The sequence below is a fragment of the Hypomesus nipponensis genome, chromosome 7, assembly GCF_054491055.1.
Source record: "Hypomesus nipponensis isolate SF chromosome 7, ASM5449105v1, whole genome shotgun sequence".
Lineage (NCBI taxonomy): Eukaryota > Metazoa > Chordata > Actinopteri > Osmeriformes > Osmeridae > Hypomesus > Hypomesus nipponensis.
The window spans coordinates 6,204,830-6,481,747 of record NC_140367.1 but is presented as its reverse complement, the minus strand read 5'-3'; the positions used below and the strand labels follow the sequence as shown (position 1 = coordinate 6,481,747).

At 46.1% G+C, this 276,918-nt stretch overlaps 26 protein-coding genes and 1 long non-coding RNA gene across 40 annotated transcripts in view; 12 read left to right on the top strand and 15 right to left on the bottom strand.

Moving 5' to 3' along the window:
* parpbp (PARP1 binding protein) overlaps positions 1-6,176 on the bottom strand; it is an 8,388-nt gene extending 2,212 nt beyond the window's left edge. Inside the window, 10 exon segments of the mRNA XM_084702021.1 lie at positions 1,397-1,478; positions 1,696-1,877; positions 2,188-2,365; positions 3,539-3,653; positions 3,656-3,692; positions 3,783-3,953; positions 4,635-4,739; positions 5,070-5,303; positions 5,661-5,815; positions 6,045-6,176. Coding sequence (XP_084558147.1) covers positions 1,397-1,478; positions 1,696-1,877; positions 2,188-2,365; positions 3,539-3,653; positions 3,656-3,692; positions 3,783-3,953; positions 4,635-4,739; positions 5,070-5,303; positions 5,661-5,810 — 1,254 coding nt within the window. The 5' untranslated portion in view covers positions 5,811-5,815; positions 6,045-6,176.
* Positions 6,177-6,466: 290 nt separating this feature from the next.
* On the top strand, positions 6,467-15,006 carry nup37 (nucleoporin 37). 2 transcript variants are annotated; one of them, XM_084701917.1, is made up of 10 exons: positions 6,467-6,623; positions 7,535-7,748; positions 7,840-7,964; positions 9,632-9,704; positions 10,214-10,308; positions 13,762-13,852; positions 13,998-14,179; positions 14,307-14,357; positions 14,529-14,622; positions 14,776-15,006. In XM_084701917.1, the coding sequence occupies exons 2-10, from the start codon at positions 7,593-7,595 to the stop codon at positions 14,887-14,889; spliced, it is 981 nt and encodes a 326-aa protein (XP_084558043.1). In that variant the 5' UTR covers positions 6,467-6,623; positions 7,535-7,592; the 3' UTR covers positions 14,890-15,006. The 2 variants fall into 2 exon arrangements, with proteins under 2 accessions (XP_084558043.1, XP_084558044.1); XM_084701918.1 differs by having other exon boundaries at positions 6,468-6,696.
* On the bottom strand, positions 9,570-14,741 carry LOC146276511 (uncharacterized). Of its 2 annotated transcripts, none has more exons than XR_014762509.1 (3): positions 14,521-14,741; positions 10,926-11,203; positions 9,570-9,680 (listed from the first exon to the last, which is right to left on the bottom strand). It is a non-coding gene; the product is annotated as an uncharacterized LOC146276511 (long non-coding RNA). The 2 variants fall into 2 exon arrangements; XR_014762510.1 differs by having other exon boundaries at positions 14,525-14,741.
* A 4,260-nt stretch (positions 15,007-19,266) lies between the features above and the next one.
* On the bottom strand, positions 19,267-22,251 carry th2 (tyrosine hydroxylase 2). Its single transcript, XM_084700958.1, has 12 exons — positions 22,009-22,251; positions 21,750-21,924; positions 21,565-21,653; positions 21,402-21,469; positions 21,273-21,323; positions 20,959-21,104; positions 20,607-20,742; positions 20,445-20,514; positions 20,289-20,345; positions 19,979-20,074; positions 19,698-19,831; positions 19,267-19,577 (listed from the first exon to the last, which is right to left on the bottom strand). The coding sequence occupies exons 1-12, from the start codon at positions 22,234-22,236 to the stop codon at positions 19,418-19,420; spliced, it is 1,410 nt and encodes a 469-aa protein (XP_084557084.1). The 5' UTR covers positions 22,237-22,251; the 3' UTR covers positions 19,267-19,417.
* Positions 22,252-22,684: 433 nt separating this feature from the next.
* pah (phenylalanine hydroxylase) lies at positions 22,685-32,328 on the bottom strand. Its single transcript, XM_084700959.1, has 13 exons — positions 32,145-32,328; positions 31,085-31,201; positions 27,858-28,041; positions 26,860-26,948; positions 26,408-26,475; positions 25,749-25,945; positions 25,247-25,382; positions 25,035-25,104; positions 24,805-24,861; positions 24,601-24,696; positions 23,867-24,000; positions 23,636-23,751; positions 22,685-23,388 (listed from the first exon to the last, which is right to left on the bottom strand). The coding sequence occupies exons 1-13, from the start codon at positions 32,208-32,210 to the stop codon at positions 23,345-23,347; spliced, it is 1,374 nt and encodes a 457-aa protein (XP_084557085.1). The 5' UTR covers positions 32,211-32,328; the 3' UTR covers positions 22,685-23,344.
* Positions 32,329-73,573: 41,245 nt separating this feature from the next.
* ascl1a (achaete-scute family bHLH transcription factor 1a) lies at positions 73,574-74,167 on the bottom strand. Its single transcript, XM_084701818.1, has one exon. The coding sequence runs from the start codon at positions 74,165-74,167 to the stop codon at positions 73,574-73,576; it is 594 nt and encodes a 197-aa protein (XP_084557944.1).
* A 2,828-nt stretch (positions 74,168-76,995) lies between these two features.
* On the top strand, positions 76,996-84,430 carry itfg2 (integrin alpha FG-GAP repeat containing 2). Of its 2 annotated transcripts, none has more exons than XM_084702110.1 (12): positions 76,996-77,275; positions 77,484-77,579; positions 77,774-77,815; positions 77,941-78,118; positions 78,566-78,696; positions 78,986-79,134; positions 79,329-79,423; positions 79,583-79,636; positions 80,787-80,878; positions 81,051-81,168; positions 81,880-82,053; positions 82,376-84,267. In XM_084702110.1, the coding sequence occupies exons 1-12, from the start codon at positions 77,180-77,182 to the stop codon at positions 82,498-82,500; spliced, it is 1,350 nt and encodes a 449-aa protein (XP_084558236.1). In that variant the 5' UTR covers positions 76,996-77,179; the 3' UTR covers positions 82,501-84,267. The 2 variants fall into 2 exon arrangements, with proteins under 2 accessions (XP_084558236.1, XP_084558237.1); XM_084702111.1 differs by lacking the exon at positions 82,376-84,267 and adding an exon at positions 84,274-84,430 and having other exon boundaries at positions 77,050-77,275.
* Positions 84,431-89,635: 5,205 nt separating this feature from the next.
* Positions 89,636-104,667, bottom strand: nrip2 (nuclear receptor interacting protein 2). Its single transcript, XM_084702097.1, has 6 exons — positions 103,862-104,667; positions 96,582-96,950; positions 93,653-93,735; positions 93,232-93,392; positions 92,711-92,763; positions 89,636-91,896 (listed from the first exon to the last, which is right to left on the bottom strand). The coding sequence occupies exons 1-6, from the start codon at positions 104,015-104,017 to the stop codon at positions 91,780-91,782; spliced, it is 939 nt and encodes a 312-aa protein (XP_084558223.1). The 5' UTR covers positions 104,018-104,667; the 3' UTR covers positions 89,636-91,779.
* A 994-nt stretch (positions 104,668-105,661) lies between these two features.
* LOC146276504 (uncharacterized) lies at positions 105,662-106,817 on the top strand. The gene is made up of 2 exons (XM_084702096.1): positions 105,662-105,814; positions 105,892-106,817. The coding sequence occupies exons 1-2, from the start codon at positions 105,679-105,681 to the stop codon at positions 106,668-106,670; spliced, it is 915 nt and encodes a 304-aa protein (XP_084558222.1). The 5' UTR covers positions 105,662-105,678; the 3' UTR covers positions 106,671-106,817.
* Positions 106,818-107,075: 258 nt separating this feature from the next.
* On the bottom strand, positions 107,076-110,099 carry klhl42 (kelch-like family, member 42). Of its 2 annotated transcripts, none has more exons than XM_084702094.1 (3): positions 108,919-110,099; positions 108,411-108,604; positions 107,076-108,281 (listed from the first exon to the last, which is right to left on the bottom strand). In XM_084702094.1, exons 1-3 carry the CDS (start codon positions 109,689-109,691, stop codon positions 107,833-107,835), a joined length of 1,416 nt encoding a protein of 471 aa, XP_084558220.1. In that variant the 5' UTR covers positions 109,692-110,099; the 3' UTR covers positions 107,076-107,832. The 2 variants fall into 2 exon arrangements, with proteins under 2 accessions (XP_084558220.1, XP_084558221.1); XM_084702095.1 differs by having other exon boundaries at positions 107,954-108,277.
* Positions 110,100-111,905: 1,806 nt separating this feature from the next.
* LOC146276502 (endosome/lysosome-associated apoptosis and autophagy regulator family member 2-like) lies at positions 111,906-118,598 on the top strand. The gene is made up of 22 exons (XM_084702015.1): positions 111,906-111,959; positions 112,557-112,677; positions 112,768-112,951; positions 113,049-113,196; positions 113,287-113,376; positions 113,495-113,600; positions 113,704-113,853; positions 113,995-114,083; positions 114,164-114,344; positions 114,539-114,667; positions 114,770-114,860; positions 114,944-115,046; positions 115,184-115,321; positions 115,537-115,809; positions 116,312-116,485; positions 116,611-116,800; positions 116,898-116,994; positions 117,083-117,184; positions 117,293-117,419; positions 117,562-117,740; positions 117,841-118,003; positions 118,123-118,598. The coding sequence occupies exons 1-22, from the start codon at positions 111,906-111,908 to the stop codon at positions 118,189-118,191; spliced, it is 2,958 nt and encodes a 985-aa protein (XP_084558141.1). The 3' UTR covers positions 118,192-118,598.
* Positions 118,599-118,775: 177 nt separating this feature from the next.
* LOC146276501 (tetraspanin-9) lies at positions 118,776-122,351 on the top strand. Its single transcript, XM_084701475.1, has 9 exons — positions 118,776-118,991; positions 119,526-119,582; positions 119,821-119,896; positions 120,181-120,372; positions 120,670-120,744; positions 120,837-120,938; positions 121,368-121,499; positions 121,661-121,744; positions 121,838-122,351. Exons 3-9 carry the CDS (start codon positions 119,834-119,836, stop codon positions 121,907-121,909), a joined length of 720 nt encoding a protein of 239 aa, XP_084557601.1. The 5' UTR covers positions 118,776-118,991; positions 119,526-119,582; positions 119,821-119,833; the 3' UTR covers positions 121,910-122,351.
* On the bottom strand, positions 122,020-125,417 carry amdhd1 (amidohydrolase domain containing 1). Its single transcript, XM_084701474.1, has 9 exons — positions 125,144-125,417; positions 124,814-124,920; positions 124,666-124,730; positions 124,114-124,391; positions 123,684-123,909; positions 123,422-123,546; positions 123,252-123,345; positions 123,001-123,161; positions 122,020-122,835 (listed from the first exon to the last, which is right to left on the bottom strand). Exons 1-9 carry the CDS (start codon positions 125,278-125,280, stop codon positions 122,730-122,732), a joined length of 1,299 nt encoding a protein of 432 aa, XP_084557600.1. The 5' UTR covers positions 125,281-125,417; the 3' UTR covers positions 122,020-122,729.
* A 137-nt stretch (positions 125,418-125,554) lies between these two features.
* Positions 125,555-127,102, bottom strand: LOC146276499 (small nuclear ribonucleoprotein F). Its single transcript, XM_084701476.1, has 4 exons — positions 126,969-127,102; positions 126,309-126,434; positions 126,117-126,181; positions 125,555-125,863 (listed from the first exon to the last, which is right to left on the bottom strand). The coding sequence occupies exons 1-4, from the start codon at positions 126,969-126,971 to the stop codon at positions 125,797-125,799; spliced, it is 261 nt and encodes an 86-aa protein (XP_084557602.1). The 5' UTR covers positions 126,972-127,102; the 3' UTR covers positions 125,555-125,796.
* A 2,024-nt stretch (positions 127,103-129,126) lies between these two features.
* Positions 129,127-142,750, top strand: ntn4 (netrin 4). The gene is made up of 10 exons (XM_084701493.1): positions 129,127-129,510; positions 130,280-130,815; positions 133,594-133,872; positions 137,162-137,288; positions 137,586-137,771; positions 140,376-140,589; positions 140,679-140,773; positions 141,175-141,243; positions 141,403-141,576; positions 141,690-142,750. The coding sequence occupies exons 1-10, from the start codon at positions 129,450-129,452 to the stop codon at positions 141,827-141,829; spliced, it is 1,881 nt and encodes a 626-aa protein (XP_084557619.1). The 5' UTR covers positions 129,127-129,449; the 3' UTR covers positions 141,830-142,750.
* A 2,823-nt stretch (positions 142,751-145,573) lies between these two features.
* On the top strand, positions 145,574-152,076 carry usp44 (ubiquitin specific peptidase 44). Of its 2 annotated transcripts, none has more exons than XM_084700975.1 (6): positions 145,574-145,809; positions 147,451-149,117; positions 149,539-149,737; positions 149,866-149,974; positions 150,098-150,339; positions 150,475-152,076. In XM_084700975.1, the coding sequence occupies exons 2-6, from the start codon at positions 147,573-147,575 to the stop codon at positions 150,597-150,599; spliced, it is 2,220 nt and encodes a 739-aa protein (XP_084557101.1). In that variant the 5' UTR covers positions 145,574-145,809; positions 147,451-147,572; the 3' UTR covers positions 150,600-152,076. The 2 variants fall into 2 exon arrangements, with proteins under 2 accessions (XP_084557101.1, XP_084557102.1); XM_084700976.1 differs by having other exon boundaries at positions 147,362-149,117.
* A 183-nt stretch (positions 152,077-152,259) lies between these two features.
* Positions 152,260-156,996, bottom strand: metap2a (methionyl aminopeptidase 2a). Of its 2 annotated transcripts, none has more exons than XM_084700978.1 (11): positions 156,801-156,996; positions 155,678-155,779; positions 155,523-155,585; positions 155,242-155,344; positions 154,845-155,006; positions 154,540-154,721; positions 154,334-154,428; positions 154,123-154,219; positions 153,913-154,016; positions 153,481-153,596; positions 152,260-153,377 (listed from the first exon to the last, which is right to left on the bottom strand). In XM_084700978.1, exons 1-11 carry the CDS (start codon positions 156,955-156,957, stop codon positions 153,125-153,127), a joined length of 1,434 nt encoding a protein of 477 aa, XP_084557104.1. In that variant the 5' UTR covers positions 156,958-156,996; the 3' UTR covers positions 152,260-153,124. The 2 variants fall into 2 exon arrangements, with proteins under 2 accessions (XP_084557104.1, XP_084557103.1); XM_084700977.1 differs by having other exon boundaries at positions 155,678-155,776; positions 156,801-156,986.
* Positions 156,997-157,669: 673 nt separating this feature from the next.
* Positions 157,670-167,866, bottom strand: vezt (vezatin, adherens junctions transmembrane protein). 3 transcript variants are annotated; one of them, XM_084700972.1, is made up of 13 exons: positions 167,851-167,866; positions 167,678-167,770; positions 165,937-166,071; positions 163,467-163,556; positions 163,151-163,332; positions 162,777-163,061; positions 162,233-162,390; positions 161,880-162,028; positions 161,430-161,776; positions 161,156-161,349; positions 160,734-160,840; positions 160,440-160,647; positions 157,670-160,306 (listed from the first exon to the last, which is right to left on the bottom strand). In XM_084700972.1, the coding sequence occupies exons 2-13, from the start codon at positions 167,711-167,713 to the stop codon at positions 159,654-159,656; spliced, it is 2,544 nt and encodes an 847-aa protein (XP_084557098.1). In that variant the 5' UTR covers positions 167,714-167,770; positions 167,851-167,866; the 3' UTR covers positions 157,670-159,653. The 3 variants fall into 3 exon arrangements, with proteins under 3 accessions (XP_084557098.1, XP_084557099.1, XP_084557100.1); XM_084700973.1 differs by having other exon boundaries at positions 162,233-162,378; XM_084700974.1 differs by lacking the exon at positions 167,851-167,866 and having other exon boundaries at positions 167,678-167,790.
* Positions 167,867-167,929: 63 nt separating this feature from the next.
* On the top strand, positions 167,930-180,526 carry fgd6 (FYVE, RhoGEF and PH domain containing 6). Its single transcript, XM_084700971.1, is given in 22 exon segments — positions 167,930-168,194; positions 169,450-171,192; positions 171,195-171,636; positions 173,703-173,817; positions 174,578-174,645; positions 174,749-174,779; positions 176,151-176,302; positions 176,453-176,609; positions 176,928-177,015; positions 177,259-177,309; positions 177,393-177,451; positions 177,581-177,652; positions 177,772-177,840; positions 177,951-178,034; positions 178,173-178,252; positions 178,354-178,456; positions 178,882-179,025; positions 179,358-179,460; positions 179,551-179,648; positions 179,754-179,882; positions 180,000-180,148; positions 180,250-180,526. Coding segments are annotated over 22 exon segments (3,984 nt in total). The 5' UTR covers positions 167,930-168,184; the 3' UTR covers positions 180,287-180,526.
* A 2,257-nt stretch (positions 180,527-182,783) lies between these two features.
* Positions 182,784-184,202, top strand: ndufa12 (NADH:ubiquinone oxidoreductase subunit A12). Its single transcript, XM_084701603.1, has 4 exons — positions 182,784-182,938; positions 183,338-183,420; positions 183,621-183,708; positions 183,915-184,202. The coding sequence occupies exons 1-4, from the start codon at positions 182,850-182,852 to the stop codon at positions 184,093-184,095; spliced, it is 441 nt and encodes a 146-aa protein (XP_084557729.1). The 5' UTR covers positions 182,784-182,849; the 3' UTR covers positions 184,096-184,202.
* Positions 184,203-186,793: 2,591 nt separating this feature from the next.
* Positions 186,794-207,092, top strand: LOC146276492 (transmembrane and coiled-coil domain protein 3-like). 3 transcript variants are annotated; one of them, XM_084701147.1, is made up of 5 exons: positions 186,796-187,103; positions 198,474-198,616; positions 203,189-204,117; positions 204,730-204,865; positions 205,090-207,092. In XM_084701147.1, exons 3-5 carry the CDS (start codon positions 203,228-203,230, stop codon positions 205,390-205,392), a joined length of 1,329 nt encoding a protein of 442 aa, XP_084557273.1. In that variant the 5' UTR covers positions 186,796-187,103; positions 198,474-198,616; positions 203,189-203,227; the 3' UTR covers positions 205,393-207,092. The 3 variants fall into 3 exon arrangements, with proteins under 3 accessions (XP_084557272.1, XP_084557273.1, XP_084557271.1); XM_084701146.1 differs by lacking the exon at positions 198,474-198,616 and having other exon boundaries at positions 186,794-187,103; XM_084701145.1 differs by lacking the exons at positions 186,796-187,103; positions 198,474-198,616 and adding an exon at positions 193,506-193,813.
* Positions 207,093-207,812: 720 nt separating this feature from the next.
* On the bottom strand, positions 207,813-224,224 carry lamb1b (laminin, beta 1b). The gene is made up of 33 exons (XM_084701144.1): positions 224,108-224,224; positions 223,274-223,446; positions 222,453-222,591; positions 221,142-221,215; positions 220,585-220,773; positions 220,357-220,420; positions 219,562-219,764; positions 219,323-219,443; positions 218,934-219,122; positions 218,456-218,632; positions 217,962-218,074; positions 217,805-217,884; positions 217,551-217,686; positions 217,272-217,430; positions 217,028-217,161; positions 216,574-216,694; positions 216,208-216,394; positions 215,886-216,029; positions 215,439-215,670; positions 215,124-215,287; positions 214,419-214,643; positions 214,114-214,331; positions 213,387-213,483; positions 210,933-211,302; positions 210,652-210,836; positions 210,284-210,525; positions 209,979-210,185; positions 209,745-209,889; positions 209,324-209,531; positions 209,039-209,180; positions 208,767-208,943; positions 208,492-208,651; positions 207,813-208,324 (listed from the first exon to the last, which is right to left on the bottom strand). Exons 1-33 carry the CDS (start codon positions 224,136-224,138, stop codon positions 208,188-208,190), a joined length of 5,343 nt encoding a protein of 1,780 aa, XP_084557270.1. The 5' UTR covers positions 224,139-224,224; the 3' UTR covers positions 207,813-208,187.
* An 861-nt stretch (positions 224,225-225,085) lies between these two features.
* Positions 225,086-229,701, bottom strand: acot18 (acyl-CoA thioesterase 18). 2 transcript variants are annotated; one of them, XM_084701392.1, is made up of 11 exons: positions 229,563-229,701; positions 228,268-228,476; positions 227,949-228,048; positions 227,435-227,625; positions 227,122-227,285; positions 226,724-226,843; positions 226,543-226,625; positions 226,235-226,328; positions 226,063-226,143; positions 225,815-225,956; positions 225,086-225,515 (listed from the first exon to the last, which is right to left on the bottom strand). In XM_084701392.1, exons 1-11 carry the CDS (start codon positions 229,571-229,573, stop codon positions 225,385-225,387), a joined length of 1,326 nt encoding a protein of 441 aa, XP_084557518.1. In that variant the 5' UTR covers positions 229,574-229,701; the 3' UTR covers positions 225,086-225,384. The 2 variants fall into 2 exon arrangements, with proteins under 2 accessions (XP_084557518.1, XP_084557517.1); XM_084701391.1 differs by lacking the exon at positions 229,563-229,701 and adding an exon at positions 228,904-229,013.
* Positions 229,702-233,722: 4,021 nt separating this feature from the next.
* On the bottom strand, positions 233,723-237,238 carry LOC146276489 (arg8-vasotocin receptor-like). Its single transcript, XM_084701379.1, has 2 exons — positions 236,052-237,238; positions 233,723-235,463 (listed from the first exon to the last, which is right to left on the bottom strand). The coding sequence occupies exons 1-2, from the start codon at positions 237,118-237,120 to the stop codon at positions 235,180-235,182; spliced, it is 1,353 nt and encodes a 450-aa protein (XP_084557505.1). The 5' UTR covers positions 237,121-237,238; the 3' UTR covers positions 233,723-235,179.
* Positions 237,239-253,671: 16,433 nt separating this feature from the next.
* srgap1b (SLIT-ROBO Rho GTPase activating protein 1b) lies at positions 253,672-269,064 on the top strand. Of its 3 annotated transcripts, none has more exons than XM_084701288.1 (23): positions 253,672-253,738; positions 258,011-258,206; positions 258,306-258,360; positions 258,506-258,613; positions 259,618-259,680; positions 260,009-260,200; positions 260,325-260,453; positions 260,582-260,803; positions 260,947-261,048; positions 261,629-261,826; positions 262,210-262,294; positions 262,395-262,422; positions 262,560-262,593; positions 262,731-262,791; positions 262,913-262,990; positions 263,073-263,207; positions 264,003-264,108; positions 264,760-264,984; positions 265,255-265,334; positions 265,709-265,889; positions 266,141-266,281; positions 266,406-266,748; positions 266,842-269,064. In XM_084701288.1, exons 1-23 carry the CDS (start codon positions 253,672-253,674, stop codon positions 267,262-267,264), a joined length of 3,252 nt encoding a protein of 1,083 aa, XP_084557414.1. In that variant the 3' UTR covers positions 267,265-269,064. The 3 variants fall into 3 exon arrangements, with proteins under 3 accessions (XP_084557414.1, XP_084557415.1, XP_084557413.1); XM_084701289.1 differs by having other exon boundaries at positions 266,141-266,293; XM_084701287.1 differs by having other exon boundaries at positions 265,709-265,912; positions 266,140-266,281.
* Positions 269,065-269,364: 300 nt separating this feature from the next.
* On the bottom strand, positions 269,365-271,950 carry kics2 (KICSTOR subunit 2). Its single transcript, XM_084701290.1, has 3 exons — positions 271,351-271,950; positions 270,724-271,012; positions 269,365-270,588 (listed from the first exon to the last, which is right to left on the bottom strand). The coding sequence occupies exons 1-3, from the start codon at positions 271,589-271,591 to the stop codon at positions 269,769-269,771; spliced, it is 1,350 nt and encodes a 449-aa protein (XP_084557416.1). The 5' UTR covers positions 271,592-271,950; the 3' UTR covers positions 269,365-269,768.
* A 664-nt stretch (positions 271,951-272,614) lies between these two features.
* On the top strand, positions 272,615-276,554 carry parp12b (poly (ADP-ribose) polymerase family, member 12b). The gene is made up of 8 exons (XM_084701291.1): positions 272,615-273,167; positions 273,489-273,624; positions 274,684-274,945; positions 275,085-275,180; positions 275,297-275,423; positions 275,507-275,675; positions 275,823-275,943; positions 276,041-276,554. The coding sequence occupies exons 1-8, from the start codon at positions 272,839-272,841 to the stop codon at positions 276,139-276,141; spliced, it is 1,341 nt and encodes a 446-aa protein (XP_084557417.1). The 5' UTR covers positions 272,615-272,838; the 3' UTR covers positions 276,142-276,554.
* The last annotated feature ends 364 nt before the right edge of the window (positions 276,555-276,918 follow it).

Genomic DNA, 276,918 nt, shown 5'->3' with positions numbered 1-276,918 from the left:
AAATGGTTAACGTTATAATCTTGCATATGATCAGAAGGCACGTACATGGGGTTCCAGTCACGTTGATTAAAGTAGTGTTTGAGATTGTAGGAAAGCCATGCACATGGCTTGATCTAGCTGTGGAGCAGAGGCACACTGGAAATGCAGCTACCGTTTTACCCGTTTTTAAAGTGCACATGCACGCTCCCTCACAATTGTTGACAGGCCACAACCATGCATCTTGCAACAATTTCAACTATCGTGCAAATACACAAAAGTTTCCCAATCATGAAGACTTTCTCTTGGCATTAAATTCAAAACATTACACAAAAAAAAAATGTGCATGATGTTTTCATAATCTCGTTTGGATTGAGATATACATCAAAAAAGTGAAAAGCATGTGGGGAGACACAAAGCAGAAACTGCATCTGTCTGCAGTATCTCTCGTGTGCCAGTTGACGTCAGCACATGATGAAACTGTTCAAGAGAGCAGGATAAAGTTATTCAGCAGACAACAGGAAACAATAACCTTTCAAGTTCCCCCTGCCAGTCCAGTTACACCACTGATATGGCATCCTCAAAGTGAATTTGATGCAGAAAGCTTCCGCCGGCCGAGTTCAGGAAACAGTGAGCTACCCAGGGACCATTACATTGCACTCAAACAGGAAGACCGGAGGATTGTGGGGAGCTAAAGTGACATCTGCTAGCGCAATCAAATAAAGAAGCCATTTCACAAAATGCGTTTAGCATACATGCTTAAAGGGGTTCAAGCAGTTTATTTCCATGTTGAAAGAACAGCCCAACCCTTTAAATCTAAAATTGTCATTGGAGATAATCTTTGAATGATTCAGCAGTTTGATGTCTGGATACTGGATATTGGCAACTACTGTGGTCGGGTGTATTAAACATACACATGTACCAGGACCCTCTTGAAATCATTGTTCTCTAGTCCAGTGAAAAACAGAAACCTGTTTTTGCCAAGTATATACCACACAGCCTCCTTGGCTGCAAAAAAAAACATCTACATACCTACGGATATAACTCAACTAGATAAAGAAAAAAAATTAGAATCTACAATGCAGATCTTGCCCACATGTCAATAGGGTGGAGTCCTGACCATCAGGATCAGGAGGTTGACAGTTTGAATCCCCTGCGGATGAGTAGTTTTACACCTCAGATTCGAGCAACACACTAAACCAACATAAGGAGTAATAATACAGCTGTGCAAACGTGAATTGTGGAAGCAAGTTAAGATGAGGGCGTCAGCTAAGCAAATAAATAATATAACACCGGGGAGAAATTACAGGGCGTAAAGACATTATTTTCAGTGTTTGTACATCTGATATAATTTGAGCTAACTGATGTTTGGGATTTGGGTCCCCTGGTCTCTATACTCAGGGAGGTGAAGGGGGGGTACCTTGGGTTTAAAGGAGTCTTGACGATCCTGGACACGGTTGGCCAGCGGCTTTGGAGAAGACACAGAAGGAGCTGCCGGAGATCTGAGGACACAGAAGCGATCAGAAGGAGAGAGCAGAGTTCATGTGTTTGAATCAGACAGCTGCACAAGCCTGAATGAGCAAATTCAATTTGTAATTGTGAAGAGAAGAGCACAATCTCCATCACGGGTGCACTAACCCTCCTTCTACTTGTCTTGGCGAAGGATCAAAACCACTTGTCTGGGGTGTCTTGTGGGTAAGATGATGAGCATGAGGCTACCTGAACAGTGTGAGCATGCAGGTCTCCTCTCCCCCGGTGAGGACAGCCAGGTCCTCAGACAGCAAGTCTGCCTTGTTCCTGCACGGCGGGACCAGGGCCTCCTCATCAAGCAGCGCCATCAGGACCTTCACTGTCTCCCGGCCTCCTAACGCAGTGGCGTGGTTGATCGCATATGCTTTGGGCTGACATTCAACAAAATGCATACTTTAGATTTTTCATATTTCAAATATGTAGACATGTAAAGTCAGATGGCTGAGCGGTTAGGGGGATCGGGCTACTACTCAGAAGGTTGCCAGTTCGATTCCCCGCTTGGCAAAATGACGTTGTGTCCTTGGGCAAGACACTTCACCCTACTTGCCTCGGGGGGAAATGTCCCTGTACTTACTGTAAGTCGCTCTGGATAAGAGCGTCTGCTAAATGACTAAATGTAAAGGGACTGTAGAGGCCACCAAAATTGATAAGCTTCAGGACCAGACTGCACGTATGAGTTACCCTGGCTGGGCTTATCCCTGTTCCACTAGTCGTCTTTTTCCGGGTCTGATGGATCTGCTGGATCCTCTCGTTCAGATCCCTGGCAGTCTCCTCTGCTGCAGCATACACCACATCATCCCTGCTGCGGCCCTTCACAAGAGCTGCTCTAATACTGGTCACTAGTCTTATTCCCGCAATACTGTGGAGAATAACAAAACAAAGTAAATATCTAAATACAAAACAGATTCAGTGTCTAGACCTAGTTACTGATAAAAACCCTGCATTAATGACAATGATGCATATTTTGCACTGACTTAGTTGAGAGCACATTCCCATTAATAATTCAAAAGCATAGCATTTACTTAAAGAAGGAGCAACTTGAAATGTTAGCATTAAGCGGTCTTAGTTTGGGTCTTAAATGGGTGTAAACATTGTAGTAAGGTGGGAAGGAATGGTTTTAAATCCCATGATCAAGCTATTGTTTAAGAGAGTGAGGCTCAGTAACAGAATCATCTGGGAAAACAGATGTTAGCTGAACAAGAGGCCCTGAACCCTCTATAGAAGGTGTTTGTGTGTGGAAACACAGTACTCCACTGAGGCTGAAGGGGGGAAAGCTAGGGGTGCGGGCTGTTGAAAGAGCAATTCTGGCTCCAAACATTCACAATCTCATCATTGAAGCACCATGCAGCAGTGTTGGTAGGAAACCCTTTGCATGGCTTGCAGTCATCAACACAACTGAGGGGCTAAAATGAAACTGGGACAATATGTCATTCTACGGCCGTGTTAATGCCACTAGAGCTCCAGTCAGAGATCATGAAGTATTACAGGTAACTTGTTAGCAGTTTCTGCTGTGAAGGAAATCCTTTGGTTACACACAGCATTACCTCAACATTCAGTACATTCAGTACTTATGATTTAAAAAAAGAAAGCTTTTGATGCATTGCCAAGAACACATTGTGCTGTATAATGACAGATGGGGGAGGGGCAGATCAAGGGAAGCTTAGTTTGATGATAATTCCCCTTACCGATCAGACCGATAAAGTCCAAAAAGATATTTTGACTGTTAGCAAATTTGACTTTTATGTTAAGATAAACATGTTTTTGCAATTTATATGCTATCGTAAGACCTTGCGTCAGAGGTCATTAGGAGTTATTTCAAGAGAACAACAAGATCTAGACACCATGATGGGGCAGGTGGGATCTATTGACAAGGCTGTGCAGAACAGTCTGTTCTCCATGTGCATTTTACAATCAACAGAATTCCCCAACAGATGGGCTTCACATCTCCTCTCAAACACTACCACCAGGACTGTGTCCAGCGGTGTTATCTCATAGACAAGGGTGGGTACAGATTCCAGATCGTGTCTTTCACCTGGGGTCGGGGTTATCTCCCAGTATCTCGTCCAAGTTGTCCATGAAATGGACAAAGTCAGATAGTCCTTTTAAGTGTTTCCTCAGTGGATCAGACTCAGCTGGGGCATAGCCCCTCCCCCCAGCTGGATGGCCCTCACGAAAGAGGTCACGGCCTGAAATGCAGAACAGAGATGGAACATCATTGGCTGACAGATCAATAGAAGTCACCTCAGCGGAATGCAAAGAAATAGTGTTTACTGTACCAGGAAGAGTGATGTGTCCTTGTCTTGTGCTGCATGCTTGAGGTTGGTAAATGCTGCGCGTCCAAGCGAACGATTAGGTGTATCAAGAATGTGTGCTAAAGCTATGTCATTCTTGGTGTTGACTAGCAGATTTATGTATGAGTAGAACACCATCCTCATGACCTTTTTAACCTTTAAGATTGAAAACAAAAATGCAACTCAGTTGATACCACAACCACTCCAACCAAATGATCCTATTAATCAGCCAAGCACTCAGCAAAAATTCATGGTGCGAGGGAGAGACAGTTTTACTAGACCCATAAAAAGTTATATTCTTTGAAAAAGTATCGGTAAATGCAACTCGGCTTGCAAGGGCTTTTGAACGACAGGTAGGTTTATAAAACCAAAAATTCATAAACCTCATCACTCTAGCTCCTAGCATAGTAGCAACTAGTTTTCTAACACAAATCATCAGTTGTCAAAGCATCTGGAGAGGAGACTGGGCTGCAAAAGCTCTTGTCCAAGCCCACATTGTGTTGTGTTTTAAAACATCTGCCTGGTAATTGAATTCACATTTCTCACATAAATCTGAGTGATATGATTTAAAGTTCCTCTTAATAAGAGCGAGACAGATTTCAGAGGGTAAACGAGTGCTGAGAAAACTGGGAAAGAAGAGATGTATGAATCCTTGCCAAAGGGGAAAATTAAATGGCACACACAAAGTTCCTGTTTGGATTTTGGTATAATGACATGAGCCAATCTAACATTTCATTCTATGGACACAACCACCATTACTGATGCAGAGGGAAAAATTATATATTATGTGCTATTCCAAGACTGGCATATACACTACAATACATGAGCAGCCATTACCTGGGTACTGCATGGCCTTGACTTGCTTGATGGAGTTAAAGGGACTGTGGAATCCCTCAGATCACCAGTTTCTGTATTACCTGTCAGAAACTGGAACAGCTGGATCTTGGCAGCAAACAAAACATGGAAGTTAGGCTTGGCCGACTTCGCTTTTTGGCTTTGCTGGTGTCTTTTGGCTGGCAGAACGTTGTGGCCCGTTTAACTTTATAATAGCAACCATTCTTTGGCAAAATGACAAGCAAATAGGTAGCTGGTAACACCGCTGTGTAAAGGCACAGGTCCAGTTTAGAGAGAATTGAAGGTTGAAGCTGTATTGTATTAAAACTATTAAAATTGTATTAAGAGCGCCTGCTAAAATTACAAAATGTAAAACAGGGTCCTAGTGAACCCATTACAATCATACTCATCCTGGTTTCAATCAGATCTACTACTCACTGAGCTCAAAGTCTCCCCTGGGTCTGAGTCGACTTTCAGGTGTTTGTACATAGACTGGATATCAATCAGGTCCACAGTGTTTGTCCGTTTCAGAAAGGATTCATACGCTCTCTGAATGAGGTCATAGTTCTCTGGGCGTGGGGAGTCGTTGTGGGGTAGGTGAAGCTTGTCACACAGTAAGTATTTCCAGATCATCAGAACTTCACTCAGCGCCACACTAAACTCTCCACACTCCTGTCAAAGAGAGCGAGAAAAAGAAGTGTCATCAGGCACGACCGCATGTTATGGAAGAAATCAGTATCCTTGAGTCCTATGTTACCATGGGGAAAAATCTACTCTACTTTCATTGGGAATCGAATGATGATGCTGATGTCAAGTGTGTTTGAGGCCTTAATGAGGGAGAATATGACCTAGTAGAATAGGGTTCAAGTGATTGAGTGACTGGGTGTGTTAAACACTACCACACTCTTGAAATGTATTGTGCTTATGCACGTCAAAGGAATATCTAATGCCAGTGAAAAAATTGCAGCCCTGCTGTTACCACATACATCCTCATCAGTATTTTGTGGTGCACTTATGAGTAATATTTACCTGTTTATTGACGTCTGCTATGGCAAGTTGTAAAACCATCAATATGTCATTTGCTCCCAGAATAGTTGTCCTCTCCGATTCCAGAACTCGGTGACATTCTCTTCTAAAGATTCTCACCATTGTCTTCAGACTCTCCTCCAAAATCGCCATTGTACCTGTTACACAACATAATTTTCTGTATTTGTCAATTACTCGAGAGCAATTTGACTTGAGGGATGCGATCTATGTTACCAACAACCAAGATTAGATTGATAAAATTAAGTGACTGTTTTACAAGGACAGTTCAAATGCATACTGTACTGCCAACTAACCAGATCTTTACTTTACATTCTGTTGCAAAAAAGTAGCAAATACAAGTTACTTTGGGCATTAACAACCACTCACCTTGCTCTGAAGTCTAGCTCGGATTAAGAGGCATGCAAAACAATAATTAACAGCAAACTAAACGCACTAACGTAGCTGACATTTTGAAAATTTAAATCTCCTTCAACGAAAGAATCTGACCAATGATGTCTCGTCTCGATAATGACTAACAAGGGTCATCGCTGAATGGGTTTCATCGTGTAACTATAGATTACATTTTGTATATACTACATATTTGTAGGGCTAAGAAAACATAATATTGACATTTATGTGTAAAGATTTACAATGATTAAGAGTTAGTTGTTTTTTAACGTTGATTTGTCATTGGTTTAATACACATCCATAGGGCAACCACCCTTTAGATTGTGCTGCAAATTGGTACATTCTACTTCCGACCCGGAACTAATGAAAAACTAGTTTAATACGCCCGGGCTGCCTCACGGTGCATTGTATTATTGCTCACGAATATTTTTGACTCAACTTCCCTCGATTTCAAATTAACCGGACGGCTTTGGGTTTCCATTATCTGGACGACACTAAACCGAGCGACATAGACAAGAAGTGGAGCACGTTTAAAGAATGAATGAAAGGCGCGCGGAGGTATGAGTCAATGCAACATGAATAGCTTTATAGTGTCAAACTTTTTCTCGAAATTATGTATCGAGAAGCTCAGGTCAGTCGACAAACTATGAACTTCGACGATGTGTTTTACTTGGTGACCAAGTATCCATAATTATATTAGTCAATTTACCAGGAAACCGAGCTAATGTTAGCTAGAACGTTAGTTTGTTCTACCTATTCTAGTTATCTAACTAACCAGCCAAAGTTTACTGAGCTAACCAAGCAAAGCGTTGGCAAAACTGTAGAGCACTGTGAAAGCAATGGAATCTCTGCAGTACACATGTTTAATCAATTACATGATGCTAGTTACACGTGGTAAACTGTACATGCTGCACTGCTGAACTACTAACTAGCCACAGCCTTAACTTATAACGTTAGCACTAACAAGCTAACAACTCAGCGAGCGCTTTGCATAAGCTACTCAACGTTACAACAGATAACGGGATCAGATGGTCTGTTCTGCATTCCAGTTTATGCTAGCCTTCAGTTCACCCATTTTGACTAAAACATGATGTCACTTTAAACAGCAAGAATAAAGTCACTGTGTGCTGGTGACAGCTGTCACCTATGCCCTTTCACACATTTAAAAAGCATGAATTTACATCAACCCTGGGTCCGTATGTGTGGGAGAGACGTGTTGAACACACACACCACTCCTTGGAAACACTGACTACATGACTGTCTGGTCAGTCTCTAGTGGAAATGCCGCATGTTGAGGCGGCCGCTGGTCTTGTAATCACTTATGTTAACTCTACAGTACCAAGTTAATACACCCCATTGGAAACAGTTGTGTCCCATTAGATTGTGTTTAGCCAACAAAAACACTTGTCTCATAATAGATGTTGAAACAAAAATGACTTTACTATAATGCTGCTGTCATCCCATTTCAGGTGTGGTGAAGTCAACTTGATCAACTGATTTGACAAAGGTTTATTCCAAGTAGACACAATGCAGGACGACAGCCGTCGCAGTGCCAGCTACACTGTGCCCTGTGAGGGTTATGTGGATGTGGTGGAATTCAGCCCATTTGACAGCGGCACAGCAGGATCCCTTCTGGCCTATGGAGGAAACCAGCTTGTGGTTGTAGGCAGTGTCCGATTCCAGGTTAGTGAGATCTAGGTCCATTTTGTGGAACGTTTTAGTTTAGTCTGTTTACTTTTGACTTTTATTCAGCTGTGCTTTTTGTTTTATGCAGGAAGAAGATCTTGAGGTAGAGGGCGTTGAGTTTACGACACTGCAGATTTTCAGCCACACGTTGCGTGTGGATGCTCTAGCTTGGAGTCCTGAATCTCATCTGGACAAGTTGCCCCAGCTCATAAGGTAGGCTCCTGAGTGACACTCTAAGCGCTGTCACAATAAAGCTATTAAAATAATATATATATCAATACAAATATATATATATATATATATATATATATATATATATATAGGAGACTTTCAGCTTCAAATGCATTCATTTATTCATACTAATTTATGTATTTATTTATACAGAATGGTCTTAACAAAATGGACTAAAAGGCTCAAACATAGAGTGAGTACAGAGCAGTCAAAGCTTACAAACAAATTAGCCTAGTCATCAGGGTCTCACAGTGTCATGCTGTAGGTTTTGGAAGGGACTACAGTACTAGAAAGCAATGCTTCTTCTCTAATTGGAATCTTGGATGGGAATGCCACAATCCCTCTGGAGGTGTTTCAGATTGCTGTAATTGAAAGAGAAAGGCAGTGATACTTCCTGGCCCTTCCGTGGTTAGGCCTGCAGGGCCCTGAATGCAGCCTTGTGACGTCCATACATGTTATTGCACTGATGGCTTCCCCGCTCATGTTCCAGACCCCTCCACCCTCCCCCTTCCACCCCCATTTTGCACGTATCGGTGCCTTCCAGGAAAAGTACAGTATTACCACGGGCGTGCCTGAGGCAGTGGCCTGGAGAGGGGGCCAGGGCAGGCGAGGGTGGGTGGGTTAAGGGGGCTTGTGCTGGGGCTCTGCCAGGTTCTACCAGGCCAGCAAGGGTTGTCCAGTCAGCAGCACACTATTGGGAACCAGGATGAGCTGTGAATCTGGTCTACCAGTACTGTCAAACCTCTCCAGCTAAGACCGTAAAAAGGGCTGTGATATATGGTTCTGATGATATATAGGCATTGTCTCTCTAAGTGCCTGCTCTTTCATCATATTACAAAAGTCAATCAATTCAATATGTGAGGTTTGCTTTGGCTGATTTGTCTAGGTGGGAATTTTAAATACATTGTAAGGAAACTCAATTGCAGAATAAAACATTATTAGCAGACACAGGAGTATGAACTAGTTTATATTAATCTACTGCTATCATTCTGAGTATACATTCGATGTGTCATAACCCGAGTCCATATGTTTCTGTACCTCGTGATGTGTGTGCTTTTTCTTGTGTAATTGTGTGACTAATTACTGGTATACACTCCAGCTGATTAGAGGGAAAGTAGGCTCCCTGGCTTTGCTTAGGATTTGAAGAGAGAAATGGTCAAATGGCGTGAGCCTTCTTGTTTTTCTCCATGTTTATCTTACAGTGCAATTACAGTCTCCCTGGCGATGTTTTCCTGGATGAATGTCCAAGTCTTTACCACACGTACACTTACTCACACTTATCCAAAGGTGTCAGGGCAGGCAGCAGTCACACGCATAGATGTGGGTGGGAGGAAATTGTAAATTATGGATATTTATATTTTATATTTTATTTTGTATTCCCCTTAGTATTAGCTAGACCCCCCTTAGTATTAGTTAGACTTTGCTCCTTTTGTATAGTTAGTCCACATATTTAAGTTTCAATATTCCTATATGTTTAATGTATGCACCTCCCTGCCAAAGTAAATTCCTTGTTTGTGCAAACATTCATGGCAAATAAAATCCCTTCTGATTCTGAAGGTGGTTTCTCAGGAAGACGTCTAGGCTCTGTTAGGATGTTCTCTCTCCGTGTTTATTTTTATTCTTCATCTCACTTTCTTTCCCTTCTCCAGATTTTGCACCGCAGCGGCTGACTTCAAACTGAGGGTGTTGTCTTCTGACCTACAGAACAAACATGAAGTCAAGGTACTGGACCATCTGCACTCCATCAACAACTTCTGTCAATAGGTCACTTGTGTTTGAAGGGATAATTATCTTACTGGAATATTATTATTCTGTTGATCATATTCCATTCCATTGTTCATATTAGAATGTTGTCAAGTGAATTTCAGTACAGGCAGGTGTTTGTCTTTGCTGGAATGTTAGATCTGGAGTTATGGAATGTTTGTTTCCTTGGATGTAAAACTTCTCCCTTTAAAAAATTGAAAACTGTAGCCTCTCTTTCAACTTAACTGTCATGTCTGCAATTATGTTCCTAGCTACCTAAAAACAGAAGCAAACATTGCGTGTCATATGTTTAATAGTTATGGAAATCGAATTAGTAGTAATTAAAGGTTATAAATCAGTAATGGAATAATGAGTACCTAGTGAGCCAACAGTTGGCCAATAAAAGCTCTTTACACAATGAGGGGAAAAAAGGAAAGTTTTCTATTTGCACTTGTTTGCTTATTTTTGTGGACATCTGTGTTGTTCAGGTTTTTGGCGGTCACACCAGCTTCATCAATCACTTGGTGTACGAGCCCACTGAGGGACAACAAATAGCTTCCGTCAGTGACGACCACACTTGCAGGTCAGGATGACCCTCTCTTGCTTCTAGGCCTGACTACAGTAGAGACTGTTCGAGTGTGTGTGTTCTCTCTTCCTCATTCTGTGTTCTGTTCTCTGTTAATGGTGCAGAAAGTCCTGACTGTGATTCCACAGCGAAACCCAACGCTTAGTTCAACATGCCCCAGTGTTGCTGTGCGTACGCACACAACTGCCTCCCAGCTTTTCTAACTAATTAGTTAAATATGGAAATCCAATTAGTTGCTGAGTCTTTCCCTTCCTGGGGAAAGGGGGAAAGAGAGAGAGAGGGGGGGGGGGGTTCTTAACAAGGTCCCCAAATGTGTCTTTTCAATCAGTAGTGGAAAAGGAAAAGTGTGTTAGTAGCCAGGTCTAACCACAGGGATTGTTCTCCTTCCCACACACACTGTTACCCGTGTAGTCACCTGTTATGTGTTACTGGAGTCTGAGTTCTCAGTAATAGCCTCTAACATAATATGTACGTTTAATCCGCTTTCAATTAAACTCTAACATCTGGCTAATAGTTAGATTATGTACGATAGCTACTATAAATAAAGCATAAATAGAAATTCTAGATCTAGATTCTGAATGTATTATTGAATCAGTGTCCTAAGGGTTATGTACCCATGGTTTCAGATGATAATTCTACCCCAGCAAAGGTTCCTCCAGCCACGACTCAGCAGGAAAGGGCAGTTGTTTTTGGGGTTTCAGAGTGTCATGGTAACGGCACTGTCTGGGTCACAGCCACTGATCCGCTCCCTCCTTTCCCCCTGTGGCTGTGGGAGGAGGGAGGGGATGAGCAGAGAGAGGTGAGGAAGGCCCCTCTGAAGCAGAGAACATCCGCTGGGTTTGCTCAGCCCTCCCTCTACTGGCCGGCCAGAGAAAACAGGGCTGCACTCCATCTGCAGAAAGATTTAAAGACATGTCATCTTGAGAAAATATAGGACGCAGGAAGAAGAGAGAGGCGTAACGAGTGAAAGATCAAGTTAATAGGACAGAGCTTTTCAGTCAGCCCACCCAAACTGAGCCCCTATTAGGAAAGGGGAAAGCGGATCTCTCCCTGTGTGTGCATGTAATTACCTTCAGAACCAAACTGGGCTTGTGTGACTTCAAGCTGCCGTTACCTCAGTGTCTGCCGTCTTGTTACCACAACACGACAGGTTGTTTCTGTCAAAGCAACTTGTTGCTGTAGGCTACTACCTCTGGACTGCACCACCTGCTAGATGTCACAACCTTGATCTTGATTGCATTTGCTACCCTACGCTGGACAGCTACCTATATATATTTTGGGGCTGTGGACAGTTCACAGATGATGTGGATAGTGGGATAGTGAATGAAGTCCACTGTCTACAACTGTACGGGATCCAAACTCCTTTCCCCATCAGTTTTTTTATGAAAATAATAACAAACCCACTAGGTCATATTCACCTCTCTATTGGGCTAAACCCTGGTTCAAATCATCACTCTTTCAGCTTCCGTCTTGTCAGCACATGTTCTCATGCACTTTAAGTGCTTTGCTATCCCTCTGATGTAGTGCTAGGGGCTCCCAGCCCTAGAGGGGTGAGTTGATCCAATAAAAGTGACTAATGGCCTAGATCATTTCAACAATCCAAATATCTAATGTTTAAAGACAATGTTATTGCTTAAGACACTTGAGCAGGTCTGATTTAAGATGGATGCTGAGGCGGTGAAGTAGAGAAAGGGCGCGCACCTCTGACTCAACTCTCCGGTGAGACGTCCAAGGCAGGATTGTTGTTATCTCTGGTTCCCCGTAGGGTCGCCACGGTTGTTTACCCTGCGCTCTCTGATAAATCAGATCACAGTGTACACAACATTTCCCGTTTCCTCCACTTTTGGGAAAACATTGACAAACCCAAACAGTCTGGCCAGCTGCTTTTCTCACTGGGATCTAAAGTACGGCAACTTCAAATGCTCCACTCCCCTTTCAACTCTATTGTGAATGGAAGCTGAGTGTGACTTTTTGATGCCGTGTCAGTTGTAGTGTTATGCAATTACACGGTGCTTTGTCAGAGGCGGTTGATCTTGTTTTTGCATCTCATGCCTTTCACCTCTTTCGGCAAGGGTTACGTTTAACTGGGCAGTCCTCCCCCATCATTTGAAGGGCAGTGTGGTTGACCACGGTTTGGCTGGCGGTGGCGTAGCGTGCGATTGAACTCTTGTTTGGTTATAATCTGAGAGGAGAAGGTTGAGGCTTGTTTGTCTGCTGTGGTCTGAGGCTTTTAACCTCACACACACTACGTACATGGAGGAGGGTTGGACTCTGAACGGGACAAGAGGAAAAGGCCCCAAGAGCTCTAGGGTTCAACTCCTGTGGAAAGGGGGCAGGGGGGGGGGAGGGGGGGGGGTTGGTGGTGGTGGTGGGTTGGAGGAGAATTGAGAAAAGTTAAGAGTTTGCAGAAATCTTCCGTTGAGAAGGGCTAATCATCCTGATCTGTCTTTGCCACTTGTACCCCCGAGGATATTAATCTCTCCCATAACCGCTTGACATTTAGACTGGCTTTGGAGGACTTTGAGGCTTCAGATGAAGTCTTCTGCATGACCTCATCAGTCAGCGCCTTCACATCATTCCCCCGGTTATTTATTTATTTATTTGAGATTCCCAGAAACCTTTGCAAGTCTGGCGCCCCTTGCTCGGGGGGAATATGCCGGGTTGGTGCCTTTAGATGTGGGTTGGCTTGAGATCCAGCTTTCAGAAGCTTCTGTCTCTTCCATCCATTTGATTTATTGCCAGTGTGCAGGTTCATTGTGTCATCAGTCCCAGTGCTCGGCCCGTCCATCTTCACAGCTCAGAGACCAGCTTAAAGACAAGATCCCCTCTCTTCTAGGAAGAAGGGAATGTTCTGGTATTTCTGCACAACTTCTCCACCGTGTAAAGATTAGCCTAATGGCGACCTACAGGAAATTACATACTTTCAAATTATTTTATATGTTATCTCTCATCATTGGACCCTGCAAACACCTTGTGTGCTAATAAAAGGAGTATAAAGGGAAGTTAACCAAGGTACAGCAGACCTTTGAGGCAAGAAGCTGTGAGAGAACAGACAGCCAGCGACACTTTGTTCCATGGTATTTTTAGCGTGCTTGTGTTATCCTTTGTTCTCTGTGCTGTCAGCACCAAGCCTTCCGCCTGTGCGTCATCTCTGCACACAGAGGGTGGCTAGACTCTGGAAGCTATTTTAGGACCTGTGCGCCTACAGTCTGACCAGCCTATTAATTTAGTTTTTTTTGTCTTAATAATGATTTTCTGAGGATTCAAACATGGCTCTTGAATCCCATGCACCCGGCATGTGATTGGGGACCAGGGGTTATTGAAGACCGCAGTCGCACTGTTACAAAACAATTCAGTTAGAACCACTGATTTCTGCGTTAATTGGACAGCATGTACAAATCCATGGTTTGACCTAACCTGTATCCTTGTTATATTTGATGCATCTCACAGGGTGTGGGACCTGCTGGGCAATGAGACAACCTCCTTCAGACTGCGTTCCCCTGGCATCAGTGTATGCTGGCACCCCGAGGAGGTCTTCAAGGTACCAACACAGCATTGGAATCTACAGCAACGCCTTACGAATTTCCTTTGGGATTATTAAAGTGAATTGATCTCTAGTTACTGGTATATGAGAAAAGGACAAGACTGGGCAAATCTAATGTCTCAACATCTTCCTTTCTTTGCAGCTGATGGTAGCTGAAAAGCGGGGGACAATTCGCTTTTATGACCTGGTTACCCGGCAGGCTATTCTGTCGCTGGATTGCGGCCAGTCGCCACTCATGTCTGCTGACTGGTGTCTCACCAATACCATCAAGGTTGGCGCTGTGGTGGGCAGTGATTGGCTAATCTGGGACATAACCCGCTCCAGGTGAGTGGACAGGATGGCCCCTAGCTCAGCTTGTTGTCTACTCTGCCCACTGTACCTGATTCCATCATGGGAAATGACAGTAATGTGCTAGCTTAAAGCTCTGCTCTAATGATTTGTTCTCCTTCAGTTACCCTCAAGAGAAAAGGCCTGCCCACATAGGCCGAGCGCGGCTCTTCAAGTAAGAGTTTTCACCCTATACTGGTGCCTCATTTTTTGCCATTTCATTAGTATATAGGCTTTCCTACAATGGTCCAACTGTTAACCAGAGGACATGGTAATGACTTCACTTCTAATGAGGATGGAAATAATAATGATTTGTTGTAATCATGGGTTCCACTTACTTACACAGGTGGTCGAGGGCCAATGAGAACCTCTTCTCCACTACGGGATGTCCAGGAAAAATCAGCAGTCAGCTGCTGGTGCATCATCTGGGTCACCCACAGGTCAGTCTGCTTTGTGTTTGTACTGGCTCCCTGACAAGGTTAACGATACCCTGTGAAGAACCTTCCACTGGTCCCTGTAAGTTTAATAAGAGTTCCGTCTTTGAGGATGCAAATGAATTGCTGTGCCTTATGTTGTACGTGTATATGTTTCAGCCTGTTATGATTGGATCAGCCATGGTGGGGGCAGGGCTGAGCTGGCACAGGACACTTCCACTGTGTGTTATCGGTGGAGACCGGAAACTGTTCTTTTGGATGACAGAAATGTAAATTTGCACTTCCCTTAGGGATATGGACTATAGACACTACGCTTCTGTGTCACAAGGTCCTATTTTTGTATTTTGATAGTGTGTGTCATAATGTTTCAATAAACTTATTTGTATTTAATGTGATGTGTGCTAATGGGATACTGGACAAATACACTAAGTGACCTTTGGTATTTCTGACTGACCACCTCTGTCACCCCCTGGACAAACCAATGGGTTGATCTGGCTTCTGTGAAAACCTGCCTGTTTTTTTCTCAGAAGAGTTGAGTAAGCTCCAGCTCCCAGGAATGTGTTAGGTCTACTGTGCCAGCACACCACTCTACTGGTCAACATGATAATCAGTCCTCCACAGGTGCACATTCTCTCGCTCTCTATCTTCTGCTTTTTTTTTCTCTCTCTCTCCCTTTTTCCCCTCTAACAAACTCTGTCAAACTCACATTGGTGGCAGTATAGACAGCGATCCCCATTTGTGACATACTCATATTGCACCAGTGTATAACAGTGTGCTAGGAGGGACTGGTGTGGTGGAGGAAGGCCTAGACAGGCACTCGGCTCTGGGGCTCCTGGCTCGGTTTCAAAGACCGGGGTAAACCCTTAAGACAAGAACAGGAAACGAGCGAGATGGCTCAAGAAGCATATTCTTTCTAGGACATCTCAGGAAACTGGGAGTTTGAAGTCCTCCCAGGTCAGATGCTAGTTACTGGCAGGGTTGAAGAGAGGAGGTGGTGGCAGAAGAATAGAGAAAAGACACTCATCCCTGCATCATAGAGGGTGTGGATAATCAGGGATGCTGAGATGGGAGATGTAGTTTGCCAGCAGCCTGTCATGCTCACTGTGTAAAAACAAGGACTCATTGTATCACGTTGGAAGGGTTTACTTGAAAATCCCACTTAATGCATTACAAGGTGGTTAGACATCTAATAAACTACAGAGGTCACACGTTTACTTTAATCATGCATCATTTAAAGTGACAGCAGAGTACGTGTCCACAGGAGGAACAGAGCAGTTTATTGTGCTCTTAATGTGTTTGACTCAAACACTGGGTCGTATTGTGCAGTGAGTGATCTGTCTGTGTGGACGAGTGGGACAGGTATACGGTGGAAGACTCGGTGGCTTCAAACCCCTTAGACAGCCATGTATGATTCTTGGACAGTGTACTCGAACCACCATCTACAATAATAACATGCTACCGCTCTGCTGGTCCACTCTCTTTGTTTAAACAAGTCCAATGTGGTCTCCACTACGTTTGCAAGGCTGGGCACAAGTGGGGCTGGAACAGCTGTTTATAACACTTTGGAGAAATCAGAGTCTCAATGTCAGAGGGAGCTGCTGCCACATCTCTGTGCAAACACTGGACATTTTTCCAAAGGATATAAAACTAGGTTACTTTGAGTGAAAATTAGAATTGCTAAGTAAGAAGAGATTTTCTCTGAAACACGAGTCAAGAATCTCCCAGTTAGTGGTGCACTGGCAAATTCAGATGACTTGAGCACCATCTGGTGGATCCTAACATTTTCAGCGTGCATGTGTCCTCAGGGTTTAGAGTGTGGCTACTCCTTGGAACATGATTGTGAGATGGTACATATGGAGAAAGGAGAAATCTGCTCCTATACCTGCTCTTGACCCATGTGGGAGAAGTGTAAACTATGCCTTGATAGTACAATCTCGTCTCTTGCTGTGATGTGATAACAAACCCAGAAATGGATCAAAGAGAGATCAGACAGATTTAAACTCTACACCTCAGTGTCTTTAATCTCCCCCACTATTTCAGATGGTGGTGCTCTAAGATAATACTTTTCTGAACCCACCTTTAAAGCCAGGGATCAAGACAAGGAGAACGCAATGCTAATAATGAGGGAAAACAAAGGGATGGATGAATCGCCTTTGAAGACTTTCTGCTGGTTTGTTGAATGATGTCATAAAGTTTAAAGTCTGGATAGAGTGGTCTGGATAAAAGCTAAATGTCGGTATATCATTAGAGAATGATTACAACATAAATTCATATACAGACGAGGAAGTAGGTTGGTACCCTTACAGTTCATTGAAATAAGGCTTCATTCCTCCTGAAAAATGATGGCATTAAAAGCTATTGCATCATGATTACTTGCATGCCTTTGGTATGTCATAAAACAAAGAAAAGAAGCTGTGAAAAGAGATTTCTCAATCTACTATGATTTTCTAAAATGGCCTGGACATATTTGTTGGTACCCCTTTGAAAATATTATACATAATTGGTTCATCAAACCAGTTAGTTTCTTTAATTAGTATCACACATCTTGTAATCAGTCCTTTTCAAATAAAGTTGAGTTGTCTGGGGGAAAATAATAGACAAGCATGGTACAGGTAAAGAATGCAAGACTATCTCCAAGCAGATTGATATTTGCAGATTGACAGTTGCAAATATTAAAGAAGTTCAAGGTACATGGAATGGAACTGTAGCAAAACTCCCTGGGTGAGGCCTCAAGAGGAACATTTCCCCCAGATTGAACAGAAGGATAGTGCGAACGGTAGGAAAAGAACCAAGGATGGCTGCCAAGAAAATACAAGCTGAACTCCAAGGTGAAGGTAAGTCAGTTTCTGATTGCACCATCCATTGCTTTGTGAGTGAAAGTGACCTCCATGGAAGAAAACCCAGGAGGACCACGTTTAAAAGAAAAACATAAAGCCAGACTGGAATTTGTTCAAATGCATATTGACAAGCCACAATCCTTCTGGGAGAATGCCCTTTGGACAGATGAGTCAAAAATTGCACTTTTTGGCAAATCACATCAGCTCTATGTTCGCAGACAAAAAGATTAAGCTTTGCCTAGGATGCCTTGAATTTGTGCAGGGCCCAATGAAATCTCAAGACTATCAGGGCATTCTGGAACTAAATGTACTGTACACTGTCAGAAAGCTCTCTCGAAGGTCATTGGACTGTTCCGTCCAGTGACCTTCTATGAGTCCTGATCTGAATCCTATCAAATATTTATGGGAAGAGCTGAAACTTGCAGTCTGGAGAGGGCACCCATCAAACATGAGACAGCTGGGGCAGTTTGCTCAGGAAGAGTGGGCCAAACTACCTGGTAACAAGTACAGAAGTCGTGTTAAAAGCTACAGAAAACTCTAAAGGTAGTGCAAGTAAATATTCTTCTAAATACTAACTAAATAACTTCTGGAAGGGAATAGAAACTTTCCCACGAGTGTCTCAGTCTGCTCCTGTCTTTGAGGTCTTGGTAAACCCTTTGACACAGTTTTCGTCTAGGAATATGTGGGCCTGCCATGGTAACGATAGTTATCGTTACATTGACGAAGGAAACACTCATGATTGGAGGCAGGATGATACAGAGTTTGGGATTTGCGGGTAACATGTTAGGCACAAGTATTTTGCTGGAAATCGTGGTGGTTATCTTATTGCCATGGTAACCCACTTTTGTTTGGGGCTATGCGTATTTGGTTCCCAGTTGTGGTTTCAGGGGTGATTTGTGGGGATTTGTGGATTTCAATGTGCTGGAAGTAAGATGAGCTACTAGAAATGATGAAGTGTTTAACTTTTAGGTCGAAGGAAGTGGATGTGTGTGTGCACCACTGCACTCTAGTCAAGCAGCAGATCCCTCCTCCCCTGCCGCGGCCACCGCACAATGTTCTCAGTGCAGTGCAGAGGGCTTGGGTTACCCTGGGAGGGCAAAGGAGCGGTGATTTACAGTTGAATCACAGGAAAGGAAGGCCTCCCACATCATGTGGAGGCTTTACCAGCCACCGTGTACATCATGGTGTTTTATGACTGCTGTAGTGGGGTGATTTGTGCCCTGATTCTTGAAGTAGACTTACAGGCAAAGCGTCATTTATGTGGAAACACATCTGACACCCTTAAACCCCCATATACAGAATCACACAGGAAATGTCCCTGGGAGAAATATGCAAGGAGAGGGCAAGTGAGAAAGGAAGGAGGGTATCTGTCAGCTGGAAAGCCCTACTGACTGCTATGTTCTAGTGTGAGGTTGCAGTGACCCAGTCCAGCTCAGATCCATTGGGCTTTAGTGCTGGCTCTGACTTGAGCCAGCTCAGGAAATGTGATACTTAAATTGTTCAAAATTAGCTTCTTCCCTCTGTCTAATAACACGTGAAGACAAATGGATTCCAAGAAGTTTGGAAATGGAAACGGTTGGTTTGGATGGCAAAGCAGATACAGAACACAGTTTTGTTGTGGTCCCACCACTCGTACTCTTTCTCTCTCCCACAAACTTTCTGTCCCTCTCTCTTTCTATTACTCATTTACTTTTCCTCTCAATCAGGCACCTTGTTTTCTTGCTCCACCTCCCTTATCATACTCACTTTTTCAGTGTTTCTGACTCTTTTTTACCAATGTAGTCCGTACAAGATGCATCATTATTCCAAGCTATTTAAAAAGTAGATAAATACATTTATTGGTTCTTACATTCTCTCAAGATTATATTATACTGTGAATTTTGTGTTTCAATTAAATTATTTAATGAAAAAACAGTAGCACACATCCATGCAAAACAGACTACTAAAGAACTGGCCCAGGTGGTTCAGCCAAGCTTCTCTATGGCATTGTGGAGGATCTTCAGATCTTCTCTCATCTGGCTCAGAACATTCTGGATTTTGCTTGGCTGGTCCAGGATATCCAGACTGCAAGTGAACGGGTCGTACCGCACAGAGAAGGGGCGCTGGATTTTTGCTGAGAACCTCCTGAAGCATAGAAATGTCTGATGTTTTAGTACCTCACACACATATCTTACACAATATTACAGTATTTATAAAATATTCTAATATTCAAATAAGGCACAAATATGAAGCAAATATGTGAACCTCATTTTTAACTTGGCATCCTCAAAGCTTTCTGACACAAAGTAAACTGGCTGGTATGTTTGGTCCTGGTATGGTTGAACTGCAGTCTCCTCTGGACTGAAGGCCTTGTATTCTGGCTCATTAGAGAGGGCATACTGAAAAAAGAAAGAATGATTGAAAGCCTGAAAAAAGCAAACAAGACGTTGCACAGTAGGGAAACATGGTCTAATGATCTTCTTCAGCTAAGATCATTAACAGGCTGGAATAGAAGCAAGATAATGCTACCCATAAACTGAACCCACTATAAGTTCTCCATATGACGATAGGAGGCCAGCGCCGTAAGCTTTTACTGTTCCGTTCTGCTTACAGAGTCCAAATTCCACCGTAAACCAATACAGCTGTAAACGTAAGGAGAAGAGATGAGCAAATGATCAGATCCCATGTGCCACTTCCAATCGAATAGAAATTAGTTTAAACAGGTAAATGCAGTTTTATCAAGTGTGCAGTGTCTTATTTTTTCCACTAGATGGCAGCAAAGTTGCACTATTTTGTTATAGGTTAAACAAAAATGGTTGAATTTTAAATACACTGATGTATGTCTGTGTGACTTACTGTTGAGAGTCTCTCAATGTCTTCATCTGACGCCCCAAGAGAAGCAAGACCAATTTCCTGTAACAAAGAAGAATTGACTTTGGCAAGAGAGGAGACTGTTTGATAAATAAGCACATTGTAATAACATCAATCACAATCGTGGAAGTGGAACTTTACCTGGGAAAACTGAGCAAATTCTTTGTCTGCAAGCATTGGAATATGGCCAAGCAACTCATGACAACAATCCCTGTATAAGTCCAAACCAAAGAGACAATACATGAGTGACGACATAGATTTCACTAGGCTACAATTTGGTATGAGACGAATTCTTTGCCTTACGGTTCAGGGGAGTGCATGGGGGCGGATGCGTGGCGGATGTACTGAGTGCACTGGAACACACGGAAGGCCAGGCTGGCCAGGAAGTCTCTGGCCGAGAGCAGGCCAGCCGCTGGCCGCAGCTGGAAACCTGACCTCCCTGATGACATCACAAACACAGCCAGCCAGACTTGTCAGATACACTCACACCAGCCACATGTATGTCCTTAGAACGTTTATGTGAACAGAATCAATATTGTGCTGTTGTACAAAACAGCTGTTTGTTTCATTCGATAGACATTTACTCCAACACAATTATTGCCTATGTTGGCCTGATTTTCATATCAAAATTCTACAAGGACCACCGCATTCTCACCTTTGAGGAAGGCAGACACCTCTCTGAGCTGAGGGATGCGGTTTTCGCCATAGCCACACTCCCTCTCCAGCTGCTGTAGGCCATCCAGGAACTGTCTGCAGGCCAGGCTAGGGTAGATATCATGCAGGGTGCGATACACCTCTCTCCTGTGAGGAAACAAAGCATGTTAGCATTAAAGACAACTCCTCAATGAACTGTACAGTAAAAGAACAGTTCTGCCTTCTACGTGCAAGACATGGGCAATATAGCTGATAAATGATCAATGATCAATTAACAGTCTTCATTATTTCCATGTTTAAAGGCTGAGTTCTCACCATGTTGCCACCTCCTCTGGAGTGTATTCCACTGTGGGTAATGGATCCCCCCTGTGGAAGACAGAGAGTCAGGCATGACAGTAGTAGGACCATTTGCGACAGTCTGTCAGGTAATAAAGTCTGACTCACTGTTTGTAGTTGACGGCAAGTTCCGAGATGTAAGCTCTTCTCTTTCTGTACTCTTGATCAGTGAATCCCTAGAGCGAAGTCATAAGCACACATGACTCCAATTGCAAATGAATCTGAATTGCGATGCTAGAATTATTAAACAGGAAAAAATTATAATACTCACGGGATGATCCTGGTCCATATCTGGATCATATTTTGTTATCAAGAGGTTGCATTTGTCCAGATCAGTTATTTTTCTGGGAAACCATGGAACTAAAACATTGAAAAGCAAAATGCACATAAGTAAACAGATTTTTGTTATTATCGAGAGATAATATAGGTACATGATGTAGAAAATATTTGCCTTGCCTTTCTCCTCTTGAACAGGACGCACATCTTCGGCAACTCGTTTGAGGGAGTTAAGGAATACGTCAACATCAGAGCTGTGGATTTCACATTTCATGAAGAATTCTAATTCCATCACACTGTTTTTCGACTTCCTCCCAGGTCGGCTTTCAATGTGTAGGAGCTTGGCTTTAAATGTCTGCAAATCATCACATTTCCAAGGTTACTGTTAGTAATGGGCAATATTACACAATCACATTGGAGAGTTGGCCTGTTCACCTACCTCAAAGACCTTGCCAGTTTGTAGGAACCCTGCATTTTTCTCGTTGCTGAGTGTGAAAAGAATGTTCAGTGTCACTGTTCCATCCTTCTCCTCAAACACAAAGTTGTCCCCACATTGTGACGGACCCGGTGAGGATGAGCTGCTCGCGCGCTCTTTGCGAGCATCTTCAATAAGACTCCGTTTTCTGCCGGTGAATGGAACATTTTGAACTATTCCTTCCGTCTTCATTTAGTTAGGATTTTCCTGAGATAATATTGCTGATGTATATCTGATATGTAGTTATAGTATTATTTGTAAAAAGTGTGCTGGATAAGTCCGCAACGGTTTGATTCATTCTGTGCCATCGGCCGGTAGACAGGTTTATATACCATGCCACAAGGATTCCTTATGGAAATTACTTACGCAAATGCGTGCGTATGAATTTTAAGGTGTTATGCGTCATTCTGCGTCTTCTATTATGGAACAGAAATAGGTAATTTATTTAAAAAAAAGACGCAAATGGGTTGAAGCAAGCTAGACTTGACCAAAAAAAGTTCAAATATAGCCGACAGGGAAGATGTGTGCTGTCCAGGGTGCTGAAAGCGAAAAGTCTGGCTATTTGATCATCAATATCATTATAATGTAATAATAATATTGGCAATAATAATAATAATAATAATAACAACAATACAGTTAATAACTTACAGTAAATATATGTATTTAATCACATTACAATTACAATTTATTTCATGCATATAACACTTTTAATTTTGTTTGTGGTTTTCTGTTCCCCGTTTTCATGAGGCTAGTTGATCCCCATTTAGGGCCAAACAGATGCATGTATTTTTATTTTTTTTATCACAATCAAGTGATATTCTATGGGCGGTATTCATGGCATAGGCCTAAAGTAGGCTGTAGCCGACGTTCATTGCAGGACCTATACGTTCGTTATTTTTATTGAGTAAAAGCAAATGAAAAAATCACAATAATATCCTACAATTAATTTAAAGAAGTTTTATGTTTCCTAAACGCAGGCTAATAGATTCATAATATGCGAATACATTTAATTGCAATTAGGCGTTTGGCTATTGGCATGTTTGTATGATAACATATTCTACTGAAACTATGTGACTATACTATTATAATGTCACTAAATGTCAAATTGCACCAACCCATGCATATCCCTTAATTCGGTTACTTAATGGAGCCTACTCTACAAAAATACAAATGTTACATTTGTCAGGCAAGCAATGTAGCATACATACGTACAGATATTGCAACAGGCGGTTAACAAAGACTGTTTCTATCGCATAATTCAATCATTTTCGTGACGGTTCTCAAGCAAGGTATTTTTTTTTTACTCCAACTTCCGCAGGGCGTTGCACAAGATTCCGATTTCACCTTGAAAGGCAAGCATAAAAAACACGGTATTATTGCATGTTATTATGTATTCTAAGGTAGCCTAATTGTTTTTACGGAAACACAGTGAAAGTGACAAACGAAAGGGCTAATTTGAATTATTCATCATTTTATACTAGTTTTCGTTTTATAGCAAATGTGTTGTGCATTTCTAGCAATGGAGAATATACTGGCATGTTCCATAGGACAGTTACACGGACTAAAGGAGTGAACTTATTGTGTCACCTACCACTGATACTGTCAGCCAGGTTCCTCAGCTGCTGGGTGCAGTCCAGGACTTCGATGCTCTGAGTGTAAGCATTGTAGCGCACAGTGAAAGGGCGAGGGATAGTGGCAGCAAATTTCCTTTGGGAAGGGTCACACAATAAAAAAAGATTTGCAATGCAAATATATGCTCCTAAGTAGCTGCATCATTATAATGACTATTTGTATCAATAAACAATTAATGCTTGATGCTTACCCGACTTTGTCTTTAGCGTCGTCAAAGCTCTCAGCAACAAAGTAAACAGGCTGGAACTCTGTGATTGGGTACTTCTGGAGACTTGTCTTCTCGGGGTCAAAGGCCAGAATCTGGGGCTTGTCGGACAGACAGTACTAGAAAACAGTCATAATCCCTATGTTTTAATGACTGTGTTCTGTAATCGAAAAGTAAGACACAATGAATACTGAAGACATCTTGTCAGGGTCTACGAGGGAGGGTTTCTGTTTGTGGACCAATAGAAAGATGGAATCTTCAATGAGATGGATTCTGGATCCGATAGGGTTCTAGATTAAACAGGATGTGCAGTGCAGTGTGCTACTCTGCCTCTGATATGACTCAGTAAACTGAACATCCTCTGTTGACTCCTCTCTGATGTAACATTTGACCAGACGCAGCCTCTCATTCTCAGTGAACCACTAACCCATTTACCTGGCAGCAGTGACTTGTGAGCAGTACTCACAAGTGACTCATTTATCCAGAACCCAAAGTGAACCAACAACCTACTGCTAGGTTAACAACATGCTTGTGTTTGGTAGAAAATAGTGCTCAAATGGCCTATACTTTGTGTCACATGTAAAGGAAAGCTGAGATCAACACAATACATAAGTTCTGCTGTTATGGAACCAGTCAGTATTTACAGTATGTGATCTTGTAGATGTCGTGTATTTTCATGTGACACTGTATATTATGTGTGCTGTTATAAAACCAGTCACCTGCAGCTCTCCAAAGGAGGAAAGCAGTCCAGCTCCATAGGCCTTGATGTCAGAGCCCTGCTTGCAGAGGCCAAACTCCACAGTAAACCAGTAGACCTAGAGGAAATACAATCTCAACATCACCCTCACATCCACAGTCCCAGGTTAGAGGTGAAAGGGTTGTTATTCGTTTTGAGGGAGATATGCAATGTTGGACATACTTACAGTGGCAAGCTTTTCAATGTACTCGTCAGGTGCGCCCAGAGAAGCCAGACCAATTTCCTGTATAGAGGAAAGTCAAACAAACTTTGAAAAAAATACATATCTAAGAGATCAAGGTAGGCAGGTAACCTCAGTATAATGCAGCCTTCAGCTATAAGATTACCCTTGAGCAAAAATGAATTTGAACTCTTTCTTCTATGCTGATTTGGAGGAATACTACTGAGAAACTTGACCTGGGAGAACAGGGCAAAGCTGGGGTCTGCGAAGAGAGGAACATGCCCCAGGAGTTCATGGCAGATATCCCTGGGGAAAGATGAGTCCACACAGAGCAGACAGGTTACTACTGAATTGCTACCCTACTAAGAGTGTTGGATTGCAGATCGCCCCCACACGCACACAGTTCACTGTTGTTTTCATTGATTTCTCTCCTGTAGGAGATACTCACGGCTCAGGTGTGTACATAGGCTTGGATCCATGGCGGATGTACTGTGTGGAATGGAAGACCCGGAAGGCCAAACCAGCCAGGAAGTCACGGGAGGAAAGCAGGCCAGCCACAGGGCGCAGCCGGAACCCTGTGCAAGCTGCAGGAGGTAGGGAGAGGGGCAGGGAGATAAGGAGGGGGAGAGAGGGGAGAGAGGGAGTGGGAGTGAGGGGGAAAGAGGGTGGTGGGAGGGTATCATGTGAGTGTAGGACTATATTTGGTCTGAAAAAATTGGCCCATTTACATGGCCCACTTTGCATATCATCACGGAAGATATCCTCACTGTCTCAGAATGAAAAGATGAAGAGGCCACACTTAAAGCTTGATAACTCAAAGGGACTTCCTTCCTTTCATGTAGCAGAACCTTAAACCCCTCAGTCAAACCTTCTGCTACTGAGGTACACCTATATTGAACCTGAACCTTTCAGATTCAGTGGTAGAGGTAAGGAAACTGCTTGTCACGTACACTGCAGGTAGTTTGAAATGTCCTCCAGCTGGGGAATGTTGTCCTGTCTGTAGCCACAGTATTTCTCCAGTAAGGGGAACACGCGGTTGTGCTCGCGGCACGCGTGCGTGGGGTACAGGGTCTTCAGCTCCTTAAACACCGTGCCCCATGTTGCCTTCTCCTCAGGTGTGTACTCAACCATGGGGATAACCTGGCCACTGAGACAAAGGGATGCTGTTAACACACACACACACATGCATGCACAGCCACACACAAACACACACACACACACTCAAAACTTTGGGCAGGGGGACAAATAGGAGGGCAGGAAAGAGTCGGGCGGGTGTGGGCCGACCAGCGAGATCTCCCCGTTACAGAATGTAAATGAGATTCCCTTCTGTGGGCGTTTCATTGGGGCTGGTGCTCTTTGTAGTGCCTCTGAATAACGTCTCAATTATGTAGACAAAGCCAAAGGCTTCAAGTCCACCACTGCTCCCCTGTCATTTGTCTCTCTTTTGTCTGCGGTCATTTTCATTCAAAGGAAATGTAGGGATTGTCACAGGCTTAGGAGGCTCCACAGTACAGGACTAAGAATTTGATCTCACCAACTGTGCAAGAAAAAATAAGTCTTCACGTAAAGTGAAATCGCATTATTGATATGAATTTAAAAGGATAGTTACTGTCGGTAGTTAAAGGCAATGTCGGCAAACTCCTTCCTCCGGGCTCTGTAGACAGGATCTGTGAAGCCCTGGAGAAAGAGAGAGGTAAATGTAGGCTGTGTTAGATCCCCCGATCCTCTGTTTCATATAAAACAGAAGTCTTGTGGCCTTTGACAGCGTTATGCACTCCCACTCTAATAAGTATACTGAAATACATATTCAAATGGAGCCTTTGTAGAGTGTTTTCAGCTTATGATGAATACATTTCACTTTAATGGCGGTTGCAAAAGAGAGCAATTATCTATAATTATAGGGGCTCAATTAAAGCAAGGACATCAATTTGTGGGCTTGGACAGTTTCCATTGCAGAAGAAGGGGCTGTCATCTCCATCTTTTTAATGACAGACACACAGGCAAACACACCCATACACTCTCACAAAACAGGATGTTGTGACCAGGAGATAAATGACTCACTGGGTGATCCGAATCTAACTCTGATCCATAACTCAGAATCTGGTTGGCAAAGCGGTCCAAGTCTTGGATTTGATTGGGGAACCATGGGACTGTAGAAAAAACATCATGTTAATCAACAACAAGTGAATTTTGATGAGTATGGACTTGTGGAGAATTTTCTGTTGAGTGTTATGTGCTTGGGTGGAAGGGAGACATTTTGACATTAAACAGAACAGCAGGAAGGGGTCATCTCTTGGCTGGATGTGGATTTATGACAGACAGAATCACTGGGGTCTACTCATTAATCTACATTTGTGCAGTGTGGTCAAGCCTGAGGCTTTGAGAACAATAGACCCCTACCAGGCCCCTCTACAAACAGGCTGTCTCCATCGCAGGCCATAAATATAGATATCCCCTCATACTCTTGACCCTGTCCAGCATATCATAGGCTGGGGATAGGTCAGGGAATGCATACTCGATGGTGGCCCTGTCTGTCTCAGTCTCTATGTCTGGATCGTGTTTGACCCTTGACCTTGTTAGGGTCTCCCCGGGCCAAGGCTGTCACACTGGCTGTCTGTTCGGTAGGGGTTCAGTGACACTGGGCCCCTCTGTTCCTACCAGGCCTGTTGGTCCTCAGTAACTAAACTAATGTCATTCTGGAAACAACTAATAAAGGGCTGGATGTGGGAGACAGGCCATCCGTCTCCGTGGCGACGCTAGTTAGTCACCATGTCTGGCTGGTTGCCTGCTAAAGCACATCCCAGAGTTCATGCAATGCTGGCAAAACATCATCAATAACACCAGCTTTGTCTACTTCTGGACAATGAACACATTCCATTTGTAATTCAGAATTAAAATGGAATCAGCCAAACCCTTGTACAGTATTTGTTCACACTGCACAAACAAGTCTAACAATTATGTTATTGTAAACTACTTTTTGGAAATTCCACTTGGTTGGTACGATATCGTCTTCCAACACACACAGGCCTCCAAACAAGTCTTTATTCTCAATCACACACCTGTGTCCTTCCTCTTGTTGCGTGACAGCTCATGCACATGGCCGCTGATCTGTGTGCGCAGGCCGTCGATGACCTCATCCAGGGCCTGGGAGCAGGTGGTGTCCACACTGATGAAGAACTCAAACTCCTCTTTGTTCATTCGCGACGGACGAGACTCGATGTGTGTCAGGTTCATCCCCTTTTCCTGTCATTCACGGAAACAGGGCATGGTTTTTTATACTAGCTTCCATGCATTCAATCTCAGTTATTTGATATGTTGCAGTGTTTAATTGTTTAGTGTTTTATTGTAAGGCAGATTCTGATAAGGCATTTCTGTATAATTGCCTGCTGTATCCAAGAGCTTTAAAAGTTTATGTTTCACCACTGGAGGTCAGTATAAGTATGTCTGACTGTGCGTGCTTGGTTAGACTTTCTGGAGTCTACCATGCCCTGGGGTCAAAACCTCAGAGAACAATCAACCAGCTTATCAACCATTGGCTGTTACAAAACTGACTAGAGTGAGTCTACACATTTACACTGGTCACAAAATGTACAGCCAAGTTGTATATCTTCCAACTCAATAATTCAGTTCCTCGTCGTGGCACACACATCTAAAGTATGGTTTCGATACTCAAATTCCTACACTCTAAAAATATCAGTAATTGCGATAAAAATGTGTTTTTATTTATGTAAACCATGGGGATGGAGAGGGGGTGTAGTCTTCTCTTCCTGCCATTGGTCCAATAGAGAGGAGGAAAGGGGCGGCATTCTGCCCATTTCTTTCTCTCGTTGCTCCTTCTCTCCATCTGGATCCTATTCCCAACAGTGGCTCTCTAGGGGTCACATGGCTCTGCATCCCCTAGCAAAACAATGCTCATTCCTGAATAGCACCTCCCTGCTATTATCACGTAAGAATGTGTGATTATTCTGCAGAGTCAGGGAACATGCCCAAACTGTTTGCTGGGTCTCAACGTCAGCAGAATTAGTTCAGGGGTAAATAATTGGTTATTGTTCTACATCAACAAACATCAATTAAACTAACATGATGTGGATGAGAGTGTGTAGCCTAGCTTATGACAGTCACAGGGCTAAGTTGGTAAGTATAAGACAGCTAGGTTTGATCTAAGTAACTTACAGAGGTTTCACTGTGGCTATTTCGCCATTGAGAATTAAAGTGTACCGTGCGGGACATGAACTCTGCTCCTGGCCTGACTGGATGACCTCCCTGGTCTGGGTCTGGGTCTGGGTAGAACAAGCTTAAAAGATGCTGTTCATTGCTGCACCTCACATGATGCCCACACCACATCACATGCGCTTGGCTTCCGAGGGATAAACAGTGATTTAAGTTTAGAAACCATGGTTTCAAATAAAGAGATCTTGCCACCTTGATTCTAAAAAGTCAACTGTAATGGGATTTTAGAAAATAAATACACTTCTTGATTAAGATGTTTCACTGAAAATAAAAAAGGATGACTGTGAGAAATTCCCTTGAAAGAAAACATGTGCGTGAGAGGCACAAGCTACCTTGATGTTTTACTCCACATCCATCAACAGAGCCATATGGACTACTGCATTCCTGAATGATTTGTCCATATGATCACACTTTGGCTTTAGAAACCAGAAATGTATTGATTTTCTTTTAACCAGATCCTGTTGGTCATATGCATTACAATTTACCTGGTTTGTACAGAAAATCTTTTGATATTGAGAAGGGTGTGCTGATGGTGTATTCAGCCTGTTTTCTAGAGAGAGAGATGTGGAGAGGCTATGAGGTTGCTGGACTGCTGCCGGATTTGGTGGGGAGGGGGTAAGCAGAGGAGGTGGAGCAGGGGGTGGATCTGAAGGATGGGAGCCCATAGGCCCAGAGAACCTTCTCATGTTAACAACTGTGTTTGGAGTGTAGATCACCTGACATCACACACAGTAGGTTAATAGGATAAAATGCTATCAATCTAACTTAAGCCCTAACTTCATGTGATTTAGCACGTAGGTTGTAAGTAAACAGAAAATAAAACCAGGACGTACCTTGCAACAAGATGACCTTCTGATGGTGACACAACAACAGTGGCTAATCGATACTATGGCATAAGACCTAGTCAGAGGATTGTGATTCCAGCTCAATGTTTTTATTATTTCCCAAACCAGGTAAAGCCTCCGCACGCTTCCTGAAGAACCATTTGCTACTTTCCCACTATAATACTATTATGATGATTATATTTCATCTTGTATATCAAGCCACAATTTTCTTCATAACACACCTCTCAATTATATACAGTGCTGCCCTTAGGGGACGTATCACTGTGTGATACTTTGTTTAAGGGAACAGCCTGTTCCAACACCTCAATACCAGTCAGATGGCTGAGCGGTTGGGGAATCGGGCTATTACTCAGAAGGTTGCCGGTTCTTGCCAAATGTCAGTGTGACCTTGGGTAAGGCACTTCACCCTTCTTGCCTCGAGGGGAATGTCCCTGTACTTACTGTAAGTCACTCTGGATAAGAGTGTCTGCTAAATGTAAGGTAAATACTGGTGAATTGCCTCAGGGCTTGTTAATTGCTTTGGGTATCCACGTAAGCAGTCTAATTAAAGGTCTAGTATTTCTACTTTCTTAGGTGCATGACTGGTGAGCCTTTTTGGTCTATAACCCTAAACTGCTGCTGCTGGAGCCCATTTCAGAGCCGTCACTGGGAGCTTCATGGGGTTGCAGGACGATGCCTTTAGCATCTGCAGCTGAGTAAAACCACCTTGCCGTATGCAACGCATTATGTGGCTCGTAAATTCCTCCGTGGTTAGGGAAGAAGAGAGAAAGGATCTTCTTAACTTAGTGTGAAGTCCTACCTGTCTCTTTTAGATGAACCCCTCTATCTGACAGAAACTTCTGTTTGATCTGCACTCATGTTATGGTCAGGGATATTAGCCGTGAAAAGTTTCCTTCTGCTCAGCATAGGAGGTGAGAAGAAGGTTCTGAACCATGAAAATCTCACGTGTATGGTTGACTCTTCCTTGGTGCAAGAGGAAGAACAATGAATGTTGTCTTTTTTCATACATTTTACCGCTTACATATGAACCCAACTCTTTCTCCCCAATTGTCTCTCCACCAACAAACTATTGTGCATTATTTTTGGGTTATACTCATATTTATTGTGTTTTTATCTATGACTTGTGTTTAGATAGTAGTAAGTAGACTGGGGAATTGGTGGTAGTGTGGATGGTGGTTTGTGTGTGTATGTGGGGGGGAGAGGGGTATTACCTCAAACAACCTTAGGGCCTTGGCCAGCGCCCCAACCTCCTCCTTCAGAGAGAAGAAGCAGGAAAGCACACCTGTCTTGTTGCTGGTCTCTTCCTCCAGGTACATGGAGCCTCTCCTCTACCGGGGAGAAAAGAGAGAAGAGTGACTTCCCGGGCCAATAACACCACTGTACACACTATCCAGAGAGTGAACATGAGCTGGCCCAGAGACTACGCCTTCAAAAACATAGCATTGGACACTGGGTGTAGAGAGAGGGGCATAGCAAATTGTGTTATGGTGGACTCTGGAATGGAGCCTTAACTTGTTTTTTGGGGGTTGGGGGTTTGGGTTTAGCAGGGTAGCTGAGGCAGTATACTGATAATGAAGCTTGTCACCTGACAAGACTTTGCTCTGTTAAATGAAACTTCTGTAGAGGTGACCTCAACCACGGTTGTGGCTTGCCCTTTCCTGTTCGTCCCTCTGATCCCTTGAACTGCAAACACAGGCTGCTCACCCGGCTCCAGCATGACTAGGCATTATCCAACCCACATACCTCATATGAACCCATGAATGTATACCACTGTAAATGTAATGGTCAAGTACAGCAGCCACCTATGCATTCATCTTGTGTCATCAGTCACAATAGTATCATGGTGTGGGTGTGGATGTGTGTGTCTGTCTGTGTGGTTAAACCCCATGATATTTTACATTCCAAAGGATTTAGCTAAAAGTTTCACAAAGTCTCACATCATTAACCTCTCCATTCTGAACTCTGCAGTATATTAATCTCAATCTGGCTATGGATGCTCCTTAAATTGTGCATCACTTTAATTTTAAACTGCAGATTTGAGTGACTCTGGTCTGTTTACATTTTTCCAAAGTAGGAAATAATACATTGGAAAGCACAATATGGTAAAAAAAAACTTTTGAAAGATGATATTTGAAATAAATGCAACACTGCTCAGATCATGATGTTCATTTTAATCATTTAATCACGCAATCACGTCATTCTTTTTCCAGTTGTTTATCAGAAATAAATAATTGTCGGTACTGCTATATTGAGTAATTAATGAAGGTTTACCTGTGACTGACTTTGGTCCTCTATGGGTCCATGGTCTCCGTTCACTCTTTTGTATGCTGCGTCCATCCTCTGGTCTGAGTGCTGCACAGGTATGAAACCACGGATGTGAAACAGTATTGGTTTGGTGAAGTTTTTCTGAGCGGCTCTTGTTAAGCCTCAGCAATTTAAAGTTGGGCCACGTGACACCACACCCCCTTTGGCCCTATGGGCATACTCCTGTCACGCGACTGGTTTTGTGTTGTGAAATGGCACATCTGGTTTGCATTGTTCAGTGCTGCTGGGGTAGTGGGCAGGAGGAATACCTTCAGCGTCAAGTTTGCGTTATAAAATCGAATGGAGCCTTCCTGCTGTCAAGCCCGTCCAAACGCCTCCGCGGTCATCTTATACAAGATACATAATGGAAACAGTAATTCTATACCTGGACAGCTGTCATTAAACCCATGAAAATAATGTACTTATAAAATAAAAGTAATTGTAGGTACAGCAATAAACATATGTATTTGATTATTTTACTCTACTTTGTTATTGTGTTTTAACAGCAAGCCATTCGATTGTACGCAAGAAAATAAAGACAGATTATTTAACAGTTAATCACCATTTGGGGGAATCCTTTGGAGCACTTGGCTTCCAGTGCTGATAACAGACTTGCCACTAGGTGACGCCTAACAACCACCTAACAGGAGTAGTTTTATAACACCTTTTATAATGGATTAGATAAGAAACTCAGCCTACCGGAAGAATGGTGGTTATGGCCTGCTCTTTGTTCTCAGACCAAGTTGAATCAATCCCTATGTAGTCTAAATGTTCCAAATGCAGCCTTTCATGAAAAAGACGAGTAAGCGGTTGCCTGAGTGTTTACCACTAGAGGGCAGTATATAACGGAAAGTTCACTTTATCTTCGAGTCCACGCTTCATACAAACAACAAAACGCATGTTTACATTGTTTGGGTGAAAAAACAACATAATAACATCATTCCAGTTTGTGCTAATTCTCTATGCATACATCATCCAATGTTGCGCGTGAACACCCCGGGCGCTTTTCACGTCAAATGCGAACATTCTGTTGTCATTTAAGTTTTTGGAACTTCACGTTCGTACATTCAGGCCTACTTACTCTCTCTGGACTGTGGTCCAACTGAAGGAATTAATGTTTGACTGAAAAGCTATGTCTGCTGTAGTCACAGGGACACTTGGTATTTGTCTAGTAATTTACTGAACTCCACATTGTGTGCGCACAGACATATTCAATGAATTATGTTATAATGGTGTCATTAAACCTAATTAAAGTGTCAATTCCCTCATCTCTATTATTACACTGTATGGCAGACCGAGGACTGCCTGCGTCATTTACCATCATTAACGGTGTTGGAGACAAGCGTTCGTTCTTCATGTGAGTGGTCTGATGCCTGTGTACGAGCCTGAGCCATAGGCCCCCGTCCGTCTCCCACACAGAGTCCATTCTCACCCTCTCTGGCTTGGCCAGATGTGAGTTTGGACATTTGACAATGGTGCCCCATGAAACACCGAGAGGAATGATGAACATCCATATCCAGGGCTGTAGGCCTTGTCTTATGTCTCCCATAATTAGAACCAGCTGTTTTGTACTGTTCCTTAGTATAATGAATCATGAGTAAGTAGGCCTATGCTTCTTTCTCATCATTATGGAGCATTCACAAACCACAGTGTTCTGAAATGGTTGCATGCTGCATTAAACAGAAGAGCTGGGCTGAACTTAACAGACACGGATGTCCCTGAGAGATCTGTTATTCGGGGTAAGGATTTGAGTTGCAAAGCTGTGGAGGAAGAGAAGATGATAATACTCATAATGGACTCGTGAGGCTTAATTGTGTCCTTATGAGCGATGTTGATTTACGGACTAGTTGACGGACGACCTGTGAATGCGGTCCACATGTGCACTCTCTCCCAGCCCCACTGTCCACAGGGGTGCTGAAGAATCTGCTCCAGCCTTTCCATGGCATTGTGTAAACTCTTTTCGGAGTGAGAGAGAGAGAAATGGGAGAGAGAGAGAGAGAGAGAGAGAGAGAGAGAGAGAGAGAGAGAGAGAGAGATTGGAGGGGTGCCGGGGGGAGTGGGGGGGGGGAAAGAGGGGGTGCAAAGAAAAAAGAAAGAAACTTTGAGGCTTTCAGGCAGGGCTGTTGTGAGAGTGAAAGGGTGTGGGGGCCGCACATCCAGCCACATGGGCTGTTCTCACTCGGGATAATGGAGGGATTTCTGTGGCACTTAACCCCCTCGCCGCACGCTGGGAACGGGCAGCCGTGCGCCCGCCGCTCACAACAGACACGCTCAGACACGATCACCCGCTGCATAATTGAATTTTACACCCAGGAAAGTCACCCCCGGCCACCTCCCTTCTACACGTGGCCTTGACAGAAACTCTCCCAGGCTCACATCTCACCCAGGCCAGGCCAGGCCAGGCCAGCACAGAGATGGAGACTGATGAGCAAAACAAGAGAAGGGATGAAAGAGAATAATAATACTCAACGTGATTTTTTTTGTGTCTTTGTTCATTATGTTTTGTGTATTCTCCTCTTGGCAGTTCATTTCAGCCAGTGACAGTGTTATACGATAGGATGGACCACCGACCACCTCGATTTCAAGTTGCTTGATGCTACAACTTGGAGATAGCTACACTAATCCCAACAGGTAGAAATTCTGCTCTCAATAGAGGTTCCTTCCTAATGTCAGTCTGCAGTCTGGATCTTGTAGTGCAGATTAGTGCTGTTGCCTCTGGGTCTTCAAGTCCAGTCTCCACACACAAGGGGTGGTGATTGAGGACTCTAACCTGGGTGTGGGAGCTGCAGCAATGCTGAGGGCGTTTACGGGGGGGAGAGTATTGATTAGATAGAAATAGCGAGAGAGAGAGAGAGAGAGAGAGAGAGAGAGAGAGAGAGAGAGAGAGAGAGAGATGCAGAGACAAGAGAGACAGAGAGAGAGAGGTAGCAGTCCATTAAAAGGCCCCAGGGGGGTGCAAGTCTGGCTGATGATCTCATTGGCAGAGGGACGCGGGCGGCTGAGCAGGGCCTATCTGCCTCTGTGCCCTCTCTTGAACAAATACAATAAGTGTTTCCTCCTTCACTGCCTGGTCACTTTCACCTGCCACTCACGCTGACTCTCTCCTGCCACTCACACACACACAGGCTCTCTGATTCCATGTGTTCCATGTTTCTGTTGAAGCTGATGAGATCAGGGTGCCTCAGTCTACTCGGTGTTGTTTACTCCTGAGCGTCATGTCTCTCGGCACTTCCGCCTGCCATTGGCAGATCCATTCAACTCTTACAGACTCCCTTTCAAGCTGCGCTGAAGGCCGTGTTTACACGGTGATCACAGGCACACTGCCCTGCGTTTATACCTGGGCTCTTAATTAGATGCCTGTTATGTACCTGCAGCCTCTGCCGTCACACAATAGATGTCTCTCTCAACCACTCATGGGACGTCACTCCACAACAAATCATCAACCGTTCATTTCATAGTCTGCCCTCAGTGGCTTTCATGCAGTGAGAACGTAACTAATCGAAGTAACTGTAAACATATAAAACGTAGATTTAAGTCAAATCTTTTGTCTGTTTACAATTCTAAGCAAGCATTCCATCAGCAATTCTTCTGAAAACAAAGAAGCATAGATATTTTTGCCACCAGAGGACGACATTCTCTGGCTAACCCTTTCTCTGGGTTTCCCCAGGCAACCTCCTCCGTATCTTCAGAGTGGCCCCTCCCATCAAAGGCATAACCTCTCTTAATCCCCTTCCTTCGGTTTCCGTGGAGACGGCTCAGACGAGCAGGTGACGCATTGACAGGGAGCAGATGGTTCCCCGTGGAGGTAAGCATGGCTGAACAATGCTTCCATATTCATCATACAGCCTCTCTCTCTCTCTCTTTCTCTCTCTCTCTCTCTCTCTCTCTCTCTCTCTCTCTCTCTCTCTCTCTCACACACACATGCTCTCACTCTCTGTCTCTGTCTCTGTCTCTGTCTCTGTCTCTCTCTCTCTCTCTCTCTCTCTCTCTCTCTCTCTCACCCTCTCTCTTTTTCCTCTCTTTCTGTCTTAACTTAACTTTGTCCCTCAACCACAAACACACACACAACCACACCCACACACACACACTCTCACTTGCTTTAACTTAGCATCCTCCACCTCCCTCTTGAATACCTCCATTGCTGTCTCAAATGCATTGTACAGAACTCCAACGCAATCACATACAACCACACATACATACATGCTCACACATGCACAGGCGCACATACACACTGATGGGTTCATCAGTGGATAGTGGAAGGGTGTGGAAAGATCCTGGTTGGGAATGAAGGGTGTAAGAGCTATGTTTTACCCCTTATCCCTATATGTTCAGAGAAGACTGGAGTCTTCAGAACCTCCAGCATGGGGACAGTAGGACAGTCTGATAAACAGCCAGGGCTCTTTGCCTTGGCCCCTTTGAGCTCATCCACTGCAGGTGTTTGTGGGGCTTTTCGTTGCAGTAACTCACTCCTCTAAAGAAGCTGCTCTTTACTCCCTGTCTCCCCTGGAGATGAAGTACAGACACCCCACTCTCTCCGTCTCTTTCTTTTGCCCTAACTCCTGAATAATCCTGGAACAATACGGGGGCTCCAGTGTGGTGTGCAGCGATTCACCGGAGGAGGCCTGACTTGTTTTGGGGCAGAGGGGGAAGGGAGGGGGATAACATTATGGAGATCTACTAATGCATGTAGAACACTGCGTCCATGCTTTTTTAAGGGGGGGGGGGGGGTGGCGGGGGTGGGGGGTGGCAAAGAAAGTGTGCAGCACAATGGGGCCTCTTTAGTGGCTTCAGAATGCTGCGCTCAACCCAACACACCTGGAGATCACAACAGGGGGTGAGAATAGTAGCCCACCTCTCCTCCCTACCTCACCCGTCATTGCCACCACTCTCTTTCCACCTATCAATACAGTGTGTGAGTAGCAGGACTGCCTGGAGGGCAAGGCTGCATTCAGGGCCTGACTATGATAAAGACGCACAGTGAGGAGCCATTGAAGAGTCCTGCGCTTATAATAGAGTCACTAATAGGTGCCTATTCACCAAGAAAAGTGTTTTCGGGAGGGAAAAAAAAGTTTTAGGGAAGCAACAATCACGATGCTTGCTGCCTTGTGTATGTAAAATTTATTCAGCCCCTCCCCCTTTTCCCCTCTTATGCTGTTAAAAGAGAATCACTGTTGATGAAAGGACTCATGTATAGTTTGGAGTCTCCTTTTCTTCGTTACTTGGAAATGAATTGAATAGTGTGTTCCAGAGTGAGTCCAGTGCAGCGCTAGCACTCTCTAAAGACAGACACGCTCACTCGCCCACGTTCTTTTCATCTCTCTCTTTCTTCGATTGTTGCCCAGATACACATGTGCCCAACCCAAAATGAATAGGAGAACGCTAGTCAACTGAAGTTTTGTTTTCCCCAATGACCCTATATCTCTTTTACTTTTCACTAAGTTTGAGCCTAGTGTGTCAGTCTTACGCACGCATACGCCAGCTGTGTTTGTGAACGGGAAGATTGGTTAGGAGTATCCCTACCTGAACCTGAATATGTTGGCCCCCTTTCTGTCTTGAGAGTTAATTCATACGTATGCAAATGTGGAGTGTTGAATGTGAAGGAAAGTGCCAGAGAGCAAATGGGCTGGGCTGGATGTGTATAGCGTTGCAAAAATGCTGGTACCTAGGCACCGGGGGGGCCTTGCCCAGTGGGAGGGTGATTTATATAGAAAGGCTGGGACCGTATTGATGGAGAGAGCCCCAATGGAAAAATACGGGGACCATATTGTGGTGTGTGTCACAGCCTTGAGCTGACAGATTGATGAGATGAGGAAATAACGGTCCTTACTAGGGGGCGGCCCAGTGTGGTACTCCAGGGTCGGGGAGGGACCTGGGGCTAGAGTGAGCCCGCTGAGCAGGGCTTCCCCTCAGTCATGCTGGGCAGAGCCAGCCCAGGTCACAGCCCCTTTGATTCTCAGCCCTGCTTTCAACAATGGCCAGCGCAAAATGGGCAGGCCTACTTCCCCTTAGAACAGCGTGAATTGTGCTCGTTTTGGTGTTTTTATATGTGTGGAGCTTTGTTTGTATGTGTGTGATGGTGCATTTGTCTTTTGTGATGCTATTGGTGTGTGATGCATCACAGTTGATTTGCCATGAAAAACACAGTGAATTCACACATCGTGAATGCATTTAAATGCATGTATGCAAGTACTGTAAGAACTGGGAGAGGCCTGAACCTGAGTTATTCATAGGATACTTGTTTTTTTGTGTAGCCAAAGGTTTCTTTTGTGAGAAGTGTATAAGTAGCCCACATGTTTGCTGTAGAGAAGACCTTAAGTTGAATACCTTTCACAAGAAACAACCAATACAATTAAGGGTATTCAGACAAGACTGTCAAAGAAAAAAAGGCCATTATCAGAAGAAAGTGTTAAGACATCACAGCCACAAAACATACTGCCCTGACTTAGCCCAGGCCATGCTTCTTTCAACAATGCATTTTCAAACAGTGTCTTAGCAACTGGTATTGTGACATCAGGATTACCCAAGGTGCACTGCAGAGCCCCCTATAGGGATGAACAGAGGGAGCCAGGGGACGATTGTGCCTCAGGAAGAGGGACGTATAGAAAAGGTCTTGATCTGTGATACACAGAAGCCTTCAGGGTGACCTCAAATATCCAATTTCCTACAAAAAGTATGCATTGTCAAAGACAGCCCAAAACAGGAACATGAATTTATTTGACAGATGATTAAAAGTGTTTCCTGTTATTCTACAGTGACTACTTCCATGAGTAGAACCAGATCTAGATCATCGAAAGATGACATGGTCCTGCCTATATATCTTTTAAAAACCTGCACACATTGTTGAGGTTTTACCTTAAAGGAGTTCCAGAGTATGTGGTCAAGTGTTTCATGTCACCAGGGGTAACGGTTACTTTTTCTCCCTGCTCTGAAGTTAATGTATTACCACTGAGCAAGTTCTCTCCCTTTCCCTCAAAACACGAACCCCAAACCAAAGACACACTCTGGATAATGAGCTTTGATTGGAGTTACAGATAGGGCACTGTTCAGAGTGTGCACACTGACACACACACTTACACGCACGCACACACACACACTCCACAGACACAGCCACACATGGACACATTCACACTAATGAGCTCTGATGTGTGGAATTGATAGGGCCCATTGTTTCCCCAGAGCTTGTCTCTATATCCCCTGTAATGTAATTAAGTGTAGGAGATTTATGCAGCTCTACGGTAGCAGAGAACTTGATCCATGTTCCTTCTGTGGAGTTGTCTATGAAAAGCCCTCTGTCCAGCTGTTCATGTTTATTGGTCAGTCTTCTGTGTGTGTGTGGTTTTATGGCTGTCCAGCATCCATTGCTTAATTCAGTGCTTGGGTGGATTAAGGGGCCTTACCACAATGTTCACAGTTCACATTAACAGAATTTGGTTGTCATATTTCTTTGAAAATGCATGCTCGAATAAATTGGAAAAGGATAGGTTGTGTCCAAGCACATTTTCCTCTCTGGGGTATGCGTCAGTGACTTGACCAGTTTGGTAATTATTAACAGCAATAATCCACATAGTGAAGCAGTCATCCAGCCTCCCTCAGTGAGCTGTGTCTAGAAGCACCTCAGCCAGTGAGAGAGTTCCCAGCAGCGTCGAGGAAAAGATTGTCTTTGTATGTTCAATCTGACAGTATCAGGGGTGTACTACAGAGGAGCGATTCAAAAACGTGGGGGGGGGGGGGGCAGAGATGTGGACGGTTGACATTGAGAGAGGGAACGTTCCGGAGCCTTGTTGGGGGACCAGAATGGTCGGCCGCCAGCAGTGTAATCACCACAGTGTTCCTGCCCGGAGGCAGGGTGGACTGAAGCGTCCGGTCAACAGCAGCCAGCCTCGCGCTGCCTCCTCCTCATCTCTCCACACAGACAGGGTGAGTCTGCGCCCACCCAGCACCTCCTAATCCACCACAGCACGGACCACGGGGCAGCTCAGCCCTCCGCCAACCCGCCCCACAGCCCACATCTCCCCACGTCCCAAATGAAAAACACGTCAAACGCCGCTCAGTGGGCCCCATGGAGAGAACTTGTGAGAGAAGAGCCATAAGACCGAGCATCTGTCCACCTCTTTGACACTAATGAATGTTAAGTAGGTTAGCCGGTGGTGTGCCACTGTCCCTGAGGTCATTGTGGACGGCGAGGCGGAGGGCTGCTGCTTTGTGTCCGTGCGCCAGCCCCCAGTGAGAGGGCCAAAATGGCTGGAACGCTAACTCCTGCTCACACAATCACGGCACCAATGGTCGCCATATTGATCCTGGTGCAACCAGATTAAAGTATAAAAGGACCTCTGTCCGACCAGCAGGAGGTCCCCCTCTCACTCTCCGGAGCTCATTCCAGGGTCACAGAGTCCTTGCAGCCCCCTGACCCACAACCAAACATGCGCGCACACTCGCACCAGTGGCAGGACAGGGATCTTCCAGGGATGCGCACCAGTGGCAGGACAGGGATCTTCCAGGGATGCGCACCAGTGGCAGGACAGGGATCTTCCAGGGATGCGCACCATTAAACAGGATTGGCTGGATGTTCACATTCATGGCTCATTATATATGACCCTTGGCTTTATCTATCTCAATCTGCCCGCTCCCTGTTTTGTCTCTGATGTTAACCTGGCCCGGGCCATGCTGTGGTGGTGGCCCGGGTGCTTTTGTGTGCCAGTAATAGGTTTGGTGTTTGTAAGATTGTTTTCTGAACTGGATCTCCTCATCTTTTGTTTCTTCTTGTGTTGCATAGTCCCTTTATAGTCATCTGACCTACTGCTTTTCTGTTGGGTGCCTTTAGACAGCTGTATATGTGTGTGTGTGTGTATGTTTGTGTGTGTCTCCGGACCTAAGTTACTGACCTCACCAGGATGCAGCTCTGATCTCTGTGTCTCTGTTCTCTGCCTGCGGCCTTGATTAAACACTGATTAAATGCCTATTAATGTATGCTGGCTCACAGAGAAGGTGTAATCAGGTGAAACTGAATTACTAAAACATCCAGTCTAGTGCCCAGTGGAGAAGAAAGGGCTCCCCTGAGAAAGGCAGACAGATGGCCTCAGAAACCAGAGAGAGGACGACCAGGAGAGGGAGAGAGAGGAGGGCAAACAGAGGGGAGCGAGCAAGACCAGCCACCACTTTGGCGATTAGCTCGAAATTGATAATTCGATCTTGCTTCTTCCACCTACTCATTATTGATAAGCTTCAACATTTCCCCTGCTGCCCTAGACCAGTCGTTCTGCATTTCCTGCCCAATCAGGCCTGTGGCCTCGCAGCCTACGCCCTGCGGTCCTCTGCTGCATCCCCTTGGACAGGAAGTGACAGCGGTGGAGGTGGGCTGAGGGAGAAAGAGCGTCCTTGAGACGACAAGTGGAAATCCCATCTGCCGGGAATCAGGCTAATCTCATCATCTGAATTGGACAAGGAAAAGGGGAATGCCAATCACTTTAGGCAAACCCCTCGATGGGATTATGTGTTGCGTTTGTAGTGACGGGTCAATGATGACAGCAAAAATGACACGAAGGCACGGTAGATTTCATTTTGGCACTTGCTATCAGCTGTGAATCTGTCAATCACGTCGATGGGCACGCTCATCATTCTGCTCCTTTTCTCGTTCAGTGAGGTGGAGTTTGGAATCGTGGAGGTGACTTGAGACTACCTCTGGGTCTGGTCTGGTAGTCTCTGGCTCAGCTCACCTCCCACTGAAGACCAGGCTCAGGCCAGAGAACAGGCCGCCCCTGAAAGGGAGCTGGAGTAGTCAGGCTTTCGGTGGGACTTGGATTGGGCGCTTGTGTGAAGCACATTTGACATTTCAGAGACACTAACCAGTGTCATGACTGGTCTTATGAATCTTATCGTGCCTGTCTCAACTCACAGCTTCTGATTTTGTCTGATGATCTTTTCTGTTTATTACCATGTTGTCCTTCCTCCCCTTTATATTTTCTCGATCGACATTTCCACATCTCCAGACTATTCAGAAGAGAATCTCCCAACTCCCAGTCACTCCATCCCCCTTTGACTAAAACACACTTGATTTCACATTCAATGTCTAATCAAGACACAAGGTCATTGCTCTTGTAAAGCTCTCACAATTTACTTAAAATTGGTCATCATTCACCTCAAGCTACATTATTCAGATGGGTTGCAATTAAGCCTGACAATATTGTAGTGCTTTTTCCCTGTAATAAGTGGGTCTATTTAGAAATATTGTACAGAGATGTCTGTAATCATGCAAAGCAGGGCAGGTATGAAAAGGGGGAAATTGCGCACACAAAGGCAGAGTCACCCCTGGCTTTGGAATGGAGAGTTCTGACCCTGCCTGGAGACACTTGTAGCTGCTGACTCAAAGCATGGATGGCTTTTGATGGGGGGGTGAGGGCACAAGCTGGCACAGGAAGGTCCGCTGGGCTCCCAAAGATAAGACAGAGCCCCCCCCCCCCCCTCCGCCTCCCCTCCCCCCCACAAGGCAGGCCTCATTGTCTTACCACCAGACCGTGAGAGCCCTTCTTGCCCCTGTCACCCACTCTGGTCTGGGGTTACAGCCCATGAATGAGAGGTGAGGCCTGGGAGGACCTCCCCTCTCCCACCCTGGAGTGGCCCAGGCCCGGAGCTGACTCAGGGCCTCTGGGAGCTGCCAGGAGATGCAAAGAGAGATGGATGATCTCCACCGCTGACTGCTGGGGATCCTCCGCTGATGTGTGTGTGTCTCCGGTGATTGATGAGTTAACACGGCAGACCCTGCTCCCCGGGTCAGACAGGCGTGCTCAGCCTGCACCCTGGCCCATAGAACCAGCCTGGATAGAGAGAGGGAAGGAGGTGCTGCTGGGTCAAGCAGGGGCATAACCTAGCAAACGTTTTGATTGGTCGGTGGGTGAACAGATGGGTCTCTAAGTGCCAGCTATATGGGAATGGAAGACTTCATGATTGAGTCTTCAGACGATGTTGTAACCCACTGCTGGCACATTGGTGCAAAGCTCATTACAGAGACAGAGAGGTTATTGATGCACTGGGAGGTGGATCAGAGGGATGGCTATGGACAGAGCTCTCTGTAGGACTCGAGATCTGTTTTGTTAGAAGCAGCCATTGTTCTCCACAGCCCCCCTCAGAGTGGTTAAAACAGCCAGCCTCTGAAAAAGAGTTGATCTCAATATTCTCTCCATCAGCAACACTTTTGATGCCTTTGATAGATTGGCGTTTGGGATGGTTTTCAATTGTCCTTTCTGTCATGGTAGGACTGTGTGTTATAATGGGACCCAATGAGTTGACTTACGTGTGTGTGTGTGTGTGTGTTCTATGGATGTTCTCTGTGTTCCAGGCACCCTGTTATTTGTCATTTGTCAGCCAGGCCATTTTGTGGGACAGAGGACTCTACCAAGACAACGTAAGTGATCTCATCTTAAATGTGCAGTGTGTGTATTACAGGGGGAATAACATGTACACAATCTGTATGGGAGGAACACACACGGCACTTACACAGTAGTCTAATGAACGTCCTATACAGTAAGTTATGGTCTACAGCTAAAAGTAACACAGTGTAAAGTTATATCTGCACATATCTGCACATATGTTTTTGTCTACAGACAGGCACACACTAACAAACATGACAACCGAGGCACGCAAAGTAGAGCAAGTACAGACACACACACATCACCCACAGTCCCCACCTCTCTCCTTCTCTCTAAAGATCCTTGGAGTGGATGTGCCACAATTAACAGTGGGTTGTCATGGGGACAGCAGAGTTGTGTGGGCTGGCTTCCTGTCTTGGCCTCTGGTTAAACAAACAAGTAAAGACGAGGGACAAAGGCCCTGGCTGGTCCTACCAGCCTCATTTACATCTTCCCCTGCCTTCAGCACTTCTTCATTCACCAAGTTCATCAGCCCGCCCGTCGGCCTCGCTCACTCTCCCCAGCTTTCTCCCATCACCGTAAATCATCAGGCCGTATCAACGGCTTGTTGTCGTGCAGCGACACGTCCCCCTAGACTTGGGCGGCTGTCAGATGAGAGGCTGTTGACCCAGCGTCGACGTGGTCACCCTGGACACAGGGAGCAATGGGACAGTGGGATGCAGAATGCATGGTGACACAGACCCCACAGGTGCTCAAACAAGGACTTGGGGGGCTTTCAGCTCCCCTTCTCATGTTTATGATATCCATGGCTGTTTACAGAAGAGTTTGACCCCAGTTAAACAGTGGCCTCGTCTTATTCATATACACACTGTTGTTGTCTCAAGCTCCGTCGAACCCTTTCTAGCTACACACCCATTATTCACTATGTCAACACGTGATGTCATAGCTGACTCCGGCATTCCTTATTAAAGAGTTTGAAAACGTAATTCGTTAAAGACTGTCGTGCTCAGTAATGTACTCGATTGTGTTGTGATTGTGTAACATCGTTCTGTGCTGTGTTCTTTGTTGTGTTGTGTTGTACTGTGCGGCACTGTGTAGTGTTGCTCTGTGCAGAGTTGTGCTGTGTCGTGCTGTGTTGTGGGCTTGGTTGCAGGGGGCTGGATGGGGAAGTGGGGGTTAGCAGAGTGAGCTGGTGGGCCAGTGGGGTTACAGGGTCTGAAAAGCAGGGCTATTGTCTACCCGGTGAAAGTAGAAAGTTGCTCTGAATGCTAAGCTGCATCTGAGCCTGGCTTCTGACACGAGCTGATAATCACATTTACTCCTCTGAATCTGCTGGACTCCACAATGCGCCCCACTGTCATCGCCCCCCCCTCCATCCCCTTCACCCCCCCACCCCTAGCCCTCTTCCCCCCATCCCTCCACCAGAGCAGAGCTAATTACACCCCACAGAAACACAAATCTCCATGATTTAAAAAGTCACTCTTTTTCATGGGTTTAACCTTGTTAGAGGCCTAAAGCCTGTCTTTCTTATACATCAGCTTTGTGAGGATTCTTCTGTTCCTGCAGACACAGGGACAGAGACACACTTCTGTGTTCACCAAGAGTCATTGCCCTGTCAGTGGGTTCACTCAGAGGCAGTGTCATTAAGTGTGTGTGTGCGTGCCTGATTGTATAGTGTGTATGTCTATATCTGTGCATGTGTCTGTGTATGTGTGTGTGTGTGTGTGTGTGTGGTAGGAGGGGGTCGTGGAGCACACGCCGGCTTCTCCTCTGCCATCTGGGACTCTGGGACTAATAGACTTCCTATATCTTCCAGTGCTTGTCTATCTCCATCAGGGAGCTGTTGACCACAAACAGGGCAGTAATGATGTTATCCAGGGCTGGCTATGTGGGGACGCGTGTGGGCTGCCTGACGCCAGGAGGTCAGCGGGCTTCCTGGGGGCCTGCAGGAACCCCGCATGGCCCAACACAACCTCAGGGGTCTGCTGCAGTCTGCATGTGTTCTTTAGTGCTTTTGGCTGCCTGGAGTGGTAGGTGTGCAGGATTAGCTTTGATAGACGTTTTCTTCCAGACAGAAACAAGTTCATTATTTCAAACAAGTGGTGTGATCTAGGTTTCTTAGAGGGCCTAGGGTGCACAGAATAATTCGCTGTCAGTGTGAATACCAGTTGATGGCCTAAAGTGATCAGTGTCAAAACCATTATAGTTGTACAGGTGTGTATGAAAGTTGCTACATGTTTCAACAGTTCTGTGTGTCTACTCTCAAAGAAAAAGAAAAATACATAGGGGATGGGGGGAAGGGGGGGAGGGGGGGTGGAGCTACCCCCCACCCCAAAAGACTGTTTACCAAGAGAAAAGTAGTCAAGTGGTTGAAACAAGACATTAAGCACGTGTGTGTTTGCGTGTCTGTGTGTATCAAAGAGGTTGAGGTTCTTGTAGTGACATTGCCCTGCGCTATAGGACATGTTGAGACTTGTCCAGTGACAGACAGTGACACCCGTCCTGCCTCCACACAGAGCGTCTCGGCCCTCCACTCAGAAGTTGTGAGTGACGGGTAACGAGGGAGCTGGAGGGGGAGGAAGAGGATGGGGGAGAAAGAGGAAGAGGAGGGGGAGGAAGAGGGGGAGGGAGGGCATCTGAAGAGAGCGAGCGGGCGTGCTGCTGGGCCTCATCCCTCTGTTTTCTACCTCACTTCTTCTCCCTCTTAACTTAACAAGAATGCAAATCTTTAAACCCCCTCAAATCTGAGGAGAGGGGCATCAGTGAAGATGGCGGAGGGATTTAAGGCTGATCCTCCCTGTGTGAGTCACAGACAGTCGGGCCCTCTCTTCCCTGAGCCTGCAGCTCACCGCACGTGTGTATGTGTGTGTGTGTGTGTGTGTGTATACACACATACCGCTCCTCTGTCTCTGTGTGTCTTTTTGTGTATGTGTGCGCTTAACATTGACAAACAGAACTAGGAGATGAACTTTGCTTAGGTGTCTCAGAAGTTGCCTAACCCCAAGACAAATAAAAGCCTTGTGTCTGTCTATGTGTGTGTGTGACAGTGTGTCATTTATTACATTTGGGTGTTTGTTCTCTAAATGCCAGAGAGGGAGTGAATTAGTCTCTAGCTTTGAGGCTAATTTTCTCTGGCTGGTGTGTAGAGGCTGGGAGGGTGTGTGTCCAGCCCTGTTCTTCCTCAGGTTCAATATTGACCATCCAGCCTGCTTTTATCTCCACACAGACCATGTTTAAAGAGCTACAGTGCCGTGTGCTCCATAGAGCTTTATTATCATCGGCAGTGATCCCCATGGTACACCCTGGTGTCTGTGTAGGTGTGTGTGTGTGTCCATCAACACATTGGCTACAGAGGTTTTAATCTGCTTTGATGAGAGCTCTCTATTTAGACACAAGGGGGCAGTAATGTGCATTCATCAGTTGAATTCTCTTTTAATTTGACTAAACATTTCATGATTGTTCTGATTCTCCTGTTTATGCAATATTATGAAATGATGGACAGTCATTGCCTTTTAATTTATATTAAATTGAGATGTCTCGCATTGACTTTTATGAAAATGAAAATTTCTCCTTCTGTCTCTTTCTCTCCCTCTCTCTTTCTTTCTTCCTCTCTCTCTCTCTCATTCTGACTTTTACCATATGTATCCCATGCCCAACAGGACGACTCCGTCAAAGATGGACGCCCCTTGCTTTGTCCGCGATTCCTGGCTCACATGAAGGCTTGCCCTGCAGATCTCAGACCAGCCCGTTTCCTGAGCAGTAAGCCCAGACCCCTGCCTCCTCACTGGGGACCGACCCACAGGACAAAGGTGCTCGCCGCTCCCAAGGCCCACATATGTGGAGGTGAGCACAGGCAGTAACACCTGGCGCTTTCACAAGATCAAAGAGAAGCTCATGTCATGATATCTTTTGCCTCCACACCTCTCCTCTGTAATGACTGCTCTCTCCTTACAGAGCAGTGAAAGTGTCAGCCACCGCCTTCGTTAGCTGTTAATCTCTCTTTGGCTGGGCTTCGTTAGGTGCTAATCCCCTCCTCCTCAGCGCTGAGGGAGAAGTGTTCAGAGCGCCGCCCTCCTGGTGGTCCTCCAGTGTGGGTGTGAAAGGCTGCCAGTAGACCTGCCGCTCCATTCAGGCCGTCGCCTCTGATGTGAAGGCATGTCCCCCCCCCCGCATACTGCAGCCACACGGCAGGGGCACGTCTTTCAGCATGTGTGGGGTGCCTGGGGGGGGGGGGGGTGGGGAGAGGGGGGACCGGGGCATTTCTCTGCAGCGGGGTCTAAAACTAATTATTCTACCATATGGTGGTCGGCTTTATGACAATCGTCACTGACCCTGCTCCCTAAGGAAACGTGCTGTGTGGAGCGGGGGGGGGGGGGATGTAGCTGTGGGCTGTGACACATGTCATTCATGCACACACGGAAGACCCCCCCCAACCACACACGCACACACACGCGCATTCACACAGACCAAGTACACGCACACACGTTTCGAGTGTGTGACAGATGGGAAGGGCAGGGCATTGTAGAGGCGCAGTGCAGAAATGTGCTCTCTGATGTGTTCTCTTTCTCCTTCTGCTGACTCCTCTCTGTCACAGACCCCAGGAAACAAGAGCACATTGTCTTACACCCCTCCAGCCCCACAGAGGAAAGGGGGAGTGTGAAGAGGCAGAGTGAAAGAATGGAGAGGGAAAAGGAAATGGCCTGGTATTGGCTGGAGCTGATGTTTGTTGAAGGGATCTGCGAGAGATATGAAAGGAGGAGGGGAAAAGAGGAAAGACTAAGACAGAGAGGAGAGAGTAAGCAGGTAGTAAAGATGTTTGACTCAAAGACGGGGGAAAATGGATGGAACCACAGGTGTCTGGGAGATTACAATGCACTGTGTTTTTTGTGTGTTTGCTATATATTGTCTGCTATACTGCTGCCAATTCATTCTTAAGTAATTTTTTGTTTAAATTTTTTTTTGCAGCTGAGATGAGAACTCTAATCTCGAACTAATAGCTAACTAAGTTCATGCAAAATAAATTAAAAGCAAAAGATCCCTGATCTCTTGTTCTGTCCACAACTCTGATTATTGCGTTGGGAATTGGGCAGCTGGTCCAACTGAGTGTATGTTTTTCAGCCTTTTGTCAAAGAGCTGACCCTCCCGGGTGTGTGTGGTGTGTGTGTGTGGGTGGTGTGTGTGTGTGTGTGTGTGAGGGAGAGGGGGGCAGTGTTTGCTCCGGGGCTCAGTAAAGTGGGAACGAAAATGTCAGCTCCAGGTTTGGCAGACCTGTCTCAGCTGTAAATGATGATGGATACCATTCATACACAACCCTCCCAGTAGAGCCCTGTGTTAACTATTCAGGACTGGTCTTTGTGTCCTGAACAATGGCCATGGTTAAAGTTTGGGGTCCTGCATAACCCGAGGTTCAAACGATCTCTAATGAGGTATTCATGTCTTTAGTCTTGTTAATGAGATAGCAAAATTCATGCAAGGATATCTCTCGTTTGTGCCATAGAATAATATTCATTTCACAAAATATATACAGTTCAACTTTATTTGTTTTCTACATGTTTTATTACTAAAATGTCAAAACGCTGAAGCCCCTTCATCCCTGTCCCCAGATTCCCAGAACGTGCAGTACAGGGGCTTGACCAGAGGGAGGCGCTCTGCTTTCGTCATTCCCCATGTGCCTGTCCGTCCTCTACCCAGCAGGGCATCCTCTGAGCCTGACGTGTACCCACCACCCTCCAGTCACACCGACTCCAGACATCATGGACCCGGTGGGCCCAGCCCTGAACCAGCCCCTTGTCCTCACTATGTTCAGGGTGAGGAGAATAGCGACGCAGCTGAAGAGGGGGCTAAACGCATTGACCTTCGCTCTCCTCCAGCGGTCCCCAGGACCCCTGTACCTGACCCAGGCCAGAGGCCTTGTCCTGGGCTGGATGAGGTGAACCGGAGCCCCTCAGGGAGGTCTGTCTCCAGTCTCTCTGCAGGCTCTCTCTCTGACTTCAGCCGCCCTCCATCCAGCCAGTTCAGCCGCAGCAGCGACCCGTCGAGTGGCAGAAGCAGTGTCCTCTCTGGTACGCCGGTCTCACCAGGCCTGATTAGCATGTCACATGGCCAGGTTTAGAGCAGGAAATAAAGATGAAATTGTTTTTCTTGTTTTCACAGCAAACCTGAGTGACCTGGACTCAGAGGGCGGTCCTTGTCTTTCCCAGCTCCGCTCCTCCTCTCTGACCTTGTCGGCACAGGCCTCATGTTCCCCCAAAGACCTCCCGCCAGACCGGCCCCCCCACGCACCCCCTCGCCTTCCCCGTCTGCAGGGCCCCGGACACACCAAACCCCGTCCACCTGATTGGACCATGGAGTCCCAGACAGGCTCTGCTCTCCTCCCACACCAAGACCCTAATCCTGACGCCTACAATGGCCCAAACCTACAACCCCATCTGTACCAACCCCTTGACCCTCTTCCAGACCCGTTCATAGACTCCCATGATGACCATGCCCTCACCTCCCCCTCAGATAGCCGGCTGTCCTGCCCCAGCCCACAGAGGCCCTCATCCAGGACAGTTTCAGGTTTTGGAGCAGGACTCATCCCGTCTCCGGCGGTGGAAATGCAGGACTGGCTGTCTCCTCCCCCCGCTGGCCTGTCCTCCCCCCATCTCCCCAGCCAGAGGTGAGCGATGATGTCCGCCTGCCCCAAAGGGCCTGTTCGTAGCCTCCTCCCTGGCCAGCAGCACTCTGGAAGCCGTCTCTCTCACCCGCACGCTCTCAGGCAGATTGTCCACCATGGCTGGACATCCACCGGCAGATAAAGAGTCGCGGGCAGACAGGGAGGAGTAAACAGCACGTCTGTAGGGAGGCCGTCAGATGTTCCTGTCCCCCGTGCAGTGAAGCACTCCTGTCAGACGCTTTTGTTTCCCCCTTGTGATAAATAATGCGTAAAGCTTTTTCTTTTTCCTCTCAACCAGGGATGGAAAAGAAAAGCTTTTGATGAAGAGCTGGTACCGTTTCATTCCCGGTTCAAATAAGCATAATAGAAGCGGAGTCCCTACCTCGTGTGCCGTCGCTCTCAGATGCGGCTCCCCCGCGCTCCCTCTATTCTCCCGGCGCTGAAAGGAGAGACGTGTAGCCGATGGTCATAAATCCACACTGACCACCGCTGGCTGACAGGAGGAACAGCCAGAGAGCCGGCCATAATAGAATACCTCTGAGGCTTGCTGCAGACGCTAATTTACCGTTTAGAATTGGATAAAGGAGAGGGCCACTGACATCTGACTCTTATGGTGACTTTATGAAAGAAAGCAAACAATTGGGAAATTGTGTAGGGATTTTCCTTTTCTGTCGGAGTCATCGACTGTTCTCTGTGTGGTACTGTGCCATGGGGGGGCACAGGCTGTATTGTGGCACGCTGTTCTCTTCAGAGGAGACACAGAGCAAGTGTCATAGGTTCATTTATTTCTCTGCAGATGGAAGCAGCCTCTGATTCCTGTTTGAACAATTTAATATCAGTGTGATACATTGGTGGGGAATGTGCAAAACTAATTCCTGGAACGGCTTTGAGAATAGCACTGAGAAAGAGCTTTGTTCTGTCTAGCCGAAGAAAGAACGAATGGATATTAACTGAATATATTGATTCTCATGGTCATAGAAGCCAGTGCATTAGGTAGAGCGTTGAGCAATCTAAAAACGTGTGTGTGTGTGCGTGTGTGTGTGGTCGTATAGGGGTACTCCTCTCCCCCCTCTTCACCTCTTTCAGACGGGGGATCCTCTCTTTGTGTTGCTTTTTTCACGTCCCCACGCCAGGGCCCAACAATCAGAGGTTGACCCCAGGGTGACCTGTTTGACCCTAAGCTCCAGAGTGTAACTGTCTTTGACAATGAGCTGGAGCCTTGACCATTGCGGTAGCCTGGCCTGGCCTGGCCCCTCCACCAGGGAGACCCGTGGTCTTTCAGCCCTGCTCTGTGGCCGGAATGGGGGTGACCGGGGGGGGGGACACAGAGAGGCCTTGTCTGGGCCCTGACTCCATCCTCCTTGGCCCTGCAACCCTCCCCTCCTCCAGCACCACCCTGGCCCTCTAGCACTCTGCGACTGAGAATGATGGCTGACATGACAGCAGCAATATGCTTTGAAGTGTCAAGTCAAGTTCCTCCTTTGTGTCTCTGAGTAGAGAATTGAGGCACTGGAGTGTGGTGTGGGTTGCTTGTGAAGATGCTGAGTTTGTGCTTAGCTTTGTCTCCTTGTGTATATATTATGCTTTTGTCTGTGGCTAGATTCTCAGCATTTCCCTGGGAGCAAAGTCCTGCCTTCCAAAGTGCTAGGGAGACAGAAAAGCCCAGTGAAACAATTTCACTTACTAATCCTCTGGATTTTGAGCTAAACAAAAACGGCTTCGTTTTGAGAGGAGTTAAGTCATTAGTGATTATACTGACAGCACTAACGTCTTCTCAGAGTGAGGTATGTGATTACAGGGGTATAAAGGAAGTGTTGCTCCGGTCCTGTGTGTGTTTGTTATGTTGTGACGAGACCAGCTCATGTAGCCTGGAGGCTAGACCAGTGCCGTGGGCTCACAAGACTGGGGGGCATTCTCTCCAGGAGGTCCCGGTGTGTTCTGGTCTGGTTTAGCCTGGACTCATTTTCTACAGAGCTTGAGACACAGGCTGAGGAGGAACATTGCCAGTCGGATGTGTGGTTGTGAAACACATGCAATTGATCCCAAAGGGGACAAGCTTTAATTGAGTTTAATTGAGTTAATCAGGTAATTGCGTTAAAAGACAGACTGTTCTATGAGTCCACCCTATAAGCCCCCCTGAGTCCCCCCCCCCCCTCCCCCTACACGTCAGATATCTTCCTCCAGAGGTCATAACAAATAGTTCTACAGTGGTATGTGTTGACCCGCTTGTCTGCCTATGCTGTTCCAGGTGACAGTGACACTGGGTCCTTATGCTGCTCCCAGCTGAGTCGCTCTCAGTCTCGTATGTTTGACGAGCTGGACTCCATAGCCCCTGGGACGGCCTCCTGTCTGTCGCTGGACCACCCACTCAGCTCTGCAGACCAGCGCTCACCTGACACAGGTACTGGGCGCACACACATTCACTAAACTGCAAAGCACCTGAAACCTGCAATACAAGGGCCCCGTGTCATGAATAGAAGTGTCCAAGATTGACAGCATTTTGCGACTGCAGTGCTTTATATGATTTGTTATGAATGCATATCAATTGATGTATATGATAAATATTTATGGAAAACAAGAATTGTTTCTGTCCGGGGAGCGTATAAGTGTATGGTACATTAGCATTGTTTAAACATAGCACATGGAAATTATGTTATTGGGAAGGCTACTACACTGGACGTTGTTCCTGCCATGTTTATTGTTTATGTTTATGTTGTTGGTGCTTGTTTTTGTCATCTGTCATCATCTGTTAATGCCCCAGTTAGACACTTTTTCATTCCCTGGTATTGTTGCACTGGGATCGGCTTATCTTAATGCACTGTTGTGGAACAGTGTGTCACGCCTTGGTGTGTTTGCATGTTTACAAACAGACACATGGAATGTGTTTGTGTTTGTGTGGGTGTGTGTCTGTGTGTGTCTGTGTGTGTCTGTGTGTGTCTGGGTGTGTGAGTGTGTGTGTGTCCCGACTGTGGCCAGTGAGCTGTGAAGAGGAACGTTACCCCAGTGAAAACTTCCCCCGGCTCCTTCATCCTCTTCTAATCCTTGTCTAGGTGTTTAAGATGTTGAACCTGCTCGCTTGACCTGAACCTCTATCTGACCTTGCCGACCTTTGCCCTGAGGAAGTGTGCGGCTCATGTCAGCTCATGCTGCAGCCTCGGCTGACATCTACCTTTCGGTTCCCGTTTAGTGTCTGTTTAAGCTTTGACTTGGGCTTGAGTTTATACAGTTAGACAATTATACAGTTAAGACATTGTACCACACCAATGACTGTCAAAATATCCCTTGGTGTGGCTCAGCTGACAGAGGCAGGTAAGTGTCCACCATCCACAGTGACACTGTCTGGGTGGCAGTGTAGTGAATACCTTAATCACGGGTTTAGCCCTTTGTTCTTTGTAACCGTGTTGGTCTACAATGGCTCGGGTGCTCTTGGCCAATGACTGGGCTAATACCTGTCTAACTGAAAGTGTGTCCCATCACAATGAGCTTTATCTGAGGGACTTCCTCTCCAGAACTCCTTAACCATGCTTGCCAAGCCAGCAGCTTTGGTCTTCTCACCTGAGAACATTTACTCCTAAGAAACACACCCACAGACATGAATGCATGTCTCCATTTCTTTATGGAACATGCTTCCTTGCTGTCGAAACGAAAAGTCTTTCGAGTTTTCACAGTGATCTTCACCCTGTCTTGGGAAAACTGGATAGAGTGATGCCATCACAATGCAAAGAATGGCCAAGACTAACAGTGAATGTGTGTGCGTCTATATGCGTGGTGTGTGTGTGTCTGTGCTGTGTGGGTGTGTTTGTGGACGTCTGTCTACATGTGTGTGTCTGTCTCTGTGTGTGTGTGCGTTTGGGATAGTGAGAGTAAAGTCTAGGGACCTGCAGCAGAGCGTGAGGTTCTCAGTGGTGGTGTGAAATCCCCTCCGAGGGAACGGCAGCTCCGCGCCCTGCCCTGGGCCGGGGATTTACACAGGCAGGAAGCCCACAGTGTCACTGATCCCTTTTTAATTGGGTGTGACGGAGGGACCTTTGGAACCTCAGGGGGCAGGGGGGTTGGAAGTAAGCTGTAAGTCATATACCAACACTTCCAGATACCCCATATCACCACCACTTGACTTGTGCTGCTCCTTCCTGCCTCGTCTCGCTCTCCAAGTCTGGCACTGGTCTGGTGTTAGCTGAGAAAGTGTCTGAGAAAAACCCTCAAGGAGAACTCCAAATCACACAGGGAACAGCAGAAAGAAATGTCTGTGGACCTGATGGTTTGCAGTGTCGTTGCGTAGTGTGATGCGTTTGCATGTCATGTTTCCTGTAGAGCTGTCTTCAGGTTTGGCTGCCCTGACTATGGCCTGTGAATCTGGTGACCTTGGCTCCCTGTCGCGGGTTCAGCTCCTGCTCCTGGACCGCTCAGAGCCCGAGGAAGCCCTCCGCTACTCTGGACTGGATCAGCACTCCCCAGCAGACCAGTGGGCAGGCCATATAGATGAACTCAGAGCCAGGCGGCCAGGGAGTTTGGTATCTACAGGTATCCCAATGTAACACCTAAACACCCCACCCAGTCTGTGGTTTAACTGTGACAACACACCAGGCAGGGATTTTGAATGCACCGATTTGTGTGCTTTTGGGAGTCATTGTATACTTTGTGTCAGGGCAGGGGAAGTAATCACTGCAAGCCTTCATGATGCCTAACTCTTTTGACAGTTTATTTTGACAGTTTGAATGAATGAGTGACCTTTGTTTTACAAAAAAATAAATAATAAAAAAATAATTTTTTTTTCATAAGCAGGGAACAGGCCGTTGAGTGGTGTGTAGACAAGGCTGGACAGGGGAATACCATAGTTTGGGGTGTGTGTCGGTCGTTGGTCGGCCTTGAGTGTAATGTCCACAGTGTGTGACGGCCTTCTTTGATTGGCTTTCGACACCGCCTCTCATCTGCTCCCAGACATGCTGCCACGGGTTCTTAACTGCACAACCATAAAGATGTAAAGACTTCTCTTTAGAGATTTCTCCCCCCAAAGGAAAGGTTTATTGTGATATGATATGCAATGTTAATAAAGATCAAACCGTTGTAGTTTATCATTAACATGAAGACCTCAGCTCAGACATGCCGCCAGCCACCAGTAACAGAACATATAACAATCGCTTGGACAGGAGAAAAGTATTGGCACATCAACTACATGTGATAAAAGCCTATTGTTCATTGTCTCATCAAGGCTCAGAGATAGTTCAGGCTTAATTATTTAAAGTCTAGACGTTCCTTACATACAGACAATAGATCTAATGACACTGCATATTGTATAGTTTAATGTTACTTTCAATGATCAATAGAGAGGCATGTACAGGCCATTATATCGATCTGTATCGGCCTCCTCTAGAGACTTGCTGATTCCTGTGTGGATACGGTGGTACTGGAGTGGGGCCTGTCTGTCCTCTTGGTGTGTCTCCACAACAGCGTTGCACCTGGAACACGACAAGGAGACAGGTGTCCCCTTCAGACCGCCAGCTCCCCATTTATATATCTATTTACCCAGAGATTACCAACTATACTTAGAACTAATACATGGCATTACTCACAAAACACAAAGACAAATGGATATAAGCGCGTGCCGTGGGGGTGTACACACACACACACACTTGTGGCCAAAGATTGATGCAGTTTTAATGTATGTGTTGTTGTCAGGAGAGCTGTGGCCCCTCACAGCTGCAGACTGTGGAGACGTCGGTGTGTCTAATAGGTGGGACTCGACAGAACTCCAGGGACAGAGCACACACACACTGGTGAGTGTCTACTGCTTGAAACTGCAACTCTGCACAACCCCAATGTGATCTGTTTTTTTTCTTATTTTTTTTTTAAACAGCATTACACCTTGTTGCCAGGTAACATACAAAACAGACAAAACAGATAAAAATAAAAACATCTCCTATCTTACCATCTGAAACAATGCTAAGCTCAGCACACAAAGACCCCCGTTTGTGAACTTGAACTGGCTTGAATTTAAAACTGTCATTCCAGTGAAACAAGCCAAATTGGAGGGCTGGAGGGCCCAAACCACTGTTGATAACTGAGACCCGACATCAGAGCGAGAGCTTAGTGTGCAGCAGGTGTGTAGAGTTAATCAGTCACGGGCCACAGGAGGGAGAGGTTGACTGTACAACTGATAGAGGGGATACAAGCCAGCCTCTAAGCCTACACTGTTCGGTCTATGAGGGGGGGGGGGGGGGGCTGCTAAACGCTCCTGACGGGGGGGGGGATTCTATTGGAGGATGCACTGCTGGTGGGATCAGACAAGGTCAGGGGTCAGGGGTTAGGGGGTAAACGCAATGTGTGCATGCTGGGGTGCAGTGGAATGGATGCAGGTGCTCTATGTGATAGACTATTCATCTCCTCTTTATGATGGAAGAGAGATGAGCAGAAAGGCTGAATGAGCATAGTAAGCCCCCCTGCAATTATGTCTTACCACAATGAGGCGTCGGAGTACTCTGAGCATGATTCATAAAATCCATTTACATAACAGCCCAACTCACCACCACAGGTTGACAGCAGTATGTGTGTGTGTGTGTGTGTGTTCCTGAAGTAACCCCTTTACTGATGTTGTGATTGAGACAACTTTGTGGTCGCATTGTGGTTCCAGAGAGTGCTTTTATTGCGTGCGTTATGGTTCTGGGTTTGTGTTTTTCGCAGGGCCACACAGAGGAAGGTTCCGGGTCTCCTTCGCCATTCATCACGGGTTCCTCACAGTCAGACGTCACATCCGGTTCCTCAGGTTCCCCCTGCCCGTCCAGTTGCACTACTGTATCTCTAAATACCTGTATACCTTCTAGAACTGTGTTAACATTTATACTTGTCTACATTAACATCATTCCCCCACTGAACTCCTGTCAGACCCCACATTTCTATCTTAAAAACCAGAGTCATTTATAAATACCCCAGAAGAGGTTGCCCTTAACCTGAGTGTTTGAGCCTATAAAAGCCCTCTCTGTCCATGTCAGTGCTGCCGTATTAAAAACCATTGTGTCCTCACTGTCACTGCCGGGGTTGGCGTTGACTCTACCTCCGGTACACTTAAGCCCATAATCCTCCGTAGGGCCGGCTGGCAGGCAGTATCGTCTTCTCCTTGGTGGCCTTCTTGTGTACATTCATGAATAACGGCTCAAAGTGCGGAGCCTACAGTAGGACCACAAGCATGGAAAATCCTGGCTTTACATGAATGGAAAGGTCACCCCCCATCCTATTCCCCCCTCTCTGGGGTAGAAGTGGAGAGTTTCCTCTGTCCTCACCTTCCCTTCCTCTCTCTTGTCCCTCTACATCGTTTTTTTAAATCAAAGCTATCCTCATCCGGGTGATGATTTGGTGTTGGATAGTGACTCGCCTCTATCCGTCACGGTGTAGCGGGCTAAATGGTGCGTGTGACATTATGCCTTAGAGACAGGACGATGAAAAACCCACCTGTCATATCTGTGAGTGACTGGCTGTGCCTGAAAGCCACTGAGACCAAAGGTATCGGTACATGTGCCGCCCCTGCCGCCCCCCCCCCCTCCCGCCCCCCTCTCCTCACTGTGAGATCACAGAGCAACGAGGCAGGAGGGCTTAAACGGCTTCCCCAAATATTTTTTCGTACTTTTTTGGTTGTTTTCCAAAGCCGAGTCACATGATAACATCTTGTATATCTCCTAGATGGGGAGTATTAGAATGGAAGTAGCCACACCCCCAGACACCACGACCCAGAAGGCCCCCATCATGGCTGAGTGGAATCCTGAAGGAAGGGATGTCTTCATTTACGGCACTGGTTTATATGCTGTTTAATATATGTTTATATGCTTTGTCTACGGCTGCTTAAGGGGAGCTTTCGCTAACACTGCAGGCATAAAACACAGCTGGCTGGTTGCAGAAAGGCCATAAAAATCCAGAGCCAAAAGATATAACCAGCGTTTTACCAGGCTTTGTGACAACAAACCTAATCCCATAAAGAAGATGTCACCCAGATATCCCTGGTGATGGCTTGTGTGATGGCTTGTGCACAATGACCTCTCAGAGGCCAAAGACATGGTCGGACTGTGGGAGAGGGTCATCGTGAGGGCAGTAAAAAGGTCCATCCAGGGGTCAGTGAGCCTTTGAGGGGCACCCAGTGTGTGGCATGGCTTTGTATGGGATAGGTGAGATTGGGTTACTAGGGAGTGACATGGCGTTAAAACTCTCTCAATGGAGCCAGTAAGTAGGCGATGGAAGGACACAGTTACAACTCAATGTGACACTTTTGAGATGCTACACTGACACGGCAGGATGGCTGTTTGCACCTTGTTGTTAGTTTTTATGTTCTTGCCATTTGACAAAATGAACAGAATAAGTGTTATATAATTACAGTTCATACAATTTGAAAACAGTGAGGAACATTGACCTTTGTCTGGTATGGCAGAAAGTCCCAATTGTCGCTTTTCATCAAGTTCAGTAATAATAAGCTGTGTCGAAATATATTGTCATTGTGTATATGGATCAATGGACAGAGAATATGGGTGAATGGCAATAAGGTGACTCCATCTGTCCCTAGTCCCCCGTGATAAGATTGTACGAACGGCCTGTTCAATCTGGTCCCTAGTGACATCAATGATAAGGCCTTATTGTCCATCTTCCTCATAAGGTATTCATAGGTAGAATAATCCCTCTCATAATTGTTTCACGGCTGTTTCACTTTTCCCGGTCACTCTGGGTTTACCCCAGTGTTTAGCATTCAGCTGCTTGAGAAGACGTTAACAGGCTAAATGAACGTAGCGATGGGCTGGGCCACAAAGCAAACTAATCTGAACTGGCCGTGCTGGATTGTTCTGGAGAGCCCGAGGAACTGCGGGGCGGCTTAGGCCAGAGAAAAATAGAGACACTGAAGCAGAGATTAGTCGTGTTCCAGGCAGAATCGTTTCCCCCAGGACCACACACTGACATTGTAGCAGTGGAACCATTGTCTCTAAACCACTGCCACTGTGGGCTCTGTGCCCATTGTCCCCAAATCCACTGTTGTTTCTCTTCCCTGCTCCCCAAACATGGAGCCAGGCCCTTTGATTGGCACTTGTCAGGCCAGATAGAGAGGGTGACGTGTTGGGAATCGCTCCGATAAAGGAGGCCTGAAAGGACAATCCAAGCCCATGAATAATAATCTGGGAAGGATTTTTCTTTTTTCTCCACTCCTCCTTTTTATTCTTCCTTTCTTAGTAGAGATAGAGGAGTGCAGGATCTGGGTGGCATCACTGAATGGCCCCTGCCCACTGATTGTGTGGCTGACGCTCATCCCTTCCTCAAACAAACAAAGATGCAATCCCCACCTTCTTGCCTTCCCCTGGTCCACTGGATGTCGGTCCTTTCTAGAACCGTGTGTGTTTGTGTTCTGAGGGCGATCTGGTTGTAGGGTGATGTGTGTGTATTTTGTCTTGAGCGGGGAAGGGGGGGGGGGGGGGACAGGGGGTTGACTTGGCCGCTAACAGCCAAATCCAGCTATCTGCTGTGTTCAGATGTTTTTGTTGGTATGGCAACCTGGTTTGTGTGGGTTTTAGGTGCCTAAGCAGGTCAGTGCCTTGCTTCCAGATTGAATTGACCAGTAATCACGGCCTAACATTCATGGATTAGTCCATGTTAGAATAGGAGGCTTTGGGAAAGGAAAGATACCAAACCCTGAATAATTTCAGGAAAGCTTTTACTTTGTCTCCAAGATGTTCCACAGCTGCTAAATTTGCAGTGGCTGATCAGATTAAATATACAGTCCTGAAATAAAAAGGAAAAATAACTATATAAATAAATACACGTTTTGGCCATTGCGATTTTGTCAAACTGTCCATCCATTTGAACATTCACTATTCCATAAAGGCTTAGGTTTAAAAAGGGATGGATGCGTCACATTGGAGAATATCCTACTGTACATCTGAGCAGAGATTCCAGTTCTCCAGAGGAGCAGAATAGCACACCTCCTAGGTACAGAAAAGGGAAGGGGTGACATTGGGAATTCAGGTGGACACAGACTACAGTAGAGAGATGATTGTGTGCACTCTGGTGAAAGACAAGACAGTCAAATGAGACATGACTCTATCCATCTGGGCTGATGACCTCTGGTCTCTGTGAACGATTTATGATGGCAGCCTCAGACAACTTTGACAAAAGACAGATTTGAACCACAACACTTTGGCGCCCATGCGTGTCCTTCTTGATAGCAAACCAGAGTGCTCCTCATTTCATTTATCTCTCGCGCTGCAACACTAGTGACACTCAATCCAACAGAAGTATCACAAAGAATTGCTAAATAAAAGAAGGGGCAGTAAAACAACACAAAAAAAATCGAATGTAGCCACACACAATCTGACCCTTACTAAACCTCAAGTCCTCATTGATGGCCTTCATTGTGTCTTTGCTGTCCCACTAGGATGTGCATTATGTCAACTCTTTATCAGGTCATAATGGGCATCCTAATTAGCTGGCTGCTGATGAACTGACTGACAAGTCAAGTTTCCTGAGGAAGTGTATCTTATTCAGAGATGTATCAAAAGACACAAGAGAGATAGGACTGTGGTGTGTAGGAGAACAAATAGGTGAGAATGTTAACGACAGGGACATAGAACACATAGAATAGGGCCCCTTTACACGCATTACATTCTGAAATGAGTTCGACACATTAACCAAGTGCTTTCCAAATCTAAAATAACCAGCGTAATCAAGAAAATGGATCATTCAAATCTGTCAAATACTTTCTCTAATCTACAAACAGGACTAAGGCTGTAGAAAGCTGAGAGTTCATCTGATCCCCTGTCCCCCTGTCCCGGTGTCCCCAGGTCTCTCTGGGAGGGAGGAGCCTGCTTGTTCTGAGAGGGCGGAGCCAGGAGGAGCGCTGCCGAGAGGGCGGGGGAAGCAGGGGAGACTGGAGCGCAGGATGAGGGAGAAGGAGAGGAAGAGGGAAGAGAGGAAGACCAACGTGCTCAACATCTATTCCAAACTGCAGGGCAGCAGCCCCCACCAGACCGGGCCTGGCCCCAGCAGCCTCTCCAACTTTGAGGACTGTGAGTTGCCAGTGCCTAAGACCTTAACACAAGATGCTCTTCTCGTCCAGCAGGTTGTCAAATCCGAGTTTAAAAAACGACCTCTGTGTGTTTAAGACCAATGTTCATTTCCCACTTCACGCAAAGTCGTAAATGAGCAAAACACAAACAGATCTAGGTGCTTCACAACACTGGTCCCCTCGACTTTGATTACGTCCACCTATGCGCCTGGTCCATTTGGACGACAGCATAACACTTGATTATTTGAATTACCTGCTTTGTCCACAGGAGGTCTATGGGAGAGCCTCATTATCCCTGTGTGCGGGCTAGCGGGTCCAACAATGGCCACCCACACCTCAGGTCAAGGTTAAGGGTCCAGAGCCTTTAATGGGGTCAGGGTGGTCAGAGGGGTTCTGTGAATACATAGCTCTCTTCCAAAAGGAGACCGAGTGCACAGGTTTGTTCATCTCGTAATGACCCAAGTTGAAGAATCTTGCAGCTGTCCTGATAAACCCCACAGAAATTACCACTGAAAAGCTTTTGTGTGTGTGTGTTTTATCTCCCTTGATTTACTTTTCAGACTTTTTTACACAGTTGGCCTCCTCTGTAATTGTGCTCACGTGTGTAAACGTGTGTGTGTGTGTGTATTAGGGTTTGTGTGTGGAGGGGTTTGTGTGTATGTGATTGTGTGTGTGTGCACGTGTGCGTGTGTGTTGCTGCTCGCTCAGACACTTGTAAATGTGTCCTCTCATTAGGGCCTGAAAGCCTCTAATTGGTTTTAATTGGCACCCTCTCGTCCCATACTGACCACTAGCCAAAGGATTCCCAAAATAGAGCTTCCTCTCCACATACACTATGTCGCTCATTCAATTCTTCCCCCTCTACTTCTCTGTGTGCATTTCTCACTCTATTTCCCGGACTCTCCCACTCAGACATCCATTCAGCTTCTCTAACCCTCTAGACAGTCACTTTCTCTTTTGTGTTCCTCTGTCTGACACATTCCCCGTCGTGTGTTTCCTGTGCTGGGTGCAAGGCCTGTGCCGGCACAGTAGCATAGAGAGCGCTTATTGTACTGATCAAGTACATAACCACCACAGAGAGGCCAGTGATGGGCTTTGATACAGAGATGAGCAGCGGCAAGTCTACCCCCATTGTTGACACATAATACCAGTGTTGAGTGCTTAAATGTTCAGGTACATAAACATCTAGAGGGACTGACTAGACTGTAAGAGCACGGAGAGGAGAAGACTGGTGTGAGCTCCTGTCTCCATTGTGTGTGCCTGTCAGAGCCCAAGGTGCCTGTTACCTTACCTGTGCCTCTGGCGTCATTGACTCACCAGGCCAGGGTTTCTGATGAATGTCAGTGTTGAAGTAGAACACCTGGCGGCCCCGTGCTGCCCCACCTCAGCCCCGCCTCCCGGACGCCACTCAGCGCCCTTGTGTATTGCTGTTCCATTGAAGTGGGCGGGGGGTGTGCTGCCCAAGTGTTTGCGCTGCTGGTTTCTACTCAGTGTAGGGCTTCTTCAAACACCCCTGGCCTCTGAGGGGAGGAAGACCAATCACAAAAATGCCTTTATGTATGTGTGTGTGTGTGTGTGTGTATGTGTGTGTGTGTGTGTGTGTGTGTGTGTGTGAGGGTTGGGGTGTATGGGTTGGTGTGCGTGGGTATGAGTGTGTGTGTCACTAGTCAAACGTGAACGTTAGGGTACTGCTTTATGTAACCCCTGTTTGCTCAGCCTTTGGACAGGAATACCTCCCTGTGTTTACCAGCAGTACAGAATGACTGGGCAAACAAACAGCCAGCCTATTGATGAGCAGAAGCATGGAATATGCCTGCTGTGTTCAATCAACAGAGAGATGGGACAGGGGAGGGGGGGGGTGGACGCAGAGAGCAAAGTGAATCTGTCAAAGAGTCTATTATATGGTCTCCAAACAGAGAGGACTCTCCACAATGGCCTTATTAATGGCACAATGTCAAGGGGAGCCAGGGCAATAATAGCAGATGATTTGGCTTTGTGAGGTTATCACTGGAGATCTGTTATGGCAGATCATTTGGTTCTTTGTGAAGTTATATCTCTGTCGATCTGTGTGTCATTTTGTAAGACGCATTTACGTGTAGTGTACGGTGTGATTGGAAGTAGGCGTGTTTGTGTATGCATGTGTGTGTATGCATATGCGTGTGTGTGTGTGTGTGTGTGTATGTGGTGTTTTGTGGTGAGGCTGGTGGCGTGCAGCCAGAGTCAGGAGTGTGGCCGCTGCGTGTGTCTTTGTTTGTTTTACAACCAGTTCTTTTCTTTTTTTCTCCCCTGTCCTTTTCTGGAAAGTGAAGGGGCGGGCCTATGTTTCCATGCAGTGATAATGGGGCCTGCTGCTGAATGTTGCCAAATTTTGCCCTGTTCTTAGACTACACCTCTTAACATGGGTTGAAGTACACTGCCACATTCTACTCTGACAGTAATTTACGTTTTATTTTTCACATTTGTTCAACTTAAAAAAGTTGACATAATACTCTAAGATCATAAAAGATGTCCATTAAATAACTGATGTTGTGAATCGATATAATAATGATACACAGTATGACTCAAAGTATGGTTCATGGGTAGATTGTATACTATGAACTAACTTAATTTATGCCGTAGGGTTTATATATTAAAAACACAAGAGCAAAACATTCTGTTGAATGGAGTACAACAATAAATATTATTCTGACAGAACCCCCTACTGCTCCTCCTACTGGTCCATAGATACATCTATGTTACCAGTGGTACATTTATATTCTAAGGACTGTATTCTGTTCAAAGGGGACATTATTCAAAATAATGTGACATATTATGCTCACATATGTAATTCTGCAATTAAGTGTTTGAAGAGTTGACATTTCAAATAAAAACATTTGGGGATAAGCTATACCAACCTGTCAAGCGATTTGACTCAATTTGATTACAAAATTGCAGTATCACAACACCTCTGAGGTTAGTTTCCTCAGATTGTTTGTGTTGACACATCTCATGGTACAGTATAAACCCTGACTAGGTAAACTACTATGAAAACTGTATGCTAACTCTTGATACTAATCTCTTCTGAATGCAGGTTTGGGTATGAATACACTGAATATGGGGCATGTTGCTCTATAACATTCTCCCGCTATAAAAAGGGGGTCATCGCTGGTCTAGTTTTGAATGTGATCTTTGTTAGTGGAATTATAGGACACTTCATACAAGTATATTTGTGGCGATGAGCAGAAACAAAGGTCTAGGATTAAGCGGGAAACAGGAAAAAAAAAAAACAAGTGAATGCGTAAGAAACACAATAGACCTCTGTGTTCCTGTATTGTGCTGTAGCCTGGCCCAGCTATGTTTACTATCATTTTATAAATCATGGCGATAATGTCTCTTAGAGAATGAGTTTGTCGTTGTAATAACAAAGACCAAGAAAACAACATCCCAGTAACCTAGATTTACACTCAGGCATTTATGTCTGATCCACACATTTGATGAATGTTGTTCATTGGGTAGTGGATTTCCATGGAAATATAAATCATGTATCCATGAATACCTAAAGTGACACACACACACAGACAGGGTGTTTGTCACCTGTCAGCCGTGGACGCTGAAAGTGATGTCAAAGTGTGTGCTAAATGAGTTGTGACTTGGGTTTTTTGTGGTGGTGTGTAAGAGAGCGGTGACTCACTTGAAAAGAACAAAAACAGGAAAAACAAACGCCAGTGAAAGAGTGAACCTCCCTGCTCATCATCATCATCACGTCTCCATTCTTCCTCTCTCAATTGCAACTGAATCGCCTCGGTCTCATTACAGATTACAGCCTTGGCGGAGTGACTCTCCCCTTTCTCTCGCCTTTCTCTGCACAGTTCTTCTCTTGATTAACATTTTCTGCTAGGCTTCACACCAAAGGCGCAACCTGTGCGCTTTAAAGGCAGGGTGAAAAAAAAGCCATCAAGCGCTGGGGTGGAATCAGATAAGGCTATCAGGCAGGAGGCTTTAGCGGCCGGTCTTTGTCCTCCTCCTCCACCCGCCTGTGCTTCCTCCCTCAATCTCTCACTTCACTGCACCTTTTGTCCGGCTGATTTCCCGATGGAGTGGCCCCCTCAGTCACAGACCCCCTGATCCCTGGCAATACTGCAGGCCCTATCGTGTGTGTGTATGCGTGCGTGCGTGTGTGTGCGTGTGTGTTTGTTCACACCAGGTTGTTGCAGGAGGAGCAGCATAATTCTCAGGTCTGTGAGTGAGAGAGAGTCTCCAGGAGAGAGAGAGTGGATCACCACTGGGGACAGTTATGGAGGGACCTTTGTCACCCCTAACGGAAGTCTCCTTAGTGCTGAGCAGACAAGCAGTGTACTCTGTCACAGCGGCTGTCGGTTTACACCACTGGATTGCTCAGTGCAGTATACCTGTGAGTGTATGTGTGTGGTGTGTGTGTGTGAGTGAGTGAGTGAGTGAGTGAGTGAGTGAGTGTATGCATGTGTGTGTATGTTTGTGTGAATGTATGTGTGCACTCTTGTGTGTGTGTGAATGTGTGTAGGTGTGTGCGTGTGAGTGTGTGTGTCATGGGGTGTTAGACAGGGGTTGGGGCTAAATCCCTGGCCAGGCGCTGCTTTGGGACCGGCTGTGTGACTGGAGGTCTCTCTGAAGCCCTTCTCGTCACAGATATTTGCAAACAGATGTACGAAGCCGGGCCGTGGGTTTTGATCAATCAAGCCTTAACAAGTCAAGTTGACTACATGCGAATGTAACACTTTGCATGTGAAAGAGAGAAGCCATAGAAGGCCTGGTTTTGATTAGGCCTAAGCAGATAAATGCCAGATTGAAATGACCCCCTGCCATCCGGGAGCAGACCAGAAGTCCAGGGGTTTAAATCCAGACTGATATCAACCTTGTTTCTTCTCTTTCTTCTGCCCCCCAATGAATACATCCATTATTCAGTAGACTCTTTCTTATTTTCTGAATTGAAGTGCCAGCAGCTTAAAGAGCTTCATCTCCTTTCTAATTTTTTTCTTTTATTGTCTGCCTTCCATCAAATGTGCTTACTGAAATAGTCATGGACATGAAAAACACAAATGGATACCACTCCAGAGAATTTGTTGCGTTAATGTAACATAGTAAATGTAACATAGTAAAAATCGTCCAAAGCTTGAGGCAAGTTTGCAATGATCCAGTGAACCAGTGGAACACTTTGGTTTGTGTTTAGTTTCTCTCTATCTTCCATCTCTTCTTCCCCCCTTCCCTTCTTTATTTAACGGTCTTGTGTTTTTTGCAGTTGACTTCTTGGCAAAGTATTGCATTTTCAGTCAAGAGAAGCTGGCAGAATACAAAAGGGCTTTTGAAGCAGTAAGTGAAAGGGGATTTAAAGGGTCTCTGTCTTGTCCTGCCTTGGATATTCTCTTTCTATTTATCTTTCAATTTTTTATTTCCTCACCCTTTCGATTCTCCCGAGATCTCCTTTATACTGATGATGAAGATGATGTTTCTAGGTAGATAGCGATGGCGATGGTTACATTTCCTGTCTTCAAGTGCTGCAAGCACTAAAGCACATCATCCCTCCAGAACTTCTATCTGATGAAGAGGAGATATATGTCTATAGGGTGAGTTTAGCACACACACAAACACACACACGTGCATACACACAGACGCACATTCACTCTCACGTACAAACATACACACACACAGACATACCCGCTGACTGTTTTCCCTCAGATCCTGGAGATGGTGGATTTCAGGGTGACAGACGGACTCACAGACCTGAGGCTCTTTGCTGTGGTCGCAAGCCTGGCTCAGAAAATAGCCACTATGGAGTGAGTAGTGTGTGTCACAAATCCAACTATCTCCTTGCAATGAAGTCGAAGAAGTGTCACTGGCCTCCCATGAATAAGAATAAGTGTGTAAGTGTGTGTTTGTGTGTGTGTGTGTGTGTGTGTATGTTTGTGTGTCTCTGTGTGTGCGGTCCCTAGTTTGCGAGGGATTGTCACTGTACAGCAGTGTGTTTTTTACACAGAAGCGTTACAGTGTCTGTCAGTCACGTCTGTGTGTATCATAGTGCCTTTCCTTCTATATTTATATGTGTGTGAGTGTGCATGTCAGCATATATATATACAAGTTTGTCGAGCTGGGCGGTCAGAGAAGATCCCATCCCACTGATTAGAGTGTTGGGTTAGGGCCCCTGCCTCTGTGCCATGTCCCATATGCCACAGATTCCCACACACTGTGCCATTCTCTCACCAAGGTTTTATGGCTGCATACAGACTGCAGTGAGGAGAGTCGCCCTGTTTTGAGGCCCCCAGGGTCAGGGGCTTCTTCTGGAGGTTGTGCCCAGTGTGAGAGCTCTCTGTGTGGACAGAGCCAGGGTCATGGGTCCCCTGATTTACGATTGGCCCAATGGTTGTTTGGGTGAAGAGGCTCTTTAGCCCTTGTCGGTGGTCCCACCTACCCACCAATTGCAAAAGACCAGGGTGTCTGCTCTGAAAAGAAGTAATTATGGTAATGATAATTAATGTCTGAAGCATGGGGCATCTCTTTTCTGGAAAGTTCCTAAAGTAGTACATGGTGAAACACAATGACCAGCGATCCTAATACCTTTCCCTAAGGAAAACAATGTTTAAGAATTCTTCTCATCTGATCCTACCTGAACTAAATTTATCCCGTTACTTTCGCTAATCCCATTGTCTTAATCCCAGCATAGAAATAAGATGTTATAGTATCAGCACAATAGCTCTCTCAGATTCTGCTAGCCTTTGAAGTTTAACTGAGTTTCAGATCCAAAATAAGTATGTACCATTCCTCCTTTAACCTCTAGTCTTGTCACTCTCTTTTCCTCTATAATTCTCTCTTACATTTTGCCCTTCCCCCATACGGTCACCACCTTTTAATCTCTCCCTCTCATTCTTTCTTTCTTTCTCTCTTTCTTGCTTTGTTTCTGTCTGTATGTCTGACTCGTTCACTTTCGATCTCTCTCTCTCCCTCTCTCTTTGCCTCTCTCTCTCCCCGTTCCCCTCTCCCCTTCTCCCTCTCCTTCTGTGCTCTGGTCTGGTGGCCCCTGACTCGGTCCATCTGTCCCTCTGCAGGACTGTGCAGCTCAGTCCGTTGTCTCGTAAAGAGCCACATTCCCCCAAGGCAAGTCACATGGTCTGGAAGCCACATTTCCATAGAGCAGCCGATCAAATGCCTGTACAGGACTCTGAAGGAACCTGTCGGCCCAAGTCATGCAGATGGGGCAGATGATAGGCATGTGTGATGCCTGTTCTCATTTCTCATGTGAGTGTGTAGTGTTTTGTAGTGTTTCAGTAGTATGATTCTGTTTGATCCATTCTGTTTATCTTGCTGATGCAGCAGAGTTACAGTAAATCCTGAAGTTCCCGGAAATTACAAGAGTGACTCAGAACTGAGAGAAGGAGCAGAAATAAGAGAGAAACCTGAGAATGGACCTGCTCACCTTTAATACACTGACCAACAATACCCTTCTTTTCTTCTTTTCCTCCTTCCCTTCCCTTCTTCACAACTGCTGCTTTTCTCTCAAACCAACTGTGTCCCGCTCAAATTAAGTCTCCCCAAAAAAACAAGTGTCAATTTCTCCTGTCAGTCAAATCAAACTGGGTCAGCATGCGTCCCAGCACAGGGACCCCCAACCTCATTGACCCGCTGCCCCCCAACGAAGAGACCGCCAAAACTATGGCCATTACGTAAGTGAGAAGTCTGCTGGGTTGTCGACTGCAGGGTGCCCTGGGAGAGCCAACAAAAGAAGTGGGTTAGGCTGCTATTATCCTCCCCACTGCTCTTCCAGGTCCCTCGTTTGGCCAGCTTGTATCACGCCGCCAATGTCCTTAGCGCACCAGCGTTCAGGCTCTTTTACTGCAAACCAAGTGCAATTAATGATCATTAGCTGTCCTGTCTCGCCTCATGCTCGTCAAGTCATTGCAGGGACGATGTGGGCCAATCGCTGCAGCGGAGGCAGCCAGGCGTGCGCTCAACTCGGTGGCCGAGCGTAGGGGCCATTCTTCCCCCAACAGGCCAGTCAGCAACTGGGGAGGGGCTCATTAACACAGGGGGCTCGTTAGAGCGGGGGTGACGGACGTCGTCGTGCCACACGCTGGACAGGAGAGGTCTGTCTCGGCACAGTCGTTCGTGTCTCTGTCTATTCATACGAACAGGCTGGATTGTGTCGGTCAGAGGATGGCCACATTGCACCAGAGCGTGCCCTACAACTCTCCCTGCGTCCCTCCTCCCCCTCCTGCATCCTCCCTCCTTCTCCTCCCCCCTCGTCCAGACCGTACCAGAGCAGTTTTATCCGTTACTGTGGCGGGATGTTCGCGGTCATTGTTTGGGGGGACAGGCCACTGTGAGCAACCACAATAGGTTCAAAACATTTTACCATCACGTCTCCCCAAACTCAGCATCGCACAGGAGATCCCCGCCCAAAAAATACCCGCCACAGGACCCAGACCTCCATGACCACCCTAACTCCCTCTTCTCTGTCTGTCTCCTTTAGCTCGTATCCAGTCCCAACTCTTCCCTTTAGATGGGCTTTGAGTTTACTGTGGGTCATATAATGTGGAAAGGGGCTACTAGATAGGTTTGCAAAGAAAGGAACTTGAACTTCAACCATCAAATCAAGAAGGCTTAGACATGTAGAGGTAATGTTTTACTGTTGAGTGATTGCTGTTTGTTCTGGGCTTTTTTACAGTGAATTTATGCGTACTCTGATTAGCAAGATGGACTTCCGTTCACTGGAGCTGAAATTGTACAAGGCAAAGGTAGATAGCTCTCCCTTACACAGAACCTGTTTATTCAACAAACACTGCAGTATCTTTGCATACTGGGGTTTCATGTACAGTATTTATAGTAGGAGCTCAGTTGCTTTCCGTCCTCCTCCACACTACACCTCCACTTTCTTCATGGCCCGCGGGTATAATCACAGGGAAATAAACACTCAGAAACACTTTGAAGAGAGATTCAAATGCAAGCTTAGTAAAACTAGCTTTTTCTCTGAGGGGCACCAAGAACATGTTTTGAAATCAAGCACTGACAGAGAGAGAGAGAGGACAGACAGAGAGAGAGAGACAGACAGAGAGAGAGAGAGAGAGAGAGAGAGAGAGAGAGAGAGAGAGAGAGAGAGAGAGAGAGAGAGAGAGAGAGAGAGAGACAGAGAGAGAGACAGAGAGAGAGAGAGAGAGAGAGGGGGGGTGGGTGCTTTTCATTTTTATGGACTACAAGGTCTGATCTCATGAAAGTATCCAGGGATGACCATTCTGTCCGGGCTGTACAATAATCAGCATGTGACAAGCTGCAAACGATCCAGTACTCTGCCACTGGCTGCCCAGGTAGCTTGTGCCCTTCATACGGGGAGGTAGGGCAAGCCACTGAATGGGAAGGCAATATGAAAGCCTGTGGCCAGGGGTGAGGAAACTGAGCCCTGTCCAGGTCGGGGAGGCTTTGTAATCATAGAGCTGTTAGGGATAGGTTTGTTAACTGGAGAAGTAAAAGGGAGAAATGGGCTGATTGCCAAGGGATTATATACCCCCCTCCCCCCAATTATTGCTTAGAATGCATTAACGCCACAAACAGGTGCACTAACACAAGACTAGAAACAGACTGATGTAACCCAAGCCTGCTTAGAAAGAATCAAGCGCACTCATACACACCTGTCTGCATGCACATACACACGCATACACACACACACAGAAGTCCACACCGTTTCATATTCAAAAGACCCGCTTTCTTCAGGTATTGACATAATTGTCCCCAACAGCAGCTGTTCCTGTTTCTACTGGAGGCACAAGCAGATGGCGCTGTGGCACAGCAGGGCTGCATCAGTGCAGAGCAACTGCTAGTAGAGCTGAAGGCTGGGGGGATCCACCAGGAGCATGAGGAAGCCATTCGACAGGAGCTACAGCAGCTCCACTCCCTTGACCTGCTGGACTTCATGGCATACCTTCCCATGTTTGTTCTCATCCACAACTCAGTCATTGCCAACCCACTCGATGACTCCAGCCACCTGTGAGATCATTCAATGGCACTTTCTGTGTCTATTGCATGTTTCCAGGCGTTTGAGGTGAAAAGAAAAATACTTCACCTCAGGGAACAATTATAATGTCCCTTGAAAGTTAGTTAAGAAGTTAGTTAGTTTGGGGTGGCAAGATTGGAATCTGTATCTTTAATTGGTGGTGCACTTTTTCTTTAATTGTTCGTGATTTACTCAATGTTCCTTTAGTTATGGGTTATTTTAGTAGGTGTTCAATATGTTTACTCCGACTAAACATAACATATGTGCGATCACTTTGCAACATGATTTACGCATAACAAAGACAGTAGTGCCTGTGCAATACTATTGTTACCTATTTATCAGAATGTTTGATTCACATAATCATTTAAAAAAAAACGCTGTATATGTGTATTTTTATGTAAAGGAATGTTTGTAAAAGTAACATACGTTTCTGCAGCACAATAACACTACCTATAAGGCTACCTATATTATCTTTGACGATTCCCCCGTCAGTAGTCAACAAATGGTTCACATCCTCCGGCATTTTCCCCCAAGGGCAGTTGTTGAGTGTAGTCGCGCGCTGCTGTCAGAAGGCACACGCCGTTAGCAAATTCAGTGTGCTGTCTCCACTTGACCACTATACAACCTCATTCACTCATTAAACCAGGCACGCGCCTCGCCACAAACGTGTCTTTACCTGTCTGCCGAGATGGCTTTTGTAGTCGTCAAAGACGACTGAAATGGTTTATACTGTTTTCTGTGTTGTATCAGTTGATGCAAACATGGATTAAGATCAACTTTCTCTATTAAAGTCTGGAATAAACCAATTTGATTGCTTATGCAAGTTTTTTTCTCCACAATATTCGTATGCATATTGTATGCAATGCAAGTTTTCTTTTTACCAAGCACATAGTCCTGATAAAGGTTTTCGGACTTGTATTGTATATGTTATAGGCTATTAGTTATTTGGCGAAAAGGGCCCACAGAGTAAATGTTGTTAGTCTTATAACTGCTCATGAATCCCTATCCATGATATTGGCAAGATCAAAAGCTAGTGCACTGAAGAACTGGCACTGCGAAATCTACATTTCAGAGCACGTTCTCCACAATTTGCCGTACATACGATATTGTACACACAATTTAGACTCAAATGGACTATCAGTGATAAGAAGCAGTGAAGGAGGTGCGTAAAAGTGTGCCATGCGACATGGTGATGTTGGAACTGTGCATAAGATCATTTGAATACCCACTGAGATTCATCAGAATAGAATTATCTTAATATCTGCTCTTTTTAATATGTGGCAAACACTTGCCTATTCCGTTTTCTAGTGCTATCAAACGTGAATTAATGGTAGGCTTTTATGCCAAGAACTACATGAGAATAAGGATTACTTCAGAAAATGTTTTATTAGAGTGTAGAAAATATGATTATAGGCTTTTCTCTTTTCAACCAACAATAGAAGTAAAGGCAATGTAGAGCTGGCAGTAGAGAGAGAGATACAATGCATAGCCATTGTGCTCTGTTTGGACAATAGCTGCATAACCTTTGATCATTGTGAACGTCATGACATGGTAAAATACATGTATGTTTCTATTAAATAAGACACATTGGTGCTAACATAAAAATTCAGAGTATCAAACTCTTACTTGAGACCTCATGAACCATAAACAGAATAGCCAGCTCCAGAGCATAATAGACTACAAGTCTAAATAGGCAAGAGGTATAAAGCAACATATCAATATATTGTCAAAATATATACAAAACTGTGTACAAAACATCTATAAATCTCTTACATACAAAAATATCTTAATAAATTTCAAACATGTTTGATATAATTTCATATAATAAAATCCGCAAGTTGGAAGCATTTTGAATCAAATGTTACAGAAGTTAACCAAGAGGGTTGCTGTTCTTTGATTGGGTTTAGCATAGTTTGAAAGAAATATTTTTTAAATAATGTATATGGTGAAGCATTAAAGTCACGTTTGAAATGTTTTGTTTTCATGGGCGAATGCATGGAAGTATCGTTTCCAACGCTGCAGAGCAAAGCCATCCTTTGTAAGTCCTTTGGCACTTCAGAATGGCCAGATAAGCATTTGTAGCGCAAGGCCAATGCTAGGTGAACCGGACCGTGTGAGCCACCATACCGGGCCAGATCTCGGTGCATCTTGTGAAGGAAGTGAACTCCGCAAGGACTCTCCCAAGCGCGAACTGGGAGTATCATAGATTTAACCATATATCTGTGAAGACAAAACAGAAGAGGAATGTTATTCAGTTGCTCACGTTTGATATAAAAGAACAAGTAAAACCATAGTTACAAGAATATACAACAATACCAATATTTATGATTGAGATCATATAATTCTTACCTAAGCAGATGCTCAAAACCAGTTGGTAAAGTCTAGTAGCTCTTGTTCCTCGGGACTCAGGGGGTCGTAGGACCCCTCGTCAGAGGAGTAGGAGGACACTGGGGAGCCTGCCATCGAATTCATGTCGTTGGAGTAGTTCTGAGAGATGGTGGGCGATAGAACCCCGGACTGAAACGCGGCACTTACGGCGTCATGTTCGTCCAGAAGCTGCTGGAGCGCGCGTATGTACTCCACAGCCGACCGCAGGGTTTCCACTTTGCTCATCTTCTTGTTGGCTGCGCCATTGGGGACATGTTCACGCAGAGTGGCGAAGCCGTTGTTGACCAGCTTCACTCTGTTGCGCTCCCTCTCGTTCCTTCTCGCCACAGCGTGCGGTTGCTGTTGCGGCAAGCTGTACCCAAAGCCGGCAAAGTTCAGCCTCCGCTTGCATCTCAGCAGCTCTGGAGAGGATGAGCGCTGCCTCTTCACCTTGGATGTTGACTTGCCGCTGCCTTGGCTGCTGGTTGGGCTGAGCTGGATGCTCTGAGCTGCTGCCGCAAAGAAACAGGCAGGTGGCATGAACTGCTGCTGGCCAACATTGATCTCCATCTTAGCTGTGATGTCCATTGTAAATTGGTTAAGATTTAAAACAAGAGTAGAAGAAGAATCTCAAAGTCTTGGAGTAATAGGTGGCAGTGCGTCCTGCTCGTGGCGTTCACGTGGGACCTAATGCTCTCTTTAGTCTTGTTTAATGGGCAGTCTTCTGGGCTCCTGCCTCGCACACTCCTCGGGCTGCACTGAGTCCTGAGAAAGGGCAGTAACGGGGCTTTTCAATACATTGGCAGCCCCACGCGCTGGACCTGACCACGCCTCCTCTCGCTTGTCGTATTCACCTAGGCTCCTGTGCTGTACGCCAGACGCGTGCCACTTCAACCACTGAACAAACAGTCACCCAAGCACAACTGGTTGCAGCTTGTGGAGTTTTTACTTGTCTTGAGTGTGGCCAGCTATAGAATGCGCATTTAAATTGTTTAATTTTGAAGGCCGATGCATCCAAGCTCCCCAAAAATGTACTTTATTATTTACAACAACGACGTTTCCTGTTTTGCTTATGCTTTTATAATTCAAAATTATTTTTATTAGGCTAATTAAATACAATATACTTTTAGAAATAGCATAAACAACTTATTTAAATATATTTCATGAACAAGTAGGCTATATGAGAAAGTAGATGCATTGCTGGAAAGCTATCCAAACAGTAGGTATTAAAAAGTAAAATGTTCAACCAAGCCGTAACTGACGTTCAGCACAGTCCACATTCTGCTTTCTTTATCGGGAAATAAGCCTATACGCTTTTTTACGCACTTCAATAGCTTTCCTTGTGGACCAAAAAGTGGTGCTGAAAGGCAGCTTTCCGCAAACCTATATGCAGGCAGTTAGGATTGTGTCTCACATTTCCCGTAAATTATGATAGGTTAGGTGCTGGACTTTCAATTTTATTTTTTACTTTCTTTAGTTTGGCGTTTTGTAGGCTACATACTTTGTCTTGGATAGTCCTATACAGTTTATTGTTAACACTTTACAGCCGCATTTGAATACTGCTCCTTTGAAAGAATAAAGCTTTGTGCAACAGAAGCGAATTTTCCACTTTCGTTGGAGCTAATCATCACCAACGTAGAGGTGGAACGGAAGGGTAAATCTGTGGAGGGGCCATACGACGCACGCATTCGAGGATGTTTTGTGTATGATTTGACACACCCTATTTTGTTACACTAGCCTCGACACAGTGTATTTCTACATTTTTTTGTTTCTTTTTAAAGGGAGCATTATATGACATGTCTTTCACGTAGACAATGCCAACCGACTACAAACTCAGTGTGCGTGTGTGTCTGTGTGAGTTAGTGCGTGCGTGAGAGAGACTGCATGAGTGAGTGAGTGAGTGCGTGCGTGCGTGCGTGAGAGAGAGAGAGAGAGAGAGAGAGAGAGAGAGAGAGAGAGAGAGAGAGAGAGAGAGAAAGAGAGAGAGAGGGGGGGGGGGAGAGTGCGTGAGTGAGTACTTGAAAGTTTGGAAGGGGGGGCTATAATAAATTGTGCAATTTTTCTGTGTTGGCTGTGGCATTCAAGATCAAGCTTGTATTGAGGTACCCAGCCCCCACCAACTTTTCTTTTCTTTTTCCTCCCCTTTCTGGCACAGCAAGAGTTTAGAAAAGAAGCGTGGGTTCTATTCAGCATCCCCCTGCCCCCTCACCATTGCTGGGCTTTCTGAAACCTATCTACCATGCCCTGTCAGTGCGGTTCCAGAGTCCAATTAGCGCTTTGTAAAGGTTTTTTTTTCCCTCTGCGATCTTCCAGAGGCAGGAAGGGCGCTCCCCTTCTTCTAGTGTTCCAGTCATAGCTGAGTGTAATAATTAATATGACATCTGGGCGCTTGAGCTTCCATTGAAACACCTCTGTCTTTCTCTCTTGGTCTTTGGATTTTACTGGGAGATAATAAAACAAAATTTATATGGACTCGTTTGTCCCATTTATAATCTCTGTGTGATATGAGGGATTAATTTCCAATTTGTTAGCTGTTAAAAATAAATTGCTTAGTGTTCTTGAGTTTACGTGGTCAGCGTGGGTCGTCTAGAACTTCTATAGTAGGCCTATTATGTGCAACATAGGAACAATGTGTTATTGCTTCAGACCGGGAAAATTGCGCGTTAAAGTTTTGAACATTCAGAAAATAGCTCCTTTTTTTTACGTTAAGGAAAACCCTTGATTATTGTGAACAACAAGTTTTTATTCCATAATTATACACTTGGGTTCGTCAAATCAGTGTTCCGTAGAAAAAAGAGCGTGTTAGACTGCAGGCCCATCATAATTTGGGTGGGAGTTACACACAGCATGTTAAGAGGTCATGACTAAGCAACCCTTGGTTTGCGTGCGCACACGCGCACACGCATGCAGACCGTTATTTATTTTTTAAGGCCCCGTATTAGCACCTCTGCGTATTATGTATATAAGGCCCTTGATATTAGCATTATCACTCAGAAGACATAGCCTACATTGTTTGGCGTGTTGACCTGTCAGAGTATTAAATAGCCATCTCATTTAGGATAAAACATATTTCTGGAAAGTTGATTGCAAATTACCTTTTGTAGGATATTGCTTCCAAAATTATAATAGTTTATTATCAATGATAAAGACCAGAAACAAAAATAGATCACAATATTTTCGTTGTACAGCAGTTCCCTCTAGAGGTGTCGCGGTGTATCAACACATTCCTGTTTACTCATGATCTACCGCATGGCGGCACTGTTCATCCTTCCGATTATCTTAAGGTGAAAAGCAAGAGTAAATTAGGAAAACAAAATATAAATAAAATGAGAGATTTTGGCACACTACTTTTCAGGGGCGTGCATGTTAACAATTATAAGGGTAATTGTTGTTAGAATATGGCAAATCAAGATAGCTCTTGATTCTCTCATCACAAACTCAACAATAATGTCTTTCTTGGCCTTCCGTAGGGGTTTTATCATGCGCTCTTCTGTTTACTTTTTGTTAGAGTGAAGTCATGTGCAGTATTAGCTTGTACAGCTAGCTTGGTAGTTTTTAATTGAAACATTAAGTACGTTTTGCAGTCTCCTAGGCGCTCATATGCGGTCCCTGAGCTATGTTCAGCGTGTCAGCTTGGATTTCACGGGGACCCTGTTCCCTCACGCAATTTGCCTCGGAGATGCCGATAACGATTCGGTAATGTATCATCAGCTCGTGCCAGTAGCTAACGTTTAACGTAGTCTAATATTTCAGATTAAGAATGTGCGGTAACTTCAGTTGAAAAGTTGTCTCCTCAATAATGCGTACTCATACATTCACTTAATTTATGTTATAAAACAATAAATTTAGTGCATTGTCTGATTTGTTGATCTTCTTGTCGATTTGACTTGTCCCCTACCCTTAGCTGAATGAACTCGTCGTAGGTGACACTAGTGGAAAACTGCTCGTGTACAAGAATGATGATTCCAAACCCTGGATCACAAGAACGTCCGCGGGCATGGTTAGTAAAGAAACATATCTTATAGTTTTTGCTAGCTAACGCTACGAAACAGAAGTAATGTGTAACGCTTTCAATGCTTATTATTTTACTCGTGTTTATCCTTTCAGTCTCATAAGGTTTACATTAGAATTCAGTTAGAGAGGTGGGAAAACTTACCTTGCGTCACCTGTCTCTCTTCACTTCTTGTGTGCTAGCTCACATGCGTTGCAGTTGGAGATGTCTGTAACAAAGGAAAGGTGAGTCTCATAAACATGAGATGGTCAAGCAGTGAAAGCTATCTCAAAATAACATTGTATTGTTTTTTGCTCACTCATACAGTATCAAATAGTTGTCATAATGGCCACTTTATCATATCTTGTAGAACTTTGTAGTGGCTGTTGGAGCAGAAGGTTGGTTCAACCTGTTTGACCTGACAGGGGTTGTGCCAGGCAAGGCAGAATCTTCCAGCCAGCATGAAGCTCTATTCTCTGATGACCAAAAGCCCTGTTTTACCCAGCACATCCCTGCCAACACCAAAGTCATTCTTATTAGTGACATAGGTAAGATTGTTGTGTGATGATGCAGTGTATATAGATTTGCTGTGCATGCGTCCTGCTCTTAATGAAATGCTTTCTCCCCCCCCTCTCTCTATCTCTATCTCTATCTCCCTCCCTCCCCCCTCTCTCTCTCTCTTTCTCTCTTTCTCCCTCCCTCCCCCCTCTCTCTTTCTCTTTCTCCCCCCCTCTCTCTCTCTCTTTCTCTCTTTCTCCCTCCCTCCCCCTTTCTCTCTCTCTTTCTCTTTCTCCCCCCCTCTCTCTCTCCCCCCTCTCTCTCTCCCCCCTCTCTCTCTCCCCCCTCTCTCTCTCTCCCCCTCCTCTCTCTCTCTCTCCCCCCCCCGCTCCCCCCCCCCCCTCTCTCTCTCTCTCTCTCTCTCTCTCTCTCTCTCTCTCTCTCTCTCTCTCTCTCTCTCTCTCTCTCTCTCTCTCTGTGTCTCTGTCTGGATGCAGATGGTGACGGACTGAATGAGCTGGTAGTGGGCTACACAGATCGTGTGGTGAGAGCATTCCGCTGGGAGGAGCCCTCTGACCCCAGCCCTGGACAGCTGGTCTTGCTCAAGAAATGGCTCCTAGAGGGACAGGTATTCATCACATGGATCAGTATGAAAGCTCTGTAAAGAAGAGGTTGAATTGAATGAAAACTACATTTGAAGTGGGGGGTCAGATGGCTGCGGGTAGGGAGTTGGGCTATTAATCAGAAGGTTGCCGGCCCTTGCAAAATGACGTTGTGTCCTTGGGCGAGGCACTTCACCCTACTTGCCTCGGGGAGAATGTCCCTGTACTTACTGTAAGTCGCTCTGGATAAGAGCGTCTGTTAAATGACTAAATGTAAGTGTCCCTGCGCTGTCTTCTGTTTTCCCTCTGCGACAGGTGGACAGTCTATCAGTCAACCCAGGCCCTGGGGGATCACCAGAGCTGATGGTGTCCCAGCCCGGCTGTGGCTATGCTATTCTGCTCTGCTCCTGGACACAGCAGGCCTCCTCTGGCTCTGGAGACGATGCCCCAGCCGCACCAGCAAGGTAGCTTCCGGTACTACCTGCTGTTTATGAAGACATCTCGTAGTTTGAATGAAAACATACTATTGGTGTGCATTAACTATGTTGTGGCTCTCGGATACTACATTTCAGGCCATAGCGGGTGTGGGGGTGGTGGAGGTGTGTGTACCTTGTGTGTACCTTGTGCTTGTCTTTATATTGTTTTATGAAAATAACAGTGAAGGCCCCTCTAGAGATGTAATTCTACATCTGACCACTGGGCGGATCCACAACAAGAACGTCTCCACTCATCTTATTGGTAGCATCAGTCGAGGTATATCATAGAGAAATAGTAGTATAGTATTTAGTATGTCGACATAACATTTATTTATAATAACTACACAGTAAATTATATAACTGGAATATTTTGAAATATGCTGAGGTTTTTTTACTAACTTTGACTAAAACATGAATATGTGTATTTTTGTAACAGGTTCCAAAGGTGACTCATCAAAATTTGGCCTTTTTGCTCTGTGCACACTGGATGGTGAGTCAGTAGGTAGAGGTGATCAATGTGCTGTTTTTTAGTTCTTGGGCAAATGACAAATACATATTCACTTATTAGCATTTCCATGATAAAACAGCCTAAAACACCAACAATAAAATGCTGCTGATGGTGTATGATGATGACAATCATGACTTTGAGGGAAGGGTGGTGAACATCCAGTAGCTGAGCTGTCACACAGTAGCAGATGTACACAGAGACTTGTGTGAGCTACTGGAGAGACAATCAATATTTAAAGGAGAGGGAACCGATTATTGCTGCTGGAGAAGCCTCCCACAGACGCCTGTATTACCAGTCTCCATGACACTGCTTGACATGCCGTGTAAGACCATTAGGAGCAAAGTGTAATGAGTTTACATTTACATTTAGTCATTTAGCAGACGCTCTTACCCAGAGCGACTTACAGTACGTACAGGGACATTCCCCCGAGGCAAGTAGGGTGAAGTGCCTTGCCCAAGGACACAACGTCATTTGGCATGGCCGGGAATCGATCTGGCCTTCAGATTACTAGTCTGATTACAACCTTCAGATTACTAGTCCGATGCCCTAACCGCTCAGCCATCTGACTCCCGAGTTTCACTGATGGAGATGGAAATGATGTAGGTCTTTAAGAAAATGAAATGGTTCCAACAATTAACATTTTCTGTGGTGTCGGCTGTGCTGCTAAGAAACGGAGGCAGAGAGATTGAGAGAGGGGGCGAGAAACAGCTGGAGAGAGATACTGTAGAGAGACAAAGAAACTGAGGTAAACAGACAGAAAATATGACAGTGAGAGAGAGATACCGAGGCAAAGAAGTAGAGAAATAAACAAAAAGAGATGGCGTTGATCGGAGGTCGGCCTCCGTTCTGTTGTCCCCCATGTCATTGTAGTGGACCCAGGTGTAGGTTCCTCTCTTCACTCTCCTTAGTCTGATGGTAAGTCAGACACAGCTGCTCATCAGGCCTCTGTTGACGGAGGGAATGAGATATCACTCAGCTACATTGATGTGCTTTTCTTTAACCCTCGGTGAACCACACATTGACACTTAAGGACAATGCATTGTGCCAGATACTTCCAATACAATGTAAAATGTCAGCCATTTGTTGTTGTGAAAAATAGGTTGATGGGTCGATGGGATTGTGGTTCCTCTAGGTACCCTGAAGTTGATGGACAGCTCAGAGCAGTTGATGTGGTCAGTGCAAGTAGATCACCAACTCTTTGCCCTTCAGAAGCTGGATGTGACTGTGAGTTTATACACATTTGCCGTGTGTGTGTAGATTTTTAAATTTGGTTTGAGATAAAGGTATCGTACAGTATATGTATATGTACAGTATCCACAGAATGTATGTATCTCGGGTAACTTGTTTGTGTTTATTTGATGGTTATCTGATCGTGTGTGTGTGTGACTGTTTCCAGGGCGACGGCAGTGAAGAGGTGGTTGCATGCGCTTGGGATGGTCAAACTTACATCATTGACCAAAATCGCACAGTCGTCCGCTTCCAGTTTGATGAGAATGTGAACGCATTCTGTGCAGGTGAGAACTCGCTGACTCACTGTGTAGATATAATGAGTCCCTCAATCTATGATTCTTATCAGTTTCTGGTCTTGGTCTGTCAATTGAACCTTTAACACGTTTAACACATTTTTCTTGTAACGGTCTAGACCAAGTACATGCGTTGAATAATAATCCACACCCACACCAAATTTGTCTCTAGGGGGCAGTATTGAAGTTCTGGCTCTCACAGCAAACGAATATCGTCTTTTGTCTTTTCCCTTCCGTAAACTGACTCTCCGGTCTACGCTCATTCTGTGTGGAGAGAGATTACATTATTATTTAATAAAAAGATGAAGGAAAACCAATAACAAAACGAGTCCTGGGTCCACTGTACAGACAATGCAGGAGCTCATTCTTATTCTGTTCTCTCCATGCTTCAAACTTATTTGTGAACATGATCCTCTTGCCTTCTGTTAGCTTGTATTCCCAATGGTTGTAGTCATTAGTGTGTGTTAGCTCAGTGTCCGCAGTGTGTGTGAAGTTCCTCTGGTGAGCCATGCATCAGTGCAGCAAGTGAATCACACAGCTCACTCTAAAGCTGCAACATGCATTCATACAACCTCAGATGGACTTAAATATCACACCATATCCACGCAAAGGAATTACCATCTTGTTGATATGCGTGGCGTGCACACTGAATGGAGATGATCTTAACTGCTCCTGGGGTTTTGTGTGTCTTGCGTTAATCAGGCCAGTACACCTGCAAGGATGGAAAGAACAGCCCATGTCTGGTCTATGTGAGCTTCAACCATAAGATCTTTGTTTACTGGAGGGTGGAGCTGGAGCGCATGGAGCCCACCAACCTGCTCCGTGTTCTGGAGGAGCGATCAGAGTTCAAGGCCCGGCTGGAGCAGCTGGGAGTGGGTGAGTTGGCCGGCTCAGGAACTGGCTCTACACGTTTCCCACCCTGTGGCGTTCCTCAATGAATCTTATCTTAGATGAATGAATACTGACGTGCAAGTGTGCCGAACACAGGGGAGAAAGGAGTAAATAGACAATGCCTTTTTATAGAAACTCGTGTCCTCATCCAAATGTATGTAAATTTGCGCCCCGCCAGCAGTCTCTGGTTAGGCGTGACTTGAGTATTTATAGATGGCGGAGTAATCCATGAGCACAGGGTGCCTCTCTCATTTATCTCGCTCTCTCTTCCTTTCTTTCATCTCTCTCTCTCTCCATCCCTCCTCAGGGAATTTCTTGCTCAGCAGCCCCGTCACACTGTCCAGTGGTTACTGCATCATAATCCGCAGTAAACAATACGACACAATTCAGCATGTGGGTAATGTTCCACCTAAAATGGTGGTGAAAGATTAACTTTGACTGTGCATAGGCATTGCATGCCTCATGTTTCACATGTACGTACCCAGGATGTGCATACATGCATACGAACATACATAATACATACATAGTATGTTCGAAGCTCTGCTGCTATCCATGAGGATGATCCAGCACATACTCATTGTGACAGGTTAACTTAGAGTGGCAGGACCTGAGCAGAGACCTGTGACATGCTGACTGCAGGGGATCTGTTCAACTGTCTGTTGTTAGACAACTGTAGCATGGAGGACAAACCAGTTTGACCAGGGAAATGATTACCCTCATAGTTCCATTCACAGCGTGCCGCTTGAGTGCACCACAGGGTTGAGCTCTTACAGTCACCTCCTGATCATCTGCTTAATAGCAGTCCAGCTTCCTGCACCAGTTAATAATTCAACCTCTTGGCTTGTTGTTCCTCCTGGCCCTGATTTCAGCACTGTTACCTAACTCATCATAGGACACTAGTCGAGGGGTGCGGAGGAGAGGCAGAGAGAGGAAGAGGAGAGGGAAAGGAGAGGGAGAGGAATAGTGACATACAGAGGAGTGTGAAACTGAGTAGGGAAGGCAGATGTATAAATGAGGGGAGGAAGGGAATGTGTGAGAGAGAGCGAGTATAGGTCTGCAGTGTAGAGGGAAGGAGAGAGGGATGTGCAGGCAGTTAACAGGAGGAGCCTTTCTGGCATGCTGCAGAGGGGGATAGAGCTGTCTCAGCCTAGTTAAGCTGGGGGAACATCAGCTCATGGATAATAGATGGGGGTGTATGCTCTACAGTGTAGCTCATAGCTTTCATCATGTGTGTGATTATTATTTCCCATGTCATCGCCCGGGTCATCGCCCAAAGACCCGTAATTAACTATTATCTCTCTCCGGTGGTCCATCAGGGTTGTGAATAATATCATGTTCGGGAGTCTCGAGGCAGTTATTGCAAATAGTTAATACAGATGCAGAGGTTGGAGTGTTGCATTATGCAGTAAGAAGCACTTTATACTGTACCTTTTTGAGGGATTTGTCTTTCAGAGCTTTTTTACTTCCGCTGTGACGAGCCTGCCTCCTAAGTGCTAGCTCTTAAGCTCAGAGGCAACACAATTCTGAAAGAATTTCTACAGATGCTAAAGTACTTTCCCCCAAATTAATTAAATTGTCCTAGCTTTCCATCAGTCATGTCTGAACGGTTGGTTACTTTACATTCCTGATTTTATGCGGATTATTCCACCCTTAATTAAACAGAAGAGGGTTATGATGAAATATTAAACAAAGTGGAAGGCAACTTCTACATTAACAGTGCTAAAATGGGCATGGTCTTAAAAGTGTATGGTCAATCCATGTTGCCAAATGTGACACTTAAAATGACTACCACTCCATTATCTCGCTCTTGATTGAATGTCCTCCTGTAAAGCACTTTCATTATTTACCAGCAAAGTCATGCAGCCTGTTATTGGCGTAATCATCGTGAATCCTCTTCTGATAGTTCCTTCTGCTTAGCATGGACAAGGCTATGGTAGGCAGCAGTAAGAGACCTTTCAACCTCAGAGTCTGAGTCCCCACAGTTTCATTTTCATTTAGACACCGCTTCTATCAACATCCCATAATCCAGCCCAAAATCACAGAGGACACACTGAAGCTTTCACAGTGGCAGAGTAAACAGTGTTCCCTTGAAATCATTTGAACCTACAACCATCCAGGTCAAAAGGCCCAGGCCCCGAAGGAAAAGTCAGGTCAGACAGCAAGCGTCTGATCAAAGGTCAACAACACCATTTATGTCCCCAACAGACCCCGAGGACCCCACAGCCGTGAGGGAGCTGGTTGGAGGTCTCCTCTATGGAGATGCACAGAAGAAGACTTCTTCTGAATAACCAATAGTATAATTACTGATATACTGTCATTTGTAAATACTATGTTAATAAAGGCTGAAATACACCCTCTTAAATATGTATTATTTATATGTCATATAATAAATAAATGGATCTATTCAAATACTTTAAATGGTTTGCTTTGGGCCTGCTTGGCATGGTTTTACTTCCAGTCAACCAGTCAGGGCATCTAGCGTTGAACAGGCACATTGAGGTTTGACTGAGGTGTAAAAACTTATACCAGGATTTGAAGTTTGGAAGTCGCTTTGGATAAAAGCGTCTTCTGCTATTTTGTGTTCTGTGAACCCAGCTAGTTCTGCAGCAGAGAGAAGAGCAAAAACTGTAGGGGTATGCTGAAAAACCCTTATTAACCACAATCATATTAATCTAGTTATGGGCAGGGTTTTCAAACTTTTTTTAAACTCAGAATTGAAACAGAAATACAGTGAAAGCAGTGAAGCAGTGAAGCAGCCACCCTCAGTTCATCCTACCTTCAAATTATACTATTATCAAAGTCTGAGTCAGACTCATCCCATCTGTGAGCTCTGTCCCTGGTCCTCAAGGATTTTGTGCACCAAAGATGTTACATAATGCAAAGTGTGTTGCGTAACGCGGATCATCACCAAAGCCAAAACCGTTGTATTGTTTGTCACGTTGGTACAGCCGAGGACTTCTCTAAGGACAGCGGTGTAAACAGGAACTGCCTACTGGATCTTCAGGGGGATCTCCCTGAAGCCTCCAGGGAGGATCCTCTACCCAGCCGTACCCTGTTTCTGCGCCTCTCGTCCATAATAGATGAGGAGGAACCACTGTGTGTCTGTGTCTTTGTGTTAGAGAGCAACCGAGAGGAAATAAGCCTGCGCATGAGGGCAAATGTGTGCGTCAGAGAGAGAGAGAGAGAGAGAGAGGGAGAGGGAGAGAGAGAGGAAATGTGTGAGTGTTGAAGAGAGAAGAGGTGAGTTTATGGATAGAGTCAGGTGTCTGAGGAGACCACAGCTCTCTCCTCAGACTGGTGGTGCCCTTCAGAGGCAGAGCTCCGCAGGGTAGACTGTGCTCCAGCTGAGGGCCTGATGTCTCTTTGACATTTGTGTACTTTCATTTGAAGGATAATCACACAGGTTGTGTTGAAATCTAACGGCCTATGGTTACGATAAATAGGTTAGATAGTAGTGTATCCATTGCCTTATTGTGTGTTTTAAAATCTATTTGGCTATCTTACACACTTAGGAGTTTAAATTGAGGATTTGGTCACCTCAAAACATGCTCAGTCAGTGTTGCCCTTAAATGTAGATGTCCAAAAAGTCAGCATTCCTGTTAACATACTGTTGTTTGAGCGTTTTCCTGTTTTTTGACCGTTAATGGTCAAGCTGGTAACGCTTTAACATGTCACGTTGTTTCCCAGGACCTGTGTGCGACACTGAGTCAACAGAGAGGGAACAGCCAAGCACAGCGTTCTTCCTCCACGGTCCTGCCCACCATTCCTCCTTTCCGTTCCATTAGCTAACCGAGACCTCTGACCGTGGCCTCCCCTCCCCTGAAGGCCTGACGACCGCCGTGTGCTCCCATCTGACTCAGAGAGTCAGGGTATTTTGGAGAGGGAGCAAGGAGGGCCATCCCTGTGGCCTGTCTGAGTGCTGTATCCCATGCGTCTCTGACCTCTGCCATGGGATTTTCCTCATGCTGGTAGGCTGGCCGTTTTCACACAGAAGCAGCAGAGGATCCTGTTTATATAGACCAATGCAATGCTAGAAAGGTAGGATCCACATGCTGCAACAATTTCCATTTAATATGCTTCCACAGAGTTTTCCAAAATGGTTTGTTTAGCCCAAAGAAAGTAAAACACTGTTGTGATAGCAGAGGTCACTGGTGACCAGCAAGCTTCATCATTAAGTCCTGGGTCTGAACGAGCCAACAGCATGGTAGGGCACTGCCAGTGCTAACGCTGCAGGCTGCCAATAATGAATGCTGGCATGCTTTCTCTACTAAATGAGCATGAATCATGTGAGGCAGTCACAGAGGGTTATTGACAGCATCTAATTTGTAGTTTCTACTCATTTGTTTCTAAATCATTGGCCATAAATAAAGGAAATGTTTTGGGATGCTTTACTTAAAAACTGTATGCTGGAACAAATGCAGGATTTAAGGCAGTTTGGAGGAAGAGAACCTTCAGATGAGTGAAAAGTATTTAGAAAGCTAACGTGAAAACATCTTGCATTTAGGAGTGAAGAAAATCTTCATAGTCAAGAGGGAGTTGCGCCAGGTGCCAGCCATTGGGCATTCCTTATAACGACAAATCTTCACCCTCATGACTGTTGGCAGTTGGTGGTTCATTCTGGTTTTCATAGTAGCTATTAATACACAGCCACTGGCTGCAGGCCAATCTTGCTGTGATGGCTCTTCTGTGAGACGAAAGCCCCTTCCCTCGATTAGTGGCACACACAGTGCGACTGATTTATGTTCCATGTGTGCCTTCATTGTCCCTTCAAGGTCTTTTTTCCATTAAAGGGTTTAAATTACATTTTTATATCTCCCACCCATCCACCCATCCCTATATGTCCTGTTAGCAAAACCACATAAAACCTTGAAGACCATTTCATCCAGCTGCCATGTGCCCACAACTGCATGCTAAGGCTGGATGCCCGTGTCACCATGGAGAGTTCTGATCCTGACTGACAGCCAGCTGGGCTCCGCCCTCTGAAGGGCTCTTGGTGCGAGGGCAGCCTTAATCTCCATGCCTCGATCTGCTCCTCCACTTCACACAGCTGATTAACAGCGTCCGATTCTGCCAGTGCCAGGCTTAATACTCCTTGGTTTAATCGTCTTCTTATCCCCCTGGAGGGATGTGAATGTGGGACGAATGACACAAGTGGCAGTTTTAATAAGCGCGGCTGTTATCAGGGCTGTAGCAGTAGTAGGGGTTTTCGACTGAGCCTCCGTGTCCAGTAGTTGCCTCCTCTGCAGTGTTTGTGTCAGTGTGTTTCCTTGTTGGTGTCAGCATGTTGTGGTTCATATGGTAAGGTAAATCCCGTTGTGTGGTGGTTTATGTTGTGTGGTGGTTCATGTTGTGTGGTGGTTCATGTGGTGTGGTGGTTCATGTGGTGTGGTGGTTCATGTGGTGTGGTGGTTCATGGTGGTGGTTTATGTGGTGTGGTGGTTCATTTTGTGTGGTGGTTCATGTTGTGTGGTGGTTCATGTTGTGTGGTGGTTCATGTGGTGTGGTGGTTCATGTTGTGTGATGGTTCATGTGGTGTGGTGGTTCATGTTGAGATTTGGAAATGGTGCCCTATGTTTCATTATGGATGGGAAGGAGTCCTGTTGTTCTCAGTGTCTCTCAGAGCCCCTCCTTCCTGGGATTTTCAACCATGTCATTTGGCATGCTGCGGGTGTGTGTGTGTGTGTGTGTGTGTGTGTGTGTGTTTGTGTGAGCAGTCGCATCTGTGAGGGCTTGGTCTGATCAATATTCCCCACAGCTTTCCTTAAGGTTACTATACAATGGGCAGTCCAGTCTACCCCCCAACGCACACACATAAACACACACACACACACCACACAAACAGACCACACACACACAAACAGGCACATCCTCCTCAGACAAACAGCCCACCTCTTGGGCTCCAAGGGGTGGGTATCGTGCGTGCGGGACTGAACTATCACTTACCCAGCGTGAAAGGAAGGGAGAGATATAGATAGAGGGAAATGGAAAGATAGGAAAAATAGAAAGGCGGAGCACGATTAGCTTGTAGCAGACAGGACAAATAATCTTCTTGGAAGTGACAAACAGACAGGCTGTGGGGGAAGGCAGTAGGGAGGAAGAGGGGGCGGATGGCTCTGCCGATTGTCAAGCTCTGTGGCAACAAAAGCAAAGGAAACATGTCAGTCATGATTTAAGGCACCTGCACAGAGATGGCAGACTCGTTCACCCCTGCCACAAGCTCTTATCATCAAATGGAATCATTTTTTTAGGTCAGATTTCAATATGATAATCATGAGATGATATAAATCAAGTGTGCTGGTGCTGTTCAACATGGCACAAAAGCATACCAATCTGTCGGCAGCACGATGCAGTTGGAGCATAGATGTTGAGAGCATTGACGTTGGCCCATTTGACTGACTGTACGGTATGACAGGGCAGTGAAGCCTGTGTAATCTGAAATGGATCTCATTTCTCATACAGTGCGGGCTCAGAGATTGCTTTTGACACTCTGGGTGATAGTTTTGTGTGGAGTGTGACATCCTGATGAGTGTGACCCCTGTAACTCCACTCTCATCTGTAGAGAAGTGATCGATTTCTACGTCCACCAGTGAGAAAGTTCTCCAGATCTGAACAAGTGTTGTATTTGCTCTCAACACTTCAGTATAGAACACAGGAGCTATCTTGTAAAGATTAATCTTCAGGGCAAGGGAGTCTGACTAAACAATCCATAACACGTTCCCTCAAGTTGTGGTATTCATATTATAACAACATTGTTAGGCAGTATCAGTAGAACAAAATGCAATTGTTGCTGTTTTGAGATGAGTCAGCAAAAGAGAATTAGACAATGAGAAATCTGGAAAGTACCAACGATAATCTGTTTTTCTGTTTCAACGGAGTGACACCTTTGGTTGTAGCTTTTCATTGCTGTGGGGACCACGGTTGTTTGTAGAGCTTTGACAGGATGTGGCATGTGCTGTGACTTCACATGTATGTCTACAGGCCCCCTCTCCCCCTTTCCTCTCCTCCCCCTCAATGTATTCTATAGTTGCCATTTTGTTCTCACACCAAACCTACAGCATACTTAAGTTATCTGTAAAAGGCTGACTCCATGGATATCAGCCACCTGGATTTGTACTCATGTGATCTGAACTGGTTCTTCTCCAAGTGGCTTCCAGTAAAAAACAGACAGATATACATAGGTATATATATTATATATATATATATATATATATATATATATATATATATATATATATATATATATATATATAAAAAGAAGATAGAAGACTTTAGGTCGACATTGATCTCAATTGATATACCGTATGTTTGTGCAGCTCAGAGCTCCCTCTCCATAAGCAGAGTTCCTCTGATCTCAGGTCGAAATGACCTCTTCATCTGATCCCTCTCTCTTTATTTTGAGTCAGTGCTGTTCTGGCACCTCAACATTGTCTGTTGCTGGCAGTGAAGATGGGCACTAAGGGAGATGAGGGGGATGTGTAGAGTAGAGTAGAGTGGGTGTGCCTGTACATGTGTATGTGTGTGACAGGAAGGTAGCAGTGAGTCATTTGGAGACATGGACTTGCTGTGGTCAGAGGAGCCAGCCCTCCTAGCCTAATGCCTGGGAGAACATCTGCTGTCACTGTGCTAACATGAAAAAGGTCTTATCATAGCAACATCCCAGCATAGGGCACAGGGATGTCACAGCTGAGCAGCGTCATGGGAATCAACAGCAATACATGTTTGAGAACATTTCAACTTCATCCTTGAAATTGATCTGTCGTTTCATAAAATGTGATTAAATCCTTTGGATGCACATCAGTTTGCGCTATCTGTTTGAGTCAATATTTAATTCTCAGTCCCTTAAGCTTATGGATGTTCTGTACGCAGGTTTCAAAGACTGTATGCATCTCTAGCCAGAATACATTTTAATAGGCAGAGAAAATACTGTTCAGAAAAAAACGACACAAAAAATAAATTCCTTTCATACATCGATTTCCATCACACAGCTTAGGAAGTACACCAGTACTTTACATCAAAGAATACCGAAACGTTGCCAATCTATGTGTGGGTGACTTTCCCCCCCATTGAGAGAAGGTTAGACAGAGACTGCAGCAGGGCGGGTTAAGAGCAAGTCCAGATATTAAAGCAGAGCGTGACCTTTCTTTGAGCTCATGAGACTCCCATTGATTCCCCCACACTATGCAGAAGGACCAAGACAGAGTCATGTAGGTAGCAGGGAGACTGTAGGGTCTGGTTCCACTCTCCAACAGGCTGCTAATGAGAGGAGAATTCACGGCACTTTGGATGTAGAAGATCAAATCATCCAACATTTAAAGTTGAATTACGTCAGTGATACGTGGTACAAGAGGAGAGAATGTACAAAGCTAATTTGTTTCCTGAACTGAAAAAAAACAGCTACAAAATATGCTTAAAGAAACATCCACGAGGGGCCTTGGCACATATGCAGCCTCAGCTCTGATGTCCCTGAGGGAGAAGAGGCAGGCAGCTGGGCTCAGCTTTTGGCAGCATATCCTCACCAGAGCTTGGTGTGTGGAGGGCGGACAGCATCGCTTTTTTCCCATGTGAAACACCAGCCATATCGAAACTGAAAAGCCCAACACAGAAAAAAGCCCCTCCACTGCATGTACTCTCTCTCTCTCTCTCTCCCTCTCTCTCCCTCTCTCTCCCTCTCTCTCCCTCTCTCTCTCTCTCTCTCTCTCCCTCTCTCTCTCCCTCTCTCTCTCTCCCTCTCTCTCCCTCTCTCTCTCTCTCTCTCTCCCTCTCTCTCCCTCTCTCTCTCTCTCTCTCCTTCTCTCTCTCTCTCTCTCTCTCTCTCTCTCTCTCTCGCACACACACACACACACACAGACACACACACAAACCATAGTGAAACGTTCTCATAGTAACACAAACATGCAGACTGTATACAAAAGCAGACCTCTACAAGATCATGCAGATGGAATGTTTTGATTTCTGCTGTTTGCTCACAAGGACTAGTCTCACCCCAGGTCTACTTTAACATTTCGGACAAATTACTGAGAGACCATTTTTATGTAAGCCACAATGACATTCATAGAAGGGGATCTTCAATGGGAAAATAGATAACATTGATCTGTTGAGACAGAGAAAAGGAGATGAGGCTTCACCTGGAGAAGATAGTTCAACACTATCAGTATACTATACTACTGTTCTCTCTCAGAGCAAGGACTCATTGACTATCACTGAGCCGCTGACAAGACGTTTATAAGCTCTTCTAATTGACAGCTACGTAGGAACCTGAGACTTTTCTTCTTGTCTCTTGAAACACGAACATGGACTTCTGGAGAGCTTTCATGAGGAAGTGTTCTACTGAAATGTCAACATTTGGGCATTTTACTAGCAAACGGAAATGAATATGTACCTCAATATCACACAAATAGTATGTTAAAATCAAATGATAATCAAGGTTGTCATGATCAGTAATTGAGAAACGATTGTCTCCATTCTAAGCCTCTGTAAGCTCCATCAACTATACTAATTGAACATTGGAATAAAATCATGGTAAATGTCTCAATTGCACAAAAACAAACACAATGGTGTAAACCAAAAAATAATGAGGGTGCTTGTCCACGTTCTGGCAGTGCGAGACACTGTGATTGGACAGTCCAGACTCAGGACTGCGAAACATCTTCAGCGGCAGCCAATCAGAGGTGTTCGTGGGCCAGCTGGGGGGGAAGTGACCTCTCCCAGGGATCACAGGTTCTCGTTGGTGTCGTGATGCAGTTGACTCTCAGGTGGCGGCTCCAGGAACGGCAGCTCTTCTCCTGAGACCTGCAGCTTCAGGACCCTTCTGCTCAGGTCCACACAGCACTGGGGGCAGGGGGATGGTGGGGGTGAGGGTGGGAGGGGGTTAATGGGAGGAGGGAAGTGGGTCAGCACATGGATCTGCCTGTTGGATGCCACAGGCAGAGAGACAGAGACTGGAATGGTTTCAACCTCCTCTGTCACAAATGCTGCAGTGGAATGTCATGAGGATTGTCAGTATGTGGGTCACCATTTCTACATATGTTAGCCTTTAGCCCATTTCCACGGGTTCTAACCCTAACCTGTCAAGTCTCTGTTCTACTTCCAGGTCAACATAAAAGCCAACCACAAGTCATCTTTCTTCTTGAACTAGGGCATCTGCTGTACATGTCCATGTATGGTTATGTTCCCTTGCATGAGGTAGTAGTAATTAAATTAGACTACTACACTTTTTCCATCTTATCTATTTTAGGAATATGCTCAGCTATTTAATGTACTTGAATGGATTCCCATCTGAAGAGAATGTCCATTTTGGTGCTTCTGAAAGGAAATTTTGTTTTGTATCATAAATTGTTTCAGGTTTTCCTTCTTAACCCAATATCTTATGTCCAATCTGACCTCATAGTTTAAAATATATAGTTATGTTGATTCTTGAGATTCAGTTAATTGTCAGTATCAGTATTTCTGTGCACTGTAAAATCTCATGACCATTTCTGACTTTAACAAACTCAACTGCTCAGATCATGTCCCTGTGTTTTCGCTTTGATTATTTTTAGAGCTGATCTTCATTATCAAGCTCCAGCTAAGGGGAAATCTGAATAAACTAATTCTCTAATGAAACACAACATTTACATATTCTCTGAGCTAATGAGGGCCTTACTTTGAGTTCCAGCAGAGTCTGAAGACCCAGGCATAGCTCGAACACCTCATCTTCTAGAGAGAGAGAAGAAAGAGAGACAGAGAAAAAAACATCGAAAGAGAGTTAGAATGCAAGAGAGTTAAATGGAAACAGGAATGCAAAGGAAATTTCAAACCTCCAGAGAACATTCTCACTAAACTCATCTGTGCTCCTGCATAAACGAGCATCACATTTGAGTGAGATCCTGAGCACGTGTCTTCCCTCCTGTATGTGTGTGTGTATGTGTGTGTAGGTGTGTGTATGTGTGTGTGTGTGTGTGTGCCCCTGTAACACAAGTAAGGAGTTAACCCATGCCCTTCTGCCTGACTGCGTAGGAGGTCAGATGCACGCACTGAATATTGAGCACACACAAGAACGTCTCCAGATGCTTTTAGGAAACATCCTCTTTCAAACATCCACATGCACAACTAACACATGTATGTATGTATGTATGTACAGTATGTGTACAGTGTATGTACAGGACAGTTTGATACCTCTTTTACCTGTGACATAGGCAGAGCACTGGATCACCTGTCTGCCTAGCTGCAACTGAAGACCCTTAACTGTGCTGAGCAGGCCACGCCCCTCCGTCTGGCCACGCCCCTCCGTCTGGCCACGCCCCTCCGTCTGACCACACGGTGGACCCTCCTGGGTGGGCACCATCCTGCCAACGCACACGGGCACACACATACACACGCACGCACTAATGAACAAGTGGATATTACAGGTAGTGTCATGTAGTGTGTGTTTGGCTAGTGCGTGTTTGGCCACTGTGTGTTTGGCTACTTTGTGCAGAATGGGCGGTGGGTGTTACAGGAAGGCCTGCAAGGACGTTTGTTTAATGTCATATCTGCACGCAGGCAACCCCCCACATGTGGACCGGTCACCATGTGTTGTTCTGTTATTGATATGAAGTCTCCTCACCCAAGTCTCTGGCAGTAGGAGCTGGAGATGAGGTTGTGTTTACTGCCAGTGTTGATGGAAGCGCTCACTTCAGTCTCACAGCACTGTGGGAGACGAGAGCAGACATGAGTGACAGACGACAGCCTAATGGTTCCTCCACACTGGCAGACTCACAAAGGAGGAACCAGCTGCCGTCACAACAGTACATTCATGCAGCGTCGTGTAACTACAGTTAAATCCATTGATCTGTTAGCTTAGAAAAGGGCTTTTCATCAAATAGGGCCCAACAGTTCTACTTTCACTGCCAACTCCCAGGTTGTAAAACTGCCAGTGGAATATACTGGAGTATACACTTGGAATAAATAGGTTATCGACACTGCAGACTTTGTAAACGCATCAGTAGTCTATTAAGTCACATTGCCTGAGCTGTTAAAATGAGCGTGGGTTTATTGAGGCTTGGACCGCCATGGCTGTTTGTTTGGTAATCACTTATGCATCGATTCTCTGACTGGGGAGTAAGGAACTGTTTAAGTTAGATTAGTGTGTATGTGTGTGTAAACTGATGACAATGCATATCTTTAGCTATTTAGTCATGTGTTTAACGATAATAATAAACCAACAATGACTACCTGACCGTCCACAGATCCTCCAGTCTCACTTCAGTGGTTTCTTTGTATTCGTACTTTTTTGTATTCGTTCAACCATTGAGACACGTACTGCTAACAGGGCATGTTTACCTCTCAAAGAGGATGATCTCGTAGCATTAAGACTGTACTTTGCTTTCAAAGACCCTTTCTATGCTTTGTTATTCGGATACATGGCTAGACTGTAAAACATTAGCCCAATCAGTTGTGTTTGAGGGTCACTCTTTAACAAATCACTGAACCATAGACAAGCCTGATTGACAAAAGGTGCCTATAGACCAATGTGAGAGTCTGAAGTGGCATAATCTTGAAACTGAGCCCTGGAACATTGCTGAGAGGCAGGTTGTGGGTGAGGGGGACAACCTCTTTAGCAGTGTTATTCCCCTGCTGTAATATCATAAAGTGACCCCCCCCCCCACCCCCCGCCTCCCCACTCTACCAATGCAATACAGTGTCCTTTACTTCATGTGAACTACGATATGCATCGCTTGGACATCCCAGTTCTCTCATCCACTGTCATCAAAACTGTGTGTACCAACAGCAGTGGAGCCGACAGCCCTGTGTGTCCTGATTCTAATGACCTTTCTTTTCCTCGTCTCGCAGCACACTCCTGCTGCAGGGCAGTTTGTGTCACATCGCTGTGATTCATTGTAAAGGGGGAAGCGGACATTGCGGCAGATAGTGATGGCTACTAAGGTGCCTTCTCTGCGACGACACCGCCTGTTGTTCTGTGCTCTGCACGCTCAGTGTTTTTAGAGAGACCCCGTGCCAGGGAGGCGTCATGTGGGAGGGTGTGTTTTTGAAAACAGAGAAGGCTCAGAGTCACAGCATATGGCTTCTCTGCATGCATGAGAGCAGAATAAGATGGCTCCACCTCCTCCTAGTTGAGAGCATGGACACTTGATATGGTGTTTTGTGAAACCATAAACATGACTGGCATGACCTCCCCAGAGATCTGGCTTATCAACAACCACCGCCTCAGGGTAACATGTGTCTTAAAACACCTTGAGCAGAGCATGTTTTCACCTTTTGTTCCCTGGCAGCTCACTCATCACACCATATTCTCTTGGTTCTGAGTATTTTTCCCATCTCAGATTAAACACATTCACCTACTAGTATATTATCAGATCATGCTGATCTATGGGACTTATAGTTCTCTACACCCTATGGGCTCAGCTGAGCTTCTGTCAGCCTGCAGACTCTTCACAGGTTTATCAGGCCTGCAGACAATGTTTTTTGTCTCAGTCTGACAGGTGTAATAAACCCACCTCTGTGAATGGTGAAAGCTCTGCAATGCTGTGAAGTTGTTTTGCATTTGTTTTTACTCAGGATACAGGACACAAAGAAGATCGAGGGAAAATCTGAACCAAGTTGAACAATCCCCTTGTGGACCCCGTTACTTCAAACACACACTCACACACACACACACATACTGCACCCAACATATCAAACGGCAGCAATATGTGCACCGCTTGCTCAGTATCGATTTCCGTCATAGGAAGGCTGACTTATGTAGGCCTAGTCAAGGGTTTTCCAAATGAGATGTATTCAATCCTATACTCTCATAAGGCAAGGAGGATGAGCATTTAGAAACGTATTCATCAAAATGGCAATGGTACAGGAGAAGCTGAAAATCCATTTTTTAAAAGCTACCATGAAATGACATGATGTTGAATAAGGATCGGTGATTTCTGGGGTTGTCCTTCGATTTGACATGAGGACCACATGGTTTCTGCACAAACACACTCCCTGAGGCTAATCCCCTTAATTGGGGAATTCTATTTTGGTATTTCTCTATGGAGTTGACGGTTTAGTGGGTGACGGTGTTGTTTCACTGTTTACTGTCAGTCTGCATTTCAGTTCATTTGGATACAGTCCCCATAGGTCACTGTAGATGTTATGGATAATCATAATAACTGATGCCTCTGTTTTTATCCACGTAACGCTTCCAGACTTAGTCAGCCTATTTATGACTGAAAGACCAATGTTGTCTTGTGTCTTTTGTTCCCTATTACAAACCAATTGTGCATCTATGATGCCCAAGGTGAGTCATCGTTACTGTGTCCATGTCCATTAGCTTTGTCATTAATGTGAAGTGTCTCAGAGGAGAAGGCTCCCAACAGCCAACCTGCTATTTACAGCTAATGAGACAGACATCTGTAGAATAAGACGAGAACACAGCTGAATAGCAGAGTACAGCACAATCTGAATGGTGTTCTTTCAGTACTGACAGAAAAGTACTCGAGGCGTTGAACAGGACGTTGATGAAAAGCAAACCCCCAGTGGTAACCAGACCATAACGCTACCTTGCATTGAACCAGCAGAGCAGTGAGGGTAGACAGGCTTCCACCCCGCTCCATCCCCTGCCTCTCCTCCGTCCCCTCCTCAGTCTGATCTGCCCCGGCCGTCTGCCTGGCCTCGTCCGCTCCACTTTTCCCCCCGGCCTCGCTGCTGTCGTCCTCCTCGTCTGACCGGAGGCTCCTCTCGCTCTCCTCCGGTGACTCCCTCTCCTCCGTGGAGTCGTCCGCCGTGCTCTCGCTCCGCTCCTCCGCGTCGCCGCCCTCCTTGTTGTCAGCCAGAGGGGAGCGGACCCTGGAGTTGAGGTCCCCTGCCTCTCCCCGCAGGCGAGTCATGTTTCCCTCAAGGAGACGGCGCTGAACGATGCTGTGGGGTTGCTAGGACAACAAACAAATGGAACAGGATTTCAGACACCCAGTATAAATCAGGGGTGTGTGAAGGGGCTTATGAAACTAAAATAATCATAAATTGTAAAGGCTTTAGATCCAAGTTGTTGTAATGGACATTCATTTGTAGATCATTTTCAGAGACAAACCCAGCAGAAAAGCCTTGGAACTGTTTCATGATTTGATCACTCACTCACAATAAGAGAATGATTGTCTGGATGACTAACTTGGAAATAGATTTCAAACCATTACAAAACAACAGGCTTGCATTCGGTGAGTCGGTGATTTCCAGTATGAATTGAATCATATTTTAGTAGCAGGCCCTTTTCCATGAAATAGCTTGTGGGGTACTTACATGTAAACGGAAGCTCAGCCAACACTACCCAACTTTACAGCATCAAGGAGTAAAAGGGAGTTGTTAAGCTTGGTTCCTGCCGTAGTAATGATAAGAACACAGACCACAGCCAAGCCTAAGCAGATGTCTGTAAAGTGGAATCGTCATATAGACTATGTCGAGCAGCGGTCTGGATCAGACTGGAATTCCACCTCTGTAATCTCTGGCATCAGTCAGCTCAGCACCCTAACTATAGAAGGATCTCTCCCAGGTCTCAAAGATTAATCAAGAAGTTGCAGTGTAGCCTCTTAACCACACACACAACACTTAATTAATACAATTTTATTAGATAGCAATTCTTACGTAACTACAATGTTTATCTTGTCGTTTTTGCTATGTTCTTACATGTAACCTTAATGTAAAGTGTTGTCCATCTTTCTTAGTTGAACCATAATTGACAATCCAACAGGTTTGTGAGTTGTGTCGGTCCATGAAAAGGAGCCTGCCAGAGAACAGCCATTATCTCCTCTTAGTCCACAGCTTCCTCTCTCCCTTCCTGCTAATGCAATCACCAGGCCCACTTTAGCCCTCGCTTGGACACTTTCATAGAAACAGATGTAGGTTTTCACTGGGGATGTGTCTCTGAGAGAGGCCGACCTGTGAGCTGCTGCTCTATGGAAAAGCATGGATATGTCACATGTACTGATTGATTATAGGACTGTGACCTTTGACCCCTCCCCTCAACACCTTCTTGGCCATGTCTCAGAAGTGGAAATATTGCTAAATATTGCTGTTTTACAGTGCTTCAGTGTGAAGGTTTTATCCTTGCTTTGCCTTGGAACATTGCCTGTATGTGCAATATCAAGACGTATTATAGTTTACATCTTCTGTTATCACAGTATTGTGCTGCCTGGGTTAACAAGAGTGCAATTTCCTTCAAGACACCCACCAGGGAATCTTGCCCAAATGCTGCCATTGAACATTAAAATCCGCTATTGTGAAGAAAATTGAGTTTCTTTTTAACAGAATACAAGGGACAGAAGAATAGATGCCATGCTGTTGCTTCCTATTGTGTATGTATTCTATTGGATTGTTTGTGCATGTTTCATATCGTGCAGAATTTATGATTCAGTCTGAAGCAATCAAAAATAGCACTCCTGGAAATGGTTGTTCAGTAACAAAGGTCATTATTATATTGAGAAAAATGCAGAAAGAGATTGAGAGAGAGAGAGAAGGAGAGGGGGAGAGAGAGAGGAGCCAGCTAGACCTAGACCCTATAACCCAGGCTTGGTATTAAAATAGTAAGGCTCTGTCATATCTGCCTGTGGAGAACATGTGTGTAATTGCCTCTGCTTCTGCCTCACAGCATTCTAACAGCTGTGACGTGCCCCTTTGTCCCTGCAGGTCACCGACGAGACACAGTGAGGCTTCTTCAGCAGCGGTGTTCCTCTACCCTTCCCCTGCTTCCTCACTCTCCATTGTCTCTCTCCTCTCGTCTTTAAGGTCATCTTTAAAGGCTTGCCGCCCGCATATTTACGCATCTCTGAACCGGTTTCCCCCCTGTCTGCCTTTGCCCTTTCATGATTATCATTCAAGGCTTAAAGTAATTTGTATGCAGTTCTGTATTGTATATATCTACCTTTGGCTAGGCCTTCCCTTCTACCTCCACTTCCTCTGTCTATCTCCTCTTTCCTTGATGGTTATAATGCGCGGTCTGGAGCCTGCCACCCCTTCCCTCCCCCTGTCCTCGTGTATCGGTGTCATTAGGGAGGGTTTATTTAGCTTGACTCAAGCTGTTAGTACGGCCTCTTCTCCACAGGATCGCTCCTCAGAATAGGATGCTCGGAGTGAGGCGCTTAACATCCATACCAATCAAATGAAATCAACTTCTCGTGTAAGGTCTGAATCACGATTATCTATTACTTGCACTCCCCTTGCTGGCCTTCAGCACCACCTTTATCAGAGGTGGAACATCTGACCTCGCACTCACCCTGCCAATCAGATGGCTCGAATGTCATCAGCACCAGCTTAATCAAACACAGGAGTGGTCTAATGAGTGGCTTGTCCATTTTTTACATAATTAACATCATCTAATTAAGTAACTTGATCACGCCATGATTGGCTACTGTATTTTCCCTCCCATCTCTTAACGTGTACAGAAACACACCAGGAGATAATTAGGGTCAATGGGTGGATGTCAGACTGATTCCATGGTGTATGAAGGATAGAGGGATAGAGGATGAATAGAGGGATATATGGTGGGAAGGGTGGTGTGTCTGGAGTCTGTCAATCCACATAAATGGATTGGAAGGGTGGTGTTGCTGCAGTTACAGGCGTCACATTTAGGGATGGAGGGCTATGATGATGGAAGTAGACGTGTTGCGTTTTGAAATAGCCCAGGTTGATTCTCTGTGCAGTCAGGTGACAGGGGTTTATAAAGCAGCAGCGATGGAAAAACACATGTAGAAACCCCCTTCTATTATGAGGGAAACCCTTTTGTTAAGAAACTGATATCAATCCATGTTCAAACTGAATCTTGTTTTCCACGAGACTAGCAGTACACAGAGCAGAAGGAACCTGACAGGCAGCCATGAACACACTGTCATTTCCTCATCTCTGTCATGGAAGGCATCTGCTGCCACAGCAAGGAGCTTGTAGCATGTTAATAACAGTCAGCCTGGGTCCAGTGTACGTAAACCCACCATACGTGTCCCAGTGTTTTTCGTTGTATTTTGAAGTGATTCAGTGTTTTGTCACCACACTCTGAAAAGAGAATGCTCTGGTTCAGGGTCTGATGACATGAAGGGAAGTGGCGGTTCAAATATACAGGGTGAAGAAAAATGTCAGAATAGTAACTAGCGTCTGTCTTCCAGCGGCTTAAACCATAACACACAGAGAGACCTGATTAGGGTTCTACATTTCAATCCATCACAAGTAAACAGCGAAATTCAGGAAACCTTCACTGTATTTTAGCTTGCAGTCATTTAGCATATTGTGGACACAAAAGTCCTTCGATAAAGTAGCCAATTGCTACAGTTCGTTTGGCAATTTTGCTGAAGCGCTGATTTGTGATTTGCTATCCATACAATTGAAACATTCGCATCCATTATGTTTTGGTGATTTAGTTAGATGCAATCAATCAGGCTCTAACCAATCATACACACACATGAACACAAACACACACACTATCCACACGCTATTCTTTTATGTCGTTTAATGTGTCATGCTGATTCTGCTGATTAGAATCCTGCAGTGACCTGGGAGCACTGACAACATTGTGTTCCAGTCCAAACCAGTCTCCTGCCAGGGTGACAGAAACAACTGTTACTGTGACACTTACTCTCCCTTTGTCAAAGCATGTCCTTTTCTCTCTCTCTCACACTCTCTCTTTCTCTCTTGCTCTCTCTCTCTCTCACACTCTCTCGCTCTGTGTGAGATTAGAGGCTAATTGCCATGTGGGCTAATTATCTAACTGCAACAGGCCCGAGTCACATGTCGTCTCCCCCCCCCCCCCCCTGCCAAATGCCTACTTTCCCATTCTGATCGAGGTCCCCAGCGGCCCACTTCCTGTGACACAAACCAGGAGGGTGCAGCAGCACAGCTGCTCTCTCCCTCTCTCTCACTTCTCTCTCTTTGTCTTTCTGTCCTCTCTGTCTGTTTTTCTCCCTTTTTTTCCTTACTTTCCTCTCTGTCGCTCGCCCTCCCTCTCTTTCTTTCTGTGTCTAACCCTCAATTTCACCCCTTCTCTCCACACCTCCCTTCTGTCTCCATCTTCCCCCCACTTCCTTTTCTTCTTTCTTCCACTGATGTTGGGGTTGTTTAGCTGTTGCGTTCTACAGTTAGTTATTCTTAGCTTCTCCCGACATGCACAGCGTAGACAGAGAGAGAGAGAGAGAGAGAGAGAGAGAGAGAGAAAGAGAGAGAGAGAGAGAGAGAGAGAGAGAGAGAGAGAGAGAGAGAGAGAGAGAGAGAGAGAGAAAGAGAGAGAGAGATTGAACAACTGGAGGAAAGGGGGGCTTTATTCGGCGGGGGTAGGAGGGAGGGGGGGCAGCGGGGGCAGGGGTTCCTATGGAGCTAAGGTAATAATGGCCGTTGCTCTGCAGCTCAGCTAGCACGCCACCCTCCTCCAACACCTGGAGCATCACTGCCTACTTGAGCAGAGCGTCCTGCTGGAGAACCTCCATGTGTAACGCTCTGTGACGGGAGCAGACGGAGGGAGAACAGAGATGGAGAGAGGGAGAACTTGGAAGAGGGAAGGCCTAGGGAGAGGCCTTGGAATGGAGAGCAGATAGGGTGTACGGGAGGCACACTTATCTATTGGGCAGGGAGAGGAGGCTAGCTGGGCATGTCTGGGGGAAACTAGCTGTTTGTATTAAGAAACATGGAGTCTATATGAGCGGGGGTGAGATGAGATTATGCAATGCTACTTGCTATAAGCACTGTCCCTATAAGTGGCTGTGCTCCTCTGCTCTCGTCCACCCGCCCTCTCTCTCCCCCCGCCTCTGCCTGTTCACCTCCCTGCCTCTCCCGCTTGAATGGTGGGTTGCGTTTGCCCTTTTCATGCTCACTGCTCCTTCGCTCTGGTCGCCGTGGTGAGGCACAGCTGAGGAGATAAAAGGGCCTTGGGCGTGGGGCAGCCAACCAAATGGGCTGTTATGTAACGCAGGCTCCACCATTGAATACTTCCCTGGCATAGCTACCAGGCTGAAGAGCAGCAGCAAACCTGGTTCCATCTAAGGCCCAGCATGAGCTAATGCTGATTTAATTAAGAACCTTCCTGGCTCTGTAAATCACGTTAATGAAGACAAATTAATAATCGTCATTCCGAATTAGTCTCAGCAGATTTCCAGTTAAAAACGTTAAAAAAATCATTTTTACTATTTTACCACTACTGACATGCAAGGCATAGAGACAAATAAACATGTCTTCTCTCCAGCTGTGATTGGATCCTAGCTGTCTGCTGTTGCCAGTCGTCTTTGAGACTCTCAGACACCTTAGGGACGCTCCCACTCGATGCTTTTGTACCGTTCAGTTGAGTCATATCTCCATTGACAGCGTGATTGGTTGTGACAGTTCTGTACAGAGACAAGAGCCAGGCAGGCTGGCTGGTAAAGCGGGGGAGGCCTAACAATGGCTGCCTCTCTCTGGCTCCAAGGCCAGTTCAACGTACATACAGTACTGCTGTGAGACACCACACAAGCCTTACTGAGCCCCCTGTGGCCTCAGTCTGATTTTGTGGTTTCTGAAGACTGATGTGGATGAGAATGAATCTCATTGCTCCTCTGACTGGTACATAATTGGTTTTACTATAATTGCGATTTGTCTGAGTAATGAGACTCGGAATTACATGCTGTCATTGGATACCTGTTGTTTCATCTCCTTTGGAAGTATGAATAATGGAGTAAGGACTTCAGGGAAACATTTGGTTTTCATTATTTTTCACCATTTTGCAGATTCCATTCTAAGTGAATTTGATTCAAGGTATTGTGTTTGTCAATAACATCAGTGTTTCTGGCTTTTAATCACTGGACCAAAGGCTGTGCATAATGGATGTTCACCTTTAAAACACTCATTAACAATCGCCATGTTTGCCTCAGGCTTTCTAGAGGCATATTGATTCATAGTTGTCGGAAGGAACATGTGCGCATATATATGTGTGATAAGTGTAAATATGAGAATAAGATGTCAGCGGAGAGAGGAAATGGAACAAAACAGTGGGAAAAGACTGAAAACAAAGAGACTGGAGCAAGGGTTGACAGAGGTGGAATTTTGCCAAGGAGGCTATGGTTGCTGGAGCCCACTGTGAGTCCTGGTGTTGAAATGTGGGGAATATAAACACACAGTGTAATCATACACACAGCATGCCCTGAGATGCTACATGCCAGAGAGACTCATTGTGAAGCTTCTTGGAGTGCGCTCTGGGAACCTGGGGACCTGGGAGCCTGTCATCTAGTCAGGACTGAGTCAGGAGTTGACAGTGGGGCAACAAAGCCATTATTACCCTCGTTCCATAGGAACCCCCGTGTCCTCTACAGCGACGTGAGAGATGACTGGTTTATGGAGGAGGAAGTGGGGATTGGAGAATGTTGCTGTGAGGGTTTACTGCCTCAGTAATGTATGGTCAGTGTATCTTGTGCGTAAGTGTGTGTAAAAGTGTCCTGCTGGTGAGAAAAGATTAAGCTTCACTCAAGTAACAGGGTGTGACAGGTCTGGTTCTCCCTGGTACACTCTGATCATAAGGTATTCATTGTTCTTTCATTAAAAAAAACAAGGAAATCTTTATAACTGTATTCTAGCATTGACACGTTCAAACTCTGCTTGCCTCTCATCAGACCTCCAAAGTACATAAACTGACTAGCATGAGACACACCTCAACTAGCACTAATAATAATAACCTCTGGCACTAGACAGACAACAATAGACAACAGGCAATGACCTCTCCAGACAAGCATCCAAAATAAACTCAAATTCATCATCTTCTTCACGACCATTTAAAAATCCCTATTTTGAAAGACCAAGGCAGTAGTAACAACAGCATTGATAACAGCCGACCGGGCGTGAGACTCACCAGGTCTTTGGAGGTGCCCAGTCTCTTCAGCCCATCAAGGGGCAGCAGGTCAGCAGAGTCCTTGTGTGTGAACTGGGTGGCCTGCTTCAGACGCCGCTGCTGATGGAAGATGGCTTTGTCGCGGATAGCCAGCTCGCCCTTCTTAGTCCCGCTCATAGTCAGGCACAGCCTCTACACAGCTCACACAACCTGCTGTGGACCAGGGCACAGGCAGCTCTACACACTGGGAGAGCAACAACAACAAAAAACTGCTGGTCGCACTAGTGTGAGATATAGTCCTGGGAGGAATAGCAGCAGCAGCAGCAACGCAGCTGTGAAGCACAGAAGGACATGTACGTGTGTCAGAGACGAGACTAGCACAGCCCCTGTGTGTCGACGGTCCTCCTCAGCTCAGATACAGCCCCGAGAGCGTGATGCTGTTTACGCCTCAAGTTTTTTTTCCCCCCAGCAATAAATTCCCTTCTCATGTCCTCTTTTGAACAGTAACCTTCCTCGTTTTGAGGTCAAACTTGTTTTTGATGCGGAAGTCCTTGGTATCTACCTGTGTAGGCTGTAGTATTTATGACTGAGCAGTCATAATGTCCAATGTGCTGATGATCCTGTTATATGGTCCTGTTAGATCTGCCTCTCCAGCAGGTCATGTTCAGTCTGGGTGAGAATGCAGTTTGAGTGTATGTATCTCCTCCTGTTTCAGTTCTGTGTCTGTCCTTGCAGCGATGCAGGAGAAAACGGTGCCCCCCTCTCTATGGCTTTTTCTTTCTGGTCTCTCTCTCTCTCTCTGGTCTGTGGTCTCTCTCTCTCTGGTCTCTATCTCTCTCTCTCTGGTCTCTCTATTTCCTTTTCTTTTGTGACTGTCTCCTCCTCTCGATGATGCTCTCACTCTCAGTAGGTGTATCCTCCCCTCCAGACCTATTTTCTCTCTCCCTCTCTTTTTCTCTCTCCCACACACACACACACACACACACAAACACACACACAAACACACACACGCTGAGCCACAGCAGACATCACCCACCCCCTCTGCTTTGTAGTAAGGGGTAACACAAGGGTCTAGTAAACAATGTTGAGCCACACTCACTCTATTAACCCTATATCAACCACACTAAAGACTGTATACTATCCACCCACTGGGATTTATGTTGAATAATGCTTCTGGTCAGTGCTTAGTCAGTATAGGTATAAATGTAGAAAACAACGTTGCCTCTGGGATTCCCCACCATTTACCACTTGTATTCCCATTATGTAATGCAAATGTCTGCTGTTGCTGTTTCGCCCAAACTGCTTTCCATTAGCTCCCTTGATCCTTCAAAAGCTTAAGCATCGAGGCTGTGTTTATGTGAATTTGGTGAGATTCGCTCCACACAGAGATCGATGGGCGTCACTGATGTCCACCATTGATTTCTACTTGCTCTCCTACACCAAGCCCATGATTTTACCAACAGACCAGCATGAGATCCACAGCCCCCACCTCAACCCAACTGTCAGTTAAGATAACATCGGGGGGGCTGCATGCATGAGCATCTTCCATTTCCCATCACTGTTGGGAAAGGGTCTTAGTGTACATGAAACAAGTGTCAATAATTGACCCTTTTATAGCATTGGAGTCATTTTGTTTTCGACTAAATCAATTAAAAAAATTGAAGAGAAACCTCCTATCTTTGAAGATTAGTTATTTTTATTAGTTATTTTTACTTCAACAAGGATATACTGCCATCTTGTGGTAAAGATTAACAGTATAATCGTGTGGCAATAAAATAATTTGGAAAAGGAATGATTCTAACAACTGTTGCCATGGATACTTTCAAAAAAGCTTCAGAATGTGGTTTGTGTTCATTCAAATAACCAAAGCCATCCAGTTGCAGTTAGACATGGAAGTGTGTCATCCCTACACAGAAAGATACCTACTGACACTGACATTCTATGCAGCAGACTCTCCTGTTCTCAGCCAATTAGGTAAATATTTACTGACATTATACTGTGTTAATGCTACCAACAATATAAGTTGAGCTTCATTCATCCTCATTGCTCAGGTGTTGTGAAGAGGCCTCACTGCATTCCAACACACACAGTGAGAGTGAGAGTGACCAACACAGAGGAGAGGCCTCTGACCTTCCAGAACCTGCAGTGTCTCTCCCTCAGCTTCCCAGACCTTTACCACAGACTCACAGGGAACCTTTACGCTCCTGATCTCTTCCATCTCGCCCACCTCCAGACAGACTTCCTGTCCTCGGAGTCCTACCTTCCAGCCAGACCAACTGAGTGTCAGGACCCTAGCTACAGGGGGCACACCAGGAACACCAGATCCTGTCTGGAGCACCAGTCTGTTGCTGAGGAGCTCCAGCAGGTCTCTCAGGAGGAGGGGGAGAGCTGCACTCCAGACTGGATGCTCTGTGATGGGTCATTTGTGCCATCTTATCCTGGGAGGGAATGGGCCTCAATTAACCACAGGGGCCAGGAATTCAGCAGGGCTTTCTCTAGTGTGACCTGGACAGATAATGCACTAGATATACTGGGGAGGTGCAATATCACTGATTATACTGTGTATGAGCAGTTTGTCTTCTCTGTCGATGTGGACATTCTGCATCCAGATCATTCAGACAGAACGGGACTGATTTCAGTCTCAAGAGAACCCAGGTACAGCCCCCGAAAGGAAAGGACAAGGTACAATAATGCACGGGGCCCCAGACCTCACCGACAGAGTCGAAGGAGATATACTGGAGCCCACCTAGCTAACTCAGTCACTAAGATGGAGAAGAAGTCAGTTCTAAGCACTGAGGTTTTTTATGAGCTTTACAATAGCATTTGTTAGATGTATGACAGAATAATATTCCCCAGAGACATCCAGCCTTTTTCCTTACTCACCAGACTTGTGTTCAATTCACACAGTTTCATTTGATTTGTATCTACACACTGAAATAAAACAGGCACACAAACAGAAGTCTGTTTTCTTTATTGTATTTTGTCCAAAGCATCTTTCAGAACACAAAGCAAATAGACAAACCCATATCAATCTGCTCCATCGAATCTTTTGGCGAAAAAGCACTAATTATATTGATATTACCAGTAGACTGAATTGTATTTGTAAGTGCTATGCACAAAGAATATTAATCACCCAGAGCAATGAGAACTAAATTCCTATCGTCTGCACTTTAGTCTCTGTTTTCATTAAAGTGCCTTGATGAAGAAAAAAAAAACAGCAGTTTTGGTCAGTTGCTGGCAATTGAACACTTTTGCATTTGTGCTTTATTCATACAAAATCCCAAACTAATTTGGAGAAGGCACATTTTCATCATCCATTTCATGGCATTTTAGGCTTGGCTTAGTTTACCCAAGTTTATACTTTGATAAGCTTTAATAAGTTCCCTACTATTTCATAAGTTCTATCATTGTTAAGCTTTTAATCAAAATACATTTTAAGACATATCATTAAACCAATATCAAGTTCATTTAGGCCTATCTCATCAAAAAATCTCATTTGTCAAAGAAAAACAAAGACTATCACTCCATATCACACACACGTTGCAGTATTCTCATATCTGAAACTTGCATTTAAGGTTTGCAGTGTACTTCAATTAACAAACATGTTTGAAAATTGAATCATGTTTCATTGCGTTGTAAACACACGGAATGCTTTATGCGATCCAAAGGATCTAAATAGTATGCTGCTATGATACATGCTCCAACTGAGCCACAGTTCATCATTGCTGTTTGCCCACAATTAAGTAGTTATTTCATGGCATCATTAACATAATAAATAACCTGTCTTTAAACTGTATGCTGTGGGTTTTGTTAATCCACCAGGCATTTGACCCTACAGCATTCTGTAACAGCCATCTTGACCCTGTAACCACTGCTCCTGGTTGTTTGCCATATAGCCGCTCGGAGCACAAACAAGCCTCTAGTGGTCTAGCTTCCTGTCTTGACAACCCGTTTGGTGGTATCGACCTCTCTCCCAGCCCTTACTTTACCAGTCATAGAACATTGGGGAGGTAGAGGGAGCAGAGCAGCATGTTCTGGCCCAGCGCAGGGAAGCGTCGAAAGGCCTCCCAGGCGTCCGAGAAGATATTGTACTTGAGGAAGACCCTGTGCTCCAGGCTGGTGGGCAGGCTGACGTCCCGGCTCATGATGTAGATGCCGTCGTTGTGCAGCGTGCAGGTCAGGTTCAGGCCCGACTTGGATGTGTTCTCCTTCAGCTGGAGCCACTCGCCCGTGGCCACGTTGTAGGACTGCACCGTCAGCATGTCCTCTGTTTGGCTCGGCCGCCGCCGCCCCGGCTCCAGCTCGTGAGTGTACCCCCCCACCAGGTAGATGGTATCTTCCACCGAGAGCATCTGCTGCTTGCGGACGTGGGCGGAGCAAGAACGGAACACTGTCCAGCTGTCAGAGGTGGGACAGTAGCGAAGGACACTGGTGTTCCTGTCTGGCGCACACACATACACAAACAGGCAAATAATAAGAAAGCATGAGACACAACAGTTGTCTAATATAACAATTGGTTTAGGTTCTCCCCCCCCCCCCCCCCCCAGATCTATGTACTCGTCAGACAAACCTCTGGCTGTGTAGCCTCCCATGACATAGATCATGCCCTGGCACTCGCAGGCAGAGAACTCTGCCAGGGGGTCAGGCAGCGATGATACACAAGTCCACCAGTCCTGCTCTGGGCTGTAGCACTCCACCGTGCCCAGACTCTGGCCTCCCACAGCATAGAGCTTCCCTTTGACTGCCAGCAGCTTGAAGTTTGACCTGAAGGGAAATACAGATATCAAGAAACTTAAGCGGATGTACCATTTGGTGAGTTAGCAGATATACAGTAACTTGACATGTAGAAGTGTTTGTCCTATTGGAAGAGAGGAGTCAGATGGCTGAGCGGTTAGGGAATCAGGCTAGTAATCTGAAGGTTGCGAGATCGTGCCAAATGACGTTGTGTCCTTGGGCAAGGCACTTCACCCTACTTGCTTCGGGGGGGAATGTCCCTGTACTTACTGTAAGTCGCTCTGGATAAGAGCATCTGCTAAATGACTAAATGTAAATGTAAGACACTCAATGAAGATAGTTACCTCTTCTGGTTCAGGGGTGCCACCTGGTTCCACTCATTTCTACAGGGGTTATAGCAGTGGGCAGCTGAGATCTCCTGACTGGTCAACCTGTACCCGCCCACAATGAAGAGGTAGTTGTCCAAAACGGCCGAACCATAGCCTCTAACGTTGACCATGTCCGAGGGAAGGTTGTTAGCGAGCGGCTTCCAGCGCTGCTCCAGCTCTCCATACTTCAACATGGACCAGGACTCATCCTGGTCAGGCAGGTCCAGGGAGAGACAAGTGAAGTCCCCAATAGCGACCAGTGTGGCTGTGCCTTTCATGCGCATCTCCTTGACCTGGTTGCGCAGGCCAGTGGGTAAACTACAGAACTCGGGCCTTCGCAGCATGGGGTGGTAGAAGTAGCTCATGTACTTGAGGCAAGCATTACGGAGATCATGAGTTCCATAAACCTCAGATAGGTTAAAAAGTTCTACGCAATTTTCTAGTCTTATCTCAGACGAGAGGAGCTTCAGGATGGAGGTGACTTGCAGGAAAGAGGCTGTTTCAATTAAGTCTTCAAGTGTTTCATTAACAATCTGAACTTTGGACGTATTGATGAACTCTAGAACCAACTCCAGACCCGGAACACTCAGCCCCTGCAATTGAACCGAATCTTCTGTGGACTCGCGCATCCCTGAGCTGTACAGGGCACGGAAATAGTCACTTTTCTCTATCAACTTCCTTTTGTTTACATTGTAGGTTTTGTCATCCATGACAATTTCAATTACTTGCTCCGATGACATTTTTTGCATTTGGTTTAAATAGCCTGCAAGTGAATTGGTCTGGTCTGTATTGCTATCTGTCCTCCTCCAACCTCATACAAAGGGACAATGATGGTTTACATTTCATTGGCGTACGGGTGGTCTGCAACAGAAAAAGATGTTACCAGGCCTATATATGGTAACATTCTGATCTGGACGGTGATGGAAGGACAAGTACACAGCTGGCTAACTAGCATCTTGGACATGCACAAGATAACCAACTATTTGAAAATCCCGTCACTCATCACAATTAAATTGCTGCACGTTTAAAATGTTGCACTGACACATGCGGTCACTAGCAAAACGTTGGATGCCACGTTCACTTGCATAGGCATGCTCATATTTGTATTGTAGTAGCTTGAAGCTTACTACTCCCTTCTTTTCGGCTTGCTCATAACTTCCTGTTTTGGTTCATTGGGTTGCGTCATTTCCGTCATGTGTACTTCTTCGCACAGCGTGTTAGGAAAATTACGGATGAAATGCTGCCGCTCAGTGGCTGTTTCTTTTGTTGATTTCAAACCCAGGTCAGGATTTATCCATATCAGCTCATCTGCGCAATTGTACTCTACAACTCACTTAAGTATGTCAGGCATAACATGTCACTTATTTCTATAGTATGTCGTGTCATTTTATTGGCCCTCTCTCTAACATACCTTATTAGCCCAAGATCCAAGAACCTGTTATGTATTTGAAAGTAGGTTATGTCTTAGTTATTAATGACAAGCCTTTGTTTTGTTGTTTTGTGACTGTTCTAGGTAACCACTGACTGAAGCTAAATATCAAAAATTAAAAGCTGACCATACTGCATCTGGTCCTTGCTCTTTTCAAGCCATTCAACTGTCAGTGGAACAAACGGTTTAAGGATGGGTGGTTTAAGGACAAGTTATTTCTACATTCTTCTTTTTGATAAGTCTCTTGAAGGAAGTGAAAATGTAAAAGCTCCTCAAGAATGCGGACAGGCCTGTGGCTGTTCGATCCAGTGTTTGGTTAGTGCATCGTGTGGGTGAGCTGATCTGGTTTCAGACACCTTTGCAAAAGTGCTCTCAATGGGCAATGTGATAAAATAGAATTGATAAAGTCAATAATAGAATTAGCAACACCTGGTATGGTATAATTACTTGACTGTGAGGTAGCCTGTTGTACTGTAGGTTTTTGTGTTTGGTGCCTCTACTATAATGCAAACACATGTTAACTCACATTTTATAGATATGGCAAAACTAAATATAATATTCATGGAGTCTTATCTTGCTGTCAATCTGTGGCTGACACAGGATAAAGAGGCCCTGAGAACAGTGACGTCAGCCGCGTGTAAGCAACAACCCGATTGATCTGAGCAAGAGAGACGCGCGCATGCACAATCGGGACAGAACCAGACAGCCAACACAAATTCATTTATTCCAAAATCTTTACGGTGTGTCTTTAAACAAAGCGAGAATGCTGGAACGGTCGGTTTGGTTCTGTTTTTTATTATTTCTCACCATTTCGCAAATAGTGTCCGAAACGAAGGACCTGCGTCCATGCATCGAGGTGAGTGTGCTGAGCGACAAGAGCAGTAGTCGCTGTCACTTAATGTTTATTACGCTGTTACTAAATTATAAAAGACTCACTGACGGCTTGCCAAACCAATGAGCACGCACTGGCTACATTGTTGATTATTTAATCATAACCCACTTCGTATTATTGCATTGTTTTAAATGAAGGTAGCATAAACCGTACTATTAAGAATATACATTCGAGCTTTTAGGCTACTGTAATACATTGTGGTTGTCTAAGGGCAAAATAAATGAATATCATACACTGAAGACGGTTCCCCTCTACCTATTCACTGTCGGTTTTGACAAAATAACGAAAGGCTTCATAATAACATGACGCGGCGCAACGAGTTTATTGAGTGTCTGTCTGGCCTCCATCCCTCTCCGCACCGCCTCCCGCTGCTCATCCGGAGTAATATTACCGCTGAGTAAGAGGAAACAAGTCCGTGGATGGAGGATGAACAGTGAGGTGTCTGGCGATGCACTGTCTTGTGAGGTCTCTCTATTTATTATTCCGTCAGCGAGAGGAAGCCAGGTTTCTGTTGATTTATCGCTGTGAATACAGTATCTCTGTCTCAGCTGGATTAGCCTGCACTGTTCTGGAAAGTCACAAGGTTGGTGGTCCATGTAAAGTGGGGGGGTGCTCTGTGATTCAGGACACAGCTCTAGCATGATGGGTAATTTGCTGTCCCTGTCCCTGCTCCTCTCAGTATCCATGGTGACCACAGTGAGTCACCAGGGGAGACAAAGAAAACACATTCACCTCCATCTCCTCTTATCTGCTGGCCTCATATTCCCCTTACCCATCATCCAGTCATAGCCCTATGGAGTGATTGAGGTGCCCTTTCTAAAGGTCGCTATGGCAATAGTTAAGAAGGTGTATTTTAAGGTACATTTCACCTAGTGAGTACTGTGTATCTGAATGTCTAAATATTCCAAACAATACCTTTTAAGGCTGGAGGAAGGTGATTAACTAAACAAAAGAATCTTATCTCTACACCACACACACACACAAGTTCACACACACAAGCTCATAGTAGTACCCTCTCAAACTGACAGACTCACACATTCACCCACAAGTATCTGTGTGTATCTAAGATGTTTCAGATAATCTTCAGGTGTGAGTAACTATCTGTGTGAATCCTTAAATTTCCTTGTAGATATTTCCTTGATGCCAGAACCCAGGGACATCTGATATGTCTTCTTTCTGTCTCAGTTGGATTGTGTAAAGCACATTTCTAATTCCTCTGCATACTAAACAGTACTGTACTTTGATTCATGTCAATGTTGTTATGCCTGTTTGTGTGGGTGTCTTCCCCTGCAGACAGACTACTACTATGAATACACAGAGTGTGACAGCACAGGGTCTCGCTGGAGAGTGGCCATCCCTCACAATCAAGGTTCCTGTTCAGGACTACCCACACCTACCAGAGGAACAGACTGCTGTAAGAAAAGAGAAAGAAAGAAGGACACTAAAAGATCATGGCTATGTGTGTGTTTACAAGTGTGTAACGCTCCTCTTCCTTGTCTGTTAGCGTTCTCATGTGCTGCGGGCGAGTACCTAGACATGTCCACTCAGAAGTGTAGACCCTGTGCGTCCGGTTCCTATTCGCTGGGCAGTGGTTTGAGGTTTGACCAATGGGATTCTATTCCTGATGGCTTCACCAGTCTGGCCACTTTCATAGACCTTAATGGAGAGGACAGCCAAGCCTGCAATGGGTAACACACACTACACACATATCCACTTACTGACACTGTACATACATCAACCAACTCTGAAACCAAACCAAACAAATCTTTGTTTGTTTTTGTTTAGCTCGTCATGGACACCACAGGGCGTGTATCTGGAGTCGAGCCGTGACGAGTGCTCCGTGTCGTTGGTCTACGCTGTTCGGCTGGAGAAGCAGGGCTTAGTTTCTTTCAGCTACCAGTACCCCGACAGCAACATCTTCTTTCAGTTCTATGTAAGTTTAAGTGTGTAAAATCTTCTATCTTTATGGCAACGATGATTTTCTTCTACCCTGTGGTTAGCATGTTTTCCGCTGTGTGTTCAGGTCCAGAATGAACAGTGCCAGGAAATGTTCCAGAACGACGATCAGAAGTGGATCAAACCCACCACCACTGGAGAGTGGGACACACATACGGTATGGGTGTTTGTGTGTGTGCATATGTGTGTATGTGTGTGTGCATATTTGTTTGTGTGTGTGTGCAAGATGTGTTTGTATAATGTATACAATGCATGTTGTATGATGCCTTCCCCAGGTGAATCTTAATTCTGGCACCAACATCCTGTACTGGAGAACCACTGGGATCCTTGATGGAGGGAAGATGGTTAAACCTGTGCTGTTGAAGAACATCCAGATAGAGGGTGAAGACAAACACACACACATATACACACACTTTCTCATACAAAGTTTACCCCTTATGTTGCTGCTGGTGTTCAGTGTTTTGAGGGATGTCCGTGTGTCCAGGTGTGGCTTACACATCAGAATGCTTCCGGTGTAGACCAGGCTGGTTCAGCCCTGACCCTGGCTCCTCCTCCTGCCAAACCTGCCCACGGAACACTGCTTCCAGCAAGGGAGCCAGCTCCTGCACGCCGTGCCCAGAGAATCAGTACTCACGTGTGTATTACATGCACACACACACATACATGCACACACACACAGGAAGTATACGGATGCACGTCCGAGCGTAAACGTTTTATATGTATCATGGATTCATACATGTTTTTATTTCCCTTACCTTGTTTGTGATGATACCAGACGAGGGATGGGCAGAATGCAGGGAAAGGCCTGCGTGCTCAGAGAAGGACTACTTTCAGATTCACACACCCTGTGACAGTGACGGGAAGGTCAGTCTCCATTCCTCACACACACACACACACACACACACACATATGGACACAGACTCATAGACATGTTGCGGTTACAGACGCAGGTGACGTATCGATGGGTGGAGCCACAGATCTGTGTGGAGAATAAAACAGGTGCAGTCACACTGCCCCCTACAGGTGAGAGGGCACCCTGTCCTCCTTGTAACCCTGGCTTCTACAACACCAATGACTCCACCTGCTTCCCCTGCCCCCATGGCACACACTCTGACGGCACCTCAGGTAACAACACACACACAGTGCCAGTGCAAACATGGGCAACTCACGACAAAAACACTTATTCAATGACTGTCAATGAATGTCTTGAAATGTTGCTCATTAAAGTGCTTGTGTTTATGTATGCGTGTGTTTGTGTGTGTGTGTGTGTGTGTGTGTGTGTGTGTGTGTGAGTGTGTGTGTGTGTGTGTGTGTGACAGTGTGTGAGGAGTGTCCAGCAGGTACAGAGCCAGTGTTGGGATATGAATATAAATGGTGGAACGTTCTTCCCTCGAATATGAAGACGTCCTGCTTTAACGTGGGCAATACCAAATGTGATGACATGAATGGTGAGAGTGCTTTCCTCTGGGAAGATCTGGGTTGCTGGCTGTGTTATCATGTAACAGTAGTGGACCCCACTGTGTTAGTGACAGAACTTTGATTGTGTTTAGGGTGGGAGGTGGCAGGGGACCATATACAAAGTGGTTCCGGAGGCTCTGATAATGATTACCTCATCCTTAATCTACACGTTCCTGGATTCAAGTGAGTCTGACAGCAGTGCACATGTGTGTGTGTGTGTGTGTGCATGTTAACTGTGTGTGTGCTAATTGTTTGTGTTTCATCAGGCTACCGACATCACTGTCTGGGATGACGGGAAGTGAATATGGCCGTATCACCTTTGTTTTTGAGACAGTCTGCTCTGCTGACTGTGAGCTCTATTTCATGATGGTGCGTAACCAAGCGTATAACTTGTCAAAGTGTTTAACTGTCACATAGATCTCATTGGATAAAAGGAGAATAACCTGACAAACATGTTGCAACGGACGGTTTCACATATGAATTGTGTCCTGTGTCGCCCTCTCCAGGACATAAACAGGAAGAGCACCACCGTGGTGGAATCCTGGGAGGGCAGTAAGGAGAAACAGTCCTACACACACGTCATGAGCACCAACTCCTCTGTCTCTTACACATGGGCCTTCCAGAGAACTAACAAGGCTCTGGATGTAAGAACATACTCATGCTCTACACACTGATTGATGTCTAATCACACATACCACGTTTTGTAAATATATCGATTCTTGTATGTGTGTGTGTGTATGTGTGTGTGTGTGTGTGTGTATGTGTGTGTGTGTGTATGTGTGTGTGTGTGTGTATGTGTGTGTGTGTGTGTGTGTGTGTATGTGTGTGTGTGTGTATGTGTGTGTGTGTGTGTGTGTAGGCACGGCAGTTGGTCGGTGACGTGGTAAAGCTCTACTCTGTGAGTGTGACGAACGTGCTGAACGGTGTGGCATCGGCGTGTCGAGCATGCGCCCTCGTGTCCCAGAGTTCCAAGCAGGCGGGCTCCACCTGTGTCCCCTGCCCCGCCGGGTTCTACATCGACAGGGACACCAACCGGTGTCAGGAGTGCCCTCCCAATACACACCTGACTGGACATCACACCTACGGTCAGGATGCATGTGCGCCCTGTGGGCCTGGCAGCAAGAGCAACAAGGTACACACACACACACACAGACTTTCTTGAGCTCTTTCAGTTCAGTTGGGGGAGGGTTTTATTGACATGAAAACAACAATTGTTCATATTGCCACAGCAACGGTAGAATTACAGAAATATTCATCAATATAAATCATGGCCTTATATATACTTATATTTCATACACTCACATACAGAGAGACACACTCGGTAGTTAAACGTATACATACGTGTAATTACATCACACAGGTGTACAACTTGTATCCATGTTATTATTATTCAAGTCAGTATATTATTAATGTTGCCAAATAATAGGTTGAAAAAAATACATAAATAAGTAAATAGACACACACACACACATATATATATATATCCATATATATTTGTCTCATCATAAAAATGTTATAAAGCTTTTGTAATCAAATGTCTTTATGTACTGTAGAATCACAAGACCATTTTGTTATTGGTCTTCATTGAGAATATATGCACTCATGTTTATTTTGGTGTGGTATGTTCCGCCCAGGATCACTCTCTTTGCTATAGCGACTGCAGCTTCACATATGTGGGTAAGAACCAAACATGGACCTTTGACCTGAGCCCCCTGAGCAACGTGGCCTCGCTCATCAACGGACCCAGCTTCACCTCCAAGGGCACCAAGTACCTCCACCAGTTCAACATCAGCCTGTGTGGACACGAGGTAGAACACACAAACACACAAACACATTAGCTGTGTCATAATATCATATCCATTTACAACCACCCATGATTATTTCACATTTTGAATTGTGTGTGTGTGCGTGTGTGTGTGTGTGTCTGCTGCAGGGGAAAAGGGCAGCTGTCTGTACAGACAACGTCACTGATCTTACTAGTAAAGATATGCAGAGTGACTCCGCCCAATTTGTCAACTCTGTGGACAGCTTCATCTGTCAATCAACCATTATCCCTGCGGATGGGCGGGGCTTCAGGATGGCTCTTTCCTCCCAGTCAATCAGTTTAGCAGACACCTTTCTTGGTAAGGAATAAGGGTTTATTAGTTTATTGGCCAACTATAATTTGCCTTTGAAATAAAGCACCTGCATGGTTTTACAAGCTCTATTTTACTCTATCAGGGGCAACTGTGGACACTGTTTTGGACGGAGTAAATGCTAAACCAGAACTCTATCCTAAGAATTCAAAGGATGTTCCAGACATCAACTTCTTCTACAGGTAAGAAAACCTCCCACTTTCCCTGCCCAGTGGGTAAATATTAGTGTCTGTTTACACGTGTCACATGTCCATGCTGCCACTCTGTCAGGTCTACCCAGGCGACGGCCTCCTGTGAGCGAGGTCGCAGTACGGTCATCACGGTTCGCTGTAACCCAGAGAGGAGTGAGAGTGGAGACCTGTCAGTGCCCAGGTACACAGCTGGTCATCTGCTAACCTGCCTCAGGTCTGTCACCATCTGGCTCTGGGTTTTAACAGTGCATGTGTGTGTGTGTGTGTGTGTGTGTGCGTGTGTGTGCAGTTCCTGTCCTGCAGGCACGTGTGATGGATGTACTTTCTACTTCCTGTGGGAGAGTCTGAGCGCCTGCCCCCTCTGCACCCAGAGCGACTTCCACCAGATAGAGGGAGCCTGCAAGGGTGCAGTCCAGGTGGGGTACAAACACGTGCATAACCACTCATACAGACGCACGTATACACACCACCATACAACCATACTCTTGCCTTAACATTTTCTGTCTCCCTATGTTTCTCTATCGCTCTCTCTCTCTCTCGCTTACTCTATGTCTGTAGGAGACTCTGTACATGTGGAACGAGCCAAAGCTGTGCACTAAAGGTGTGTCCCTACCAGACACAAGTTCCGCCGCCTGTGATGCTATCGCCCTATGGTTGAAGATGGGGGTTGGGGGCGGGGCCTTCATGGCTGTGCTACTCATCTCTCTCACCTGCTACTTCTGGAAAAAAAACAAGAGGTAAGTGACAGCTGTCAATCAACAAGGAATGTTACATCAAAACCCCTTTCTCTGTATTGAGTTTTCTCTCTGTGTGTTGCTCCATGTCGCCCCCTGTCAGGCTAGAGTATAAGTACTCTCGTCTGGTGATGACAGCCAATAAGGAGTGCGAGCTGCCAGCTGCTGACAGCTGTGCCCTGGCAGAGGGGGAGGAGCCAGAGGATGATGTCGTCTATTCCCAAAATTCCTCACTACTAGGCAAGCTTAGGGCCATCGCCAACAAGGTATGTGTCTGTCCCAATGGTATTCTGTATATCGTTGTGTATATGTGTGTGTGTGTTGTATGATGTTGTGTGAGGGTGTATGTGTGTTAAAGCGGTGTGCACATCATGTCACTCCGCAGGGGGAGGGAGAATGCAGTGAGTCGGTGCAGCTGAAGTCGTCCCAGTCGGAAAGATGGGTCTGGGGATAAGGAGGAGCGTTGAGCAGAGGAGGAGAGAGGAGAGGGAGAAGAGGAAAAGGGCCAGCTGTGTTGGTAGTGAGCTGCTTTCCTCCTGACGTGTCCAGCGGATTACTGACTCCAGTTTCCCCAGCTGCACGCCTGTCACCATGATTCTGGAACTATCTGGACAGTGGGCCCCCGCTCCAGCACCTTAACTCTACCACGCAGGGGGTACACACTTCAGTAACTCCAGCCGGTCACCGTGGATACTGAAGGGCCATGAATGAAAGATTAAAGAGCTGTTAATGTTTTTTGTATATTTTGTAATGTAATTTGGAATTCTTTGTAGGCTACAGTAATGTTTAAGGTGTTTAATTGTTTAAAGTAATTGGGAATATTGTTTTGATCCTTTATTAAACTCCCACTTGGTTAAGGAATACGTTTGTTTTGTGTGTTTTTTACAATTGTAAACACATTGAAAACAACACCTTTGTGCTTTAAAACGTCAGAGAGAGAGAGAGATAAATTCAATCTCACAGTATCAGGACGTCTGATTCCAATTAATTTGATTCAGTAACGTCACCCTCACCCCTAGGCTAGTAGCGGGGCCTCGCTACAGACACGCCTCCATACTGCAGACGAGCTCCTGCCCAGTTTCTGCTCTCCCGAAAAAAATCGACGGCAAAAAAGTGTGAAGATTCTTGAAAAAAGCTAAGCAGAAGTCGAGCATTTGTGTTTATGAGCCTTTCGGAGAAATTAACCGGAAGACAGATTTACATGGAGAGTACATGAAGAGATGAGAGAGTGGAGGATGAGTTCGAGTTTGTACGGTAGGGAATCTGCTATTTGGGCCGAATTACGAGGCTACACTAAAATCTGCGAAATAATCTTGACCACCAAAATGTTTTTATTCTTTTATTAACATTTTAGCCTCATTGTTTGCGCAATCATTAATGTCTATGGTGGTCTACAGTACAAACAATGTGTAGCCTAACTTTTTACTCTGTCGTACGTATGGGCTAAATCACAGACCTCCGTATCTTGCAGCCCATTATAGTGAGAACTCCAGCGCCACCTCTAAACATGGTAGCCTCATTTGCAAAGAAGGAACAGTTTCGATGTTTCATTAGGCTACTCGATCTAAACAAGTGGCCCTAACCCTATTGAAACGTCTTGGAGATTATAATATAAAAATGTGTCATCACTGCGATATAGACCTTGTGGTTTATCTGTAACGCTCTTTCTCCCTCACACACAGGCACACACACACTGCACACACACACACACACAAATTACTCTCACGATGTTCTCTTTCTTCTCTCACCATTTGGATTTCTATTGTCTTTTTCTGTTGTTACTTACAGGTTTCTCAACTTAACCCTTTGCTTACAGTGCCAGTAGTTTGCTTTCTTGACTTAGAAGTAAGTTTGACAATTGTATATTTTATAAATGTGTAAAGCCTTTATTTTAAGTTTCAAGCATTTATTCATAAGCTTTAGCCTATTTATTTATTTCATGTTTTCAGCAATACTGCCCTCATATGTTTTATTTAGATAATTATTACAGAACGTACTATATTTGTAGTTTATCAACATCAAAGGAAAAGTTGTCTATTTCCTCATAAAATGAGAGCATTTCATTTTTGTGTTGTCACTGCAGTCCCTAACTTACCATGGCTCGTGGTTGTGTCTGCTGTGTTAAATATATGTTGTTCCTCTTCAACTTGCTCTTTTGGGTGAGTAAGCATGCCCACACACACACACACACACACACACACACATTATAATTTTACTCCGCAGATAGTGTCTGGTTTGTTATATGTTTTAGATCTATTACTTTTATCATTTGTATTATTGTTTTTGTTGATTTTATGTAAAGCACCTTGAGCTGCAATTCCTGTATGAAATGTGCTATATAAATAAAGTCTTACTTACTTACTTGCTTACACACACTGCATTGGCATTTTATTGCATGAACATCTGTTGAGTGTGATTTCTCCCCTCTGTCCCTGTGTTCCAGTTGGGTGGGTGTGGTTTGTTGGGTGTGGGGGTATGGCTGTCAGTGTCTCAAGGCAGCTTTGCCACCCTCTCGCCCTCGTTCCCCTCGTTTTCTGCCGCCAACCTCATCATCACCCTTGGTACTGTCGTCATGGTTACGGGATTTCTGGGTTGCCTGGGCGCCATCAAGGAGAACAAGTGCCTTCTTCTAAGTGTGAGTGGACTACACTACCCAAAATACACCCGGCCTAGAATAAGGAATGTATTGTGTTCTTTGACACCGGTTTGCTGTAGTTATGAGTCCCTTCCCCTATAACAAATATGCCAGAAGAAACAACTGCTATAGTGAATGAGACTTGGCACAAAGCTCTGTAACATTAGTGCACTTGGTTGCGGCTGTCGAATAGAAATGGACTTTACCATTCAAATTCTTTGAAGGCACTGTACATTATTTTACGTGTGTATCTTATGAACAAATGCAACCTGTTCACTGTTCTTCCTTTTATTTTAGTTTTTCATTGTGTTGTTGGTTATTCTCTTGGCGGAGTTGATCCTTCTCATCCTATTCTTTGTCTACACAGACAAGGTCAGTGAGGGTGTTAAATCTCCTATTAGATATCGTACCAAACTAAAAGGACCTTAGCCATCTGTGACTCCTCCTTCTCGGTGTCTTTGCAGGTGAGTGAGAACGCCAGGCGTGACCTGAAGGAGGGGCTGGTTCTGTTCAACACTGACAACAACGCGGGCCTGAAGAACGCGTGGAACACCATCCAGTCAGAGGTACAAGGCCCTCTCTGTTCCCACTCACCAGGGAACAAACATGCTGATCATCGCATCCACCCGTCACTTATTCATCATGGGGGTCAGATGGCTGAGCGGTTAGGGAGTCGGGCTATTAATCAGAAGGTTGTTGGTTCGATTCCCGGCCGTGCCAAATGACGTTGTGTCCAAGGGCAAGGCACTTCACCCTACTTGCCTCGGGTAGGATGTCCCTGAATTTACTGTACGTCGTTCTGGATAAGAGCGTCTGCTAAATGACTCAATGTAAATGTATTAATGCTACCTCAAACATGGACACATACTTCTTTACAATGTTCTCTGTACACCAACACCCTCAGTCTCTCAACCCCTCACCCTACCTGCTGACAATGTTTGCATCCATGTAAAAATGTTGCTCCACCCTGATGGAATCTCCTACCTCTGTGTCAGTGGCGGTGTTGTGGAGTGACGGGGTACAAAGACTGGCACGCCGCCCTGCTGGAGGAGGTGGTGCCAGACAGCTGCTGTCAGGACATCTTCCAGGACTGTGGTCGCAATGCCACCAACACATTCTGGACAAGGGTGTGTGTGAGAGAGACAGACAGAGACATTTAGGGAGAGAGAATGTAACCTATCTGATCTTGTCCTTAGCCCTAGTGTGTGTGTGTGTGTGTGTGTGTGTGTGTCACGTTGTGCGTCAGCATGTGTTCTCACTCTCTTTTCATGTCTGTCTCTCTCTTCAGGGTTGTTACGAGAAGGTGGAGGAGTGGCTGGATGACAACAAACACCTGCTTGGCACTATCGCTATGGGTGTCCTGGTGATACAGGTGAGGAACATCTTTGTGTGTGTGTGTAAAGTACTTTGTAGCATGGAGTATTTCTTGTACTGTTATTGACTGATTTGTTGCGGATATTTGCAGCTCTTGGGAATGGCCTTCTCCATGACACTGTACCAGCAGATTCACAGAGCCGGGAAGAAATATGAAGCCTAAATATACACACACACTGTGCCACTCAAACCATTTTTCTTTGTTGTGCAACTCACAAAAAACACTACATCTGCCGGCACTGATATATGTACAGTAGATGAGAAACATAGTCATGCATGCCATAACATTTATTTGTTTTATACGCCATTGTATAGTTTAATCCACCATTTGTCAAATCCACGTTTGTTATCAGCCTTATTATCAGAATCTGTACTTTTGTTGAAGGGTTGAGATGTAGTCGTTGGTACTGGTTGGACAGATTCATTCTTAGTGTGAGAAGGAACACCCATCTCCCTACCAGAGTAGAAGGATGATGACTTGAACATCTAATGAAGAGGAAAGAGACCTACGTAGATACAGTAATAATGTACTGAATGGGTCTATTTTGTAAACCTGTGTTGTATACTAAGACGTGTTCAATAAAAGCAGAGATTACTCTGGAGAATTGTTTGTTGGCAGTACTGATAACTGATCTATGTAGGTATCTCTAACAACAGAAATCATAAACCTATCTTTTTTATTCTTCAATAGACATAGAAAACAGACAGGGCTGATGCAACTGCTATAGAGAAAGATTAACAAAGCAAGAGAAGGATTGTGACTCTGCATAGGAAATCCAGGTCTGAAATGACAAACTGAAGAGACTGTGGAACATAGTAAAAACTGCCCCAAGGCACACAAGCCAAAGATTTTGCGATAAATATTAACCACATATTTAGCTTGACTGCGTGCTGTTTCCATCCACACTATCGAGCACTAAGGCTGCATGTGAAGCTAAAGTGTTTTTAGGCTGCAACATAACAATCAACTTTGATAGATGAAACTAGAAGTCCAGGGTTTTGTCATTATCGTAAATGACATTTCCTGCAATGACAACATAGCGGACCAGTTCCTGGTGGCCCCCCAGCTGGTAGATAAGGTGCTCCCACCTGTAAGAAAACAATTGATCCAACCCAGTCAGATCCACTTTCAGAGCGGTTTCTTACTAACTGAACAGACTGATTGTATTGTTGGGCATATCATATTTGTGTATGTCCCTTATATATTAACAGTCCCCATGTATGAATAGTGTGCAAGAGACAGGGCTGCCTTACCGCGTGGCATTGAGGACCAGCAGATCGCCGTGTTTATTGACCTCCAGGGAGCCGTGGGAATGAGAGCGCCCCAGGGCGTACGCTGCGTTGATGGTGGCCGCGGCCAGAGCCTCAGGCATAGACATCCTCATGTTAACACAAGCCAGGTGCATGACCATGGGCTAGGGTAGTCGGACAGGAACGACAGAGTGAGGATTGGAGGACAGGTGGTTAAGAATCTCAAAGTATACTTATATCCTGGGGTTACCTACCATGGAACAGCAGTAGGCGTTGGGGTTAAAGTCACTACCCAGGGCAACAACAACCCCAGCCTCCAGCATGTCTCGTGCTCTCGGCTGAGGAAGCCTGAGGGAACACATGCTGTCAATGACTGTGTTGACATCCAACCGCTGTAGTAATGCTTATATATGAGTCAACTTACCGCAGGATGTAAGCTGTTGTTGGGAGCAGGACAGCTGCTGTTTTGGCTGTTGCCATGGCAGCAATGCCCTCATCTGTCACCTCCTCCAGGTGACTAATGGCCAAGGCACCTAGCTCTGCCCCAAGCTTCCAAAAGCAAACAATTTAACACACAGTAATGAATAGAGAAAGTAAGAAGGATAGTGTGAGGACAATATCTTAATCTAAATGAGTTTTTCTACAGTAACGTCTCCTGGTTGAGGATGAATCTTAACGTGTCGTACCTGTGCAGAGTTCATGGGGTGAAGCTCGTCCCCGTGGAAGTTGATGTTGAGACCCATGTCTTTGCCAGCCTGCAGGATGGCGCGGGTGGCACTGAGGTCAAACACACCCTGCTCACAGAACACATCGATGTTGTCGACCCTCAGAGCTCCAGCGGTTATACGCTCACGCAGCTCTGGCAGCTGCACCTGCAAGATGTCCTCTGTCGCCTCAGCGACAGTCTTACCCCTAGGGAGGACAAGGGCAAGGTTACTTCAGAAGCACAGTCAAGGGCGCCGTATAGGGGGAAAAGTTATGACGATTATAAAGGCCCCTGACTGACAGGGGCCCCCAAAAATTGGGAAACTAATACAAATTATCAACTTTTTTTTTTCATGGGGCCCAAAATTCCTGGCGGCGCCAGTGTTGTTCGTGCATGACAGTGTTCAGTACTTGGGCACGGCATGGGCTCCACAGTAGGTAGAGGAGATGTTGATGGGCAGAGTGCGTCTCGCAGTCTCTATGACCTCCAGCATCTTGAGCTCTGTTGGCAGCTCCAGGCCATAGCCACTCTTACACTCCACCAGGGTGGTCCCTGCCCGCTGCATGCGGCGCAGCCTGCTGGTCAGAGAGGCCAGCAGGGTGGATGCAGGGGCAGCACGGGTGTGCTCCACCGTGAAGTGGATCCCTCCGCCTGCCCGATGCACATCCATGTAGGTGGCTCCGGCCAGCTGCATAATACACACACAGACATTTAGTCATTTTAGCAGACGCTCATATCCAGAGTGACTTACAGTAAGTACAGGGACATTCTCCCCGAGGCAAGAAGGGTGAAGGAAATTTTGAACGGCCAGGAATCTAACCAACAACCTTCTCATTAATAGCCCAACTCTCTAACCGCTCAGCCATCTGACCCCCAAACAAAGACACTCATTCACCATTCTTATTTAAACTTTACATTGATACTTACAATATACAGGCCTAGTCAACATAAACTGTATTTACCTTCATGGAAAATTCATGCACCCTGTCACCAGCCCATACTGGATGAGTGTGTGCATCCACCAGCCCTGGAACATCATTAATTAAAAAATAATAATACATAAAATGTTCATCATTTGCGACACCAAATGTATGTAATTTATCTACATACCTGGGATGACACACATTCCCGACGCATCGATCACTTTGTCGAATAACTCTCCTGAATATTGAGCCTCGATGGTCTCGGCCAGTCCAACAGCTTTTATCAACCCGTCACTTAACAGATAATCCGTATGAAACGATAAAAACAACGGGTTTGGAAGTCTCGAAAAAGCCTAAATTATCTTACTTGCTTTGACAGATGTTGTATTGTTTCCATACGTTTAAAGGTACAGTTAAGGGTACATTAAACTGTCTCGAGCACTAAAATAATCGGTGGTTAAAAAATAATCGGTGGTTAAGAGTTTAGGCCTACTGTTGCTATATCGGCAAACCTTACCTCCCAATGACAACGCTGCCATTCACTATTACACACAGTTGCTGCATGTCTGTCTTCGTTAGGTACTTCTCGCCATTGTTGCAAATTAAAACCAGTTGTTTTGCGTTTTTTACCAAAAGCCTGTTTTTGGTTGCCATTCTCCAAAAACCTGTGTGTGTGTTGCTTTGCCTGTCTCTACGAATTTAGGATCAGGCAAATATTTAAAGAAGACAAGTGAAGTTCAAAGTGCACATTGCAGGAACGGCGCGTGTACACATCCACTCCACAAACCCCAACAACACTTTTAACACTAATTTAAAGTGGCTGCCACTCTTTCAAATTTTTAGGTGGTTTTGATTGATGATTTACATTTTTCGACTATTGAACACAACGCCAACCAGTTCATAACAATAAAATGCTATCACAAGCACATTAAAAAAAAACTTACTCAGAGTTTATTGTTTCTGTCATACAATGACATCATATTATAATTATACATTAAAGTACAAAAAACACTTCTTTTGAAAGCATTACAAATTGTAAATGCTCCCTCCAGAGTCCATTTTATCCACATAGTGAAAACTGAAAAATACTCAAATACAACATTTATCATAACACAAATAATAATAAAAAAAAGAAAAAGTCTGGAAGTTTTTGTTTCTTGGATCCGTCCATCATTCTCTCATCTCTCCATCCTCTTCCTCTTCCTCTACTCCTCTGATATATAAAACATTATTACACCTGTTGGAATAGAAAATGAATCTATTGAAGTAATGTACAATTACTGAAAAGATTAAAAATACATATTTTGTTCACACACAACATTCTATACAGCAAAATAGCTAATACATTTTAAAAGCTTAAAACAAACTTGAATGCAGATAAATACAAAGATTTGAAAAATACTATCAAAACATGACATTTAAAAAAACGATTATTCTCAGGGAAACAGAGACAAACAGGACAGAAGACATTCCAATAAGTGTCTATGTACCTAACAAGTACTTCTCCAAGGTGGCCTGCCAACGCTCCATCTACATACTCTTCCGTGTTCGCCAACTTGTGAAACAAATACATACAGTAAAATCTATCACATCATTATATAAGATATATTATTCTTCAGAAATCTGGAGTAAGATAAATGGGTAGCCTCCCTCCTGTATGCCAAGTGCGCTGCATTCCTTACCTGCATGTTCATATAACTATCCACAGACACCAGGTAGCCCTTGTACTCCATCCCCCACTTTAGCTTCACCATCACAGGCTTGCCTGTCAGGCCGTTGAGGAAGGGCTTGGGGTTCAGCGGTAAACTCTGGAGACAAGAAGACAGTGGTTTGGTGATGAAATTTGGCATTGTCATGACTTCCTAGGCCCGTCATACTGCTTTGTTTTTTCTCAAAACCATATGTGGAGGTGTAACCTACTTAATTTCTCTAAATTTGAATGCATGTTTCTTTATATCCAATAACTTGCATTACAATCTGCAGGTGGTAGTTAGCTTCTTTGCACACCCACTGCACAGGCACGGCAGCAGACTGCCTGTAGCTTAATAACTTTGACAATGAGGCTATCTTATTAACCTGCAAATATAGTACATTTTAAAATTAAAACATGGTATTTCTTGCATTGTTCCAGCTTGCTGTGTACACTACTAGTAACAGTCTATTTAAGACTAGCTAGTAGCTAGCTTGCTAGCATTTTACTAGAATGAATGAAGCTTGAAGACTGAATGAATGGGCTAGGTTAGCTAGCTAGCAGTGTTGTGACAAGAAACGGTTCGTGCACGCTGTCCTGAGCTATTTTCTGTCCAAAAAGTCTGCTTAGAAGTAGGGACGTTAGTATTTACCATTTCAGCCCAAAACAGGTGTTATACACAAATTATGACTTCGGTTACTGTATTCTCTTGATACAATACAATTGAGACTGATTGCGCGCGTTGCCGCCGAACAGGAAGTATATATTTTAACCTCGACCCCTGCGCCAAAAACACAAGTAGTTTGCCCACAAATCAACAATCTACCGCGCCACCTAGCGGGAAGAGTTGCTACTGTAAAATCTATTTTCGTCCTGAAGCCAAATACCTAATACCTAATACCTAACAAACAATACAATAGGAATACCGTTCAACAATGTTACCAAATGTGTTGTTTTATGTTGTTTATGGCTTATAAATGTTCCTGACCACATCTTGGGTTATGGGCTAAATCAACAAATATGTATTAGCCTATCTTGCAAGCTAACACACTTTTGGAGGTACAATTCATGTCTATGTTAGACTAAATTGAAAAACAACCTTGATTTGACTAAGAACCTTAAGTTGTTTATAACATGCAACTAAATCTAATGTAACCAATATGATGGAATTCTTAAGGGTATACTGGCTGTCATATGTGGGTCACGTCTGGCTCTGTCTAAGCAGCTCACTTTACGCAATGACAGTCTGGAGATTTTTTTTCTGTTTTGCAATTGACTGTTAACCATTTGACAAGTTCAAACTTGACATTACGAATAAGACCAACATTTAACTTCCTAAAGCTAGGGCTGGGTTTTTGACGGAAATTCCTCTGTAATTACACTAGATCCCATGCATGGCTGAAATACTGATGTTCTTACATCATTTAATACTTTTTTTTCACTCTTTCAGGTTAAATACCTTTCCTCCTTTGGGTACTTTTGAGAATGTTTTGAATGTTTTGCATGTCGGTGAGTTAAATTTTCCCCTCCCTCTATCACCCATCTAATAATTTCTCAGTGTTTACTTAATTCCAGATAATCTGTCTTTGAAAAGAAGCCCAATAAGGTCCTGGAGTGTCGAACCTACTATAAGACTGCAGAACTGTTGAAAGGATGCAGAAATAAGACGCAAGTACCTCAGGGAGTTAATGTTCCTATAAGGTTCAGTGTGGTTTATTTATGACCACCCACTTAATAACATTGTTAGTAGGAGGAGTAACTCTAGGAGTCAGACGTAGGTGCAGGAAACTCCAGAGGCTGCTTGTCCACACTTTGTCCATTCCCTTGAATGGTCAAATACAATCATGTAAGGAACAAGGCTCATCTCATCTCTGGGAAGTATGAAAGAAGACGGCTCAGAGGAGGAAGTGAGTGAGTGACTTAAGAATTGACTAAAGGTCAAATGTTGCTGAGAGACAGAGAAAGAAAAAGAAGAGAGAGAGATGAGAGGGGGTGGTTCGAAGAGAGCATGCAGGTCACTGCACAGGTGCACTTCACTGACTCTAAGATATTCAGTTAATATGGCAGAAAGCCATGTCTATATGGAGAACATCAAAGAACTGGAGCTGAAGATAGGATAAGACTAGTGGAAATAGGGACAGGGTGTCCACCATCAAGTGGCCACTCCATACCACCACTGTGCACAGGGGGGCACACTTTACAAGGTTAATGTTTGATCACCAATCATGTCCATATTCAGTTCAAATTATGAGAGATATCATATTCCAGGTTTAGATGATGTAGATGCTAGAGTTGAACTTTACTGGTGTAAAACGCAAAAATCGTATTGTTCTTCCCTTATATGTGTAACCGTCAATTGAAGCTGAGTATATACAGGAATTTTAAACTCTTGCTTATATCATTATGTCTTTCAGGGTTTCCTTTGCCCACTCAGAGAACTTTGATTTAACACAGCAACCAAACGATTTTTTAAGTGCGTCATTGATCCTCTCTAAACGGGGGGCAACAATCCTGTTTTAGTACTTTCAATCCAAATCCGGAGTCAATTTACGGAACGTTATGCCTGCACTGCTGTCTCCGGTCAGTAAACCTTTCCATGTTTCTACCAACTTTTCATCGGTCTTAGAGTCTGTGGCGAGGCTGTTGTGAGCACCGTAGCGTGTCAGCACTGACCTGACACTCGCTGACTCTTGACTAGCAGGAATGTTCCTTTAAGTCAGAGAAAAATGCAAAGAGATTGGGCGGAGCCGCAAGCCGCTGTCACTCTCGCAATATGCCTCAGATATATATCTGCGGACTAAAGCAAGCAAATCAACTGAATAGGTAGCAGATCTCGAGGAACAAAAAACCCCAGAACAAATCACGAGTTAGGTTATTTGGCAAAGTATGCTGTATGAACAAGATGGAATACTTTTCTCTAGGTGTCTGATTTTGATCTGGTCTTTGATCACATCTGATTATTATTAAAAGGGAACTACTGGCTTTGAACTTGTGGAGCTTTTTAATCGTTGATGAAATCTAGCATCTAGTTGCCACTTGAAGCGAGGTGTCGTGTTACCCTACTCAAAGGGGCTCGGGCTGCTCAATTTTGCGAAATAACACCTTTAGAGACGGTCTCTCACGAATAGGATTTATGATGTTCTGCACTTTGTTTGCTGTGATCACCTTGACCACACTACCTGGTATTCGTTCAGGTTAGTAGTTATTCTTTTTAAACTCCTCGGGTCAACATTTGTGTCAAATAGCAAAACATCATAATGGGCAATGTAGCGTTCCCGCTGTCAGAACAATGCGCGCGACAGTGACAAGTGCAGCCTCACTTCCATGAGTAATTAATGTTTACTGCAGCCGTTCACTTCTTTAGTCTTATGATATATTTAGTTTGAAAAGATGTGGGGCACATGTCTTGGTGGATCATAATTTAGTTGAGATATTGTGTAAAAATAATTAACAGATTAATATTATTTGTTATAACAACAACAACATAACATAGGCATCCGATGTGGTGTCTGTTGTTAACTGACACAAATGTAAACTGATATTTGTTATTATGACCTTTTCGTTGAGATGAAACCCCCTTTGTAAAATAACCTGTGTTCGCGCGAGTGTTGGCAACAGAGAAGGCTCTTAAACATGTCAGTCTAGCCCGGAGGGTGTTCTTCAATCCCCTCACAAAGCGTCTGGAACGCGTCTGAATGCTCATCCTGATCTTACCATAGCAACACAAACTTTATCTGTGTCAAGAGTCCTAACTGTTGTGCCAAAGACAAGCAGGTGCACAAAAACACTATTATCTCTGCAATATATTTCACTATATGTACACAGAAACACACACACACGCACACAGAAATACATACACACATTCAACTCACTGACCCGGCCTCTCTCTCACACACACACACACACACACATAAACACACACATGCACACACACACTCCTAACCTGTGCCTTAATTCTTACAGATATGGGTCGTGTGGGGGTAGCCCCACGCTGTGAGAGCCGTGCATGTAACCCCCGCATGGGCAACCTAGTGCTGGGCCGCAGGGTCCTGACCCAAACCGTCTGCGGGTACAACGGCACCGAGCTCTATTGCTCCTACTCCGACCCTCCTGCCAGCGGAAGCTGCACTCCTGCCAAGTGCACCAAGTGCAACGCTGCCTTGCCCCTACAGGCCCACCTGTCTGCTGCCATGGCTGACTCCTCCTTCCGCCACCCCAACACCTGGTGGCAGTCTGCTGAGGGGGTGGAGTCAGAGACGGTGCAGCTCGACCTGGAGGTGGAGTTCTACTTCACCCACCTGATTGTTGTGTTCCGTTCCTCCCGCCCCGCCGTCATGACGCTGGAGCGATCGCAGGACTTTGGGCGCACGTGGAAGGCTCTGCAGTTCTACACCCACGACTGCAACGCCACCTTTGGTCTGGAGGAGGGAACAGCGGGGCCTGACGGAGCCTTCTGCACCTCCAAATACTCTGGAGCTTACCCCTGTACTCGAGGAGAGGTGAGGGCTAAAGTGTGTGTGTGTGCAACCCAGGCAAAGACTATCTCTGACTAGCAGGTGTTGGGTTCTAACACAACACTGAGTAGCTCAGACACACAGCTCCTGTCAGCTCCTGACACACCCACACACACACACACCCACACACACACACACACACACACACACACACACACACACACACACACACACACACACACTGGAAAGATGGAGGGGCAGAGGATAGATGAAAAACTGGAGGCGGCAGGCAAGTATGGAGACGACAATAAAAAACGTAGATTGATTTGTTCTTCTAAACCGGGCCAGCATACTTACCCTGACAGGCAGCATTACCAATGAGCATGTTAGCTGAGACCAGCCGGAAGGCCTTATGGGGGGGGGGGGATCTGTGGCACTAGAGGGCTCCCGGCGGCCCATTGATGTTAATTGAAACGGTATGTGAAGGGCCGCGCCTGGCTCCTGATCCAGAGACCCACTTCTTACCACCGCTCCTGTTTCCTGTTATGATGTCATGTGTTTTGCATGTTTGCTCTGCTCTACCTTTTTCTGGCACGAGTCCTTATGCAAAATCTTGTCATATTTTACTACCTGAATCTGCTCCCGTATCATAAATCTCTGTCCTGAAGAAGCGTGCCATGGCGACTGAGGTGTGTGTGGGTGTTTGTGAGTGCGTGTGACGGTAGCTTGACCTACAACCTTTAAACTGAACTCTGAAGGAGAAAATTGTCTCTAATTCTGCAATATTAGAGCTTCTACCACGCATCCACCAGATCCTCTATCTGTCAGAATGTAACTGGTTATTGCTACGGCCTGAAACCTTATAGGACCCTAACCTGACAGCTACACAGTTTTTGGCCTGTTTGAGGTGGTGAAAATAATGCATGGAGAGAGGTGTTGGTGAGTGTTTCTGTTTCTGTTACATGAACATCTTGAGTGTGTTCATGTCCAAATTGAGGTCAAAGGGCACACATAAATATGAAGCCCCTGTCAGTCTTTTACACTCGAGCTCAACTCTGTGTCAAGTGTTTGTGTGTTTGTGGTATAAGTGCTTGGGCTTAACATAATAACAAACTAGTATGTTGAGTATGTTCTTTTTGCGTGTGTGTGTGTGTCAGTGTGTGTGTATGTGTGCGTATGCGTCTGCGTGCATGCGTGTGTGTGTTTGTGTCTTTTCATTTGCGTGTTGGGTATTTAAACTCCTGCAATCAGATAAGAGTGAGCTGTGATGGATAGCAACTAGGTAGGGTGTCGTCGCTGGGAGCGATACAGGGAGCAGGGCTTCTCAGCTTTCCCTTCTCTCCTTTTCTCTCCTCAAACATGAAAGCATGTCATCTCTTGTGCTGATCGAGAGCATGTTTGTCTCTATGGAGTGGGAAATGATATGGGCTTCGAGCTCAGAGAAAAAAGAACGGCTTTAGTTTCTCTGTGAAGATCAGGGTTCCTGCGTTATTTATGAGGTCAGCTGGGCAGGAAGAATGTGTGTGTTTGTTATAAAGACTGTGACCTCCTTAGGGAGGGAGTAGGCCAGTCTGACCTACACACACAGATCTGGATACATGCATGTACATTCACACACACACACACCCATGTCACAGTCATGTGCTTTATCTGTACTGCACTCAGACACAGACCCACAGTTCTCTATCTGTCTGTGAGGGAGGAAGTCCTGTTTCTCCAATGGATGTTGGTCCTGCAGGCACCCCTCCCCCACCCCTGCCCCGTTCTCCATCAATGCCCATTGTCCCTGTTTACCAGATTACAGTCCACAGTGCTTTGATGGAATTAGCGCAGTTAAAGCCAGACTTACACTGTTTTTCAGCCCTTAAACAGGAAGAAAGATTATGGGTGTAGTAAAGTCCCATGCTGCACTGATGGAGGTTTTTTGGTGAGACAAGTATGTGTGCACAGTTGTGTGTGTGCGTGTCTTTTTGGTTGTTCCCATTTAGCCATGGCCTCAGAACTTCCTGCAGCGAGAGCATCAGGAAGGCCTCTTATGGAATTTCTGTTGTTGAGGAATGCGCATTGGAGTGTGTGTGTGAGTGTGTGTGAGTGTGTGTGTGTGTGTGTGTGTCTGTGGGTAGGGTTTGGGAACGTCCACCGGGGGTGTGTGATGGTGTTGCAGCAGTGTCGCCGGGCTGTCGCAGGGTCTTTGTCCGGGTCTGAGTTATGTGGGGCTGCATCTCTCTCCCACTCTTTGTCTCTCCCTCCTCTCCCGTGGACTGGCGCCCCTCGCCCTATTTGTCGTGTTCCCTTAATTGCGGACCACAATGCCGTGACCCTGTGACCTTTTCCAACAACAGGGAAATTAATAGTGCTCCTCCCATCACACTCGGGGACAGTCATCTAGCCAATGAGAGGGCTGCGTGGGCTCCACTCACACTGTCACCCAAAAACACACACACCCCTCAGCCAATGATATCTATGGCAGGGACACACTCCCTACAATCACACACACTCCTCCATAGGAACACAGTTTCGAGCAATAACACACACCCCTTTCACAGTGCTTGGCAAGCATGAATACAAACTTTATAGGTATGAGTGTGTGTGTTGGGTTGCCAACTGCACCAAGGGTAGCCATTGCTCAGCGCCGGTTGTCATTGGAGCACTGAGGTAAAAAGAAAACCATCCCTAATGGATGTCCTCACATAAAGAGGAGAGAAAGAAAGAAAAAGAGAGCGACTGAATTAAAAAAGGATTTCAAATGGTGCTTGACGGCTGTGACTGGTTTTGTGTAAAGCTGTTTGCGGATGACTGATTGGCCGATTGTTTGATTGACAGGTCATCTACCGGGCACTCTCCCAATGGGAGTCTCTAGACCCGTTCGGGGTGGCGGGCCAGGAGCAGCTGAGGGTGACCAACATCCGCATGCGTCTGCTGCAGCACCAGTCCTGTCCCTGCCAAGCCAAAGACCCCAGCCACCTGGACAAGGCTCCTCCCACCAAGCACTTTGCCATCTATGACCTCATCGTGAAGGGAAGCTGCTTTTGCCATGGCCATGCCGAGCAGTGTGTCCCTGCAGCTGGCTACCGTCCCATCAGGGACAGGACCAACCATGTGGTAAGTGAGTTTGTGAGTGTGATGAGTGAGTGACTGGAGGAATTCACCTTTCTCTTCCACGCTTCCTACTGTCTGTTTTGCTCTGTCTGCCCCCCAGATGAAGAGCCTTTCCTGAGATAAGGAGGAATATATTGATTCAGAACTGAGTAATGATAAGTGTTGATTTGTTTGTGTGTGTGTGAGAGAGAGAGAGAGAGAGAGAGAGAGAGAGAGAAGGGAGCGAGAGAGAGAGAGAGAGAGAGAGAGAGAGAGAGAGAGAGAGAGAGAGAGAAAGTGCATCGAAAGAGGTGTTAATGGATATGGCTGATTCATGGTGGATGGTTAGATTAACAAGGACTACAGTCAGTGGAACATCTATATCCACTATCTCCACAAACAGTTCTGTAGCGCCTTTGAAGCTGAGCGCCTATTCTCCTTCACTCAACAGTCCCAGAGAGTGGGAGAAAGTGGCAAACAACAGTCCTGAAGAGGGCCGACCCCCCAAAAAACACAAAGACAGATAAACAGTGTGTCTAAACTTCAGTTGATGGAAGGGTTCAGCGTTCAGCCTTTGACTGTGTCTGAGTTGATAAATGACTGTGGTTAGCACCCTGTAGTGTATCTTTAAGGCAGATATCTTGTACAAGCACTATAATCAGAGGTGTTTGTCTAGCCACCAGTCACACTGTAAAGTGCTTTGCACACAACAGGTTTAGGCCTCCTCAGTTGACCAGTGTGCCCCGTATATCAGTTTAGTAAATACATTGTCTGTCAACCAGAACAACATTACCTAACAACTGGAACATAAGTGCGTTATGGAGCATTTGGTAAACACTCGGAGACACAGGGCTCGGAATGGGGTTATATAAGTACTTTCCTCCCCCTATCAGCAGTTTGTTTTTCTGTCTCTGTTTCGGCCCAGGGCGGCCATATCTGGGAAACCCAAACAACGAGAGCGCGACAAGGGAGATGCGTGCAAAGATTACTGCCCTGTAAACACACACACACACGAATTGGTGTGTGTATGCGTGTGTGTATGCGTGTGTATATGCGTGCGTGCATGTGTGTGCTTGTCGTTGCGGAAGCCCTTGGTTCTACTCACAACACTGTAATCAGCAGTGAAAGTGGCCTGGATGCAGAGCTATTACTGCCCAGACAGCATGAGGGATGCAGGAGCAGCTAAGGGTGTTTTTCTGTGGTCACACACAAGTCCAAACCACATGGCCAAGGTGATTACGCTCTCTGTTTGGCTGCCACAAAGCCAGCTTCCACCCCCTTACACACACACACAGACACACACACACACACACACCCATAGCCATCCAGGCCTACGTTCAGCTACTGGAGCGTTAGCAGCAATTAGCCCAGCAGGAGGAGGGGGTAGGAGGGGTGGCAGAGGGCAGAAGAAGGGGGCCAGGGGGCCAGGGGGCCCTGGGGGCAGGCCTTTGACCAATTCCGTGCCTCTCTGATTGTGTGTCTGATTAGGTGTTTATTGACTACATCTCACGCAGAGGGCAGTGCTGAACATAAACATACAATACACATGGGCAAACACACACACGCGCACACACACACACTCAAACACACACACACACTAAACACTTTCATCTTCCCCTTCCCACATCCAGAAGGTTTTGTCCCTCCCAGAACAGTATGTGTGTGACACTATGTATATGCGAGTTTAGGGGTGACAGATTAGTACTACAGGTTGTGTTTCGACAGGCCTGTAGATCAAACACATTTCCAGCGATAAAGAGAGGTTGTAGGCCACGGCAGGGAGGGCTGGACCACGGCAGAGGGACACAGGGGTGAAAGGTCAGGCAGCAGTTCTTGAAGGCCTTGGTGTTTGCGTTATCCTGCCCTCTGAAAGGATGGGCGTCCGCCTCGCTGGTTTCCCTCACAAATCAAAAGGCGATGTGAAAACAAGTCCTTAATCAGCCATGTGTGTGTGTGTGTGCGCCCGCGTGTGTGTGTGTGTGTGTGAGAGAGAGAGAGAGAGAGAGAGAGAGAGAGAGAGAGAGAGAGAGAGAGAGAGAGATAGAAACAGAGAGAGAGATAGAAACAGAGAGAGAGAGAGAGAGAGAGAGAGAGAGAGAGAGAGAGATGGAGAGAGAGAGAGAGAGAGAGAGAGAGAGAGAGAGAGAGAGAGAGACAGAGAGAGAGAGAGAGAGAGTGCGTGCCTGCTAATTGTCCCATATCACACTGGTAAACATGTGAAATTGGTTGGAATACCAGCTGTCTGGACAAGGGCCAACATCTCTCCTTTCCCCTCCTCCTTTCTGTTCTGTCCTCCCTGATGTTTTAACTGTTATTCACAAATTCCTCCAGCCATGTTCCTTAGTAGTTCTGCCCCCCTCGCTCGTGTAGGTCCTGACCTTGGATTATCACTCATTGAGCTGCAGCATTAGTGATAAGGTATAGGGTTGCCTGGGGCCACGGAGCTGAGGGCTGGGTATAACAGGGACCGTATGGTCCAGGACTGGGAAGTAGGAGGTCCGGGGGTTGAGGGCAGGGGCAGTTCATGAGGGATGAGGGACAGAACGCTTGTGTTAACATTTGTCCCCTTTTTCCGTTCTGCTTCTTGTGTTTAACCTTCTCTGAATGTCACACAGGAGGAGAGGGCGCTATGGGTACACACACTGTGGGAAACTAGTGCAGGGGTTAGTGTGTGTGTGTGTGCATGAGTGTGTGTTGTGTGGTGTGGTCCTATAAGTCTGTTTGCGTTTGCGAATGCCAGCATGTGCGGGTCTGTCAGTGTGTTTGTGTGTCTGTGTTTCTCGTCCCCTCTGTGACTCACTGTAACCCAAACAGATAAAGCGCTACCTCAGATGGCTTGTCAACCTCCCCCCTAGAGCACATCATTATCCAGCATGCATGACATTCCAACTCACAGGAATGACAAGGAGATTGTTATTGTGCTCTCAGTGCAGCATACTTCCACTTTTCACGCACACACACACAAGCCGCAAACACACACACATATAGACTCACACACAAACTCAGACACACTGCGCTCTTTTCAGACCCGAGGCCTGCTCGTTTCCAGTGATGAAGCCAAACAATCAATCTCCATTCAGCAATTACAGGACAGGACCTGAAAGAGACCAGGAAGGGGAGCCCCCGACCCCCAGGGGTTAGAGAGGGGTGCTGAGGCTCTCACGTGGGAACAGCTCTCTCCCTCACACTGACCTCTTTGTTTCTCTCTCTCTCTCTCTCGCTCTCTCTCTCTCTCTCTCTCTCCCTGTCTCCCCCTTCCTCTTCCTCTCTCTTTCTCTGTCTCTCTTTCTTCTGGTCTCTCTCTCTTTCTCAGGTTCATGGGAAGTGTGTGTGCAGACATAACACGGCAGGTGACCACTGTGAGCACTGTGCTCCACTCTACAACGACAGACCCTGGCAGCCCGCTGACGGCCTGACTGGGGCTCCGCACGAGTGCCACAGTGAGTCACTCTCACCTACACACATCACTCACACACACCTATCACAGACACACCTATCACACACACACACACACATGCATAAACACATAAACACCAGGCTTAGACACACATGCATACACCCAGTCATCCACATAGCCAAACACTCACCTCTGTTGTGAACATGCTGTGCATTCAGATCCTTCCAGGTTCAGGTTACTTTATTTGTACCCGTAGGTAGACAATAGGAAGAAAAGGTGTAGAATGATCGATGCTGTACAGTGTCTGTGTCACTGACATTCTGTTCTCTTTAACGCATAGAGTGTAAGTGCAACGGGCACGCTCAGAGCTGCCGCTTTGATTGGTCGGTGTGGCGTGAGACGGGCCAGCGCAGCGGAGGTGTGTGTGACTGTCAACACAACACTGAGGGACCCCAGTGTCAGAGCTGCAAGACTGGCTTCTACCGAGACCCCCAGAGACCCTTCACTTCCCCAGACTCCTGCAAACGTAAGACGCGCGCACGCACACACACACACACACACCCACACACCTATAAAACACACGCACACACTCATCCACTGGCACAGCAAACCCATTCCTGCGTGGAATGCTGATGACTGGGACGACAAGCGGAGACTTGCAGGATGACGCTGTTCCCAGTGGGCACCACCTGGCTGCTAGTGAGCATCAGTCCACTGTGTGGGTGTGTGTCCGCGGGTGTTTTGTCTTTCACACGGCTTTGGCATCCATCTCAGGATAACACACACGTTAGTCATGAGACAGGGCCGGCGTTAGGCCGTGAGTCAAACCCCCCGTCAACCTTTCCCTGTGACTCTTCCTGTGAGTCACGGCACTTGCGAGGCTCCGACTCTGCGGAGCCACGGCGCCTGGGTCACGTGTGGGTGAGTGTGCCCGTGTGTTTTCCCTTCTCCAGTCTGCGAGACCTTAAGTAAACACGAGATATCCATCCATAAACACTGGGCAGTGGCTACATTCTCCCTCAGATTATCTAGCCTGATGGGACCTAGTCATATCAGGCTCGCAGGTATGCTGGCACCTGGGGAAGACGCTCACCTCTGTGTGTGTGTGTGTGTGTGTTGGTGTGTGTGCATGGGCGTGTGTGCGTGCATGTACACATGTCATATTAGTGGCAGCTCCATCTCAGCGATAGAAGCCAGATGTGCATTGGGCAGGTCACACTGTTGAATGATGGGATTGAGGCGCAGAGAGGAATGGAGCGTTCTAGAAAGAACAAGCTTGGCGATGCAGCGGGGTTGGGAAACATACTGTAGATACTGACACTGAAGGAATTTCCCTCCGTCTCAAGAAACACATTTTTTTCATTTCAGGCATTGTGGGGCCCTTTAAAGAAAACACAATGTCAAGCAGCGTACAGTACAAGCACACACACATATGTGTTTGAGAGAGGTGTGTGTATGTGTGTGTGTGTGTGTGAGGAAAACGTGTTTGTTTTTGTAGTGGGTGTTTTCTGTCATTGTTCAGGCTGCTGCTCTGTCACGTATCACTACAAACTCACTCACTGAGCACATACACACACGCATTCGCTCTGAGAGGGTGATTTCAGGCGTGCATGTGTCAGTACGCTGACAACTCTGCAGCTGAGGTGGCAGTATTGTGACTGGATGACTGACTGGATGATTAACTTCTGGAGGCTACATACAATACTTTCAGCTGAACCTGATTCCTTCGAGGAAGGCAATAAAGATAGCATGGTGGAGCATCTGATGGCTGCAGACATGTCTGGTCGTCCCGGATCCAGACGGCTGGGCTGCCTGGCCTCCGTCTGGCCTCCGTCTGCCTCAGGGGTACTGATGGACAGCTGGGATTTTCCTGTGACTCTGTCAACTGGTATTTACAAGGAAGCTGATACGGAGATGTACAGAGTGAGACTAAAGATAGGGCTTATCTTTGTTGCCCCTAGCGACAAGTCTGATAATGCAGCAATCTGTCTGGGATCATAGACAGTGGAGAAATGTGACATCATCTTCCTGCGCCAAGACAGTTACAGATGAGGAGAAAGGGACACAGGGGGTCTGGCATTGGGTATGGAGGCAATTACTGCCAGTTGGTTGGAATGAGAGGTTCAAGCATCATTAAACAACAGAAATATGGCCCCTAACTACCCCCCCCCTCCTCCTCCTAGTCTCCCCTCTGTCTCAGATTAGGGCAGGTTTATGGGCAGTAGCGAGGTTGTTACTTTCCCCCCTGCAAGGGCTTTCTGTCTTCTTCTTCACTGACTTTGAGGACAGCCAGCCTGTGTTTCTCAGTCTTTTGTGTGTTTGTGTGTTTGTGTTTGTGTGTGTGTGTGGGTATGTGTGTATTTGAATGTTTGGTGTTTGTTTGGTTGCCGAGCAGAGCAAATACCTTCTGTGTTTCTTGGTATCTTCTGGCCTGTTATTATGCTGCTTAATGTTTAAAGAACACACTATCAGCAGAACATTTGACTGAGGGAGAAGAATGGAGTAAATCTGTGTGTGTGTGTGTGTGTGTGTGGTTGATCTGATAAGAGATGACAGAGAGGCCATTGTATTACAAGATCTTGAAAAACTTGGACTGCCCCACTCCAGTCCAGAGTCCTGCTGGAAGTTGTGTGTCTGTCTCTCCGCCTCCTGCTCTTATCAAGTCCTCCTCCTCCAAGGCTCTGCAACACTGTGGCATACTCAGTGTGTGTGTGTGTGAGGGAGTGTTTGGTGTCGTGTGCGTAGATTGAGGCAAATGCTAAGTAATTTACGGGTTGACTTGTTACTTATTGAGTTAACTTGTGTGTTTTTGGGGGACTTTGACTTGGCTGTGGTCTAGTACGTAGGTAATAACTCAATTTTCCTGGGGAATTTACAGTATTGAATTGGTTGAGGTACAGTTGTCTCTCTCCACTGATGTCCCCTGATGCTAAAGAATGTAGAAAAAAGGGAAATGTCAGACACATCACACGTTGTGGCTCGTGCCAGGCAACCACATCAATGGAACTCAGCGTTTTCCTCTCTGGCCCCCTATTACAGCAGCAGTATCTGGTACAATGTGGCTTTTATGAAATCTCAGGAGGCTTCTTATGTAGATATTGATGGTCTGATGAGTCCCCTCTGCCCCCAGCATGCAGCTGCCACCCCCTGGGGTCGATGCCCTTTCACCTGGGCGGGGGCTCGCTGTGTGACCCCACCAACGGCGACTGCATTTGCAAGCCTGGCGTAGGCGGAGCCCACTGCGACAGGTGCATGGTGGGCTACTGGGGTTTCCATGACTACGGTTGCCGTCCTTGTGACTGTGCTGGAGACTGCGATCCTTTCACCGGAGACTGCATGACAAGGTGAGGGATGCAAAAAAAAAGCAGCATTCATTGTCATGCTGTATGGATGTACAGGTTACCTGAATGTGTGTGGGCGTGTGTGTGCGCAGCTCAGACCTGGACCTTTATAACCTGGAGGGAAACTCAAGTGAGCCGGCTCGGATCTTCAGACCAGACGAGCTCTTCTCTGCCCTTCATTATTCAGGTAAGAAATGAGACGTTACGTTGTGTGTGTGGGTGTGTGTGTGTGTGTGGGCATGTGTGAAAATGAGGGTATGTATTCTGTTCCTCAGTTCAGTGACCATGTGTTACAAGCTCATAGTTAATTGTTAGTCAAAGTCAGGGTACATCCTTACAAGGAAAAAGAGAAGGTGTGTGTGTTTGTTTGTGTGTGTGTGTGTGTGTGTGTGTGTGCGCATGTGTCCTCGTGAGGGAATGTGAATGTGGAGAGTTTCCAAATGCCACTCCAAGACCTCCCAGGGCCTGAAGCTGATGCCAGCAAATTCTTTCTCTTTAAATGTACAGACACCCTCCTAACACCTAGACACACTAGCTAGCAGTCATAGGCCAGTTGTTTTATTGACATTATTGTTGTGTGCCCTGCAGAGAAGTGTGAATGCAAGGAGCAGGTCCTGACCAACAGAAAACTATTCTGTACCATGAAGTTCGCCTATGGTGAGGAATCACTTTGCTTTTGCATCTGTCATCTCTCTAGATATTCTAGATGATATATTGAAGCTTTTTGCTCCACAAGTTTGAAACTTTCTCTCGCTCTGTCTTCCACCCTCTCTCCTCCCCCCCCACTCTCTCTCTATGTCACTCTTCCTGTCTCAGTTCTGAAGGTGAAGGTTCTGTCGGCTCATGACAAGGGTTCCCATGCTGAGGTGGAGGTGAAGGTCCAGAAGGTTCTGAGTCAGAACACCAAGGTGAAGATTCAGAGGGGCAGAGTCACACTCTACCCAGAGTCCTGGACAGCGCGAGGTTGCACCTGTCCCATCCTAAACCCAGGTTGCTTTCAGTTTCAAACACTTGCACACAAACACACACAGTACAGTTGATGATTTCAGACCAGTCCTATCTCACTGAACTCACTAACCACAATTTTCTTTTTGACCCTGCAGGTGAGGAGTATCTGGTAGCAGGACATTCAGACCGTAAACAGGGTCGTCTCCTGGTCAACATGAAGAGCTTTGTTAAACCCTGGCGAGCCAGCTTGGGACGCAAGGTCCTCACGCTACTGAAGAAAGACTGCACTTGGTAGACAGATGATAGAGACGTGCAGAGAGATAGAAGGAAATAGAGAGAGCGAATGACAGAGAGACTGACATGGATTTTTTTTTATTCTTGGTTCTCTGAATGGGGGAGTGGTCTCATGAGGCCTTCTGCAGACTCTAAATCTCCGCCCCCACCCTGCCCTGGGCCAATAAGACAATGAGGTCGCGAGAGGACTTACAAACTCTGCATGCCTCTCTTTCTGAGAGACTACGCGCACCCAGCACACACATACACACACATGCACACACACGTACCCCATCTCTCCCTCTCTAGCACTTTAGCCCAGGACAGATGGGCCACCAGCAGCAGGGACTTATGGACTGTACCACAGGAAATTCACACATGAACAATTCACACGTGACCCCTCGTGAACCGCAGGATCCATCCAGCAGTACAGATGGAGGGCCGTGACTGGTGTTCCATGCGTCCTGTTACAGTAAACCCCTCCACTATTTGTGACAGATACACACATGTATAAATACACACAATGATGTTGAAAAAGCCATACAAACCACTACTAGTGGTCTAGCTAGTGTGTGTGAGTTTGAGGGTAAGTGGTTTAGTCCAGGTGAATGTATTTGTATATGTTTAATAGTGTGTGTATATGCAAAGGTTGAGAGTATTTGTGAATGGATGTAATTCTGGAGAGTTCACATTCATTCCATTTGTTTATAATTTGGGCAGGATAGCCTTGTGAGATGCAGCTTCTCCTTCATAGAGGTAAAACAACCTTACATGAAAAACAGGTTATACAGTGGAGATAATACTGTATATTACTCTCAATATATATTATTGAGAGTTATTATTGTTATTATTATTACACTGTTACTGCGAGCCACTGTGTAACATCACTGTACAGAGATCTGACACTTCTCTTCTGATCACCTTTATTTCTTCCTTTGTGTTCCTGTACAGTATCATTTGTATATATCTATATAAATATGATGATGTAAATCTATTTTCTTTCTCTGATTATTTATTGGAATACAAGGTATGTAGACGTGATTGACAGCTGTGTATTAGGGGCACATGTTTATCTTTAAAGACTTTCCTCTCAGTGGAATGTCTCCCCTCCTGGTAAAATAACATAGATATGTCCTAGACAAACAAACAAGACCCACATACACACACTATCAGATACAGTTAGATTCCTGTTAATATATTTTGCCTAGAGAGCCTTGAAATACTTAAGATAAACTTGACAAAAATATCCTTATCATCACATACTCTTTGTCTCCCTTCCTTCTCACTCTGTTTCCTCAGGTTAGGTAATACATTGCTCCCAAAACTCATGTATTCGCACGGACCCCCAGAATGTTGACCATAACAGAGAGAGGTGGGAGAGCACACAGTGTTTGGCTTTAGGGAGCGTGTGTTTGCTGCAGCGTTCCCAAAGTTCCCATCACAGTGACGTGGTTGGTCTGGAGGTGCTGAGTTATTCCAGACATGCCAGGTACCTGATGCCACTCTGCATTGTGCCAGGTCAGAGGTCACACAAGGCCTGATCAGGGAGATTGGAAGGGGCAAGTTAAATGTGAAGGCTACAGGAATCTGGCCCACACAGACCCAAGCAATTACTATGGTCCTTACAAGGTTGGAGCTGGCCTTGGAGTATAGACACAACAACACCCGGGTCACGGGAAGCTGAGAGACGGACCAAACTCACACTGCTCCTCTCCACCACTTTCACTTTCTTTCTCTCTTGTTTGCTCAGACACAGATAATTCACCCAATTCTACGTGTTCTCAGATGAACAGTCCATATGTCATGATAAATGGAAGTAAAACTGTGTGTGTGCGTAAGGGTTTGGATGGGTGTGGGAAACTGGTTTATTCAGAGGTGTTTGTAATGGTTGTTATGAGTATGCATTATGGATGTGTGTTTGTATGTGTGTCTGATATGCCTGTGTCTATATTGTATGGACATGGTTTGTGTATGGTGTGTCGGTGTGGACACAATGCCCCACTTGTGTGCTATAGAATGGAGTTATGGTCTTTGTTCTGTCAGCATACTTGTCTTCCCATTGGCCCAGAGCAGGCTTGGGGACAATAGCCCTCCCCCTCTACTCCCCAGAACCCACAATACCCCTCTTGAGCACCCAGCTCAGGGAGGGAGACCCCTCAAATAAGCCATGCTGTGGAACACACACCCAAACCTCTGCTGTGCAAGAGGAAGGACAAACTGATAAAGAGAGAGAGAAAGTGGGAAAGAGGGGAAAATAGAGGAGAGTTTCTTGTGATTCATGTATGTGTATGAGAGGGAGGCAGAAGGGTAGGTGGGAGTGGTAGATATGAACTTGTATCCTGTACTGGCATGGTTTAATGTATGTCATGTGTTATCCTTATTACCCTTATTAATCAGTTTTGATTAAGAGGAAATAAAGAAAGGGGAAAACCCGACTAAAACCTTTCATTCATAACTGTCAGCAGTCACTCTAAAAACACATTGAAATACCATCACTCTCTCTCTCTAAAACTATTCACACTCTGACACATGGGAATACTTCTTCACCAAAAGTACAGAACAAGCCAGAACAGAGCAGTGTTGACATAGTAGAATGACTGAGACACAAGTGCTGATTATAATGAACTGCATTGCTAATGACAGCCTGATGTCATTGACTCATTACGGACTATGGAGACAGACATTCTAACTGACTAGGGGAATTCTTCATTCTCAACAACTAAATAAATCAGATACAATCAACATTATGTTAACACATAGACAACACCACATGGAACCATATGAATATGTTAACTATCAAAAACAGACTCAAATTAATTGTGAAAAATGTTTGTTTGATTATAAATTATAAATAATTTCCTTCCTTTTAATCAGCACTTGTGTTTTAACTACAATCAAGCACCAAAATAAAACCACTGGATGTTATGATTTTCTTTCTCAGAAACATTTACCTGCTCTAATGAAAACAGGAGATGTGTGTTCGTATCATGTGGGGAATAGGTGAGGGAGAAAAAGATGGAGAGGGGGAAGGGGGGGGGGGTTAGCGTGTGTGGACTTGAAAACTCAGAGAAATGCCCCGGGACATAGAGGCAGAAAAACATTAAAAGTGATTCGACAGGAATCAGATGGCAGATCTACACAGCGCACACATACCTGTTTTATCACTCACTCAAAGGTCCTCAATTCCTGTCATTTAGCAACTATTGTACTGTTTGTTTCTGACAGAGAACGAGAAAGAAAACATGTGTCTTCTAGAGTTTTCTTTCAGTCAGCCATTGGAGTGATAGCTGGCAGTGCTTGCTGAGCTCTGAGAGCAAGAAACTCAATGCTAAATGGCTTAATGCTAACCCGTGTCTGATAGTATCACCTGCCCTCATTAACCAGCATAGAGCTACAGAGCTGGTGTAGACCTGTTTCACACACACAGAGAGAGAGACAGAGAGAGACAGAGAGAGAGAGAGAGAGAGAGAGAGAGAGAGAGAGAGAGAGAGAGAGAGAGAGAGAGAGAGAGAGAGAGACAGAGAGAGAGAGAGAGAGAGAGAGAGATCTTTTAAAACTGTTTAATAGGCTAGTAGGTGTCATTAAAAAATAAATAATTGGGAGTGTGTCACATACCAGTCCGAAAACACACTAATGTACATACACACATTGGAAGATACATTTGTCATGATACAACACTGCCCTCTTGTGGCTTCTTCCAGACAGGCACGCATGAGAAGGTTGTCTACATGTAGTGTATGATTATAACTGTGTAAAAACTCTTAATCACTGATACATAAAAGTTGAATGGAAATAAATTCGGCTTCTCACATCTTGAATATGTCTGTTGTGGATGTATTTGTGTCGAAAGACGATTCATTGCTTTTTAAGAAATGCTACCTAAATGCAGCAGGTAATAACGTCACTTGACTAGGAGGACACGCTAGAATCTGTACCACGCGACAAGGATAGACAAGATGGCGATCACTTAAGTAACAGAGTACGAAGTGCCGTGAAGAACTGGTATGGTATATTGCATGTTTTCATTTATTTTTGGCAGTCTGTTTCAACAGCAGTTATTGTGAGATCCATTCGCGAAGTGCCATAAATCTTGATGCACAATTGTAGGCATGGTTGAGTGTCCCTCTGAGCTTGTCATATCAGTTAGCTAGCTATGCTAGTAATAGACGGGTAGGACTAATCCCTGAAACGTCCTTGCTAGAATTTGTTTACCAACGGTGTGACGCAGTGGCAGGCTTTAGACATGACTCCAGAATTAAAACTGTGCCGAGACGTTGTTGGATAATCTATGAATGATTGGTTGTTTGTTTTAAATCCTAGTTCTGATCGTCTGTTTCTTGCCTAGCTTGCTAACTTGCTAGAGATAGTGCATTGTCCCACTCAGCGACCTGTTCCATTTCATTTCCAGCTGTTATTTTCACCAGTGACACTGAAGACTCATTTTTATAATGCTACTGTAGCTAACGTTAGCAGGCAGTTGCATGCTATTAATTTTATTCATGGATGGCCACTTAACCTAAACTCATGTGTAGGTTTTGGTCATATCCTGATGTTGTTAGCCACTTAACATGGGCAGCACACCACCTCTACAGTACAGGCAATAGAAGCAGGAACGATCAAGCTAGCCTTGCAAGCTAAATAACGTTAGCTACCCGCCAGAACCAAGATATAGCAAGGACACTCAGGCGCGCACACCGTTGTGATGCACCCCATGATAATGGACAAGGTACATTAACGACATTATTTACCTCTTTGCATATTATAGCGCGTCTCAAAGAAGCCACAGTTTATTCAGGTACAGATTGTGCTAGCTGACCGGGAAGCTACATTTTGAGTTTTATCTGGTCTGTGGTCATTGTTATGTGCTGCGCACTGTGGCACAGTGGGACTTCGGGTCAGAGCAGATTTATCTAGTTAGCTGTATTTTCAGACTAATTTTAAGTGCCATTTTTATTACAATTAGTACACCTTTGTAAACAATGTATTATGACAAAATATATATATATATATATATATATATTTTTTTTTTTTTGGGGGGGGGGCAAGCGTGTCACAATCTTTTTATTTTGAATCATAAACGCCTAGAGGCCAGGGTACAACTTATTTATATCACGGAGTCTGTAATGGAGCACAAACCCTCTCACATACGGGCGTGTAAACGAACACCTCTGCTGCTTTCAGAGACTTAGCTAGAAGACAGACTTGTTCAGCACTTGATCGACATTTTGGGTTGTAGAATGACTGGTCCCTGCTATACTAAGATGGCCATTTTCCAGCTTGTCTACAGATTGCCACTTGAATTGGTTTTCCTTTTACTAAACGCCATTCTCAATTAGCTATTTTCCTGCCTCCCTCTTTCTCCCTTAAACTCTTACCCTCTCCTCTGCTTGTACACAAAGATCCCCCCCCCCCCCACATTGTTGACCAAGCTGAATGTATTTTTACAGCCAGTGGGGGGCTATTACCCTAGCATACTCAAATTGTGCTTCATAAAAAGTGATACATACAATGTGGAAAGATGTTTTGAAAAAATTAATGTGTTCTTTATTTTCAGGTTGGCCATATTGTCACCTAGGTTACATACAGCATCTTTTATTGCTGTTGTCCAACTTCATGTCTGCCCTGTTGTCTCGTCACCCCCAGATAAAGCCATGCTGTGGGAGAACCACATTTCCCAGCCCTCCATGGTCAGAATGGCAGTGTGAAGCTTGTGTGGATACGTGACACACGTGGAGGTCCCTGACTGACATCCTCAGACCTGTGTGATGGACAGGTGTAAGCATGTGGGGCGGCTGCGTCTGGCCCCAGACCACTCCATCCTCAACCCCCAGAAGTGGCACTGTGTGGACTGCAACACCACCGAGTCGGTGTGGGCCTGCCTGGGTTGTGCCCACGTCGCTTGTGGCCGCTACATCGAGGAGCACGCCCTGCAGCATTTCCGCCAGCAGCGCCACCCGCTGGCCATGGAGGTCAACGAGCTCTACGTGTTCTGCTACCTGTGTGACGACTACGTGCTGAACGACAACGCCACAGGCGACCTGAAGCTGCTGCGGAGCACCCTCAGCGCCATCCAGAGCCAGCGCTACGAGGTCACCACCCGCAGCGGGCGCACCCTGCGTTCCGCCAGCGCCGCCCCTGACGCCCTGTCGCCCTGCGGCGCCCGGGAGCTCCAGCTGCGGGACGAGGACCGGATGTTCACGGCGCTGTGGCACCGGCGGCGAGCCCTCTTGGGCCGCGTGTTCCGCTCCTGGTTCAGCCGGACGGCGGGGGGCCAGGCCAGGGAGGAGGAGGAGCGGCAGAGGGAGGAGGAGGAGGCGTGCAGGATGGAGGCGCAGGCCAAGAAGAGGGCGATGAAGAGGCAGCTGCAGGAGGAGCTGGGCAGCGCCCCGCCCAGGAAGAGCCACCGCCTGCGCCGGCAGAGTCAGAAAGCGGCAGACGCAGCCGCAGCCGCCGCCGCCTCCTCCGCCCCGCGCCCCGCACGGACACGTACCCTCAGTATCCCCCTCTCGCCCCTCTCCCCCTACCCTAGAACCCTCACCCCCGTAGCACATGCTCCCAAAAGAGTGGGGCGCCCAAAACAAACCCCAACGTCCAAAACCCGCTCCTCCACCAAACCCAAAGCCTCTTCGGGCCCCTCCCGGAAGGCCCCCTCCCCGACCCCCCGCCGGACTTCCCCTAAACAGGGCGACTCGCCCCTCAAACGTCGGCCCACTGTTCCCCCGGGGGTCACAGGCCTGCGTAACCTAGGCAACACCTGCTACATGAACTCAATTCTGCAGGTGCTCAGCCACCTGCACATCTTCAGGGAGTGTTTCCTGCGGCTGGACCTGACTCAGGCGCTGGAGCTGCTGGCCTCTGCCGTCCATGGCCAGCTGGTGGGCACCGTCCCCCTCCCCGGGGGCCAGCCCAGCTATCAGCTGGCCCAGCGGAAGGGCCCCCAGACGGGTGCGGGGCTGAGCGGGGGGGCCTCGCGGGCCCGCAGCATGGAGCTGATCCAGCCCAAGGAGCCCAGCTCCAAGCACATCTCCCTGTGCCACGAGCTGCACACCCTCTTCCAGGTGATGTGGTCGGGCAAGTGGGCGCTGGTGTCTCCCTTCGCCATGCTGCACTCTGTGTGGCAGCTGATCCCTGCCTTCCGGGGCTACGCCCAGCAGGACGCCCAGGAGTTTCTGTGTGAGCTGCTGGACAAGGTGCAGAGGGAGTTGGAGAGCACGGGCACACACACACCGGCGGCCGGCACACACAGGCGGCTTATCAAGCAGGTGCTCAGCGTGGTCAACACCATCTTCCACGGCCAGCTCCTCAGCCAGGTAACTTTCTTTTTTTTAAGTTAAGTGGCCATTTGCTAGTGTTGAGTGGCCATTTGTTAGTGTTATTGCTCTTTCCAGATGGACGTGAACATTTCTGCGTCCAACATGCTCATCCTGATGGCTCTCACAATGCCGTTTGACAAAAATGGCCTAAGTAGTGATGAGATGTGAGATGGATGAGTGTTCTCGAGTAAAATGGATGGTCCTTTTAGAAGCGGAGCGCACACACTCATCCACCTGCTCTTGCTAGACAAAGGGCCATGTGTGTTCTAGGGGGGCCCTCATTCATGCCAAGTGGCACTTACACAGTTCTGTGCCTGTGCTTTGACTAGGGCCCTGCCTCTTTTGGCCTCACCATTACCCCCTCTCTCTATCCCTTCCTTCCTTCCCTCCTGTCTCTTCACCTCTCCCCCCCCCCCAGGTGACGTGTCTGGCGTGCGACCACAGGTCCAACACCGTAGAGTCGTTCTGGGACCTCTCTCTGGAGTTCCCTGAGCGTTACCACAGTAACAGCCGTGAGTCTGCAGCGCAGGTTTCATGTCGGCTGACAGAGATGCTGGCCAAGTTCACTGAGACTGAAGCCCTGGAAGGCAACATCTACGCATGTGACCAATGCAACAGTGAGTCGTGTACACTACATTACACACACACACACAACACCATAACAAGTGAAACTGCTGACTAGTTTATTAATGAATGTTGAAGCTCCATGCTCGGCGGGGTAACTTTCTCTCCTCCATGTCTGCAGGTAAGCGCCGGAGGTTCTCCTCTAAGCCTGTTATCCTGACTGAAGCACAAAAACAGTTAATGGTCCACAAACTGCCTCACGTCTTACGCCTGCACCTCAAACGCTTCAGGTATTCACCCCACTGCCGTCCAACCACAACACAACGGTCATGTTTCAAGTTTTTCCAGTGAGCTTTGTTTCTAATGTATTCTTTTCATTCATTTGTTAACGTTTTGTTGTGGTTGTTTGGCAGATGGTCTGGGCGCAACCACCGGGAGAAGATAGGCGTTCATGTCAGCTTTGACCAGCTTCTCAACATGGAGCCCTACTGCTGCAGAGACTCCTCCCCCAAAGGCTCACCCTGCTTCAGCCCCGCCTCCCCAAGCTCACCACGCCCCAAACACTTCCTCTATGAGCTGTCCGCTGTGGTGATGCATCATGGGAAGGGCTTTGGCTCCGGGCACTACACTGCCTACTGCTACAACACGGAAGGAGGTCAGACCAATATGTTTTTTGGTGGTTTGACAGTGTAACTGGACTGTTGACTAGTACAAAATATTATACAGAGTAACTTGTTGTGTACCGTGTTGCTACATTATAATGAAACTTAATATTCTCTCTGTTTCTCAGGCTTTTGGGTTCACTGTAATGACTCCAAGCTGAACGTGTGTTCTGTGGAGGAGGTGTGTCGAGCCCAGGCTTACATCCTATTCTACACTCAACGTGTCTCTCAGGAAAAAGACCGGCCACTATGAGATCAGACTGATCCTGCCATCTGTGACCCCCATCTACCTGCAGGATGACTTCATGATCATCACCAACCCATCTCAGACACCAGTCTCCCTCCCTCTCTACCTCCCTCCCTCCCTTTTTTATGGGCATTTGTTTTCTCCTTGGGGAGGAAACATTCTACAATCTTTATTTTTCTACGAAAGACTTCTTTTTAAACATGCTTTGTGAATTTCTTGTACAATGTGTTTTGTTTTTCCTCCAAAAGGTTAACCTTCCTTGATTTGTGTTTGATAGTGTACAGGTGTATTTTATGGAGCGTATTAGCCAAGTTGTCCCGGTAGCAGCAGACAGACATGTCCAGGTGTGACTACATGTAAGTGTCCTATCATATTAGTATATTAGTACTGGTATATTCAGATGTTTCTACCTTAATGCCCTGTGTGTTTGCTGGTTGAAATGTCAGTCGATTTAATCAATTGAAATGTTTCTAAAGGTTGCTTTAGGCAGTTAAATATTGGCCTTCAAACACAAACCTGGAATGTAGAAGACATGAGGTTGTTCTAAAAATGTCCAGCAACATTATCCAGAAACTGGACTTGTCTGTTGTGGTTGGAATGTAAGTAGTCATTCAAGACATTTCTGCAATACTTACTGTTTGATCAGAAAATGGATTAGTATTGGCTACTTGCCTCAAGCCAAAGCATGAGGGAAATTTTGAAATTTCCCTCCACTCTTCCCAAAACTGTGTTTGGTGAATGTGCTCTGTGTGTTGATATTTTCTGAAGTTTCCAAAGGGATTTTGGGATGTTTTTCTTTTACTAAATGCTGCCCCCTCTCTTTCTCAGAATGTAAATGTCAAAAGCAGTTGTATGTAATATCCCTGTGACAGATACTGTGGAGGTTTATCTTGTCTCATAGAAGTGCCCTTTGATCAGATTCTATTTTATTTTCTACCAGAGGTGCAAGTTGGATATTAGTTCAGCTTAACTGACTGTGTAGAAGAAGCCCCGCACAGGTCAGAATTTAGAATATGAATGTATTTGTCATACCTGTTTTTCCCACTGAAGTTTCATTTTTTTTTTTATAAGGCTGTTAGAATGTCAATTTTGTGGTTTTCGAGAAGATTATAACATTTCTCCCTCTGGATTGTTTGGAATCACCAGCAGTGTAGACACGTCCATACAGGTGATGTGACCCATCTCTAGACTCAAGTTTTTGTGTACTGTATATCTTGTTTATCTTGGTATTATTCTATTAACTGTTCTCCAAATGTTTTCATTACTTAAATGAAACCTTTGATAGGGGAGAGTTAGAGCACATTTCCACATATCTTTTCTTGCAAATGTCCCATCTGTGTCAGATGTCACGTATCTAGACATTGTTCTACTCCTTGAGTGGGTGTATACATTTATGGACGTGATACTATGCAAATTGTTACCTCAATTTTCAGAGAATATTACCTCAATAAAAATGAGAATATTTTTTCATTTTTCTAATAAATTGCCTGTTTTGTGTTGTTTTCAAAGGGTTAGACACATTAAAAATCATTTTAAACTTACCCCGGTAGTATTGTATTCAACAAGAAAACAAATACTTGTTGTTTAAGAAGTGCATTCACAGGCACAATTCATCAAACCATTTAATACCCAATCATTCCATAAAAACAAACTAGTGATGCTAAGCCAGAGAGCAAAATTATTTGTTTTAATCATTTTTTTTCTTACAAAAACATTTCAGGGAATTCAAAATGAAGCATTAGACCTGGTGCATACGGCGGCAGCAGCAGCCATTTCAAAGATACTTTACAAATATCAAAGAAACAAATACTGGAGGAGCGGAGCGCTGACTCCCCTCCTGTAGCAGCCAAACATACAGCCCAAGATGCATGCTGTCGTAATCGTTCTTACCCTCCACCTCAAGCTGAACACTGGAACTATTTCTATGTTTTAGACTAGTGATTCTGAACAGCAACCCAGTCTGCCCCATGTCACTAAAGGGACAGTTGGGGACCTGCCATTAGTGAACTGTGCACAGAGTTTACAGGCAGATAAAAGGACTGCAGTCAAACAACCTGAATCTCAAATGACAGGACAAAAGGGTCTTTTTAGCCTTACATACAAGTTTTAATACTCAGGGCAGTAATGTAAGAAGTTATAGATATAATATGCTGTTACCGTTTACCTGCTTAAGTTTTACTTTACATTGGATGTAAAAAGTTGTGGCCATCATCCCCAAAAACAAATCATACAAAATTCAGCCACTGCTAAGAAAGCCAGTCCCCCTTCCTACACGCTCTAAGTAGCGGAAAAATGCATTGTGTGTAGAACTTGACAGCAGCATTTTGTAACTTTTGCTGCTGCTGCTGCTGCTCTCTGCCATGACAGGAGAGATCGAAGCCACGGCCGTGTATCAGAAGCTTTCTTCTGTTACAGAGGGCAGGTGATGGTTCTGTGTATTGATTCTCTGTAAAAAGGGTTGGGGGGTAATGGGAGGGGGGGGGGGTGAAGTGAGGGGGATGGTGAGTAGAGGGATGGGGGGGGGGGGGGTCTCAGTAGTCGTCCCCCCGGCTCACCACCTCCTTGCAGGTGGGTCTGAGCAGGATGGTGTGCTCAAACTGGGCCGTATAACAGCCCTTGGAGTCACAGAGGGGAGGGTAGGGGTCCACGATGCCCAGGTCACACAGGTTCTTTAGGGCCATCAGGTACTTGCTCTCTCCCAAACGATCGAGCCAGCGTCGGCAGAAGGCCAGCGTGCCAAAGTTTTCGTTGATCACATTCAACAAGTGCTTCGCCCTGGGGAGCCTGACAGAAAGAGAAAGAAAATGGAGTTTAAGAGGAAAGGTACTCACCCCCCCCCCCATCTCTGTTCAGTATCAGAAATGACATCATCACACTCGCCCTGTACCTGATAGGGACATGTCCGACGTCAAAGTTCTTCATGTAGTGGGAGCACTCCATGTCATCATGTACCACACCCTTCCCTGTGCTGCCAAATGTCTCGATGGCGTACACCTCTCCCTCCTGGGGGGCAGAGATGGGCTCAGATATGTGAAATCACAGATCCAAGAGACTATACACACATAATCATGCCAAATTATTTCAAACACTTTGCCCTGACTGTGGTATTTAGGAAATTCATGTCCAACTTGTTATTGTGTGAATGAGTGGCCAAATTCAGCCATTACCCTAAATAACGTAAGCAAAACATGACTCAATGAACACATACACACTTACACCCCTTTCTTGCTCATATTATTTTGCCTATGTGGTCGAACTATGCATACACAACAGTCAGGACCTAGAGTTCCCACTGCGAAGACGTGAGAAAGATGCCAACCTCCATTCGTGTGGCTTCGCCGCCCTTGACGATGGGGACAGTCTTCCCCGCGTGTATCCTGTACTGCCCTATGGAGTGACCGTTCAGGTTTCGAATAGGTTTCACTGGAAAGATCAAGAAACGAAAACACTGAGCTTGTGCCATAGTGTGTCTTGTATTTCCCCAATATGTGCCGTGTCAAAGTTTCCCTCGAGTGCGTGGTGGAAGTACCTTGGTATGTTTTGCCGTCGATATCGACCTCATAGGACTCCATCACTTCCTGAATCGCTTCTCCCACATCACACAGACGCACATCGATACCGGCACACTGCGGGGTGACAATGCAACATGGTCTGTCTGATACAAAAAACCCTTGAGATACACAAGAGACGTGTCCTAGTGTGCTACGTGGATAAACAGAAGAGTAGTAAAGCTGTTGGACCTTGATTCCAGTATTTGTAGCATCTCTCACGGCCTCCAGCAGCTTGTCATACTTTGGGTTGAAGGTGACAGTAAAGGCACAGTCAATGATCCTCCCTGAAACCAAACACAAGCGTGAGGAGAGCCTCCTTGTAGCGGTCTTTACAAGACCGGACTGACCTCGACTCCCTAGCTGCGTCTATAAGGCTGAGCCAAAAACAGGCTTACCGTTGATGTGAGTGCCGAAGTCAATCTTGCAGACGTCGTCGTACTGCAGCACGGTGGGGTCTCCAGCGTTGGGGGTGTAGTGGGCCGCACAGTTGTTGAGGGAGCAGCCTGTGGGGAAGGCAAGACCTGCATTCAGCCCGTTCTCCTTAATGAGCTTCCGAGAACAGCCTTCCAACCGCTCGCTGAGAGAGATGATGGATGGAGAGGACGGGGGAAAGGAATGAGAAAGTAAATACAGGAGGTAGCTACACACGCAACCAGGACAACGAGGTATGACGATGATGGTGGTCTGGGGGAGGGCTCACCAGATGTCAATCATGGTCAGGCCAGGCTTGATCCAACTGCGGACGTACTGGCGGACCTGTCTGTGGGCCTCGGCCGCCTGGCGGAAGTCACTCCACACCTCCTCGTTGGCCTTGTCCAGAACACGCTTCTCTTCATTGGTCGTCCTCCATGCGGCACTGCGACTATAACAGGGAGGGTTCAAACGCACGCACACAGACTCTACTTTAGTACCTTTCGTCACCAACAAGTAAAGTTACATAACAGTTGAGGAGAAGCTATGTAATGGAAAATAACGGGATAAGGATACGAGGATAATGTCATCTACTGAACTTTAATGAAAACTTGTCATGCACACTTTGTACATCACTGGGATGTGTATGTATGTACGTGTCTGTGTGTGGGTGGGTGCCTCTTTACCCATCCTGTAAAGCAGGGTAGTCACACTCCTGTCCGAGGGGGTAAACTCCACTTGGGTACAGCTCACAGATGGGGACAGATGGCGGGTCAGTCTGAACTTTGGCTGTGTGGAAGAAAAGAGATCCTGAAACACAGGCACAGACCGGGAGGGGGGGGAAAAGCAGGGGCCCTGCAGCAGCTAGGCAGACACACACCCTGCCCTGTGGATCCACCAGTGCCACATGAACTCACCGCGCCCCTAATGCCGTCTACATTCATCACATCGGCCTCAGGTGACTTACGTCCTTTCTTCTTCTTTTTCTTCTTCTTCTTTTTCCCGGCTGAGTTCTCGCCATCGTCGCCATCTGTGGTGAGACCATTATGATGTTGTGTGAGTAGGTGTGTGGTGAGTGTCCGTATGGAGATGCCTGGAGCAAGTATATAGTCTCTCCCTTACCTTCCTCTCCCTCCTCCTCTTTCTCCTTGTCCTCCAAAGCCTGCTTTTCCAGCTGCTTTGTCACATCGTTCACGCCATCCCCTTCTGCCTCAGTGTTGCCTGCTATTGATATACATGTTAAGTGAACATATGCTACATGTTTCTTTAAGCCCAACCCCATTATGCAGTGACTGGGACTTGATCAGCAAGCAGGGGGTTTACATTGTGTGGACAGGCATGCGAGATATCATTTCTGCTTGGGCAAGTGCATGGGAGCAGAAAACTAATGGGACGTTATCCTCGTGGCTGACCGCTTAAGAATCACATCCGGCAAACTATCCCGTTAAAATGTGACTTGCAGGACAGTGCCAGCTAGTGCACTTAATTCTTGCTGTAATCGTTGGCCAGCGCATGAGCACGCTGGCATTTCCAGTGATCTACTGATGTAAGCACCAATCGTCCACTGCCAGCTAGAAAGATTCCATGTGCAGCTCTCAAATGCTACTTTAATTTAGCTAACATTACTACTGATGCGAAACTAATGGGGGAAAAAAAAAAATTCTCATTCGCTTTTGTAAGAATAATACTAACCTAGATACCTAATGACGAGTGCACACAAGTACTTGCCTGACTGAGGAAATGACAGCTATGCAGTTTGCTTCGTTTAATTTAACGCTTTAAACATACTGTTTAAGTTATCAACGCCTTATTTGCTTTCGATAACTTAGTCACGTACAAAGATCTCAACCAGTAGCTCACACTTGAAAATACTCAACTGATTTTTTTGACCAAAGAAAAATACTATTTGACCTTACGTAAGGCGTATAACTGGCAAGCAACATTCAACTAGCTACACATTATGAAACAAATCCACTTGGCGAGTGAGAACGTAACTGCAAACAATATGGGCGGTTATGGTCTGCAAACGATTTATTCTCAAAGCTGTGACCATCTGTTTGAGTTGACAGTTCCGATTACACTTACTGCTAGAAAAGTCTCACGCCATGCTTTTTGATGTCTGCTCTCTGATTTGAGAGGTAGTAGCAAGGCGTGTTTCATAAGGCCTAGCGCACGCTATAGCGCCACACTGCTCTGGTCCCTACACTAACAACATAGCAAACGGTACTGGCTACCGGACTCTTACCAGGGGCTGCAGATTTATTCTTCTTCTTCTTTTTCTTCTTCTTTTTGGCTGTTTCTTCGGATGGGTCTGCCTCCTCCTTCTCTTCTGCCTCGCCGTTCAGGACCTTCTCCTGCTCGGGCTTCAGCTCCGTTACCTGCTCCTGCACCACATCCGCCATGATTGCAGGCGCAAGTGGAAAAGGAAGCGCGATGGTTTGTGGGAGTGCTGAGTGGGTGAGAAAGTTGCCCAATCAGCTGCATGCGTGCGATGCAAGGGTTGGTCCACAAGATGGCAAAACTTGCATAAAAATCTCTTGAGTACCAAAATGAGTAGAAATCGAGTTGGACCAATTCCTGATTTGCCAATAATATAAAATGATAATTTTTTTATCATGCATTTGTGTACATGCTTGTCTGAATGCATCTCAGACGATTGAACGTTGAGCATCTGAACTGTCCATCATAGTGTCAGCGTGTAGGGTTCATGTTTCCTGAGGAACTTGAGCTAACAGGACTGAACACGAAACCACCCAGAGACATTCAGGATTACCCAGAGATGGGCTGTTTTGTCTACCATAATACCACCACAAGTTCTCAATTTCACAAACAAACTTCAAGTGCCAGACCGGGACTAGAGCAGTGTCGGCTAAATGCATACAAGGAAATAAGGGCTGTTTTTAGGAGCTCGTTCTGGGTCTCACGTGCAGAAAGGAGAGCACCAGCTGTTGCAGGTCAGACAAATGCAGAACTTTCCTAAGGGTATCATATAGCCCTCACCCCACCCCGACCTTCGTCTCCACCATGCCCCGGTTATCCAGGGGTCTGGGTTAGCCCCAGAAACATGAGATGAGGCATCAAGCCAAACGTGTCCGAGACAGTCACACACGCTGCTTTGAGATGGGCTTTTATTTTACAAATGAAACATAGTCTGGACAGGAGGAGAGGAGAGGACACACCCAACAATGGAGGAGGGGAGGCAGACACAATGGTACAGAAGGGAGGGTGGGCACTGGGCAAAATCATGTAAGCAATTGTAAGGTTTTGCTATAAAACAATAACTTTTTCTTTATACCAACAGAATGGTTAACTTTTACACTATCCACTCATTGACAGGTGCAGTTGGCTCGTGCAAACATTTGTTGAACATTCTGATAAACAAATTGACATTGGCTGCATAAATTCCTAGGTGCAACACTGAATAATTGCCTAAAATGCACTTCTCGAATCATTCTCACTGTAGAGTGACCCATTGTAAACACAAACGCAGAGACAGTGGACTGGAGCCTCCATGAAATATTTAAAACATTCAAGACACAGCAGTATTCAGACAGAAACTCTTTCAGACACGGAACAGTGAGCCAAAGGAACCTCTGAATTCAGAAGTCAGTGGTAATCGCCATGACGATGGGGAAGGAAGCAGTAAAGTACTAAACCTACTTTATTGGCTCCATTAGATTTCTCACAACGTTCCAGTCTTGTGACTTTGTGTGTCACATTTACATCTGTTCTCACTTTATGTCGCTCATGCTGAGCAGTACTGACCCTGCACTAGTACGGAGAGAGGAGAGGCCCAATCAAGTGCCTGCAATTAACATATTTATTTTGTGATTTGTGACACATTTTGTCAGCTGACCAAAACACATTTCCTTAATGATATACAAGTACAGTGACAATGTTTTTGCCAACATATCTGACAAGACAAAGTACAGTTTAAGCTTAACATCACATTTAAGGTTTACTGAAGACCACATTTTCATTGTGGAGTCTGTCAATTTGATGTAGTGGGCTAAGTTGCAGGGCTTTCAGCAGAACTGGTACTAAGACGAGACAAATCAGAAAAAATCAGAAATACAGTAGTGCTATAAACCCCCTTTTCCACTTTCCTCTCAAGTATGTGTGCATGTGTTATGGTCAGCAAACTACCATCGAGTAACATTCAGCCCTCTGATTCAGTGACTCACTACCTGAGAATCCACCCCTGGCTGAACACACCTTCTAGAACATCTTAACAACCAGTACACCAGCATCACACCTACCTCTGCACAGTAGCCAATATAGGGAGCTATGAGTAAGGTGGTCACTAGGGGTGTAACAATATATTGTGGAACAATATATCACAATACAACATTTTAATTATATGGATCATAGAGTTATGGCAAAAGTTTTACAATATGACGTTTGATCTTATTGGTTGAGCTACCTGAACATGACCTACTCTGCACCTATATCATGCATGCATTCATTGCATTCACTCAAATAGCTTGAACTGAGTTCACAAAATTGTATGTACAACAAAGAAAATAATTGAAAATGTTTAATGTTTTGGAAATAAATCCGTTCATTGAATTTCAGTTTAATTTAAAATGTTGTTCAAAATATTGTGATACGTCTTGAATCGTGAGTGTATCGTTACACCCCTAGGGGTCGCAATAAGAATCCAGTATTAATGATTTGGGAAATGTAACCAAAACCATGCATTGCTTTAGTTCTTGTAAAAAGGACATTCAATAAATGCATTCGTTGCAACAATCAACCTCTCCACAGCCCCATGCTGTGCCAACATGTGGATCGTTAAACCGGTACACAGAGGACATACACAGGAGGTTAGAGTTTGTGTTCTTGTTTTTTTGTACCTGAGAAGAACAGGAGAACCCAGAGGGGATTGTGGGTAAGCGGACGGAAGGATGGATCTGAGCGTCACACACGTTAACAGAAGAGCATAACGCCGCTCTTTAAAACACATATGGTCATCCTTCACTCACACAGCTAAGGTGAAATACCAGAGTGACTCATCAATAAATAAGCCAGACGAGCAGACTTAAACACGGCTCTTTGGGGCTCTGTTCACTGCTAGGTAAACCGTTGGTTGTGGCTTCTAATCTCCCTCGGGCACCCGTCGTCCACTCGTTTCAGAAGCCTCCTCTTCCTCATCTCCTTCCTCGTCATCTCCAAAAGTCTGCTCCTCCATGTTGGTAAAGGTGTGTGAGCGTGCGGCCACCTGAGCGGCGAGGGTGGAGCTAAAGCTGAGCGCGGCCGACCCGTGCATCTCCGTCAGCCGGTCCATCACAGAGACGGCGAGGACCCTCTGTCGCAGCAGGCAGTCCACCCCGTTCTGGTCCGCCCCCTCTCCAGGCAGCCCGTCGTATTGGTAGAGACACGTTGCACTCCCCCCATCTGAGGCTGATCCTCCCTCCCCTGTCTCCTCCCCCCTCTCTTCCACCCAACCACAGGTGAATTCAGTCACATGCTCGGCCTCCTTCTCAGTCTCTTTAAGGGAGGGGTCATCCCTGACTTCCTCCTGGTTCTCCTGCTCTTTAAAACTCTCTGGTAGATGATTTCCCTCCCTGCCGTCCGTCTCTGCCACGGCCACCGAAGGCGGAGCCTCCACAGAAGGCGGAGCCTCCACAGAAGGCGGAGCCTCCACAGAAGGCGGAGCCTCCACAGAAGGCGGAGCTTCCACAGAAGGCGGAGCCTCCACTGGGGCGGAGTCACTTGGAAGTTCCCCAGAAACGGTAGGCGTCACTGCGGCTAGGAAACAGCACAGGTAAAACACTCATTAGCTCAGTGCAAGGAGGGAAAGACAGAAAAAGGTGAAGGGGAAAAATAAAAGGGGAAAAATAAAAAAGAGGAGAAATGTGCACTGTCTGGGTTTGGTGGAGACCTTGGTCGTTGAACAGCAGCTGTTTCCACTTCCTCCTCTCTCCCTCGGAGGCTCGCATGCCCAGCACGGCTTTGAGCTCTGACAGGACGCGGCGAGACTCCTCCCTCTCCCGCCGCTGCCGCTCCCTCTCCTCTGGGGACAGCATGTCACACACCGAGCCCTTAAACTCGCCGTCAGAGTCCGAGTCCGACACGATGGCCTCCAGCTCCTGGCCAATCAGAGAACAGGAGAGACTGGTTAGGGGAACACACTGGCAGATTGTGATACACACCATAAGTAGCTCGGTGTTGTTACCTGTTCCTCAGGCACAGGGTCCCTGTCCTGGATCAGGGTGTATGCGGGGGGAGGGGGAGGAGCCTTGGGGACAGGGGGGTCACACTGCACTGGGCCTTCAGGGGTTCCTGTGGGTCCAACCATGGATTCAACATTATATACACAGACACACACAACTTACCCCAACAACACTATAAGATTGGAATATAGATTGAAACTAGGTCACCCCCCACCCCTAAATACCGTTCCTCCCTGGACTGGTTCTTGTCCTATATTCTGAAGGAGGCACTTCCTCTGTGACTGTGACTGGTCTTTGGACAGGGTGGGGGAGGGGGGGACGAGGAAGACTTGACTAAAAATAACCCTCGCGTAACCATGGATACCCAGAGGCTACCGGGGGTGGGTGGGGGGTGGAGAGAGGTGTGCATGAGAGCCCTCCTCACCCGGGCAGTTGTTGGCGCGTCGCAGCATGCGCTCCACCTGGCCCAGCGTGTCCTCCCAGCAGCCGGCGCTGGCCTGCATGTGGGGCTGCAGGTGGTGCAGCCGGTCACTGAGGTCCTGGTAGCCCTCACACGTCACCTCCACCGCCTCCTTGGACACCATCAGCTTCTCCAGGTCGTCCTCCATGATGATCATCCTACGGGGGCCGGAGAGCAGGGGGAGGTCAGAGGGGGCCCGGAGGAGGACATGGGGCGGTGGGTGTTGGGGTGGACTCACTCGCTGAGCAGGGCTTTGAGGTGCAGCTGAAGGCTGCGTACCGACGTGTGGAGGGTGTTCAGCTCTCGGCATTTCTCCCTGGCGCGCCCCACCCTGTCCGTGCCGTGGGTCCGCAGCTGGGTCTCAAAGTAGCGGTGGAAGTCGTAGCTGCGCTGCAGATCGCCAAGGCAACTGGCCAGGGCATGGTGGAGGGGTTCTGTTACCATGCCGATAGAGCAATGCAAAGGCGGACAGGCCTCACCCTTCACCCCACCCTCACAGGGTTCCTCCAATCGCAGTGGTGACAGCAGCAGGGCCAATCGGCGGAAACACTCAGAGCTCTGTCCCACCCACAGCTGGAACAGCACCTACGGGACGGCAAGCCGACAGAGTAAGTGCCGAACCTCAATAATTAGCTTGTTCCTTGTGTCTACTGTCGCACGTCCCCCCAGTCGCTCTCCCAGGACCTGCCTTAAGGGCCGGGAGGCTGAAGTCGTCTGTTAGCTCCTGCGCCTGCTCGTCGCTCAGATGCTCCACCCCCAGGCCCAGGCCCAGCTCCTTCAGCGGAACAGCAGACACGTAGTTGGTCACATTGTCGATCTCAGAGTTGAGGGGGTACGTGAGTAGACGTTAAGGAGCCCATTGGCTGTCACTGTAACATTCATATGTGCCTGATGTATACCCCCACTGAACGTAGTATGGCTGCAGTCTAACATTTATTCCCCAGATCCCTGCATCTCCCAGTTTACTTCTTTAGTGGACCCCTCCCTCTCTTCCTTGTCCCACCCACCCCCCTCTGGTGATCTCCCCAGGTGAAGGATATGATTTGAGCATGTGGCAGGTGGCTCTGCGGGACGCTCGGAAGGCTGAGCGGAGGGCCCGGTAAACCGCCTTCCTCAGGCCAATCAGCTGCTGCCCTTTATGCCCCGCCCCCGGCCCTGCCCTGCTAAAGGAGCTGGCGGCACTCACCCTGTCGAGCAAACTTGACAAGTGAAATGTGATACAACTGTGCAGACGTCCCAGATAGGGTGGGTAATACACGCAACACAGAACACGACAAACCCAACCACACACACCCGACACATGACACAAACACAGACTGAACAGAGGATGGGGGAGGGGATGGGGGAGGTCGGGTAATACTGGGTGATACTAAACAGGATGGAAAGTTAGTGATGAATGAGTACACTTTGTGTGAATAAGATAGGCTACTTGTGAAAATCTACACTAAGATGCTGGAGTTGGAGTTAGTTTGAGGTTAGTCTGAGGTAAAAGTGCACACTAACAATGAGGGACAGGCTACAATTGCACGCTATTCATTAGCATGGGGGGGGAATGTGTAAGGAGTCAATAAATAAAAACACTTACAGGGTGAACCCCCGAGAAATGACCTCGGTCTCCTGCACCAGACGCAGGGATTTCCGAGCCAGGCTGGTCAGCGTTTTGCTGTTCCCCACCAGTGCCTGCAGCTCTGTGGCCCGGGTGTGTACAGCCCTCTGCATCTGGCCCTGCCTCCACAAGCCCGCTCCCCTCAGCCCCACCCAGCCCAGAACAACTGCACCCCAGGGGACGGCCGCCAGAGACCACACCCCCTCTGAGATGGTGTACAGGCCCAGGAGCACGGCGGCCAGGCCCACCAGCACAGCAACGTCCCTGAGATAGAGGGAAGGGGTTTGATCTGGTGACATAGGGTTAAATATGTGTGTGTGTGTACCATCTATGTATGTGTGTTGGGTCCCTACCAGTGTGAGGGTGTGGCCAGGAGGCGGGGCCTGGGCAGGGTGTGACCCAGGCCGGGACAGCCCGAGGAGGAGCCCAGGGTGAGCAGGCTGGGGTCCAGCAGCTCAATCAGCTCCACGTCCTCCTGCAGCAGCACGTCCTGCTCCAGCACACACCTCACAGAGTACTGGCCAAACACACCGTCCTGGAGGGAGGGAGACGAGCGCACACACACACACACACACACACACACACACACACAGGGTTTAGTCTTTGGGGAGGGAGGAAAGCCTCTTCATCCATTGGTCGTCTGTCAGGTCACAGGGTCTCCACCCTTACCAGCTGCTGCTCCATCCTATGGGAAGCCGCGGCCTGGTGAAACGGGGTGCGCCTCCATACGGCTTCAGTCCATTGCCATAAAAGCCCTCCCTGTCAATCACAAAGGGGGAGGAGTTAAGCCAACTATTTATAACCATACAGGACAGTCTATTGTTTATTCTGCAGTGTAGTAGCTTCTGCTCGATACACATATGATACCAAATACACTCTGAACCAAAACAATAACAACCAAAACATTAATTACAGCACTGGCAGTAGGCCTTCCCAGGAAGCAAGCTCTTTAGAGATGAACAAAAACATTGATGTTTGCGTGTGTGCCCGCACGTGTGCTACTCTGCCTGCCCCAGAGTACCCTTCAACACAAACACGTGTTCTCTAACAGCATCTGTGGCTGCCAGCCTGCCAGGCTCCAGAACAACTCCATTCTTAACAGGGACAGCCTGCAGCCGACCACTCTAAACAGGAGAGTCAGACGGTGCTTCCTGAAACACTCCTCAACATGACACTGCAGGCTTGAGAGACAGCGTCATAGCAACATATGAGAAAAGTAACATTCTAAACTGTTCATCTGCTGTTTCTGTGTTTTCAGTCGGAAGAGAATGGAGTCAACAGCGACTCAGTTGTTTTAGGGTAGCAGTGTGATTGGCTAGGAGGCTGCAGGGCTATTGATTATTGATTTGAGTCTGTGCCCCCAGGAAGTCTGCTTTCATGCAAGACTGCCCAGTATAATGAGCAACAGCACATGGGCAACATACAGTCATTAATATGGGTACATGTAAAGAGGTCTACAGTCAATTCCCTAATTTTCCTTGCACTCAAATACTGTATACTCCAATATTTGACATCAAAATGATTCACTGTATCCATTTCATTGTCTCTCTCACGCCCCCAGGCAGTGTAATTCCTCCCCTGGTCCTGGTCTTGTTCTATCCCTTTAGTATTCTGTTGGCATCACAGAGCCAACATTCCGCCTGCTTTGTGTGCCCTGTCTGCCGTGTTAGAACTTAAGAGAATGGAAACACTGCGCAGACCATGGTAAGTGACAGAGTGAAAGTGTAATTCACGTCCTGTCTGTCTGTCTGTCTGTGTGTTTAAGTGTGTGAGAACACACACAGTAATGCAAAGATATTATATGACCGTGTGCTTGCTATACTGTCATTTGGCCATCCCGTACTTTTCTCTGCAGTTGTCTTCCTCACAAAAGACCACAAGACACTTGGGACAATATGCTATCTCACCATTTAGGGTTCATTAAGATCTTCGGTGACAATAAATGTGACCATGAATGAGCTCAGCTTGTTCTGCTCTCAGAACAGCTTGTTCTGCTCTCTCTACTTAACCACATCATACATCCTATGCAAATGGAAGTATAAACACTGGATGATAGGGTCACAAGGTACACGTCTCGCTTGTCACCTTTTCCCCCCCGTACATCTCTGCATCCCTAAAGGACGACTGTGTCTAACGTCTCCTGGTTTCCTGTTTGTCCTAAAGGCTTTAGAACAAGTGGAATATCTAGCCACCATCTATACTTTCCAGGCCCACATGGCTAAGCTCACGCACAGCATTCACACTAAACACGTACATAAATGGCTTTCCTACAGATGGCCCAATTATCTCTATGTTTAACATGCTGAGATGATAAGCAACACACACACACACACACACACACACACACACACAATATATTTGCCACAGCTGAGTTATCTGAGTTTAAGGAAGTATGACACCAAAAAAACGATCCTAAGCTTTCCTGTCTTATATCCAGTATTCCCAAACACTCCTTTGAATAACAGAGGAAGTGTGACACAGACGGAAAGTTCCTGAACGAGGCAAGCACGACATCATTTCCTGTCCCGAAAAGAAAAAGCATGAGAGAAAAGAAAAGAAAAAAGACCAGGGAAAATGAGCCAATGGCACCATGTGAATGTAGCTAACTAGCTGACACTCAACACACAGCTGTACACAGTGTAGATGATTTAAGTATATGGTTACATGCTCGAGTACAAACGACCAAATATCTTCTGAAATAGTAACTACACACCCACATTTCCCAAAAAGGCCATTAACCATAGACAAACTACATTTGGTAAAAACAAGCTAAATTCCGTAATCTCAGTCTGTTCTACTATATCAGACACAGATAATGGGGTGTGGGAGGGAGAGAGGAAGAGAGGTAGACAGACAATTCTTCCTTTCACTAAGAACTCCCCTCAGCGTTGGACACATTTTCTAAGTACGAAATAATAATAAACCAGAGAACTACCAGGTATAGAAATAAAACAGCTTTATCTGGATGGATGTGCTTTTTCCACCATGCCAGTCTATTATGTAGGTCAAGCATGTGAGTAGATAAAGTGTATATGTAGGCTACTATATAGGTCATAATTTTGGATCAATAGCCGTTGTAATTACTTTTATCTGCACCAAATGCAGTGTGCTGTTGTATCATAGTGGTGGGGTCACTCACTGTAGATTTGGGAGGGAAATCCTGCTGGGAGATGGTCGCCTCTCCTCCACCACACTCCTCCTCCTGTGACACGGTCGGACATGCCTCGAAATCTGTGTGTCCTAGATCCTGCAGGTACTGGAAGAGAGGAGAGTTCTGCAGAAGCAAAGATAGGGAGATAGAGAGAGAACCAAACAACCGTTCAAACTCATGCTGGTTGTCTCTGAATTTTCTTGAATGGATTCATTTTACTTTGAATTTTTTAAGATGATTTTTGATATTATTATTATGATTATTTATGCTTCATCTGCATCATTTTTATAATGACTGTGCTGGGAGACAGAAATGGCAGGGGAGAGAGAGAGGGGAGGACATGCAGTAAATGCCATGGCTAGGCCTGGAATCGAACCCAGGCCACTGCGGTAAAGATTTAGGCTTGTGTGGTTCTACCAGGTGAGCTGTTAGTGTCACCAACCAGGCCAGAAGAACCCCATGAGGCCGCCCAGGGTCACTAGTTCAAGCGGCTGCCTCTCTCTGCCATGAAGCTTTTCATTCCACACAGATTTCAATAAAGAGCTTTCACACTTGTGCAATTAAAGCCAAGCAGCAGATTCAACTGAGTAAAAAAAGACATTCACACAAGCTATCCTATTCAACTCTCAAATCATCTGAGGTTAGGACACTGTAAGAAACAAACACCCGTACCAATATCTAGTCACAGCCCCTTCATAACCACAGCACCATTAGATATCTTGTATAATCCACTCCAAAGTCTGGTTTAACAATTAGGTTGAAAGGAATAATCTGATGACGCTGTATGAAGTCTCGATTCATTCCATGAAAGATTAGCGCTGCACTAATACACTGTAAACTAGGCTGTAACAGTGTGTGTAAGTGTAAGACAAATTAACCTAGCTCTGACCCACAACAGCCCCCTTGTTGTCTTCTCTCAAGTGAGATGAGCAGTAAAATGTGTCTTATTCCAGTAGCAAACTACCTATCATTTATTTCCCTGTAGACTGAAACACAAACACTGAAGCACCGAGAGGTATTTCTGGATAAAAAGAAAGAAACGACATTTCAAGCTTAAACTTGAACAAGATAGGCGACATGACCCAATTCTAAACTAACAGACGCTCATCATGTGGGGATGAGAGCAAACAGCGCATCTCTGCGTCTCTTTACACCTCAGTAATTAATTTGGACACAAATATGTGTATAATTCCTTATCATATATTTCAAACAAAGCTTCCATATTTGTATTAGATGGATACTCACTTGCATGGTCGGAAGAAATCAGCAAACATGCTCACACATCGATCCTTCAGTTGTGTTTAGCACGCATTTGCGCCAACAGTGGCTCCAGACTATATTCCCCACCCCACTTCTGATGAAACACCAACAAACCCATGATCTGTACTTGGCAAGCAAGCAAGCTAGCTAGCTACTTAGTTCTGGCTGGCAGCTAGCCTACTGTAGTTGGTAGTTCTGGCTTAAGTGTCAACGATGCTAATAACCTGGGTAAATTGTTAGATAGCGAGTGCAGCGGTCTTAATTTATTGTCGGGTGGGTGATGGAAGGAGGGATGGGTAATGCTAGCTACTGTACAGTTGCTAACGTTAGCACACAGAAAGCTTCGCTGCATAAGCAACCCCATATTAGGACCCGCCATGTGAATCAGAAAACCTCAATAACTGTGTGTCACTGTCACAGAACGGTGCGTGGTCATGATGCACAATCAATAAAATTGTTAAGGACAAACCTCAAATACCACATCTTCATCAAACTCCTCAGTCATTGCTCTCCGCCATCGATATGCAACAGTCACGCATTCTGGGATTGTAGTCGCTATGTGCTGAAAGACGAAGAAGTTGACGAAGGTGAAGCCTACTTTGTTTTGAAAACTACATTTCCCAGAAATCAAATTGAGCTCACCGCTTCCTCGCGTCTTCCATGTTTGTGCTGAGACACATTTCTCATAGTTGCCTCTAGTGGCTGAGCACAGAAAGTTCACCGTCCTAAACCAGGAGCCAGAAGAGGAAACAGCACCGTTGAGAAAACTTCGGGAAAAATGGAATAAAAATCATGAGGAGTTAGTTTAAAGACGCACCAGTCGCTGCATCAACGAACGATCACATGGATTTTACCCGATATACGCGCTGGTATTTGAAGCCGACAATGGTGTATTGTATAGACGACTTTTTAAATTCCATGCCATTCCATTGAAAGTAGGAATTTAACTCATGGAGAAAGGACCAAGTCGGGAGTCATGAGCTCAGGTTTGTTTCCTGGATGGATTGAGAAACGTTGTTGCATTTTATCGACTAGGCAAATATCGTGTGTATTGTTAAGTTCATTGAAAATACATAATATAACAAAGTAAAGTCTATTTTTGCTATGCGTTGTAATTAGTTTCCTAATTATAGCTTTTATGATTCGTAGCTAAGCAAGACCTTCTTTTCGATTTTATTTAGCCGTGGTTGCAGAAAGAAAATGAATGCAAGTTGCAGCATATGGCCAAATCTGTTCTCAGAGGGAGTTCAGCTCTTTGTGTGAAAACATCTGTGCTGCGGTTCCACTGATGGGCAAGAAACGTTATCTTGGTGAAATCGTAGCAAGCTAATTTACTAATCGAACATGGCATGTTATACGATGTGAGAATGTTTTTTATTGCGGAATGTGTACAACTCTGTTTGGCTAAAAGTCGTGTTATATGGCACATACTTTTTACAGATTTTTTCCATGAGTGGCTGTAGGTAAGGTCATCCGCTCAATGACTCCGCTTCTCGTGGTGTTGCCTAGCTAGGATTTATTTTCGAGTCTTTCTGATCAGGCCTGAAACAGCAACACACACACACACACACACACACACACACACACACACACACACACACACACACACACACTGGTCCTTATTCGAGAAACCTGTACATTAATCCATGCGATACATTGAACAAGAAGGAAGCACGAGGAAAGAACACACAATTGAAATTGGAAAATTGCCAATGGAGCTGAAACCACATTTCCTCTGTCGAAAATAAACAAGCCAAGAACCGACTCAACTTCATGGGTCTCTGTCAGAGAACGTGTGTCAGACGTACTTAATAACGTACTATTTATTTTAGAATCTCGTTCAATAGAAGTCACATGGACACATCTTCCTTTAATTATGGAACCAGTTTAAATGATCAAAGACATTACTCTGCAAGGATGCAGTGACATTCATTCACATATCACAGTATAAAGCATCAACGTTTTTCTGTTGGGAAGAAAACAAGAAGCACCAAAGAAACCTCATTACCACAGATGCTCTAATATTGACACTTCAATCCTTGCCCTCAGACCCCCTAAGCAGCTATGTGCTAGAGAGCATTATAACACAGTAATCATTACACATACGCTTGTCTTGACTCATTATGTTGTTCAGTGTAAATGAGGATTGAAGAGATCATACATTTTGCCTCGAGATGTCTGCAGCAGAATGCAGACACCATCCCTCTATTGTCTAACGTGTTCCCCTCTTCCTCTCTGCAGGTGTGAAGAAGCCACCAGTGGCTCCTAAACCCAAACTCACACCCTCTACCAAACCATCACCTCCTCCCATCCCCCCCAAACCCGACCTGCCCCTCTCACAGTCCTCCGTCCTATCCCAGCCCTCTCCTGCCGCACTGAAGAGAGCTAAACCTGTCGTGGCACCAAAACCATGCCTTCCTAAAAACCCTGCTCCCTCAGTTGCCCTTCCCAAACTCAGTGTGCCCAACATCTCTACTCAGGAACAATGTGGGGCTGAAGAGGATAACCTCTCCCTCCTCAATTCCAAAAACGGGATAGTGGAGCCCAGCCGTTGCCACTCAGACTACATCATTCCGATTTGTTCCTGTGGGCTTCAGAAATGCTTGCTGTGCCAACGACTAGGGCATGGAAGTGAAAATGCCACGGAGATCAGAAGTGATGTCCACAGCCTGTGTCAGAATGGAAACTCCACAGAAGGTTCCAGAACGCTGGTGACCAGACAGCAAGTCAACACAGACAATGGGGAAGAGACCGTAGGGGGACAGATGGGTGGAGGGGTGATCAACAACCCCAAGCACAAGGACAAACCTCAGAGGCCTGAGAGGCACAGGAACCTAGAGAAAGTTCAGGCGACAACAGAGGGACAGAGGAGTGAGCAACGAGCACAGGGAGAACAGGACGTTCTGAGGGGTCAGTCTGGCTCAGTTGACCACTTACATGCTTCTCCAGAGGGGCCAGATACCGAGACACACTCTGAGGCTCCTAAAGAACACACTGACATAGACACCTGTAACACAGACAGTATTGACACCAATAAGATGGATGTTGTCTCCCCAGCTCTCTGCTCTGCTCCTCGGCCTGCTTCCCCTACTCTCCCCCCTCCTCCTCAGCAGCCTTCCCTGTCTACCCCCTCTCCTGAGGCTGACAGACAGCCCGACAGTCCTCCTCCCCATATACACAGCAGGGCTCAGGCTCCAAGGTTGCCACCCAGCCAGTATCTCCCTGCAGCCCCCAGTAAGCCCCTACCGGTGCCTCTGCCACGCAAACCTAGGAAGCTCGCCCTGGTGAGGCAGGTTGGCCTGGAGGGCAGCACCCAGGATTCGGCAGCAGAGGAGGGCATGCAGGTGAGTGAGGCTGGGGACACTGAGGGGAGCGAGGGTATGGTCCTCAGCGTTGTAGGTGTTGAACTCACAGATGAGCTGTCTGAAGACTCTCCACCCATTCAGGACGTGGAGGAACCTGATGCACCTATGCCCCCGCCTCGACAAACGTCCCTCTCCCCACGCCTCCACAGAGTGTCATACTCGCCCCCTGGCCTCAACAGGAACACCTCCCACTCTCTGGACCTGCTCTCTCAACAGGAGCCTTCTGCACTGACCCCTGAGGGGAAAGGAGATGTAGAAGAGGAGAAAAACAAAGAGGAAGAGGATGGGTATGGCGACTTTGAGCGTTACCCCATCACACGCAGTCTACCCAAACAGATCAAGCTCAGCTGCAACCCGCCTCTTGCCACAGCACGGAAAGCCAGCTCCATGGAGGAGAGCTCCCCCAGGGCCCCGCCCAGGAAGCCTCAGAGACACAGCTTGCCCGCACCGGCCCTCCTGTCCATCTGCCCCCCAGCCCCTCCACATGCCAACACCCCCATGAGGGAACTCCCTGCACCCCCCCAGGAGAAGGCAGGCTGGCGCTTCCCCCGGCCCAGTGTGACCTTCTTCAGCAGACAGGTGTCCAGCAGGAGCAGTGTGCCCCCCCAGGCTCGAGTGCCGCTGGGGGGAAGCAGAGGGCACAGTCCTTCTCCGCAGCTGACCTGGCTCGCACAGATGGCCAGAAGAGGAGCCTCTCCTTCCGGAAGCTCCTAGAGCTCCCACTGTCTGTCAAGATGCTACCAAAGCTTCTGGTTAGAGGGGGGCAGTCTCTGGACTGTACCAGCGCAGAGCCAGATAGGGGGGAGAACACTCTGGAGCAGCCTAATGGCAGCATGGGGGTGCCAAACGGGAGTGGGGATGTAGGAGAAGGCTCAGTGGAGTACGAGAACGTTCCTTTGTATGAGGAGATACCGGAGTACATGAATCTTCCTTTCCACAGCGCACGGCTGGGCTGGAAACACAGTTTGGATGACCTAGACACACACACCGACGTCTACGAAGTGCAAGATCCCTATGAAAGCCCTGGCAACTATGAGAGATCGCAGGGCAGTGATTATGAGAGGTACTCTATGGTTTGCCTGTGAGTGTATGTTGATGTCTGTGTGTTTATGAATGCATTTCTTTGTGTGGAACTTCATGTGTGGGTATTATCCTCATCACACACACTTACTGAAAGTACTAGGGTCAGGTTTCTGCAGTCTGGGAGTTTGTTTCCCTGTGCCATTGTGTCTGTTAGAGTCATGACTCAAGTATCAAGAGGCATTGAGTTCATGGGCGCCCTCTGATCGTTTGTTGCCTAAAGCAAATAACTCAGTCATGCTATAACTACTTATTGTTGCTTCAGCATGGTGACAAACAAAAGTTGTGTTCCCGGGGGAGAAATAGGAAAGATGAGGGAATGTGTCTGGTTCCAATGGTAAGGCCTGAGGCTGTTTTTGAGTGTAGGGTCAATAACAAAGACTGGGCCCCGCTATTACATGTTATGTTAATAACACAGTATTATCTAAGCTAGTAATTACATTGTTAGAAAACATGTGCAGTACAAGTGTACGGCGTAGTACATGAACTGAACAAGGCTGTAAATAGCATTAGCAGGTTGAATAATATGAATGTGAAAGTTAGCCTTCTTGCTAGAGGCCCAGGCTTTGAATAGAGCATTGATGTGTAGCAGGTTGGGCTGTTTTCCTGTGGGTTATTTTCAGTGGCCAGGGCAGGAAATGTCTGAGAATCGCAGAAACGCCGCACAGCACTCTGAACAGGGAAAATAAACCTCAGCCAACCACTAGGCTCTCCTTCCTCCCTCCCTCCCTCCCTTTTAATCACTCGCTTTCTCTTTTCCCTCATCACTCTCGCTCTCTCCCTCCCTCTGTCTCTTGAATTTTAAACAACTAAGCCTACTTTCAATTGTAGTTCACGCATTAGCATTCATAGTCTAAAGGCAATGAGAGAGACAGCTCGTCCTACAGGCTACAGGCACAGGAGGGCAAGTGTCTGGAATAGTTGCTAACAAGAGTCAGGCCTCCAAACTCCCCCTAACCTAATCACATTGCCCACTCAAGTATTCTGGGTGTATCTGTTTTCATAATGGATCACAAGTTTCCCGTTTCCACTGGGTGTGTGTCTGCCGAGGCACATGGGAGCAGTGAGGTCAAGGTGAACTAGCCTAGTCCGTCCATAGGCTAGGTGGAGGTGTGTGTGTCTGGGTGGTGGGATGGACAAAGAATGTCCATGGAATAATTGTCTGTGTCCATGAATCTAGGGGGTATCTAGCCACCCTTGTTCGTTACTTAAAACATTTTCTTGCATTTATTTTTGCTGTGTGTGAGTGTGCGTGTTTTTCGCTGTTTAAAAGTGACCCAAATGTGTGTGTGCTTGTGTGAATCTGAAGTGTTTCCCAGGCATCTTAGCCTGTTTGGTTTATGTAACTAGCTTCAGGCAGTAAACAAGTGGGTCTCTGTGCCTGACCCAGTGTCCAGGAATGCCTGTCTATTGAGAGAGAGACGGGAGAGAGAGGGAGAGGAAGAGGAAGAAAGATATTGAGACGGAGGACAAAGTGAAAGAGAAGGGAATGGGGGGGGTTGAGAATGAGAGACGGGGCAGAGACGGATCAAGAAAAGATAAAGTGCTGTTGAGCCCTGGTAAAGAGAAAGCAAGTGAGAGGAAGGGAGGAAGAGAATGATCAGTAGTCTGTTAAGATAAGGGGGCTCAGAGAGAAGAGACCTAAACACAGACATTGACAGTGCTGCAAAACTGCCTTCAGATTAGAAAGCAGTTTGTTGTCTTGACAACATCTTCCGGAGATTGTTGAATTCCTATCAAGACCCAGTGAAGCATAAATAAAAACATCAGTGACACACCAGCACACATGTAGTTACCTGCACTAGTGTGGCAGACAATGTTGTTGGGTATGAGGTCTGTGCAGGAATGGTTGGTGCCAACAGACAAGAGTGATATGGAGTCCTCCTGGCTCCTGACTTTCTCCTGAATGTATTTGTGCGTGTGTCTGTCTGTCTGTCTGTCTGTGTAAACATACACTATTGTCAGTGTATTTTCATGTGTGGGTGAACTCTGGAGTTGGTTTCCATGCGGACAGTTCCAGTGTGGTGACTGAGGCTTCCTGTTTGTCAGGGCCTGGCTGAGGCAGGACGGCCCGCAGTCAGAGGAGGAAGGCCACAGCTCCGACGAGGATGACAACAGCTCCACCTCCAGCAAAGAACACCTGGACCCATTGGAAGATAAACAGGTAACACTCTCTTCGTACACACACACACACACGCTGAAAAACCATGCTGTCATGTTTTTCAGCTGCAGAGCAGAGTTGATTTAGCTTTAGAGACCCACATTATTCGCTCACAGCTGGCACCAAACATTATGGGTGAAGGGCTAGTGTCAAGCCTACACGACAGGGAGGGGGGGAGGTGGAGGGCAGGGGTTATGTCACACCCTGCCAGGGATGGAGTCATCACTCTGTCTGATAGGGACTGGAGGGAGCAGATTGGATGTTGCTGTGGTGGAGGATGGGGTGGAGTAGACAGGGAGGGCTCAGGGGTCAGGAACAACGCTTAAAATGTCTTTGTCCTGTCTGGCCCTCCTATCTGTGATACTCTTAAAGATTGTGTCTGTGCCAAACACGACACACACACACGCGCGCGCACACAATTAGGAGCAGGAGGCCCTTTCAGTCAAACAGGGGCAATGCCACTGTCCAAATTAAGACCCTAGAGAGACCGCCCTCTGCCACACTATAGCTCTCACAATCAGAGACAGGAGAAGAGGTGAACACTTAACTACAGTGAGAGAGGGAGAGGAGCAATATTACAGCCCAGCTTTGGAACACAAAGACAAATGACTTGGTCGCCCGTTCAGAACCTTTGAAGATTAGACAGCACAGCAGGAGGCCAGCATGGTTGGCTTCAGTGACAATGTAAGTGAGACGTTGTCTTTGTCCAGACAACATTGTCTGGCGGCTGTGGCTGACTGTCTTGTCTGTGTGTTCTGTACAGCAGGAGGATGAGGTGAAGAGGAGGAAGGTTGTTCACATAGCCCAGGAGATCATGAGCTCGGAGAAAGTGTGAGTGTTATACACACACACACAACACACATACACACACTTCCTACATGGTCAAAACACGAATCCCTTTTTTCCTGTTGATCACACATTCTCCCCTCTACAGGTTTGTGGATGTCCTGAAGCTACTTCACATAGTAAGTACTTGAAATCCTTCTTGATCGACCATTTCAGTCGGCAGTTTGTTGGCAGCCTCTCTCCTTCCCCCTGTGTTTCTGCTGTCGTCGTTCATGGGCTCCGCCCTGCTGTGGACTCTGCAGGGTTGGAAGGGAGGAAGGAGGTCAGGGGGCCGGGAACACCTTCTCAGGGCAGGGTGGCAGGTGTGTGCTGGGCCACACTGCCTCCACACTGTCAGAGAGGTTGAGAGGGGTTCTGGTCCCTCTGTTGATCTGTGTGTCAGGGTGGTGATCATGTAAATACATTGGATCTCCTTAACTACTCCAATACTAGCCATTTGGCTGTAAGGAATACCTTCCGTTTAGTGTTTTGTATATTTTAAGACTAATATCATTAAGCTTTGGTTCAGCATTGTTCATGTTCTACACTGATAACGGCAAGATTTTCTTTGTTCAACCTGCAGAAGGTTTGGCAGAATAGACTAGAACCGAGTGGCACCTTGAAACCTTGTTTGACTTTAACCAGCACACACGCACAGGGTCAAGTGTCTGTGTGTCTATGTGAGGCTATGTGAGGGTTGAGTGAACCCGCAGTTGGATTACTTTTCAATTGGAGTCTGCAGGAGAGGGGGAGGGAGAGGAAGACTTTTAAAGAAAGAGGTCAAATCACATTCTTTAGTCTCCATAGCTGGCCCTGACCACAGCAGCTGCTTCCTGGGCAGAACGAGTGGACCCCCAGACTTACAAATGCCTCAGATAATCCTCTGTGTGTGTGTGTGTTTGTGGTGTGAGGGTTTGTGTTCCTTCACCCCGATACCTTATAGGTTGAGTTTTTATTGAATGTTGTACTCCTGTGTTTCCAGATCTGATGTGGTCGATAAGGCAGCAGAACCACCAGGGAAACTAAATGGGCTGAGAGAGATTTAAAAAACAAAACAAGGGGGGAGAGAAGTTGGAGTCATGTCGCTTGTGTTTCTGTCCCCCTTTTATACTTTTCAGATGTCTGCTGCCTGAGACAGAAAGGATTTACTGTGTGTGTGTTTGTGTGTGTGTGTGTGTGTGTGTGTGTGTGTGTGCTCAGCCCTGACTGTGGGTGTGGGTGAGTGTGTGTTTGCTGGGACATTTGGAAGGTGTCCTGTCTGACCACTTCCTTCCAGGTGGATGTGTGTGTTGGCGTGCCGGGCAGCGCTGACTCAGCACTGTTTATGTGTGTCAGAGTTACAGAGGGAGGGGCATGTTTATGAGGTGATAACCAGGTGGTCCTACACTGCTGGATGTTGTTATTCATAACCTCCAGCGGCTTTTTGTGTGTGTGTGTCCGTGTGTGCGTGCGTGTGTGTGTGTCACTATACCCCCTAGATTTATCAGCATTGACCTATTGCCTCTCTTCAGGATTTCCGGGACGCAGTTGCCAAGGCGACACGTCAGAATGGGAAGCCGGTTGTTGAGGAGCGTATTCTCAACCAGATCCTGTACTACCTGCCTCAGCTCTACCAGCTCAACAGAGACCTGCTCCGGGAGCTGGAGGAGAGAGTGGCTCACTGGTACACACACACACACACACACACACACTTTTTACCATCAGTAACTTCTTAAGATTTCACTCCTGTATGTACATATGGGTTTGCAGAGCCTCGTCAAAACCACTGATATTTTCTCTTGACCTTGTTTTCCTTTGGCTGTCCTCTGTGTAGGTCAGATCACCAGAGACTGGCAGACATCTTTGTCCAGAAGGGGCCTTACTTGAAGATGTACTCCACCTACATCCGCCAATTTGACAACAATGTCGCCCTTCTGGACGAACAGTCCAGGAAAAACGCTAGCTTTGCTGCAGTCGTTCGAGAATTTGAGGTATCTTAAACATTGTCTGTGTGTTTGTGTGTGTGTAAACGGAAGAGGGGGAATACAGCAAGAGAAACAAACACATTTGTTTGTGTTTGTTTGTTTAGAAAGAGAAAATGGAGAGTGTGTTTGGTCATTTCATAGGAAGTACCTCTCCAAATGTTGATTGTTGAGTGATTGAGTTGGGCAAGATATAAACAAGCATCGCAGAGTGCTGCTCAGTATGCTTATGTGTGTGTGTGTGTGTGTGTGTGTGTATATAGACATGAATAAGTGTAGTTGTGTGTGACCGCTCTGTTTGTGACCACTCTCTGTTTTCTGTCTCAGATAAGTCCCCGATGTGCCAGTCTAGCCCTGAAACACTACCTGCTCAAACCAGTTCAGAGAATTCCCCAGTACCAGCTGCTACTGACAGGTACATGCTTAATGAGTGTTAAGTCATACCTCTGTCGGTTGACAGACAGAATATCCAAGCTCAGTACTTCCTCCAGAAGGCTTTGTTTGTTCCAGCAACTGCAATGATCCCATACTGGCACCTAGTGGACATAGCAGCAAACTGCAGCTTCCATTCACATGTGGATTGTGTCATTTGGCTGCCTAGCCACTGCACCATATGGAAAATGATCCATGGATGTGTTGTCTTTTGGACCCTCCCCAGATTACCTGAAGAACCTACCTGAGGACTCCTCTGATTATAAAGACACACAAGGTAAAAGAGCAATTCCTCCCTCAGCCTGTATGTACCACTGCAAACAGCCTGACCTTCATCCCATGTCTCTGTCGTCCACACAGCTGCTTTGGGTATCGTGAAGGAAGTGGCCAACCATGCTAACGACATCATGAAACAAGGGGTAAGAACACAGATGTGTGTTGGACCATCTTTCCTCTGACTGACATAACTCAAACTTTACAAAAACGTTTCAAGGTTGAAAAGGATCTGAATCCATCTCCAACAGCCTTTGTTGTCTTTGTCTTTTCAGGATAATTTTCAAAAGCTGATGCAAATCCAGTATAGTCTGAATGGTCATCATGAAATTGTGCAGCCTGGCAGGGTGAGTGACCTCTCAATCCTGATGCACACAGGTGGCCTGACATCCATGTTGTCAGTCAACGTTGACTTAGAAGGATGTTTGAAAACTGAACGTACTGTTGATGTCACTTCCTCCCCCAGGTGTTCCTGAAGGAGGGCACTCTGATGAAGCTGTCTAGAAAGATCATGCAGCCTCGGATGTTCTTCCTGGTAAGTGCAGAGTACCCTGGGATACTGGAGGCTTTGATAATTGATGCAGGAAGTTAGATTGTGACCATGTGTATGATTGTTAACATTCTGTGGATGTGTGTCTCACCCAGTTTAATGATGCCATGCTGTACACCACTCCAGTCCAGTCTGGCCAGTACAAACTCAACAGCATGCTGTCTCTAGCAGGCATGAAGGTGAGTACAGCACACAGCACACACAGCACACACAGCACACAGGGCTGTCTCCATGTGAACTGTGTGGAGGAGAGCAGCCATGTCTGACCTGTATGCCTGACCTTGGTGGTTGGTGGGTTGGTGTCGCGTGTTCCCCAGGTCAGCAAGCCCAGTCAGGAGGCGTATCAGAACGAGCTGAACATCGAGAGTGTTGAACGCTCCTTCATCCTCTCCGCCAGGTGAGCACCGGCCAGCAACGAATGCTCAAAGAACGAAGCACCAAAAGTCATAAGCTCTCATTGAGTCATACTGTTGTGTGTATCGTTGTGTGGACCAACAGCTCAGCTACAGAAAGGGATGAGTGGCTGGAGGCTATTGCCAAGGCGATAGACGACTACACCAAGAAAAAGATAACATTCACATCCAGCCGCAGTCAGGAGGAGGTAAGGGTCCTATCCCATGTGGGGAGGAGAAGCTAACCCGACTCGCTGTGCACTTCACACCCAACTGCCGCTGTCATCCTACGGTTGTGGACTGATATTTGAATGAGTAGGTGGCCCTCCCGGTCAGAGGAGAGAGGCTTTGGGCTACCTGCCTGTCTAAAGCTTTGGGGTCCCCCATGTCTGCTGCTTGACCTTGTTCTTCTGAACTGACATCTTTCAAATGTCAAGGATGGAAGCAATCTAATGCTCACTATGTAGCATGAGGTTTGCCTGTATTGAAATACAACAGACACCGGAAAGGAATGGCTGTCCTACATGTAGAGATGCTGATGTAAAAAAAAATTGGAGGGGTCTCTTTATTTTGCCCAGAGTAGTATATAGGTAACCTCTGTCTCTCCCTGTATATGTCACCCCCCTCCCGGTAGTCTGATGGTGTGCTGGATAGCGGGGCTCCACTGGGCTCCAAGGCTCCTATCTGGATCCCAGACCTGAGAGCCACCATGTGTATGATCTGCACCTGCGAGTTCACCCTCACCTGGAGACGACACCACTGCCGTGCCTGTGGGAAGGTACCACTGCACACGCTCAACAAGTCACTGTGTCTGTCTGTGTGTACTGTTGGGTAGTCTTATACCACTGTGTGTTTCTGTGTGTACTGTTGGGTAGTCTTATACCACTGTGTGTTTCTGTGTATACTGTTGGGTAGTCTTATACCACTGTGTGTTTCTGTGTATACTGTTGGGTAGTCTTATACCACTGTGTGTTTCTGTGTATACTGTTGGGTAGTCTTATACCACTGTGTGTTTCTGTGTATACTGTTGGGTAGTCTTATACCACTGTGTGTTTCTGTGTATACTGTTGGGTAGTCTTATACCACTGTGTGTTTCTGTGTGTGTTGCAGGTTGTGTGCCAGACATGTTCCTCAAATAAATACTATCTAGAGTACTTGAAGAATCAGCCTGCACGTGTATGTGACCACTGTTTCGCCAAACTGCAGGAGAACAGTAAGCCCGTGGGACTATTGTATACATATTAGGATAATAATTGCCCTTCTAACATTCACAGTGGTTAAAAATAATGTTGTTGTTTTGCAGGCGACCGCTGTGCGTCAGCAGCCGTGTCGCCCAGTGGGAAGTCTGCAGCGTTCTCTTTCTCCAGGAAACAGAAGAAGATCCCAGCTGCACTCAAAGAGGTGCACATATTATTCCAACATTAACAAAGTGTCATCTCGGCATGTAGAAGATGATCTCAAGAGCCTAAGCGCCATTTGAATGTCTTCCTCTCACCCTCCGTGTAGGTCTCTGCAAACACAGAGAACTCCTCTATGAGTGGCTACCTACAGAGGTCTAAGAGCAACAAGAAGCAGTGGAAGAGGCTGTGGTTTGTCATCAAAAACAAAGTCCTATACACCTACGCTGCCAGCGAGGTAACACTGTCTGCAGTGCAGGCACACATATTGGTTTGGGTTTTTCTTTTGGCGATTACATAGCTCTCTACAGGCCTAATGTAATTCAAGTGGGTTTATTTATCCGACCTTTGCCAGGATGTTGCTGCCCTGGAGAGCCAGCCATTACTGGGCTTCTTCCTACGGGAGGAAAAGTGTGGACCCTTCCAGAAGTTGCAGTTTAAATTGTACCATAAAAACACCCTGTTTTACATCTTCAAGGCTGACGATATCCCCACAGCACAGAGGTAAAGGGGGAACTTTCCAAGGGGAAGGGAATGATGTGCCAGCTACTGTAGGTTTTCATTCCCAGTTGCAGAGGATTTTAAGATGATGTTGTTTTTCTCAGGTGGATAGAGGCTTTTCAGGAGGCCATGATTCTGTAGCACAGCCATCTTGGATCAGTACCAGTCAACTCCTGCCCAACACCTGGAGCCAGTTCAATCAACAATCTACCCTTACCACAGGTCAGGGGTCACCAGCTCAGGAAGCTCTCACCATACCCTGGGTGGAGTCACTCCAGATGTCCCCACCGTCCTGCCAGGAACTGCCACCGTCAGTGGTGCCCATAGCAGGCAGCACTGTATTAGTATTTTTATCATGATCAATTTGTTTTTTAAAAACAGGGCATTGTCGTGTCAGCATTATTATTTACATTTCTTCCAAGAGCCGCCCTGACAAACAAGTGGTCAAGCCATGCTGAGAGCTAATGGGTGTTCTCAAGCTGCTGGAGCTTCAGCTCTAGGCAAGTGGTAGTGATGCGTCACAGCTGTGGGTCAAAGTTCAAGTCCAGAAGTGTGTGTGCGAAAGTGTCATGGGTTTATTGTTGGAGGGCGGTGTGCTACCTTTAGTCAGGTTCCTACTGCCACTTTAAATCCTTGAATGACTTTGAGGATAGTTATGACTGGGTTTTAAAGAAGAAATTTGTTTTTTCTTTGTTTTGAAACTTAATATGGTGCACGTTATCAACGTAGTTTTTGTCAAGAATCCAAATGAGAACACAGGATCCATCCACTTTTAAATGAGCACCTTTTTATAACATACGCTTAACTGAGGAAATAGACTGAAATAACATGGACAATGACATCAGTGGCATCCTTTAATGGGGAATTATGATAAGGCTTTGATGTATTGATAGGGATTGGATTCAACTGTGAAACAATTTGAGACAGAATATGGGTATTATGTTTGTTTAAAAAAAAGCGAAAGGAATAAGTGTCTATCTGAGATTCTGTTTATAAAGTGCCTCTGTTATAGTCTTGCAATACAATTAACATATGTATAAAATGGTATACTGGAGAAAACTGGAAATCCCATTAATGTAGATTTTAACTACATGCCATTAAGTGTTTAAAGATATTTTAGACAATCACCACCAAAGTGGTCTTATCAAAATTGGGAGTGTAACATTTATCTTTCTTGTCAGGGTTAATATTTATAGTTTTGTACATTTTTCATTGTCCATAATTTTGTTATCATATGCATTACATATATTTGCCATGACATTTGTAAAAGCACAGGTTGCCTCACTTTACTTTTTTTGTAAATGTAACAAAATATATTGTTGTGGCAGTCTTTAAATATTTTAATCAAGTACTTCCTCTAATTTTATTAGCAAAATTAGATGGTTTCGCAAAGAGGTTGTTTACAAAAAGTGTTTTCTAGTCTTTTGTTGCAGAGATGGTTTGGATCTTCTTAGAAAAAATGCATGATCATCAAAGGCCATATTTGAATTGATAACTAGGAACCAAATGAAGATATTGGTTTATTTTACATCCATGCCTTAAGTATTATAAGATGCTGCACCATCATACAGTTACTGTATGTTGTGCCTTTAACTCCTTGGCTTAGTTCCAGGCATACGTTGGCCTGCTTTTGTCAATTAAGGATGTAAATACCCATAATGTATTTAAGTGTCATTTGACAGAAGTCAGATGTACTAATCAGGTTGCCATAATTTGCACTACTCCATTGTGGCCTGGGAAATGAAGTTTATTACACTGATGGAGAATAAAACTACAAATAATTTAAAGTGGCTAATATTCACCCTTTTCTAGAATAGATCCTAATCATACATTTGCAGCTACAGTGTCTACTGTATACAATGTTTTTACGTAACTGTCAGGCAACAGTTTTTAATAAAACTCCAAGTTCTTTGCTTCTTGTCTCAGTTGAATGCGTTGTGAAATCAAGGGGTTGAGAATACATGTACTTAACATAGCAAACACAGTCATTTTTTCAGAGTACAGATTAATGTAGGCATTTCTTAAATATCTTGGGGTTGTGTGCGTGTGTGTGTGTGTGTGTGTGTGTGTGTGTGTGTGTGTGTGTGTGTGTGTGTGTGTGTGTGTGTGTGTGTGTGAGTGTAAAATGTTCCTCCTGTTCCATCTTTTTCTTATTTATAGCAAGAGATTAAAGCGCTCGGTGCCGACTGAGATAAAATAATTGAATGACTCAATACATACCCGCGGCTCTAAATCTCATGCTGGGTTTACCGCCATCTCAGTCTCCTTTTAAATAGGAGGAATATTTTTTGGAAAACTCGTGACAGTATTCAGACTTGTTTTTCCATGTTTTGCCCCCAACATAAAACCCTCAGTTTTAGTAAAAGAATATTAGAGTGAATTTGCAATTTCTTATAGTCTCTGTCTTAGACGTAGGACGACATGTTCATTATTTTGTTGGTCTTTGGTAGCCTTGGCCTATATGTTTTTCCAGTTACCTTGAAACGGTTATATTATAAATGTGTACTGTACATGAGTAAGAGCTAGTATTTACAAATTGCTGATAACAAAAGAAACATGAAAAAGAAATTGGTAGCCCTACCGAGCATACCTGTACTTGCAGTGTGGGGTACATGGCAACTAAAGGGAGGAACCTAAATATAAACTGTCTGGTCGGAAGTATTTACATGTAGAACTGTCCACCGCTCTAGAGTCCTGTGTAAATATGGCGGAGTACGTACAGGTCTTTCGAAGGGCTTTGGGACAGATAGGAGGTCATGGAGGTCTTCGTGGGCTACTAGTTCAATTTTTCAGGTCATTATATGATATGTTTTTGTTTTAAGCACCGTCACGTCGTCAACTTGACATCAATATTCGTGTCACGTTATCAAGTAGTACCTTTAGCTAGCTAGTGGCTAGCTAGCATGGAGTTGACATCATGCATAAACGTTCATGTACTTGCTTGCTAAGGTAGATACTAGTTTCCCATTATTCTGTTTAAGCTAACTAGACTTACAGACAGTAACGCATAAGAACTTGTAAAGTAAGGTAATGCAAGAGATCCCGTTTACTTCTCCCCTTGGTGCTCAGATAGCGCTGTTACCAGATAGCTACCCACTGTTATAACTAGCTAGATGGTAAAGACCAAAATGTGTATGCGTATTTGATTATCTCCCCTAAAGTGATAAATGTGTCCCCTTGTTTTCTTAATAGGGTAAATGACGTCAAAACAGGAGCACTGGTTGGTGAGGACAAGTATGGAAACAAGTATTTTGAAGACGCACGTTACTTCTTTGGTAAGACTGACGACACAAGCTTGAGTACCCGCACCATATACAAAGACATACAATACACTCTGTAGTTGTGTGTGAGCGTGAGTCTGATCTCAGATATCCCAGCTTATTTAGATGGCTGTTTGGTAGCTAAACCAGAATATTTGTTCTGTGACAGTATTGTACTCGGTTTCATGAGATATACCTCCTCTTCTCCTCTGTAGGACGACACCGCTGGGTAGTCTACACCACGGAGATGAATGGAAAGAACACCATGTGGGAGGTAGATGGTAGCATGGTGCCCTCAGAATGGTAAGGGTGTTACTGGGCACGGTTTGACATGCCCACCGATAAACAGCTACAGCAAGATACTGTTTTAGCACAATCCCAGTTCGAAATAGGAATATGGAGTTAGTATTGTATGTTTAAAGTGTTTAATGCACTGTTGTTTAGAGTAAGGTTCTAGTTTCTACCTCTGTATGCTACAGAGGTAAACTCCCTCCCCTTTATCTCTCTAGGCATCGCTGGCTGCACTGTATGACTGACGATCCCCCCACCACACACCCCCCCGTGCCCAAGAAGTTCTTAGCTGAGATTCACCAGTTCAATGTGAGCGGCTCAGCTCAGCAGTATGTGCCCTACCCCACTACCCGCAAGAAGATCGAGGAGTGGGTTCCTCCCCAGGCTGGGGGCCAGTAAACTTGTTGACCCCATTTGACCTTTAACCCCCTGTAAATTATGACTGATTTCTTCCTGTGTCCAGCACATCTCTTTTTTCTCTCAATAAAGTCTCTATACAGATATAAGTGGTTGTAGAGTGATCTGATTGGATGTGGCTGCATGCTTCTGGTGACTTGCAACTTCCGTTGATTTTAAGTCAACGTTATGAGTTTAACAGATCCATGATTTCATTTGTTAAATTCATATGCTCACTTTGGTGGATCGCTATGTCTTTCACTGTGTGTGGGTTTGTGTGTAACTGTGCATAATAGGATTATGCTGAGCTAAGAGTAGATTGCAGAATTTCACACAGGGGTGCCTGGTAACTCCAGTGCTGACTGGTCATCAGATGAGCATCACATCAGGGTGTGTGAATACCCAGGGAAAGGACAATTACACTCACATACAGACACATGCCCACTAACAGGATGACTCAGGTCCTCAGCGCCTCTGTTCATATGCTCTGAGCACTCACCCTGGGACTGCACAATGAGAGGTGAGTTTACCTTACTGTGTTGTATTATGGTTTTTTATGTTTCTCAACTTAGCATCTTTGATGTACTTGTTTACCCCTTGTTTGACATTTTGTACCTGAACAAATATGTACGACTGTATTTAAGCTGATGCCTGTAGCATGTAATATGAGGCAGAGTATTTACAGAGAGGGACGTTCACTGTGGATATACCAGGACAGAGTATTGTGTCATATTAAAGCTTCTTATATTAAGGAGCTGAATGTTGGATCTTTATCATCCAGCTATTGCTCATTAGTCCTGTAGAGGAGGACATGTCATACCTAGATATCACTAGAGACTGAAGCCTGCTCTGTCTCTTCAAGGCCCAGGGGTTGTTAAATGAGAAGACTGTCGTCCCTTTTCTCCCGGGGGAGCAGCTTGGAGGAGGAAGAGGAGGGCGAGGGGGTCAATGTACGGTACAAAACCCTCTTATGCATTTGTTTCACGATCACTAGGGCGAAAATACCATATCCTCAATTATTTTTCTGTCGACTCAACTGCCCTCTAGGTGGCACTGTTTATCTTGTGTTTCAGTGTTGGTATTTACGTTTTGTATATCGCAATGCAGTCAAATATTTCTCCATGTTCCAGCTCATTAGTTTTATATATCTATTAATACATATCCTGTACAATTACAAAGTGCCAGGAAAAATGGAAAGGTAATATTTCTACTTAGCTTGAAAGGGTACCTCTTCAGACTTCTGAAGGACCCTTAATCTGGAGATTTTTGGGGGGCAGGTTTTTCCAGTTTTACTGGCATACAGCATACCATGATTTAACGGTAGTGAAAAGTTTTGATAGAGACACTGTGTGTTGTTGAGTATGTGCAATCAAGGCCGTAGAGAAGAGAACAAAACTGTAAACAACAAGCAGGTCTATAATTTTCGTGTATAGATCTACTCTATAAAATCCACCCACCCCCCCTTTCTGTCTTTTTCTCATTCTCTGGTAATGAACATAACTGGAAACACCAATGAGGTCTGCATGTGTTGTGTCTTCTCTCCTGCTGAGGCAGTGCATAATGAGGTGGCATCTGTGCTTGATTGTAATGCCAGCTGGGAATCAGAAAGGAGCCAGGGGTCCATTTTGTAAAAGGTACATCTTTCCCCCCCTTCCTCGTGGATCTTCTTAGCTGACCTCCCCCTTATCTCCCTCAATCCTTTTTCCTCAGCACCTGCTTGCCAAGCCCCTTGTCAGCTGGTATAAGCCTCACCAAATCTCCCTTTTAGCTTCCTCTACTGCTCTGTCACTTTGAGTGGATATCTCCACCCCTGTCTGCGTCCCCAGACTTGTGTGCTCTGAATTTTTCACTTCTGTCTTATCTTATTCATCCCAGTCTTCCTGTGTTTATAAATGAGCTGAAATAGCACACACCGAGTCAGTTTGAATTCCCCAAACTGTGAGTGTTTGCTGTGTTTCATGGGTTAGAGTTAGTGTGATGTTTTTTTATTCTTGGTATTTGGGGTATTTTTGACTTGGTCTCCTGAGCTTTGAGCTGTAAAAATACCCCTGTGCCAGTTTATGTTGCCACCATATGTGTGTGTGTGTGTGCGTGTGAGAGAGAGAGGGAGAGAGGGAGAGAGAGAGAGAGGGAGAGAGGGAGAGGGAGAGGGAGAGGAAGGCTATCTGCTGAACAGAGCATGTTTGCGTGGTAGAAGGAGCACAGCCCAGCCTGGAAGACACAGTGGCAAGCAAGCCGGCTGTTATGTGGAGTTACAGAATTACGGTCTTGTCAGAGTGCCCATTGAGGGGCTTGAGCTCGGATAAGGAGGGGATGGAATTCCTTGACACCAGCATCACTAACCAGGGGCCCAGATTCCCACGCTAAACTCCCTCCCCCCCCTTTCTCTCTCTCCATCCCTTTACCTACTGGACATCTCTCCATCTTCTGACCCCTGACTCCTGATTGGTCACAGAGGTAATGAATGATTGAGTGGTTGCCGTGGCGAATCGTGCCTAGGGTGGCGCTAGGGAATAGGCAGGAGAGGGGATGATAAGAATCAGAAACCTCAGGCTGGGGCAGCCTGCTGCCTTATAAGGGCGTCTCTCCTTAGCCTGCAGGAACAGGGCAGGATCCACTTGAACAGCACACAACAGTACAGCAGGGGGACAGGATGGAATGGGAGGCAGTTTCCAGAGGATATTCCAATAGTGGAGGAGTCATAAATGTACAGGGGAGTTCTGGTTCAACTGGTTAGAGGCTAGCGATCTGGGCCTGGCTTATATCCACCCACAGGAAGTAAAGGTTTTCGCAACACTGTCAGAGGATAGCAAAACAAACACACACACGTATAGTATAGGCACTCACTCACTCCTCCCCTAGAGGGCTACCCTCTTAAAGGAAGACAGCTCTCTGATCTGTAGTACTCTTATTAAGATAGTTGAGATGTACTCTGACCCTGTGCCCCAACCCTAAGGAAGAGGAAGATGAGGAGGAATACCAGTGCAATACCATTGATCCACGTTACAGAGGTAGGGTGTTTGTGTGTGTATGTTGTGTGTATTTTGTACATTAAGTGTCCATGTCAATGAGTGTGTGTTTATTCATGTTTGACAGAGGGCATTCTGTCTTCAGTGTGTGCAATAGAACTGCTGTTTTTGCTCAAAATCGAGTCAGTAGTTTAGTCATATGATGTCAGCTGTGTTTTTGGAGCCTGTCTGTAGGTCATGTGCAGACTTTGACCTGTGTCACATGGGGCTTGGAGGGAAAGAAAGACAGCACTGCAGTATCTGTAAGACTGTTCACAGCTAGAAATGCAAAAAAAAAATTGCTGTGTTGTGTTTAAGACAGTACTGACTTGGTGTCATGGTAAAGAAATTGTTAACAAGTGTGGCTACTTAAGGGTGGAAGTTAACACCTATTACTTATAAAACATTATAATGTAAACCTGTTTTCTACACGTACAACATAATGAAATAATACAGGTTTATGCTTTCAGTTGTTTGGAAGTTGGTTCTTGTGTCAGACGAGTTTCACCATGTCTATGCACGTTTGAGGGTTAGTGTGTGTATATGTGTGTGTGTGTGTGCGTGTGTGTGTGTGTAAGCGTATGTGTGTGAGCGTACTAGTCAAAAGCCATAAAAACAAGTCATACATGATACATCTGTCCTTAATTAGAGAAAGGCCTCTTCATAACCTTCTGCCTGTCTGACATATCTCATAGTGGAATGTGGTATATCTGCTGGGTGTTATGTTATCTTATGTGTGGACCGTTTGCTGTTGCATATCTGTTTCTGTCACATTTCTCTCTTTATTTCATCTGCCCATCTTTATGGACATCTTTCAAGGACGTTCTATAATGATGGCAGCAGGACTTTGTCATGAGATAATATTCCTTTGGCTCCCCTGGCTGTCCAGTTGCTGGAGTAATCTCTTTCTTAGTTTGTGTGTGAATGTGTGCGGGTTTTCCCAGTTACATACCATACTGTGACTAGTCTAATGGGAGCCTTCCTGTTAGACCAGACATACCACTAATTGGAGATGTGGGAAAGAGTCTTTCTATGTAGATCCCTTGTTTGTGTATTTCTTGCCTAAAGTGCCACTGCCTGTCCTGGCCAACTCAATAACATGTTTGTGTTCCATTAGAGCTGGGCATTCTGAACCTGTGATAAAGGTTGATAACATATTTTGAACAACCTTGTTCTATGTGGGTACTCCAAATAGATTTCTGAAACCTGATGTTTGCCCTGATATTGAGGGAACCTCTTATAATAGTCTTCACTCTTATCTGAGGACACAGCAGATGCCATGGTAACTAATGTGGTACTTGGATACAAGGCGCTGAGTGCCATAATCTGTTTTTGCATCCCATCAAAATCTAAATCAGAGAACTTGTTTTGACAGTACACATTCAGAATACACACTGAATATGTCTGTGGGCTGTGCCATTTCTCAAAGTGTTTGTAGGTTTAGCCTCTGTGATAAGATTAAATGTATTGTCCAGAAGTAAATTTATCTTGGACACATACATTTTGTGCTGTTGAAATACATAAACATGCAGTGCATGCATACAGTACACACACACAGACTATCACTTTATACAAATGCACAGACAATACCTAGTATTCATATACCAACTGCCATTCATCAATCAATTGCACATTGCCCTTTGTACACCTGTAATCATCACATGGGTACATAATTCACAAACAAGACATATTTAATATGTACTGTACAGTCAGGGCAAAGCAGCCTCACCCCCATGAAGTGTACACTATTTTGGGGTACATGGCAGAGTAACAGGGGTTTGTCTCTGGATGACTCGCCATGCAGGGCTTTGATGAACAGGGACAAAGGAGTGAACCTTGAACTGTGAAGCCTGCCTGAGGCAAGAAGCTGAACCTTCCCTGGGGGACTCTGAAGCCTGCCTGAGGCAAGAAGCTGAACCTTCCCTGGGGGACTCTGAAGCCTACCTGAGGCAAGAAGCTGAACCTTCCCTGGGGGACTCTGAAGCCTGCCTGAGGCAAGAAGCTGGTGGATCTCCATGAAGGTGCTGAGTAAACATAATAATGAAAAAAAAAAACCTGCTCCTCCATCATGACTACATCCAACATGGCAGCTGCCATTATATGGTGTTACGCAACCCAGCCAGCCTCCCCTGACCCCATATGCCCCCTGCAGCTGAGTCACACTGATTATGCTCTGAATCTACTGCTGTGTGTGGCTCTTCTGAAAACACCCATCTTCCTACCATTTGGGAGTTTTCTGACAAGAGTTCTGCAAACCCGTTCGAGAAACTTATAGGCGCACTTCCATCTCATCACTAATATCTCCACCACGTTTTTTACCCCTTGTGGGCACCCTAGCCACCTTCCATGTTCACCTTCTTGTCTTCATCGCAGATCTGTCATTCCTTGTGTCCCCATAGGAACAAGGGTTGTACCCTGGAGGTATTCTAGATTCCAATTTCACAGCAATCAGGCCATCACCCTGATAGCAAAGAGACATTCACTCACCCACCCTCTTTTAGAGTGTGGCATGGAAGTTGGCAGCTCATGTAAAGTATTAATCAACTGCCCTTCATTACAAGCATAGTTTTTCATGCTTTTCTTACCTTAACTATAAATGTTTAAAGATATGTTTAAGGACATTAAGGGTTATTCCTCTGTGTGTCAATACTGCCGATTTAGATTTGTTACCATCTACTGTTAACCTTAGCTGAATTTCAATTAAATTAAATGATTAAACACAACAAGAAAGAGTTTGAGTCACAATATTTTAGTGAATGGAATGCAAATGAACCAACATTTGCATCTCTCTTACACACACACACGCACACACACACACACACACACAATCCTTTTTAATGTGACTGTCATAACCAGATGAATGTCTGCCTCATTGTTGGTCTGACAGGTGAAAACTGATGACGCTTTAACAGGCAGGACATGTCAGTCTCTGGGAGTTTTGATATTGTCTTCACAGGAGCACTTTATCTCTGGCTGTGACCTTTTTAATGTCTTAGCTCTCTCCCTGTCTTTTTCCGCCCTCTCTCTCTCACTCTCTCTCTCTCTCTCTCTCTCTCTCTCTCTCTCTCTCTCAGCTCCACTATGGTCAATATCCACATTCAGAATAGTCTTTAGAACGCTCATAGATAGAAAAGGGTTGAAATGTCAGCTTGTGTGTGTACTCTCTCATAGATAAAGATGAAAGAAGGACTTGTGGTGTTGGGTCATGAAGCCCCCCTCTGAGAGATTGACCTATTGGATCTCTTCCTCTCTTTGAAAGTTGATGGAATCCAAGTCCACCATGGGACTCTGTTCTGCTTTTGAGCTGTGTGACCACAGGTCCTAGGTTATCCTTGCAGAGGAAAAAAGGGCAAGGTGGATTCTGTTATGTTTTGGCATGTGTCTAGTTTTTATTGTTGTGTCATCCATGTCTTCTTTCTCTGCAAAAGTAGATGCAGTTTCATTGGTGGAAATAATGTATTTTTCTTGGGTTTCCTTGCCTGTAGGACATGTATTTACTGCTGGGGCCCTACCTTGCCACTGCACCATTTACTCTTGTATTTATGAGCCCCTTGGTTGCCCCACTGTGCTGTCACAAAGCACACTGCTGATGGGGGAGGGGTCAGGGGATTGTGGACTATTCTCCTCGGCTTTCAAGCCCCCCCTGCACCCCCACCCATCGCTACTGCTCTCATCCCCATACAATACATCTATATATCAATGTGCTGTGGTTCTCAAAAGGGGGGGGGGGGGTGGAGGGGCAGTGAGTCTCTTAGTCTGATGTCCAGGCCTAGTGAGGCAGAAGAGAAAAAGAAAGGAAGAGAGACCGACAGAAAAGAAGAAGTTGTGGTGATCGGTCTCTCACCCCTCTCCAGAGAGAACCACTCCACCTCAGTCCTTTCCTGGTCCAGTATAAGTTATGATACCATTTTCACGCCACTGTGTTGTCTGTGACAGGCCTGTCGTCTCTGTGTTTAATAATGTTTGACAGGGGCAGACAGCAACAAGCCTCTGAGTTGATTACTATGGGCTGATGTATGAGAATGTCAAAACCGATTAGTCCGCCTGTAGAACTTGTGTGTTTGTGTTTTTGTGCGCGAATCATGGCATTTATCGTATTTATTAAAAAAGAAATATAGCATCTGTCATTTAATAATACTCCAGCAGAAAGATGTTTTCTAAACAGAAGTGAAAAACACAGGGAAAGAAAGTGAGTCAATAGTTGAAGGAGAGAGACTAATGCCAGAGAGGGGGTGAAATATAGCGACACTGTGATCTTTGGCACTGGGCTCCACTCATAACTCATGATAGTGAGATTGGAGAGGGTAGTGTATGAGGTACTGTATGCATGGAGCTAGCCTTTATTCTGTGTCCTACTGACGACAAGAGGAAAACATTAGATGCTACTAGGAACACAATCAGATACATTGCTGTCATACACACACACCACACACACATACTGTACACTAAGGATAGGGTGCGCATTGAATCTGTCTGTTCCCATAAAGTAAACACTGTCTCTACCATCTCTACTGAATGTCACCCTTAGACCAGTGACCTGTGTTTGAAACACATTTGTGTTTGGCTCAGCAGTTTGAAACCCACAAGGGACAAAGGAATGAAATGAAACTAACTCATTATTCCACGGAAAGGGATTCACACAGCTCAGATGACAAGTGTACCCTCTTATATGACTAAAAGGCAAAAGGCAGCACACATACACACACGGTCTGTACAGTTTTTAGATTAATGAGGAGCTTTGTCATGTTTGTCCTAGCCAACTGAAATGATGTTTTAGAACCCCAGTCTCATAATTTCAGAACTCCACCTCTGCATTCCAGAACTGAACATTAGCATTCCGGAGACAAAAGGGATGGAGGTCGGAGTGTGGTCAAGGAGTATTAAGGCAAGGAGTGCCTATACTCTTCGGTGTGGTCTTGCCTCTGACAGAGCCAGGAAATAGAACAGGAAGTACATAACCAACACAAACATCTGAATGATAGAGAACAATGGAACCATGCGACAATGAATTCACACACACACTGCTCCACATTCACACAATAACTATCCATTGGTTTCTGCATGTATCAAGAATATCAATGAAGCTCTATGTGCTTATCTCGGCCTGAGTAATGGGATCCCACATTTGAATGGGTTTGGTCAACAGGCAGGATTGGTGATATTTAGCAAAAGGAAAAAAAAAAAAATGTGGTTGGTTTTGAATGAGTTATGAGATTACCTTATCTTACAGAATGTGGCTTTACATTCACAAAGGAGGAAGGAGCAGCCTTGCATGTGTTTCTTTGTGTGCGTGTGAGAGAGAGGTTGTTTGTATAGCTGTTGAAGTAGTTTATGGACCTAGACAAGTCAATACACAATGCTGCAACAGCCATGTAAAGACAAATAAACACAAATGTTCCATATCATAAAAACATACAAATGTCCCTGGTCAATACAGATAGGTTGGTGTGAAATGATCATTGAGGATCTTACACAATGGAGTACTAAGACGACCTGAAGTTGACTGATATTTGAGACCTGTGCTGGATGTGACAGAACACACACACACATACACAAACACCCCAAATATCCTGTAATGAATAACTTTATTTTCCAATCTGATCGGATGCTGGCAGACGGCCAGGCGTCCATGCCAGTCACCCTCTGTCCCCACTGGCTGGTATCCTCTGTGCCAGCCAGGTGATGTTCTATTTCATGTCCCACCCTGCCGGCTGATCCTCTCTCAGAACGTCCACCTGTCAACGGCCAGATTAACGACCGCGTGACTCATTCAGCATAAGAGCAGAGGAGCTGCTGTCACTGCAGAGGAACATTGGAGTTGAGTTTACAACTGCAGTGTATCTCAGGTGCCAGAGCCTGAGTGCCAGCCTCATCATTAGAAGAGGGTCATTCAACTTTTCCCGTTTAGTCATCATTTGCATTACAGCAGTGGATAGAGTGACTCTTGTAATTTGTTGAAATACATCCCTGCTTCCTTTTCTGGTTTTAAACTATTAAAGGCACATAGTTTATGAATTATTCTAAATGTGTTTCAGGAAATTACATGTATAAAGATGACAAATTCTCGATGTGTAACAATAATTCGTTCGTAGACGAATTCATTTCTCAGTATAGTCGGCCCCGTGTGTCTTGCAAAATGCATGACAATGAAAGAGATTTTCGCTTTGAATTATTAACATAGATGCTTTGTCCCTAAGCCATTGTAGGGTATCGACTATCCATCGGGTGATATGCTTATAGAGCTTGAAGAAAGGCTCAATTTACTCTTCTTTAATTCAACATCACTCTCATTGTTCTACTAACTAAATAGATCAGTTACTGTGCAAAGTATTGTGCCTACAAGCACATGGACATTTTGTCGCGGTTCTTTGCCCATTTACGAAATACCGCTGACTTTATGTACTGCTGGTCAATAAGCAAACGACATTGTTATACGACAATGCCCACTTGCATGCAGGGGGCGGAGTCCAATCGCACATTGTTTGGTGTTTCGGTTGTCTCGGGTTGTAGGAGTACAGACACTCATGGATCACCGTGCAGTCAGCGACAAGTGACACCACTTCGTTTCACGGTGTGATGGACAGTTAGCGAAGGCTGTCAACTTTGGCGGTAACATTTACAGACCAGTCTACGGGACTATGCCCACGGCCGATGTCGCTGTGGGTAAAAGTTCTTCAGGATTAGAAAGATACAGTAACATCTGCATTGAAATGGTAAATATAACTATATATTATAACAGCGCTGCTTAGCTGAATCTAGAAATAAGGCTATGCTAATATGCATGCTGGTTGGCTGTGAAAGGCTAACGTTAACTCACGGTGCAGTCAACATAAGACTAGTCATGACAAACGTAGGTTGCTAATTCGGCTAGATAGTCTATTCTATGAACTGAATGGTAGCTCATTTTTTTAAAGCCAGGTACCAGCTACTGCCCTACTTACTAGGCTAGCTATTAGATTTTTCGCTACATCGGTGATGACCATGGTGACTCAGCCCAGACTGTGCTGCTACAAATTTACGTTGTTGGCTCTTTTTCTATGGCTCTGGTATAGCCGGTTGATATTGTGTGGTGTAGTTTGGAATCCCAGGTTTCGTCGCGGAGTATCTCTAAATAAGATTTAACTACTTGTCCTATAAAACTAACTAATTCTCTATATAAACCAACTAGCAAATAGTGATATAAACGACTTGCAATTCAGATATAGCTCAACCGTAATATTCAATTGTCTACGCTTGAAAAACTAAGTTTGTGTTATGCATCTAACTTCAACTGAGCAAGTTGCAGCACACCACAACTTTAACTCAAGAAAATAGGTTTGACAGGTGATTCATTTGTAAAGATATTTGAAGACGGTTGCACTCAAATGACAAGTCAAGTGTTGTCACTTACTCATATATAGTACTTCAGTATGAGTTTGTAGTTTGATTGCAAAGTAGATCAAAGCTAGCGCAAAGTCTCTTGGAAGAGCTTTTATTTCGTCGAAAGCAATTGTGTCGCCAGATGTTCTCTATCTATGGTATGGGCGGCCTTGTGACATCGCTGTACTAACATTCAAAGGAAGCTGTAAAGACAATACGCTTATCTATCGACATGTTAAATACAAGCAATTGTAGAAACTGATTTTGACTGTTTTTTTCCCTGTCTTCCTTGAGGGTTTAGGTTGGTTGAGGGGCAGTTCTATGGGCGTATGTGAAGCCCTCTGTGACATGCTTGCGTGTAAAAAGGGCTATACAAATACATTTGATTTGATTTAGATGTGTGAAGCATTCTGCCAAGCAAAGTATGCGGTATCACGCGTTCCCTTTGCATAGATAGTTTCAAACGAGATACAACTTAATTAGTTATTAGGGTTATTTGAACTACCTTGTTATAACTAGCTTGTTACACATGATTTTATCAACCAAGTCAGCAGCACACCCACCCAGCTGCACCCAGTAGACATATAGCTCACGACAGTGCGATTTAATGCCTAGCTACAGGGAATGGTAAATCGATCCTGTAGCCTACACTGCATTGAGATCCACCTCATTCCTTAGCTGAAGGTTAAGGGGGATATTCTAACCCTAGGTTGATGTTAAAAGGGTTATTTTTTGGTACTGTTTTCTGACCTTTATGCTTTAATAACAACATTTGACTGGGTTCATAAAGTCATAGATTCTGTGAATCTTCACTGATAACTCCCAAAGGTAATCTCTGCCCTGTGCGTATGAGAGATCTGAAGTGTTGGTTCTTGAGGATCTTTTCCCCCAACACTGTGCTTTTCCTGAAGCAGCTTTTCCTGCTCTGCTGCTGTGTGTGTCATGTGGCAGAGAGTGTGAGCAAGGGACGGGGGATGTTTTTTCCTCAGTGTTTTCCTCAGAAGTGTGCCCTTGGGCAGGAATGAGTTTCGTAAGATGCGTTTTTTTTTAAGAGGCGCACATGCAGGTACTCAGTGTTGAAGCCTGCTGCCTGGGGTCTAATTTACAGCTATCTTGGACTAATTTAATTGAGTGTGTGTGTCTCTGCGCATGTGCTCCCGTCATGCACGTTGAGTAGATTGAGTAACAGGCCGTTGAGCAGCCTTTGTTGTGAGTGTAATTTACTGCAGCTCAGAGCTCCTTAGCCTCAACCAGCACCCAGCAGTGTCTGGTGAGATTGGAACAGCACTGTGAGTCTTCCTCACTGGCTGGCAATGGACCACAAAACACCCTGTTGTACATCCAGCTGGTGGCACCTTTTGTTGTCAGTAGACTGTTCCACAGGTCTGTGTTCTGAGTTTAAGAAACTAAACCCCCTGTGGCTCTGTCCTGCAGGAGAACACAGCCTTCCAATCCGATGGCCCAGTCACCACTCACCAACAACCATTTGATTGTGTTGGAAGAGATAATGGAGGAAGGAGAAAGAAGATGAATAGAGAGAGAGAGAGGAGGGGGATGTGGTATTTAATGTGTTCAGTGAGTGATGGTCAGAGACTCTTAGACACACTCCGTTGGGCGTGATGGTGAACTGTTGCTTCTGTCATTCCCTTCTGTTGTCAGGGCAACCAGAGCAATCTCTCGCTCCCCCAACCTCCCAATGAAGACTGTTCTTCTGATATCTTCTCCCGCCTTTTTTCCCTTCATGGTGTCTCTTCCTCTCCCTACACTAAACCCCCTTCTCTCCTCTCCCTCTCTGATGTCTGAATGCATGAATGAGGCTCAAAGGCTTTTCACTGGGACAGGGGTGTGCAGCTCTGCAACTCTCTGCTTCTGTTTTTCATTTTTTCTATCTGGCTGTTTCATTTCTTTTTTCTGTTCTTTCTTTTTTTCTGTCTCTTTCTCTCTCTGTTTCATTCTCTCTCTCTGTTTCTCACTCCCTCTCTCACTTACCATCTCTCTTTCTGTTCTCCCTCTGCTACCTGGAAGTGTTACCTAACCGTTCTATTGGAGAATCCGTTTTTAAAGGGGACAGGAAGTCCCCTCAGATGGAGTCAGTGACAAGTGAAGATGCTCCAACAGTGCCACGGAATGACAGACCCTCTTCCCTTCAACAGTACACTTCTACACACCACAAGCAGGCTCCTCAGACATTACTTTCAAGTTCTCTCTCTCTCTCTCTCTCTCTCTCTCTCTCTCTCTCTCTCTCTCTCTCTCTCTCTCTCTCTCTCTCTCTCTCTCTCTCTCTCTCTCTCTCTCTCTCTCTCTCTCTCCCTTCTCTCTCTCTCCCCTTCTCTCTCTCCTCCCCCCTCCCCTCCGTCAGTCTGCAGTTGGATTAGGGATTGAGTTGGCTTAGCCTGCAGTGTACAGATACTCACTGACAGACCAGTAGAGATGCAGTCTGTACGAGTAACACCGTGTGGATTAACACACACTCAGATCCAGAGCCCATCAAACAGATCCAGCGTCCAAACTCACAAATAGCACCGGCACACACTTGCACACACACACTTCCTGTCTCCAAGCCAACATTCACACTCTCTCACCCACTTGGCATTCTTCCTGTCACTCACCCTCTCTTTCTCACACACACACAAGGATTTATATCATAGAGCACTGTTGTCTCATTCAAAGATAGGTTTTCTTTCTTTAAGATGACAATGTACTACTGTTTGCTGCGGTTACAGTATACACACTCACAAATGCTATGCAGAACTCACACAAAGAGTAGCTACTGTCACAGACAGACTGGCGAGACACCTTCCTGTGTGCCCTGTGTCGTTGAATTCTTCCTGAGAGCTCTGATGAACACACTCACTAGCCTTACGTAAGGTTGATGGGAGAGTGTGAACCAGATCAATTATCTAGCTATTGGTTTCACTTGGCCCCAGTCAGATGTGGTATGGAGGTAATGTCCTGAGAGCTCTAACAAGTGCATGTCTGCAGCACACCCAGATCTTATGACTGCTTTAAGTAGTTGTGTGTGTGTGTGTGTGTGTCCTTTCACTGTGAGGTACTGGTTGTTCTTAATCAGTACTCCAAAAATTGAGTTCTCTTTCGAGGTATGGAATGCAGCTGTGCCCCTCCCCGTTTCCCTCTCACCTTCAAAGCAGACAGAACTCTGCTGTGTGTGTGTGTGTGTGTGCGCGTTTGCACATGTTAGTGTTAAAACATTACTCCAGGCCTCAAGATCTCCTGACTGATGGCTCCACAGCTGACTTAACATGTTTACAATGGGGCCAATGATTCTGAGAAGACCATCCTATAATTTACTGTCCCTCCCTCTTTTGGACTCTGTGGTGGATGCCCTCTGTTCAGAGCACTGCCCGCTGGGTAATCTTTGCTCTGGAAAAAAAGGAGATTAAAAATCTCAAATGACAAAAGAAGTATAGAAAAAAAGGGATTACATCTTGTCAGATCCCACACACACACGCACTGATGCTGAGACAGAGTGTTCTGTCCAGTGTTATTGTGACAGGACAGTGACCCCCTCCCCTCTGTGGAGTACAGCTTGTTCCCTGGGTTACCCCCTTCACATGTGGATGTTTGTGCGTGCATGTGCGTGCGTATGTTTGTATTTCTGTATCCTGTTGTTTTCATTTGTGTGTTGTTCTCTTGGGGCTTGTTTAGTTGGAGCGGAGCTCTACACATTGTAAATGGAGCGATAACAATTTATTGATTTTCTCTAGAACCCCCCTTCCTCCCTCCCTCCCTCCCTCCCTCCCTCCCTCCCTCCCTCCCTCCCTCCCTCCCTCCCTCCCTCCCTCCCTCCCTCCCTCCCTCCCTCCCTCCCTCCCTCCCTCCCTCCCTCCCTCCCTCCCTCCCTCCCTCCCTCCCTCCCTCCCTCCCTCCCTCCCTCCCTCCCTCCCTCCCTCCCTCCCTCCCTCCCTCCCTCCCTCCCTCCCTCCCTCCCTCCCACACTCCAAGCCTGTGGCCATGTCCATGTCATGTTGTTCTACATTCTCCTCTTTCCCTCAGAGTGTGGACGGGTCGTACCAGGTACCAGGAGGAGGGGGAGAGGTGGAGGGAGAAATGGAGGGACACAGAGAGAAGAAGCTGCTCTCTGCTTTGCTCTAGGCCCCAGCCCTATCTCCATTGCATCAGTCTAAATGATTCATTAGGTGGGGAGAGTCAGAATCACACACACACACACACACACACACGTAAACACACACGCACATCTGAGCAGGGCTAATGAGACCGTAGGGTCTGTTTGGGCCTCTGTGGGCCTTCTAAAGGGCTTTGTTGCTGACACATCATTCTTTTATCTGCACTCACCCGAGCGTGTTTAAAAAGCTGGAATTACACTAGTTACGAGTTAGTTATTAAGCTCTAAGTTGCTTTTATCTCTTCCACACCCTCGTTCTTCTGTGTGGAGGATGAAGCAGTGGAGCCTGGGTCCCGGCTGGGCTGACTGGGGTGATTTCAAACCCCAGAGAAGCAGCCTGGCTTACAAAGAGAAGAAACTCTTCAGTAATGAGACTGCACTGCGTCTAAACCTGCAGTGTCAAATGACACACCCACCCAAACAATAAACAAACAAATCCTCACCCAAGTATGCAAACAAACAAATACACAGCCACACACATACACAGGTACTTTCAATAACTCCTCCACACACACACACAGACTATTATTCAAACCTCCTGCATCTAATGACACAAACAAATACAGTCTCACACACCCGACTCCGACACCTTCGGTATGTCTGCTCAGTCCTTAGTAACGGCCCCTCTGGGTTGGTTACAAAGGTGAGGAGCTGCTCCTGTCTGTTTCCTAGGCTGGAGGAAAGATCCTAAAAGTCTTCCATCATGTGTTTACCTGGCTGTGTCACTGAGGGCAGCTCACGGCCTGTCCTATGGTTCCTGTCTTACGTTCACTCTGAGTGCTGCAGGTCAGAGCACGTAGCTAGCAATGCAGCTGGAACAGCAATTAGCCTTTATCTACCAGAGACATCTCCCGGCCCTACCCAGTGTTGGACCTGAATACAGATAGCCGTGTGGTGTTTGTGTGTGTGGTATGTTGTATTGTGTACATGTGTGTGTGTTCCATTGTAAGTGGACATTGCTGAGAATCAGTGGTAGTATGGTACTTTGTCTGAACAGGAAGTGTTCTGTGGCTTCACACTAGATTATGCAGATTCAAAATAAATCAAGCCGTTTTGGTTAGTCCTGTGTGTGTGCGAGTGTGTGTGTGTTTGCTGTGTTTGTGTGCTGTGTTGGAGCCTCCAGGGAGGTCTGACAGCTACTCTGCCCCAAAATAAGCTGCCCTTTGTGGGTACTATCTCCCTGCTGCTCCCCCTCTCCCCCCTGGAGCTGTGGAGAAAGCAGCGGGATGATGACTCACAGCACAGGCCAGAGTTCTCCGAATCCCGGGGTTATCATGTTTCAACCTGTACGTTTCCTGCACTTGTAGTTTGAATACTAAGCATTCATTTTAGCCGCAAGGTAATTTTTTTGCCCCTCCAAATAACAATCAACCGACTAAACCACTGTATCCTATTTCCATAACGTATCCAAACTTTAAAGCTATTTTGGTTAGGGTTAATCATTCTCTCAGCAGCAAGGACTGTCAAAGGGTCCTGTTCTACTTTACAGTGATACTGAGGGCTTCTAGTGATGCAGCAGCACAGTGGAAGACAACAGCAGCCAGGGTCAGCCCAGCGTGGGTGTGCACAAGCACAGAAGAGGTTGGACAACAGCGAGAGAAGCTAAATGAGGATACGTCGACCAGGTCTATAAGATGAAAGCCTGGCCTATGCAGCAAAATATGTAGACTCAGACAAATATAGCATTTATTTTTGGCGCTTATTTGAGTTTTTCTCTCTTTTGTGTGCAGTACATCCGTTTTATTGAGATGAGGGGTTTCGACCCAGGTCTAAAGTCAATGCCTCCGAAAAGAGGTTTTAAAACCAGAACCGGTCATGGTTGATGATGCTGTGTTAAGAAAGAGACCAGCTTTACCATCCAGTCAGGTCATGGGATAAGGCCGCTGTCAGTTTATTGTCCTGTGAGCCTAATAGGCTCAGAGGACAGTTCTAAACGCCTCGCCTCATAAACCATATCCCCTTATCTGCCCCCCCCCCCCCCCACCCTCCGAACCTCTTCATCCTCACACCAGTTTAAATCTGCCTGTGTTAATCTGCTGTGCTGGTTCAGATAGAGCCTGGCTCTAGGTAGGGTACTGCAGTGGCTGGGTCAGAATGACTGATCTCAAATGACATGCGTCTGTTTGTTTGTTTGTGCCTGGTTCTACGGATATAAAATATGACTTCTACTGCAAAGGATAATAGATGCGGACGTAGCTGTATCATCTGGATTATGCTAAGTGGTTTGGTAACCTTAATCCAACTACCAGCATCTATGCCTCGTTCCAACATTTGAATTTCCGTTGGGATCAATGAAATGAATTGAATTTTTATTAACCTCTTTCTTATAGAAATCTGTGTATTTGTGTCACCTGTTCCACCTCTCATGAAGTTGTAGCCTAACCTACTGTTACCTTCATAGCCCTAAACATAGGCCAAGCCACAGACCATGTAGGATGGGCTTTTGCTATGAACACTTATCTATGACGGCTACTGTAACAACAGCGGTACACCTTATAAAACCAACAGTACAGGCAGGGTCACAAGCAGTCAGTTGGTGTGTGTGTGCCTGCAGCTGTGGGATGTAAGGCCAACCTACATCATTAGCATGCAGGTCCAACCACTGCATCATTGGTGGAGCTCTTCCCAGACAGGGAATTGTGATTGGTTAAACATACCGATAGTACCGACATGATGCTAATGTAGCGTTGTGTGTAAGGTATGTGAAAGGTCATTTACAGTATCTCCTCCTGTGTGCCCGTGGTTTGTTGAAGTGCTGCCCTGGGATCTGTCGACAGTTCTGCCACAGCAGGTTTTGTGTTGTGTGAAATAAAACGAGGAGCCTGTTGTGCTGTGAACCTACAGGAAGTGTATCTGTTCTGTTTGGATTTGTTTTTGTTTCTTTTGCCTGCAGCATGGGCCAACTCTTAGCTCTCAGATCAGTGACAGTCACAGTGTAGGGAACATGCCATGCAGAGTAGCACTGCTCTCAGGTCAGTGACAGTGAGAGTGTAGGGAACATGCCATGCAGAGCAGCACTGCTCTCAGGTCAGTGACAGTGAGAGTGTAGGGAACATGCCATGCAGAGCAGCACTGGCCTATATGTCCCCTCCTGTCATGCACACTTCACACTCTCGTACTCAGGCACCAACCTTTCGGCTGACTCCGTCCTACGTCAAGCTGTGTGTACTGGCTGTATATGAAAGGTTTTCAATGTGATTTGAATTCAGAGTGAAGAGGGAGTGGGCAGAATAGTGTGAGAGTGTGTGTGTGTGTGTGTATGTGTGCTTATGTGTATGTGTGTGTGTGTATGTGTGTGTGTGTGTGTATGTCCATCTGCACTGGTCAACTGTAGTCTGCATGGCCTGATTTCTCACAGGGGTCAGAGGAAAAACACTGACCAGATATATGGTGAAGAGTGCAGACACGTGTGTCATGGGTGTAACTTGTGGCATCTGGCCTGCTCTACTGGAGCATGCGGGCGTGTTCTGACGAGGTCACATGATGTCTGTCAGACCCACTTTCAGTTCCCCACTGACTACAGACTGAATTCAAGGTGCAAAACCAATCACTATGTTTCCTGCAGTTTCCCCAAAGGCCCAAACTTTAGATTGTGGTGTCAGGCAGATGTCAAGTGTTTGTGTGGTTCCGTGTGTGATGGGGTGTGCAACGTCTTGTGCGTGTGTGTTTGTGTTTGTGTGTCTGTATGAAAGAGGAAGGCAGAAAATGGGGCGGAGGGTGTGCAGGCCACAAGCCCTTCAGTGCTGTTCTCCTTACTCTGCCTTTACACAGCTTTGCTGTGGTCATGTAATGGCCAACCAACATGATTGAGTTTCGCAGATTGCAGTTGTATTCTAGTCTGTTTTATACAGGGTGTAATTGCTGACTGGTTGAACCATCTGTGTCCTGAGTGAATAAGCTGCTGCAACAGCTAGAACAGCCTGTCTGTGCTACAGTGAATTACCACTGCCACTCCAGCTAAAGAGACAGAGAGAGTTGATAAGGTTGTGTGCCACTAATATGAATGAAATTGTTGTTTTGCATGTTGCTTTAATAGCATGTGTGTGTGTGTGTGCTTATTGGTGGCTGCCGTGGTAACAGGACTGTAACTGTGAGGTTAGTTTATTAGTCCTGAAGACTCAGCATGGTTTATGTAATGGTCTTGTGTTGTTAGCGGAGCGGTCCATTAGAGCCTCTCTATTCATCCTGTGGGTCCATTCGAGTCTTTAGAGAAGACTATTAGAGAAGAGATTTAACGACCCTCCAAAGTTTGTATGATGCATCTTTTGTCCTCTACCTTCCTCGCTCTCTCTCGCTCTTTGTCAAGGCCAGACTGGATAATGGGCCAGCAAGTAACCCAGACACACACACACTGAACACACAAAGACTCTTATTGTGCACACATGCACCCTTACCCGTTCACACATCTTAGCATGTTTTTACCAAGGACTCCAGACTGAATACATCATGAACCTTCGGCCACCTGTTCTAATCTGTTGCACCTCATCACATGTTTACCGTCTACATTCGAGGTCATTCTCTTCAACTGTGGAAGCCACAATGTCTCACATGATCTCTTTGTTCTTCTTTGTGTGTGTGTGTCCAGGCGGAGCGTGATGGCAACGTCCTCAGCCTCCCGGTGCCTATGCGCCGCGGCGGGTCAGAGTCCAACCTGGATGTGGAGAGCTGCACCGTCGACAAAGTGGGCCTGGACTTCCGGAAGGGTCCGCTGGGCTTGGACAGCCTGCAGCAGAAGATCCTGAAGGTTACGGAGCAGATCAAGGTGGAGCAGACGGCCCGGGACCAGAACGTGGCCGAGTACCTGAAGCTGGTGAACAACGCCGACAAGCAGCAGGTGGGGCGGATCCGCCAGGTGTTTGAGAAGAAAAACCAGAAGTCGGCCCAGAGCATCGCCCGGCTGCAGAGGAAGCTGGAGCAGTACCACCGCCGCATGAAGGACAGCGAGAGCAACGGGGCCAAACACGGGCCACGCGACGCCAAGGAGGGCGCCAAGGAGGGCAGTCTCCGGGACGTGAGCTCCAGCGGGCGCCACCCGGCGCTGGACAAGGTCAAAACCATCGGGCCCGGGGTCTCGCTGTCCCCGCCCTTCTTCTTCAACAAGTCCCGGGAGTTCGCCAACCTGATCCGGAACAAGTTCGGCAGCGCCGACAACATCGCCCACCTCAAGAGCTCCATGGAGACGGGGGCAGGGCTTCAGGCCGAGGGCGGGGCCAGGGCGTTGAGCGGCAGCGCCACCACCGTGGCCAAACCCAAGTACCACAGCGACGACGAGTGCTCCTCGGGGACCTCCGTGTCGGCGGACTCAAACGGGAACCCCGCGGAGGGGTCGGGGCTGGGGTCCGGAGGGGGGCCGGGGAGGTCGGACTCCCAGGGCAGGCTGGGGGAGGTGCTGGAGGAGGTGAGGGAGATCAGGGAGGCCCAGAGTCAGCTAGCAGAGGACATGGAGGCCCTGAAGGCTCAGTTCAAGAGGGACTACAACTTCATCACACAGACCCTGCAAGAGGAGAGATACAGGTTGGTGTGGGTCATGGACAAATACAGAAGCATAAATACACACACGCACACACATGCCCACACACAAATGCTTTGTTTGTTTTAGTCTTCAAAGAAGCCTTGTATTTCAAAGAGCCCCCCAAATTCCCCATGATTATATTGTACTCTTCCTGTGAGTCATGCTCCATTCAGACAGAAATGTTTCGTCCTCAGCAGTACTCTGACAGAACAGTCTTTCTCCCTTTTGAAGGCTGTTTTCAGAATGTCTGTGTCTAAATCCTTCTGCAAAACATGCGGCCCTCAAACCAGGTTGTTTACACCCCAAATAGACAACCGCAAAAAGCTGGCATGTAAACCCTAGGTTGTGAGTCCTGTCACCTTAGGGCTCATTCTGCAGCTTTATAACTGGTAAAGCTGATGATTCACTTGGACCACACACACAACACAGACACAGACCAACACCACTGTAGAAGTGTGGCTGGATTTAACAGGATTTTCTCCAACCTGTCTTTTCCTCTCCCTTTCTCCATATGTTGTCCCTCACTCCCCCTCTCCTCCTCCCTCTCTTTCCTTCTCACCCCTCCTACATTCTTCCTCTCTCCCTGTTCCTCTCTCCCTGTCTCTGTGTACCAGGTTCGAGCGGTTGGAGGACCAGCTGAACGACCTGACTGAGCTCCACCAGCATGAGACCAGCGACCTGAAGCAGGAGCTGGCCAGCATCGAGGAGAAGGTGGCCTACCAGGCCTACGAGAGGGCCAGGGACATCCAGGTGCGCACATACACACTGGAGCTAGATCAACAATCTGGCATCATGACCTTTCTCACATGACACGTATTTATTCATTGTAAATGAAACTTATTTCAAAACACATTTATTTCCATAACGTTTCCATTTCCTAACAGATTGTCTCTGATGTGTAGGTCTTTCAACTTCCAACTTATGTGTGGGTTTGACACTTTTTGATGTGTGTGTGTGTGTGTGTGTGTGTGTAGGAGGCCCTGGAGGCATGTCAGACGCGGGTGTCCAAGCTGGAGCTGCAGCAGCAGCAGCAGCAGACCGTGCAGGTGGAGAACACAGACGCCAAGGTGCTGCTGGGAAAATGCATCAACATCATGCTGGCCATCGTCACGGTGATCCTGGTGTGCGTCTCGACGGCGGCCAAGTTTGCGGCCCCCCTCCTCCGGAGCAGGGTGCACCTGGCGCTCACCTGTGTGGGCGTGTCTCTCCTGGCACTGCTCTGGAAGAACTGGGAGCACCTGCAGTGCACGCTGGAGCGTCTGCTCCTCCCACACTGAGCTAAGCTCCTCCCACGATAGCGCAGGCCCCTCCCACTTTGGGCCCACGGCTCCTGGAACTGTGATTTTGCTGTAGACCTGGAGGAGAGGGGTGGCGTTAATATGTAGCCTTAGCACCACCATCATTTCCCTCTTCTCTTGTCTCTCTCCTTCCTCTCAGTAGCTGAATGCAATTCAAAAAAAACAAAAACAAAAACATGCCAGCTTGCCACAGACAAATGCCAGGCATTTCAGCCGAGAGTGACCAATCAGCTAAATGCTACAAGGGACTGGCGTGTCAACAATATGGGCGCATGGAAAAGTCTGTCCTGTGTGTGGTCGTTGGGGACTCATTTAAAGGGGAGGTGGAGTGATAGTTTATGTCCCATTCTTAAAGGGAGAGGAGGGATCCCCCAGGTCTTTTTGCTTTCTCACTGACAGCATTACAGTCATCCCCCGTAGAGGACTTGTAACTAAGCTACAATCCGCCATACTAGACCTCACTACACCACACAGCTGCTGTGATACACACACGCTGAGCTCATGCTGAAGTGTGTGTTGGCTGGTTGGCTCGTGGATCTCACTGGTTTTGTACTGTAAGTCACTTTACTGTAAAAGCAGAATGTTTTTGTTGTTTGTTGTGAATGGTTTTAGTGGCGTCGTCATTTTAAAGGGATGTTTTGAGTCTGTGTCAAAATTCTGTGTTCACGTCTTAAAGGAGGGTGTGGCTGTGTATGTGCATTTGTTTGCGTGTGTGTGTGTGTGTGTAAACGTTTGTGTGTCTGTTTGCATGTCACTGTTGTGCATTCGTGTGCGAAAGGAAAACGTCTGAATTAGCGGACGGCCATCTGCCTCACTGAAACGTGACGTGCTGCTTCTGGGTAGTCAGCTCAGGCACACACATAAGGAGGGGGTCTGGTGACACTGCTGAACTTGTCCCAATGAAGGCTGGTGACCCGTCTCTTCCCCTGACAGGAGATGCATACTCTTCTGTTAGCTCCTGACAGGCTAATAACTCTGCTGGATTTCCTACCTTGAAGCAGTGTCCGAGAGGTCTGATGTTCCCTAAGCTAATTGGCAATTATTCTTTATTAGTTGTGTGTATTTTCTTTTATTAAATAAGAAAGGAGCTCTACCGTTGACCCAGGAACACAGGAACTGCTCACTGGTGTGCCCTTAAAACACCATGTTGTGACACAAGTTTTTCCTCTAGAGACAGTATATCAATTTGCCTTATACCGAACAAACAAATATTCTAAATGCCTTTTGGATGCTGTCATCTGACTGGACAGAGTGGAGGGAACAGTAGTTGAGTTCCGTCTTCTCTAGTATCACTGTGATGATGATGATGATGATGTAATGATGATGAAAGATGTCTGTTGCCTTTTCTGTGTTCCTCTGTTGTCACCTGTTGTTTCCTCAGAGCCACTTGTGGGAAGATGTGTAGTGGTTGACTGGCACTTTCTTCTACTGATAACTACATGAGTACGACGGGTATGTCAGCATATTTACCATTGTACATTGGTGATAAATAGTTTACCCTCTACTTTGCAACTCTATTTGCTGTCTCTGGGCTGGAGAGAGACAGTGCGCATGTCTGAAATGTTGTCCTGTCTGAGTAGCTGTGCACGTTAGTGTCGTTTTGGTTAATAATCCGGTCCTTCCGGTTTGTACAGAACACACTTTTTCAAACAAGAAAAAATAAATAATTTTTTTTCTAAGCTTTGTGCTTGGCCTTTGTTTACATATCATTGCTCAGTCTGTAGTTCCTGCTGATTAGTTCTTCTTTGTGACTGATCTGTGTATTCAGCATTCCGTACATGATTCAGTAATCTGACACGATACCAGTGCTCATGAATATGATGTATTTATTTCATGATCTTGTACAAGAGGACCTACTGTGTTTTAAAGTTTGAGTTATGACACAGTGGAATACCTTATCATGTGTGGATATAGAATATACATGTAAACATAGAATAAAGATTTTGTGAGTAAATTAAGATTTTGTGAGTTATATAACTCAATCTGGCATTGAGACCTTTTAATGTCCCCAGTTTGTCCCGAGCATTCAAGCAGTGAAACAGGGACTAGTAACTTATTCACAAGACACACATCAGCAGCATGTAGGATGGGAGTGTTTTGTAGCACACAGAGGGCTCTGTAGTTCATGCTCAAGCTGTTTTGTTTGTCATTAATGTTTTATCCGGATCCTGCCAACGCCAACTTCATTATTCAAACTGTGCTTTGGTCCACTGCTTCAAGTGCCCTGCTTCTGCCAGCCTGTGTTCATCTTCACAAGGGTGGCACGTGGCCTGGTTTTGTACCACCGAACAGCAAGGCCATCTGCCCGTACATCACTAGTGCCAATTCATGGTATATGCTGCCACCTTGTGGTTGTTCTGCGATACATAGATTTGTATTCACAAAAAAGGTGAAAAGTGTTTCTGATGCAGTCGTTTTTAATAAGATGTTAATTTACAGCAACAAATTAAGGTCAACATATGTGTACTGTCTAGGGGAAACTTTAAGTATCTTTATAAATATCGTTTTTTTTTTTTGTTTCCCACATAATGGCTGGTATTTCCTGTGCAGTCAAGTGGTTTTAAATTCACATATATTCACATATGACTTGCAATGATAGCTTATATTGCTTTAAAGGTGTTGATCACTTATAGGATCAGCTTTGTATGGAATATTTGGTTCATAGCACAAAATACTAAAGGCTCATGGTTCTTGAAGTGGTTTTTCATTTGTAGTTGTCTTCAGCTGTGCTGCTCCCTGACCACTGCTGTGGTGTGTGGGGTGGGCGTGGCTGGCTAAAGGCAGGTGCTGTACACGGTGACCCTCATGCTGATGTCTGTGAGCAGCTGGCGAGCGGTGCTCTCCAGCACGGCCAGCTGCTCTGCCTTGGACTCCAGAAGAAGCTGGTTGTCCTCATAAGATCTCTCCAACTCTGGGAACACACAAGTACGGCTTGATGTGGAACGCATTTTTTTAATTAATTTTTTTATTTAGGCTTTTCATAGTGTTTATTCGAGTCAACTGATGCTTTGAGACGTGTGGACAGTACTCAGGTTTCCTGTGTTTGTTGGTGTGGATGGGAGGGTGCAGTTGGAATACCTCGCAGTCTCTGGAGCTTGTCGCTGGTCTGGGACAGCAGCTCTTTGGCCTCTTCCTGAAGTTCCTCCGCCCTCTTCCTGGCGTCAGACACGCCCTCTGCCTTGTCCACCACCAACTCCTCCACTACGCTGTACTTATCCTTCACCTCCGACTCAAACTCCTACCAAACCATGCACACATAGCACTGGATACATGTAACGGTGTCTGCATGCGTTTGTCTACATCCCGTATATATGTGTAGATGTGTGTGTGTGTAGATGTGTGTGTGTGTGTACCTGCTGGGCCTGGTCTGCCTCTTGCTTGGCCAGGTCAGTGATGGTCTGGGTGTGTTCAGCTTTGTGGCTGCTCTCCAGGCTGCTCTCCCTCAGCAGAGACACGTCTCTCTCCAGCTGCAGCAGGCGCAGCGTGGTGTTACTCAGCTTCAGCTCTGAGTCTGCTGTCTCTGACTCCACCTGGCGCGCACACACGCGCACACGCACACCTTTAGTGACGTACCCTCTTCAAAGCGCTGCTCTCAGAAACCTTGACACTTCCAAACATCACTCACGGACGTCAGAAGGTCGAGCGTTCCCTTGGTGTTGTTGCTGGCCTGTTTGATGGCGTCGACGGCAGCGTTCTGGGCATGCTCAGTCTTCTCCAGGGCCTCCTTCACTAAATCAGCTGTCTCCTTCGTATCAGACGCCTCCTGGCTAGGAGAGACAGAGGGGTTGGAGTGGGGACAGCATGTCATTATGTGTATGTGTTTGTGCAGGCATACCTGTGGGTGTTGGCGTGCGCATGCCTGTGTGCGTGTGTGTCTGTGGGTCCATGCGTGTGTGAGTGTGTGTGTTACCTGGCAGCGCGGGCCTGCTGCAGTAGGGTCTCTGCTGTCTGGATGTCCTTGGCACTCTGAATGAGGACGGACTCCACACTGGTCAGGGTGCCCACCTTCTCCCTGATCTCATTGGTCAGCTCCTGCAGCTGTGCGGGCGAGGTGGGCATGTCCAGCGCCAACACCTCATTGGCGACCGCCTCAATCACAGACACGTCTGCCCGCTCGTCTGCAACACAATGGAAACATGTGCCCTCACTACACAGAGAGAGAGAGAGAGAGAGAGACCAAGAGAGAACACGAGATGACGAGCGAGAGAGAGAGAGAGAGAGAGAGAGAGAACAAGATGTAGAGAGTGGAAGAGTGAGAGAGGAGTGAGAGAGGAGCAAGAGACAGGAAGTGTGTGCGTGACGGAGGGAAGAGAGCTCCCTGTCGGGCTCACTGGTGAGGAGGTCTCGTATCTCCTTTATGAGGTGGCGCAGCTGCTGGTTGCTCTGCTCCACTCTCTCTCTGCTCTGGTTGGACTTGAGCAGCACCTCCTGAGCCGTGAGCTTGGCTTGGTCTGCACGCACCTTCGCCTCCCACACCTAGAGGGCGACAAAGTGCGCGTTAACGCCACGACAACAGGCCCAGCCGACTCTCGGGAGGAGGGGAGGAGAGATGACACGCGTCTCACCATCCTGGAGAGCTTGTCCACTTCCTGCATGGCAGTGAGGATTTCCTGGTCCAAGTCCTTGGAGGATTTCAGGGCGGTTTGTGACTTTGTGACCAGGCCCTCGCAGCCCTCGCCCCCACAGTGGCGTGTGCCGTCCTCGCCCGCGCACCCCAGCCCTCCACAGGGGGACCCATCGCACCCCTCCTCACCCCCCTCAGCACCGCACGTCTAAGGAGAGACACAGAGCACCAGACACGTTGACGCTAATGTACTGCTAACAAATAACGATCTATATAATGGCGCCAAGTTGATCCAATCAAACGCACCTGCTTGCTGAGCCCTGATAGGTCAAAAGCATCCAGCTCTTTGGTCAGCTTCTCCAGTTTCTGCGTGTGCCTCTGCTGTTTCCGGTCAAACTCCTTCTGGCTCTTGCTCAGTTTGTCCTCTGTGGCGCGCCGTAATTTTGCGGACTCCTCCACCGTGTTGCCAGGGTTACTGGTGGAGACGTTGGCCCGGTGCTCCGCCGTGCGAGACTCCAGGTGGGCGGTGTTGATGCTGTCCATCGCTCCTGCAGGTGACACACGGTGGCCAGGGCCACGAGGGTCAGGTCACAGCTACCAACTACCACTTCACCATAAGCCTTCTCCCTCATTCATTCAGTGCCTATAGGACTTTCCCTCTCTCCCTCTCTCACCCTGGATGTTGGAGTTCTTCACGTTGTCCACTTCCTGCCGGATCTCTCTGACGGAGCGCTCCAGGTCCTCGGCCCCCTGCTTCAGGGCGTCCAGACTGGCGGCGGTCTGGTTGGCATCGCCATGGAGATGAGAGAGGGTGTCCTCTGTCGTGTTCAGCCTCTCATTTAAGTCTGCCACCAGCGACCTGTTAAGGATGGCATCACGTTGAGGATGTGCCGGTGACTGAGGAAGGGAAAAACAGTCAAGTACGTCTGGTGTGCGTGTGTGTGTGTGTACGCACGTGGTCCGTAGCATCAGCGGCTGTATCTCCTCCAGCTGTTTCCAGGCAGGGTTGTTCTCCAGCAGGTCTCTGACAGCCTTGGTGCTGCTCTCCAGGCTGCTCACCGTCTCCTTGTAGGGCGCCGTCACCCCAGTGGTCAGGAGCTCGGTCACATGCTCGTCTAGTCGCTGCGTCTGATTGGTCAGTTCTCCCACCACGCGGTCCCACTCGGCGAAGCACTGGTGGCAGCGCTCGCAGGCCGGGAACTCCCCCTGGAAGCCACGGGCGCACTGGTCACACCTGGGGCCCGCCACGCCCTCCACGCACGCACACTGCCCCGTGGTCTTGTGGCACTGCTCCTTGGCGATGCCCCGCGGGTCGCAGTCACACGCTACAGAGAGACAAAGGGAGTGTTTAAGTCAAACACACACACTAACGCACACACACTGTAAAACCTCATGCCTCAAGTGTGAACAGATCCTGGATCCGTGATGATGGTGGTGATAACAGCTGTGCTCTTGAGATGTCCAGGGAGGTATGTGTGTGAGTCGTCCCAGAAAGACTGCCCACAGAGATGAGATGGAGCACTGGGCCCCTCCAGAGACAGATAGTACCCTTATGAAGACATATGAGAGCATGTCCAGCACCTCTTAGATTCCCCTAAGGCAATGAAGAGTGTGAATTGGTGAACAAACACAGGGTTGACCTTGACCTTTGACCCCTGTCTTGTGCTACGTTACCGACCTGCCCACAGGAAGGGGAGGAGAAGAGAGATGGAGTGACTCACGGGGAAAGAATGTAAAATGGAGGGAAAGGAGAGAAGGTCAGTGGTTAGCACCACTAACATGGCCCTTGGGTTTGATTGATGAGGGTTGATGGTGGAAGTGTGTGACTGTGTTTGTGTGTTTCTCAAAAGTTACAGTGTTCTACATAAACAAGGCATTTCCACACGATGATAACATGCTATTGTAAACCACTAAAATGATCATTTAGACAAATTACATAAACACGCGGCCATGTGGTCGACAAACAATTGTCTCTTAAATCACACACACACACACACACACACACATCAGGCTTGCCAGCTTAACCTCTCACATCTAAATCTGACCATGATATGAACCTCTTAACCTTGCCACAGTGTCAATTATGTTAGTCACACTTGACCCCCTCTCTCACTATCCCTCTCCATCGCTCGCTTACTTTTTGGTATCTCTCTCTCTCCATCCCTCCATCTCTCCCACATACAGTACACCCACACATACTATTTCAATGATTTACTCTGTTCATTTCCCATGATTTGTCACAGCAGTGCAGAGTAACAGTCTGTGAAGAGTGAGGGCAGAGCCAGGGGTCCATCTGGGCTTCACAGGCTGGAGGGGAACACTGCAGGACTGATCTGGGCTTCCTGAGCTGCAGGCTGAGGAGCAGGAGAGGGGGCATGACGAACATGGGATGCCTTGGAATTCTGGGGAACATCTGGTTCTCATTCCGTCATGAGAGAGAGAAGTCCTTCCCAGTCTTCTCATCAACAGGCTTTTTTTTCCTCTGATGTTTTGGTTTTCTCTATCGCTCTCTGTTTTTCCTCTATGTCTCTCCCTCTCTTTCTGTGTCTCCCTCTTTCTCTTTCTGCCCCTGCCTCTCTCTCTCATTGTCTCTCTCTCTCCCTTTGTCACTCTCTCTCTTTGTCAGTCTCTCTCTGCTCTGTCTCTCTCTCTGTCTCTCTCAGTCTCTCTCTCTCCTTTGTGAGGGTGTGCCAGCTACTAAGAGGCATGCATTTCTCCAGCTGGACTGAGGGAGGAGAGCTGGCCAGATTGTTGTTCAGTTGTTCAGCAGATGATGAAGCTCGTCTCGAGGAGTGAGAGTCAGACCAGTCCTAATGGATGACACGTACATGCTGCGACTGACAACACAAGGACAGGACAGAAGCCTGGAAGCCACGCCAAGTCACCACACATCCACTCTGTGAGGCAGATGTCCTACATGCACACATAAACACACACACACACACATAACCACACACACACACAGCGTGAGAACACTCTGGAAGCCATGGAAAAACAACATAAAACAGCCAAGCTGCAGAGTCACTCTAGGGAACCACTGGTCATGAGAACAAGAACTGAGACTGTTTACTCAAACCCCACTCACAGAGAGACACAGAGGGGGAGAGAGAGAGAGAGAGAGAGAGAGAGAGACAGAGAGAGACAGAGAGAGAGAGAGAGAGAGAGAGAGAGAGAGAGAGAGAGAGAGAGAGAGAGAGAGAGAGAGAGAGAGAGACATTAACACAGTTTACAAACATATAGGAAGAGATGACACAGATGGACAGGAAACTGCATTTTTCAACAAACATATATCCTTTCTGTCATACATGCAAAGTATGCAGCCAAGATGGACCTACACACAAAGACAAACCCACATGTAAGCCTTGACGGCTGCTCTGACACATGCTTCAGGGACTGGGCGGGGACTCACCATGACATTTGACCTTTGGCTCTCCCCAGAACAGCTCTCTGCACTCCCTACAAGTCCTGCCTCCGAACCCAGGCCTGCACAAGCACTGCCCAGTCACCTGGAAACACACGACACGTCAACATGGAACACGCAACTCATCCACTCGCCACTCATCCACACGCCACTCATCTACACGCCACTCATCCACACGCCACTCATCCACACGCCACTCATCCACACGCCACTCATCCACACGTAACTCATCCAGGCTTGGCACATTATCCACTTCATGAAAGATGGATCTTTGTGTTAACATGACCCATACACACACATTTCCTCAAAAAACAATGGGCCACTAATGTTGTAAAGAGTCCTCCCCACCCCTCTCTTCTCTAATGTGGAATGTGTGTTCAGTAATCCCAGAGAGTATTCTTTCAGACTTCCTTCCTCTGTGGAGCTGAGCCAGGAAACACACAACCCTGGTAGTTTCTCCTGTGAGTGTGTGTGTGTGCATACAGTGTGCAGCCTGCTGTATGTGTGTGTGTGTCTTTGATTGTGTGTGCATATAGTGTGCAGCCTGCTGTATGTGTGTGTGTGTGTATGTGTCAGTGAGTAAAAAAGAGAGATAAGGGAGTCTATGGTAAAACTGAGTAAGCAGTGAGAAGCTGGATCCACCGGCTACAGTACCAGGCCTGGTGAGTGACAGGTCGGAAGTACGGACCTGACCAATGGGGAACCAGCAACTCACCTCATTGCAGGAGGAGCTGAAGGAGTGGGTGGGGTCACAGTCGCAGGCGTGGCAGCCGGCTCCGCTGGCTATGTTCCAGGTGTCAGGAGCACAGTGGTCACAGCTCTTCCCCACCACGTTGGGCTGGCAGGGGCACTGGCCACTCTGCAGGTCACAGTGACACTCGTCCGGAGCAGGGCAGGCCTGCGATGCTGTACCCACAGCGAAGCACATACACCCTGCCGAGAAACAAGAAGTCAGGTGGCTGAGTGTTTAGGGATACAGGCTAGTAATCAGAAGGTTGCTGTGCCAAAAGTTTGGCTCACTTCTGCAGCTCTGGGTGGCTGCATTGCCGTGGTAACCCGCTTTGCAGCGATGGCAGTTGGAGCCCTCTGTGTAATACAGGCATCTGAGGCAGGAGCCCGTCCGAGCGTCGCAGGCGCCCGGGTCGTGCATGTCGATGTTGTTGCTACACTGGCACGGCAGACAGCGCCCTCCGGGCACCTGGGGGTTACCATAGTAACCCGAGGCACACTCGTTACACCTGGGTCCTGGAGAGCAGATGGAGACAAGGCTTCAGGAACGGACATCACACACACACACATACACACACACACACACACACAGGCACCCCTATCATACAATTAAAACCGACTCAAAGCTGGGTTAGGATTACCCACTCCATTCCAGATGCACCTGGTCAGGTCTCTGTCCAGCGGTCATAAAGCTGGTTGAGGGGTCATTCTACTGGTACACTGGGAGAGGTATCTGTTCTGTTTCCCACACACTCTCTCTCCCTGTAGTTAGCCTAGCTCTACCTGCCTATTAGGACAAACAGGAGGCCTGGCTCTATGATTACAGGGTAACACTGGCCTTTCTATGAGCTGTGCTATGACAGGTGTGTGTGGGTAGGAGAAACTGGACTGTGAGTGTGTGATGAGTATGTGGTGGGACAAGTCAACTTCACTTGATGTGCTTTGTGTGTGTGGTCGTGTGTGTGTGTGTGTGTGTGTGCGTGTGCTGATATCTACCTCTGTATCCTGGGCTGCAGGCACACACCAGCTGCTGGGAGGGGAGCTCATGGTAACATCCTTCTGCAAACTGCCGTCCGCTCCCGGGGCCGTCGGGGCAGAGGCACGGGCGACACTGCCCACCAGCACCCAGGACCGGGTCACCGTGGTAACCACTCAGACACCTGCAAGAGTTGGGACAGGGACATGATGGGAAGCACACACTCCTAGACACATACACCCTTATAGAAACATACACACACTCATCGACACTCAGCGCGACACACCTATAAAAAGGTATGAACACGCTAAACGGTGGCATGGTTAGCTTTGTACCTCTCACAGTTGTTCCCAGTGGTGGAGTCTCTGCAGTCCTGGCACTCTCCAGTCTGGGGGTGGCAGTACTCGCTGTGCCCGTTGCAGTGGCAGGGCCGGCAATGTGGGAATCCCCAGAAGCCTGGCTGACAGTGGGCACAATGCCGCCCTGTGGCCCCGGGCACGCACTCACACTGACCTGAGGCCTCCTGACAGAAGGCATGGACCGAGCCCTGGGGATCACAGCCACAGGCTGGGGGAGGGGGGAGAGAGGGGAGGGACATGGAGAGAGAGGGGAGGCACATGGGGAGAGAGGGGAGGGACCAAGGGAGGTGGAGAGAGGGAGGAAAGACAGGGACAAAAACAAGGGAGGGGAACGGAAAAATCAATGTGTGGTTCACAACAGATTGGAGCAGATCCTCAGCCCTATTTCGTCCTTGCTGTTGACCTCTGGACCCTGGCCCTCACCTCTGCAGCCTGCTGGGCTAAACAGGTAGGTGGCGGGGGCACAGTGGTCACAGTTCCTGCCCACCACGTTGGGGCGACAGCGACACTGGCCGCCGCTGGGCTCACACACAGCACTGAGGGCACCCTGGGGGTCACACTGGCACGCTACAGAGAGAGGGGGGTGGGGGGGTGGAGGGGGGGGATTTAGTGAGGGGGTTTTGGGGGGGGAGTTAAGAAAAGAGAAGAGAAGGATGAAGTATTTAATTAAATGATAGTGGAATGTTATATTCTCAAGGCTATAAATCCCCTGATAACACTCACACTCACACACACATGTTCCTACCCATGGCTCCTTGGTGCAGCAGGGCGGACACGCTGAAGATGTAGTCGTTGCAGATGTCGGTCATGGGGCTCTTGATGACGCTCTGGCTGCTCTCCAGACAGCGGTACCTCTGGAACGTGTCCCACGCTCCCTCGCCCTGGCTGCCCTCAAACATGTCCAGCTCACGCACCCGCGGCATGAGCACCAACTGAAGACAGGGGGGGTGGGGGGGTGGGGGGTGGAGCAAGAGCAGAGGAAGATATATAGAGATACGTGAACAAAGCATTGATGCAGCAATCCTAATGCCACAGACTTATGACGCTGTGACTTATCTTTCTGCTTCTGTACTGCATGTGTTTGTGTGTGTGTGTGTGTGTGTGTACTCACGGAGTCGATGAGTGTGTAGGGGCTCTGGACATGGCCGAGCGAGGAGTAGAGAGGTAGACTCAGTCGCATGGTGTAGTTGTAGCCCTTCTCCAGACAAACAGGCCTCGGTAGCACCACATGTCTAACACACACACACAGACACACACACACAGACACACACACATACAGACACACACACACTCACACACAGACACACACACACACAGACACACACACATACAGACACACACACACAGACACACACCCATACAGACACACACACAGACACATACCCATACAGACACACACACACAGACACACACCCATACAGACACACACACACACAGCATGGACGAGAAGGATTCAGAATGGGAGAACGAAAGGCTGACAGACCAACTGACCAACAACTACACTGATAGACAGAGAGACGCAGAGAAAGACCGGCAGAAACACAGAGAGAGAGGTTGAGGCTGACCTGGATCCTGGAGGCAGAGAGACAGTCTGCTGGTCTCCGCCTGGTATGGAGTTAGCACACAGACTGCTGAGGTCTGAAGGGTTGAAGACAGGCCGTTCCACCCTCATATTCACCTGCTCCCACTGCTGGGGGAACTACAGCAGCACACAGAACACTAAATGCCTTGATGCCCGCAAGGATACACGTGGGACCAACATGTGCGTGTTGATGTCACAAGGGGCGTGCAGTTCTCTGTGTGTGTTACCTGCGGTTCGTAGCGGATGAGCAGGTCATAGTCCATGGACTCTGGGATGTTGTTGACGATGAACTCCAGGTGAGCTCCTTCGGGGACATTGACAAAGCCCATGCCTGTCCAGGTGGGGCTGCGATCCTGAGGGTAGGGCCTCGGAACCACGGTCACTCCCTAAGGGAGGGGGGGGGGGGAGACACACACAGAGACAGTGAGACACACACTTGGCTTGGTTGAGAATGACCCACACACACTCACACACACACTCTCTTTCCCACAGACATGGACACTCACAGGTCCGTGCTTGGCCTCCTCTGCCTCGTAGATGTAGTGGTCCAGAGCGATGAAGTAGAAGCCAGACTCCACCTGGTCACAGCGCCGGCCAAACATGTGATCCCTACACACACACTGGCCCGATACCGGGTCACAGCTACAGGGAGACGGTGCCGAAAGTTAGGTACGGGAAGAGCAGCTAGATATCCTAATTGGATCCAGGTCCTGATTGTTCAATGCTAACATCAGATGCCTTTGATTGGTTAAAAACATACTTGTTGTGAATGGCTCCACCCTGGTCGCAGTCACATGCCCGACAGCCGTCCATGTGATGACTGAGACCCCAGTGTTGTGGCTGCAGTGGACAAGAGTGAAGTTACAGACAGACACTTACACACGCACACACACACGCAAAAATAGTCAGTCCCTTACCAGACACTGATCACAGTTCCTGCCGGTGACGAGGCGCTTGCAGAAGCAGTTTCCTGAGTCCATGTCACATGGGTTTCCCCCCGGCAGCGTGCCCAACGGGTTACAGGTACATGCTGCCAAAACACACACAGACACACAATTAGAACAGGAAACATCTTGTGTGAGTGTTCCCAGAGTGTGTGTAGCTGTGTGAATCAGTGTGTGTGTGTAGCTGTGTGTATCAGTGTGTGTGTAGCTGTGTGTATCAGTGTGTGTGTAGCTGTGTGTATCAGTGTGTGTGTGTGTGTAGCTGTGTGTATCAGTGTGTGTAGCTGTGTGTATCAGTGTGTGTGTAGCTGTGTGTGTCAGTGTGTGTGTGTGTGTGTGTGTGTGTGTGTAGCTGTGTGTATCAGTGTGTGTAGCTGTGTGTATCAGTGTGTGTAGCTGTGTGTATCAGTGTGTGTGTAGCTGTGTGTGCCAGTGTGTGTGTGTGTGTGTAGCTGTGTCTGACTCACACAGGCACCCCTGGGGGTCCCGGCCCAGGCCATAGTGTCCCTGTCTGCAGTGGTCACAGCGCTCTCCCTCCACGCTGGCCTTGCAGCGACACTGGCCAGCAATCAGACCCAGGGACACGTCCGTCCGCGCGTCACACACACCCCCCTGCAGCGAGCCCTCCGGGTCACAGTTACACGCTAAGGAGAGGAAGGAGGGGAGGAAGGGAGTGGAGAAGGGGAGTGGAGGAGGGGAGTGGAGGAGGGGAGGGGGCAAGGAGGAGAAAAAGGAAGGGAATCTGTTACGGCTTGCACTCTATTTTCTAGCACCGATTCCATCTGTATCTACCCGGTATTTACCAACTATTACGTCATGAGAAGAGGCACTTTCTAGCGGTTCAAAGAGCTCAACACCAGTGCTAATGGCCCTGGTACCAGGTGGTGTGTGGAGGAGAGCGTCTCTAATGACCCAGAAAGGGCTAGAAAGGGGGTGCTGGCGTACGTTCGCAGAGGCGCGGGTCTCTCAGGGTCCTGTGGGGGTGCTGGTAGTAGAAGGGCCGGCACTGCTCACACTGACGGCCCATGGTGTTGTGCTGACAGTCCTCACACACCCCCCCCGTCACGTTCCCTGTAGACATGTACACTGCCAAGTCGAAGTGGCACTTCCCAGAGTGCTGGTTGCACTCACACTCTGAGTGGAGGGGGCGAGAAAGAGATCATGTGTTAACACTGGAGCAGTCACAGTAACACACCATGTGTTTGTGTGTGACGAGACTGTGTGTGATGAACCCGTGTCTGATGTGTGTGTGGCTGTATGCGTAATGCGTGTGTGTGTTATGAGTGTGTGTGATAAGTGTGTGTGTGTGTGATAAGTGTGTGCGTGTTTCTCACTTTTGCAGGCGTTTGTGTTGCGTCCTTCTGCAGGTCTCCAGGGTTGGTCATTATAGAAATCCTGACAGAGCTCACAGTTCAGACCCTTAGTGTAATGGTTACACATACAGTGGCCATGGACCTACACACACACACACACACACACATAAGACACATATACACTAGTGTCAAATGCTAAACCTTACTGGTGAATCAAAATATGCGGTGTATGTGTGTTTGTAAGTGTGTGTGAGACTCACCATGCCCTCAAAGTCCACAGTCGCACGGTCAACAGGGGCACACTTGGAGGCGTGGCCATAGCAGAAGCAGTTGCCACGGACGACCATGTCGTAGAGAGCGTAGTAGTACTTCTTGGTGACCTCATCACGAGAGTCCAGCAGGTTGTCACCCAGTGTGTGCAGCTGGGTGAACTTCACTCGTATGTTTGTTATCTTCAGCATGTCTACACACACATACACACACACACACACACACACACGGCATGTGTATAACCAACAGCAATCTTCAAAACACAGAGGACTTTTGCTGAAGTAAATGAGGCCAATTTGCCATGGGACAGCAGCTGTATCCTACATTGATGTTCATGCACAGAGGAGCTCTGTCTGGTGCGGTCTGACAGGGTCCAGACTCATCTGTGAAGCCTGCTTCTGAAGTCCCTCACACACCCTACACACACATTCACCACATGCTTCACATGAGGCCCCAGTGTGTTTACGCTTGTATGTGAAAGAGAGAAGAGAGAGAGAGAGACAGAGAGAGCAGAGAGAGAGAGAGAGAGAGAGATGTGCGAAGGAGTGTATGTTTCAGTGTGTATGGGGACCATGTAACTTCCAGATGTGAAATTCCATCGGAACCCACTGACTATCTGACCTTTGTTCTGTTCCCTATTACCTTGACTATGACGACAAATGACTTAAGGCTATCATTAAATGTATTCTCATAATCATATACCTTAGAAACGTTACAAATAGCCCTTTTATTATGTCTCAATGAGAGGTGTATGAGTCCCCAGGCATTATGTTGGAGGTACTCACTCTGTATTCTGGTGCTGTAGGGGTCTGCGATCTCAAAGGCCGGGTCCAGCACACGGAATATCACCTAGGAGAGGAGAGGCACGGAGAAAAAGATGACCCCTTTTCAAGCTAGCAACCTAGAACCACCTCCCTCACTCTCGGACACAGACACACACACACACGCAGGCTGTACACACGTATATCAGCGTGCATACACACACACACATTTGTGCACACATGTCTACACACCTCTCCCTCCGTGGACGGCTCAATGTCGGAATAGCGTGAGTCACAGATGACGTCGTCCACTTTGACCACTGGTCCCAGCGACACGCCGGGGAAGGAAGCTTCGCAGTCGTAGCTATAGTAACGGTACACCTGCCACGTCTTGCCAAAGTCCATAGAACGTTCGATGACCATGGACGCTGGGCGGAATGTCTGCCAGACACACACAACACATTCATACATCCACAGTTACATCATAATAAAATGAACCACTTCATCGAAACACACATATAACATGCAGTTTCAATAAGTGCTATGAGTCACAGTGGTTCTAACTAGAGGGACAGGAAGATACATCATTGAAGGGGGCGGGGGTACAAGGATGTGAGCTTCACACACAAACATCAGCAGAGTAGAGAGACGAGAGTTTTACTGCATGGCCCCTCCCCTTTTTCTCTCAAAAGACCAGGAGAATTTTCCACATTCCTCACCCACAGCTGTGAGTGTGTGTTTACCTCTGCCCATGAATGTATGAGTGTGTGTGTGTATGCACTGTAAATATGTGGGAAAGGGTCAGTCACCTTGAAGGTCATGATGAGGTGAGTGAAATGAAACTCTGCTTCCAAATTCAGCTGGATGGTCACGTTCTCCACACCTACATCCAGAGGAAACACAAAAACATAGGTCTAACAGGAAATGCACACACACATACATTACACACATACCCCCCCCCACACACACACACACACACACGTGTAAACAGACCGGCCTTCCTTCCTGCCACAACCGTGTGACGAATCAATCTGTTGCCTTGGCTACAGGGGTTGAGAGGGGTCGCTTAGTGAAAAATGTGATTCAGAATTTAGAAATCCCGACCTCTCCTACGCTTCTTCTCCCTCTTCGTGGGACTCCCAGACCATCTGGACGGCTGGCCACTGATCTCCCCATAACTCAGACTCTGGCCACTGATCCCCCCCATAACTCAGACTCTGGCCACTGATCCCCCCCATAACTCAGACTCTGGCCACTGATCCCCCCCATAACTCAGACTCTGGCCACTGATCGCCCCCATAACTCAGACTCTGGCCACTGATCTCCCCATAACTCAGACTCTGGCCACTGATCCCCCCCATAACTCAGACTCTGGCCACTGATCGCCCCCATAACTCAGACTCTGGCCACTGATCCCCCCCATAACTCAGACTCTGGCCACTGATCGCCCCCATAACTCAGACTCTGGCGCCTGATTCCCACCACTTGGCTGAGCTGGCAGGCTGGGTCTACTCTGAGCTGGGGTGTATAAGGGTGCGTGTATTCTGGAGTTTAGGTTTTTTGGGGGTTTTTGATTTTTGTGTGAGTGTTGGTCTTAGTGTTAAGGTTTTGGGGACATCCTGCGCAGTTCTCATCTTGTCAGGTCAGAATATCCCACTCTCTAATAAGTGTAAGTGTGTGTGTGTGTGTGTGTGTGTTAAAGGAAGCATTACATTTGTGTTTCGGCGGACACACATCTGTTCCCAAAGTACCACCTGTTCCTCTGAGCACACCTGTGACCCCGCCCCTTGGGCCTGCTCTGATTAGCTGGCCTGCCCTGTCATCTACCGTTCACTCATTCCCGCCTCCTGTTCCCATGAGAACACACACAGGATGCTCTCACACACCCCTCAATATGTCAAGACTCATCCTGGCCATTATGCTCTCACTTACTCCCTCCCATTGTCCCCTCCAACTAAAACACTGTAGATCCTCCTCTGTCTCTCTCTCTCTCTCTCTTTCTCTCTCTCTCTCTCTCTCTCTCTCTCTCTCTCTCTCTCTCTCTCTGTGTCGTGTCTCTCTCTCTGTCTCTCTATGTCTCTCTCACTTTCCAATTTTTCTCTCTCTTTCCAATTTCTCACCATTCTCAGACTGCCACCAGGTTTTGAGGCGGTTGTGAGCGAAGGTGGTGACCACGTTCTCGATGGTGTGGCTGGTTGTGTGATTTGTTCGCTCATTGTACATCTTCCTGGAGTCACACACAAAACATTTCTTCTCATCCTGGAAGAGAGGGAAAGAGAAAGTGGCAGCACAATGTTGCTTGTATGTGGTACAAATCAGGCCTAGACACTCTGTATGTTGACACACACACACACACACACGTACTTGTCACCAGAGTGTGCAACTACTTTCACAATCTCTGAATTCAGCCAACTTCAGTTATGTTGAAACTCAACCTCTAAGTGGTTCCTCTCCCCCACCAGTCTGAGGCTGTCCCAGTCCCCTCTTCCTTTTAACCAAGAATGTTCCTGCACACCCAGCAGCGCCTCCCTCCCTTGATAAAAACCCTCCACACAAAACCCCTTCTATAGAATACCCCCCGGAGGGGTTCTGACTAAACGGAATATCCCTGATCAAGCCCCCATCTTCACTCCTCAGTGTAAAGTAGACAGGACATTGATTGTGTGGCACACAGCACGTATTGTGAGGGGGAAATGCCAGCCCTCCCACTCGGCAAGACATCATGGAGACTTTCCCTCACTCGCATTGCTCAAATATTACAATTTCAGCATTAATAAAATATGAAAATCACAAAACTGATGTTGAAAGTATAAAGGCGGTCTGTGTGGCTTCATCCCAAACATTATGTTCATTTGGCGGTTATTTCCTCAACAGACTCTTCACAAGCATTCACCGTCAATGCATATATACATCTATAGATCCGATCGCGCGCCTGCCTCACCTCCAGGTGGCCGACAATGCAGAAGCGCTCCGGCCGCTTTATGCCGCATGTGGACGAAGCGGTCAGCTGGTGCGCACGGCCGATCAGCAAATCTCCAGTAGCGGGGTAGCAGCTGCCCTCGGTGCAAACGTCCCCAAAGTCCGGGAGCTGCGGGACGGCTCGACACCCGAGAACTGCGCATTAAAGGCAGAGAGGAGACAGTGGAGAATAAGTATGAATGGGGATGCGCTAGTGTAGCACTGGTGTTCTAGAAGCTATAGGCCTATATGGCTGTAGACTTTGAAACATATAATATTGAATAGCCAACCAGTTAAAATATATGTATTTATTTGCTACCGTCTGTCTATTATAATACACTTCAGTCGAAGTAAAACTTAAAACGAGCACCAGAATGCATATGCTGGGCCCACAGTTAATTTAATTGAAATCACATGTACTCCCTTTTTTAATCAATCCCAGGAGGGGGAATGTTTATGAAAGCAGGCTGTTTTATTCCGAAAAATGGCATAGATGTCAGCGTACATTTATGTACAAAACAGCCTCAGAAAACCCTGAATAACAATTTTTTAATCCGAACCTAGGCGCACTATGTTCAGCTATCCAATATGAAAGCAATATCCTCCTAGTTTACCACAGGATTAACATTTGTCCCTTCTTAAATGTGCTGGATGACAAGTGGTACACGCCGGAAAAACAGTAAGCAATATAATACTAAACAGTCATATTGTAAAGCACAGCACTTTACACAGACCAGTTTTCTTTTCCGTTAACATACATACTTTTTTGTAAGTAGGCTATATGAATAATTTCCAGAATAGAGCGATCGGCACTTACTGAGTATGGTTGCGATATGAAATATCAACATTTTTCTATGTAAAACATTGATATTTCGCCTCTGTGTTGATGTCAGCGGGTTTCGAAGCGGTGAGTGAGTAAATGTGTTTGAGAGGAGGGAGTTGTCACGTACGAGATCGTAGCGAGCCCCCAACTTCGCATCCCACGCGGCCCACCCCTCTAGCTAAAACAGCAACTCTACAATGAAACTTTAAAATGTCATCCGCACTTACGTTACATGAAAATCTGTTTTTATAGTTGAATACTTAGAACAATTTGTGGAGGTATGCAAAAGTGTGCTTATACTTAGATACAGGAAAAGTAAGCCATAGGGTAGGCCTATATGCATGATATTTACATAATAATTTGATTCCAACTGTATTTAGGCAAAATATTAAGGTAATAAGGATCTGCCAGATGGATAAAACTCCTTGAATTGCTCAGCAGATATCCTTACTTTGGTGTACACAGATGCATTGTGTCTGGGACAGGCAGTTGACAGTTATGTTTATAAACTCATCAGGTGTTGTCTAACATCCTCAGCTGAGTATCCTAAGGTGACGTCATCACCATGTCAGCACAGAAGTCCAGTGTCACTGACATCCAGGTGGAAAGTAGGCTACACAGCATTCCATCAGATAACCTTACAGACGACAGTCCTTATTCTGGCATGTACCTACTAGCATAGCATACCTAGCCTACTGTATCCTCCATGGAGGACCTGCACATTGGATGAGAACGTTTAAGACGTGTTGTGAAGTCACTCCATTAGTCAGTCTCAGCCTAAAAAGCTACTGTGTACTCCCAAGGTGGGCAGACTAGGTTGTATTTGGTTCATACTATACTTTTACATTATAAATGATAACCCTTAAATACATGGTTCCCTTACAGTGTTCCCCAGTTCATTAGTATTCCCTAATAGTCTTTCACTGCAAAGACATACCACCCTCCAGTGGTACTTTGAGGAACTACAACAAATTAAACAAGACATCTGTTAGTTTATTACAAATTTCTTACCATAATAATACTTAATGATCACTCCTCAAATAACTTTTATAATCAATACTACTAAGGCAGTTCAGTTAATTGGCCCAGAAGATATGAGATATTTTATAAAACACCATTGAACACCATTCATAAACCCCATTCAATCTCTTCCCATTCTTTGTGTGTTCATTTCATTCAACTGCTTAAATACATATTAAATACAAACTTGATTGCTTTCAAAGCTAAATAAAGCCACATTTTCCTGGTCATCGTGTTTACAGGATGTCACATTACAGTTTGGCCTGAGGTGTTGAGTCATAGCCAGGGTACAGGTGCTGCTGTAGAAATGCTAGGATCTTTTCCCACGAGTCTTCCTGTGCATCGGCATGTGGTTTTGGTTGTCCGCCCCACAGCATGATCACTGTGACACACACACACACGCGCACACACACACACCATTGTCAGTTTATTCTATGATATACTACTCCTGCTTAGGTACATAATAAAAAGAACACGTTTTAACTATTTACTGTATGTGTTGAATTATGGTTTGGGAAGAGCCTTAAAAGACAGGAAACTCCCGAAGCACAAACAAGGTGTTTTGCAAAGTGTAATGTAGTACAGGTAGGTGTAGTGACTGTGTTATGGAATTAACCTTGTTTGTCCATCAGTAGATATCTGTCATATATGAAGGAGTGTGGGTGTGCCCTGGTGAATGACCTTTCTGTTTTGAATGTTGCACTATAAAGTTACTGGCTCTGAAGTGGGGGGTGTAGGGAGGCTCGATGAGGTGGCCAGCATCAGGGTAGGACAGAAGGGTCAGCAGGTGCTCATTTCCTGCCTTGTGCATCATCGTAGACATCTAAGGGTCAGGGGAGACAGGTCAAGGGTCACCTTTGCTCAAACTTCACAGCTGATTACATTTCTATCACTGTGGAGATGTGTGAGTGTGTGTTTTATGTACTCACATCCTCAGCAGACTCACACGTAGGCCAGTTCTGATCATCCTCACCGACAACTAAGAGCAATGGGCATTTGATCTTCCCCACCTATCAAAGCACTCAGTTAATAATATAATAGTAAAAAAGTCACTGAGTGTCTGTGTGTGTGTGTGTGAGCGTAAATGGCTGGTGTACTGACATCAACTTTCATGTCTGGATCTGACGGGATAGGCAGAATAATATCTTTCCAAATAACGTGCCCCTCCTCGTCCATTCGTGTCTTGTTAATGTTCCTGACAACAGAGGTGGGTTTTTATGAATAAACAGATGAGTCGACGTTTAATTCATACTACAAAAGGTACTGAAAAAAAGCCTGAACCCTTTGAAATACATATGCAGACAGATGGAGAGCTACTGTTCTACGCTTTTTGATGCCTCCCATCACAATTTCAAACCAGACATAAGATATAATGTGGTGTTAATCAGACTCAGGATGTGCACACTCACTTGTTCATCTCCTTAAACACAAAGTCGATGGGTTTGTTGATGGGTAGGACATGGCTGCCACTAATACACACACAGCACCGGGGCTAAAAACACAGACAATGTTAGCCTACATGTTGAAACATCCATTCTGACACATGAACAGGCCAATGGCATTGCAGATATTTGAAAAGGGGAAACTCACACGGATGACTTTGGAGTAAACCGCCATATTTAGGGCCACTGAAGTTCCGAAAGACAAACCAAAGAGGGCAACCCTGTCTTTTAACACCAGGGGATGCTCTTGTACAATCCTGTATGCACCCTGTACACAGTGCAGTGGGAAATTAGATAGATAAGTTACAACTGGAAGTTGAAGTTTCAAGACCCTTCCCTGCATTGGTGAGAAGACGTTTATGGACCCTGAGTGGGACTGAGTAATAACTCATATGGGTGGACTCTGCACTCAACACAGCTGAACCATGACAATGAATAACTTCTCGGACAACAGTATAGTAAATCAACAGAGAGGGAATCAGAATGACAGAGACAAAGAAAGAGACAGACACAGATAAAGAAAGAGATCCAATCCAAGATCGGCACCTCAAAGTAGCTCTGCTCCAGTTCAGTGGTCCCAGAACCTTCAACTGAAAGGTATTGCAATGCCAGGGTAACAAATCCATGTGACGCTAGAAGGGCAGCCCTGTACTCCACCAGACCTCCGCCCCCTCCCCACATATCCAAAACCCCAGGGAAGGGTCCAGGACCTGAGGTAGAGAGGGCGAGAGAGAGGGGGGGACACAGAGAGTAGAAAGTGGGAGAGAGAGAGAGTGACAGGAAGATAAAAGGTTCAGTGAGTGTGAACTGTACATGGGAAGGAAGTATGTACAGAAGCCATGTTTACTGCCAGAAATACCTGGAGGTAGAAAGAGGGTCCCTTTGACACCATTCTCCTCTAAATCCATCCTGCGTACACCTGGGGCTGTGTACCAACGCTCTGTACAGACAGACGACAGAGGGACCTGCTTCATGAAGCCCTCTGAGAGGTGACCTTCATACACAGACATGAGCACCACTATGGGAGAGAGGACATCCTTCTTCCTTAGCCTGAGAGGGACACAAACGTACATTACATTTACATTTAAATAATTTAAATATCCAGAGCGTACAGGGACATTCCCCCCGAGTCGGGTGAAGTGCCTTGCCCAAGGACACAATGTCATTTTTGCGCGGCCAGGAATCGTACTGGCAACCTTCTGATTACTAGCCCGATTCCCTAACCGCTCAGTGCACCTGACTTCCTAGGGGTGAGAGAGAATCCCAGACTGTGTGTAAGCTTTGTTCATTACACTCCACCATGTAATACAATGGTTGGAGATGGATACAAACATCATACAATATAGATGGTTGTTCTGTGCATGTGTGTTTACCTGAGGCCTGGTCGACTGCCTGGCACAGGCACCATACTCCACAGCAGACCCATTGACTCTACACCCTGATATGTGCCTCCAACACTGGCGTCCTTAGACACTGGAGACAAAATGTAACTTTTTAAGATGTCTGTTGTGTGGTCTAACACTTGATCACTGGGTGGTCCCATGCAGCGACTTTGAGGTTACTGTATGAGGACTGGAATTGACCTGTTCGGAGGAATATGGAATGTAACAATGACCCAAGTTTGGCAGTAATCCAGACACAGTTATATTTAAACTGTGAATTCCTGTCTTTCAAGGAACTTTTGATTGTTACCTGTCACCGTGCCACTGTCATCGCTGATATAATGTCCAAAGGCCTCCCAGTAGTCGTTGTCCTCCGATTGATGAAGGGAATGTAGTGTCACTGCGAGCCCCTGCGTTAGATTCTTCACAACCACCTGGAACTTCTCGTCAACAAGAGCCCGTGTTGGATGCACCGACAGGAAGGGGAGGGATCTTGTCATGGTAGTTGTGAAGGACGACCTGTGAAAACAAATCCTCTTGGAGTTTAGGAGTATAGTTTATTGTTGTAAGACCAAGTTCTCAGATGATGTAGTCAATGATAAAATAAATTGCAGCTTGTGTCTCCATTTTTTTTAACCTGTCAACACCATTTGCGTATTCTGAGTATTCTGAGTGACTAGCTGTTCACAGCTGTAAAATCACTATCTTTCTGACTGGAAGCCAATGGAAGACACACTTTAACATCGTACTTGCTAACAGTGTAATTACATTTGCTACCATTACACAGTATAAACCCAACATAAAAAAACTGTTATATCTTGCAAACCGTCTATGAAAAAAAAATGCATGTAATACATAACTCATTGCAAGTCAGTGACATATGTATTTCCCTCCCAGCAGACACGCACAATTCTAAATGTAAGTTTGAACCGAATCGTTTTGTTACCTGATCCAGGGGCGAGTAGATACATGTAATATAGAAGAAAGGTGCAAAGTCTGCGCCGCCATTAAAGTTAGGCTACAGCAAATCCTAAACCCCATATAGAACTTCAGTAACGTCTCATGTTCGACTGTGTACTTTACCACTACGTGCAGCGATTTTATTTACGAGGGACTACAGCTTATCCAGTTAATATTTGGTGGGAAAACCGCATTTAACCAGTTAACAAATGCAGTTCAATGTTTTCTACTATGGAGGGTTATGATGTGCTTGCAAAGGAGTACCAGGCAGTGAATGGATTACGTCAGAGGTGATCCCAGACACAGTGTTGCAATTTGACGAACGCTACGTGGTTGCTAGTTTTAAGTGATTCATTTGTCAGGTTTGTGATCAAAATGCGTTGAGTTACAGGTCTTGTGTGAGTTACAGGGTTGTGTAAAATACATGCAACACATTCAAAGGATAACATTTTCCAATGTTTTCGACAAGGCAACTATTGACATGACATGCACACACATACGCACACACACACACGTGATAATTGTATTTATCGTTTGTTAAGGCTACATATGATCTACTCTGAAGTAGTAACCCGCGACACTACTTCTACATTGACGAATCATAACGTCAGAATCGAACCGAACATTTGAGTCGCGTTAATTTACCTTTGAAGCATGCCGTTCCGTTTTCCTGTCCAACTGGCACCACTAGAAGGCGTGGTAACTGCTGTTGTGTCATTGGTATTTCAGAGGTGGATATAACACTATCAGCGATGGGGACCAAGGCCCAGAGGCTGCGTAGAAGAGATAGACATGAGCTTCATGTTTCCTTTATTGAAAAAAGTTGATTCTAAAGATGGCTCATCATAATCCAGTTCTGCACCTATGACACGAAAATATATTTTTAAGAATAATATTCCTATTGTGTTAATTTATCACAGAGAACCTCTTTATGACAACAGTTTGGGAACCTTAGCACATGTCTGTTATACATCTGCCAGATTGTTGACATGGAAGAGACTATGTCAACCATATTGTAGCTGGAAGAAGGATTTGTCTTCTGTTCTGACATCCTGAGAGAAGAATTTGAACAGAAGTTAACCGCATGGATCAAAGAAATGTTCCTTTTCCAAGAAAATCACATTATCATAAAATATCTCTCTTTCTCAGAAATGAATTATATCTGTAGATTTATGCAGTTGTGTTGTTGATGTAAAGCTAGTTAGTCACTTAAAACCCTGGCCAAAGGCAAGTGCCAACCATTGTGGCACATAGCATCATCCCGCTCATATAGTCCATTATGCAAAAAAAGTGTTGTATTGTATATTACTGTGGTAACACATCAAACATGATATTATAAATAAAGAAGTTGTACTCTTTGTTTCTTTGATGGTGAGCCATTGTTGTAATAGACTGTTGCTGTTTCATAACTGTGTGGACCATGTGGTCTCTTTGCATTGCAGAGCTGGATTGGTGAACACATGGGCATGGTTCAAAACATATACAAAATACTTGTAAAAAATAATAATTTAAAGATTAAAAAGAAAAAAAATCTTAATTAAAAATTAAAAGAATAAACAAATTAATTCTCAGATTCCCATCACATCATCTCTCACTTTTTATGTTTTCATAGGTACATTTGTGACAGGCCAGGTGTTTTGGGAAGGCAGAGAGAAGTGTTCATGCTAGTGATAGACTAGTCAATGAAATCTGTTGCATGTTATCCAACAGGCAGAGCTGTTATGTGACGACGATGTGAAAACAGCATCAGTGAGACTGTGCAGGTAGATCCATCCACAGGCATCCATGGTTCTGATTACATTTTAATTTAATCAAATACATACATGACAAAGTTCTGCACTGCACTCACACATCACACCTCTCTCTCTCTCACACACACACACACACACACACACACACACACACACACACACATAGACACTCAACTTCAGCAGTGTGTCTAGCATGTGTGAGTGATATTCTAGAGTGGTCTCCTGCCGAAAAATCCCATCTGCCCATAAGACAAAAAATGTGCTCCTACTTTTAAGATGAAAATATTAAAAAGATCTTAAGCACGCCAATATCTGTATGAAGCATCCCAGTCAGACTTTACTTTAATCTCTTAATACAGCTATAGTGTATTTATTTAGCATTAACTTCTTTATCTCTTTCTAGTCTGTTCTGAGGTTAGAAGGCTCATGGAAGAAGGTAGGGATGAGGCTGGAGGGAGGGATGTTGGTGCTGCAGGCTAATTGTCTTTCTTCCGCCCGTTAAGTGTCTTGCAGACAGACCTCTCCTGGGCAAAGATAGAGAAAATACTTCCTTTGTGGAAAAACAATAACTTAACCATCAGTGGCTCACTTTGTTTTGGCCTGCTTCACAAAGGCCTTACAAGGGACGTTTTTAAGACCATTCCACTTGTTCCATTATGCCTGACAAGCTGTGTTTAACCTCAGGTCTGACCACACCTCATACCATTTCCAATGTGTTCATAGCGACGGGCACCATTTTTGTGAGGCTTGGTTATGTTCAGTGCATTCAGCGTCTCACAAACGGGTGCCAACGTCTTTGTGGTCCATTTTATAATGTTTTGTCAGTTTTAAGGGAATGTATTTGTGTTGGACACAGCTCCTTCCTCATGTATGTAGAGCTAGGTGATGATTGATTCATCTTGCAAGTCTACAACATATTCCACAACCCAAATGAGGGAAAACAAATATGACGAAAGAAAAAAACAACAAGGGGCAGTAAAAAATAAATAAAAAAGAAAGCAATTGAGAGAAGGGAGATTGAGATGGGGTATGGGAGAGGGAGATAGTGAGAGAAAGAGACAGAGTAAACCGTAAAAGGCCAAGGAGAGACCGATGTATAGATATAGTCCATTTTAATCCTGGACAGGATGTGGCTCCACCCAAGGTTTATGATGAAAGGGTTTCCATTTTAAAGACTTGGCCTCTCCATTGCTACCGCCATTTGCACTTCCCGTTTTAAACAATGCATTTCCTCTTCCTGCTTTGCCGCATTGGGGGACGTTCCGTTCATTCCCAGGACGCTACTTGGCCGACGTACAGTTAAACTTGTTATGCATGACGGTGGTACAGGGCTAATCTTTCTCTCTCTCCCTCTCTACCCTACTCTCGCTCTCTCCACATCCATGACTGGACACCTGTTAAGACTACGGCCTGGTTTGACCTCCTCTCTTCAGTTGCTGTCTACTGTTATCCTGAAACCTGACTTTATCCTGAAACCTGACTTTATCCTGAAACCTGACTTTATCCTACAGCACGCCAAATTCCACTGACCCTGCAGCACAGTATGTGCATGTACTTTAAATGTGTTGCCCCACCAACTTGGAAACAGACAAGTTTGGGAAATTAGATCCTTACTCTGGGTATACAAATGTGATCTAACCCTAATCCTGACCCAGACACACACCACACAAACATGCACAAAACTGTTGGTCTAAGAGGACAGAACAGGGGCGTTGTTAGACTCGTTTTATTGGGGCACGTGCCCCAGTATTAATCTGCTGTGCCCCAGTATAAATCTGCTGTGCCCCAGTATTAATCTGCTGTGCCCCAGTATAAATCTGCTGTGCCCCAGTATTAATCTGCTGTGCCCCAGTATTAATCTGCTGTGCCCCAGTAAAATCAAAAGTTTGAGTTTTGACAATTTACTTTATTAGTCAGTGCATTCATTTAAATTGATAATCCCAGAAAAAAAAAACGCAGTATCCCAATCAGCGCTTAAATCAAAGCAGTTTAACCGAGAAGACAATCTGATGCCCGCAGAATTCCATGTCAGCGCGCTCCTCTGAGCTTGCCACATAGCCGAATTGAGGTAAGCTAAGAAAACATTACAAAACGAAAAAAGGTTTCTAAATAAAAGGCCTACCGATTATCATACTTTGACTAAAACATAAAAACAATATTACATGAAGCTCAAAAAAACAGTATGCCTATTTGCGCTCAAATAAATGCAAAGATTTGCGCACTCACATTAACTATTGATGTCCCTGCCAAAGCTGATATCAAACTTGGGTCCCTGAACTGTTGTATACAATAAGCAAGCTTGAAAGAAAAAAAGGGATATTAGTAGGGGCCTCTGCACCAGTAGAGTTGTGTGTCTAACAACGCCTCTGGGACAGAATCAACTAGCTGAACTTCATAATTGCCAGACAAATTATATTATGTCACAGTAGATATGAGAATCATCTCTAGACTGTCTGAGTTTATGGCCTCTAGCAGTTAATTTCCCTGTGGAGCAAATGTTTGTGTTTGTGTATTATTAGTAAAGACTGTGTGTGTGCGTGTGTGTGTGCGTGTGTCTACTATAGTATATTATATAGTGCTGGTCACTTATTGTCAAATTACTGCATGAGCCATTTAGACCTGACTATGCTTAAATAGGTTGAGCGTAACGTCAATGACCACCTTTCTTATCTCTCATATTATGTAATATATTACGTTATATACATAATGATCTTATCTCCCTCATCTTGGGCTGTGTTTGCTTCTCATGCACATTTGATCCCTCCTCTCTTCTCAGCCAGATCCTGGTGAGCCTGGGGAAGTCTTCTCCATCCCGAAGCAGCCGTCCCTCCTTCATGCGGTGGAGATCTCCTCATCCCTCTTCTCATGTCGCCGCAGTCAGGTGCCACTTTGAGAACACCATGTGGTCATAGTCAGAAACCTGCTGAGCCCCAATGGTCATGTGCTCATTCTTCCTCTGTTACACAAGTGTTAAGAGAGCCATGGCTCATTCTTGACCAACACAGCTGATGTGCTTTTCTGCCCTGCCTGGTGTTGCAATTGAACAGAGTAGGCTACATTGAATGTTCCTCTTTATTGTGTATGCACTTCCAGAATGGACACACACACATAGTACATACCCTTGTTTAAACATGCAACGGAAGTGTATGATTACATGTGTAATCTCTGATTCCCTGTTTTAGGTTTAGTATAGGTGTCATCCTCCGAACAGAGGGTTAAGGTGTGGTATGGAAACAGTAATACAGGACAGAACTGTAGCCTACAGTATCTTCCACATTTTAAAACATTTGTAATACATTCTTAGTAACCTCGTGAATCAAAATTGTGAAGGAGAGAAAGACTTCTGGGTTCTGAGATTACATTCTTTGTAATTTACAGCAGGTGAGGAAAAACACATTCATGACCCCAAAAAGCTGATATATGTGATTTTCACAAATTTACATTGACAGCACACAGCTCACTATAGCCACATGGCTTTAATGTAAATGAGATAGAGAATGAAAGGCCCAGCCTGCCTGCATGCTGTTTCAGCTTCAGCCTGCCATCAACAACCATGAGAGGGGACTCGTCTGAGGCTTATCACAGGTCCCACACATTGAACATGAATGCAAAGCAACACAAGACGTGTGTGTGTGTGGGGGGGGGGGGGGGGGATGCAAGGAGGCTGGGACACTGGCTTGGTGATCTGCAGGAAGAGGAGGGGGGATGGGAGGGTACGTGTCTGTGCTCATTCGACTAAAGAAACAAGGCACGTCTCAGAAACTAAAGTCATTAAACACTGTCATCTAATTTCGAGGCATGTGGCATGATTCATTATGGTCTATACAAAGTGCAATTGCAATTATTATACCGTGTGATGTGTGAGCCATTAGGAATAGCTACAATGATGAGTTCACAAACACAATGACACACCAATGAAGACTTTACCTCACTAAATCACACAAGCAATGAAAGTTATCAGATGTTAAAAGTGACAGACCAGAGTATCAATATAGCTCATAATAACACTAATGATGTATGTATTTAGCAGACACTTTCATCCAAGCAACATACATAATGGGATTTGCACTTGCTACCTCTTTAAATGCTCTACCACTGAACTATACCCATCCATAAGCAGGAATTGGGCCAACAAGTTGTACCTATGGGTCCATGCCCAGGTCAGTAACTTGGAGTAGACTAACCCTGTCTTGGAGACAGGAGACTTTGTCTTTAATTATGTGTCTGAACCCAGACAAACCAGGATGCCACATCTGCCTATAAATGGTCTGGGATCATCAGTGGCCGTCCACATTGTACAGGCACATCCACACTTAATGTACCCGCAGTACACCATGACGGATTGGTGTGCTTGACTTCCCTCAATAACGTAAGCCCGCATGATGGACAGACTCAAGTCAGTTCATATTGTTCTCATTACGACTCTCCCAAAAAACTCTCGATAGCTGTCGCTGTGGTATGGAGCGTAAATGGAACCATATGGACACTGTTTACGGTGAGCGCACGTACGGTCAAGACTGCAACGGAATTGACTGACAGTTTCTAGGTGCCTGGTTGCACTCTCTCCAGGGCTCCGTGGTACGCGGCGGAGGTACGCGAGTTAGGAGCGTAGTTCTGCGGATACTGCTGTCCGAATCCTGATGGCCAAACTTGTGGCGCAGCCTGAGGCAGCACGGCAGGCAATGCGCAAAGTCTGACAGTAAGTGGCCGCTGAATACCATGTAAATCCATGGGTTACAGCAGCTGTTCAGACAGGCCAGCAGCGCCGAGAGTGTGACAGCCGTGTTCTCCGAATCTAGAGACAGAGAAAGAAATAAGAAATGAAAGGAGTTTAGTGTGATGTTTGTGCGTATTCTCCAAGGAGTCTTTCTCATGCCACCAGGTCGCCGCCAGCTAAATATTTACTCTCTTCACTGGAATCTTAGTGACTACTGCTTTCAGCGCTGTCTCATTATTTACGGCACATTTGCAAGTTTGTCACACCACGTCGTCGTATGTTTTCATGTTTCTATTCTTGTTTGAGAACGGTGTCTGTTCTTTGCAGTTTTTTTATAAACATTTATTTTAACAACTTTATTTGTCAGGCTTTCCTACTATCGATTGTGCTTACTCACTCCACTGTAAATTATTGCTTCAATAGTTAATATTTGGTTCTCCATTTTATAAACGGTGCAACATTTGGACAGCATTAAGAGAGCGAATGGAGCGACAACACATGAATGTGCACCCCCATTGTTACTTATCTTATTTTCTTAGAAATGAATAGCAAAGCAATTATTTTACAATGAGGTACACTGTGATGAGGTTGTTTTCTCAACCTTGCGTGTAGCTAAAGCAGGCTTCTGAAACAGAACGTTGGCAGTTATGGAATACTTCCACTTACCGTCCCATGAGAAGTTCTCATCCCACACCGACCACATCTGCACAATGAAAAACGGAGCCCAGCATACCACATAAGCTAGGACGATCACAAAAGTCATTTTTACAGTGCGTAATTTGGCTCTGGAGATGGTGGTGACGCTGCTGACCGAATTCTTCCCAATTAAGCCCTTTTTTGTTGCCTCGGCTAGGGTGCTCGTGGTCGTGCTCTTGCGGGTCTTGTATTTGATGTTCTGCCAGATTGTGTGACAAATAAAGCCGTAGCACAGCACGAGAACTGCCACGGGCACTAGGAAGATTCCCACGGTGATCCAGGTGATGTACGCACGCAAGCCCCACGGCTCAATGAAGTGCCCCCAGCAGTCGTAGACTTGCGAGCCAGGAATGACCTCACTCAGGGAGAAAATGAAGTACTGAGGCACACTGAGAACCAGGCTGCACACCCAGGTGGAGGCGATCATGATATAAGCACGCTGCGTGGGCTGGTGGAGCGTCTGCAGCGGGTGGCAAATGGCAATATAGCGGTCCAGTGTCATCATCACCATCATGTACGTGGACGCAAACATCCCCAGAACCTGCAGGTGCTTCACGATGCGACACAAGAAATCTGGCCCGTAGAAACGAAAGGTGATCTCCCAGCATAGCTGCGGCAGCACCTGGAAAAACGCAACCACCAGGTCGGCCAGACTCAGGTGCTTCATGAACAGGTGCATGCGAGACGGCTTCCGTCTGGAGTTGTACATAGCCAGTAGTACACTCACGTTCCCCACCACCGCCACAAGGAACGTTATGCTCAGGACAGTGATCTCGATTTTGGCGACCTCCTCGTTCCTTCCAAACGGATCGCTTACGTTACGCGTGGTGCTGGAGTTCACGGGAACCTCCAAATCCTGCTGACACGTAAGATTTAAATCAACCGTCCCGTTATTATTAGTGAAATTGCACGTACCACCGGAGTGGAGTTGTACGTCGTCTGGAGAGTGCATGGCTCCCGCACCTCTGCGCTCAGTGGAGACTCCGATACCTGCTCCAAAAAAAATAACGACCAAAAGGAGATTCCAACGAGTTGACATATTCAATTTGAGGCCATTCGTTTACATTCATGTCATTTTTAACAGCATGTCAGTAAAATGGCTCATTCTGCGCACAGACAAATACACATCAGCATAATGCTTCTGTGCGTTTGCCTACATGGTGTGAAACAGAAAATCTTAGCAATGTTGTCTCCAACCCCTTATAAAGGCTCGCCCCCCTGAGATCACCCCCCCCCCCTCCCCCCGCTTCACTCCCGCCCTCCCGAAGCATTGGGTTAATCACAGAAGCTGTCTTCTGTGCATGGCAAACACTACAAGAGGCCTACAGAACACGTCTACTTCTCCTAATGTGTCAATCCTTTCCAGTAAACAGCATACAAATAGGTTGCGTAAATCAACCGGGGACATCTAGGCTACTTTTAAAATGTAGACCTTAACTACCATGTTTGATGTTTTAGGCACGATTGTCAACTGACTGCATCTCTGACCTATAATTGCTGTGCCTGCGTGTCTGTAGAATATTAGCATAGTTTTTTTTGTCTGTTTCAGCCAGTCTAAGTTTACTCAGCGGGGTTTCCTGGATTCCGTATAGGCTAATATTCACATTTCCCAAGGGACAGATGAGGAATTCCCGATAATTAGCGGCATGGACATACCTTGTTCTTTGTCTGGAAATAAGATAGATAAGATTCTGTTTACCTCCTCAATTCCCTGTAGACCTCTTAGTAAAACAAAAACAACAACAGCAAAACAACAGAACAGCAATGTGGTTCATGTAGAACAAACCTGTCCGACTTAGTGAAATTAAGTTAACAAAAATCACATTCTTTAAATTATATTATTAATATAGGCCTATGCCTATTTTACAACAAGAACATGTTTGATGTATAATTATTATGCACTGTAGGCTATTTTTACATTGAAACCAACATAACGAGACTTGTTTAATAATGTCTTTGAGTTTAAATAAAAGTCTAACAACTAAATGCTAGTGGCATAAACATGGAAAACACAAAATTAACAAATTGCTAATTTCAGACAACCTGATAAAAGGTTGCTCCATCTAAAGCCAATGAATACTGTGTTTACAGAGGTACTGTAAGCCGGGTTATGTTATCGATGGGCGCTCCACATTTTGAACGTGCGTTTGTGTTTGTTTGTGGTATGTGCATGTATGTGCTTGTGTGTGTGCTGGTTTTTGAGTGGCAGCATGCTGCAGGAATGGAGTTTGTATGGAGAGAAGGACGAGATATATCTACAAATGATAACCTTTCCCCTCTCTGTATTACGTAACCACATAACATCTCTACGGAACTGCCACAGCAACGACACAGACCGTTATAAATCAAAGACATGGATGAGAATACATTTCATAAGAATAAAGACAGCTGCAATTGATACGTCCTGCCTCAGCCTGTCCCTCCCTCTCGTACTGTCCTCTGTGCTCATGTTAGGGACAGTCTCCTCTCTCGTTCCACTAGGAGCCAAGGTGAAAACTCTGAATCAGAATCCCAACAATACCCTGGTACGTATACAGAAAAGGTACAAGGGATTATTTGTGTGAAATGCTGACCATTTCCTGACCTGTGTAAATGCAGTTAATGACCAATAAAACTGAGTCTGATTCTAATCCTGATTGGAAATTTGGAGTCTCACCTTATTCCTCTCCACAGCTCCCCTGACGCATGCTGATGAAATGACTAGTGTCCCCCTACAGCCTTACAAGGCCCAGACATACTCTAATGTTCAATCTATATGCAGAGAATCGTAGGGGGCACAAGGAGAGAGAATGAGAGAGAAAGAGGGATAGCGCGAGTGTGCAAGAAAGGAAGAAAGGAAGAAAGAGAGCGTGTAGGAGCCAAGAGAAGAGAGAGAGAGAGAGAGAGAGAGAGAGAGAGAGAGAGAGAGAGAGAGAGAGAGAGAGAGAGAGAGAGAGAAAAGAGAGAGCTATCAAGCATAGATGGGGCTTTTCTCATGTCAGGAGAGCAGGACTGATAAAAGCATAGGCCAGATGCAGATGGATAGTTACGTAACTCAGACTTAGATTAGAACAATGCGGGGTAATGGGCCTGCCATGGTATATGGATTTATGATACAGTCATTAAGGCTTGCTGTCTGACTCTCGGCATGGTTATACATCACTCACACTACTGTACACCATGATTAAACCTCTAACACAGAACACAGACACACACTCACTCCAAACAGTACACATGTACACACACACACTTTTCAACATTTGTTGACTCACAATCAGCACAAAAAGAACACACACCTACACTCAACAGGACTGTGATTGCACCGTGATGGTTAACTGTGGTGTGTTTGGCATGCTTTGGTTGACAGTGTGTGGCATGATGTGATTAACAAGTATGTGTTTGTACAGTAGAGGTGTCAGGATGTTTTTGGCATAATTTGGCACAGGCTGTGTGTTTGATGGTATGATGCTTAGAGCATGACACAGTTGTTTGGTATGGGTCTGGCACAGTGCATTTTTCATCGAGAGGCCGCCAGTGTCAAATGAATTACCGTCTGGTCGTGTGAGAGAGAACAGTGCAAAGAAAGACGGCAGATCGGAGAATTGCCATATTTAGCTCCACTGTGGTTGTGTGTTTGAAGGCAAATTGAAAATACTGCGTGTGTGTGTGTGTGTGTGCGTGCGTGCATCTGTGTGCGTGCGTGCGTTGGGGTGTGTGTGTGCTTGTGTTGTCAGTCTAATACAGTGTGATGGTAGTGGAGACACTGTAATTCTCTCGGCGAGTCCTGGAGAGGAGGAAAGGGTGGGTTTTATTCAAGTCAGCTCATGGCCTTATTCAATCACAACAATAATTCATAAAGAGCCAGAGAGATTAAAACCATATTTCATTCAGCCTTGAAACCATTTCACCAGGTCACATTGAATGGTTTCTGAACTAAATGCTCCGAAACAATGGCAGTTATCTAGAAAGGAAGTTCACCAGATGCATGTTTTTGATGCGTCACAATGAGGTTTGTATGCGTGTATGTGTGTGTGAAGGAGCCATTACAAGGTGTGTTTAAAGTTGTGAAAACAGAAACCAGATATACGTCTGACCATCTCTCCCATGAGGAATAAAACAGATAGCCTTACCGACGGATCAGAGCGTGGAATGGAGAGAAAACAGAGGAGCCCCACGTGTGTCAGAGCTATGGTGTATCCCCTGTCTGATGGATGGATGCTGACGGAACGAGGTGCAGGAGGAGGAGGAGGAGGAGGAGGAGGAGGAGGAGGAGGAGACAGGATGTACAGAAAGAAGGGAACAGAGGACAGAGGGAGAGCAGGAGAGGAGGAAAGGAGAGAGCCAGTAATCTACCAGTGGGTCTTTGTTGGGGGTAATGTATCAGTGAGATGTGCTGACTTTATTACATCATCCACTGGTCGACTTACAGATGGTGTGTTTACAGTAATGATGGTCTGTGCTCTCTATTTGACCAGGCTATGGAGCAGCAACAGGAGACGGCCTCGCTGTTTCCAAATTCTCATCCACTGTTTAAACTTCCGATTTGTGAAAAATATTTGGGAAGATCCCAACGTCAAATTTTTAATTCTCCAGTTTGAGTGAGGGCAGGCAGAGATACAGAAAACCCACGGCCTCAGATTGACGTGTTAGGGCTGCGCTGGTGTAAAGGGGATGTTTTGTGTGGTTGTGTGAATGCTTTGTTCTGAGGAATGGAAGAATGTGCATGCTGTCTGTCATCGGAAATGACAGTGCGGTATTACTGTACTGCATTTTCTGATTGTCTACTCCATACATCTAAATGTATGTTTGCGTGTGTGCATATGTGTGTATTTGTGTGAGTTTTGAGTGTGTTACTTTCGTATATGGGTTGGCTCAGTTCCATGTTAGTGTAACAGTGACAGCCTAAGTCAGACTCCAGGGAATCATTACACATATGGAAGCCGACTGTGTACATACTTCAAACACACATACTGTAGGAACATGGCTCAAGCTAAACAATCTACCCTCAACTGTGTCTGTGTCTGTGTTTACGTGTGTGCAGAGTAGGATGTTAATAGAACTGGTTTATCGGTTAAACAGTCCAGTGGTTGGCAAGGTTTACATTCTTCCGGTATTTTATACTATAACACAGATACACGTATCAGCAGGAATGTTACATCAATATGAGATCATGAAAATAAAGCTGAGGGAAAACTGCTGGAGGGGATGAGACTATGGGTGGGGTGAAACTGTTCTGACACGCGCACGCACACACACACCGAGACACTCACATACGCGCACACATTCAGAAGTGTCATCTTGCGTCTTCTGTGGCAAGCTCTCAGAGTGCGGTCATGTGATAGTACAGGTCACGTGTTTTCTGTCTGTTGCAGACTGGCCCTACAGCGTTGCTCCAGGTGTCTCTCAGCGACTCGTCGAAGGAAGTGAGGTGCAGTGGCCCATGGACGCAGGAGGCTGGGGGCCGGGGGCTGGTCAGCTGAGGAAGAAAGCTGTCCAAACCCATCTGCCCTGCTTCCTGTCAGATCTTCATCTACTTTATTAAGCCCCCTCCTTCCCACTCCACCTCTTTTCCTTCCGTACTCATACATCCGTATGCTCGGACAGACATGCTGCAACAAATCATCATTATTTCATTAAAGAATAGACTTTTCCTGCAAAATCAAGACAGGGTGTGACGTCCTCTAAGTGTCCATTAGACTGACTTTTTCTCTTCCTCAGTTTCCAAAATCCTTCATAATCTGATCCAGAAGCACTGGAGGTTGAGTTATGCTGTCCAGAAGATATGACAGAAACACCCCAGAGAAGACAGACACATTCGTTCCTCTCCACCCATCTTTCCCTCCATTTCCATTACCTCTCATCCTCTCATGCCGGCACTGTAGCAGTAGGGGCCTCAGATTGAGACCCATCTGGAGATGCAGTTGGAAGCCGTCTGTGACTTTCTATTATGATGCACTGTGTCTGCATTGTATATCCCTCATCACTTTGTCCTGGCTTGCGATGGTACGGTGAGAGAGAGGTTTCATTGGAGCGTGAGGTCATTCCGCTCAGTTTGATGTTGTGGTGGTGGTTGTGTGGAGTTATATGGGGTTTGTTCCACATAGGAATGTAGTGTAATCGAATCCACTCAGATGAAAGTGATTTTTAAGTGTGTTTTAAAGTTTTTGCCGTCATTGTCCGTAGACAACGTCTTTCACTTTCCACCTATCCAACTGTTTCTTAACTCTTTCCAGCTTTTTCTCATGTGAACGTTGACTACAAGACAGAGATCTTGCAAGCATGAGCATGAGCACTGCCCTAGGATGGAAGTGTTCTTATTGCCTTTGAATGTTTTTCCTGTTTAATAAATAGGCTTCTATGTTTTTTTTTCAGCCCAAACAATCTTCGTTCCTTCATGAAAGGACCTTTCTTCCTCATCTCCTGCTTCCTTTTTATCTCTCCATCTCCATGATTTGACCCAGTCCCATATCTCTTCTATCTGGCCGAGCAGGACGATTGAAAGGGTTTTGTGACTCCCTTTAAATCCAGTGATTTAAACTGGAAGACATTTAACCTCCAAGGATTCACTGTTGCCCTCCAACTGCTCGCCTTTCTACCCTTTCTCTTTCTGTCATCCCTCACTTCTGTTTCTCTCCTCCTCTGTCTCTTTGCCTCTGACACACTGACAGCTGCGCTCAGCGCCTCTCAGATGTCGTCTTGTTAGTCTCCACTGAGAGTAATTTTGTGTGAGACTAGTTCAACTGTCATAGGCCCAGTCTCCTGTGCCTGTTCTTCGCTGCAGTGCCGAAGCTGTAACAGGATTATGCTGACTGCTGAAAGAGAGATAAACGTATCATCCGTATGCAGCCATGGTTCCTGTTCTATGATGCCCATATCCCCAGAGAGAGGACAGATCCAAAATCAGTAAGTCTGAATGTGGGGTTAAGGGTTGTGTGTGTGTGTCTATGTGTTTGTGTGTGTGTGTGTGTGTATGTGTGGGGGTGGGAATGGGGGAGGGGATTATTGTACGTGAGTGACAGGTTAAGAGACTGTTAGAATAAGTTCAGTTCACTGTTTTTTGAGTGGATGTGGTGGACCATGTCCTCTTCTGTAAGAGCAGCCGACTGAGGAGAAATACATTCATCCACCTTGTCCCTCTGGTTGTTGAACATACACACTCCCACACAAGGCCAGAGGTCAGTCCTCAGGGACTGTCCGTCTGACCTCAGTAATGGTCATAGAGAGCCGGAGGAAGAAGGAAGAGAGGGAAAGGGAGACATGGACAGAGAAGGGGAGAGACACCTGTGGAATAAATTGTCTTCTGTGCACGATTGTACAATTTTACAATTTCCTACCTCTGTCAATCATTGCAAATTAATTTAGCTCAACAAATTAAATCAGGAGAAATTACATTAAAGCAATCAGTCTGTTGGTGTGGGCTGCCGCCTGATAAAAAACTCAGACTCATTACTTCTGAGCGAAATTAAGGAAAGAGAGAAGAGGTGGAAAGCAACAAGAGAAAAGGAAAAAAGAAAGGAACTGAGAGAGAGAGATTAGTGTACAAGCTTGGTTTGTGCATTAGCTTGATTTGTGTTTAATATCTAGCGTACCCTGAACAGCTTTTGCAACAATTATAACCAAATGAAAATACAGAACATGAAAGTAGGAATGAACTGAGAACTTAGACACCAAGAGGAGAACGTGTGTGCCTACTCGTTCTAAATTAAGTTTTTCAAATGTTCCTCAGATTTAGAAATTCTACACCATACAACTGCCCTTCTGAGACAACAGTTGTGACCATGTACAGCTATGTGAAGATTCACAATAGGACATGGGTTAGTCAGTATTTGCAGTTTGGCCTGGTTCCTAGCATTTACTCCCAAGTCCACATTCACACATTATGTACACATGCACAGAGACGCACACAAATACTGTACACACATACACACACATTCTCTCTGACCTGGAAATGCTGGGGAAGGGAAGTGGAGGGATTGGAGAATTTCATACCCCTCACCCTCTCTGCCCCAGAGTAATCCCTGCTCTGAGAATTTGGGAATTTTGGAATGTGGGAATTGTGATGTTTATGTTTGGGAGGCGGGTTGGAGCCCCTCTAAGTGTGTCAGTGGGGATACATGATAGGGAATACTATGGCCCTTCCTATTTAGAGTGTTTACCCACATCCCACTGAATCGAATGGACAAAGTGGTGAAAGTCGGAGAAACAAGACTACAAATGTGACAGTATTGAGAGATATATACGAGACATTAGGGAGAGGATTGAGATGGAGACTGGATGATAATTGGAGAAGTTGAGAGGGAGATGGGGAGGCGGAGAAAGTTGAAGTTAAAGAAACATCACGTGTGTGAAAGAGAAACGACTTAGTTGTGATGAGAGATCAGAGAAAAATCACATGGCTATTTGTGATGAAGAGACTTGCCAACTTAGAGAGATTTAGGAGAGGATTGGGAGGGGGACAAAAGTGTAAGAGCTGCTTTCTAGGTCAACAAATCTGACACTAAGCAATATGCTACACTTTTAAGACATGCCACACAAAGCACACACACCATATAGGGTCACCAGTCCGCACAAAGAGGGTCTGTTGAGAGTTTCGAGTTGGAGAAGCCTACAAGGTGTGAAATCACTACAATCTTTAAGTTCAACACTTTTTTAGTTTTTTTTACATTTTAAGAGCCGATTAATCGTCAGGAGTAGGAGGTCCAGAGCCATGAGCTTGTCTGAGCACCAGACACGGAGGACTACCGTCTCATGGTGGATATTATCCCCTTGTTAAGAGTGTCCTCTGTCAGAGGAGATGCTAGACTGCGCGCATGATCCGTATTTACCCTTCACAAATTCCCAGCACCATCCTCTGCCTGACAGGACCACCAGGGCTTGATAACCTTCATGGCAGCAGGTCAAACCATTGTCTTTGGCGATTTTAGTCATAGGTATTCCCATGTTTGTGAGTGTGTCTGTGTGGTCTGTGTGGCTTTAACATGTATTTCTATGTTTTTGCCATAAAAAGGGATTTTTATGTCATTATTTTCTGTTGCATCTAAAAGGGAGTGAAACCAGTTCTTAGCACTAAATCTCAACAATTACTCAAATAGTCAGCTTTACGTGGATCCATGGCCTTCCTGTGTTTACACATCTTCATTATTTTACCTTTATGTACAGGATATTAAAAGGAAAATAAACTAATCTGTCTGGGTACTTTTCTATGGAAATGTGTGTGATTGTGTGTGCGTGTGTGTGTGTATGGTTCTCAATTATTAAGGACTGAAAGAGTGGGTAGGGTATGGGATGCTAGGAGATGGGGTCTGTTGGAGGGTCAGGGAGGGGAGGACAAACTGCTCGGACAGTAAGATTGCGAGGGGCACAAGGTCATTTCCTGTTCCACATATGTCAAAGCGCTCACCCATTAAACAAACATGGACATAAAAACAAAGCTATGGCAACTTATTTGATATGTCTACAGTACACCTGACAACCTGAGGTGGGGTACAGTGTTGGAAAAGAAATGTTTAATTTCTTCCCCCTGTTTCTTTTCATTCCTTCTCTCTATATATACAATTGATATTTACATGCCAAGGTACTCATTCATTCCTGTTTTTGATTGGTGCCACAAAGCAAGCCAATAACTAAAGGTGGGGCTGATGTCCACCCCCTGTCGCGCCTCATGGGTACGTCTGTGTTCATGTGTTACAAATAGAAGACATTCCATTCTGCTTGGTGCTGCACCATAATCCAAAGGTTCATGCAGAGCAGAGTGGACATCTGGAGTCAAAACATGTTTTCCTCTGGGTGTCCTATGCCGTTGCACCCCGACTGTGTCTCTCTCTCTCACTCTCTGTCTCTCTCGCATCTCTCTCTTTCTCTCATTTATCATTTGGTCTCTGTGAGACGTATTTTTAGTCTTTCACACACTCACACAAATAGATTGAGTACACGAAAGCTTTGATGAAAACAGCCAAACTCTCTCAGGAATTTGACTTACAGTGCAGATGGGCTGGGGATAAACACATTTCTAAGACAGGATCAGAGCAGGCCTTTATCGTTTCGACTCGAGAAAAAAGACCTGCTTACCTGCTGAAATCTTTTGATCACACACAGAATTACTGACAAAGAAAGGCACACACAGACACATACAAACTCAGATGTTTTGATTTAGTGTTATGTAGACAACTGGCACCTGGTCTTGTGATTCCAGTGCAAGTTCTATTGCTGATGTTATATGATATTGAACTTGGAAGGATTACAGTGTTTTGGTCAGGGGTGGAATACATACATACTCGCAGTATCTTTGCTGAATCAGTGCTTATCAGTATACGACATAGTATCTCTATCCAATAGAAAAACAGGATAGAAAGTTATTTCCTTGCTTGGTTCATTAGATCCCTGGAGGTCTAGTTCTGAGAATGGTGTTCTCTAATGTTTCCCTGGAGAGGGTTTGTGTTCCTACTTTACATCTTGTTTTATTGGCCTCTGTTTCTCTGGAGATGGGAACCCTATCCTTCTCTTATCGGCAGTTCCAGGCAGGATTCGGAGTGACTCCAGTTGCTGGAAGGACAGTAAATCTTGTGTCTGTTTGCTACGTGGCTAGCTGGCTTTGTTTTACTTCTGGAGGCTGAAACACGTCTGATGGATTGCAGTGGATCCTGTTGTTTTTCAGTTTTCTATTATTTTCTCTTTCTCTCTGTCTGTCTTCTGTCTATCACCGTGTCAGTGTGTCATACTGAGCAATTCAACAAAACTGTTTTACGATCCAATCAAAATTAAATGGAAAACAGAAAGTAGGAAAATCCATCTTTCCATCCTTCTACTAGATTGAGGGGGGCAGAAAGAAAGAGAAAGAGATAAAGAGAGACTGAAAGACACATGAATGCCATCCAAGGTTTTGAATAGCGAGAGTGAGAGAAAGAGAGAGAGTGAAAGCTAAACAGACAGAGACATGAAGCATTACCCTGACAAGCAGAATATGGTTTCTGCTCCAACATCCTCATAACTGTCGACAATTTCACGTCCCACAGACAAACAAATAATTATAAATAAGAAATTCCCACCCAAACTCAGAACACCCTTTGCTTTCATCTCATCTATGTGTGTATTTATGGCATGTAGTGCATGCTGTTGGTGTTGTGTGCGGTCCTGCTTTGCATCCTGTGAATGTGTGTATTCCATGCACGTGTGTTGTGTGTGTTTTCTGAGGATGTAGTGACCTGAGGAGTAATTCTGCCTGGTTGTTAGTTTGTCCAGAGGTCCACAATATTCACTGATAGACTATGTTTATTTGAACAGTTGAAATGATTAATTATTGAAAATAGACCGCTCTGGACTTTATGACTTGCTGTAGAAGAGTATCAGTTTCCTCATCCCTCTGTCACAATATTCCTTCACTCCCATGCTTTACACCCCATCCATCACTCCATCTCTGGCCTTCTCCTTTTCTTTTTTTTAAGTCGTCTGTTCTAAGATTACACAAACCCTTTGTAGTCTTTATCCCTTCACTTGGGAACAATTAGTCATGTCTTGCTGGTACATTTATGCTCTGAAAAGTAACTACTGTACTTGGAATGGAAGCACACACACACACACACACGTGCACACACACACACACATACTGTACTGCACACACATGGTTACAGAGGATCTCCTTTTAGTTGAGTCCTGGGCCCTGATAACGATTAAATCTTAAACGTTCACTTCAGAGGAACTATGGGATTATTTCAGGGATAGATCCTAATTCCCACAATCCCATTCCTCATGGCTCCTGATTCCCAGATCTGACATGATCCCTGTTTCATCCTGGTTTTATTACAGCAGCTTTCAGCACAGCATACAGAAAGACAGAGGCAGAGGCCTGGGAGGAAGATTAGAGCCCTGTCACACCCACACACACACACACACACACACACATACCATGCCTTGTCCGTTCTGAAAGGCTCCAGTCAGGACGCTATGTACCTTACAGGGATGTTGACACGACTTTTCTGTATACACATACGTTTGGGGGACTGATCTCTGACTCCCACACACACAACGACAAACACAGACACACCCGCTTACATGCACACACACTCATGTACACACATACACACCACACTTCTGTGTCTGTGCTAAGAGGTTCCACTCCGAATGCAACGTACATCATAGGGATGTAAACACACACACCTGCATCATGGACTGCCCCTCACACACACATACAGTACATACACAGACACTCACACACACACACACGTATACATACACACACGGACACACTTACAATCAAACACGTGCACACACACACAAACATGTGAAGACTCATAATTCTACAGTATGTTTCAAATCCCATCAATTGCCTGATTTCATCCATAACTGGATTAGCATGGAGAAGAAGATCCGCTTTTGACAGGTACATTTGTCACAGTCCTATTCTGTTGAATGACTGACGTTACACTTTTGAGTTATTCCAGTTCATATTCAAGAGCTTACCTAAGCAGCAGGGTACAGCTTTGTCCTGTTACACATAATCAGCTACATTACCCTTCCCTTCAGATCATGTGATTGTTTGGACCATGCTTTTCTCTCTTTCTCTCTGCATTTCTCTCTGTGTCTCTTTTTCTTTAATTTTTAAATTATTTTTTATGCTTTATTAATTTACTTTCTTTATTTTTTATTTTTTATTCTTTATCTCCTCTCCTTGTCTTTCCCTTTCTCTCTCTTCTCTATTTTTATTTCTCACTATCTTCTTTCATTTCTTTCCTTCTGTTTTTGTCTTTCTCTCACTCCGACTCTCTATTACCTCTCCTTCCAGGACAGCAGGATGGTCCTGTCAGTATTTGCTAACGCTGAGACCATGTGTGAAACCTGCAGCTGCTTAACACACCATAATCTTTGCCAGAACCCCCAATTTACTTCAGTGGTGTATGTGTGTGTGTGCGTGTGTGTTGGGAATGTGTTTATGCAGATGTCTGACAATGGAATTTCTCACTTATAAATCAGATATCATATGATGGAAGGGGATTAATCCAACCTTATACTTTCGTGTTTGGAAATTGAATAATTCTCTGTTCTGGTTACCCCTTTCTGACTCTCCCTACCTTATAAGGAACACTTAGCCTTTTGCGGGAGGTGAAAGAATGTATGGTAATCTTATAGCCATGCTATACTATAAGTACAAAGATATGCAGTGTGTGTGTGTATGAGTGTGTGGGGGAGAGTGTGAGAGAGGAGGAAGGGGGAGACTGGTGAAAGTCTTCGTCTTGTATATATTTGACCATGTTTACAGAGATGTCACGATTTCCATCATACTACTTGAGGCAAAGCAGGCTGGAGCTGATAGGATGGACCCCCCTAATGTCATGGCTGGGAGCTGTAGGGTGTGCGTGTTGGTATTCTGTGTAGGCATATATAAAAAGACAGGGTTTTAAGGACACTTGACACAGGCACATAACACAGACCACCTCTTGCTTTCCTCACCCTCTTTACATTTTTGTCATCCCTTGTTCTCTGTGATCTCCCTCCATGCTTCTCAAGACTCTTCTTTGTAATATCCGGTGGTGTTGGCTTCTTTTCTCGAGTGGTTTATGTTTCCTAAATGTTGATGTTCTCACTAAAACCCAGACAGGTTTATTTTCTCACCTCTGTGGGTCTCAGGCATCGGCTCCTGTGTGTGTGTGTGTGCGTGTCTGTGTGTGTGTGTGTATGCATGTCCATGTGTGTGTTTGTGTGTGTCAATGGCTTTAAAACACAGAAATACATGTGCTTTTGCACAATGCAAAGTGCAATCTAAGGCCAGCATGTGCCTGAAAATGATGAACAGGTGGGAACAACTTTGAAATGGAAAATAAATGAAAGGACAGTTGGCTGAACTCAAAGAGAGGTGCTGTCAGGGTTAGAGACCCTGAAAAAGCAACGGAGGAAAGAACCCAGACAAAAGAAAGAGAATAAATTGGGTCTCTGGACTTGGTTGAAGAGTCAGAACTTGACTGGGAGAAGATAGAGACTGTAGGGGTCATGAAGAGTAAGGGCACCCTCGGCACCCTTTGCACACTTGCACACAGAAAACAGGAAAGGAACTGACTGGATTAGGGAGGAGTTCAGATACATTCAGGATGTGTCTAAGACTTTACACTGCTGCACATTGTTTACACCTGCACCATGACACATTGAGAGAGAGAGACCGACAGACAGACACAGAGAGAGAGAGAGAGAGAGAGAGAGAGAGAGAGAGAGAGAGAGAGAGAGAGAGAGAGAGAGAGAGAGAGAGAGAGAGAGAGAGAGGGAGAGGGAGAGACTCAGTGAATTGACTCAAAGACTCAAAATGCATTCTGCGTGTCTTAAACACAATGTTATCCAGGTCTCAGTGTTAGCTATTATCAAGAGCTTGACAATGTAACAACATGGGAACTAGATGTCCACAACCACAGTTATCTCTCCATGTAAGCAAATATGTGACCAATTAATTGTCTCTGGGAGACGCTATGCAAGGTGTCTTCAATCTGCTAATTAGAGAGAGAGAAATATAAAATATAGACAGAATGAGTCAGTAACAGTGAACATCTAACTGTACTTTTTCCCATGTCTAATGTGTTATAGTTCTTCATCTGCTTGTACTCCAGGCCTGCTGTAGCCTGACTCTGGCCTTTCTGCTATGTGCCCAGATAAGCTCCGGACAGGAAGCTATACAGCAAACAGAGCCATCAAAGGGCCAGCGCCTAATCAGATCCACGTCTCCTTCTGTGCTGGTCCAGGATCATGGCTCAGACATACTACTCACAGATCTGTAGATACGCTGAACCATGACACACATGCGGCCATGAGCACATCACACTGACAAGCCAGACCATCCAGAACATTCAGCAAACAAAGTTTTGTGAGATAAATTAAGTTTCGTTAAGATGGTGTTTGTGTGTTTGTTTGTGCATGTGTGTTTGTTGGTGTGTAGAGTCTCTAGTCCTACTCCCCCCTTCTCTCATGCCAGGCTAATTGAATTCAACTGGATCTGTGTTGAGGTTAAGTGATGTGCCGAGGACACTTAGTGCCTGTTAACTCTGTGTGGTCCTCAGGCACTTGTAGTTGTCCCATCGGGGTAGTATATTTTATGTCTGGGAAGAAGAAGGAGAAAGATTGGGAGAGAGGGAAGAGCTTAGAGGGACAGAAAGAGAGAGAAATGATGACGTTATAAAAGCATTACAGAAAAAGGAAAAGCGGAATGGAATAACATTCTGATTGGATGAATATGAGGACCATCTGCTGATCATGTGATTTCCTCCTTTCCATCCGTTCAACCCCTTTCACCTGCGGGTTTGTCGGAATATTATCACCATGGTAACCCTACCATTGCCTACTTATCGGCTGAGAGATAGTGGGCGCTGATACACTGAGGCGATGAGAAGAGGCCCTGAACCTCACCACCAGGTCTAGGTCCACAGTATCATGTTAGGTGATTAGGGACAAGAAAGCCCAGAGGCCAGTGCAGAGCCACGACTGACTCCACGGCCTGTGGCTGTCTGCCAGCTCGGTGTGGTTTTCCACTGTGGCATGTCTGTGACCATACACAGTTTCCCACTGCGAGCAGAGTTCAAATCGGCTCCCTGCTCTGTTTCTGCTGCTCTATGCTCTCAACCCTTCTCTTCCTTCCTCTATATTCATAACGAGTGTAAGCTTAGGTGTTCCTGTCCTGTGTTGTGTCTGCATGTGTGGAGGAACAGACGAAGGATAGTCACGGTGTTTTAGCGTGTCTGTCTAAACCCCCTGTAGGTTGGTTTTTGAGCTCCCAGCACGGGCGTGACCTCATCAAGGAAATCCTCTCCTATCCTTAAACTTCATTAACCAGAATGCCTCAGGGTCTACAGGAGGCCGTGAGGAGTAAACAGAAAATAAAACCTTTTAGTGTATGTAGAGAGAGGGAGAGGGAGAGGGAGAGGGAGAGGGAGAGGGAGAGGGAGAGGGAGAGGGAGAGGGAGAGGGGGAGGGAGAGGGGGAGGGGGAGGGGGAGGGGGATAGTGAGAGATTGAAAGATTGAAAGATTGACAGATTGAAAGAGTCAGAGACACGAAGAGAGAGAAGGAAAGGTGAGAGAGATGGATCTAGAGAGACCTGTCCCACATTGGCCTCCTACTGTATAGTGGAGCCAAATCATAGATGTTGCTGTCATCTGGTGGCAGCAGTGTAGCTGTGCATGCTCAGTTAGTTGTGGGGCAAACTAGAGGGATTTCCTTAAATCACACCTGGTGTTAACCCTTAAATAATGCTACTTCAGACCATCAGTGCATTCCAGAGTCCGTCAGTAAGGCCTTCTTTAATGTTGCAATTAAAATCAAATTATTTTCATCACAGACAGGACAGAGATAACTAGTTATACTACTTCCTTATACCTCTACTCTGCAGGTACTGCATAGATGCAGTAGGTGGCACACCTCCTGCATCCAGCATTTATTTTCGATTGGGATGCCAAAGGTGGAGAATCTTTTAACTGCACAATAACTGTAACTGTAAATAACTAATAATTAATTAAATGGTTTAGGCCTACATAGAGTGTAAACAGTCTTGAATGAGGTTAGCATCTGCTTTTGTCCAATAAAGCTTAATGGCTTTTATTTGAAACTCATGTAACCTATAGTGTGGAATTGCGAGGTCCCAGCCACTGCCAAAGTCAATGCTAAATGAATCCCTCTTTCCTTCCCCTCATGCCAGATTAAAATCAGGAATATGGGAGGAAGAACGGATACGTTTTAAAGAATTGAAATGGAGCTCAGGATTCCTGTTTAGTTCTGCTGTTAGGGGGGTTATTTTCATCTAGCAAAGCCTAGAGCGCCACACTTAACAAATATGTACATTGTTGTACAGTTTCCGAGTTGTCTGCTTGAGGCATTCTACTAACCGTCAAAAGGTCCTTCCACAGTCAATTTTATTTATACTGCACGTGATGATGCAAATTTAACAAATCAATAATTAACAGTTTGACACGGTTCTAATGGGCCCCGACAACCAATTAAGCACGACTTCAATGCTTTCTATGACCGAACCACAAAACGAGACAAGTGGTTATATTGGCTGTCAATCTTTCTAGTGATTCCGCCCTTTAGTCCCACCCTCTCCCCCCCGGCATTTGATTTCAATAGAGTGGAGTACATAGTGAGTGCGTAAAGGTTACTACGGGGTTAGCGCACATACACCAGGACGAACCAGCACCGAAGGCACCCGGCAAGGGAGGGAGCGCGTGCTCTGCTCTGTATTTAATGTGTGTGTGTGTGGTCCACTGGATTAACTAGTGGGTGTGTGCCCGGTCTTTACCGCAAACCGGTGTGTGTGCGTTGGTGTCTGTCTGTCTTTGCGTGCAGCCGCTCCCCACGCATTTTGAGCTTTGTAATGGGAGATCTGTTCTACCTATTGATAGTCCGTGTATTGCGACCTTCAATGGACCTGTCTGTTTCTAACGGCGTGGAGCAGTTGCTGCTAGCTGATTGAGCGTGGACCACTTTCCCCGAGCAGGAATCGACTACAATTCTGTTGTTGCGGCAGTGGATGCATTTAGTAGCATGTAACCTGTGGTTATTGGCAATGACGCCTCAGGCAGCATAGACACGAAGAGGACTAAAGGTTTACGCCTGTTCATCTGATTGATCATCGTTATTACGCCAACATGTCGAACCCGAGCAAAAGCAAGAAGGACAAAGAGATAGTCGCGGAATATGAGAGCCAGGTGAAAGGTATGATCCATATTTACTAGAGCTCTATCCCATTGGCATGACATGGTCACACCCACTCTCTGACACACACACCTACATGCACATACACACACACCTGTTCTCACTACCCCCCTAAAACACACCTACACCCATTCCCACCTATACCCTCCACTCACACTACCCCCTCACACAGACCCTTGTGCACGCTTACACACCAAAACACACACACACCGAAACACACACACACACACTCACATCCACAACACTCGTACACACACCACACCTGGCTGCCTGTACTTCATGAATTCTGCCCCTCACCAAGCTTGTTTGCAAATGGATGTGTATGGAGGATGACACCTCGCCGTGAGACGTCAGTATTTCAGGGTTCATCCTGAGTTCTGCACGGCGCTTGGAGGGGGGTGGGGGTGGTGAGGGGGGTGGGGGGGGGATTCTGCAGAGCCTTTGATCTCTCTCAGCCATGTGGAAGCGAGGGTGTTTGCCAATTACAGCATGTATACAGAGTAGTGGTTTCTGTGTGTGGAACCCATGCCTCTGTGTGTGTGTGTGTGTGTGTGTGTGTATACCATCTCTATTTGTATTCCTCTGGGGCTGTGACTGCAGCAGGCTCCCTGATGTGTCTGTCTGTCTGTCTGTCTGTCAATGCACACTGATGTAACCATAGTCCTTAACCATGGTAACTCCCTTTTCACACACATACGCCCCTACACAGCACTTTGGGGGATGGGGTGGGGGGAGAGACTGCAGCAGAAGATGGGGGAATACCTGGTTAGTTCTGACTGGTCAGGTATGACGCTGGAGACAAACCCAGTTTCTGTCAGGCGTGGTGAGAACTGTGAAAAAGAGTGATCAACCAAGATGGCTGGTTTGGTATTGTATCACTGGCAGTGGGAGAGGTCTCTCTATAGCATGATGGGGAACTATGTGTGGGAGGGTCTCACTGTACCCTCCCATGATCTCTCTCACATTCTCTCTGTTTCTCTTAGGTTCAGATGGTCTCTTTTCCGTGCCCACATATTCAATGTCACTTACCCGCACCCGCCCACACGTACACTTATCTCATACGAGGAAATGGCAAGCTCTTTTTCACAGGAAGGTGATCTTCGTCCTTTGCATAGGAAATAGCCTGCTTTACTCATGTCGAGGGAGGGTGGAACGATGGCTGGTTTGTGTTTTAACAGCACATTAGGATTGAGGAATGTGTGTGTGTGTGCGCGTGTGCGTGAATGTGTTATCCTTTTGAAATCTAAATCATGGCCGTTAGAATCCCTACAAGCGGATGCTTTCTCTCAGCCCCTAGCCACCTTCCAGCTGTGCTCTTTCTGTCACTGCATCACACAGTATGACAGGCTATTCCCTGGACCTGGTCCATATGAAATGTAAGCACACACACACACACACGTTAGTCCTTTGAATCGACACACTGACTTTGAGTGATTAGAAGTAATGGAGAGTACTGGAGAGCTTTAGTGTGTGTCTGTGTGTGTCACCGTTCACTCTGCACTGGCTTCTAGCCAAAACACACTTGGGGATGCCCTGCATTATAATGACCACTTAGATCACACTAAGCACAGCTCGACTGCTGCTGTGCCCTCTCTTCTGCTGTCTGAGGTAAATGTATGGATCTGCGCTGTAACTATGTGGGTTTGTAGTCTGCCTCTCTCTGGCTGGCCTCTGATTGGCTTGTGAGAATGTATAGGGGGTGGGGCTTCTCTTGTCATGTGGAGTTGAGTGTGTGGAGCTCGTAGACTGTAGGTGGTTCGAGCTGATCTTGCCTCAGGTGCTGTGAACTGTGGTTTGTGTTAGTCAGCAACATACTGTCTTAGCAAAGACATGATTGTTATGCCAAATCTATTATGCCTGAACATGTGGCCTGGCATTATTTAAGCCTGGATTATACATTTAAATAAAAGGAGAAAATGGGGCTTTGCAATGGGGGAATGATGGAGAGGAGGAAGGAGATCAGCAGAGAAAGAGAGAGAGAGATGGAGAGAGAGAGATGGGTTGGGGGGCGAAGGGGTGGGGAGAGATGAGAGATGGGGACAGAGACAAGGAGGGAGAGGTGGGGGTATGGAGAGAGGGAAGGGAAGAGAGGGAGGGAGGCAGGGAGTGGGAATTGTGCTGCAGCCTTGTTTCTGCGTGCGTCTGCATGTGTGTGATTACTGACCTCCCATCTGCATACCTGGGAGAGGGGGGGGGGGAACGGGAATGGGGGGGGGGGAGTAGAGAGGCGGGGAAATAAGTGTGACACTGAAGTGAGTTAGAGGTGTTGTAAATAAGCATTACGTGGATAGCACCACACATGTAATATCAGTAAAGGTGTTTGTTTGTTTTGCTTGAACATCCAGTGGATGTCTGCCCCTTGTGTCCTTGGCCCCTGGTTGTCATAGAAACGGCCCATTCAGAGGGCAAAATTGGCTTCCTCTTCCTGTTGAGCAGTGAAATATGAAGTTAAGCATACAATTTTGCTTTGTGTGTTACTTTGTATGTTCCAGTTGTGGGATGTCTTCATGTAAAAGTCTATCCTGGGGAAAGTCCAGGGTCAGACTGGTCCACCAGAATCCACCCAGGTCCTGGAGCTTAGTGGAGTGTTAACTTACGTTAGTCACCTCCTTAGTTACACAGTGGAACCACACATGCTCTCTCCATGGAGACAAGAGCCCATGAGGAGAAAGGAGAAGCACAGCTTCTGTCTTTCAACAACAATAAAGAATCAGATTTAAAACCACTTCTGGTTATGATAATTTCAATTACCCTTTTAAACATATTTAATCTGCTCTGGCTGTCAACATCATAATTGCCGTTGGTATAATTGGATTCAAGGTGAGCTCAGGATATTGGCATCAGCAGAAGCCTGGAAAGGTTCCTCTACACCCCAGTGTGCTTCTGTGACCTTCCATAGTGGAGGCACCGTGAAATGAAGGTTAGTCATCCCTCCACAGGCAGATGACTGATTCCTGCTGATCCAGGAGCTTGTTGTGGGGAGAGAGACTGTTTCCAAGAAAGAAATAGCAACAACATCCATGGTACAAACATCCTAAATACAACAATCCTAAATTGGCGTTCGTTTCAAATCCAAATGTCTCCTTTAGCAAATGTGTTGTTTTTCTCTCTTGCTAGTGTGTCTTGTTCTCATTTCGTTTTTCTCACTGTCTGTTCCCCAGTCACTCCATCTCTCTCTCGGTCCCTCTCTACCATAATTACAATTGTGGAGTCTGTCTCTAAGGAGTCACCTTGGCCAACATCCTTTGGCCACAATAGCATTAAAGAAGACACTGCTCTCATGGACAAACACACACAGACACTTGAAAAAAATGCACACACACTCTATCAGAAAAACACATTCAGCCAGTCAGCATGGTAGGGAACGCTCCACTGGTTGTGCTGTTTTAGAGCGTCGAGGCTATCTGACACTCTGCAGCAGGAGGGAACGCAGAGAACTGGTAGTGAATCCACAATGATAACCCCCACCTCCCTCTCTCTCTCTCTGTCTGTCTGGTTGGCTGTACCTCACCCTCTCCCTGTTCTCTCTCTGTTTTCTCCTTATCTTTCCCTGTCTTCCATGCTGTGATTCCCTCTCTCTCTTTTTCTCCCTCTCAAACACACACACACACACACACGAGCATTCGACTACACACCAACCAATCCTCAGGGGACCTTCTCCACTCCACTACCTGTTGTCTTGGCAACCACACACTGTGTGTGTGAACCATGTGATGAGGAAGGTGAAGACAGAGCTCAGATCTGCCAAACGCACAAGCACACACACACACACACACACACAAACAGATAGATATGCACACATACACACTTGTGAACACATACACTTGCAGAGATATGCTTCATTGTGATCCCACATAGAACACTATGGTTGCCTCTAGCCTCAGCAAAAATCATGTGTGTTTGTGTGTGTGTTTGCGCCTATTATTTGCACATGTGATGGTCGATGTGTGGTGAGCTTCCCGAGGCAAAATGGCTGCCATGTCTTGTGCTGCTCTTAGCCACGTTCTGTGGATGAAGCTCCCATCTGTATCTGTGTAAAGATGTCTGCTGCGTGGTGTGGTTACAGGATGTGTTTATGCAATTAAAAGTATGTACTGTAGAGTATGTATAAACACTGTGTGTGTATATACACCAAATAAATGCAGTCTCTATGTGGGTGTCTTTCCATAACAAGTGCATATTGTCTGTTATGCAGTCTGGATTGTTAATGACATCTGTGTGTGGGTGTATGTGTGTTTGCATGTCTGCCCCCGTGCGTGTGTGTGTGTGTAGATGTGCGGGCACAGTTGGTGGAGCAGCAGAGGTGTCTGGAGCAGCAGACAGAGATGAGGGTCCAGCTGCTTCAGGATCTTCAGGACTTCTTCAGGAAGAAGGCCGAGATTGAGACGGAGTATTCTAGAAACTTGGAGAAACTGGCCGAGAGGTTCATGGCCAAGACACGCAGTACCAAGGACCACCAACAGTACAAGTGAGGAACCGCTAGATCTTTGAGTGTGAAAGATATGCGGTGCATATTTTGGATTGCTGCCATGATGTTGACATTGACCAATCCTCTGCTCTCTCGTAGAAAAGACCAGAACCTGCTATCTCCAGTCAACTGTTGGTACTTGCTATTGAACCAGGTAACGTACTGTGTATGTATATATTTGTACCCTGGACTACCCTGAAACGTGATTGTCTTTAATCAGGACGTGTATCTCTCTCTGTCTTTCTCTCTCTCTCTCTCTCTCTCTCTCTCTCTCTCTCTCTCTCTCTCTCTCTGTTCAGGTGAGGAGAGAGAGTAAGGACCATGCTACTCTCAGTGATCTCTACCTGAACAACGTCATCACTCGCCTCACACACATCAGTGATGACTCCGCCCGCCTGCTGAAGAGGGTGAGCGAGCCAATCACAGCCTTCCATCTATCCCGGGTCACAGGTCACGACTGCCCCACAGGGGTCAGAGTTTACCTGGTCTGGTGAAGTCTGAGTCTAAAGCAGAACGCTCGAAACTGTTGAAGTTAACTGAATTTGGGAGGAGAGCTATAAGAAAAAATGAGATTGTTTCTAATGAAAACCTAAGGCATTTTATTCCCTTGTGTACTTCAAGAGACCTGGTACAGAGTTTAACAAATTATACAAACACACACACGTGCACACACCTCCAAGTTTAGTATAGTGCCTTCATTATTAATCTCTATTCGGGTCTTGTATTATTCATGATATCTAAAGTACAGAGAGACTTGCAAGCTCTGTCAGCCAATGTATCTATCTTATAACTGCTTATGAAACCCCTGATTGGTACGTGCAAACAAGGACAGTTGGACGACCACCTTGTGTGAGCCAGCCCAGTTGGAGACAGCCTGGTGACCATGACAACGCTGACAGGATGGTGGTCATGGTGACAGGCTCAGCTGGTCTATCTCACGAGGTTTCCGTGAGGGAGCAGGAATCATCCATTCTGGGATTCCACAGTCATTTAGCACAATGCAATATTAATGCATGCCACATAGTCACATAACTCCTTCCCAAACCGAGCCGGCTCTGTTTAATACATGAAGAGCCCATCCAAGCCTTGTCTGTATGCACACGGCAGAGCCGCACGCTGGGTAATTTATGAATCCTTCTGTTTGTTCAAGGATGGCTCCATTTATTTACCTGGCCACCTTTTCAGCTCAGTTCATCGATGGGATGACTGTGCTATTAGTTACTGCCTGTTTGAATATTCTCACAGGCTGTCCACATAACTGGTATTCACCTCACCTCTCTTCTCCACTTTGCTTATTTATTCCTTCCTCTCCGCCCTCTCTCTCTCTCTTCATCCTATTCTTCTCTGGCACATCCTCTGTTCCTCTCCTTTCCTCCACCTGTACTCTATCTTTTCCTTCCACCTCTTCCAGAGTAAAGAGATCACCTTCCAGCTGCAGGAGGATCTCATGAAGCTCCTCAACGAGCTCTACACCGTGAGTGACATCATCACCTCAGAGCTTTTTCACTTGTTCTTTAAGTTCTGGAACTCAGGGGAGTTTGTAGAGCTCCTTCACAATATTTTTCTTTGCTCCAACAAAAGCTTCCTTGTCACTTCTGTTTAGATGGGGAAATGTGCTGACTAACAACAACATGATTGTTGAGTTTAGTTCTGCCACGGTTCCTTGGCTTAAAAGCCTTTGTTGTGAATAAATAAAGACCCTAAAACAGTTTGAGTTGACAGCTAGACGTTCATGCAAGCAGGGCAGGTCGAATGTTTGCTGAGTTTGTTCAGGTGAAGCTGTAAGGGATTGTGGTTACTAGGTGATGAAGACGTACCACATGTATCACGCGGAGACGCTGAACGCCGAGACGAAACTCCGAGAAGCGGAGCGCCAGGAGGGGCGTGTCAAGACGGGGTCGAGCGGAGGGGTGGAGCCTGTGTTCGGCCTGCGAATAGAGGAGCGTCACCAGAGACGCAACGCCGCCCGCAAGATGGAGAAGATGAGGGAGAAGGTATGGAAACCACAGAGGGACATGTCTCAGAAACGGAGTGCATTTCGTACGTACAGCAGCCCTGACCCAGCAACTCATTCCCTTTTCTCTTCTTCCCTCTATCTCTCCATCTTCCTTTCCCCAGAGAAAGGCAAAGTACTCAGAGAACAAGCTGAAGACGCTGAAAGCGAGGAATGAGTACCTTTTAACTCTGGAGGCCACCAACTCCTCTGTGTTCAAATACTACATCCATGACCTGCCCGACATCATAGATGTGAGTTCATAAACACACAATTTCAAACACACATAGAAATGTTTCTCTCGTTCGGATTATTCTAAATATAGAATTATAACCATTATTTCCATCCCTCCCTCATGAAGTATTTATCCATGTTGTTTCAGTGCTGTGACCTGGGGTACCACTCCAGTCTGAGCCGCGCGCTGAGGACCTACCTGTCAGCAGAGCTGAGTGTGGAGGCGTCCAGGCGGGCAGGGCTGGAGGTGCTGGAGGGGGCAGTGGAAGGCCTGGATCCTGCCCGTGACAGACAGCGCCTGCTGGGCCTCTACCCCACCGCCTTCTGCCCCCCACCTCGCTGGAGCTTCCAGGCCCACATGGGGGACACGGTGAGAACTGTCACACGCACACGGATCCGCACGAAAACTGGGTTCTTTCTCGCTCACCATCTCACACACCCTCGAAAACCTTTCTTTTTCGCGCTCACGCTCTCTCTCTCTCGAATCGTGCTCTGTGTTTGTGCTCCGATCAGGTGGCTCAGATCGCCGCTCAGCCCCAGGTGCAGGCGGAGCTCACGCTGCGGCTGCAGCAGCTCCAGACACGCCTCGCCACGCTCAAGATAGAGAACGAGGAGGTGAGACAAACACACACACACAGTTACAGTCACACACAGCTTCACAAGGTGTGTTAGTGTGGTAATTGCTGGGGGTGGAGGGAGAGTGAAAAGGGGTAGGGGCCTTGAGGAGACAGATGTAGACTCCACAAAAATAAAACTTCCCACCAGATCGAATTGTTGTGTGTGCTATTTTGCTAGGCATGGTTCAAGTCTTAGAGATGTTTCATTTACATTTTCAGAATGTTCTAGAGTGATTTTTGAGGGTTTTGGTGTAATGCCAGGCTGGGGGTGTGGAAGGGCAGCTCTTCTCTCACCCTGAAGGGCACAGGAACGCTCATGGAGACCGGATTAATGAGCTGCCTCTGCATGTCTCTTCAGCAAACACACACACACACACAGATACAAACACACACACACACACACACACACACAGATACAGATACAAACACACACACAGACTCAAATTTGACCAGAAGTATGTTCACAAAAATCTCCAACATATGATTTGCATCATTTATACATTCCCATGTTTACCTACATAAGGACACGCATCACTCTTCCAATGTGACTGAGGCCGACTCTGCTCCCCACCTTCCAGGTGAAGAAGACTTGGGGCGCCACACTGACCACCCTTCAGGACATGACGGTGCTGGACGACTCCGATGTGTCCCAAAGCTTCACCCACAGCCCGTCCTCTGAGTCGGTCAAGTCCAGCGTGTCCGACGGATACCTGAACAAACCCAGCCTCGCCAAGAGGCGTGCCAACCAGCAGGAAACCGAGCTCTTCTACTTCACAGTAAGATGAAGTTATATTTTACTGTTGATTGTTCTTTTACAGGTACAGTCTTGCACTTTTTGGGGTTCATGTTGTTTTAATTTGTAACTTGTATAACTGCATGCTCTTAGGGGTCTTCCCTTTGGCACTTGTTTAGTTTTTCACAATGTATGCTTCATGTTTGGCTACCTGCAATGTTTGGGGGGTCTCGTTGTTATGATCAGTGACCTATGCACTTTTGTAAAACTCTCTTGGAAGTTGCTTTGGATAAAAGTGTCTGCTAAATGCATAAATGTAAATGTAATGTATATATACACACACACAGACACATTAAGTTGCAGTGATTCACAAAAGAGTTGATGGTTGTATGGTTGATAAAAGGTTATTCTGTCTGCCATCTTCAGAAGTTCCGTGAATATCTGGAAGGCAGTAATCTCATCTCCAAATTACAAGCCAAACATGACCTGCTGAAGAAAGCTATGGCAGAGGGTAAAATAGATCTCTTGTCCTCTCCATCGCTCTCTCTTTGCAACTCTTTCTCTCTTTGCTGTTCTTTAAGGTTAAATGATTATCTTTGTCTGTTTTTCAGGCTATATAACTGACATGCTCACCACCAGGTAGGACATGAATGCTTTCTTACACTTAATATGCTTAGCACATTATTTCACTGACTAAAAATGTAGGATGTCTTTCCCTCCTCCTTGTAATTAAACAGTTCATACCCACATCATCAGTTGTTATCTTCCTGTTTCAGCCGTGGGCGGAAAAACTCCCATAGCAAACATCAGGTGAAGTTTACATACGCTTTTGGTTTGTGTGTGTGTGTGTACGCGCACGTGTGTGTGTGTGTGTGTGTGTAGGTCTATCTTTCTGTTTGTGAATTTAGTATAAAACTGACTGTGTGTGAATCTTCTCCTGTGTGTAGGACTCCACTAAAGCCATTCCTCTACTGGTGGAGAGCTGCATCCGCTACATAAACCTCCATGGTAAAATATGTTTATCCCCCTGACATATGCGTGCACACACACACACACACACACACACATGCACCCACGCACACACATACACACACTGGCAGAAACTCACACTTTGCCTCTGTTCCTCCAGGTCTTCAACACCAGGGTATATTCCGGGTGTCTGGATCACAGGTGGAGGTCAATGACATCAAGAACTCCTTTGAGAGAGGTGAGAGGTCACTGTGATGTCACATCTGAATTGTATTGTTTGGTCAGGATCAAGGTAGACTGACTTCCTGTCTGTTGCCTAGGTAATGACCCTCTGATAGATGAGGAGAGTAACCATGACATCAACTCTGTGGCTGGCGTTCTCAAGCTCTACTTCCGGGGGCTGGAAAACCCCCTCTTTCCTAAGGACAGGTTCAATGATCTCATTTCCTGTGTCCGTAAGTTACATGTTATTCTAGATGTGGTGGGAAGGGGACTAAGACTAACTTAGAGGGGGGAACTGGAACTAATAAGGGAGATGGGGAGATGGGGGACTGGGACTAATGGGGGGGGGGGGGGGGGCGGAGGTAACTGCAGGTGGGTGAGAGTGGCTTGGAAGTGTGTGTTCTCATGGGGGCTGTGTGTGTTTACAGGCTCAGGGGGGGTCAATTAGCATGCATTTCAGATCTCACAGCATGTATTTTGTTACTGGGAAAATCTTCTGACTTACCATGACACTGGCTGACATTTTGACAGCAGTGAGGGGCAGACATGTTGCTGAATCTGACCTTATCAGTAGTCAGCATGGCACTTGACTGAATTCAAAAACTGTTATCCGACTGTACATCAGTTGCCTTGCATAACTGCACTGTTACTTCCCTTCTGTATGAATGAGCACTGCCGTCTCACTGACACCCTTCAGCAGAGGCTTTATAAATTGAACAATACTTCAAGCGTTATGTGTAATACATACTCAATCTCTGAGCATTCCTTTTTTCTTCTTCTTCTCTCTCGCCCATCCTCCTACACACTCCAGCTCTCTTCGTCTCTTTGTCTACGGGTGCTTTAGTCTCTTATTGTCTCTCTGAAACACACACTGATTCTGTCTGTTCCACCGAGGGGGCAGAGCTGCGTTCCTGTTTCCGCCATGGGGAGGTTGTATTTCAAGATGTGTCAGGATCGCAAATGCCTCATGGCATCCTGGGACTACTGACAGCTGCTGTGTGTGTGTGTGTGTGTGTGTGTGTCCACAGGTATAGAGAGTCTGTACGAGAGAGCCCAATGCATCCGGAAGATTTTATTGGCAGCCCCACGGGCTACTCTGGTGGTGATGCGGTACCTGTTTGCCTTTCTGAACCAGTGAGTGACTGAACGAAACGCTGATCTCCAGCTCTGATCTGCTGTAGAGCACACAGACATTCCACAGAAGCAGGTTTCAAATGCATAGAGAGCACAGTGAACGGTAAATCCACAGCATGGACAAATGCCATGTCTCCTCTCTAAGCCTCTTCACAGGCTGAGACATCGGGAGTGTGAAGCCAGAGTTGTGAACAGGATGAGAGAAGGAAAAAAAAAAAGTGTGATGCGCATGTGTTATGTACTGAAACCGATTCTTGTCTGGCAACATCAATTGGTTGGTGCTACAAGATCAATTGAAATGGGGTATTTTGCCAGTGTTTGAATCCTCAAGCTAAACTTGAGTGAAATGTCGCATGTAGATTAGATTCAACTTTATTTGTGTGATGTCGTAAGGAAATTTAACAATGTCAACCTCTGCCTCTTAAATTACATTTTACATTTACATTACATTACATTTAGTCATTTAGCAGACGCTCTTATCCAGAGCGACTTACAGTAAGTACAGGGACATTTCCCCGAGGCAAGTAGGGTGAAGTGCCTTGCCCAAGGACACAACGTCATTTTGCACAGCCGGGAATCGAACTGGCAACCTTCAGATTACTAGCCCGATTCCCTAACCGCTCAGCCACCTGACTCCTGCCTCTTGTGCAGTCTGTCCCAGTACAGTGACGAGAACATGATGGATGCAGGGAACCTGGCCATAGTGTTTGGCCCCACCCTGCTGCCCACTCCTGACACCCTGGACCAGGTGGCCTGCCAGGCACATGTCAATGAGGTCGTCAAAACGGTCATCCTTCACAATGACAACATCTTCCCCGACACCAAGGAGCTGCCGGGGCCAGTCTATGAGAAGTGCATGACGGGAGATCAGTACTGGTAAGACTGACGTGATCCAGGAAGCTGCATCTGCGAACAGGATGGCCAGTCATTGATATACCGTTGTAGTTTCCATACATTTTAGACTGACTTGCCAGCTGTCTAACCATCTGTTCACGGAGCTTGCTTTTTCGTCAGCGTGAAATATCAAGCAAGACCAGCACTAGCGGTAATGCTGACTGCTGCAATTTGGTACTTACTTTCCGATTCTCTCCCTTTCTCTTTTTCTGCCTCTCTCGACCCCCCCCCCCCCCCACCCCTCCTGCTCAGCGAGAGCCCGTTCAGCGAGCCAGGAGCCTTGGAGGACGCAGAACCGGATGGCGGCACAGAGACACAGACCAGTGAGGAGGGTACGCCTGACCTCCGACCCCTACACAATCATCCAGTGGGCTTCTCTCTCTCCAATCCAACCAATTGGGAGCCGTCGCCATGGCAACAGCAGCCTCAGAGACCAGCCCCCCCACCTCCTCCGGGTCTCGCTGTGAGCTGTGTGTGATTTTTCCTCTGTTGAGGCAGAGAGAAAGCAGGGATTAAAAAGGGGAAGATTTCCCCCCAAGTCTCCTTCATCCCTATTGGTTGAGCTCTGGGGGGATGGTGTCTCTGAGACAGATGATTGACAAGTTCACCTCTATCATTCTGTCTGTCTCTTATCACTCTCTCTCTCTCTCTCTCTCTCTCTCTCTCTCCCTTCCCCCCTCTCTCTCTCTCTCTCTGTCTTTCCCAGAGGGGGAGGCTGTGGAGGCAGTTGCCAGGTTTGACTACGTTGGCCGTTCTGGACGAGAGCTCTCCTTTAAGAAGGGCGCGTCTCTGCAGCTCTACCAGAGAGCGTCACAAGACTGGTGGGAGGGGCGACACAACGGGACTCATGGGCTGGTGCCTCACCAGTACATAGTGCTTAAGGACAGGCAAGTTCACCACAACACACCCTCTGCCTACACACTACCCACACGTTTCTCACATGAGATGTTGCTAATGAGAGCAACCCGACAGCTTGCGCTAGCCCTTATGGATCAATTGAGCGCTTCTTTAGAAGTATGGATTAGTTGGTGGATGAATGTGTTTATAGACGGATGGGGAGTACCTAATCACTTGCTAATGGACAGGTAATTAACAACTGGTCTGATTGGTTGGTTAGACGCTCTGTTTGGTGCCGTAGGACTGACGCGATGTCGGACACGCTCAGTCAGAAAACCGACAGTGACAGCGGGAACGGCAACACCTCAGGTTCTGACGACAAGAGAACCAGGTCCGACTTGAGCTCCCCCACTGACATCAGACCACCAGAGGCCTACAACAGGTCAGACAGCATGCCACCACGCTAAACATAGCCCTCATGTGTCTCGCTAACAAGCTTAGCTAATGTGTTGTTCTCTGTGGGCCAGCACTAAGCTAATCAAACTAAGTGTGTTTTTCGATAATAGCCACCGCAGGAAGAGGACTGAGGGTCTTTTCCGTCGTCCCTTGGGACGCTCTAGCGACAGCCACTGTCATGGTAACGGAGGGGTGCTAGAGAGGAGCTCCCCGCCTGTGACTGGCCACTTCAGCCCACGTGAGCTGTTACTGGGGCGGGGCCAGGGCATGACTCCGCCCCTGGATAGCCCAGAGCGCCGGCGTCGTTCTGCTGCCGCGGTTACGGTGAGTGTGAGCCGACATGATTCACTTCGCCGGCCTGAAGACACGCCCATCCGCCGCTCCAGCAGTGGGCAGCACAGCTTCACTGAGTCCCACCGCTCCAGAACACTGGACCCAGACACACTGGCGCAGGTACGCACACCCACACACACACACACAATTCTCCAACATTAGTAGACTTCAATTAGTCCCATATTTGTATTGAATATGAATGTCTCCTCGTAGGACATAGAGGAGACTCTGGGGGAACTGCGCCAGTTGGAGAGGCAGGGCTGCCGACCGGCCCCTGACGTGGTCCTGGACACGCTGGAGCAGGTGAAGAATGGCCCCATCACAGCCTGCTCCTCAGAGTCTCCCAGCCCCCACAGCACCCCGAGCACACCCGGCACACCAGGGACCCCTGGGACCCCGGGCACCCCCAGCCCCCTCAGCCCTTTAAGCCCCCTCAGCCCCCTCCCTGGGCCTCCCCCTGGACCCCCCAGGCCCTCTAACCCCTCCCCTGACACTCTGGGGTCCTTCAAGCCTGTGGCTGCGGCGCGCATGGGGGCTCCCCTGCGCCCCCCTGCCCTGAGGCCCAAACCTTTGGTCCCACCCAAGAGCAGCACCCCCCCTCTGCCCCCACCGCTGGACAAGTCCTGCACCATGTGAGCGAAAACAGGGCCGAATCAGGCTGACCCAGGCCAAAACTGGGACAGAAGTGGAGAACAGGGTACTGCTTACTGTTAATAATCATGAGGGTAGAAACAGTAGGACATGAAGGTGAAAAAAGGGTTTTATGTAGTAATAATAAAATATAATATATGATATGAAATACGATATGATATGCCATGATATTTATGTGTGTCGTCAGGTTGGTGTGTACTCTTAGGTGTGTAGGAGTTTACTTTCTCCATGTATCGAAGCATTTATCAAAGGTTAGCTAGAGGACTGCTAAATGGGAGGGGTAGAGGAATAAACTGAGGCAGAAATCCTGTCCTGTGTATAAGATGTAGTCAGATACGTGGGAAGTGTAGTTTGCCCTCAGTGAACTGTAGTTTCCGTGACGTGAACGTTGACTGTATTGTCATAAAGATAGGCTCCTCAGCTAGCGCGGGCCTATCACGAAAGGCTGCTGTATTCTTAATGTGTTTCGATTGGCTGCTGCGTTTACGGTGAGTGATTTAATTGGTCATTGCAGAGTGAAGGCCTGTTAGGGGTGAGGATGGTTCACACAGTGGGGAAAGAGTAAGGATGATAGAATGATGTCTGTGTGATTATTTTAGTCCTTTATCACTTGGTTCAGCTGCTAAACTCACTTTGCCTCAAACAAAGCCTCTTGAGGTAAATGTTGACAAAACTCACATATTTAACCAATGTTCAGCTATTTAATGAATGTTCCAGTATTAAACGACTGTTCAGCAATCTAATGAATGTTCAGTGGGCTCTGGTGTCACTAAAGTGGCGATGACTCTCACTAGATTAACAGCCTTCATGTGTTCTGTGGACCTATACCCAGACCGGAGTTGAAACAGGGTGGTGGTTCAGTGATAGAGTGGATACGAGCCTTGACTGTAACTTTTCTGGAATGGGTGTGTGTGCACAATTACTTATTCTTTCCCAATAGTGTGTCTGTGTGTGTGCATGGGTGATAGAAAGAGAGAGAAAGAGTGCGTACGTTGGTCTGTCTGTCTGTCCCTGCCTGACTGCCTTCGTTCTGTTCTCTTGAAAGTGCAGAGGCATTGAACATGTTGGATTATTCATGCTCGCCATGAAAACCCAAGCATGTGCAGGTCAGGGATGGTTTGCGTGATTGCCCAACTGTGTGTTGTTTGAAAAAAAAAAAGCATGTCACATTGGTAAGGGTGTGTGCGTGTGTGCGTGGTAATACGGTTTACCTGGTTATTACTCTGAAGTCACTTGATAACCTTAAATTCACAGTAAGCTAACAGGGTGGGGCGCTGTGTTTAATACCCCCAAAACACTTGAACAGGACACTGAATGTGGCCTCTTGCTGGTGATTGATGCGAATGTGTAGAGAAGCGGGATGTGGGTTGCTAAAACGGGCTAAGGGTGCGTGCATCTGTTTGTGTGTGTGTGTATGTATGTGAAAGTGCCTTTTTTTTACCCTTGTCTTTTTGGGGAGTTGTGATTCACTCGTGCATGTACTGAACGAAGAGCAGCAGCACTCAGAATGAAATAATCATAGTGTTTAGTAGACTACTGAATTATGAATTTATAGAGTTAATCCATTGTGACATTGCACTTTGATGTATAGGATTGTGTACTTGGCATGTAGCATCATAACATGTTGGTGCATTTTAACTAACGGGAGGTTTCTCTGAATGTTTGATAATAAAGGAAAATGGTTTTGTCTGTTAGTGTTGCTGTATCTGAAACTTGAGCTTCCTAAAAATGAGCTCTTATAGCCAAATGGATTGTATTGATGTGTTGTATTTATTATAAATAAAGCTAAATAAACACCCATGTTCTGTGTGCCTTTTAATGAAGATGTACATGAGCTTGCTGATACTTGACTGAAGGGAATCAGTGGCAGGTTGAACTCGGGTAATCCTGGCTCTTGTCTCTTCAACTGTTCTGTTTCTATGCAGAGCACTGGGCACAGAACACGTGTCCTTTATAAAACTTTTACAAGGGTGTGGTTATTATGCAGGGAGTGGGTTCTCTGAAACAAAGTACTCAAACATCCAACCCATTTATACTAGTACACACAAACCTTTTTAACTTCACAAACTGTAGTCGGAAATGATAATCTGCTGAACAGTTTATTTTACTGACAGCACAACACTTGATAATTCAATTCATAACTAAAAGTGCTTTTCCTAAAACGGTAAACATTATATACACACATTACATATTAAACAACATGAGTTGCATACGGCAGCATATCCAAGACAGGGTTAGAATCTGAAAGACAGAGTTCCAGAAAAGTCCTCTGTGACAAGGACACATTCAAAAGGTGAAGCTTCACTTTGGCCAGGAACTGATTTGGCAAAAGAAGAATGTGAAGCCTGATGCTTAACAAAAAAGACAGTTGGACCATTGAAATCTTTAAAACAAAATTTAAGTTAAAATTAAATGGCAATGAAATACTCAAGCGGAGGTTAGTGGTTGAAAGCATCTGTGCTAACTGGTCCTGCAGGCTAGGGTACAGCTCAGCCCTTGGAGCCAGGTTTGAGGGTGCTGAAGGGTTTGGAGTTCCTCAGCGAGCCTGAGATCTCCTGTAGGAAGGCCGTGATGTGAGAGTCCTTCTCGGACTTCCTGCCATCGAAGATAACCACCAGCGTGAAGTGGGGTTCAGGCCTGGTCAGGTAGTAGGTGCTCTGGACCTTGTCGTCGTAGAAGTGAACCACCTTGTCCAGAGTGTTGAGCTCGCCGGCGCGGTCGCCCATCATCATGATGACGTTAGGCCAGTGGGTGAGAGGCCGCTCCCCAGAGGGCAGAGACACCACGGCGGGGAATTGCTCCACCCCCTTGGGCGCCTCACGGTACGAGTGTGGGTGGTGGTAGCCGTGGCCCTGGAAGCTGTCCGAGCCGCGGTTGTCGAACACCAACGACACGTTGTTGGCATCGTGCTTGCGGATGAAGGAGCAGATCTTGCCATGGTAGTCGGGGGCGGTGCGGGCGGTGGCTGCCCTCATGTCGGCAGGGGCTGCCTGGCGGCTCAGCGCCTCGTGGAAGTAGAAGCTGAACTTGGCCAACAGAGCCACCTGCAGACGCTGCAGCCACAGGTACAGGTGGGGCGGCTGCACGGCCTTCTGAGACTGGCCCCCAAACAGATGCTTGCGGGTCTCTTTCTGGCGCTGGAAGAGCTGCCCCCAGGCAGTCAGCTTGGTGCTGGCACCGTGCAGGCTGAGTAAGGCAGGCAGGAAGTGCCACTCGGACACCTGGGCCTGGCAGCGCAGTAGCTGGGTCACCACATCTACCTCCGTCTGGAAACCCCCCTCTAAGCGACCCAGGATCGGGTGGTGGAACCTGGGAGAAGGAGGAGGGGGGGTCATTATAGAATACAGTAAGAGAAAGACGACAGGTATTTGCTAGGAAGAGATGGTGTCAGGCAGCTAAATAACTGCACCCCTCTCCTTCTCCTCCACACACACACAAACACACCTGGAACTGTACTTCTGCAGTACCACCTCCAGGGCTGTAACAAGCTCCTCCGAGTTAATGTTCTTCTGGCTGCCCAGCGAGTGCATCTTCTCATACAGGTCTGCCATCTCCATGCGTGCCTGAGCAAAGTGGCACAGCTGCTCTGACAGATGTGATGGCAGGTCCTCTAAGTAGGGGGCTATACCAGGCTGGGCGTGGCGGCCTGTGGTCACCACCTTCCGCAGCTCGTTGTAGAGAGACGTGTAGATTGTACGGATGGAGTCTTTACGACTGAAAAAGGACTGCCCGCCTGCAGGGAAACACCCCCCACCCAATAGATTTAGACCAAACTCACACTGTAGAGAAAAAGGTCTTAGAGATTACCAACAATTCTCGCAATGTGTAAATGTAGAACACTATGCGCGATTGGATCTTCTGTTAAAGGTTGTAACGCCATCTGCTGTTTAGGATCGCAACACTAGGCTACGTTTGACACAAAAAGTCTGTTTAGTCATTATGAAATAGAAGGTTATGATCGAGTGCAAATGATCATGATCAAACAGGGCACTTTGTACAGTTTATGTTTAGTGTCCCTGGGGTTGTCAAACCTTTAAAAGCCTGAGTAAGACTAAAATAATTTAAACCTACCCAGCTTTTGTCCGAGGAATGTCATGTTGTGGTAGGCCTTCTCCGCCACAGCCAAGTGGGCGAGGGCTGCGAGCAGTGCTGCCCAGATAGCCCCTGCACTCTTACTGTTGTCCTTCTCCTTCTCCACGTAGTCCTTAGCACGGTCAAAAGAGAACATTCCGAGCTGCGTGAAGAAACTTTCCAGAATCGCCCGTTCGCGCGGCACCGGCTGCAGCTCCTCCTCTCGCGGCACATCAGTCATGGTTCAGGATGAGCAGATTTACAGTCAGCCCAGAATCAATGTCGACAATTTGGGAGCTAGCTAGCCAACCGGCTACTTACACTAAGGTTGGCTAGCTCAACAAGTTCTAGCAGGAGAGGCCGATGACCGATGCTATTTAGGGAAACTAGCATCGTTGGCACCACCATTTCAGTTTAAACGTAATTAAAATATATAATTATATTACATGTAAGAAGAATTTGATAATGCAGGAGGTTAACGCTCACGGAAATTATTCTTTAGGGATGATTTACGCCTAACTATGTAGCTCTCAAGCCATTGCACCTGCCATGTTGCTACTCTTGAAAACACTACGGAAAGTCTGAGGTTCATAATACTGTAGTACAACTACGCTTATTTTACTTATAGCGCCCTTGTGAGGATAACATACGAAGTAGCTTTGCTCCCATGGTTTGCTCTATGAATACACATGTTCTCAAGACCGATTTTACTATTATTACTACACTAATTACATTTAAATGTTTCCTAGAATTACTTACCACCTTAAGGAGAATCTTTATCAAATTAAGATGTGCCATTGCAACGCCTTGAGATGCAAAAGCCATGATGGGGAGTGGGGACCAAACGATCTTTCCACCAAAAAGTTCCTCTGTAAGTATATGGTTCGCACACTAAATAAATAAAACAAAACTCTTGCCTTCCTTTACAACACATTTGATCAGATGAGCCATTTTCTTGTCTAAAACTGTTTAGTCTAACTAAATCCAATTTTGTATCTAAATCTCATCTTAAATCAGCAGATCACAAACTAACAAGAAGTTTTGGAACACTTATGTCCTGGTAAACGTGTACATTCCAAGAAACGACAGTTCAAACTGACTGATCGATGCTGATAAATCAATTACTGCTAATTATTTGTTTACACAAAATGATTAACTACATGAGCAACCATCGTTTCCAAATAAAGCAGAATCAGAATGCAAAAATCTACAAGACACGGGTCACAGATTTGCACTACAAGTAACTCTAGGTTGCTGTTTATTTATAGTTTTCCAATAGCAAACATTTCAGGGACTGTTAATTTTATCATAGGCGATCTGGAGAGGAGAGGCCCTCAAGGGGAGTGGGCGTGACTGAAACACTATCGCCCTCAAGTGGAAGAAATGAGAAACACTCATCTGTCGGCTGTTGTTGCGGCAGCTTCCGCTATTCTTAAAGGGACAGGTTGATGATAGATAGCCTAGCTTGCTAGCAACTAAGCTACCAAAATGTCAAGCTATGCCAGAGTAATTCATTATGCGACTAGTGTATTATGTAGCAACAAAGGATCCATGGTCCTCCTACAGTTGCACCGAAAGGTGCTACAGCGTTTCGACATTACCGAGGACGACTTTTGGTACATCGTGAAGAAGTGCCCTCGATTCCTTGTGGTTAGGAACATAGAGCAGACAGACGAATGGGGGACGGACTGCACTATTGTCGCAAAAACGTCTCTGAGACTTTGCAGAAATTATACTAAACAAGAATGCCCAAATTGCCCAGAACTTCACCTGTGCAAATATTTTGTTTATGGGAACTGCAGATACGGGAAAGGCAGGTAAGGGTACTGCCCTCAATACAACCTGGAAGTTATAAATTGGCCAAAGCAAGTCCGTCTACTGAACGGCCCACGCCCCCTTCCACGGTGTTGTTGTTTGGTCAGTTGGTAGCCCAGTATCGATGAATGTATTCGTATAACCTACCAGATTACCTTCCCTTTATTATCACCAGATAGTAAATTTGGTTGACACATGCAAATGGATTGACATTTTGTAATCCTAACTCGACATCCAGCACATGCACAGCACATTCACAGGCCCCTCGTTCACGTTCACACTACTGTCTGCGGTCATTGTGTTCCCCCCTGTTCTCTCACCAGGAAGCCTTGTAAGTTCTCTCATGACGTGCGTTCGGAGCATAACTACCCCCTCCTGAGAGAGTGCACCCTGCACGAGCTGCATGAAGAAGAACTTTTCCTGCTACTACTGCAAAATGACCCCACCCTGTTGCCTGAGGTAACACTCACTGTATACTTATTTTAATCTACACTCAGAACTTGAAGTTCAAAACACTTTCTGACTCCCATTATTCCCTACCAAAGTCATAACATGGTCCTGTACCAGTAAATGGTTCTCTCAGGCAGTAAGAGCCCTAGCAGGAAGTAGCTAGGCCAATTTTGTTTTGTTGACTACAAATGCTTTGGTTGTCTCTTTTGTTCTTTGAATCTATTCAGTTTGACCTCCTTTGTAAATGTGGGACATTTCTGCATTGCAGGTGCTTCAGCTGTTGTGTGTCGCTCTTCTCTGCAAGTTTAGCAGTATTCGGGTGTACACTTTGTTTAGAATCTCGGCTCTCTATGCTCTCTCTAGTGCTCTCTCTCCCTCTGTCTCTCAAGAGGCTATGGCAGAAATACCCTATTTCCTGTTGTGTGCAGGATTTCTTGAGAGGTTAAAAGTTAGGTTCAGTTCCAGTAAGAAGGGAAGCCTGCATACTGATTGGATGGCACCTCTGAAAATTAGGACCAGCTTCACTCACATGCAACAAAATGGAGATGTGGAAACTTCCATCATAATGTATTGTCAGACAAGTCTAAAACAATAACTCGCACGGGGTACAAGTTTAAAATGGGGGAAAAAAGTAAAAGCCCCAAAATGCTTCTGTCCTAAGCCCAGTATGGGTGAAGATCAGCCATTCAGTTCCTCTGGTCGTTGGGAGGAAGAAGACAAACCACTTTGGACCTAAGGAAATGTTTGTTATAAAAAAAAAAAAGAAAAAAAAGAAAAGAAACAAAAGCGAAATAACAAATCCAAATAAAAACAAAACAACAAAAATATTAAAACGTACTCTGTTGATGAGGTTTTTTCCTGCGGAATTTCCGTTTCCAGAGAGGTAAAGTAGAATGCTTTGGTGTGTAAGGTTTTACTTTTTTTTGTCTGTTTGCAAAAGCCTCCTAAAGGCACCTAAGTGGCCTGTGGTTGACTGTGTGTGTGTGTGTGTGTGTGTGTGTGCGCGTGTGTGTGTATAGATGCGTTTCCATGGGGATGTTGACTGACACTGCCCTGTGCTCCTGTCAGGTGTGCTCTCACTACAACAAGGGGTCTGGGCCGCATGGTGCCTGCACCTTCAGAGGCAGCTGCACTAAGGTGCACATGTGTATGCACTTTGTGCAAGGCGACTGCATGTTTGGGCACAAGTGTAAACGCCAACACGTCATCGACCAACATGGCCGCCGCATGCTGGAAGAGAGGGGCCTCAGTGGTGACATTGTCCACGACCTGCCCTTCATATACCAGAACATCTACCAACTCACTACACCTGCACCCCAGGTCCCAAGAGGTATGTCGTTTACTTTGTGCATACGGCGTTAAGTGTTTCAAAGTGTCCATTAACGTTTAAGACATCTCTTTGAATTTGTAATCAAATGTATGTCATGGGTGTATTTCAATATAACTGTGTTTATTTCTGTTTATGACAGAGCGTATAGCTGAAATCCCAAGACCTGTAATTCGAACAGGAGAGGAGAAGACTGAAATCTGCCTTCACTTCATACGTAGAAACTGCCGGTTTCAGGGTGAACTCACCTTCTCCTCTCTCTCCTTCCATAGATGTAGTGTTTGTTTGTGTGTGTGTGCATGCACATGCATGTATGCGTATTAAAGGAGTTAGTTATGTGTTATTTTCCTCCAGACCAATGTATCCGCGTGCACTTCAACCTGCCTTATAAGTGGGAGGTGTTCGACGGTACTTGTTGGAGGGACCTGAGACGCATGGAGGACATCGAGAGAGCCTACTGTGACCCCCGCAACACTCACAGGTCAGAGGTCAACTCCTTCCACCAGGAATGTTAACTGTTGAAATGTGACCTTACTGCTAATGTTCCGTTATCCGTTTCTGCAGTCTGGGTTCTCGGCCAGTAGACTTCCTGACCATGACGAGGGAGTCGGAACCTGTGCGGCGTCAATCTACGGTTTCCACGGTGATGAAGCCGGCACACTACATCCTTACCACGGAGTGGCGGTGGTACTACAAGGGTGACCACGAAAACTGGATTGAGTATGGACGACCTGTAAGTTCTCAAAACCTTCTCAGAGAGTTTGCTTTTGTCTTTGAGGGGTGTTACACAGTAAAATACGGAGCTATAGTTGCAGATTTGACATGTTATACATGAACACATTATTATTATTATTAATAGTTATTGTTGGATTGTGGTCAGGACGATAAGCAGCGTGTGACATCGGTCTCGTCCCGGGATCTGGAAGAAGCTTACCTGGCAGACAGCTCGGCCGAGGTCACTGTCATGAAAGGCCAGCGACAATACTATCTTAGTTTCCAAGGTAATGATACACTCCTCAACAACACGTGAATATGTGTACAGTTATGTCAATAAACAGACAAAGCATATCCCTCACTCTCTGGTCCTTGACCTTGCAGACATGTACCAGAGAAACCCCAAACACAACACCAAGAGGAGGGTTCGCCGCCGCCCTCGCTTCGTCTCTGTCACCGAGGTGGAGAACAAGACGGCACGGTAGAGGGGAGGGCAAGCACGATGGATGGACAGAAAAAGGGAAGAATAGATAGATCTGTTAGTGGATTCATGAATGACTGCCTTCACTTTGGCCGCTGAATATGGATGAGTTGGTGAGAGTGACAGTCACCCCACTAATTATATATTCACCCAAATCTGAATCTGAAATGCACTCACTCACACAACTGTGCCAATTGACTTTACCAGCTTTGTTCAGATCAGATTGTCTGTTCAGGAGGCAATTTATACAATTCGAAGAGTCAGCGACATGTTTAGTTCTGTCAAAATATACTGGGTAGCTGTAATCTGTAGATTTGTGGTGCAGCGTTAATTTATATTAAGCTAAAGATCTATTATTGGCTTAAAGGATACTCTGTGTGTGTATAATGAGTATACCTGAATAAAATGTAAAATACATCTCGATGTCCTGATTTTGTATTGTATGCTTGATACTGTGTTCACTCAAACTTCATTGTTTTTCTTGCAATGTTTGAATTGAATATTTTAAATAAGCATGTGTTCAGCCTTTGCTCAAAATGTGCAGTTATCTGGATGCTAGGTTCCTAACCAATTGTCTGTTATTTGGGTGGCACAAATTTTGAAATAGGGGCGGGGAAGAAAACGTTTTGCTGCAAATTCGTCCAACATTTTGTACTTGCCCGTTTACCCTATGAAAAACCGGCATTGCTGTTTAGTTAATATTGAGATCCATGACGTGCAATGTACTGAACAGAATCAAATGTTACTCGAACGATTACTTGACATTTTCCTGTTTAAGGAT

Coding starts and splice junctions, on each gene's coding strand:
- LOC146276504 (XM_084702096.1), top strand. CDS start 105,679: ATGTGGTTTGTGTTCATTCAAATAACCAAAGCCATCCAGTTGCAGTTA. Junction 105,815..105,891: donor TCCTGTTCTCAGCCAATTAG/GTAAATATTTAC, acceptor CTCATTGCTCAG/GTGTTGTGAAGAGGCCTCAC.
- klhl42 (XM_084702094.1), bottom strand. CDS start 109,691: ATGCAAAAAATGTCATCGGAGCAAGTAATTGAAATTGTCATGGATGAC. Junction 108,605..108,918: donor GCACCCCTGAACCAGAAGAG/GTAACTATCTTC, acceptor ATTTCCCTTCAG/GTCAAACTTCAAGCTGCTGG. Junction 108,282..108,410: donor GGGAGGCTACACAGCCAGAG/GTTTGTCTGACG, acceptor TGTGTGCGCCAG/ACAGGAACACCAGTGTCCTT.
- LOC146276489 (XM_084701379.1), bottom strand. CDS start 237,120: ATGTCAACTCGTTGGAATCTCCTTTTGGTCGTTATTTTTTTTGGAGCA. Junction 235,464..236,051: donor TGAGAACTTCTCATGGGACG/GTAAGTGGAAGT, acceptor CTCTGTCTCTAG/ATTCGGAGAACACGGCTGTC.
- acot18 (XM_084701391.1), bottom strand. CDS start 228,998: ATGGGGTTTAGGATTTGCTGTAGCCTAACTTTAATGGCGGCGCAGACT. Junction 226,329..226,542: donor GTGTTTAAGGAGATGAACAA/GTGAGTGTGCAC, acceptor CTCTGTTGTCAG/GAACATTAACAAGACACGAA. Junction 225,957..226,062: donor CGTGTGAGTCTGCTGAGGAT/GTGAGTACATAA, acceptor CCTGACCCTTAG/ATGTCTACGATGATGCACAA.
- nrip2 (XM_084702097.1), bottom strand. CDS start 104,017: ATGAGCGGGACTAAGAAGGGCGAGCTGGCTATCCGCGACAAAGCCATC. Junction 93,736..96,581: donor CTCTGCTGGTTCAATGCAAG/GTAGCGTTATGG, acceptor CGTCTCCCACAG/TGCTGTGAGACTGAAGTGAG. Junction 91,897..92,710: donor AGACTCTGCTGGAACTCAAA/GTAAGGCCCTCA, acceptor CCCTGCCCCCAG/TGCTGTGTGGACCTGAGCAG.
- LOC146276492 (XM_084701145.1), top strand. CDS start 193,739: ATGCCCACGGCCGATGTCGCTGTGGGTAAAAGTTCTTCAGGATTAGAA. Junction 193,814..203,188: donor GTAACATCTGCATTGAAATG/GTAAATATAACT, acceptor GTGTGTGTCCAG/GCGGAGCGTGATGGCAACGT. Junction 204,866..205,089: donor AGAGGGCCAGGGACATCCAG/GTGCGCACATAC, acceptor GTGTGTGTGTAG/GAGGCCCTGGAGGCATGTCA.
- ntn4 (XM_084701493.1), top strand. CDS start 129,450: ATGATGTTCTGCACTTTGTTTGCTGTGATCACCTTGACCACACTACCT. Junction 137,772..140,375: donor TTCCCCAGACTCCTGCAAAC/GTAAGACGCGCG, acceptor CTCTGCCCCCAG/CATGCAGCTGCCACCCCCTG. Junction 140,774..141,174: donor CTCTGCCCTTCATTATTCAG/GTAAGAAATGAG, acceptor TGTGCCCTGCAG/AGAAGTGTGAATGCAAGGAG.
- nup37 (XM_084701917.1), top strand. CDS start 7,593: ATGCAGGACGACAGCCGTCGCAGTGCCAGCTACACTGTGCCCTGTGAG. Junction 13,853..13,997: donor ACCCCGAGGAGGTCTTCAAG/GTACCAACACAG, acceptor CTTTCTTTGCAG/CTGATGGTAGCTGAAAAGCG. Junction 14,358..14,528: donor GGCCGAGCGCGGCTCTTCAA/GTAAGAGTTTTC, acceptor TTACTTACACAG/GTGGTCGAGGGCCAATGAGA.
- vezt (XM_084700972.1), bottom strand. CDS start 167,713: ATGACTGAGGAGTTTGATGAAGATGTGGTATTTGAG. Junction 163,557..165,936: donor ATTTCCCTCCCAAATCTACA/GTGAGTGACCCC, acceptor TGTGATTGACAG/GGAGGGCTTTTATGGCAATG. Junction 163,333..163,466: donor ATAGGATGGAGCAGCAGCTG/GTAAGGGTGGAG, acceptor CCCTCCCTCCAG/GACGGTGTGTTTGGCCAGTA.
- itfg2 (XM_084702110.1), top strand. CDS start 77,180: ATGCGGTCCCTGAGCTATGTTCAGCGTGTCAGCTTGGATTTCACGGGG. Junction 77,816..77,940: donor ATGTCTGTAACAAAGGAAAG/GTGAGTCTCATA, acceptor CATATCTTGTAG/AACTTTGTAGTGGCTGTTGG. Junction 78,697..78,985: donor AATGGCTCCTAGAGGGACAG/GTATTCATCACA, acceptor CCTCTGCGACAG/GTGGACAGTCTATCAGTCAA.
- th2 (XM_084700958.1), bottom strand. CDS start 22,236: ATGAAGACGGAAGGAATAGTTCAAAATGTTCCATTCACCGGCAGAAAA. Junction 21,470..21,564: donor ATATGGACCAGGATCATCCC/GTGAGTATTATA, acceptor ACTTCGCTCTAG/GGATTCACTGATCAAGAGTA. Junction 20,515..20,606: donor CCCATGCACTCCCCTGAACC/GTAAGGCAAAGA, acceptor GGACTTATACAG/GGATTGTTGTCATGAGTTGC.
- parp12b (XM_084701291.1), top strand. CDS start 272,839: ATGTCAAGCTATGCCAGAGTAATTCATTATGCGACTAGTGTATTATGT. Junction 273,625..274,683: donor ACCCCACCCTGTTGCCTGAG/GTAACACTCACT, acceptor TGCTCCTGTCAG/GTGTGCTCTCACTACAACAA. Junction 274,946..275,084: donor TGCACCCCAGGTCCCAAGAG/GTATGTCGTTTA, acceptor TGTTTATGACAG/AGCGTATAGCTGAAATCCCA.
- ndufa12 (XM_084701603.1), top strand. CDS start 182,850: ATGGCGGAGTACGTACAGGTCTTTCGAAGGGCTTTGGGACAGATAGGA. Junction 182,939..183,337: donor CTACTAGTTCAATTTTTCAG/GTCATTATATGA, acceptor TTTTCTTAATAG/GGTAAATGACGTCAAAACAG. Junction 183,421..183,620: donor AGACGCACGTTACTTCTTTG/GTAAGACTGACG, acceptor TCTCCTCTGTAG/GACGACACCGCTGGGTAGTC.
- ascl1a (XM_084701818.1), bottom strand. CDS start 74,167: ATGGACATCACAGCTAAGATGGAGATCAATGTTGGCCAGCAGCAGTTC.
- usp44 (XM_084700975.1), top strand. CDS start 147,573: ATGGACAGGTGTAAGCATGTGGGGCGGCTGCGTCTGGCCCCAGACCAC. Junction 149,118..149,538: donor ACGGCCAGCTCCTCAGCCAG/GTAACTTTCTTT, acceptor CCCCCCCCCCAG/GTGACGTGTCTGGCGTGCGA. Junction 149,975..150,097: donor CTGCACCTCAAACGCTTCAG/GTATTCACCCCA, acceptor GTTGTTTGGCAG/ATGGTCTGGGCGCAACCACC.
- amdhd1 (XM_084701474.1), bottom strand. CDS start 125,280: ATGGCAACCAAAAACAGGCTTTTGGTAAAAAACGCAAAACAACTGGTT. Junction 124,392..124,665: donor TGCATGAATTTTCCATGAAG/GTAAATACAGTT, acceptor TGTATTATGCAG/CTGGCCGGAGCCACCTACAT. Junction 122,836..123,000: donor CTGGTCCTCAATGCCACGCG/GTAAGGCAGCCC, acceptor GTTTTCTTACAG/GTGGGAGCACCTTATCTACC.
- metap2a (XM_084700978.1), bottom strand. CDS start 156,957: ATGGCGGATGTGGTGCAGGAGCAGGTAACGGAGCTGAAGCCCGAGCAG. Junction 154,722..154,844: donor CTGACCATGATTGACATCTG/GTGAGCCCTCCC, acceptor CATCTCTCTCAG/CGAGCGGTTGGAAGGCTGTT. Junction 154,429..154,539: donor CTTCGGCACTCACATCAACG/GTAAGCCTGTTT, acceptor GTTTGGTTTCAG/GGAGGATCATTGACTGTGCC.
- pah (XM_084700959.1), bottom strand. CDS start 32,210: ATGGACGCAGCATACAAAAGAGTGAACGGAGACCATGGACCCATAGAG. Junction 26,476..26,859: donor AGTTAGATTCGGATCACCCA/GTGAGTCATTTA, acceptor CTCTTTCTCCAG/GGCTTCACAGATCCTGTCTA. Junction 25,383..25,748: donor CATTTCAAACTACCTGCAGT/GTACGTGACAAG, acceptor TACCTCCTGCAG/CTTGCACAGGGTTCCGGCTG.
- srgap1b (XM_084701287.1), top strand. CDS start 253,672: ATGTCGAACCCGAGCAAAAGCAAGAAGGACAAAGAGATAGTCGCGGAA. Junction 260,804..260,946: donor AGGCCCACATGGGGGACACG/GTGAGAACTGTC, acceptor TGCTCCGATCAG/GTGGCTCAGATCGCCGCTCA. Junction 262,991..263,072: donor CAAGAACTCCTTTGAGAGAG/GTGAGAGGTCAC, acceptor TCTGTTGCCTAG/GTAATGACCCTCTGATAGAT.
- LOC146276499 (XM_084701476.1), bottom strand. Junction 126,182..126,308: donor ATAGTTATATGAACATGCAG/GTAAGGAATGCA, acceptor TTGTTTCACAAG/TTGGCGAACACGGAAGAGTA. Junction 125,864..126,116: donor CTTGGAGAAGTACTTGTTAG/GTACATAGACAC, acceptor CTATTCCAACAG/GTGTAATAATGTTTTATATA.
- kics2 (XM_084701290.1), bottom strand. CDS start 271,591: ATGACTGATGTGCCGCGAGAGGAGGAGCTGCAGCCGGTGCCGCGCGAA. Junction 271,013..271,350: donor ATTCCTCGGACAAAAGCTGG/GTAGGTTTAAAT, acceptor GTTTCCCTGCAG/GCGGGCAGTCCTTTTTCAGT. Junction 270,589..270,723: donor CTGCAGAAGTACAGTTCCAG/GTGTGTTTGTGT, acceptor TCCTTCTCCCAG/GTTCCACCACCCGATCCTGG.
- lamb1b (XM_084701144.1), bottom strand. CDS start 224,138: ATGTTGATATTTCATATCGCAACCATACTCA. Junction 218,075..218,455: donor GGACCCCCAGGGGTGCCTGT/GTGAGTCAGACA, acceptor GTGTTTTGGCAG/CATGTACCTGTAACCCGTTG. Junction 209,532..209,744: donor GATACGAGACCTCCTCACCA/GTGAGCCCGACA, acceptor ATTGTGTTGCAG/ACGAGCGGGCAGACGTGTCT.
- LOC146276502 (XM_084702015.1), top strand. CDS start 111,906: ATGGGTAATTTGCTGTCCCTGTCCCTGCTCCTCTCAGTATCCATGGTG. Junction 112,678..112,767: donor TACCAGAGGAACAGACTGCT/GTAAGAAAAGAG, acceptor CTTGTCTGTTAG/CGTTCTCATGTGCTGCGGGC. Junction 115,047..115,183: donor GTGAGCTCTATTTCATGATG/GTGCGTAACCAA, acceptor CGCCCTCTCCAG/GACATAAACAGGAAGAGCAC.
- LOC146276501 (XM_084701475.1), top strand. CDS start 119,834: ATGGCTCGTGGTTGTGTCTGCTGTGTTAAATATATGTTGTTCCTCTTC. Junction 119,897..120,180: donor TCTTCAACTTGCTCTTTTGG/GTGAGTAAGCAT, acceptor CCTGTGTTCCAG/TTGGGTGGGTGTGGTTTGTT. Junction 120,745..120,836: donor TCTTTGTCTACACAGACAAG/GTCAGTGAGGGT, acceptor GTGTCTTTGCAG/GTGAGTGAGAACGCCAGGCG.